Source organism: Neolamprologus brichardi, chromosome 18 (assembly GCF_056152115.1).
Source record: "Neolamprologus brichardi isolate AB-2024 chromosome 18, ASM5615211v1, whole genome shotgun sequence".
NCBI classification, from domain to species: Eukaryota; Metazoa; Chordata; class Actinopteri; order Cichliformes; family Cichlidae; genus Neolamprologus; species Neolamprologus brichardi.
Genome location: NC_142121.1, coordinates 3599524 through 3849368, shown reverse-complemented (window position 1 = coordinate 3849368; position 249845 = coordinate 3599524). Strand labels below are relative to the sequence as shown.

The window sequence follows — 249845 nt, the reverse complement described above, 5'->3', positions numbered from 1 at the left end:
TATTTAAAAGTAGAATGGGAGGGAGAGCCTTCAGTTTTCAGGCCCCTCTTCTGTGGAACCAGCTTCCAGTTTGGATTCAGGAGACAGACACTATCTCTACTTTCAAGATTAGTCTTCAAACTTTCCTTTTTGCTAAAGCATATAGTTAGGGCTGGACCAGGTGACCCTGAATCCTCCCTTAGTTATGCTGCAATAGATGTAGGCTGCCGGAGATTCCCATGATGCATTGAGTTTTTCCTTTCCAGTCACCTTTCTCACTCACTATGTGTTAACAGACCTCTCTGTATTGAATCGTATCTGTTATTAACCTCTGTTTCTCTTCCACAGCATGTCTTTATCCTGTCTTCCTTCTCTCACCCCAACCAATCACAGCAGATGGCCCCGCCCCTCCCTGAGCCTGGTTCTGCTGGAGGTTTCTTCCTGTTAAAAGGGAGTTTTTCCTTCCCACTGTCGCCAAAGTGCTGCTCATAGGGGGTCATATGATTGTTGGGTTTTTCTCTGTATCTATGAAGCGCCTTGAGGCGACTTTTGTTGTGATTTGGCGCTATATAAATAAAATTGAATTGAAAATTGAATTGTCATGTGAGTACGGACCAGGAGCTCTATGTTGTGAACACTTGGTGTTGAAATGTGCTGCAGTGTAGTTCAGCTATGTGTCCTCGCTCAGTCTTTCATCCCCGTCAGGAAACTGCTCGGATATTTACCTGCATGATTTACACACCCGTGCGCAGTAAATAGAAGCTGAACACCGTGCCTATCTATTGTAAGTTAAGGTGAAATGAATCATAAACCATATTATTAAACGATGTGACAGCTTTGTTACATGTTCTGCATGACAGACTTATTTTTTCCTGCATTTGAAGGTCAAAATAAACATTATTATCGAAATAAACCAATTTTTTTAATCAATGAATTTATTTATAAGCACATTTAAAAACAACACAGGTACAAAGTAAAGCGTAGAACTAACACACGTAGAGAACCAAAGAAAAAGTCAGTCACAATTAAAAGCAGGTGAGTAAATATGAGTTTTCAGACGGGTTTTAAAGAAATCGAGCGTTGGAGAGGCAGACTATCCCAAAGACCCGGCCTCCTCCAAGGTTTAGTCTGCTTTAGTCAGAAGCAACTTATCAGCTGACCTCATAGTTCATAGGCAGGAGGGAGCTAATCCATTTAAACAAGCAATAAAATCTTAAAATCAGTTCTATAACGTACAGGAAGTGTAAACGAGCCAAAACCGGGGAAATGTGGTCGTGTTTATGAGTGACTGTGAAGAGTCGGCTGCAGCACGCTGAACAAGCTGAATATGAGAGCAGTTGTCAAGCCTGATACACTGATCCCAAACAAAAACCACGTCCACAATATGAAGCGTCGGCTGAATGAGACCACGATGTTTCCTCTGACACCTCAGAAGGATTCAGATTTGAAAACTGGCAAAACAGAAGATTATTTAAAATTAGACTTCAACAACTCCAGAGAAAAATAATAATATATGGATGAAATCAAATCACATATATGTGAAGAAAAACACGTCTGAGTACCAAGAAACAAAAGAAAGTTAAAAAAAGATGACAATAATAGTGATGGGCAGTGATGACCACATTAAGCGTGAAGCTGCTCTCCTCTCCTGGTTTTCAGCATCACGCAGACGACAACAGCACAAAGCATCAGCATCAAGCTGAGCAGCGTCCACCTGACTCTGTAGAAGGTGGAGTAAACTCCAAAGGGCTCTCTGTAGACCAGCAGAGTGGTCGATGACGACAGGCAGCGCTGATGCGAGTCCAACACTGCGCACGTATACTCGCCTGCGTCCTGCGCTGAGACGTTGATGAGCACCATGCTGTTATTGGGTTGGTTTGTCGTGCTCGCCTGCGTTTCGTTGATGTGAACGACTTTCCCTCCCGTTTGGATCGACTTCCTAAACCACTCGAACCACGCCCGTGACGTCCACTGAGCACATCTGAGAGTGACGTTATCGCCCTCCGAGAAGACCTCCAGGGCGGGCGGGCCAAACTTTGGGCACACCACGAGCAAGTACCGCTCGTTTATGTTGGGCCCGCCGCAGCCGTACCAGCCCGAATCGTTTAACGTCAGCAACGGAAACACCAGCGAGTGGTTTCGCCCGACTTCGAGGTCGGTGTTGGAATAATTTTCCAGCTTCCACCAAACCGGGACTGAACCAGCGAAGGCGCAACGCAGCACAGCCGGCTCTCCCACTGCGTGGTAGATTAGCTGTGGTAGCTTGAACAGATGTGCCGAGTGGCTGCTCACACACTGCCGTTGGTTCATCACCAGGCAGATGTACAAGGTGTAAAACGTGACGTCGGACACGTGAAGAACCGATGTGTTCTTCACGTCCATGAAGCTGTCTCTTATACTGTCCACCTGCAGAGTCGACTGTTTGTCTTTTCCAAACCTGAACTCATATCTGATCCACTCAACTGCCACGCTGCCGCCTGCTCCTTCACAATGTACGTCTGATGTTTTTATTACTTTCATACTAACTGCAGCACAAACAGTCAGGCTGATGGTTTCCTCATACGTGACTTCGCCCTCGCTACGGCACACATGTTGGTACAGGCCAGAGTCCGAGTGGGTCAGGTTGTGGAGAGTAAATGAAAAAGCCTCGGGTGTTTCTGAGACCGAGAGTCGTCCCGTCAGATCCTCACACACTGTGACGTTTATGTTCTCAAAGTGAGAGATGTTCCACAGGACCAGCATTTCTTCATTACGTCTGGAGGTCACGCAGGAGCTCTTCTGCCTTGGCAGCCGAAATTCAAAAGATTCTCCTTCCTCTCGTATGGCGATGATTTCTCCTGCACAAATGTCGCAGATCAGAGCGAGGAGCAGGGGGAAGCGGAGCTGAGCGGCTGCAGCCATCCTGCTCAGAGGTCGCCTCACGAGTGGCGTACAAACGCCGCTCGCTTCGTAAGCTTCCTGTGCCTGCTGGAGGACGGACGTGACTTCTTTATCACAACATCGATGGACACTGAAACATGTACCTCAGTATCAGCAATCTGCTTAATGTGTAAATGTTATGAAACTTTAAACAACACAAACAAGAAAAAAAGGACGTTTTAGTAAAAACTTCTGATCCTAAAACTGAACTCAAAGCCAGCAAGAGTCCGAAGAATGACGCTCCAACCTGAAAACATCCTCAGATCCTGAGTCCCACACAAAAGTCTCTCATTTCTTTATAGTTTTCTTTGAAGACATATATCAGAGATTTATGGAAACATGTGGATGCTTCTGTGATTTGTTCCGTTCTCTGTCAGGATGATCCCACACTGCTTCGGTTCGGGCTCTGGAGAGAACAATAACTGATGTGGTTTTGTCTGCAGCTATGCTTTTACTGCATTGGCCGTGTGTTTGCGGTCACTGACCTGCTGGAAAATGAAGCCACTGCCAGTCAAACATTTTCCGGATGGATCTAGATGATGGTCAAAAGCTGATGGTACTGTTCTGTGTTCATAATTGACCAAAAGAAAGAGATCTTAGCTACAAGGGGCAGAAATGAGTTTCCTTCGAAGAGCTCCGCCACTCGAGCTCGCATCTCCTCCACATCTTGCTGCCCCGCAGACTTCTCCGCTGAGACTGGTGCCCCCACTACCCAAACCTGGATCATTGATGCAACGATGGATAATTCCATCATTTCTGACACGATCTCCAACACCACTGACTCAAATGCAGCCCCACATCATGACTGTTGTGGCTGAAGGGTCTTTGCTGGATGTATCACCGGTTTCTTCACAACATGACTTTCAGATAGTTGTCACCTGCTGTAGGTGCTTTGTAGGCCTGTCAGTTGAAGACACGCTGCACACCTCGCTGAGATATGCAGGTTTTCAGCTAAAAGCTCTTTGAGTATCGCTTTGTTGGTAGGAAATACTATTTTATGTCTGTCAAACGGTGTATTCCATGAAATTTGTCATTGATTCAACTAAAGAAATGGGAACAAATGTGTTTTTATGACAGGCTGCTAGTAACAAAGTGTCTAAAGATACAACTTAAAATTGGTTCTTTGCCAGTTTGTCTGTTATAAGCAAAACAACACCAGTTCATCCTTTGAGTTTGGAGCCGTTTTATGCTCAAATGAAACATTCCTCTGAAAACGGTCAGGTGATAAATGAGTAAAGTACGGAAGAGGATTAGGGCCACTGGAAAAAAAAAAAATTCCGACTTTAATCTCAGAATTCTGACTTTATTCTCAGAATTCTGAGATTAAAGTCGGAATTCTGAGATTAAAGTAGGAATTCTGAGAATAAAGTCAGAATTCTGAGATTAAAGTAGGAATTCTGAGATTAAAGTCAGAATTCTGAGATTAAAGTAGGAATTCTGAGATTAAAGTCAGAATTCTGAGATTAAAGTCAGAATTCTGAGATTAAAGTAGGAATTCTGAGAATAAAGTCAGAATTCTGAGGTTAAAGTAGGAATTCTGAGATTAAAGTCGGAATTGTGAGATTAAAGTCAGAATTCTGAGATTAAAGTCAGAATTCTGAGATTAAAGTAGGAATTCTGAGATTAAAGTCAGAATTCTGAGATTAAAGTCAGAATTCTGAGATTAAAGTAGGAATTCTGAGAATAAAGTCAGAATTCTGAGAATAAAGTAGGAATTCTGAGATTAAAGTCGGAATTCTGAGATTAAAGTCAGAATTCTGAGATTAAAGTAGGAATTCTGAGATTAAAGTAGGAATTCTGAGATTAAAGTCAGAATTCTGAGATTAAAGTAGGAATTCTGAGATTAAAGTAGGAATTCTGAGATTAAAGTCAGAATTCTGAGATTAAAGTCAGAATTCTGAGATTAAAGTAGGAATTCTGAGATTAAAGTAGGAATTCTGAGATTAAAGTCGGAATTCTGAGATTAAAGTAGGAATTCTGAGATTAAAGTCAGAATTCTGAGATTAAAGTAGGAATTCTGAGATTAAAGTAGGAATTCTGAGATTAAAGTCAGAATTCTGAGATTAAAGTCAGAATTCTGAGATTAAAGTAGGAATTCTGAGAATAAAGTCAGAATTCTGAGAATAAAGTAGGAATTCTGAGATTAAAGTAGGAATTCTGAGATTAAAGTCAGAATTCTGAGATTAAAGTCAGAATTCTGAGATTAAAGTAGGAATTCTGAGATTAAAGTCAGAATTCTGAGATTAAAGTAGGAATTCTGAGATTAAAGTAGGAATTCTGAGATTAAAGTCAGAATTCTGAGATTAAAGTCAGAATTCTGAGATTAAAGTAGGAATTCTGAGAATAAAGTCAGAATTCTGAGAATAAAGTAGGAATTCTGAGATTAAAGTAGGAATTCTGAGATTAAAGTCAGAATTCTGAGATTAAAGTCAGAATTCTGAGATTAAAGTAGGAATTCTGAGAATAAAGTCAGAATTCTGAGAATAAAGTAGGAATTCTGAGATTAAAGTCGGAATTCTGAGATTAAAGTCAGAATTCTGAGATTAAAGTAGGAATTCTGAGAATAAAGTCAGAATTCTGAGATTAAAGTAGGAATTCTGAGATTAAAGTAGGAATTCTGAGATAAAAGTCAGAATTCTGAGATTAAAGTAGGAATTCTGAGATTAAAGTCAGAATTCTGAGATTAAAGTCAGAATTCTGAGATTAAAGTAGGAATTCTGAGATTAAAGTAGGAATTCTGAGATTAAAGTCAGAATTCTGAGATTAAAGTCAGAATTCTGAGATTAAAGTAGGAATTCTGAGAATAAAGTCAGAATTCTGAGAATAAAGTAGGAATTCTGAGATTAAAGTCGGAATTCTGAGATTAAAGTCAGAATTCTGAGATTAAAGTCAGAATTCTGAGATTAAAGTAGGAATTCTGAGAATAAAGTCAGAATTCTGAGATTAAAGTAGGAATTCTGAGATTAAAGTAGGAATTCTGAGATTAAAGTCAGAATTCTGAGATTAAAGTAGGAATTCTGAGATTAAAGTAGGAATTCTGAGATTAAAGTCAGAATTCTGAGATTAAAGTCAGAATTCTGAGATTAAAGTAGGAATTCTGAGAATAAAGTCAGAATTCTGAGATTAAAGTAGGAATTCTGAGATTAAAGTCAGAATTCTGAGATTAAAGTCAGAATTCTGAGATTAACGTAGGAATTCTGAGATTAAAGTAGGAATTCTGAGAATAAAGTCAGAATTCTGAGATTTCTTTTTCTTTTTTTTCCCAGTGGCCCTAATCCTCTTCTGTAGTAAACGGTTAAAGTGGGTCTGAATGATGTTTTAACTCTTTCACTTAAAGAGAAATTAAATCTGTTCGCCTGTCCTTCCAGCTCAGAGCACACAGGCCTACACCTGCACATCCTCCCCCTCCTCATCCCTGACGTGCGTTCACGTGGCAGGACAACAATAAAGTTTTGGTTGTGGTACTTCAGCGTCTAGCTAACTCTGCTGAGAGCATAAATGAAGTAACTTTGCAATCTGTCTGCTAGCTGGAGCTACAGCTGCTGTTTAACAGAGAGAGAAAAGTTTGTGTGTGATAAGCTCACAGCGAGAGATAAAGAAATGAGAGGACAGGCGAGGACGACGGGAGATTTCTTTCAGAGATAAGCACTGATCTGCGAGCGGCCTCTGATAAACTGGAAGCTTGAAGATTACATGTAATGTCCTAATGCTCATTTCCTATTAAGAAATGTCTTTGATACCAAATTAGAATAAAATGCCTTCATGTCATTCAAGGTAATAGTGGACAGAGCGGGTTAAACTGAGCAGCTCACAGTGATGGAGCTGTGCAGGGCAGCAGCAGAGACATTATTACAGACAGAGATACTGAAATAAATCTAAACGGAGGATTTTACAGCAGCAAAGGTGGTGGGAGTCAAACCTCCAGAGAAAAAAACTTTTAAAAGTTTATTTGTGGGCAAAGAGTCAAGAGATTTTTATCAGAGCTGACTGGGTTGCTGCTGAACAACTGAAGGAGGAATTGTGCTGCTTGTAGAAGGACTTTGAATCTAACGATGCACATGCACACAGGGATGGTCAACACCAACAACACAGCACACAGTGTGACCGACACCTTTGTGAACAACGCAAATCTCTGCTGTCTGCAGAAGAAGTGTCACAAACAGCAGCTCGTGTGGAGGGCGAGAGCACCCAAAGTGCAGGATGCTGGAGGAAGCTTTCAATGTCCAAAAATATAAAGTGCAAGAAATCTGAAAACAGCAACAGAAATAACGAACCGCAATCAAACACACAGAGACAAACGGTAACGACACACACCACGAAAGGAAAACTGGACATTTATACACAGTGAGACTAATCAGAGCGAGTGGAGCCACCTGCGTGCTGTAACAACCGTTATCATGGCACAGCACCGGTAGTGGAGTGTCGTTCCACTATTGTGGTAGTGGGAGTGAGCATGCGCATAGCCATTACAGATGAGCATGCTGCTCTCTTCTCACCTGCTTATCAGAGAGACCTTACCCTTGTAACAGGCTGGCGTGGGCATCTACCTACCCTCGACACATATGTGGGCAGATTGTGTAGAGCCGTGGAGACCTGGATTATGTGGTCTTGTTACTGGTGATGCCAAATAAAGGCCTGCTGTCCTACCTACCAGACTGGCCTCCGAGTTGTCTGGTTGACTCCCACGCTGCGCTCCTACTGGACCAAACTGCTGTTTGGTAGGAATAATGGAATCATGGGGACAAAGAACTACCAAAATAAAACAGGAAGTAACTAAAAATAGAGAATCCACCACACTATAACTAGGGATGGGTATCGTTTAGGTTTTATCCGATACCAGTACCAAACCGGTACTTTTGAAACGGTGCTCAAACCGGTGCTTAAAGAATGGAGAACACAAAGTTTGTCCAAAAACCTCTCATGTTTAACTGTTTTCCACTTTTTCTTTGGTCATTTTAGCCTTTTTGGCCAGGGTGAAGGGAGTATCTGCCATCAAACAAGAAGACAGCCGCATGTAGCTATGATGATGTTTGCTAGTTCACCTTACATGCATTAATGTAATAACGTGGTTAGCCTACTCAACGTAAATTACACACGAACAACATTAAGCTACTCACGCAGAGAAGAACGGCTGCTGCTGCATCATCATCCTCATCATTTCTGCTACACTGGCAGGGCTAGGGGCCAGGACTCTCCTCTTCGGGTTTTTGGGGGATGTTGCTAACTCCGGGTCCGATAACAGGAACCACACCCGCAGTAGATGTGCTCGGTGTGAGGTCTCGCAGCAAGCTATCAAATACAGCGCATTTCTCGGCTTTTAAAAAAACCCCGCTATGCATCGCCAGGTGTTTCATCAGATTCGAGGTGTTACCTCCTTTGACAGCATCACAGTATCAGCTTAAAGCACTTGTTGCAGGCTGCTGAGTTTGCATCTTTTGCTGTGAAGTACAGCCAGACTTTGACCGCTTCGCCTTGGGCATTTTTAATCTGTAGCTCTGCTCTAAAAGAACGTACGTACCTGGACCCGCCTACTATCCTCGGAAAGGTAAAATGATTGGCTAGAATCTAAAGTGTATCACAGCTCAGGAAAAAAAAGCACCAAAATAAAGCACTGAAATGTGCGCTGCTTTTCGGTCTGGTTACTACCGTTTATGTCAGGACCGGTGCCGTAATGGCACCGGATACCGGTACCCATCCCTAACTATAACCATGTTGACAGCGTCACACAGCTGCTGCACACCTATGATGAGACACTCATCAGTTTGAGAAGCTGGAACCAGGCTGTGGTGTTTAACCGATGCCCAGCTGGTAATGAGGAGTGTGCTCCTCACCTTCATACCACCAGCAGCTGGAACCATCGATACAAGGCAGGATGGATCCATGCTTTCATGCTGTTCGCACCAAATTCTGACTCCACCATCTGAATGCAGCAGCAGAAATCGAGACTCATCAGAGCATGTTGCAGTATGCTGCTGGGTGGCTTTGGATCACTCACTATGTAAAATCCTGATCTGAGGGCTTGGATGTCCTGTGGATCTTTTCTGAAGTGGGCTGTATTTACACTGTGAGTGTTTAAAAACTAAAGACATGATACACGTTAACAGTGCTGATAAAAAGCCGGAGAGGCTGAATAGTTTTTTGTGTCACCGTAGCACATTAAAAAGACAAAAACATTGTTATATACTTGAACTGGAAATCGGTACTTTAGCGTTTTACAAGCTTAAGTACTGACTTAAATCAAACAAGCACCAGGCTGCACGTTCATGTGATACCAATTTATACCAGAAGATGGCGCAGTGAGCAAATGTAACATTTAGGAGATTCGTTAAGAACCACGCTCTGACAATGAAAGGCTGCAAAAGGAAAAACCCAAACAAATATAAAAATAAAAGGTTTTATGAGGATATAAATGTTGGGCCAAGAAGAAGAATGCAAAAAAAAAGGAGCAGAAACAAATGTCTGAAAACATCTGCCCCCTGGTGGTGGTAAAGTTATTTTAAAGGAGGCAATCAATTAACTATCTTTAACACTACAGAGTTCAGCTGAGGATAACATGACTGATTTTGATCAATAAAAATATGACTCTATGTGTTACTAGTTCTAAAAGACATAAAGGTCACATGATTTTTGTCCAAAAACACAAACTAAAGTGGAAATAATCCTAAAAGAACTGAAAATGAATCTTGATTAAATGTTTAGGTAAACAAGTCAATGATTGTGCCATTATACCAACATTTTAACTTTCACCTAAAAGTGCCATCTCAACCATCTCGTCAAGCAGAACGTGTCAGATTCAACAGATAATTAAGTAATAATAAATAATAGTAAAGCTTTTATCGGACCTTTCAAAAGTTAAAAAAAACACACACAATAAAATGCAAACAAAATAAATGTAAAGAATGTCAAAATATTAAGAATATTAAAAATGAATTAGTTCACATAGTTTAAAAAAATGTAGACTTAAAATAAAATAAAACAGTGTTTTTAACACTTAAAATGAAATAAAAATCCTCTATAAATGCAGTTTAAAGAATAAAGTGAAGGTAAACTAATACATTTATAATAAGTGTATAATTTAAAGATAAAGAATAAGCACAGATGTATAGTTTTTACTAACATGAAACAGCTGGAGGAGCTGCTGCATGCTGTAAAACTGATTGGTGGTTATGAGCTGTAGTTCAGACTGCTGGCTGACAGAGGTCAGCAAAGGTCAGAGATAACAGGGAAGCAGCAGGAGGCGGTGTGATGCTGGTAATTGCCTCTGCTGTGTGAGCAGATGTGAGGCTGACTCACAACTATCCTCCGCCATCGAGGCGCCGCTCATTTGCCTAACGGAAGGTGTCACGTCTGAAAAACGACAGATTCGTAAAGAAAACGCCGTCTTTCTCACAGCTGATGAGCCATCATGTTGACTGACAGGTAGAGCTGTTAGCTCTCTCTCTCACATACACACACACACACAGTATCACAGGCAGGCATCACTGAGGCCGCCTCACTGTGTTATTTTTATACCGTCTATAGACAGCCTATCACTGTATGGAAGCCATGTGATGCCAATATTAACCTGAGAAAGCTACAAATCTTTTTATATTAAAAAAATTACTGAATGTAACATAAATATAAAACTGAACAACAGAAATAGTCTGGTTATAATAATAATAAATAAAATCCGTATGTATATATTATTTTAAGTATGTCAACAAAAAGCATGTCCCCCTGTTTTTTACGTTTTCTATTTTTAATATTTTATTAAATGTAAGGTTTTTCCAATTTATTATTTTTACTGATATTTAAACTGGTTTTTAAAAAGTAATATTTGATTTTGTTTTATGTATTAAACACTTTTTAATGCTTTTATAACTTAACTTGAAAAATGACACCCAGGAGGTTACCTGTCAAAAACTACAGTTTTGACATTTAGGGACTGTTTGCTTTTTTAAGAATGCTTAGGAGCATTTAACTAAATATTAGTGTGTTTATGCATATTTGATCCTGTATGTGACCTTGTGTGGATTAGAGAAAATCCAAAATAAGTTCAAACTTTATGTCTCATCACTGTTTTGGCCAACGCTAACTTGAACACTGAGGCCTCAGTCACAGAAGCACAGACACCTTCACTGAAATCTGGGTTCAGGAGGATCGTGTCAGTCGCTAGAAAGGTTATTATAGCCAACAGGTCAATTCAAATCAACTTTATTTGTAATGTCTCAAATCAATACTACAGTTGTCTCAAAGTGCTTCATATTGTAAGGTAAAGATTATAATAATAGAACTATAACTATAAATAATACGAAACTAAAACCTAAAACCTAAATGTGAAAAAAACTTTTAGTTAAATAAAATGAAAATAAAAAATAGACTTTTAAAAACAATGAAAACTGCCTGAAATAATCTGGAAAATAAACTAAAATAACATTAAAAATATAAAGGAAATAAATGTAGTTTTATTATCTGTTAGCTTAATAAGAATCACTCTGATGTTGACAAAACTGTGAGTCAGCTGTTTCCAAAAAGTTACCTGTACTTGTTTCCCAAATCTTGCCTTTGATGTTTGCTCTCCATTTAAAACTAGTTAAAAAGACTCAAACTAATATTGGAACTAAGAAAAAGTCAAACTAAACACCCTCAGGCTCCTTGTATAAATCTAATAATGCAAGGGGACTTTCAAAGACTGACCTGGATTCAAACTTTACTAGATGCAGCTGTGGTACGAATTTTAAAATTGTACGTCACCTCTCGAGTTAGCGCGTTCACAAACTTGGCGCTTGCCATCCTGTCAGAAACTAAAGTGAAACTCTCTGGAGACAAACTGAAACTAAACCGAATCAAAAACAAAAAGTCAAACAAAAAAACTGGGGTGCAGCGTGGCATCGAGCGCTCTCAGGCCGGTGTGACCACGGCTTAAACAACCACAGGCTTCGTTAATAACACCGGTTCTCTGAGGGAACTCGGAGCTCCGTTAACTCCAAACAGTCGAAGTGAAAAAGTAAACGTCAGCTCTGACATTTACTTTAATTTACTGAAGTTGTTTTACAGATTTTCTTGTGCACTGAGGGATCGTCGGTGACATTTCGGATGCTCACCTTCGCACCGACCTCCAAGTACATGTATTTAAACAGTGTGGAGAAGCCGCCGGTGTGGACATAAGCACTCTGCAGTCATAATGCGACACTTTATAATTTCTCAGATATGGATCCAGACAGATTAAACACCTGCTGCTTCTGCGCTGAGGCCAAATCGATGCTGTGAAAACAGAGCAGTAAATGTGGTTTTATCATCACTCTGAGGCTTAAATACTTCTCTCTTCCTCCTGTTCTGTCTCTATACGAGCTTTCTGTTGCAGACTTTCAGTGTATACTCGTAATTTATTAAAGACAGAGCTGTTTTTTTCTGGTGTTTGCTGAAGGTGCAGAAAGTTTCCTTTCTTCACCGCCTTCGTCAGTCGGTTGCTCTTCGTCTGTGGCCTTGTAGCTGTCACGGCGAACAAAGGGGAAACGTTAGCGACTGAACATTTCAAGTAAGACTTTACATCATAGCCTGAGAGCTTTTCACCTGAAACATGAAGCAAAATAAAAGAGAGAAGGGGAGCCTTAAATCCGGCGCAGCTCTTCAACTTCACCCCCGTCGTACAAAATGTAAATCCTACCTGTGAACGCATGTTACGGCGCCAAAAGAACACATTTGACAAGTCAATCTCAGAGAGTCCTCAGGAGAAACCAGTGCAGCCTATTCAAGAGTTTCTGGCTCAGAGGAGGAAGAAGAAGTGTTCGCACTCTGAAGGAGAAAATGAAAACGTGTTAATGGAGCTCCTCTTTTCCTACCCCGCACTCCACCCGAGGCCGTTTCTCTTCAACAGATTGCTTGAAGAGCTCAATTGTGCTCAGCTAATGCATAACAAACAGATGGAGCCGAGCGCAATCGCTCCAGAGTGGCGTCTCCGTCTCTTTCTCTCCGAAGCGCTGAAATAAATCAAAATTATGGTTTTTGGCATCGGTGAAGCTGCGCGGGAGGAGAGACGGTGCAGAGAAACACACAGTCACACATCACCCGGATGACGAGCGTTTTAATTACCGCCGTTTTTGCTCCACTTCTCTCTAAACTTTGATGGGTACGGTTGCCGTGACAACCTGGTAGCAGGCGAAGCGTGGCCGAAGCGCGGGTTTCCGCCGGTGTGGGCTGATTTCTACGTGGAGGAGTCATCGCTCGCCAAGTTTGCCAAGGTTATGAAAAGCAGCAGCGCTGAAATTAGACAGAGCCGCTGCAGCTCATTTACACTGAGACTCACCCACTCCACACTGTAACGCAGCACTGGCAGCTAATCAAAGCTCCGCCAGCTGTTACAACTCCAAACCGTCACAGGTTAGATTTACAGTGTTTTGGTGACCTCTGTGTTGTTTCCTTGACGACAGATGTCATCATAGAAAAGGAACAAACGCAACAAATACAAAGGGAAAGGTTGTGAGAGGGTCACTTGGCTTTATTGGGACTTAATTGTGGTTAATGACAGTAACAGAGTATTTATGATGAGTGAAATTTCATCCAGCCAGCTTTTTGATGGATGCAGGATATGCAGGGTGTTCCTGATGTCCTTCTTCCCAGATGCACTCTTCCAGTTCTTCCTGGGGGATTTATAGGAGGCTTTGCAGAAACGTAACCGCTAACCGCATTACATTAACTTGGACGTGTGACAATACTGGTGCAGGATATGGTGAAAAGGCCCCACACAGACCACTCAGCAGCCACTGGTGATGATGGAAACCAGGATTCCCCAACCAGCTGTGAGTCACTGCTGAACTTAGGCCTGCAGACTGGTCGGCTAATAGTTAGCAACTATTAGCAGACAAACATGAGAAACCAAAAGTAACCGTGACAACCATAGCAGTTAATCTTCAAATCTGATTTCACCCAATGAGAGAAGCCTCCAGGAACTACTGCCAACCAGCGGGAGAATACATGTGTTTCCATAGTAACCAGCGGTTGTTTCAACTTGCGAGCATGTGTGCATGACGTCACGTGAGAAACCTCAGTATCCGGTCGTTAAGTGATGACGTGACGAATCCTACTTCCGGGCCTAAAGTAGTCTGCGTTTAATATGGCTTTTGTGTTGTTAACATGTTTAATGTTTTGTATTTTCTTCTATTTAATCTCAAAAAGCTCCTAAAATAGTCAGTGATCACTGTTGACCTCCCTCGGCTTTTATTACCGCTAATGATTTATTTAAGCTCAGTTTTTAAAACCTTAGGATGTAACTACAGCACAGCCCATGCAGCAGTATATGAATGACTAACCTCGTATTGTGGATGGATTATCTCAGTTGTTCTCCTGGCTGAAGTTTGGTCCTTTTACAGCATCCTGCCATGCGATTACATTTGTTCCTGACCACCGAGAACACTCACGTTAACTTTTATCGAGTGGAAAAAAAGTTAGCTTGTTTATGCTATGCTAACATAGCTGTGTCGCTAGCGGTCACGTAGCACATCATTATATACCAGCTAGCCAAACTTCAGTAACCCTACAAACGTCACTGCTGTTTAGTTTTCTGTCTTCATTGATGTTGGAAGTGATAACAGAGCTGTACGTTTTAATTTGTTTCCAAAACCCCGCAGTCAGGACATGCTATACTGTATTTAGATAGAAGCTAGCGAGCTAACTTCCTGCTAACTTCTAACTCTGTTAAATGTCATAAATTCTGTTTTCATGGATGCCTGGATGTTAAACTCAATTGTTACACCTGGTAGAGCAGAACGCTGATCATTTTATTAAAGATGAAAGACTTTAGACAGTTTTTCAACTCTCAGTAATGCCATAGTGATCGTTTGATATATGGACCTGCAGCGGAGTTTAGGCCCAGACATGGCTAGTGACGTCAGACTTAATGACCGGATAATCTCTCCAGCAGGTAGTTGGATGTAGGTGGGAGGCGCACAGGAGGAGTCCCAATGATGTGCCCGAACCGCCTCAGCTGACTTGGGGATTTGCCTCTGTGCTCCCTCCGGATGTCCGAGCTCATCGGGGTGGCTGTAGCTCAGGTGGCAGAGCGGATCAGCCACTAACCAGAAGGTCGGTGGTTCGATCCCCGGCTGCTCCAGTCTGCATGCCAAATATCCTTGGGCAAGATACTAACCCCATGTTGCTCTCCGATGCATCCATCGGAGTGTGAATGTATACGAATGTTAGATACTCAGCACTTAAACTTAGAAGTGCTTGTGTGAATGGGTGTGATTGGGTGAATGAATTAGCTGTATAGAGCGCTTTGAGTGCTCGGACAGAGTAGAAAAGCGCTGTATAAGAACCAGTCCATTTACCATTTACCATCGCTCTCTCTGAGGCGGAGCCGAGGAGAAGACTCCTTTCGTCTGTTTGCATTTGTGACCGCTGGCGAGGGTCTCTGTGTAACTTCTAAAACTTCCCCACTTATATCAGACGTTTTTGTTATGAAGATTTAAATCAGCAAAACTTTTTTGTATCAGGTTGTAAACGTGTTTCTTCGTGCTGTCGGACTGTGGGGACTGACCGGCTTTGCAAACGTTCTCCCTGATCCTGAGTTTTTAAGTATCAGCTGCTGCCTGCAGGCTCACCGTTTGCCTCTAATTTTGTCTTTGTTCCGAGAGCCTCGAAGTTCCTCAGCTGAACAAAACATATTTCAGTCGGCGTGTGATGAAATAACAATGTTTTCCTTTCAAAATAAAGCTCTGACCGGCATGCACTCTACAGATAATTGGATCATCCAGAGCCTCTTTGATCGTCCTTCATCTTTATAGGGTTTGTGTTGCAGCCGGTCAGTTTGATTGGACTCTTTTAGGAAATAAGAGCCCCGGGGTTTGTAATAAATGTAATAAATTCATACTTGACAAGCTGCAGGGGCCTCTGGCCACACAGAGACGAGTCGCACTGTAAATCCCCTCTGGAGCGAAGCGTGGTGATTGGCGTTTCATTTGGAGGCCGCCGGCGGCGGCCGAGGGGTGACTCGGTGGGACTCTGCTGACTCGGTTGAGCGATCTTGTTTTACCGGTGCTGACGTCCCAGCAGTGATTTAATTTGAGCCACAGACAGTTGCGATCAGAGAGGAGGGATGATCAGAGCTTCTGTTAAACAGATGTTACTGACAAATTCATACATCTGTAAAAATATGAGCATCAAAGAGTGAAACCTGATGAAAGTCAGAAATTTAATTACAGCAATCTGCCCACAGGGACCGATGGAGCTCAGCAGTGACTGAATACTGATTTTATCCATCTGAGCTGCATTAACCTGATGAGTTAATGGAGTTCTGAATGGAGTTTAAGTTTTTAATTAAAGAAAAATATCTGAAGCTTTCACATGAATACAAACAAGGAAGAGCCGGAGAAGTGAATGAATGAATCAACACTGCAGTTCCTCTAACGTCCACTAGAGGCTGCTTTTAAAGGTGAGTCACTGCTCATAGACTTCCATTTAAAAATGAGCAACTTTACAGCAGAAATTAACAATTAGCAATGAACAAAATTAACATTCAACCCGATGCAAACAATATTTTTGGTCTTCTCTCCTCATATCAACAGTACAGAGGACGTATTTGCTTACAACTCACCTACCGTTTAAGCTAGCAGAGGTGTAGCATCTCGGCTAAACAGAGTGGCTGAAGTGGACGTGTGCGCCATGTCTGTGCTGGAGGTGCAACAGAACTTTATCTCTTGAAGTTTAACGTCTGTGTGGCGGCTGATAAAAGTGAAAGTTCAGTTTATCAGGATCTCCGTTAGCTATAGCGGTGCAGCAGCTGGTCTTCCCGGGGTCCACGGAAGAATTTGTCTCGCTGGCTCGTACTGCTGGGAAATTATTAATGTTTATGTGAGGTTTTGTGTCTAAAATGCACGCAGTTCTAACTGTAGAAATGAAAACTTTGATAAAACCTTGGCAGCAGGAGTGTGGAAGAAACCTGATGGCTAAACTAACTAAACTTGAGCTGTGAGGTCTAGCACCGTCATCCTGAAGCTAAAAATGTCATAATGATTGTTAACACTGGTCGTCTTTTGTCTGTGACAGCCCAAAGTCACACAGCATTCCCAGTTTATGGATTTTAACACTGTAGAGGACGACCTGTTCTCCTGCTGGCCTGCATCTGTTTTATATGACTGTATTTAATCTGCTTAGAAGACTCCGGCAGACTAGAGTCCTTTATGCCCCCCCGGTGGAGTTCATAAAACTTTATTATTGTTTCTTTTTTCACTCACGGATGTGTCCTTGTTGAGTTAATTACAAACTGTTTCCCTGATTATAAATGCTTTATGCTTCTCAGGGCGCTCTTGAAAAGATGTCTTCAGTCTCAACGAGATGACCTGATTAATAGATTGTTGAGAAGAAAGGGACTCAAAGTGGAGACAGAACAAATCACAGTGGTGTTTTTCCCACTCTGTTACAGTGTCACACCTTTAAATGTAGTGTTTTACCGTACAGGTGGCTGAATAGGGTACGGAGACATTGTAGAAACCTTGTAAATAAAAAAAGTGCAAAGTATGAGTCCTGACTTTAAGCCAAAATAAAAGCTAATTGGGTGAGTTACACCTGTGCAGGTGTAAACAAACGTTTTCTGTATCAGGTCGGGAGTCAATGGGCCCGAGTCATCGCTGGAGACAGCTTCTAGTGGACATTAGAGGAACTGCAGCTGTAGTCAGGTTTCATTAGCCCTGGATGTTGGTCTCTCGGTCATAATCAGAGCTCTGACTTGACCAAACTGTGTGGACGCCGTATGAATAAAGGTTTAATAACAAAGGAAAGAAAAAGCAACAAGGTTTCACAAGAACTTTATTTATAGAAAAATGAAATAAAGTGAACAAAGGCAGCTGTTTTTCATCGTGTGGCTGATTATTGTAAAAATGGAAGCTGAGCTGTAATCAAACGTGAAAAAAGAAAAGCAAGAAGTGAATCCAAATATAATCTACTGCATTAAACTCTCTCGCAACACAGAAGCATAAGTAAGATATACAGGAAGTGTATTTTCAAAATAAGGCACAGCACTAATGTATCACGACAGCCCTATGAAAGCAAAGCCTCTAAAGAGTATCTGATGACTGAAACGTGGAAAACTTTAAATCCTGTGATCCTGATGGAGGCGGCGACCTCAGTAATCACTGCAGGAGAATAAACTCAGCGTGCTCACTGAACTTCAAAAGAACCTATGAATATCAAGCAGCAAAAAATAAAACATTCATACGCCAAAATCTCTCACAAACCTTTGAAGCCACCAACACCAGAGCTCAGACCGCCTCAAATCCACCACATTCAATTTCAGACAGTAATTACAGTCTGGCTAATGTCACTGCTAGAAGGGGCTGCGCCGCTCTCGACTCCATGCAAACTTTTTATTAGTTTTAGCACCAGATCCTGCGTCTGCTCCTCTATTAAACCTAAAGCTGCACCGAGCAAATATTTAATGAAACGCGTTTGACAGCTTTAATCAAACTTTATTTAAATTCTCTTGGACGTCCCAAAGTTTCTGATGTTGTTTCAGGAGAAAAACAACCATAAAGATGTCCGTTTGGGGAGTTTGAGGGGTTTTGTGGAATGATGCAGCCAAAGAAAACACGGGTTACTCAGTTTAAATATTTAACCTGCTGTAAACAAAGATGTAAAACAACATGTATCTTTAACCGGTTCACGCTGAGCGGCCTGGCGCAGATTTAAAGGTATTTTCTGTAAAAACTTTAAAAATGTAATGAAAACTTTAACCACAAGGTGGCAGTGTTCCATCTCTAAATACTGTTACAGTTTCTCTTTCTTTGACATTCTTAACACTTCCTGTCTTCTTCTGTTGACACTTTTACTAAATTTTAAACGGTTTTAAACCATCTTTAAATGATTTAAGCTCCTTTCTGAAAAATGTTTTATTAAATATGACTTCAAACGGAGCCCATAAAGTAATCTGGACAGAGTTTAGTGAGGTCACAAACCCCTGAAACTGAGGGCTTATTTATAGAGGAGGCGCCCCCTGCTGGTCAAAGAATCCAGGTTTATTCTGCATTGGCTTCAGCAAATAGTTCCTAAAATTGGATATGTCACTTCCTGCTTGGCACCACGTCTCATAAACACTTTCAAAAACCTTCTCGGTGGCTTCTGTGAGGTCATTGGTTTATTTAAAGTTAAAGCGCTGGCTGATGTCGCCTCCAACACTACAGGGTTTCCTTTGCACACTGAAACCAGCCTGACATCGACTCTGTGTTGGTGTCTTTTCCCACCAGGCTTCTCAGAGACCAGCTGAGGCCAGTTTTACCTCTCCTGTGTAAATACATATATATGTATACTGTATATGAACATCCTGATAAAAAAAATCTCAAACTTTTGTTGTATTTCTCTAAGTTCTCATCAACATCTGACGTCTTTCGTTTCCGTCTCGACCTCATCTGCACCTTTCACACTTTATGGACCTTTTATTTAAAGAAACCTGAATTTGTCTCCGTGCATCAGCTGATTTAAATATCTAGCGAACCTTTTAAATAACCAGTTGATATTCTGATGAATTTTCTGGTGTCAGTACCAACGTCTTCCTTTAAACAGTCAGACAAATAAAATGTCCTCCAATGATGTCGACCAATCACAGACCTTCTCTCTGATGTGTCCTGGGCCTTCTACTTCCTGTGATCTTCCTCTGCTATCCGGGTGGCACCAGCTTCCTCCACAGGCCCCTCCCTCTTGCTCTCCAGTGCGACCTCGGTGTAGGTGACCCCCTCCTCCGGCTTGCTCTCCTTCCCTTGGAGCTCGGCCTCGGCGCCCTCCTGGCCCTCGGCGCCCTCCTGGCCCTCGGCGACAACTCTCTCCTTCTTCAGCTTGATGCGGAAGGTCTCCTTGCTTGGCGCTTTCTTGGCGATGTTCTCTTTGAGCCGCTCGCCAGACTGCTTCAGCCGCTCGCCAGCCTGGTGCATCTTCTCCCTCCGCTCCGGCGGCATCACCTTCTCGCCCAGGTGGTGGAACTTGGTGCCCAGGTTATCTTTGGTTTTGCTCATGTTCTCCTTTGAGAAGGCGGCCTTCAGTGTTTCCGTGCTCTTCATGACCGACTTCTTGAGTCGAGCAGCTCGCGAGGGGTCGGCTTCTTCCAGACTCAGGTACTCCTCGTCAGAGGAGAGGTCGGCGGGGGCGTCGTAAGAGTCCGGCTCCATATCCAGCCCCTCCAGGCCGGGCCCTTTAGGGGACTTGGTGACGGCCACTGACGGGACCTCTGTCTCACCCTGCAGATTAAATGAAAGGTAATTAAATATTACAGATTTATTATCGAATGTTTTTATTATTCCTGTTTTTAACGATTCGGTGTTACTGTCCCATCTGCTGAGTGTAAAAGAGATTTTAATCTCAATTAGAGATGCACAGAGTTCATTTCTACCTCATCGACTGACGCCAACCGTCTGAATCCAGTGTTCGTGCAGATGAAATCACAACTAGAAGACGAGACTGTTAACAAAATGCAGGTAAAAGAAGACCTTCAAGGTTGTTTTGACCAGTGTGCTATCCCATGTGGTCACATGACCTCTCAAAGTTCAACCAAAATGTCCTTTTTGAAGTTTCTGCAGTCAGAAAACAGATGAAAACATCTGTGCACCGCAGCTTTTGTTTCCACTTCCATGTTACAGACAGAAAACTTAGATTTTGGCTTTAGATTGAGACACGTTGGTGGTTACAGTTCTTAACAGAGCTTAAATGTCAAAGGAGCTTGCAAAGAAAAGCGTCTGGACTTCTTTAAGTTGCTAGGTTTGCCAGGTTTCACAATGAGCTCATCCGAAACTCTGGCTGATTGGGACCCACACCCAGTTTCACACCTTGGCTCAGGCGATTAGAGGATCATCAGGGGGTCCTTTTGTCCCTCTGTGGGGGGAAACTCCCACTAGGTTTATATCTGGGACTCCCCACCATTTGACCTTAGAACTGAAGAAGCTTCTCGGATGAAGGTGAAACGTCTTCAAGCAACTTAAAGAAGTCCAGACGCTTTTCTTTGCAAGCTCCTTTGACTACGATGACCTGGATGACTGAGAACCTTCACAGACAGAGCTTAAATGTGTTTGTTCAGCCCTGAAAACATCACATGGACATAACTTATTTATTTTCTTGAGACTGATTTGATGAGAAACAACCCAACAGGACCCGTAATGATTTTCTGCTTCTGTTTCTAGTTTAGTTGAAGTCGGGCTAAAACACTTCTTATTTCTGTCCTGATGAATAGAGGTGAAACACATATCCAGTTAAAGCATCTGAGTCTGTGGAGGACAGACATCCATCTCAAATGTGCTTTAAAGATCCGGAGTTTGATTTTTATCCATCTAAAGTGCTCATTAATCTCAAATCTGCTTGACTCCTTACACTTCTGCAGCAGAAGTCATCATTCATTAGCAAAGCGCCTCGTCTATCTCGGGATAAACACACGCAGTTGAAACCGATATCCATCTGTCTCTTCTATCCATTGAGGATAAATTACTCTGCTGCTCGAAAAGCTGAAGGGAGCTCGCACAGAAAACTCGATATTCCTCTGAGATACTCTGTGAGACTCAACCTACAAGCTCTGAAAACACCGGCAGCGTCATAAGATCCAGTTTTTCTATTTTTGCACATGGCGAGTAACCAAGGAAGCGGCTGGCAGGAACGACACCTGGAGCACAGAAATACTAACTACACCGCCCGGTGAAGTCGGACTTCTGGTCCCTGTTGGACTGGACTGTTATCACAGCTGATTCGAACAACTTCTCATCTCATTCTGTCAGATAAGCATCTCACATGTGAAACAGTGGCCGCAGTACACCGTCCACCAAGAGACAGTCAGGTTTTACAGCTCGTCCACGTCAGGACACGAGGGGCGGTGGTGGCATACGCCCACGAGACACCGATCCCAGTCTGGACCTTTGAGTATTACGGTCTCTGTTCAACTTGATGATCACAGCAAAATGTGTAGCAGACATGCGGACATGCACGCAGAAGATACACTACCAGCAGGGGGCGATAGTGTATTTAAAGCCCAGAAGTTGGTAGCAAACAAAACTCATATGAAGCACATTGCAGGGTCCTTAATCGCCAAAGATTAAGCTAAGTGGCTAACATGTACATATAAGTTAATATTAGGGATGCACCGATACCGATACTGGTATCGGGTATCGGGGCGGATACTGTAAAATGTGTGTGTACTCATACTCGTAAAAGTTAACCGATACCATGAACCGATACTAACTTATTTCATTAATCAGAGGGTGGCTGGTCATTTCTGTTGTAGTTTTTTAGATTGGCCACTAGGGGGCCAATTATTATTTTATTTATTATTTATTTAATAATAATTATTTTGTTTGTTTGTTTACAATATGGACACTCTGCAATAATTTAAACATTTATTTTTTATTTATTTATTTATTTATTTTTTATTTATTTTTTATTCTCAAACCTAATTTGTATTTATTTTATTCCAAACAGAAGTGTTTATTTATTATTCTGAAAGCTCGAGACAGTGCCAATAGTTCAGTGATATTTTATAAAATTACAATGTGACTCTGCAATAATTTAACAGAAGTGCTTATTTTTCACTTGAAATTTTTTTGTGGTCATTTTTATTAAGATTTTATTTTTTATCGGCAGGGAATATAATAAAACCTGTCTTACAATTCATTGTATTTGTGTGTGTGTGTGTGTGTGTGGTAGAAGTATCGTTTTTTGTACTCTGTATCGGCAAGTACTCAGATCCAAGTATCGGTATCGTATCGGTTTGAAAAAATTGGTATCGTTGCATCCGTAGTTAATATATTAATAATATGTGTTTAAACACTTTCCTGTGATTATTTTCATGGTGGCTTGAAATAAAATGTTCCTCTGCTCTTACTGCAGCGTCTGCATGACGCACCGACGTGTCCGTGTCACGCTTTGCCATCATATCAGGCTGATCTGTTACTTTAGCTTTCGCTCACTGAAAGATTTGCTAAAAACTTCTCGCCTCAATTCAGGCGCTAAAAATATCTCGGCTAGTTTTAGGTGCCAAAAACTGCTTTGCTAGCTCTGGGCACAAAAAACAGTTTAAATTCAGGTGCTAAAAACCGTAAAGAGGCTTGATTTGTTGCTAGTTTGCTAATGCTAACTAACTTATTGTATTTTCGGACAGTAGAAGGAGAATTTGATGATAAAATAAATGAGAAAAGGAAAGGTTTAGTGCCCATGTGCTCGGGTTTTACAGCGACCAAGAGTTTTAATTGTTTTCGCGTCTTTACTCTTTCGAATGGCCGACACGACGGAGCAGCCACTGGAGGAAGCTCGTCGCAGGCCTGCTCCACCTGCTGCGCCCTACAGGTGACTTTGGATGTGAAAGCCAATTAATCCTAATTAAGTCGTGGCCACCTGAGACGATGACACTCATTAATCAGGGCGGAGTCGTCAGAGCGTATCCACACGCTGTGAATGACACAATAATTACACCGGCAGGGAATGTGGGTCGAAGTATGTATTAATAACCTCGCCGGTAACGGAGGAAGAAGAAACGGAGAGAAACCATCAGAGCTTTTAATTACGTTAACACACTCAGCCGCAGTCTAATCCCAACCTTTATGCGTTTAAATCATGAACGGGGTCTACCGCGCGCAGCAGCAGGGGCCAGGGGTCAGCCTCTAGTGAGCGTTAAAAAGAAACACAAAGCCACTTCCAAGAATCACTTGAACAAATTAAAGAACGACAAGAAAGGACAACAGAAACACGTAAAACAGGTAAAAAGAAACACGGAGAAGCACAAATAGTCCAAAAGTGTCTGCAGAGACGCACAAGGTGACCACAAAGAAACACAAAACAACCAAAAAACCCTCAAGGAGAGGAAAAAACCTGCAGAAGCACAAAACAACTGTAGACACATAATAAAAGAACAACACAAACAAAGTAAAAGCACAAAATTACACAAAAATGTCTTAAAAGTCAAATTAAATTACTTCAACATGACGACTGGATGCAAAATAAACACAAAGAAACACATAAATAAAATAAACAAAGTATTGATGATCACTATGAGGCCTGTCGTGGTTAACAAAGCTGCACAGTGAAGCTGTGTTCAAATCTCAGCCGTGTTTGTGGCGTTTGAAGAGCTTCCTGCTGCGGCGCCTCCTGTTAGCAGGGTGACCTCCTTTAATCGTGTTTGTTCACTCCTCGTCGTCTCCCTGCAGAAACATCACAAACTAAACGCCATCAGCTCCTCTAAAATTACACATTGTCCTCTGATGTCCGCCGCGCGCGCCACAGCGGCCCCGAGAGTAAACCGGCGGCCATTTATCTTTTTCTTATTACTGCCCACCGTCCGCCCGTCATCATTCAGCCGCCGGCAGGCGACGAGCGTCTCTAACAAAGCGCTCGCTGCTTCCTGGTTAAACGGCCGCAGCCGAAGCTCTATATTAGGAGACGAAGGGAGGCCTGAGAATAACGACGGCACATCGGTCATGTGGAAACTCAACACTGCAACTGTCTGCAGAGGCCCCGCCCGGGACCGGGCTGAGCTACAGCCGGGCTCGCTGTGAAGAAGGACAGCAGTATCTCATGTGCTGTAGCTGGGGACACGCACAACAGCAGATATGAATCATCGTCCATGTGCGGACACGGCCTGGGGCGCGGTCATCGAGTGAGGAACTGCTGTATGATTTAATGATTTAATAATGACCATCAAATCAAATCAAATCAAATCACTTTTATTGTCACATCACATGTGCAGGTACACTGGTACAGCACATGTGAGTGAAATTCTTGTGTGCGAGCTTCACAAACAAGTTGTGCAAAAATGCAATAACATAAAACAAGCAAAATATAAGAATGGTTAAATCTGAGACTAATAAATATATGTACAATATATAATAGTATATGCATTACTGGATCAGACAGAAACGAGAGGGTTAAAGGGTTCATGAGGAACATGATGAGTGCAAATTACCCATGATGCACTGGAAAGTAAGAACTGTATATGAACGATGGACATGAAACATGAAGATGGTCCACTGGTTTGTGGACATGTTTTAGCCTCATGTTAGCATGTTAGCAGCTCCCATGTTGTAGTTAAGTGCTAAGTTAGCCGCTAATGTTAGCATTCATAGACTATAAGTTCATCACACAGACACAGATAACTGCTAATTAACACAAAGTAACAAATAAGAGAGAAATGTTACAGTTTCACTCATCAACACAGTTTTTACTGCACAGCGCCCGTATTACCCCATATGGAAAAGAAATAGAAAAGACTTGTATGAGCTTTAGCTTGCTTCATATAGTGAATCATATCAGGCTTATATGATTTACTCATGAAAGTGGCCACTTTCTCATTACTTTCATATATTGTTTTTAGGAAGTTTCATTTATTCAACTTTTCAAGGGATCTTTTATCTGTTTTCATCTCTTTTCATACAAGTTTCACACAAGACACATACAAACTTTATAAGATTTATATGTATCTTTTCCATATGGGACTGGTCAGAAGACTGCATTAAAAATGCTCCAACAGCAAACCAGAGATTGAATAGAAAGTGAAAACAAGCAGACAGCCAGCAGCTATAGCAACCTGTAACTGCGTCTACTGACACAGTCGGTGGGAAAAGGTCAGTCAAAAAGACACCACCCCAAATAATCCATCCATTCACTTCTGCTTATCCTTTTTCAGGGTCGACCCCAAATAATGCAAATGTTAAGTCTCAATACAACTTAAATAAAAACTAAAATCAGCCCCTCTGTAGTTATTATAACGGAGGAAAAAAGCAAAAGAAATATATGCAAAAGGATACAAAATTAGCACATGACTGCAAAGACACGCAAAACAGTTATACATGAAAAACATACAAGACAAACTACTTTTAAAATCCCCACAAAACACACCAAAGTCATGCAAAGCTGCTTGAAAACAAGAAAACACATAAAAGTATAAAAAAAAGAGTTTAAATGATCACAGAAACATGCAAAATGTCCACCTATGTCACAAAAAGACCACAAAACTGCACAAAAATGTTAACAAAGATACAAAAAACTACATGAAAACGACTTCAAGCAGACGTTAAACGAACAACTACACAAACTGTTTTTTTTTGTTATTTCCAGAGTAAAAGTTCTTCTGAAACGACCTCAAAGAGATAAAAAGGTCATTTTCTTAAATACTGTAACCATGGCAACCCGATGCTGCTCAGATTTGCAGCAGCGCAGAGATGTGACCTGGACAACCTGGAGGACTCTGACTTTCTCGCTCTGCAAGACCGTAAACTGTGTCTGCTCACAAACTCCCGTCAAACACAGGCAGGCCGAAGTTCAGCGGTTCGACCTGTGAAATGTGACGGTGCAGGCGAGAAGAACAAAACCCACCAAACAAAGTTGGAGTGGAGCCCACAACCCTCCGCCCTCCCGTCTCTTTTTTAATACAGACTCATCTCACAGGAGTTTTTATCTTCTATTATCCTTTATCTCTTTGGCTGCTCTTTAGCAGCCGGTCAGGTTGATTGACGTCTCGTTTTTCACCACATCCTGGCCGCTGCGATAAGCTGACGTATCAGAGCCTGACTCTGGCTGACAGCAGTTTATGGCCTGTCCCTGCCGGCAAAGAGGGAGAACGCTGTGATCCCAGAATAGGCCCCTCTGTCACGGATCCACAGCAGCTGTTAGCAGCACACACAGAGCTCCGGTTACTATTCTGAAGTCTGAAGACATTATTGAGGACAGCAGGACCTGCAACTCACTGCTCGACTTATCTCTGCAGAGCTGCATGGAAAAGAGAGCAGGGCAGCTCCCACAGCTTCCCGCTGGAAATGTGTGAAGGCTGCTTTTTGATTACAGGCACAAAATATTTTCTTTATCAGCTCTGTGATGGACTCATTTCACTGTGATCTGATGTCAGTCACGTCTATAACTCTGCAAAACTCATACGGTGAATCTGACAAGAAAAAATCTGTAGCACTGGCATAAAACATAAAACACTAAAAAAGCACAAACACTCCAGTTTCAACCAGTGAGAACGAGCCCTGAACTGTCTTTGAAGTCAACCCAGTTTAAGACTTTAACTGTCTTCAGCAGCTAAATGCAGACTTTGGCTTTTACAGAAATAACGAGGCTAAAGGTTTCAAGTCTCTATGCTAACCCAGGATAAACACGCCGAATAAATAGGTCCAACTCTGAATGATCGATGACGCACCGCGCTCTGACTGAAGTACTCTTAAAATTCAATTCAATTCAATTCAATTTTATTTATATAGCGCCAAATCACAACAAAAGTCGCCTCAAGGCGCTTCATAGATACAGAGAAAAACCCAACAATCATATGACCCCCTATGAGCAGCACTTTGGCGACAGTGGGAAGGAAAAACTCCCTTTTAACAGGAAGAAACCTCCGGCAGAACCAGGCTCAGGGAGGGGCGGGGCCATCTGCTGTGATTGGTTGGGGTGAGAGAAGGAAGACAGGATAAAGACATGCTGTGGAAGAGAGACAGAGATTAATAACAGATATGATTCAATGCAGAGAGGTCTGTTAATACATAGTGAGTGAGAAAGGTGACTGGAAAGGAAAAACTCAATGCATCATGGGAATCCCCCGGCAGCCTACGTCTATTGCAGCATAACTAAGGGAGGATTCAGGGTCACCTGGTCCAGCCCTAACTATATGCTTTAGCAAAAAGGAAAGTTTGAAGCCTAATCTTGAAAGTAGAGATAGTGTTAAAAACAAACCAGAACGTAGAAATACCAGCAGTGTTTGGAGGATCAGTGAGCCGGTTAGTTGACACACAGTGATGTGCCACCTGGAGCTATAGCTAGGCTAACGTCCCAAATATAATGGAGTAGAAGAAGAAAGCATCGTGACACAGAAACACAATCTCAAGTTTTCAGGCCCCTCTTCAGTTTGGATTCAGGAGACAGACACTATCTCTATTTTAAGGCCTGCTGAGGCCTCAGTTTTAGGCTTCAAACTTTCCTTTTTGCTAAAGCATATAGTTCGGGCTGGATCAGGTGACCCTGAATCCTCCCTTAGTTATGCTGCAACTGGTGTAGGCTGCCGGGGATTCCCATGATGCATTGGGTGTTTCTTCTTGACTCACTATGTGTTAACAGACCTCTCTGCATTGAATCATATCTGTTATTAACCTCTGTCTCTCTTCCACAGCATGTCTTTATCCTGTCTTCCTTCTCTCACCCCAACCAATCACAGCAGATGGCCCCGCCCCTCCCTGAGCCTGGTTCTGCTGGAGGTTTCTTCCTGTTAAAAGGGAGTTTTTCCTTCCCACTGTCGCCAAAGTGCTGCTCATAGGGGGTCATATGATTGTTGGGTTTTTCTCTGTATGTATCATTGTAGGGTCTACCTCACAATATAAAGCTCCTTGAGGTGACTGTATAAATAAAGCTGAATTGAATCATCAGTAGGTGACATGTACGAGTCTGTGATCTGCATCTGCGATCCTTTTAACGAGGACTAAACACAAGACTGTAAGTTTAGTTGCTGATTGTTAGCACCATCACTAAACAGTCTAAATGCTCCTGATTGAGATTTAAACTCCGACACAGCTGTCATCTGACAAAAGCTGAACTTATAAGGCCTGCAGCTACGAACACCGAGTCTTTGATCACCGTTATAAATCTTTCAGTTCACAGAAATGTTTTTTTATTTTCTGTCCATCATCCGACCAGCTCCTAGCAGAAAATCCCACCGCACTGCGGTTCCCAGCTGCCGTCTCTTCACGACTGTTTCACAGCATTCGGACTCACTCTGTGCCCTTAGCTTTATTTTTCCAGCCCTTTACGTTCAGGAAAGACTTGACAGGAGCTTTTATTCTTGTACATGTTGCTGTGCTTTCTAAATTAAAGAGTTCAGTCGAGAGTTTCTTATTAAAACTTTGAAGTGAATCCACCTGATCTGATTAAGGTCGCCCACACTTTGGATGAAAGTGCGCCCTCTCAACATAACGAGGATGCTTTTCTATTAATTGCCAATGTTTCGGAGTCGAGGGTTCTTATGAGTTTGAACTTAATCCGCCCTTCATTTCCTCACATCGACGCTCGCGCCTCTCACTGCGTCCACCGCTTAATGAACCGAGTCAGAGTTCATCCAGTTAAGATCGCGCTGCTTGGCACAGATTTGGTCTACTTCATTTCTCATGCTTAATCATTCTCCAGCTCCTCGTAAACACAAATGTGGATGTAGCTCAGAGTAGCTCAATTCAATTCAATTCAATTTTATTTATATAGCGCCAAATCACAACAAAAGTCGCCTCAAGGCGCTTCATAGATACAGAGAAAAACCCAACAATCATATGACCCCCTATGAGCAAGCACTTTGGCGACAGTGGGAAGGAAAAACTCCCTTTTAACAGGAAGAAACCTCCAGCAGAACCAGGCTCAGGGAGGGGCGGGGCCATCTGCTGTGATTGGTTGGGGTGAGAGAAATTCAGATTTTATCTACTTTTTTAACTCATTCCACCGTTTAACTAATGTTCTTCATCAGCTCCGCAGCACCGAAGGACAAAAGAGTCAGTTTACACCAAATGTAAGGGTTGTGGAATAATGAGATGCAGTCCTAATAAAGCACATCAGGTCTCAGTCATGCAGGTCTAGAGACCGTCAGCGAGTCCACTGTCGATCACTGGACACTGGAAAAGAAAAGGGGAGTTCCCATACTGGTTGGCGAGTTGTTGCTGTGGTGGTTATTCTGGTCTCTTTTGCTTTTTGTTGCTTAACTATCCTCTTAATGTCTGATAAACCCTGAAATTACTCAATTCAGCAATTAGCCAGTTGCCCGTGCCAGTTATTTGCTGGTCATTTGATTAAGCTTGCTCTAAGAAGAAGAGAGTTAGTGGCTCCCAAACGTTCAAGATTTCCTCTCAAGACGTGACATCATTCAGAAAATTCAACAACTTTTGTGAGAAATTCTAGAAAATAGACTCTTCTGATTTCCCATGCTGAAAATTTATTTATTTTCCTCGTTTAACTAAATCTGTTTAAGTCCTGATGAGGTCACCGTCAGAGAGACTTTGTGCTCCTGCACAACTATCTAACTGGTACTGGTGCCAGTTAGATAGTTTTAGCACCAACATCTTCCAATCAGACTTAAAACTCCAAACATGACTGTTTCTACTTTTCTATTCAGCTTCTAATGTGAAAATGTAAAAATACTCTGATTGGCTGGCTCATGAATCCTCTTCTATAAATTAGTTTATTGGATTACTGAGTGAAGACTGTTGACTTTGCAGCTGTTCAGCTTCCCTTTAATATATTTTTGGTTTCTTTCGGTTTCCATTGATTAATTGTGTCCATTTAAGGGTCAGTGTGGCACAATAATAAGTCTTTCTTAGAGAGAATCTATCTAAACCCTGCAGTTAAGCCATTAACCCACAGGCTCGCTGTGGTGTGTTCAATGGGCAGAATTCGTAAAGTCAACGTTTAAACGTCCGACCCTGAGAAACTCTGCTGACCTGGTAGATGACGACTCTGAACTTGTTGCGGGTGAGCAGCTCGTCCTGCGTGGACTCCACCTTCTTGACTCGGATGTTTTGCTTCTCCACGCGTGTCCGGACCTCCTTGACGTTGGCGCTGACTTTGCGGGTTTTCTGCAGGAGCTTCTCCACGGTGCCGCTGGTGTCGGTGTGGTCCTTTGCCAGCTTCAGGACGTCCCCCTGGATGGTCTTGATGTTGCTCTCCAGATCCTGCTGACGCTCCTCCATGCGCTGCTGGGAGGACTGGACGTTATCGATGATGCTGGCCACGCGCTCCAGCAAAGACAGGATGGTCAGGGCGCTGATGGGGTTCCCGGCCTCATCCTCCACCCCGGCGATCTGCAGCTTCTCCTGAATGCCTGCGCTGTGGTACTTGAGCTGATCCATTATCAGGACTCCTGAGATTCAAACTTAAGTTGTAAGAAAAGTTGTTGTGCAGAACGCAACCAGGATCGTTGGGGTTACCGTCAGGGAGACCAGGGCAGCAGCACCAAGCACTTTGACCCAAACTCCAGTGTGGGGACGGGAGAGAGGAGCAAACTCCACCTACTCCTTTTAAAAAAGGCTTCAGATCCAAAGGGAGCCTGATTCAGTCCTCATCGGGATGTGGGCCAGGCGATAAACTTAGAGGGGAGCAGCAGTGCTCACACGAAACCCCCCTGCAGCTAAAAATAAAAACTCTTTGTAAGGCGACACTCTGACATTTTGGGAAATGCAAAGCAGGAGATGATGGAAATTCCCATTCAAGTCCCACTTTTCGATGCCAGCCCCACGCAAGACTGATGCATAATTTTCCGTCACTTTCACATGTTACACGCCGGCAGCTGTGAAACATGTACATCAGCAACAGCTTAGGAGTCACTCTGCAGGCCTGCAGGGGCGGATGCAGCGAGGTCCCAGTTGTCTGGTGTGATTACACAGCGCGGGAATGTTTAGGGGATTTAACGCTGCAGCTCTGCCCTTTTTGCTTTCCCAGGACGACAGAGTCCAAACATTGACTGAGATTCAGATCTGAGGCTCTTTATAGAGATGACTGACAGCTCCAGAGCGCGAGGAGGAGTATCAGAGCGACACTATTTTAACACCCATCTGAAGAGGAGGGGTTTATTTAGTCTGCGCTGTTCAGTGTGCAGCACACGTGTGTTAATATGTTGTGTTTAGTGCTCTTTGCTTCACAGTCTGACAGCATGAAACCAAACGTGCTGAAAAATAGGTGTTATGAATTAATACACCTTCACTTAAAGCTCCTTCATGTACCAGCAAACTGAAAACAGTCTCACAGCAGTCTGAAATACTCACAAAATGTAATCTATTGATTTGTGTTCCTGAACACCAATTTTACCTTTTGTTTAAAAAAAAAAACATGTTTGTTTGTTGTTGTTTTTTTACAGTCCAGACTTTCTGTTGATTCACATGTCAGAACAGGAAGTGGAATTTTTCCAGACGTAACCTCTGAGGTCTAACTCATTGTAGGTAATAATCCTCACCTAATACTACACTTTGGACAAAAGCAAAACTGACCTTTCGGAAATGAAAATTTTATATCAGGTAGAATTAATATTATTCTTATTCCCAGATTGTCAAAATTTGGAGAAATGAGGGCTTAACATTAAAAAAATCTGTATGTAGGAGCGTGATGTGACACTCTTGCTTCTGCATAAAGTAGTAGGCATGTCCCCGCTCTGAAACCCTACACTGTAAGCTGACGGGCACCTCCCTAGAAATGTGACCGATGCAGCCCACAAAGACCGCGATTGGCCCCTTCAGTACTAACAGTATTAACCCCCTGTGCATTTCCTGCTAGCTCTTATTTTGCTGTTAGTTTTTTAAATGGAACGAAAGAGAATTTATGAACTCATGCTTTCATGTCAAGCTTGCACTTTTATGAACCAAAACTACTTACTACAGACGTACACAGACATTAGCTAAATGCAGCCTGTCTGTGGGAAGAAACCAGCATGAGTAATAGGGCTACCATGATTAGTCGACTAGTCACGATTACGTCGACGATTTTAATAGTCGACGCGTCGTTTGAAGCTTTGTAAGATCCCAAAAGACGCAGGAATAAGTAGTAGGATTTAAGAGTGTAATAACGGACTGAAACAGAAGATGGCAGCACTGCATGTACAAGGATGCCAGCTGCTGTTAAACCCCGAAGAAGAAGAAGAAGCTGTGTCCCAGAATTCATAGCGCGGCCCAGCTCAGTTTCCAACAATGGCGGCAGCTAGTTAGTTTTAATGTTACTCTTATTATTCTTTCTGGGTCACAAAATAAACGTTTAACATATTTTCAGGCGAGAATGTAGCTGTGTAAACCTCAAATATCTGCTCAGTTTATCAAGACACCACATATTTTCAAAAGCGCTCCGACGTTTTCGGACGTCTGTTACCCACTAGCTCGATAGCTAGCCGGGGGCTAGGCTAACTAGAGCCGTGAGAGCACCGGACTCCCGCAAATCGTTTTCAAATCCACCGCCGTCTTTCGCTACTCAGGTTAAACATGATATATAAGTCACTTAGATAACTTCAAAATGTTATTGTTTGGCTTTTTTCAGTATTTTATTTGTTCCTGAGTAAATCGGTTTGGCTGAGATTAAAGTTATAGTTTTTACACAGCTGAATAAACGTCAAGCAGACAGCTGATTATCAGAAGTGTGAGATGCTCGAGAATTTACTCCGGTGTCCTGTTATATTTTAGATAGCAAGGAGTTTATTAAACTTCACCGAAACAATCTGCAAATTTCATTTAAATTTAATAAACTATCATCTTGTCCTCCTCCGTGAATCGCAACCTTATCGTGGTGGAGGGGTTTGTGTGTCCCAGGGATCCCAGGGGCTATGTTGTCTGGGGGCTTTTGCCCCCTGGTAGGGTCTCCCATGGCAAATTGGTCCTGGGTGAGGGACCAGACAAAGAGCGATTCAGAAGACCCCTATGAAAAAAACACAGAGGGAACAGTTTACCCTGCCCGGGATAGGGTTACCGGGGCCCCGCCCTGGAGCCAGGCCCGGGGAGGGTGCCCGAGGGCGAGCGTCTGGTGGCCGGGCCTTAGTCCATGGGGCCCGGCCGGGCACAGCCCGAAGAGGAGACATGGGCCCATCCTCCCGCAGGCCCACCACCCGCAGGAGGCGCCATAGGGGTCGGGTGCATTGTGTGCCGGGTGGTGGCCAGGAGCGGAGGCCCTGGCGGACTGATCCCCGGCTGCCAAGACTGGCAATAGGGACATGGAATGTCACCTCTCTGGTGGGGAAGGAGCCTGAGTTAGTGCGTGAGGTTGAGAGGTACCGGCTAGATAGAGTCGGGCTCACCTCTACGCACGGCTTGGGCTCTGGAACCAGTCTCCTGGAGAGGGGCTGGACTCTGTCTCAGTCTGGAGTTGCCCCTGGTGAGAGGCGGCGGGCTGGGGTGGGTATTTTAATATCCCCTCGGCTTGCTGCCGGTACGTTGGGGTTTTTCCCGGTGGACGAGAGGGTTTGTTCCCTGCGCCTTAGGGTCGGGGAACGGGTCCTGACTGTCATCTGCGCTTATGCGCCGAGTGGCAGTTCGGAGTACCCAGCCTTCTTAGAGTCCCTGGGGGGGGGGGGTGCTGGAAGGTGCTCCACCTGGAGACTCTGTTGTCCTGCTGGGAGACTTCAATGCTCACGTGGGTAACGACAGCGAGACCTGGAGGGGCGTGATTGGGAGGAACGGCCTCCCTGATCTGAACCCGAGCGGTGCTTTGTTATTGGACTTCTGTGCTAATCACAGTTTGGCCATAACGAACACCTTGTTCGAACATAAGAGTGTCCATAAGTGCACGTGGCACCAGGACGCTCTAGGCCGTAGGTCGATGATCGATTTTGTAATCGTATCACCAGACCTGCGACCATATGTTCTGGACACTCGGGTAAAGAGAGGGGCTGAGCTGTCAACTGATCACCACCTGGTGGTGAGTTGGATCAGGTGGCGGGGGAGGACGCTGGACAGACCTGGTGCACCTAAACGTGTAGTGAGGGTGTGCTGGGAACGACTAGCAGAGGCCCCCGTCCGCGAGATCTTCAACGCACACCTCCGGCAGAGCTTCAACAGCATTCCGAGGGAGGCGGGGGACATCGAGTCCGAATGGACCATGTTCAGCGCCTCCATTGCCGAAGCTGCTGCATTGAGCTGCGGCCGCAAGGTGGTTGGTGCCTGCCGTGGTGGTAATCCCCGAACCAAATGGTGGACACCAGAGGTGAAGGGAGCCACCAGGCTGAAGAAGGAGTCCTATCGGGCTTGGTTAGCCTGTGGGACTCCGGAGGCAGCCGACAGGTATCGACAGGCCAAGCGGAATGCGGCTCGGGCAGTGGCTGAAGCAAAAACTCGGGTGTGGGAGGAGTTCGGAGAGGCCATGGAAAAAGACTTTCGGACTGCCTCGAAGAGGTTCTGGCAAACCGTCAGGCGTCTCAGGAGGGGAAAGCGGTGCTCTACCTGCACTGTGTATAGTGCTGGCGGAGCGCTGCTGACGTCGACTGAGAAAATTGTCAGGCGGTGGAAGGAATACTTCGAGGACCTCCTTAATCCCACTGACGCGTCTTCCAAGGAGGAAGCAGAGTCTGGGGATGAGGGGAATGACCCGCCAATTTCTGGGGGCGAGGTCACTGAGGCAGTTAAACAACTCCTTGGTGGCAGAGCCCCTGGTGTTGATGAGGTCCGCCCCGAGTTCCTGAAGGCTCTGGACGTTGTAGGGCTGTCCTGGCTGACACGCCTCTGCAATGTTGCGTGGAGATCAGGGGCAGTACCCGTGGATTGGCAGACCGGGGTGGTGGTCCCCATCTTTAAGAAGGGGGACCGGAGGGTGTGTTCCAACTACAGGGGGATCACACTCCTCAGCCTCCCCGGGAAAGTCTATGCCAGGGTGCTGGAAAGGAGAGTTCGTCCGCTAGTCGAACCTCTGATACAGGAGGAACAATGCGGTTTTCGTCCTGGTCGCGGAACACTGGACCAGCTCTTCATCCTCTCGAGGATACTTGAGGGTGCATGGGAGTTTGCCCAACCAGTCTACATGTGTTTTGTGGACTTGGAGAAGGCATTCAACCGTGTCCCTCGGGGTGTCCTGTGGGAGGTGTTGCGGGAGTATGGGGTGTCTGGCCCATTGCTACGGGCCATTCGATCCCTATACAACCGTTGCAAGAGCTTGGTTCGCATTGCCGGCAATAAGTCGGACTCGTTCCCGGTGGGTGATGGGCTCCGCCAGGGCTGCCCTTTGTCACCGGTTCTGTTCATAATTTTTATGGACAGGATTTCTAGGCGCAGCCAAGTGGCGGAGGGCTTTCGCTTTGGTGGCCTCAGGATCCCATCTCTGATTTTTGCGGATGATGTGGTTCTGTTGGCTTCATCGGGTGAGGGCCTCCAGCTCGCACTCGAGCGGTTCGCAGCCGAGTGTGACGCAGCGGGAATGAGGATCAGCACCTCCAAATCTGAGGCCATGGTTCTCAGCCGGAAAAGGGTGGAGTGCCCACTCCGGGTCGGGGATGAGGTCCTGCCCCAAGTGGAGGAGTTCAAGTATCTCGGGGTCTTGTTCGCGAGTGATGGGAGAAGGGAGCCGGAGATCGACAGACGGATTGGGGCTGCAGCTGCAGTAATGCAGACGCTGCACCGGTCCGTCGTGGTGAAGAGGGAGCTGAGTGTAAAAGCGAAGCTCTCAATTTACCGGTCGATCTACGTCCCTACCCTCACCTATGGCCACGAGCTGTGGGTAGTGACCGAAAGGACAAGATCGCGGATACAAGCGGCGGAAATGAGCTTCCTCCGAAGGGTGGCTGGCATCTCCCTTAGAGATAGGGTGAGAAGTTCGGCCATCCGGGAGGGGCTCAGAGTAGAGCCGCTGCTGCTCCACATCGAAAGGAGCCAGCTGAGGTGGTTTGGGCATCTGGTAAGGATGCCCCCTGGGTGCCTCCTGGGTGAGGTGTTCCAGGCATGTCCCACCGGGAGGAGGCCCCGGGGCAGACCCAGGACACGCTGGAGAGATTATATCTCTCGGCTGGCCTGGGAACGCCTTGGTGTTCCCCCGGATGAGCTGGAGGAGGTGGCTGGGGAGAGGGAGGTCTGGGCCTCTTTGCTTAGGCTGCTGCCCCCGCGACCCGGCCCCGGATAAAGCGGATGAAGATGGATGGATGGATCATCTTGTCTTTATTTTTAGTTAGCACATACCTTAAACACTTAAAGCTGTAAGCTAATGATAGTTATATAAGAGCAGATGCTGCTGGTGCAATAAGCTGTAGTTTTACGTCCAATGGATGATGATCTGATTAGTCGACTATCAAAATAATGGCTTGTGGCAGCCCTAATGAGTAAAGACTGGACGTCTTATGAGTCGCTGTTAATTATGAATAGCTTTTCTCAGTCATTAGCACAAATTTAAAGAGGACATAAAATGACAATTTAACAAGTTTTATAAATAATTACTATTGTTGGAATTTCTTTTGTGAAAAACTGGGATTTAAATTGATTACTTGTTAAATTATAATTGATTTTTGTGTAATAGAAACTTTCTGGCTCAGTGACCACATCACAGAAGACGAGGCTGGCAGGCATTTCAACAACATACCGAGACACCTTTTATATACTTTCCAGTCGAGCAGGAGGAGAGAAAGAGTTAGCTCGGAGGAACTGGGTATTCAGAGGGGTTGGGCAGCATCACCTAGTGCAGGTGTGGACAGTGCATGGAAATGCCGATGAGCTGTCAGGGTACTGGTGTGGATCACATGCTTGGAGATCCGCCCATTCCCCCATGACCGACATTTCCCAGATGTTCTGCTGCTGATGTTGGAAATGGACATGCATCAGCAGCAGGTACGCTAACAATAACTAACGGTAGCTTGTTAGCATCTAAAATGTGACAAAATGATGTCTGAAACTTGAAACTTTATAATTTAAGTATGTCACTAATTCTAAGTTGCCATATACACTATCACTGCTTGGATAATAAAAACCTGCTAGTTTGCTAACTAGCAGTAGTTCTGAGGTATGGCTGAGATATGGTACAAAAAGCATAAAATCATAGATGTTCTACAAAAACTAGCCTTGACTTATTTATGACTTTGACCCTGTGGTTAAACGAGGCTAACTGCACAGACAGGCTAACCTAAAGTGCTCCTACAAACCCCAGCGTTGTGGCTAGCTATCACTTTTGTGCAGCTAGCCAATAATGAGGAATCACTCGCTGCTTAAGTGGTAAAGAGAGCAGATGGACTGTGTTTCCTTGGTTTTTACCTCTATTAAATTAATTGCTGCAGCGATGACTATGGCCAAGTCCTGGAATATCGACATCTATATAGTTATCTGGATATTTGCTGAGATCTCTGCTCTGTAGCCTGCCACATCTGTCCCAGATGTGAAGTATACTTTAGCTTCAAATCAAAACTTTGTGTTATTTCCATTCAGTCACTGCTTTAAGTGACGTATACATCAAATGAAACCAGTAGAATGAAACCAGCACAGAATACCAGATTATTACTTTTGTTGTCATCCTTGTGTCTGATTGGTGCACAGTGTTAACCAGCAGTGTTTGACAAATCAGCAAATCTAATCTGATCATTTATCTGAAGCCCTGTCATAGCTGGTGAATGACTTCAGTGCTACATTTGTCCTGAACGCACTGTTGTACTGTACACAGGGTAAAGTTCATTTAATATTTATATGGATTTTGGTTTGTTTAGAAACAGCTCTCATATTAATCAGTTTAATTACACAACAACAAACATTTATAATGTTTTCTTTCTTCTAATTCGCTCCAGTTTAATAAAGACCAAACATTAAATCAGCAGTTGCTCGCTCTGCCTTTATTTAAGCATTTCCTGTGTTACATAACTACAGTTCATCCTTGTTTATGGAGAATAAACTACCTCTGGAGGCTGTTGAATGAGCGAAGGTTTGATCCTGGTAGGTTTTCTTTTCACTGGCTGGTAGTTTGGAGCTGACTGACTGCTGAGTCTGGTCGACTGAAATCAGCAGCTGCTGCTGTCCCTGAATACCCTCCAACCCACCCAGCTCTGCTTCTGCACCCACCACCTCCAGTCTGTATCTCTATATTTACCCGGGGTGGCGTGCCTGAGGCCCCGCCACCGACAGAAATGTATGACGCCTATAATGTGGCGGGTTTATTTTCATATGGCGAGCAGTGACCTCTGACTTCTGCACACCAGGAGAATTTGGTTAGACAGTCGACGCTCCTGTGAGGCGGGGGTGCAGCGATAGCGGGAGCTGAAAGTACGACTTTCATATCCAACATCTGTGTTTGTTTTCAAACCACAAACTCCCACATCATTGATGCACGTAAACACTCTGTGACCACGCTCTGTCGTTTGAACACTATTACACTGAGATACGCACGACTCTGGCAGCTTCACTTAATGACTAATTAAATCTGATAGGTGAGCACAAAATACCGTGAGCCAAGTTCACTTTTCATGTGCTGCAGCCTGGTGGTCGTGCCAGATGCTGCTGCACAGATATTAGAAAGTAAAGTCATCACAGTCCAGCTTTTACCGCCATTACTGTCTTTGTATCAGGAGAACATGAGGAAGATCCTGAAGATTTGTAGACTCAGCTTCTTCACACCTGCCTCATGCCTTCATCTGTCTCCTGACCCTAATCATTTTGACATTTATCAAATTATGAATTTATTCTAGGGGCAGGGTTTTTATTTTTTCAAAATACTAAAATACCCGTGTGTGTGTGTGTGTGTGTGGATAGGGCCAGAGAGTCTAATTATTAGTGAAAATAACATCAGCCTGTTACAACCGGTCGCAGCAGATGGCCCCACCCCTCCCTGAGCCTGGTTCAATATACAATATAAAGTACCTTGAGGCGACTGTTGTTGTGATTTAGAATAGAATTAGAATAGAATTCAACTTTATTGTCATTGCACATGCACAGGTACAGGGCAACGAAATGCAGTTTGCATCCATCCAGAAGTGCTTTAGTGATATAGATATATTACAATATATATTAGCAGTAATATAGATATGTAAGTATGTTACAGAAATGGGTCTATTATGGTATGTTATAATGTACACGGTATGAAGTATGTTATGAATATTCTATAACTATAAGTATGTACAGGCTGTAGTGAGTACAAGCTATGTACAGGCTATGAACAGGATATAAATAATAAATTTGGCGCTGTATAATAGATGGATGGTGTTTCCGGGTCTTAAAGTTAACCTGCATTCTTTTTATGTGCCAGCAGGGGGCGACTCTTTTCATCCCTAAAAACAGGTGGTTGAACACAAGTCTGTAGGCTCCGCTAGCTACGCTCAGCTGTTTTGGGTACGGGTGGGATGAAACGCTTCAGACCACGGTGTGTAACTGAGTGTAAACACAAAAAATATTTTATTTTATGTGCTGGAATGTGCAGAAAATAGGTTTAAATGTTAAACTAATTTCTTCCAGTCAGAGAATGTTGCATATAATTAAATTTTTGCTTGATGCATAAAGTTAAAAGATTAAAACTAATAAAACAAGTTTTAAAAAGAGACTTTTCCATTTGATTACATTTTGTATGATGATTATGCAGAAAAAGTAGAATTGGGCTGAAAGATCTATCACTTTATCACCTATTCAGGTTGTAAATCGTGTTTTTAAAAAGTAACTAAGTAATTAATTACTTTTGAAAATAAGTAATCAGTAAAGTAACAGGATTACTTTTTTGGGGAAGTAATCAGTAATTAGTTACTGATTACTTTTTTCAAGTAACTTGACCAACACTGCTTATAAATACATTGAAATTTAAACTCTAAACAGAGTTATTGAATCAAAAGCTGTTCTGACTTTCATATGAGGTTTAACAGAGACGAGCTGGAAGCTGATGAAGGGGCAGAGATGGTGTATAATGTGTAATTTTAGTGTTCAGTATGAAATGAGGACATCGTGTCTGTACAGGAAAAACAAAACTGTCTCTGGTCTCCAGCGACTGATGATGAAGGTCATCTCAACACTCAGTTTAAAAAACATCATTAATTCATCACAGGGCGTCGAGTGCGCCGTAACACGAGAGCATCAGTCACGAGAAGACGCAGAAATCGAAGAGAAAGCTCACAGGACACTCAATCAAATCCACAGCACTCTGGTGTACATTAAAAAAACGTTTTTTTTATTTCGTCAGAGACCAAAAATAGCCTCGCCGAGTCTACATGCAGAATATAACATGTCAAACACATTCTAGTCACATTTAGAGAAGTCACGGCTGCGATGGTCGACAACAAGTAGAAACACTCAGCAGAGGGCTGGGGGGAGGGGCTGACCTACAACCTGTAAATGTAGACTAAGACGGTACAGAAAACGTCAAATCAGAAACATACAGAGAAGAAAACAAACCTCCCTGGACCTGGGCACAGCCTCGGGGGCGTGGTCGTGAAATCTGGCGGCATCACCTGCTCATGTCTCACCTTTACCAGCAAATACAGTAAATTATTTACAGTTATTCAGTCGTTTTTGTGTATTAGCTGAACAAAGGACTGTTTGGTCTCAGTGGATGCTGTGAGTTCGCTGCTGGTGGATGGTTTCTGAATTAAACTTTAGAAGTAAATCAGCTGACACTCGTGTTTGGATTAAATACATGAGGATATTTTTCTTGTGTTGTATTCCCACAGACAAACTCTTGGACCAACTTCAACTTTAAATACAGAGTAAATGAATCTGACCTTAAGAAAGTTGGCGACTTGGTGAAAAACAGATTTAAGGATTTTCTGGCCTCTTGAATTATTACAACACGACTTAAAATTAGTGCTGTTGGCATTAACCTCGTTAAAATGACGTTGACGCCACAAGGTGGCAAATCTCCATTAGCGAGTTAACGAGGGTCGCCCCGTGCGAGCGGCTGCACAGCGTCGATGCACAAGTTAGCTTGTTAATGCGTTAGCCAGTGTTGCCAACTCCTCAGTAAGGAAAATCGCTATTGGTTGTCCTAAAAGTCGCTAGAAGTCGCTAAATGACGTCATCACCTAATTTGCATAATTGGTCATGCTAATGTAATTGTAACCTACGTTGTTGGAGAGAGAAATAACATCGTGGACGAGACATAAAGTGAGTAAAAAATGTCCTAAATGCATTTAGAGTTTATTTAGAACTACAAATTAAATTTATTTTAGCAATTATTGTTTTTTTAATGTCACAATTCCAACCCTGCTCCTTTACCCGGGCTTGGACCGGCAAAAGTGACCCGAAATAGGCACTCTGGTGGAGTTACTTTGTGTGTGTGTGTGTTTATAAGTAGTTTTAAACCTTGTGATCCACAAAACAGCATAAGAGTAAAAGAAGAACTGACTGCGTTACAGCACCCGCTGCTTGTTGAGAGTAAAAGCCATACGCGCTTTCACGTCTTTTTTTGGGTCTGAAAACTCGCTAAATACAGCGACAAAGTCGCTAAGTTGGCAACACTGGCGTTAGCGCCGTGCAGCCCCTCGAATGGGGCTGTCACTACCCGATCCGTACCGGAAACCCGATCGGTACCCCGCATGCGCGAAAGGTGTCTACTTCCGGTCGAAGCGTTTTACGATAGTTACAGGTCAGAGTATCTGTTAAGATGTTAAGAATAACAAGTATCTCTTAACATGTTTCCGATAATGAAATATAATATAGACAAAAAAACAAAAAAATAAAAAGATAGTGACGGATCAGGACTCCCCGATCCTTACTGCGCATGTGCAGGGGTTTTCTTCTTCTTCTGTTCGTTTAATGGCAGTTTACTCCCCAGTGTACGAGGATACTGCCACCAGCGAATGAACCCTATTGTAAACTGAATTAGCGTCATTACAAACGTGTGTTAAATTTGATTTAGTGATAGTCGAGTGTGTTTATGCTCGTCTGTGAGGAGAGGATTGACTGGAATAGTGATGATGATGTCCGCTATCACTGTTAATTGTCAGTAAACACTTAATCTGGCTGCTGAATCTACACGTGAGATATTACAAAGTCTGTATTATTAACTCTGTCATTAGGCGCCATTCTTCTTATTTTACGGCGCTGTTGTTCAATCGGGGAACGCTCTCTGTTGAGGAGAAAAGCATGAATATGTTTGTAAACGAATTATCCATAGTTTAAATGTCCCAGTAGTCGAAAAGGAGGCAGAGCTGTTGAGAAATGCTAGGAGCTAACTGGGCGCTAACCGTATCATTCATATATATATCACATATATCATCATATATTGAATGTCGCAATGTTGGCAAAGAGAGGAAGTGACGTAAGATTTGCGCATGCGGGGTACCGATCGGGTTTCCGGTACGGATTGGGTAGCAACAGGGGCGATCCGCGTTAACTCGCTAATGGAGATTTGCCTCCTTATGGCGTTAGCGTCATTTTAACGACATTAACGCCGACAGCACTTAAAATGAAATGTTGCACCTTCAGAAATGTGTTAAAGTTCATGACATCCTTCAAATTTAACACAATTTGAAATGAAATGTGGATGTTGTGACAAACAAAAACACAAAGCCGGACTCGGAGTCGCACAGGCTGCGTGACGGTCAGGGACACGAGGAACGACACAGAACTCATTCACCAGATGATCCCACGGAAACGTCGCGTGATTGCTGTCGGAGCAAACCTCACATGTGTTTTCTTGTCGTACGTTGCATTCACAAAAGAAATGACACCAAATCAGCTCCAACTGCTCTTTTCATGGTATCGCCTCTTACGCCTTGATTACAGTCTGTTGTGGACTCGCACAGCCGGAGACGGCGCGGCCGACTCGTCAGTCCAGTCATTTTCTGCATTTCCACCACCTGGTGTGCAAACGTAGTTGGTGCATCGGAAACAGAAACTTGCAGGCACGAGATGACGTTTACGTCACTCCGACTCTAGCAGACGGGCAAAGCTTTAACATTAACCGGTGTGCTGGCGACCCGCTCGGGGCTGTTTTAGCCACGAGCACGCTCTCAGAATCTAGACGATGCAGAACAAAAAGACGAGGCTTGGATTATTTATTAGGATTACGATACTGATCAGATTTTTCCTCCTTATACGCCGAAAGTTGACTGTGTTTGTGTGAATAACGTAAGGCCAAATGACGCCATGAGACGCACATGTTCATACCAGAGAACAGAACGCTGTATTATTACTGTTATTTTTTCTCGTGGGATCGTCTGTGCTTGGAATGTTTTGCTGAGGGGAAAACACAAACCAGAAAACAAAATTATTCCCTCACATCCAGAGAAAATCCTTGATCGAAGCAACCAAGACTTCTTCCGTGGAAATTACCATCAGCACGTCGACGTCGATTTGAAGTCCAGCCCTTCCTTTACAATCTTCCGTACAGCATTCATGTGTTCATGGCTTTACTGGTTTTACTTTCCTTTCATTAACGACGGCAGAAATGCTCGTTGTGTGTTTGCTTGTCTTCATAAAGCCAACATTTGATTCCCAGACAATGCACATTCCTTTTCAGGGAAAAACCCCCCAAACCAACCCCGACTAACGGCTTCGTCCTCCATTCGTCAGTCCAACTTTTAATCGTGCCATCGAAGGAGGAGGCGAGGAGGCATCGAGGCCGACAACTTTTCCTTTTAAAAAGTTAAAACTACACCACAGTACACAGTTATCACAAGTCATGCTAATATACATAAACTACAATTTCGAAGTTAACATAAAAACTTCCAGTAAAAGCTACTTTCAAGAAAAGAATCCTTCATGGTAAGAATAAATTATTAGCTTGTTTGAACACAGTGAAGTCTTTACATGGACCGAAGGGTGAGTGTAAACATATCTATGGTACCAGCTGGCCCCTCTCGCCTCTACAAAAAAGGACGGAAACAAAAAACACTGCATTTGGTAATCAGCTGCACGTTATTAGTAAAAAGCAGAAAACAAAGGGGCAAAGAAATCAAACTTTTCAATAAATAGCACATTCCAGAGGGGCAGATGAGACTCTGTCAGCCGGCTCGACAAAGATACCGCAAAGCATTCAACAAAACCTCGTAGCAGGAAAACTGAGACGGCGGACGTGGCGGCGATGCAAAGTGACAGCGGGTTGTGTTGAATCGGCTCCTTGAACTATTTGCGGCATTGGAGGAAAAAATGTAACGAAAAAATTTGATGCGCACAGATGCCATCCAAAATTAAAAGGAGGGAAAATAAGGCCCCTGAAATAAATATTCTTCTTTTAACAGTTTCCTAGGAGAAAAGGAAAACTCACTACACCTACTGTTAAAAAATGGTATATTCCCGCGCCGTAAGAAAACAATTATCAAAAAAGACTTCCGGCAGACACGGCTATACCATCCTGTTGTTAGTGTCCGAGGAAAAGTGTCCCAGATTTTGTTTTTGCCGGCGACCCCTGTTGTTCTTCGGGCATTTCCTGAAGACAAAGAGAGCAAGAAAGTCGGTGTTACAATTTGTGTCCGTTACTAAAATCTGATTTATATGCTGTGATTGAGTCAATCTCCCAATTTGGTGCTTTTTCTTTTTTAGGTTTTAGATCGGCCATTGTACAGTATTGTGCAAAAGTCTTGAACCACCACTTTTTTCTCTTTATATTTTCTTTCCAAGGAGTCAGACTCGTTAGCTAAAGTGGCCAAAAGTTCTCCAGGTTTTCTCTGCCTGACCATTTTCAGACAGACGACGTGTTTTTCTTTCTTTTTGTTTGTCGAGCATAAAAAGATCTCAACCAATGAACCAGCGTTGTGTCTGCAAATAACGGGCAATTTTGCAAAAAAACATTTTTAAATTGTATCTTCAAGGCAGCGTTTCACAAAACCTCATAATGTGTTCCAGTTTATTTAGTTCAACACATTTTGACAGATATAAAAGAGTATTTTTACACCAACAATGTGATTCCCAGAGAGCTATTTGCTGAACACATATATCTTGGCGTGGTGTGTTCTTAAGTTTATTATTATTATTATTATTCAAGACATGGACTGAAAATCAGTGACCACAGGTCTCATGACGGGACGAATGTTCAGTAGTGCAGAGTAGAGGTGGGAATCACCATACAGCCCACGATACGATATTATCACAATACTTAACGCACGATACGATATTATCGCAAATTTTTAAAAATATTTTGCGATATTCAGATTCTGTACATAAAGGTAAACTTTATCAATATTCATTTTCTCTAATATCAAAGTCTCACACTCAGTCTTTCTCTCATTTCAGTTTTATTGTTGACAAACTGAACGGTTTGTATTACAGTCTAGTCCAACTTAACTGAATCAACCATCTGGTACAATTATAGCTATTCTGAACTATGCAGTTTATGAAAACTATGCAGCCCCTTCAGCAACTGAAGAATTTGAAAGTAAATTAAAACAAAATATAATTTTACATTAAATAAAAAAGTTTTAAACTTAATTAAAATAAAACATGTCTTAAATTAAAATAAGTAAACTGTCATGTTTATTGCTGCCAAAAACAAGTTAAACACATTTGGACAGTGAAGGAATGTCAGGATTCTTGCTCAGAAAAAGGATCAACATGCTCTGAAGTCAGAGCACAAAAACCTTTTTTGTAACAAAATATCGATTTCTGCTGTCCCTGTATCCATACATTATTAACAAACAAAATATCACCATGCTACACAGTATCCATTTTCCCCCCACCCCTAGTGCAGAGGTGGTTCAGTGAGGGGAGCCATCTGTAAAACATGGTGGAGCCTCTGTTATGAAGCTGTACTTCATGCAGTCGTGTTGGAGATCGTCACAGCTGATGGTGTATTAATGCAGAAAGTTACCATCAGGTTTTTCATTAGCATGTAATGATCCCAATGATCCACACTGCCACTGCAGGAAAACCAACCACACTAAACATTGTACAAACTCTGTTTTTGCCTTATTTACTGTGACTTCATGTTTCATTCAACTCGCTGCATCTATTTTTCTAGTAAAGTATAAAATAATTAACACACTACTACTGCTATTACAGTGTTGTGGCTCCTGTGAAAGAAATGTCGCTCTTTTGATAAATAATGTAAGGACACAAAATCAAGCAGAAATGCTAAAGACTAAAATCTATTAACACTTTTTAAGAACTATGTCTATCTCAATTGCAGGAGTTAAATTATAGAACAGTCTAACAGAAGAAATAAAAGTAAAAACATAAACAAGTAAAATATAAAAACCTAATTTTAAATAAGTATAAGAATGAAGAAAACGGGGTTAACCCAGGACGGTGATGTTGCTGGTGGTGTGGTTCTTTTTTGGTTTGTTTGTTTTTCCATAACTTGTGAATCTGCAAATATACACCTTCTGTATTTTTCATATGAAAGAAACTGTGGTGGTTGCTTATTTCTTGTTTTTGATTTATGTATGTTTTGTTTTGTTTTGCTTTACTTTTGTTTCATATGTTGTTTGTTTAATTTAAGACTAAAGGAAAATTAAATGAATGAGAGGTAAAACTTGAGGGGGACAAATAAGTAAATACTTCTGCTCCTTTTCAAACACATAATGGATATTTTGTAATGATTGTGAAGCCACATGTTTGAAATGTTTGAAATAAAAATGAACTGAAGTATTTTAATGAGACGTAAAGACATAAATATTTGACAACTAAAACTTTAAACACTATTTTTTTCTTTTCACTTGAGTACCTTGTGATGCACATCACTACGGCAACAATGATGGCGATCTGCACGGCACCGATGATGGCAGCGATCAGGACGTAGTGCAGCTTCTGTCCACTGGGGACCACGTAGAGGATGTTGAAGTCCTGAGGCTCGTCACACTGAGGACCTTTGTATCCTGCGTCACATCTGAGTCGGACACACAACACGACTGTGATGTCACATGTTACACACTTTTTGTTTCATGATTTAAACTTTGACATTTCGTACTTTTACCACCACACTTCTGATGAAATCCACTAACTTTGACTCATTTTTATGTATTTATCTGAAACGTTTGCAGCAGAGGCAGCTACAAACCTGCAGGTGGCCATGTTGTACTTGTTGATCTCACATTTCCCGTGAACGCAGAAGCCGGAGAAGCTGTCGGCACACGGGATCGACATTCCCGGGTAGAAACCTTCTCCGTGATCCACAATCCTGGTGTCTGAAAGGACGAAACGAGAAATCAGAGACACGAGGTGAGAACAATAAAGAGATTTTTATTATTGATTCACATTTTATTACATATTGATTTATAGTTTCTGTATCAAACACAAATCTTTACCACAATGCTGATAATGATTTGTTAGATTTTCATTTTCTTTAGTTTCTTCACTTTTTTCTATATTTAACGGAACAAATCTTCTTCCATAGTTTGTTTTGTGATGTTTATTTGATTGAACTTGGCTGTTTTTCATATTTGGCCTAATCTGATCTCACAGCAGTTTGTGAAACAGTCACAACCTTTAATCTGTTGATGTGTTTCTGGACGGCGACCTTGAACACGGCGTTTAATCTTACAGGTCTACAAGTGTGAGTGATTTTCCATTTTAAAAGGCAAAAGCAGTTTGTATCAGGAGCTCGGAGGGATGGTGGTAGAGACCCACGATCACACACGTCACAGATTTTCACACATCGTTTAAACGCTTTATAAAGAGGCTCATAATCAGCAGCCTGTCACCTGGTTTGGCTCAAGTTACTGTGACAGGTTGAAGGACTACTGCATGTAAAACTGTTCAGTTAATACTAATTCATATCAGCTGATATAAGGACAAAAATGATGTAAATATGGTAAGAAAATGGTTAAGAGTTTATTATTTTTCATGTTATATTAATGGCTTTCATGTTACTTAAGAAAACTGCAATCTATACATCAGTGATTGGCTAGTAAGCCTTTTCTGGGATCGATTAGTAGTGTCTCTATTATCCACTAGGGGGCTTTCGCGCGTTCTCCTCACTGCAATAAACTACTGCATGAGAGACGCAAGTCATAATCACTCTCGTGATTCTTTTCCCCCTGTTTTCAGGGGTGTAACATTAAACGGTTTGTTTGGGGTTTGAAAAAGCCACGTTTATTTTAAAGCTTCGTTTGAGCCTCCCCACTGGCTCAACCGCAGATTTGTGCTTCTCACATAAAGATTCTGACATTTGTGTGAAATAAAGAGGAGACAATAGATTCACTAGATGATGATTTAAAGAGCTGAGACTGGGCTGCTGTGACAGTGATTTCCCATCTTTGGGATAAATAAAGCACATCTTACTTTATTTGATCTTATATCTTAATTTTGTAAAGATATATTTGGTCATTTGAACACACAGACACGTTTCAGTGAGTTTGACTGTGACGTCGCTCATCTTACATTCAATTAACGAACATTATTAATATAATAACAATATTCTGTTGTTTTTTAATGTTAAAGCTAAATTTGGTAAAAGCAGATCTACATTTTATGCTCCTAATAATAATAATAATAATAAATGAAGTGCCACAAACTGAGTCATCTCCTGAGCTGCAGCGCTGTGCGAGCGCATAAATCCTAATAAGACACAGACGTGTCTCTTCGTGCGATGATTCACTGCAGTCTTGGAGAAAAAGCTGACGAAGCAAACTGTGCTGCTCATTAAAGTGACGGAAACGTTATACACCAAATCCACATTAACATGAAGGAAGCTGTTAACAAGAAGCCGCCTGTGTGTGCCTGTGACCGATTTTAAATTCTGCTGTTCGCCATGTTTACGACGGCCGCGATGACGTCTGAGCGCTGAAACGCTCGAACGAGATTATAGGACAGAAGTCGGGACAGAAACCTGTTGGTTTACCGACAGTTTTGCAACCTTCATCTTTTCAATTTAAAACCAAACGGTGATGTTACTATAAACCTGAGCTACTCTAGTTCTTATATTTATCATTGAATGATAAAAATGGGACTAGAGTACTTCATGCTGTTACTGTCACTGCTTTAGCTTTTTGTAACTAGACATCACAGCAGAAACCAAAGGACACTCTAGAGCGGTCCAAATTCATGGGCTGCATCCTCCTGAGGACCCGGCCTTCGCGGTCTACGTGGGCCGGGTCCTCAGAAGGTCGGGTAGGCCGGAAGTAAACGGCTGTGAAACTGGACGGTCTAGCCTTCTGATTAGCGTCACCGCTGTCTCGGTGGAGTTTAATAAAATCGGCCGTCTGCTCCTTGCTATCTAAAATATAACAGGACACTGGAGTAAACTCTCGACCGTCTCATACTTCTGTTTAATCAGTTTTCTGTTTGACGTTTATTCAGCTGTGTGAAAACCAAGGAGGAACCCACCCGGGGGATTAATAACGTTTTATCTAATCTAATAACTTTAATCTCAGCCAAACCGATTTACTCACGAACAAATAAAACACTGAAAAAAGCCCAACAATAACATTTTTAGGTTGTCTAAGTGACTTATATATTACGTTTAACCTGAGCAGCAAAACTCTGCGGTGATCTGAAAATGATGTGCCGGGAGTTGTGCCGTTCTCTGCGGCTTCAGTGACCCTCGAGCTCCCGGCGAGCTATCGAGCTGGTGGGTAGCAGACGTCTCCGAAAACGTCGAAGCACTTTTGCAAATATGCGATATCCTGATAAACCGAGCAGATATTTGATGTTTACACAGCTACTTTCTCCCCTGAAAATATGTTAAAAGTTTATTTTGTGACCCAGAAAGATTAGTAAGAGTAATTTTAAAACTTAGTAGTGGCCGCCATTGCCGGAAACTGGAGTTTGGCTGGGCCGCGCTATGAATTCTGGGATATGGTAGGCCACGAAGGACACACCCGACCCATCCTTCAAATTCGGGGAAAAGGAGGACGCATTTGTCGGCTGCATTCGGAGGAGTCTATGAATTTGGACAGCCTTCGGCGCGTCGCTGTGACGTAATCAGTCTACAAATGCGGCCTCAGGAGGAAGCACCTGCTATTAACTAATCTCAGAGCAAGAAGTAGCCTCCTTTATTCTGCTTCTGTTCACCGATGAGACCATGATGAACAGGATACTGTGTTTAGTAGCACCTGGTGCGCGCAACTGAGTCCATCAGTAAAATGTTTAGTGTGGTCACAGATCCAGTGACTGACAGTGAGAGCAGCGCCCCCTGCTGGCTATGAGAAAGGATGCATGACTTAAATCCGCGTTTTACATCCAGACTGAAGTAAAATCACATAAAGTAGAACAAATGTGCATTCTTTTTAATGGCCAGCAGGGGGCGCTCTGTGTGGCAGCAAACCCTTCTGTTCCTGTGGAAATCTGTTGGAAAACAGATCCTCTGCTCTGATCCTAGTGAACACTTTCCTGATGAGATAATGAACTTCTCTGCTTTGGCTCATTTTGAAAAAAACATCAAGCCCATCTTATAAATTTTATTCCCTCTCAGAGTCAGAAAAATCGATCTTTTAAGCCGCTTGTGGTAAAACATTGTTTTAAAAGGTGTTTTTTGTGCGTGAACTTCTTCTCTCCCTTTTTGAGTTGAGCCTTTTTAACCTTTCACTGTCTTTGGGAGCCGTGAGTGATGAAAGCTTGTGGTGAAGGGCAAGTAGGGACACGCCGCGGTTTGATTCATTCGTCACTGAATGATTTACTTATTTGAAGGACAGGCGCCGATGTGGTGAAGGTCACCTGAACGCGGCGCAGAAGGAAAAGCTCAGCCTTTCTCAGCTCTTTATCAGAGGCAGAAATGTGTTGCTGTGTCCTTCCCTGTTTGCGATGTAGACAATGCCGCAGTTTAATCCCGCGCTTCTTTTGTCCGAGTTAAAACTCGGAGCGAAGGAGGAATCGCCCCCCCTGAGACGTTTCAGTCGGTGATGTAAATGCACGGCGAGCTCTGCAGATAATAAAACGCTTTAGATTTTGTTTCATCTCCTCTTTGATCTCCAGACTCAACACTTGCGTCGTGCAGCTGATGGTTAAGGCTCTGAAATGCCCTCATTCTGCTCGTCTAATCTGCATGTTGACTTATGAGAAATCACACAGTCGCACCGGGATCAGGCTTAAAAAACTGTGTACTTTCTTTCTTTCAGAGCTGTGCATTTCGATTTCCTGCACTTTGTTTCCCGCCCCCTCTGAGGACCTTATTGTGTATTAAGGAGATTTTCATTAGGTTTTATCCTGCAGCTGTTGCTCTTCAGCAGGTTCAGACGCAGGTTAACAGGCTGCCGAAAGGCCGCAGGAAGTTTTACCGCATTAGAGGCAGGAAAAGTGGATTTACAGTGTGGTTATATAATATGAGCAAATACAAACAGAGTCCCAGAGGTTGTTAATGTGCAGACTGCTAGCCATGCTAGCGGCTGAGCTCTGTGCATATCCATCACATAGTGACACAGACTGAATAACAAGTAGAAGCTCTGACATAAAATCCAGTCTATGCTCGTGTCTGTTTAATGCCATCGTCAGGTCAACACACCTGTGGTATGAATGCACCTGAGCTGCAAATCTGCACTGACAGGAAACTCTGTCGCTGCCAACAGTAATCTGATTCCTGAAAGTATCTTTTCAAGATTCAGTTTGACTGCCCTCAGTGTCTCTGTGTTCTCATATATGCATGATGCTAATGATGCTAATGATGCTAACGATGCTAATGATGCTCAGGTTTGAACATAGGGAACAAAGACACTGTGTGCTGACACACTGCACAACATCTTCCTAATGGGGTCATTCTTGGCCACTGGAGGCCGGCTCCATCCCCACAGACTCTCATGTTAAAATGTCCATAAAGAGTTCATCTTTTAAGGCTTTTCTAACAGCTGGCTGTAGCTGTTAGCGCTCTGCTAGCTGAACTGGACCTCTCATGCATGTTTGTGGTGTTGGAAGGAGTCTGCTCCACTTTTGAGGAGTCAAATCAAACGCTACATTTTTATGTGAATCAGTGCTAATTATCAGGTGCAGTTTACAGACGTTTCTTGTAGTGATAACTTGCTACATTATCCTCTTTTTGCTTTGTGATCCATGCTGGAAGTCACACACAGTCAGAGCAGTTTTTCTTTTTCATTTTTATTGACTATAAATACAAAAACAAGTGTTTGGAAAGCTGCACGGAGCTTTGAGGGTGTTGTGCTATTTTGTGTCTGAACCTCTACAACACAGCTGGAGAGGGCAGTGTTCGTATGACCCACAGGGGCAAAATAATAGGGAAAAAAATCAGGTGGAAATAATCGAACATTATCCTTTAACTTGCAGAGTGCAGCAACCTGGCAAAAAAGGAACATGAGGCGTGTTGAGCTTCCTTACCGAGGACGTTTCCTTTGAAAGGGCTGCCGTCGTCTTTCTTGCCCTGCTTTTCTTTATCAGCTGCAGAAGAAACAGAAGGATGGAGTCGGTTACATTCAGAAATCCTCTCTAAATAACCCCCAACAGTTTATTTTTTCCCCAGTGTGATGGAAAACAAAGATTTCAGCGTTTCCATCCAGGCGACGGCTTGAGATCATTTCTATTTCCTCGGGTGAAACCGACACTGCCTGACCGCTTGACTTCCTCTTCGCTGTCTTGCATCGTGTCTTTTGTGATCTGTTTATTGACTCTGTGTGTTTACTCTTCAGAACAGACTAAAGGAAGTGAAAGATGTCGGGGGATGTTTACTCGCCATCTGAGTTTCGCTCTGTTAGAGTCGAGGTGGGTCAGTCTGATGGTCTGTGTGTGCTTTGTGTGGCCAACAGTGGTGGGTGCCAATAAACAAAGAAGCAGCAGGGTTAGGGTTCTTGTGTTGTTGTGGTTATTTTCCTGTTGACAAGCTTCATGTCTTCGTGCCGTCTGCAGGAGGATCTGCTGCGAATGTTAAACAGGGCATACACTCTGGTTTGTACGTCTATCATTGTGGGGACCCTGGTATACATATCGCCCTTGTCCACTGGTCTCTACTTAGCTCGGCTTGACTCAGTTTGTAGACTTTTCCTATAAGGTGGAAACCTGTTTGCTCAGCTGGCGTTAAAAATTGATCTGAGTCGCAAAGTAAAATTACTTCTAAATTATATAACAGCATCCTGCGGTGTAAAAACGACAGCACTCTGTATATTAAAGCGAAGTGGGAAAAGGAGGGTAATTTGTCAATTACAGAGAAGTGTTGGGCTCACGCATGCAAGATACAGTGGGCTACCACTGGGTCTAATGTTTGGCGTGAATTTTGCTGGAAAAGCATTATGAGATTTTTCATCACCCCTGCTCAACAAAGATATCGAGGACTTGGTGATAAATGTTGGAGATGTGGGGGAGACGGAGCTAACCATTTCCACATCTTTTGGGGCTGTAAAGTTATTCGCCAGTATTGGTCTCTAATCCATGATCATTTACAAAATGTTTTTTCATTTGTTTTTCCTTTAACTTTTGAGACCATATTTTTGTGCAGTGTACCAGTGGATAAACTAAATTCCAACGACAGAAGACTCCTGTATATCCTTCTGGCCGCAAGTAAAAAGCCTCTTACGAGAAGATGGCTTAAGCCTGAACCACCAACGATAGAAGACTGGTTACATTCTGTACAAGAGATCTATACGATGGAAAAAGTGTCATTTTCTCTTAAACTTCAGAGGGATACCTTCTACGGAATATGATCTAAATGGACAGACTATGTTAAGCATATGAGGTGTGATTTTGTATATGATGTTACAACCCTGAGTACGTAAACCTACCTGCCCTGCTGCCTCCTAACCCTATTTTTTTTCTTCTTTTCTCTTCTTTTTCTGTCTTCTTTATTTTTCAATTATAAGTTAAAATGTGACAGCAAAGAAAGTGTAAAAAGGCAAACTACTGTTATGTTCAACAGCTGTCCCAATAAAAGAGATAATAATAATAAAGAAAATTGATTTGAGTCAATCCAAAAATGTGGTGTCAACAGTGGCCAGCCAATGGCGTCACTCGACGAGTCATGAGACTGACTCCTTAACAAAAATTAAAATGCCATTTTTGAAACCTGGCAACGAAGGAAATGTGTCGCATACAAATGATGTTACGAGACTTTTGGCCGCATTGTGTCTGTGAAGGTTCTCAGTCATCCAGGTCATCGTAGTCAAAGGAGCTTGCAAAGAAAAGCGTCTGGACTTCTTTAAGTTACTTGAAGACGTTTCACCTCTCATCCGAGAAGCTTCTTCAGTTCTAAGGTCAAATGGTGGAGAGTCCCAGATTTAAACCCAGTGGGAGTATCCCCCCACAGAGGGACAAAAGGACCCCCTGATGATCCTCTAATCGCCTGAGCCAAGGTGTGGAACTGGGTGTGGGTCCCAATCAGCCAGAGTTTCGGGTGAGTTCATTGTGAAACCTGGCCCCACCTTATCATGTGAATTCCTGAGGTCAGATGGCCCAGGATGTGAGTGGGCGTTAAGGCGTCTGGGAAGGGATCTCAAAACTGGATTATAGATGGCAGAGAGTTGGTGTCGTAAACCACCGCCTCTGTTCAAAGATGGTCGCTCACAGTGGACATAGATGCTTCTTTCACTCCTTAAACCATCTGTCCTCTCTGTCCAAAATGTGAACATTGGCATCCTCGAAAGAGGATGGACCCACACCCAGTTCCACACCTTGGCTCAGGCGATTAGAGGATCATCAGGGGGTCCTTTTGTCCCTCTGTGGGGGGAAACTCCCACTAGGTTTATATCTGGGACTCTCCACCATTTGACCTTAGAACTGAAGAAGCTTCTCGGATGAGAGGTGAAACGTCTTCAAGTAACTTAAAGAAGTCCAGACGCTTTTCTTTGCAAGCTCCTTTGACTTTTGGCCGCATTGCTACAACAACCCCATACGCACAGGAGGTACTCAGCTGTAATGGAAAACAAACCAAACTGAGTAGAGTCGAGTAGATACTGGTGGAAGCGAGGCTGGACATTGACAATGTTTAATCATAACCTTTTGAATCCAGACGTCAGGATCAGAGGTATAGTTTAGTGAGAAACCAAGAACACGTCTGCTCATTAGCTTAATTATGAACTATGTAACTCATTTCATGTCTTTACTGAGGTCATAGAACAAGTTAACCCAGGGCTGTTCTCACAGGGGTTATTTGTTCATACTGTCAATTCATTATTTGATACTTTGGCCATGTTTGATATGATTATCCACAAGAGGAACAGTGTATACATATAAATGAAAAAAAAAATCCAAGAAAGATTTTATTTCACAGGGAATAAATTAAAACAGCACAGCTTTCGTTTGCCTTTACCGACTGACGAAACTTAAAATCTCTGTTGGAGAAAATGTGTAAGTGATAACAGTGATTATCAGTGATCTCTTCTAAGTTGGGCTTTGTGCTTCAGGCTCTGTGCGTGCTCACATATGGCAGCGTTTCCTGGGATATCCGGTCGTAAAGTCTGACATCACAAGCCGTGTCTGGGCCTAAACTCCGCTGTAGGTCCATATATCAAACGATCACTATGGCATTACTGAGAGTTAAAAACTGTCTAAAGTCTTTCATCTTTAATAAAATGATCAGCGTTCTGCTCTACCAGGTGTAACAATTGAGTTTAACATCCATGAAAAGGGAATTTATGACATTTAACGGAGTTAGAAGTTAGCAGGAAGTTAGCTCGCTAGCTAAATACAATATAGCATGTCCTGACTGCGGGGTTTTGGAAACAAATTAAAACGTACAGCTCTGTTATCACTTCCAACATAAATGAAGACAGAAAACTAAACAGCAGTGACGTTTGTAGGGTTACTGAAGTTTGGCTAGCTGGTATATAATGATGTGCTACGTGACCGCTAGCGACACAGCTATGTTAGCATAATACAAACAAGCTAACTTTTTTTCCTCTCGATAAAAGTTAACGTGAGTGTTCTCGGTGGTCAGGAACAAATGTAATCGCATGGCAGGATGCTGTAAAAGGACCAAACTTCAGCCAGGAGAACAACTGAGATAATCCATCCACAATACGAGGTTAGTCATTCATATACTGCTGCATGGGCTGGGCTGTAGTTACATCCTAAGGTTTTAAAAACTGAGCTTAAATAAATGATTAGCGGTAATAAAAGCCGAGGGAGGTCAACAGTGATCACTGACTGTTTTAGGAGCTTTTTGAGATTAAATAGAAGAAAATACAAAACATTAAACATGTTAACAACACAAAAGCCATATTAAACGCAGACTACTTAGGCCTGGAAGTAGGATTCATCACGTCATCACTTAACGACCGGATATGACTCTTCCACACAAAATGATCCCTATGAGTGTCACCTCCTCCACTCAAGAACATAGAGTGGACACAAAAAGTATAACAGTGAAATGCAACACTGTGCCAATAGCATGAGAACTGGATACATTTAATAAGCATGAACAGTTACTGTTCCACGGTTTAATACGGACGATGTTTTAGTTCGTCAGCAGATCAAAATGAGATCAGGTGTTCTCGATGCACGGTTCAGCAGTGTGAATAAACTCAGCAGCTGATTAGAATCAAGTATAAAAACATTTACACCGTAACCATGGTGATTTAGCCAGTTAAGATGGGAGACACAATTTTCTGTTTTATAAGGTCAATACAGTTCATTAAGCTATCAGCCTGACTTTTAAGGTCAGGTCCTTATTTTGTCTGTTGATATTTGAAATCACACCCAAAGTGAGGATGTAAAAAACCCACATTCTACAAAGTTCTCCTCATAATGCACCAAAATGCACTTGGTCTCCACACAAACATGCACGCACACACACACACACACTCATCCATTTTTAATGCTCCATCATTCCTGAGGAAATATTGACAGAAATCTCTTTGTCTCCGTCTTACCCTCCCCCTCCCTCCCTCCCTCCATCAGCATCTCCCCAAAGCCTCATTGTTTCCCATCTTTGCTCTTGCTCCCCTTTTTCTGTATTTGCAACCAAAAAATAAAAATCACAAAACAGTCTGCTGATGCAAGAAAAATATGAATGACAAACTGTTATAATAATTTTATGTGGTATAAGCAGAAGTATATGGACTCCCTAGACCAGGGGTGACCAACTCCAGTCCTCGAGAGCTGCTGTCCTGCAGCTTTTAGATGCATCCCTACTCCAACACAGCTGAATCAAATGGTCTGATTGCCTCTTCAGCAGCCATCAAGTTTGGCAAAGGCCTGTTAACAAGTCATTCATTCAGGTGTGTCGGAACAAATCAGTCATTTGTTAGTAAAGCTAATTAAGCTTTAAACTCTTTTACACTTCACTGTATATTGTGAATACAAACACAAGTTGTAGTTTGAGGCTGACTAATAACCAAAAAAAATAAATAGTCAAGTTACCATTATTGGATTTAATTTACTTTACAATTCCCACATAAAGGGTTTAACCACTTCAGTTCTTATATAACCAGTAGTGGTGCATGTGACGTCCCCAAATTCATTACTATCCACATAAAAATCAATAACTGGTACAACTGTGGGTTTGGTCTTCTTTAAATATCCACATATTTATATCTAGATATCAACTAATATTTCATTATGTAAATTTCCAGAAATTAACTGAAAGATTTGGGATTTATAAAAACATCAATATACAAAATATGTTTCTGGTGGACTAATTTACAGTTGAAGGTAATGAGAACAAATACACTGACTAAGCTGGAAAAGGACCACCTGGGTTGGTGGTGGGTTGCAAAGTGGCTTTAGGAAGCTAATGGGCTAAATAATGTGTGTAGGTGTGCAGAGCGGTATCAAATGAGCCATTGGGTGTTATCTGACTGCCTGGTAAAGTCAAGAACAGCAGCTTTTGTCTTCTTCACTTGTTCAGTCACATCTTTAGTTATTTCTGGGTCCAAATGAGTCACAGATTATTATGTCAGGGTGATTTCATGCTGCAAGCTTGAAAGCTAGCTTGTAGAATCTCCTGGTCTCGACTCTGTGAGCTTTCTTGTGTAATTGAGTGTAAATATCATCGAATGGCTGAAAGGGTCCATCCATGATGTAAGAGCCAATTAAAGGTTAATTTTATTGGTGCTGGTAAAATGATTAGAGGAGAAATATACATGTTTGATGTTAAGAATATAATTTCAAGTTAATTTCTAAAAACTGTTGTGTTAAAGGTATAGAATATAGAAGTGCGACATTCTAATGCGCTTTTTAGTATTTTGGGCTTCCGGCACACTGTAATTACGTAGTTGGGGCGTCGGATAAGCTGGAAGCAACACAGTTTTTTGACCGAGTCTTTCCATGTAAATTAAGTTTCAATAAACATCTTTTTTGCAAGAAAAGTACCTGGACTTGCTCGCGTTTCAAATGCATGTTGCCGGACTGACTCCTAAAGGTGGTACAGAAGAGTGAAATAGAGACGGAGTGCCGCCACTACACATATCGTCAGGTTAGTTATTAATATGTTAATGTGTGGTTTGGATCTCTCACTATGAAAAACTCGATTTGAACAAATCATGAATGGTGTTAGTAAAAAGCTGGAGCTGTAGAGAATTACAGCTTTTGTAAGTTAACAAGCTTACGTGAACCACAGGTCCACATTCGGCCAATATTTGGCTCCGCTGCTGTGGAATAACAGGATCAATGTGTTCAAATCCTTTGAATTTGGTTTCTTGGCTGTGGTGCACTAAGTCACTGGCCTGCTGCCCTGAGGAAATAACAGATCAGAGAAGGTGGCAGGTGCTCTTCACCTCAGGGTGCAATACCACCCCTCACCACCCACTCACCCTCACCTGCCACCTCACTGAGCCAATCAGATCACTGGCCACCTAAAAGCAATAACCACTGACAAGAAATCCATAACTCTTCCCGGGTTAGGGTCTCCTGCTGGCACCTGCAGAGAGTGCATCTCCAGCAGGGCGACACATTGTGATTCAAGGTGAGTCCATCAACATAAATCAGACCTGAGGCTCAGAGCTGTACCGAGGCTGGAGGAGCTCTGGGTGTTGGCACAGACTCTGAAAAACATCACGCAGCAAACTGTGACTGCAAATGAGGTTTGCATCTAACGCTTGCACCTCACCCTCGGCTCCTCTGAGAGGAAGAAACCTTCAGTGATGGTTCAGAGGAGCTGTGACTCATGGCAACGGTGTTTTCATCTCCGCCATGAAAAGATGCTCTGCGTATTTGAGAATCAAACATGGGAGTAAATTTATAAAACTGCGAGAAATCACTCGAAAAAGAACTAACAGGCGGGGCAAAGCTGGAGGAAGCTGATGAACTTTTGGAATCCCTTTTTCATGTTTTTTGGCTCTAATTTACTCTCTTTTGAAGCTTCTGAGACAAGAAACCTACAACACTTTAAAGAAGAAAACCTTTAGTTACAAATGTCATTTAGAAGCTCATCAACTTTAAGCTTCAAGTCCAAGTCACAGTTTTGCAGTCACAAAATGACCAGTAGCTTAAAAAGGTTCAAAGTAGTCGCACTTTCACCAACAGTGATACTATTTCATTTATGTTTTCCTCCATTTTATTCAAGAAGAAAGGAAAACCAAGAATCCATGACTGTGCATGTGGACATGAACCTCCTCATGCTCAGTAGGCGGCGACTCCTCTTCAACTTCAGGTTAGGGTTACTAATAAGCAAGATTACAATAACAATGTCCATATATGGTAATGTTAGGGAGGAGGTTGGGGTCAGTGGATGGGTCATTTTGATGACTCATATTTCCTATAATGATGATCTGATCTGAAGAGAACTGCTGTTCATGTTAATCTCCTGTTACAATGAGTCACGCTGCATTTTCTCTTTATCTGCAGAGAGTCGTGGAAACACTTTGACTGAAGCATCAACGAGACTTTACTAACCAAACGGTGACGTCACAGGGCATGTTTGACATACCATGTCAGCACCCACCAGTTTGTAAAGTCCTGCTGTGACACCACCCTGGTGTCTGAAACCAGATGTAATGAGTGAGTCATTACCCAGTGAGCATATCTGGATAATAAGCTTCTTTGACAAGTACAATTACCATAATTTATCAAAAGAACTCAGGGTTTTATTGACCTGAAAGTAGAGACTCAGACCCAAACTCATCAACAGGAAAGTATTTACAGAGGTTCTTCTACAGGACGTGAAGCCTTTTGGCAACCGGAGGTAGTTTCACTGGTAGCTACCAGAAATAATTCATTCTTCTGTGTTGGCTTCACTTTTCAGACCCACAAGTCACATCCATCTTTTATACTGTCTGTCTGGACTATGGGTATGCAGCTTACCCAGACATGCTTGTGCACAGTCCTCTAAAAGAGCAGTATGATGAGGCATCAGTTAAATACAAATGGGCGGGTTGTAGGGGGTTGGGAAACGCATCTGTAACCGGAAGGTCGCCGGTTCGATCCCCGGGCTCTCTGTCCTGGTCGTTGTGTCCTTGGGCAAGACACTTCACCTACCGCCTGCTGGTGATGGTCAGAGGGGCCGATGGCGCGATATGGCAGCCTCGCTTCTGTCAGTCTGCCCCAGGGCAGCTGTGGCTACAACCGTAGCTGCCTCCACCAGTGTGTGAATGTGAGAGTGAATGAATAGTGGCATTGTAAAGCGCCTTGAAAAGCGCTGTATAAAATCCAATCCATTATTATTAAATGAAAAATTAATAGTCAAAGATTAAAACATCAGTATGAAAAGAAGAAACGGTCGAGTTTTCACTGTTTTCAAAATGAATTCATATCAGGAGTTGATGATAATTAAGGCAGGCCTACAGATTAGCTAGAGGCCACATGGAACCACCGTTTGGAAGAAAAGTGAGTATCCCCGACCACTTCCTGTATGGCTGACGCTTGCTTATGAAATTGGTCACAAAGACGTGTTGCACTGGGATTTTTTGGGTCTCTGGTAGGCTGCCAACGTATCTGCAAACACAAACTACTCACTAAGTAGTTGAAAAGTCTGATGCAAGTACAAGTTTGCAAGTTGTTGTTTAATTAAGGCAGAATTTTTGTTTTCAGGTTTCACTACCACTCACTAGTTTGTGTTTGCAGATGAGTTGGTGGCTTCCATGCAAGCTACAGGCGACCACAGCAACCTGCTAGTGACCGAGGCAATTGTAAGGAGGGTTTTGGTTGTAGCACCATGTACCTCTTCTTTCTAATGTGATTAATTTCCCTCTCATTTAAACGACTTTTCAAATATTTGCCATGAACATTCATATTCATATTCATTATGCAATTCATATAAAGTCTATTATTTTGGTGTTGTTGTTGCAGACTTCCTGTTTGAGCTGGAAGAAGCTGCAGGCAGCTGGGAACTCTTTCTCGTAGTTTTCCGAGTTTTCTGGTAGCTTTGAAGTCTCCTTGCATGTTGTTTTGATTGTCTCATAGCTTTACCTGATAGTTTTACCCGAGTACTTCAAGCCAGAATGAATTCTGTTGGTTAAGCTAGGCTATAACAAACTATGGCCTTTTGAAATTTGAGAGTTTTTCTATTAGCGATGGATAAAATGAAAATACTGTACAGCTAAGAAACGCTGGATTTAAATTCATAGGTTATGGCTCATATTACTCTGTAGGTGGAGGAAACTGATCTGAACTTGAAGTCTAACTCTGTGTTTCTGACTGATGTTATTTAAACCTGCTGTTGGTGCCAAGCAGGCCCTGCGTGTCAGATTATTTCAGGATGTTAACAAGGTGTGGATTAATTTCTCGCGGATTAAAACTGCGGCTCCTGCTCGCTTGATTTGTTTCCTAATTGAAAACACCGGTGATTAGATGCATTAATTTGTCTGACACGGTTTCAATAACGAGGCTGATTTATGAAACGGTCACAGTCGTGCAGTCAGCAGTACTCAGCGAGCCCTGAACGCCATCAGTCCTGCATTTTACTACATCAGCAAGTCAATGTGAAGTAATGACCCACGTCTGCAGCCGGAGGAACAACGCTCAAGCTGGAAGATTTAAACAGCAGCAGTGACGGTTTTCAACTTAAACAACTTTTTGAAAGTGAGCTGGAAAAAAAAAGGAATGAAGAACAAGAAGGTTTCAGTCAAGTAAAGCGATGAGGACTAAACAGAAAGAGAAGCGGACTCATATAAGAAGGAAAAAGTAAAGAAAGAAAGGAGTTAAAACTGAGGAAGAGAAATAAAAAGAGGAAAGCTTACATTTCTGAAAGAAAGATCAAAGACATCAGGAGGAGAGAAAGGGCCGAAGACAAAAGAAGATGAAAGTGATTAATGGAAGGACGAAAAAAACGAATCTGGGAAGAAAAGAAAAGTTCAGTGAGGAAAATAAAGAAGAGTCAAATACAAAGAAGTGAAATGAGTACTAAACTTCTTCGTTTCATCCATTTAGAGTGTTTTTCCTTTCAGGGCGGCTTATTGTTGAAGAACGAGCTTATTTCATAATCCACACAGCTGATGGCGACCGTTTTCTGAGATTCGGTGAGATTTTCCAATCTGGATCGGATCAAACTGCTGCGGAGGCGTCGGTGGGCGGATTTCTGTCTGAACGCAGAGCGACGAGGCCGAGAGCTGCTCTCGACTCGCTGCGGTCGAGGTCAAAGGTCGTCGGAGCGGCTCAGGCTATTCACAGATCATCAGCAGAAGCTTCGCTGAGCCACGGGGGACGAGCAGCGAGGGTTTACTACAGGCTCCTCATCGAGACTTCATCTCACGACGTCTTTTGTACCAAAGCCACAAATGTTTGGTCCACTCGTCACGAGGACGAGAGGCTAGAAGTTATTTTAAAAATGATGTGATTGTCTCATGTGTGCACCATGAATAAGACCAGTTTATCAGGTTTTAGCTTTTCTTCATAGTAACCTGTGACAGTTATCCTTCTGACAGCTGCATTTAATGCGCGTTTATACTGTCAGACTTAATTATTGTGAGCAGATCAGCTGATCTCAGAACTCAGCTGAGAGAATTCAGACTCTCCTCCTAAACATCAGCAAGACTAAGGAGCTGATCGTGGACTTCACTACAAAGCAGGCGAGGAATTACAAGCCCCTCATCATCAGTGGCGCCAGTGGAGAGAGTGGACAGTTTCCGATACCTGGGTGTCCACATCACTCAGGACCTGTCACGGTCCTGTCACATCAACACCCTGGTTAAGAAAGCCCGTCAGCGTCTCTTCTTCCTAAGAAGACTCAGAGACTTCCATCTGCCACTGAAGGTGCTCAAGAACTTCTACTGCTGCACCATCGAGAGCGTCCTGACGGCAAACATCTGCACCTGGTTTGGGAACAGCACCAAGCAGGACAGACGAGATCTGCAAAGAGCGGTGCGCTCAGCCGAACGCATCATTCAATCAGACCTGACCTGCTGTCCATCTACACCAAGCGGTGCAAGTCCAAAGCTAGGAAGATTATGATGGACCTCTCCCATCCCAACAATGGACTCTTCTCACTGTTGAGGTCTGGGAAGCGCTTCTGCTCCCTTAAGGCCAAAACAGAGAGAATGAGGAGGAGCTTCTTCCCCCAGGCTATTCGGGCCCTGAACCAGTGTAGGACTGGACTCTCACACACATCACACCACCACACATTTCCTACAATCCTATAATTCCTATAATTTATAATCTTGATAATCTCTTTCTGCTATTTGCACATTTCTTACTGTTAATTTGTAAATTTTGTAGTAACCTGTAAATTGTAAATACTGAAAAACTTTTTTTCTGTCATTTAATGGTCGGGCATTGTACAGCTACAAGCATTTCACCCCCATGTCATACTGTGTATGGTTGTGTGTGTGTGACAAATAAAATTTGAATTTAATTTGAATTTGAGTTCAGAAATGAAAAATGGCGTCAACAAGCTAACTTTAGCTTCATCACATGGTTCTGAGTAACAGGAAAAATCAACAGCATTAAAATGTCTCAAAGTCATAAATATATATCAATGAAGAAACCGAAACATGAGGAATCAATCTGTCTGTGAAGTCGGTGATGGTGCCTGATGAGGTTAGTCCAACTTTGCAAAGTGAACGATTCGTTTCCTGTGAATTTGTGACTTCAGACTCGGTAACCTGCAAATCTGTTTCTCTGACTCTTTAAGCCTCCTCAGGTTTATTATGAAAAATGGATTTAACTTCCTCCTGTTTCTTATTGGATGCTTAAACAAGCCTCTGGGTATCATTGAAACGCCTTCACATTCAACTTGAGTGTCTTTAAAAGGTCAGTCGGTGTTTGTTTTCTCAACATTGATCAGCTCTGTGGACACGTGGAGCACAAACCCGCGCTGTTTGCTGCAGGTCAGGTTATTAGGAAAAAAAAGGAAACTGAGCCATAATTACTGCTTCGTGTGACACTGAATGCCTCATTTCTGTCACACAGGAGGGACGTCTGTTTATCGAAACCCTCCGTTTCCTGTCACGATCGTCTCCAGAGATCCGCTCTCCTCGTTGGCTGAAAAGGGTGTTGGCGTCACTTATTCACACAGCGCTTCCTGCCGGCCGCCACAAAGCTGCGCGTGGAGCTTTGAATCCAGTCGCTCATGCACGTCAGGAAACAGCGTGATGACAGAGAGCTCAGAGAGCTGAACAGACTGTGGGTGGAGGCGTACGCCACCATGATGGAGGTAAATCAAAAGCTTAAGAAAACAGACGCTCGGAGATGTTTTACATTTTCACGTGCAAACACAACCAGAATCACAGCTTGGTGTCTCATCGCTCGGTGTCACAGGGCGCCATCAAAACACGAAGACGCACGGAGGCAATGACGCATTCTTATCATGGAAACACACACACTTTTAAATAACTCTCTCCTGATGCAGATAATCACACCAAATATTCAGGATTGTTTGTGCAACTGAAAAAACTCAAGAAACTCAATATTTCGTCCTGATCTTAGGAGTCAGCAACCATTTTGCTTTTAGTCAGAACAAAACAGCCGTGCACCTGCACCAGTGGATAGACCAAAGTACGATGGGTCATTAACCTCACTGGATTCAAATTTGCATGCAAAACAGGAACACAGCCAAAGTGTGGCACACTGAGAATATCGCTCTAATACCAGAATCTTTATTGTCAGTGTAGCAACGAAACACTGACAATAAACTGAGGCCCGATTCTCAGTATGGACACTGGTGTAATCCTGGCTCAAATAAGTGGATCTGATATCAGTAACAAGCCGCTCGGTTCAGTTCATTGCTCTGTTTGCTGGTGGGCGAGCTAATGTAGCGCGACAGAAACTGAGAGCAGCTTTTATTTCGTCTTTCTGTGGCTGTGTCCCAATTCAGGGTCTGCAGCCTCAACGATCCTCAAGGGCCGCGTACTTAAAGACCGCTAAGGCCGGAAGTGCGAGGCTTGTGAAATGGGACGGTCTAGCCTCCGTCGCGCTGCCCAGGTTGCCTAGCAACCATGACACTAACAGCTGGAAACGTTTCAAACAGCTTTGTTTGACAGAAATGAAGGAGAAAATCTTTTGTTCATTTGTTTGTTTCTACATGGGCTTTGATCATTCTCTGATTAAGCTCGGCTATTGAACGGCGTATATTTTAAAGTAAAGGCTTTAAAACCAAGTTAGTACAAACGTCACTAATGTCACATGACTTTGCCGACATGTGGCCAACAGGAATGTTTTAATGTTCTTCGTTATTAAACATTTGCACATAAATAAGTGACATAATATTCAGTACTTACTTAAAGTTTACTCTTCGGGCGCCCCTCATCTGCCGTTTTTTTTCCGGCAAAATTATCCACACCCACCGCCGCGCTATGCATTCTGGGATATGTTGGGCCACAAAGTCTACACCGCCACATCCTTAAAATTCAGGGAAATGAAGGACGCGTTTGAGGGCCGCATTTGAGGCAGCCTTTGGATTGGGACAGCCTTCGTCGCGTCGCGGTGACGTAATCGGCCTTTAAGGCTGCAGACCCTGAATTGGGATACAGCCTCTGTCAGCTCCACATGTGCCAGAAGGTAAGTAGCAGCCAGGTGCTCCTAATCAATGCACCTGATTAACTGATCACGAGCAGGTTTGAGCGCCTCTATAAAAGTGACAGATTTGCTGGTCTGGAGAATTCAGGTGCGTGTTAACAAAACAATCTTCTCAGGAGTTCAAGATCACGCCATGCTGTTCTCAAACGCGCACAAAACCCAAAGAGCTTCATTTTACACTCTACAGGTCTCAGCATGTTAAAGGCAAAGTTCATGACAATTAGAAGATTGAACAAGAATCAGTTGTTTGGAAGCGTCTAAAAAAACATGGAACAAAAACATCTGGAGCGATGTTCTTTGGACTGAGGAAATAAAACAATAACACAGCCAAACAATAACATTTTTAAGTTATCTACGTGACTTATATATCACGCTTAACCTGAGTAGAGAAAGACTGCAGGGGTCTAAAAACGATGGAGTGCGCTGTTCTCACGGCTCTAGTGAGGCTTGAATCCCCGGCTCGCTGTCGAGCTGGTGGCTAACAGACGAAAACGTCGGAGCGCTTTTGCAAATATGTGATGTCCTGATAAACTAAGCAGATATTTGAAGTTTACATTCTAAAAGTTTATTTTGTGACCCAGAAAGATTAATAAGAGTAATATTTAAACGAATTAGCTGCCGCCATTGTTGGAAACTGGAACTGGCTGGGCTGTGAATTCTGGGATAGGTTGGGTCATGAAGGATACACCCGACCCATCCTTTAAATCTGGGGAAACGAAGGAGGCGTTTGTCTGCCACGTTTGGAGCAGCCTTCGTCGCCTGGCTGTGACGTAATTGGCTGACAAATGCGGCCTCCGAAGGATGCGGCCTAGGAATTGGGACATGCCTATTGAGACTGCCAGCATGGTTGGGGAGGGGTGATGATTTGAGCAGTGAACCCCTCTGTACATCAAAGTATTGTAGAGTCAGGAGGCCGTGTGGCTGACAGCTAAACGCTGGCTAAAAGTAAGTCATGCAACGGTCCAATGATCCCAAGCTGAGCTGCAAATCTCCAAGAAAATGCACCAAAGTCCTGATTGTAATGTGACACCTCAGGAGAGCTGTGCATAAACAAATGCTGCAAAAACCAGTGAAGTGACGCCGTAAAGAAGAGCGTGGAAGACTGATAACATCATGCAGAAGTTACTGCAGCTGGAGGAGGATCTACAAAGCACTGCATCACGGGCGTAGTTCTTCACAGGACTGCAGACAGTCTGGGTTGGACGACGGGGTTCTCTGCAGCCTTAAACAGGCCTTAGAGGAGCTGAACTCTAAGCTGCATCGTGTTACTGTATCACCACCTCTGCTTCAGCATGCAGTCATTTATAAACGAGTTACAGTTACAGCCTCATTCTGTGATTTAAGATGAGATTAGCGTCAACGCGTCAACCCGAGCAGCTTTAAACTGCCCACAGAGCTCGTGTAATGCAATCGCGTAATCTCGTTAGGTCTTACCGGGGCACCTGCCCAGGTGTTTGACATCGATCTGCTCCTGCTTCATGCACGAGGCCTCTCGGACCAGGCAGGGGTTGTTGTAGGAGTTTCCGTCAGTGGCGCACACCGGGTTTTCATTGTGACCGCTGCAGTCGATGTTACATATGCACCTGAAGGGAGGAGAGGAGTCGAGTCAGGAGAATAAATGTTGTGTCTTCAGTCTGAACGCGTCTCTGCCACACAATCATTAACCGAAGTGCGTTTAGAGGAACGAAGACGCTGCTCATTAGTCCTCCACAGACCGGCTGCAGATACAAATAACTAATTTCAATCCCTTTCAAGAACTCCTTCACTCGTGATTAATGGTTTCAAATTTACTCCCAGAGTTCAATGCTGGGACCTGAAAAAAGAACTTTTTGACTCTTATTTCAGTCGATTTATAGTCTTGTTTTGCTACGCTTAATAAGTCAAGTCGAGTTCATTTACGTAGCCCAACATGCCTGGAAGGGTCTTGCAATCGATACAGAATAAAAAGCCTGTTGTCCTTAATCAGATCAGAATATCTCCCTTAAAAAAACAACTTGTAGGTAAAAATATGGAGGAAAGCTCACAGAGAGAAGCAAATATATCTCACATAGAAATCAGGACCTTTATTTACCTCAACTACAAAAGTCAAACAGCCTTGGAGATGGATCTCATTTGTAAATCTCTCTCTGTGTAAGTCTGTAACACTCACTTCAGTTTCATCTGCACTTTATTTAAGTGGATTTTTCCAGTGTCATATATTTTATTCCTAGAGCAGCTTTGCATGATTGACAGCCCCAAATAATCCTTCTTTATCTCATGGTCCTCAGTTTATCCTGTCTGAAACAAGCTGTAAGCTAACTCTCTATGATTGGCTGCCGCACACAAACAGAAGGTTTCTCAACAGGAGACAAAAAGTGAAGCTTTGGTGTTGTTGGTGTCAGTTTGTATTTACACAAACCTCGCTTCGTATGAATGTTACGAGTCGAACACTCACCAGACGTCCTCCGAGTCTTCGTCACACTCCGCTCCGTATTTGCATGTGCTGCACTTGGTGAACTTCTTCCCGACGTCTGAGCCCGAGCCCTCGTCGTCTGAAAGACACAAAGAAGAAAAACTTCAAGTATGACTGTGCCTTTAAACAATAATGATTATTAATCTGTTTCTTTTCACTCTTTGTAAATCGCTTTGGACCAAAAGACGGTGCAGTGAGCAGTGAGATATACCAAGATGTCCCAGTATTATTCACGGAAGCATTCGCTCAATTTTCTACAAAATGCGATCACACACTGGTATCATGTAGTTATGCTATATGGAGCTTATGGTCATTTTGAGACAGGACCCCCTTTCAATAAACACTTGCTACGGGAAAATGTTGTTTCCCATCCATCCATCTTCATCCGCTTTATCCGAGGCCGGGTCGCGGGGGCAGCAGCCTAAGCAAAGAGGCCCAGACCTCCCTCTCCCCAGCCACCTCCTCCAACTTATCCGGGGGAACACCAAGGCGTTCCCAGGCCAGCCGAGAGATATAATCTCTCCAGCGTGTCCTGGGTCTGCCCCGGGGCCTCCTCCCGGTGGGACATGCCTGGAACACCTCGCCCAGGAGGCGCCCAGGGGGCATCCTTGTCAGATGCCCGAACCACCTCAGCTGGCTGCTTTCGATGTGGAGCAGCAGCGGCTCTACTCTGAGCCCCTCCCGGATGGCCGAACTTCTCACCTTCCTCCGTGAATCGCTACCTTATCGTGGTGGAGGGGTTTGTGTGTCCCAGGGGCTATGTTGTCTGGGGGCTTTTGCCCCCTGGTAGGGTCTCCCATGGCAAATTGGTCCTGGGTGAGGGACCAGACAAAGAGCAATTCAGAAGACCCTTATGAAGAGAACATCGAAGGAACATTTTACCCTGCCCGGGATAGGGTTACCGGGGCCCCGCCCTGGAGCCAGGCCCGGGGAGGGTGCCCGAGGGCGAGCGTCTGGTGGCCGGGCCTTAGTCCATGGGGCTCGGCCGGGCACAGCCCGAAGAGGAGACATGGGCCCATCCTCCCGCAGGCCCACCACCCGCAGGAGGCGCCATAGGGGTCGGGTGCATTGTGTGCCGGGTGGCGGCCAGGAGCGGAGGCCCTGGCGGACTGACCCCCGGCTGCCAAGACTGGCAATCGGGACATGTTTCCCAACCAGTAATGGGAAGCTAACTGTTGCACCTGTTGTGATTGGTGGGTATTAGCAGTTGGTGGGTATTAGGAGTACCTCACTGCAGTGGTTCAGATCCTGTTTGGCAGAGCGAACTTTCTCTGTGAAACTCGGGGAGTTTGTATCCTCTGCTGCTTCTCTTCAATGTGGAGTCCCACAGGGTTCAGTTTTAGGCCCGCTTCTTTTCTCTCTATATCTCCTACCCCTTGGGTCTATTTTCAGGAAACATGGGATTTCTTTCCACTGCTATGCCGGGGTTAGTGATGCGTCCATTAGGCGCCTGCAGGTTGTGCAAAATGCTGCAGCACGTCTTTTAACTGGAACAAAAAAGTCTGAGCACATTACCCCAATTTTAATTTCACTCCACTTGCTACCTGTACATTTTAGGATTGTTTTTAAAATTCTCTTATTTGCTTTTAAATCTCTTAATGGCCTGCCCCCCCAACCTCTCGGAGCTACTACAACCATATACACCTGCCCGTTCCCTTAGGTCCGCCAATCAGCAGCTCCTTAAGGTACCGAAAACTAAGTATAAATTTAAAGGTGATCGTGCTTTTGCTGTAGTTGCTCCAAAGTTGTGGAATGATCTACCCTTGCATGTTAGGCAGGCCTCTTCTCTTTCTGAATTTAAAAGTCTTCTTAAAACATATTTATTCGCTGAAGCCTTTGGCATTGATTAGAGGGGTTGACTCAATTTGTTTTAACATGTTTCAATTTATTTTAGTTTTTTATTTTATCTTATCTTATCTCATTTTAATTTTATTTACTTATGCTATTAGCATGTACAGCACTTTGTGAACTCTGGTTTTATGTTAAAGTGCTTTATAAATAAAGGTGGTATGGTAAACAAATAAATAAAGGTGGTACCTGTTGTGATTGCAACTTCTCCTTTGACGGAAGTGTGTGCTACCACTGAAAGCACATTTCAAGAAATGCGGCTTTTACTTTGAAGGTGAGCACTCCCCATTTCTGGTTTGTCACATTTTCTCGAGTGTCGCTGCAGCTCAGAAAGGAAATCTGCCAGCAAAAAAGCAATCGCACTCTCAATAGAAACCAATCATCAACTAGTGGGGGAAGACACAATTTTCCCTCGCAACTAGTGATTACCAGATGGTTGCTGACCAGTGTTTTTATGTGGGACCAAACCTTAGGCCAGCAGTGTCCAACTCCAGGCCTCGAGGGCCGGAGTCCTGCTGGTTTTAGATGCGTCCTTGATCCAGCACCTGGTGGTGAAAGTTTTCAGTAAAACAAAAGCTCAGGTCACTCTGATCCAAAGGTTCAAGGCCTGAACTACGATACATGAAGGGTTTGTTTCTACTCTCAACTCTGTATGAGATCAAAGAGGGGAGATTTCCCTAATATGGTCATATCAGGCACAGGAAGTCCCACCCACCTTCTGTTTATCTGGTGCCTTAAAGACAGCTTGTTTCATGCTGCAGGGGAAGCAGAACAGGCCCTCTGTGCCACACTGAGTGCTGGTGAACCAGACCTTGACCTGTTTGCTCTTCCGACACATGAACCTGTGACTGTTTAAACACAGCTATAACGTCTGAATAAATTCAGCTTCACTTAAAAGTAAAGTCAGGTTGTGAAGGAGGAACCATGGTGTTGCTGTCGTAGACTGTTACTGAGGAGCAGAGATGAGAGCTTGTACTGTGAAGTGTACCGTTAGTCACCTGTGACACTCTGCTTGTTGTTTCTCCAAAAAACCCGTTTTAATTTCAGCGCGCCGTCTGTTTTGCTCTGCTGGCTGTGAAACTCTTTATTCATCGCTTTCCCCTCATACTTAGCTTTTATTATTATTATTTGTGCACATCTTTCCAGAACAGAAACCTGATTTCATTTCAAAAACAACCTCCAGCTCACATCAGCTTCTGTTCCGGTGATCGCCGCCGTGCCCTTAACGCCGCAGGCGCCGTTTGCCACCATCAACACGCGACACGGCTCACGCGCTTTTCTATCAGACACAGCTGAACGTGTGAAGAGGCTCCCGAAGCTTATTGGCCAAATGGAAACAGAGACAACGCGTTATCATCTTATGATATTATTATTATTACCATTACAGGGGGATGCGTTTAATACCATCTCGCATGACGGCGTCTATTTTCCAGCAGGGAGCGAGTTCAGAGCAGATGAGGCGGTAACAACCCACAGCATCAAATATCAAAGAGCCGCGGGGATTATCCCAACCCGCCTTTCATCAAGGGAGCAGTTTTCATGATTCATCAAGTGTAATTTTGTCATGTAATAGAGGAAAAGCTCAGAGCCATCAAGGGGACGGAGATTAATCCGCAGGAAGTGTAATGAGCATCCTCAAAGCTGCGCCCGGAGCCATTAAAACATCTATTCAACCTTAAAATCCAAAGAAAGGTGAGATCAGAGCTGCAGCTCCACTGCAAACAAGCAGCACCCTCAAAAACACTGGAAATAAAACACGAGTACACATAAAAGCAAGAGAGCCTTTACTCCAAAATCTCAGTGTTGACAAAATCACCAACTCATCTTTAAACCTTCAGTCTGCTCTGATTATTACACAAGCAGGAGATTTAAATTCACCATGATCCTAAATCAGGATTTAAAATAAAAAATCAGGAAGGAAGGAAGAATTATGTAAAGATTAAGGAAGCTTTAAATTGTAAGTAAAAAAGTCCTTCAGCACTAGAAGTTGCTTTCGAAACTGATCCCAGAGGATTTTATTTTGAAGGGTTTTCATGTAGGATGACATCAGATGATAATCTGTTTAATCTAAATCTGCACCTGCGTCAGATTCATCCACACTGATTCCCTCGTATCCAAGTTTGAAAGATCATATGTTCCTTTCTACTTCTAATTTTAAAATCTTATGAGAATTACTAGATTTTTCTATTGTTGTCAGTGTTTATTGTAATGACTTCATGCAGCATTTGCAGTACCTTCATGTAGGGCTGCTCAATTAATCGAATTTTAATCTCGATTACGATCTGGGCTTTCAACGATCATTAAAAATGACTGAGCCGATTATTAGCCCCTCCCTCGTGCTTTACTCTCGCGCTGCTCCGTGTGGCAAATCGAGCGCACCTCGCACTCACAACAATTAAGAGCAGCGGTCTCCAACCTTTTTTGCGCCACGGACGGTTTATGCCCGACAATATTTTCACGGACCGGCCTTTAAGGTGTCGCGGATAAATACAACAAAATAAAACTAGAAAAAAAAAAGATTTATTCATAACACACGTGAAAAGACCAAAGAAAACCGAGTAAACGATGAAAACGATAACAAAATAACGCTGAAAACTGATAAAAACCCTGAAAACTATACATTTCACACCTGAGCCTCAACTCTCGCGGCCCGGTACCAAACGACTCACGGACCGGTACCGGTCCGAGGCCCAGGGGTTGGGGACCGCTGATTAAGAGGACCCGAGGGAAGCTCGGAAAGCTAAGCAGAAGTTATTTGGAGAGGAGAGTGACTGCTGTTGGTTGAAAAGAGGTAAAAAAAACTTCAGTGTGGAAACATTATGGGTTCAGTCAGACGTGGATCAAGTAGACACAGTGTGTAAACTTTGCTACAGTGTCGTAGCTGCACCACAGAGCAACACTGCAAAGTTCACTAAACATAGATGTTTACATTTTTCATTTATTTCTTATATTGCAAACATTTGCACTGTTATCAGTATTTGCACACTATTTTATATTATCTTTAAAGTCATTATTCAACACTTTGTTATTGTTAAATAAATAATCGAGATCTCAATTTCAGTGAAAATAATCGTGATTATCATTTTTGCCATAATCGAGGAGCCCTACCTTCATGGCCCACTGCGGGGCTGCGGGCCACACTTTGGGAATCATTGATTTTGTTAATTTGATTTGGTCCAAATGTAGCTCGACGTTTTATTACTTGTTTAAAAAGATGCTGAAAAAGTGACTTCGACTTATCGCAGACTTTTAGGTTTGGCTGAAAGGTGAATGATGAAGTCGCCTTTTTAGGATGCGGGAAGATCTCCGTATGCATACAAAGCCTCTGAGCAATTTTCTACTCTGATGGTTCCTGAATGATGTGAAAGGCCAAGCTGTGCTTTAGTGGTCGCGGCTGCTTAGGATGCTGCCCCGCAGAGCCACACCTGACGGATGGTGGGTGGAGGTCCAACCACAGGCTAAATAACTGCTTCAGTTTGGTGCAAAACGTTAACTAGTCAGTCTCAATCAAACACAGCTTTGAACAAAGATACGACTGTAACAGGAGCATAAACACAGCAGTGTCTCGAGCACTCAGCAACACTTATTGTCTCAACAGACTTTGAAACCACAGCAAACACTGCAGTGGAGACACATACGGTACAGCGCTCATACTGCTTTCCTTTAAATGACTGTTCGCTGATGATACAAGACTAAATTTATCCTTAACCCTTAAATTTAAGCAGACGAGAGGTTGTGAGTGAATCAGTCCAGATCATCATCGTTCAGTTCAACGATGCAAAGACATCTGCTTTGTCTGTCTGTGAAACGTTACACAAAACAGCTCCACGGTTCACTTTCAAGGAAGCGAGCATGTGTCCTACCATAGAACCAAGTCCGCCAGAGCTTATATTATATGTTTACATGCTGTGGAGCCATTTTTGGGAGCATTTCAAGTTGCTATACATCAATACAACCATTATAGCCCAGATTTTAATAATATATATGCATTAAGTGCATAGTAATTACATAAATTGCAAAAAAGTGCAATAAACTACAAAAAAATTGAAAATCGTTTTTGTTTTTTTAACATATATTTCTAGTTAGAGAAATTTAAGAGGCTTATCCCTCAAAACTGTAAATACAAAAAAGTTGCACAAAATAGTTTCCTACCACAGGAAATTTATTTTGAGTGTCTTCATAGTTTTATTTTTGAAATACACCAATTTTTATACACTGCAGGAAAAACGAAAATAAATATTATAGTGCAAATTTGCAAAAAAGCAGCATATGCATCAAAATAAACTATTTCCAGCAGTGCAATATGAGTCCTAAGCATCCCAGAAACCACACAGAAAGTCATAAAGTCAAAGATAACTTTTAAAAACACCAGTATAGGCTCATGAGGCCCTGATGGTAAAAAACTACATTTCCGTGAAAATGACGTCACTTCCGGTTTCGGGCAGGTCATGGCGGACATGCGATAGTTCACGCTGACGTCTATTCCAACGTAGGAAGTGTTATGAACAGCTGATCGGATCAGCAAAGTGTGTTTCTGGAATATTATGTTTTTGTTGCTGCAAGTGCTTTTTATGCAGTTTTTGCAAAGTTATATGTGGAAGGAAACTGTGACCGAGGACAAGCTGATGGCATAAGATGTAAGTACAACTCCTCCGGTTTCATATGCAAAAAAAATGATTGCGCTAGCTCACGTGGTTGCAGAGCTACCGGGATTTAAAAATAGTTACGCAAAATGGAGCGTGCTGCTCTGACCGGCTTTAAAGGGTTAACAGGAGCTGGTCAGCTGACAAGTCCACCATCTTGGCATTATTATGAAGGAGGACTGTGGCAATATCTGAGTTTTACTAAGCAAGTCTAGTTTGTGTATGAAGTGTTTTTCACAGACATGCATAACAACGTACATAAAAACTGTAAAAACTATAAAATCAAAACCAAAAGAATAGAAATATTCACAGACTGAAAGGTTTCGTCCTCCGTGTTCTTCAGTCTCTAAAGAGATGAACAAATTCTGAGCCTGCGATCGAAGACTGCGAGCTGCAGTGTGTTTAAGAGAGGCTGGGATTAAAAGATTGTGGCTCAGGAGGCAGCGCAGGAAAGGTTGGTGGTTCAATCCCAGGCTGCTCTAGTCTGCATGCCAAAGTATCTTTAGGCAAGATACTGAACCATCTGAGAGTGATGTTAGATAGAAAGCATGTAGATGTAAGGTAGGCTGTACAGAGCACGATATAAGAACCAGTCCGTCCTAAAATCTCTCTTGAACTCACTCAGTAGTCTGGCTGCGACGCTGGAAACACGATTTCTCTAAACGGGGCGTTCCAGTGTTCGTATCGCTCGTTACAGACACATTTACAGAAGCTTTAAATAAAAAAGTATAATTAAAATTCCTGTTTGTTTAAAAAACAAACAATTACAGTATTAAAGTATTATCCTCTGTGGTTTATTAACACAGCCAGACGCTGCTGTTTTATTATTAATGTGTGGCAGCCAGATAACAGCTGGCCACTCATTAAAAAGGTGAAGCCTCTCTGACAGCCTGTAGCATGTTCACATTATTATGTCCACCTCAAGACACACAGAGCTGCATTATGAGTAAGGATGGAGAGGTCGCGCTCTTATTATTTCGCACTTATTGCAAGATTTCGACAGCAAAAGCATGATTAAAATGACTGGTGAAGACAGACGCTGCAGTGTGTGTGTGTGTGTGTGTGGGCCTGCTGGCTGACAGATTGGCCTGCTGTGTGTGGATGTATTGAACACGGAGAGCTCAGCTGGGGCTCGGAGGCTGCCGATCGATTGACGAGGATCTGCAGCAGAGAGGCTCCTTTGTTTCTGTTCAGCTCTGCTGACAGCAGGACGCTGCTGCTCCACGCCGTCTCCACCCACAGCCAGAAACACAGCGACTGCACCAAAAGCCTCCTCATATCCACACAGTGTCACATCTGGACTTTCAAGTTTCATCGTTGAACGGGCGTAGAAGTGGTGCTCTCTCTGTCTATGAGACTTTGTGTCTGCATGCATGCACATAATTTACGTAAAGACAAATTCATAGATGGCGCAGGTACCAGGCTGTGTACAGAACCACTCTGAACAGTGAACTACACATCCCATAATGCACTGCAAATGCAAGATTCTAACGCAAATGACTTCCAGTGTTCTTATGCAAAGTGATTCAGTATCATAGTGTTTAGTATAGTTTTAGTCTGGTGTGTGTCTGTACCTGTTTATATATCTTTGTGGGGACCAACAGTCACAGCCAAAAGTGTCTGTCCTCACGAGTTTGAAGGCATTCTTGAGACTCAAAATGTGGTTTTAGTCAAGGTTACAATTAGGTTATTGTTAGGGTAAGCGGCTAGGGAAAACATCATGTAAATTACATGTCCTCACTAAGATATCAAAACGAGAATGTGTGTGTGTATACTGAAGTAAAGTACACATGCTCCGATGTGTAAACCGTGTTTTGTTCCCGAGCTCAATCACTGCTCTAATTGTTTCTCAAATTTCATGCTTGCCACTCAACCCGACCTGGGTGGGTTTAAACGTCGCCATGGTAACAGCCACCTCCATTAATCAGACAAGTCAGTGTTTCAACTTAGAATTGTGGGTAGCGTAGTTCTTTTCCCCGACATCACAAACAAAACGTTGATATCTTCGAGACTTGTGTTTTCTACAGGAGCATCTACAGCCGTTTCACTGTTGTGACTGTAAATAAGTCTAGTTTGGATGGTTACAGCTCATAATTATGACATAGTGGACGTCTCGGTTTTTTAGAATTTTGTCATTCGGATATTATAAAGTTCAGGATACTCTAAGTGTCATGTCTCCTTTCATAGAGGATTTCATAGATGTTAGCGAGGTTAGCCACGGTTGACATTACGTCACAGCTAAATCTCACATCTTTTGGATCCATCCTCATGTAGAAATCAGTCCACGTGCTTCATCCTATCCTCTGGCTAATGTTAGCTAACATTAGCTAACATTAGCTAACTTTAGCTAACATTAGCTAACGTTAGCGAACATTAGCTAATGTTAGCTAACAGTAGCTAATGTTAGCTAACAGTAGCTAATGTTATCTAACAGTAGCTAATGTTAGCTAACAGTAGCCAAACACACCCGTAACACAGAAATAAAAAGCTAGCTACCCAACATAGCTAACCATAACTTTGTTGCTAACATCATCAGGATGCTATCAGCTGGTTATTTTTGCCCTCGTGAGAAGTTATGTGTGATCCGTGGATGCGAAATTGAGAAATAGATGAGAAATTTTGAGGTAAAACACACGGGAGCAGCTTTAAACATCCCATCTGTTTGGATTTCTGTGGAAATCCATCTTTGTGGAGTCTTTCATTTAGGAATCAGTCCATGTGCTTCATCCTATCCTCTGGCTAATGTTAGCTACCAGTAGCCAAACACACCCGTAACACAGAAAGAAAAAGCTAGCTACCCAACATGGCTAACCATAACTTTGTTGCTAACATCATCAGGATGCTATCAGCTGGTTATTTTTGCCCTCATGAGAAGTTATGTGTGATCCGTGGATGCTGCTCGCTGTTGACGAGAGGTTTTGAGGTAAAACACATGGGAGCAGCTTTAAACATCCCATCTGTTTGGATTTCTGTGGAAAATCCAGCTTTGTGGAGTCTTTCATTTAGAAATCAGTCCTCAAGCTTTCCAAGGCAACCGAGAGTCGAGGAAGGCGCCATTTCTTTAAGCTGCGCTACAATCGATTCACACTTTAGCAATAATAAAAATAATTTAACACACGAAAAATATGCAACAGTAAAAGATCCACTGAATCTGATTTTCTGATCATCCAAATCTTAAAACGGTTTTGTGTCCAGAAGTGGACAGAGATCAGGTCTTCATCCTCCTCCTCATCATCACATCGCTGACATCTGTTCAGTTTCAGACCAGGAGGCATCGAGGTTCAACACCCACACACACACTACAGAGGCAGGAGAGGGCTAATTAGACGTCGACAGAAAAGGTTAAAGTATCAAACTGACAGCTCAGGGTGGAGGCCAAAAGCAGCAGGTCGCCACCCGTGAATCATCCACAGCATCATGTGTTTAATCCAGAGTCTGTTATCATGAAACTAATACGTTTAGCATGACTGCAGATCAGATGTGACAGTCAAAGACAAAGGAAGGAAACAATAAGAGCTGCTTTAAATGATTAATGTGACACAGAATTAAAAACTATAAATTATATTCCAGCTACTGTGCGATCAGCGCTGACGCTCAGTGCCAAAAACGCCTCTGAGAAGTTAATGGGTTTGTTGAAATGAAACCGTGTGCGTGACTCGAGTGGCGGAGGTATTTCTGTTCTAACGCAGACGTTATTTATTGGATGAATTATTCACGCCTTGTACAGCTGATTTGTTTGTTGTTGTTTGTGAATGTCAGGCTTCGTTTTATCAGTCCCGAGCAGATGCACTCGCTCCTCCTGTGAAATGGCGTGAAAAACCGCAGTGACCTGCTGTTACGGAGCCTTTTCTAAAACATTCAGCCGTGTATTTGTGAGCTGAGGTGACGCACAGGTTCTGTATTTTCCAGCTTGTTAACTAAAAACTTTCATTAAAAGGTTTTTTTAAGGCTGCTAATTAGATGTAGATTACAGGATACAGGTATATTCTTGCTTGTTGCATTAAAGCTGTTTAAAAGCTTAAATAAACATAAAGTTAGTATGGATTTCCTTCCAGTCACTATAGATCGAGTTGGCTTTGTTTTAGTTAAAGATTTGTCTCACTGACCTGTAAATAATGCGACTTTATTGGGTGATTCTCAGCTGTTTATGGTTTATGTTTGTGTCTTCCTCAGTAATGCATGAACCTTATATTTCTTTCCTTATCTACCAGTAAATGTTAAAGCTATTTTCTCAAAAGCTCATATATAATAAATGTATATTTAATGACTACCAAGAAGCAGAAACTTCTTTGAAATCCCATTTAGCTGCAATTTAGAGCTAAATCACAGCTGCTATTTAGCTGCTATTACAGCTGCAATTTACTGCTGAAAAAAGGTCATGCACTGAAATGATTGATTTTTCCTTTCCTTTGCAGATTACCTGGAAAATACTGAAATAAAATTTCAAACTGCTAAGAATGGAGGGGAAAATAAATCTCATCGTGAATGCTCATATATCTTCTTCTTGTCCTTAGCGGGCGACCAGCGGCGGTGGTCTGCCGCGCAACCAGTACGCTGCTGTAGGTGCCGCAGGTTCTCTTGCTTGACCAACGATTATCTTCCACGCTTTTCGATCTAAGGCGATGGTTCTTGCCTGCTCGAGGTCAAGTCGAAGGGCCTTCAAATCATCCTGGATTTGTTTCATCCATGTCTTCTTTGGTGCATTTCGATGCACCCTCCAATCGGTGGGGCGGGTCAACCAGAGTAGGCCATGGGGGTAGCGGCTCGGGTCCATTTGACAAATGTGGCCAAACCAACGGAGTCAGCGGCGCTGGATTAGGTCGCCGATTGTCGGTTGGCTGCCGCAGCTGGTGCGGATGGTCTCATTCGAATGACGGTCGCAAAGGGAAACGCCGAGAATGCATCTAAGGCAACGCATTTGGAAAACTTCGAGCTTGCTCAGGAATGCTCATATATGAACGAACCCACGGCCTGACACAGGGTTAAATCTGGCTTTGCAGATGCAGAAGCTTCGCGTTAAGACTGGTTAGTGGACAGTTTAAGGTTTCTAAGTTATCTGGACAGTCATTCCCAGAATGAAGAATGCTGGAGCCCAATTTTATGGACGTTTTGGATCTTCTAGTGCAGGAGTGTCCAACTCCAGGCCTCGAGGGCCGGAGTCCTGCAGGTTTTAGATGTGTCCTTCATTCAACACAGCTGATCTAAATGGTTAAATGACCTCCTCAACATGTCTTGAAGTTCTCCAGAGGCCTGCTAATGAACTAATCACTTGATTCAGGTGTGTTGACCCAGAGTGAAATCTAAAACCTGCAGGACACCGGCCCTCAGGCTGCAGTTGGACACCGTTCTAGTGAGTCTCTTGGCGAGTGTGATCTTTCATCAGCAGCTTTCATTTTGTCTCACCACGGTCATCGCTCCATTTAAAACTGTGTGGTGCCACTGCTGTACCCCAAATCATGACCCTCTTGATTTGGGAGTCGTCTGAAGGCCGTGTCCTCTGATGTCATCAGCAGTAATCTTGGAGTTGTGTTTGATTAGTCCCTGACACCAATCTAAAGCAGAGCTCTACACGTTTTTACAATCTCAGAGATTTTAGTTGATTGAGTTTCTAAAGAGGAGCTTACTCTGCACTAATGTAAATGTGTGTAATCCTGTATCCACTTTGGTAATTTGAATCTTTCTCACTCAGTAAATCTGCCCTGGTCAAACACCGTCCCATATCACCGCAGTACTAACGCTCCTGCCACAAGTACAACTTCACAGCTACTGTCACTGTTTACAATTAGAGTTTGTCACCTACAGAGCATGTCACTGTCAGGATCACAGCTGTGTGGTTTCTCAAGTTCTTCGACTTTAAGATGAATGTTTGTTCCACGGCCCATCGATGCGGGGTGATGACGTTTCCAATGGCCCTCAAACAGTGCCGGTAAACTTGCTGTCATTTCCTGACAGTCAGTGGCGGCTGGATGATCCACATTCACCCAACATGGACTGGAATTTCTTTACATTTGTGCAGAGACTTTGCAAATAATCGCACCACGAGAAAACTGCTCTGGCTTGGTCAGTAATAATGTCTCTGCTTAAACAATCTGGATGAATTTTTACAAACTGCCCATCGTTTATAAGGACAAAGCTTTTCAAGCTGGTTTAAAAGAGCAACAATTGCTCCTTGTTCTAACATCTACAGATGGGTTCGTCCTCGTTGAGTCACTCTGTGCTGCACTATTGTCAGTAGGGCAGCACAGCAGTGAAAATACATTTTAACGGCCAATGAACAAAATATTTAAACAGCTGAGTGTAAAAAATATATTGAATGGTTAAATTCGAACGCAAGTGTTTGAATTCAAAGCTTTGTGCAGACACATTTGTCAGTCAGCCTTTACCAAAGAGAAAACCAAGCCTTTAAACTTGAGCTGTAACAATTTGACCCTCAAAAAATGAACATGAAAGCAGCAAAGCCCAAGGAAAATTACAAATTACAGTGGAGAAGGACTTGGCATCATCATGTCTCCCAATCAAGTGCAAATTATTCACACGGATGATCTGTGAGGAAGGAAAATCACCACAGCTCCACGTAATCATTCAAATCACTCTTCACAAGGAACTTATCAGCCCTGAAGGGAACCTTTCAGAGTTTAAAGGACAGACATTACACATGAGTAGGGTAAAAATTTCTACCTAACAGAGCTCATTAGAAAACTCTGCCAGTTGATGACCTACTTTAAGGACATATTTTTTTTCCTACTACAGGGTTTCTCTGATTTATTTAGTAGAGATTCAGTCCTTCTGAATTCAGCAAGCATCACACCGGAGCAGTTTTCCATCATGGAAAAAGGTGGACTGCCATCTCAGGATGGAGAGGAGCTGCTGCCTCAAGTTAAGGAGTTCAAGTATCTCAGGGTTCATACGAAGGGGAGGAGTGGAGCAGGATATTGGTGGACAGATTGTCTACTGTGGTAAAGAGAGCTGTGAAGGCAGAGTTGCTGGTTTATTGGTTGATCTATGATCCGATTTCATTAAAAAGTTCTCCAGACTGTTTCACATCTGTCACATGTGCTCAGGGTGAATCTGCTCTCACTCATTCACAGCACAGGGCGCCAGTGGTGGATCTGCCAGTTCTGGTATTCTATGGCACAACTAGAGGAGTGACTCTCAAACTGTGGTACACGTACCACTTGTGGTACTTGGGCTCTCCCTGGTGGTAGGCGGGAAATCTCCAATGTTTTTAAAGATTAAATAATGTACCATTGTGGAGGTATGCAAAGATGACACAAGAGTTTCCGAAGCTCTTCTGGGAGCCTGAGTCGACCAAAAAATGTCTCCCCGAGCGTGAGTCCTCTATGAAGAGCAGCCTTTCCTTATCGCCAGAGGTCGCGGCTGTTACAAAGCGCTGGCGGGCTGGTTTCCCTGGGTCTTAAAACTGCAAAGGCAGTGCTTAAAACACTGCCCTTTTCCGCGGTGACACCATGCTGCAATCCCAGCCACCATCGATGAGTTGAAGGCCCCCGGGAGAATCGGTGGGGGTGCAGTAGATGCTGTCGGTGAGTCGGGAACTATCGCCTGGATGCCGAAGCGCCGGGTTGCCAGGAGAATCTGCGAGTGAGCGGTAATCCTTCGCGGCCAGCAGCGGGGAGTTGGCAAGGCCAGCTCGTACCGGCACCTGTCAGAGGAAGACGTGAGTAAAGAGGAATCCGCCATCATCCTAGCAAGGACAGCGTACTCTCTGTGGGCTCGAGAGCGGTACCATCACCCAGGCTGTTCTGCATCGGAGAGGGAATAGTGCAGCACCAGCAGAGCCTTGAGAGCCATGTATTTCCCTTGGGATCCCGGAGGAGGGTCATCACACGGCGGGTGGACAGCGGATCCAGCAAGGCCACCACAGGATGGTATTTCGTGTCGTCGGCTGAAACGCCACGAAGACCAAACTGAGCTTCGACGTGCACAAACCAGGAAGGCCTGGAAGGCCGCCACAGCAAAAATTAAAACGTGCAGCTCTGCTATCACTTGCAACACAAATGAAGACAGAAAAATAAACAACAGCGACGCTTGTAGGGTTACTGAAGTCGGGCTAGCTGGTATACAATGAGCTACAGCTAGCATAAACACAGTGAAGCTGGAGGATGAACGCTAACTTTTTTCAACTAAATGACAGCCTTAATAAAGCAGAGTAGTTTGGACCCAGAAGCAGGGTTCATACGTCATCACTTAAAGGTTGGATAATGCAGTACATTTGTTATTATTATCACTTGTCACATCCTGTTTATGACAGCTAAAATAAATAACATTCATATAAGAAATAAAACTGTCTTGCATAAACTGTATGTTGTGTTAAATAGGCCTATACTACTTTAATGTCAGTCATATGGGTGGTACTTCAGGAACCATATATTTTATGATACTCATTGTGAAAAGTTTGAGAACCACAGTATTCGAGGAAGTTGGGCCTTCGGGCCACCCACGTGAAGTCTGTTTCTGATTGTTTGGTCAGTGACCAAAGGTCATTTTGTAGCTCTGCCACTGTTTCTCCTGTTTCTCTTACACAAAGGAGCAGACAGCGGTCCTGCCGATGGGTTGAGGGCCTTCTACGGCCCTGCCCAGCTCTCCTAGAGTAACTCCTGTCTCCTGGAGAGACAGATATTGATGTACCATCCTGGAGGAGCAAACTGTAGGGCCCAGATATCACTTCATGATACCATTAGTGACACTGACGGCCAAACTAGTGAAAAAACAGCCAAAAACGATGAGGAGGGAAAACGTGTCAGCGCTCTCTACGTCTAAAAACCGCTCCTGTTTTTGGGGTTGTCTCATTGTTGCCCCTCTTGTGCACCTGTTATAAATTTCATTAACACTAAAGCAGCTGGAAGTGATGAACAACCCCCTGTGATACTTACCTGACCAGATCAATACAACAGACGTTTGATTGAAATGATGAAGTTGAGGTTCCTCAGTCGATGACTTACATAAAGTTTAGTTTTTATGTATAAAATTGTATTTTTGAATAAGAACAAGGTATTCTCATCATAAATGCACACAGATTTGTGCACATGCACAGTTAACAAAGTGAAATAAACAACTAAATGTGTGTTTTAGTCAATTTTATTCTGCATGTCACATGCAGCCATGATTTACTGTTAGGAAACAGGTTAACAGGTGTGAACATGTTTAAAGAGCTGCCGTTAGTTTTCCTAACCTTTTCTAATCCTCCATGGCTCAGCTCTTCCATCTCCTGCTGCTCAGAGGCCCCGCCCACATGCAGATGGCAGCGGATGGTGGAGGTACTGCCTCTCGAGCAGCCGCCTCCAATTAAAACCCCTCCAGCAGCCAAATTAAACAACAAACGCTGTGGTCCGTGCTCACAGATGGTTGCAAAATGTCTCTGTTGCCAAATTTGGCAACAGCGAGGCTTTAAGCTCGACTCCCACGGGACAGAAAACACCATCGTGTTCTTCAGGGAGGACTTAATGAAACCTTTATTAGAGGAGTTAACATTCAGCGAGGGGCAGCAGAGGCACAGAAGGACTCACAGAGGCAGAATTAACGGTTCTGCGTGGAGGGGTCGCTCAGCCACGTTTTGACCTCAGTGATTAGTTTCTTCATATCACAGACGGCTCACAATACAAGCAGTTAATGTTTGTGCAGGGCAGATAACGACTCGGCTGTAATTGATTTGTGTTTGACTTTCACCCGCAGCAGAAGTGAAGCAGGAAATGAAATCTTTAAATAGCCCCGTGAAAGACAGACACTCACCGTCTCCGTCTCCTGAACCAGAACCGGGATCTGCGAAGACACAAGAGACACAAACCATCAGATTTCTGCTTGTTATTAAACCCTTAAACAAACCGTCTCCTGGACGGGAAGCCATGCAGCTTTTTAGTTCCTTTAGTGGTTTATTATATAAAGAGCTTTATTTAAGATATGTGCTTTTACAAACTTCATGTATAAAGTTGTTATTTATTGTAAACCCAACTAGAATTTGCAGCCCTGAACATCCAAGGGAAGATTTCAGATATATGCAAATGCCCTCAATGTTACGGATTCATAAGACTTTTGGGCTTTTTAAAAAGAAATCAATTCCATTACTGACTGATGATGAATTTTCTGTGTGGGCTTGAGCAGGTTTGCAGCATTAAAGCCACTGTTACTGCTATTATCAGGGACTTTATTATTATTGAAAGAGGTGTGCATGTAAAATTTGTCACTACCATAAGTGAAAATAAACCTTGGAGATGTCCCAGTGAGTACGCGTACCACTTGTGGTACTTGGGCTCTCTCTGGTGGTAGGCGGGAAATCTCCAATGTTTTTAAAGATTAAATAATATACCATTGTGGAGGTATGCAAAGACGACACAAGAGTTTCCGAAGCTCTTCTGGGAGCCTGAGTCGACCAAAAAATGCCTCCCCGAGCGTGAGTCCTCTGTGAAGAGCAGCCTTTCCTTATCGCCAGAGGTCGTGGCTGTTACAAAGCGCTGGCAGGCTGGTTGGGTCTTAAAACTGCAAAGCCAATTAGTCCAATCCAGTTTCAGTGGATTGGACTAATTGGAACTGGTTTAAACAAGAACCAGACCCATTTATATTTATATAGACCCATCAGTACACTGTCACCTACGAGCAAAAACCTGGAGATGGTCGAGAGGAAGAACTCCCTTTCAACAGGAAGTGACCTCCAGCAGAACCGAGCTCATAGACTCTACTTGGATAAACCACCCAAGTGACTAATTTTAGCATTTTTTTTATATTTTCAGTGATAATCATGCAAATCATGATCTATTGTTTTGTGTGAATAAAATGGTTCTGCTTTGATTTACTCAAACCAAGTACTAAATCAAACCCCATAGTTAGTAAAAATAACACTATTTCATTCAGGGGGACTACAAACTTAAATATTGTTCCATCTATGAGATTTATCAATGGGTTGTGGCTAAAGGCATCAGGTGAGCCATCGGGTTAAAAAGAGCTACAAACCAAGAGCAGAAATGAACCAAAATATACTTCAAGCATAATTCAAATGTTTAAACCGGCACAAACATATAAAGGCTGACACATGAAGCTGCAAACATTTGTACTGAACCCCAAAATCATGGCTATTAATCTTGTACTCATTGATCAACTTTCATTCATTCAGAGCAAATACATGTCAATCATGGTCCAGCAGGTACACGTATGTGGAAGTAAGGGTGTATTCCTCTCTGGCAGCAGGTTTAAATAAACAGGATTATGTTTGCGGCGCCTCGTTGGCTCAGACCTGCGGCTCCATCAGGAAATTGACTGACAGCATAAAACTTGGCACGTCTGCCTCGAATTAAGAAATGGACGCCACGTTTGGAGTTTCTGGCACGCAGCTGCTGCTGCATTAAGAAATGGACACCGGCTGCTTTGTTCAATTAAATTTCACCTTTAGCTGCTTCACTTCTTTACAAAGTCATGATGAGATTGTTTTTCATGGGAAAGCAGGAAGAAATGGTCCGAGAGTGGGTACAGATATTAATGGTTCTGTCAGTGTGGTATTGATTAAACGTTAAGAGTTTGGTTGCAAACTGCAGGTGGGACTCTGCTTCAACCTCTTAAAAGCAAAAAAACAAAAAAACATCAGTGGGTGAGGGAGATGTTAATTTAGTAAAGAGAAAATTATTTAATGTTCAAGGTGAAGGTTTAAAACTTTTTCCAAAATCAGTGAACAGTTTGGGCTTGTTCTTTGACGCACTATTTTATGACCAGTATTCAGTTTTTGTAGTCATGTGACTGCTAATGACATGACATTAACTGTAAAGAGAGCATAAAGAGACAGTGTAGACCAATCTGCAACCAATTCAATTCAATTCAATTTTATTTATATAGCGCCAAATCACAACAAAAGTCGCCTCAAGGCGCTTCATAGATACAGAGAAAAACCCAACAATCATATGACCCCCTATGAGCAGCACTTTGGCGACAGTGGGAAGGAAAAACTCCCTTTTAACAGGAAGAAACCTCCAGCAGAACCAGGCTCAGGGAGGGGCGGCCATCTGCTGCGACCGGTTGGGGTGAGAGAAGGCCAAAAAGTGAACGTTCCCAGTTTCTATTTGGTGTCCAAGTTTTTCAGGTCAGCTAATACTTTTTGGCTAGCTAGCCAAATAACATCTCTAATCACATGATATATTTTCATAAGAATAACCATAGGAAGCAAAACACAGTTAGCCAGCTAGCTAGAATTAAATTGATAGAGTAACTCACAGTAAAGTATACTCTATACCAGGAGTTTGGATGAATTAGCCAACCACATCTATATTAACATAGTTTGCTAAATAAGAAATCTTAAAGCGTGTTTGTGTCAGCTGATAGCCACCTTCATGCGACCACTTGCTGATATTACAAGGAGAGAATCCAGATAATGAAAAGATCCCGGGTGTGGTGAAGTTGCTTCCTTGTACAGGACTCAGAAAATCATCTTAGGATCAGAAGGTGCTTGATCCCTTACGTAGCACCTAGCTAGCTAACTTTAGCTAAACTTGCTAACATTGTTATTAGCAAAATGCTACCTGAAGCTACAGCAGTGGTTTTTTTGCAGTTATGTGGGGTTTGTGAGCTGGGAGACAGCCTTTTATTGACATTTGTTTGACATGTAATCATCTGTAAGCTAATATCATATATTTTAGCATCAAAACTGAACTGAGTTCTTAAAATCAGTCCACAGCCTGTCAGAGAAGTCAAAATGTTACAGTTACAATCTGTTCTACCACTGGAAAAAAGAACTTATGAAAACAAGTTACCCAACATGAAATAATACATTTATAACCACACTTCCGTGTCCTTCATGGTTTAGTTTGATTTCCTACAATCGAATCAAAACCTATAAAACAAGAGCCTGAAACAGACGTTTGTTGGAAACGGGTCTATCAGGGATTCAATTAGATAAACAAAACATTACAACGCTGTATTGATTTGCTGGAGGCAGATTTAGTTATACATGAGCGCAGAGCACACTTTAGAAACTGATAACAAGTAATGATTAGAATTGCACTAGATGAGACAAAGAAAGATACATCACGGAAATATATGCACCGTGGGTAACATCAGTCAGTTGGTACAGATTGGAAAATAATAAGGAACACAAGTGAAAGTCATACTTTTTTTTTCTAAAATCAATTTAGCCTAACTTGAAATAAGAATATAAAACAGAAGCTAATGATCTCTGCTGGGAAATGCAAGGAAATCAGCTGTCAGTCAGACCCCACTGTGCTCACTGACCTGCCGCCATATTTAGCCTATATATGAAAGAGCGATGGGTAACAAACTAACAAGGAATGAAAGTACTTACAGGTGGAAGAAATATACTGAACTCTAAACCTGTTTTTACTGTTTAATTCATTCATGATGTGACAAAAGAACAAATAATCCATAGTCCACTGTCATTCCCAGGACATCTAATACTTGACTGAGTTTGTCAAAGACGCAGACGTGGTTTTGTTGCCTTTTCTGACTTTGGGTAAATTTTATTCCTCAATTAAATTGAAATGGTCGGGTCATATTAAGATTCGCCATGCAATGTTATTAACTTTAGAGACATAAAACTACAGTAAACATGTAGTTTCTCTGTAAACTTGAATATTTCAACATTGGACTCTCACCTTGGAACAAACCTCAAGTGGCCATTGGAGGGACTGCAGTTTATGGTGTTTCACTGCTCGGTTGGCGTAGACTGAAGAGTATGTTTATAAATGTGTGAATGTGATATTTTTGTGTCAATAAGACTAAAAAACTGCTAAATAAAAATCAATCCACTTACAATTTACTGTTCTGATGAAATGCAGATATCCAGCTGCTGACTGCCGTCACTATACCGACTCACAGTATTTATAGAAAGCACTTATTTAGATAAGCTGGCATGTGGACAGTATACATAGTTTTAATTTGGCTCTGTCCCATCCTTGGCTTATTTCTCAGGCCAGGAGATTCCTGCTTGTCCACAGCCTTGGACAGAGTCCTGAGTTTGGATCTTCCTCCTCAGAGATATTCAGAAAACTGAACTAAAGTGCAGTAAAACAAACAGTAAAGCACAAAATGGTCATACTGGACCAGAACCACGGTATCCTTGCTCTAGCACCCTCCCTCCAGCTTGCAGCAGTTTAAAACAGGATTAAATGTCTGAGCAGTGATGTCACCAACATCTGAAAATGACTGTTTACCCTGTAGGATGAGAGCACACAGGGCAGGATGGAGGCAGTTTTCTGCAAAAAACCTTTGAAACAAGTTGTTTTCTTTATCAAAAACTGAAGAAAAGCTCAAATTTGAAGCTTGAAATTGTAATTTGATCAAACCTGAAAAAGCAGGGATGCAGTCAGACAGGAAGATGGAAGAAGATGAAAGAATGCGAGGTTGAATCAGACTGAGATGCTTTAGGTTTTAGATCCAGCTGATAAAAAGAATCTGTAACTGCGCTGGACGCTGGATCGCAGACACCAACTCTTTCTGATCAATAAACTTCAAAGAACCTCGTGTTTAAAAAAATAACTTTCATCCTGAGAACAGAAAAAAGAGCATCTTTCATTTAATCTGTGAAAACACCTTCAGCTGCGTCGCTGCTTCTCTAACACCTCTGTCAGCCACCTACAGACGGCGGAGGATCGTTATAATTATAAGGAGACGTAACTGTTCATTAACCGCGTGGACACGTTCACTCCTACAGAGTTAAACTCCTACAGAAGAATCGGCCGCTGCGGCCGCACCGAGTCAATAAAACCCGCTGAGGAAATGAAACATGGCTGACCCTGTGGTTAATGAAGCAGGCCGAGGCTTTTACCGCAGCTCGCTGCTTCCTCTGCTGCGGTCCACATCTGTAAATCAATCTGCTTCCCGACGCTAAATATCATTAAAAGGTGTTCCTAATGTGCAAAATAATGAAAAGCAAATGAGGCCTGACAGGACGAATGATGAGCTGAAACCCACCTCCTCAAACATCCTGACAGATGTGGAGGTGCGATAATTTAACTCGCATTAAATTTAAACACAAGCTGCTGTTTTTAACCCAAAGCTACATGAACGTGACTGTCCACGTCATGACCAGCCTGCTGTCATCCTGACAGTAAGTCTGCTGTCCTGTGGCGCCCTGATGCATTCGGTTATGACGCTGCAAACGCATTTTATTAATGAGCAGGGTTACTGTCGTTGATGTCTTATAACCCAAACTTCTTTTTTTAACCAAAACAATAAGGTTTTAAAGCTAAAGCCAAACCGAGAGGACTCTGCTGCCTAATCGAAGCTTCTTTTCAGTGCTGAAAGCTTACCGAGTAGTTTCTAGTGTCTAATCGTGACTGAGTGCTTATTTACACTTTAAACCAGTAAAAATATCATTAAAAAAGAGCAAATACACCTGCAACCTTCAGACGCTACCATCCCTCCATCGACCTAATAAGGACTTTCTTTGCCTCAGACAGTGCAGTTCAAGTCAATTTATATAGCACCAAATCACAACAGCAGTTACCTGAAGGTGGTTATTATTGCGAGTTAAAAACCCGTCATCGGCCTTTCAGTGGTCACAATTGCTTCACCCATCAGAGCCATGATGCCAAAAAACTCCTTGAATGTCACAAGAGATGCAGAAGGTATCTGACGACAGAGGATTATGTCACCAAACCAGGTCTGGTCTAAACATAAAGGCTACGTTCACACTGCAGGCGAAAGCGCATCAAATCCGATTTCTTTGACCCTATGCGACTCATATCCGATCATGGTGTGACAGTGTGAACGGCACAAATACGATATTTTCAAATCCAATCTGGGTCACTTTCGTATGTGGTCCTGAATCCGATACATATCCGATGTTTTAGAAAGCTGCTGTTTGATGGTCATGTCGCATTAAATCCGTCTTTTATGTCACTGACACAAGACAGACGCCAATTATCAGCGCCGGAGAAGCGCCCGATAAGACATCGCGAACGCTTCCTGGCCATCCAGTGAAACTGTTGGGAAGACAACGTTGGAGAAACGTGAACATTTTATTTGTTCTGTATAATCTGCAGATTCTGACAGAAATCTGCAACTATCCTTTGAAGCACTGCTCCTCTAAAACAGCAATAAGGATCATTATTAGGTTATTTACATTATTATGTAAATAACAAAATAACTTAAAGCAAAAATTCGGAAACGTGAAGTCCGAAGTCTTTATATTAAGGTCCATCAGTCAAACAATACTGTTGCTCTGGGTCTAAACAGAGCGCGTTGTGTGTGACTTCTTCTTTTGCGCATGCGGGCTTTGAGCGTTCACACTAGAGCGCGTTTGCTGTCACATTTTATTTGTAGTGTGAACGAGCAGACAAAAAAATCGGATTTGATCAAAAAAATCGGAATTGAGCATCAAGACCTGCAGTGTGAACGTAGCCTTAGAGCCTCGGTCACCTGACGCCGGACTTGTTACTGGACTTCGCTTCAATATTGGTGTCTGCAAAGTTTCTCGTATTGATGATCTGCACGGACTTATGTTATGTTTGTAGTGTAATGAAATAAGTCAGGGACAGAAAGAGAGAGGAGCAGGTTTAAATCTGAGACGATTTCTTCACAGGCATAAGAAACTGGAATTCTCTCAGTGATCATCTTAAGTGTTGTACAAATGTTTCTCAATTTAAAATCTGCTATAAGAATAAAATGATAAACCAGTATGAAGAACTTGAAAAGAATAGAATTGAATTGTAGAAAAATGATCCTTTTAGTTTGATATTTAGTGGTGTTGCTCATTGTTGAGTATATTGTTCTGTTTGCTTTGTTTTGTTGTGTGCAGAAAATTGTCAGAGTGTAATTTTGGTTGCCTACTTGTATTATCACAGATAGGGCGCAGGTATCAATAAGAATTTATTCTTCTTCCTGCTCCTTTTCATGCATGGAAACAGCATTACTTTAATTGAAAGGAAGGTTGTGTATGGGAATGAATTACTGCTGAACCATGTGTGAAACAAAAAAATAAAATAAAATAATAAAATTTACAAGTTTATGAAAAAGGAGAAAAATGCAGTTTGATGCGCAAACTAAACCTTTGTGTTATTTTAAATTAAGCGCTTTTTCAAATGCATTTTTTTCGCTTTAATTTTTTACTTTAAACAATAAAATATCACCGCTACAACCATTAGGCCAGTGCAGTGATTTATAATGCATGTGGAATATTTTGGGTCTTTGTTTGAGGATGTGTTGTGTAACTGGACCTTCTTAAATATTATTACATTTAAAGATGTCATGTAAAAGAGCAGGAAGTTAACCAAACCCAAACCCTCCTCGACAGCCTGGCGCCCCGGTGACCTGCTGAGTGTTAAATACACCTGTAATCTGTTCGGTAGGTGTGAAGAGAAGAACCTACAAAATCAGGAGGATCCATCCTCTGGAGACTAACAATCCCACAAATATGCTAAGATGAACCACTTAAAGACAGAAAAAGGACCAAAAGCAGGTTGATTTCTTTTTATTAACTATGAAGTCCATAAAACTACAACCAGCTGAACACTGGACTATTTCTACAAATGATCTGGTCAGAAATATCCGATGTTGTAACTCAGACCTCAGTGAGTTTTAATAATCACCCAGAAAAAGGTTTTTACGTTACTCCAACTCTTAATTAAAGGGGAAGTATGTTTCATCTGCAGGGCGAGTGCTCTGACACATAATGAAGTGCACAAAGAGCTCGTCTTTGTATTGATCAAACAACTGATTTACAAACTAATTGGGCCGAGAGCCAGATCTGAGATTAATAAAGATTCCCACCTCATCCAGAGCGCCTGCACACCTCGAAACGCTCGCTGCCTAAAGGACACAAGTCTCCCTGCATTAGCACTAAATGTTGGCTTCAGATATAGACTGGTGTGGGACTGGGCGTAATTCCTGGGGACGCCGGCCGGGCCATCGATAAGCTCATTCCGGCTCCAGCGGGGCCCTGTTTGTATCTCAGGTTCACATAAACATGAAGGAAAATCAATGACATTGATGTTTGTCCCAGAGCTGCTCGCTGCATCTGCATACTAAACAGCACATGCTATCGATAGCCAGGTCCAGTTTTGCTTTTAAAGTGGACCTCTTGTGCTCATTTCCACCTCTGTAGTTTTCACTATTGGACTCCACTAGAACAGCTTTGCATGACTCACAGTTCAAAATAATCCTTATTTATCTTACGAACCTCGGTAGAGCCATTCGATTCAACTGAACCAAGCTGCTTTAGCTCATTTTCTTTGAGGCCACCCTCCCTTTAGACCAATCAGAGCCGATCTAAGAAAGTCATTCTACTTCCACTTAATCAGACTATAAAGACATCAGGTTGCATCCAGGCAGGGAAATGATTCAACACCCACAACCAGCTGCTTCTGCTACACATGATCTGATGGAGAGTTGGAAACAGCAACATCGAGGGTACTGCTGTAAACTCTGAACAGACCAGTCTGCGTGTATTTGTGTAACAGTCTTTTATGGACAGCGTCCTTGTAAAATAATAATAAATAAAGACAATAACTGATGTTTCAGATTCTGACTTATTCGTGAGGACAATCTCATGAGTGGCCCCTATGAAACCAAAAGAGCGCAGACAGTGAGAACTGTCTCGATTTTATTACAATTTTAATATTTCATAGAATTTTTCTTATTTGGTCACATTTTGACATATTTGGCTACAGTGGTGCCATCTTTAAAATCCCCCCCCCACACCTGACTGGTGCTGGAGGCTCATGGGTATTGTTGTTGTTTTTTTTTGTCATCAACAATTTTTATTTATTTCATTTTAAACTTCAATAACAGAACTTAAGGATAACTACATAAATAAGTAGTTTAAAAAACAAACATACAAACAAAAAAAAAAGAATATAGATAAAAAGATAATCCATAGGTGGCATCGAACACTGCAACAATCGTATAAATGGAACCTGGCCCCTCCGGACGAATGTTGGAGATGTGATGGTCAAAATGCTTCGATTTTACAGATCTTATGGAGCTGTTCGGCACTTCGGGATTGGTGGGAAAATATAATGGAGGTAATTTTCAGTGTTCTAAAAAGGAGATTTGGTATCTCACCAAAACTGTCCATACTTGGTATAACCACAGAACTTTCTGATGGAGATTTTTCCAGTTATACAAAAAGATGGATTATTCTGGCTCTTACTACGACCAAACGGGTCCTGCTAAGACATTGGCGGAAAAAGAACCGCCCTCCCTATGAAGGGTGGCTAAAGACAATGGCTAAGTTGGCGTCTTACGAAAAAGTGACTTATGGTTTATTGGACAAATTGCATCAATATGATTGTATTGATCCCCCTTTACAAGCTGGCTTTCTGTAACTTGAAGAACAGTTGAGTAATGACAGAGTGGTGGTGTGGGGATTGGTGTGCGAAGAAAGAAAGAATAGGATAACTTTCCTTCGTTTTTGTTGGTGGGTTTTTTTTGGGTATTGTTGTTTTTGATTAGTGATTTACATTTCTTTCAATTGAATTCTACTATTTTACACACAGTAAAGTAATAAAAAAGTGTTCAGGATTTCACTTCTTTAAACTAGAGCAGCTCTGCTTGATTCGGTTACAATTTATCTTCATTTATCTTATAAACTTATAAACTTTTGCTCTCCCCACACCCCAACCGGCCCCTCCCTGAGCCTGGCTCTGCTGGAGGTTTCTTCCTGTTTAAAGGGAGTTTTTCTTTGCCACTGTCACCACGTGCTCGCTCATAGCGTTGGTCTGATTTTTGGAGTTTTCTCTGTATTATTTTAGCATTTTATCTTACAATATAAAGTGCTTTGTTGTGATTTAGAGCTATATAAATAAAACTGAATTGAATTAAAGGATCAATAAGCTCATTCCAGAATTGCTACTCCTACAGTAGTGGTCCAAATTGAATCAAACTAGCACAAACTAATGAGTTTTTACCCAAACTGCAATCAAGGTAAAGGTCAGATATGTTGTTTCACTGGCAACGACCTGAACTGTGATGGATCATGAGCTCGCTGATTATTCAGAGTACTCTGCTTTAGCTGCAGGAGCGCATCAATAATTTAGTCGTCTGTAATTAATGAACATCTTTACTGGTCTTTATCTTACAATATAAAGCGCCTGGGCCTTGGTCCATCCCCTCAGTTTGTTCTCTGTCTGAAACTACACGTTTTAGCCCCTCCCCCTTTGAGCCTTCACTCTGATTGGCTGCACAGCACAAAAACGGGTTCACTGCTACAGCTATGTGCCTGAGATGACTTATGAGGGCTATCCCCTCTTTATGACATCATGCAGATCCAAGACTAGAAAAAAACCTCAGGCAGCCATCCGTCAGCCTCCTAGCAGACACACCTGTGCTGCCATAGTTGACAGTGACCTAATGTTGAAGTCGAGGTCACTGAGATTTAAACTTTTAATAAATCCACTCATGGTAAAACTTTGAGGCTCCTATATCGCCTCAATCACAAGCTTAGTTGTCCACACCACCCGCCCAGTGACGACGTTAAAGACTGTGTAAGTATATCCACATTTGCTGGCATCATTAGTTGATGCTTTTGGTATAATTTAATATGAACACCCACTGGAACAGTATATATACGACAGAAAGCAGAAGAAGTTCCCTTGAAAAGTTTGCCGTCTGAACTTCAAAGGTCTGTAATGTCACATCATCTTCTTCCAGCTGTGAAATCTGCTCTGCTCTCCGCTCTCCTCAGGCAATGGAGCCAGAAAGCCAACGACGAGCGTTTTAAAGAGTAATAAGTCTGACCTGAGGCTAATGTGGAGTCTCAGCCTCTCAGCTGGGCAGCTACACCCACCACTGACCTGTGATCAGATCCCAGCGAGGAGTCTCAGCCGTCCCAGCTCCTGTAACCTCCCACACTGCTCTCTAAGAAAAAAAGGGACCCAAATCGCTGCATTTCCTCCATCTCCCGTCCTGCTCGGGGAAATAAAATCAGCCGAGCTTTCGTGCGGTTGCCTCGGCTCAAAGCCGTCGAACGCTCCAATTACAGGAAGCATAAATCTCAGGGAGAGGAAATTGCAGAAGGCCAGGAGGGAGGCGAGGAAAGTGGAGGGCACAAGCTCTCCGGTGTAGTGGGTAATAAGAGCAGAGCACCAGCCGATGCCTCCTGGGAAATCAGGCCACTGCCCCTGCAGATGGAGTTGACCGCCACCACCAACGTAGCCGCTGTGGCGTTGCTATAAGTTTCCACAACTCATTTCTTAGGAGAGGAGACATAAAATCTGTCTGGCCTGCAGAGACATCCGAGTCCAGGGAATCTGCGGGGTGTTTGATGGGGAAAATGCTAACCTGTTTGTGCTTTGGCGTGGCTCTGATGGATGGCTGGTGAGCATCCAGCTGTGGACGACCAGCAGCCTTTGGGAAATGAAACCTGATTCATTCCTCACATGGCTCTGTAGATACACAGCATATGGCCAAAGGTTTGTGTAAATACAGTCTCATCCTGTTTTTATGGTTTGCTACTTTTAATTATGCAATTAAAGTCAACTATTTTTGCACATTTAAGTGTAAGAGCACATCTGCTCACGTAGCCAGAACCTCAAAGCAATGGTTTTCCCAGTGAGGCGTTGGAAAGCCAGCTCACCAACTGTTAGCACCAGCAGCAGCTCACTAATGGGAGCGGTGGGTTCAGCATCTGGAGGAAAGGCTGACTAAAGGTTACAGCAGCACAGTAATGATCATGGCTTCAGGACGGCTGTGGTGTGAAGTGTTAATGTGGTATTAATTGTCTTGATGCAGTAAAACTCCATCTGTTAGATCTTAAGCTTTAAGTGGTCAGGATCTTCGTAAGTAATCAGGATACTGTCAGAATCTGATTTCTTAAACATAATGAGTGGTTTTAATGATCTACACAGGCTTTCAGAGTAAAACAGGCCTGGAAGGGGACAAGATGCCACAAAATATATAACAGAACCAAAGTGTCTGTCAGAACAGAGCCCAACATGGAGCGACCATTAAATGACCCTCGCTAAATCAGATGCTACGGCTAAACTTTGGGCATCTTCTTTTTTTAAATGATCCAAAGCTGAGAGGTTTTCAGGTTTGTAAACAGAAATTAATATAATTGACTTAACTAGACGACCACGAACACATAAATCAGACTGAAAACAAGGACCACCGAGGTTTAGAGCAGTTAGACGTTAGCTCGCTAGTTAGCGCGCTAGTTAGCTCGCTAGTTAGCGCGCTAGTTTCCTTCTAAAGATGATAAACTGTGTTCTGATTGAAGTAATTCTAAAAAACTAAACTGCACGGCATCATCACAAGTGTGGGAATAAGTGAATACTAAACAGCAGCAGTGTTTGGAGCTGTAGCTAATCTAATTTAATATTAAAATAAAGACATTAGCATAGGGAAGATGGAGGATGAGAGTTAAATGTGTGAGGGGCAAACTTCAGCCTAGAGAACATCTGAGACGATTACTCAGTAAAAACACCCGGCGCTGAGCTTGACGTCCACACTGAAGTCTTATTTGGACCAAGAGTGACTCTTTAATGAAGGGTTAAAATATCTGGAGTGGCGGCGCCCCTGGGCTGCAGTTTCACTGTGAGGTTTTAAGAAGTTAAAGATGTGCTGCACATGAATAACGCCAATAAAAAGGCAGAGGAGAGCGAGGACTATCGTTTTTGGAGGCTTGTTTCATTTCTCAAAAATAAGAGCCAGAACTGCAACACATTAAAAAGACGAGAGGCTCGGGCATAGCAGGAAACCCTCGGACTAGAAAGTCAGGCGATACATCATCAGAAAACAAGAGAAATCCAACAAATAATAACCAACCTCAGTTTTTAAATGGCTAAGACTGAATATCGAGATTAACACAAATAAGGGGCGAACAGAGCTCAGATCAAAGACACGACGAACAACTGGAAAGATTTTATTTCATGATTCAGGAAGATTATTTGCACTGAACTTCAGACATTCCTTTAAACGATGCGAGAACAGGAACAATAGTCCAGACTGAACTATTCTCCAGTAGTTACTGTTGTGATGTGCTCGGAAATAACTTTGAAGACTAGAACTGATATCAGCATCTTAACGACCCAACGGTCAGAAAAACAAAGAAAGTGGAGGCTCTGTTGATTTAAATCGATATGTCAGAAGCTCCACCGCCTGCATCTTCCCGCTCGCTGTATTTGTGAGTGATTAAACCGGCTGCCCTTTGTTTGGAAAATGCACGCTGGGCGTTGAAAATCAAGATTCAATCTTCTGTTCCAGTTTGTGTTGTTGCTGTTCGTCTGTGTGGGTGTTGGTCCTGATGCGGGAGGTCCACTTTAATAACTGATCGATGGATGTGACGGTGAATCGGACTCCAACACATCCCTGTCAACAATATGTAGAGATGTTTCATTTCCCTGAAAATAAGATAACACAGCAGACCTGAGCTGCTAGACAAGCTTTTAAATAGAAACTGTGTAATATCAAGTATTTCAGGTGTTTCTCTGCACAAACTTAGAACTCATCATATTTCAAACTCTGCCTTTTATAATGTGAATAAGTGCCTCACTTATACTTTAAATTACGCTCCAGCAGTCGGCCTTGCTGCCGCGTTTTCATGCCTTCCGAGTTCACTGTCATTATGTTTTTAATTGACTGAACATCAAACCCTGAGAGCTCGTCCTCGGCTTTTCCTCTGAACTCTGCGCGACGTCATCAGTCACATTGATTTCAGAGAACGAGCCAGTTAATCAGCCGCAGATCAATTTTAATTACGAGTCGCTGAACGAGTCAGTAAAATCCTCCCAAACCTGGAGGGTTATGAAAGTCCAGGGTCAGAGACCGAGCAGTTACACTCAGCAGAGACTCAAATGTGATCTATCAAATCTTTCAATCGAGAATTGTGTGTATATATATATAAAAAAAACCGTATAATTATCTGCTGCTAACTGGGGCTGTCAAAAATATTCTAAATGAACAAAGCGGCACTACCAGTGTCTTTGTCTCTCGTAAAAAGCAAAATGTACAGTACAGTAAAATGTACCTTTAATGGTTTTAGCTTGTATCTAATAAAAAGGTCTATAAAAAATTTGGAAGTTATTCGATACTTTTTAAAAATCTTCTTGTGCTAGAAAATGTCGGCTTTTTTAAAACTTCCTCTCGTAATGACGGTGACAGCAGACTAATTACAGCTTAAACGTAGTTTTTCTACAAACATCTGCAAACTTGAATGAAAATATTCTGTTGGAGAGGATGTCACGAGTACGTGACTGCAGCGACATCTCTCTCTATTTAACCCTTTAAGACCTACCGTAGAACCAAGTCCGCCAGAGCTGATATTATATGTTTACATGCTGTAGAGCCATTTTTGGGAGCATTTCAAGTTGCTATACATCAATACAACCATTACAGCCTAAATTTTGATAATATGTCTGCATTAAGTGCATAGTAATTACATAAATTGCAAGAAAGTGCAATAAACTACAAAAAAATGTAAAATTGTTTTTGTTTTTTTAACATATATTTCTAGTTAGAGAAATTTAAGAGGCTTATCCCTCAAAACTGTAAATACAAAAAAGTTGCACAAAATAGTTTCCCACCACAGGAAATTTATTTTGAGTGTCCTCATAGTTTTATTTTTGAAATACACCAATTTTTATATACTGCAGGAAAAATGAAAATAAATATTATTGTGCAAATTTGCAAAAAAGCAGCATATGCATCAAAATAAACTATTTCCAGCAGTGCAATATGAGTCCTAAGCATCCCAGAAACCACACAGAAAGTCATAAAGTCAAAGATAACTTTTAAAAACACCAGTATAGGCTCATGAGGCCCTGATGGTAAAAAACTACATTTCCGCGAAAATGACGTCACTTCCGGTTTCGGGCAGGTCATGGCGGACATGCGATAGTTCACGCTGATGGACATAGGAAGTGTTATGAGCAGCTGATCGGATCAGCAAAGCGTGTTTCTGGAATATTATGTTTTTGTTGCTGCAAGTGCTTTTTATGCAGTTTTTGCAAAACTATATGTGGAAGGAAACTGTGACCGAGGACAAGCTGATGGCATAAGATGTAAGTACAACTCCTCCGGTTTCATATGCAAAAAACATTATTGTGCTAGCTCATGTGGTTGCAGAGCTACCAGGATTTAAAAATAGTTACGCAAAACGGAGCGTGCTGCTCTGACCGGCTTTAAAGGGTTAAGCCTCAAAGTTCAGTTTCAAACTGCTCTGAAATCTAAAATCAGGCCGTTTTCTGCTTCTTCTTCTTTCAGCTGCTCCTTTCTGCTTAGATCTTCCTCTTTTCCTCCAGCCTGGCAGCTCCATCTTCATCATCTTTCGTCTAATATATCCACCTTTCCTCCTCTGCACACATCCACACCATCTCCACCTGTCTGTCTCCAAACTGTTGAGCCTGAGTGAATCCTTCCTGCTCACCAGTGAAAGTCTTACTCTTAGCTCAGCCGCCTGTCTCTGTCAGTGCTACTGTCTCCAAATCACACATCACAGCAGGATGATGCACACTACCAGCTTTAAACCTCCCCGTCCACTCTGCTGCTGTGCTTCTATCACAAATCACCGCTGACACCTGACTCCACCCTGACTGTCCGTTGCTTTGGTGTCCAAATGTTTAAACTCTCTACCTTCATTATGTCGGCTCCTCTCAGCTTCACTGCTGCAGCTTTTTTCTACTCTTGGATTTATATGATGTCACAGAGAGGGGATATCCCTAATATGGTCATTACAGGCACAGAAGCCCCTCCTGCTGTTTAAAATCTTTTGAGCGAGGCAGCCAATCAGAAGATTGTTAGCATAATGGGAGTGGGAGAAGCTAAAACAGAGAGCATCTACTGGTGCACAGCATTAAGGCCCAAGATAAGATAAATAAGGATTATTGTGAACTGTAAATCACACAAAGCTCCTTTAGTAGAGTCCAAGAATAGAACAGGCCCACAACTAATGGAGCAAATTGCAAATTTCTCATATTTTTTCTTGAAAAAGAATCTGCAAACTGAAATGTGAAATTAGGTTTTAGTGACGGAGCAGCAGAAGACGTGTTACTGGAACTGCTTTTTGCACTCACCTGCATCACTCGCAGCATCAGCACCTGTGCTTGACTATATCAGGCACTGAGTATATATATATTTAAAGGTTGGATGCTTTAAGACGGTGTGTATATCATGAGGCTGTTTCTCGACAGCTTCTCTTCGTAATTCCCTCTGTGCTGTTTTTAAAAAGCCATTACATCATGAGTGATGGAACAGAATGAAGACGAATGAAGGCGATGTTCAAATGAAGACGCCACGACTCTTAAAATGAGGCAGCAGCTGAATGATTCCCTCAGACGACGCCTTAAACGGCGTCGCAGCTCGATATCAGTAAATGAGCCGTTATAATTCACTTTTCTGACGAATCCTCACTCTCAATCGGTCGGTCACCCCGACAGCGTTAATTCCCGTTTCCATTGCGTCAACACTGTGTACTTCCTGGCACACACTCACCGGTGGAGCAGGGCCCGTCGGACACCCGGGAGATGAGTCTCTGCTGTTTGCAGGACGCCTGTCGCCTGTAGCACTCGTTCTGGTAGGTGTCTCCGTTTGAGCCGCACACAGGGACGTAGTTTTTGTGACACTGGAAATCAAACACAATCAGATGTTAATTAAGCTTCAGTGTGACAATAGAGAGAGGGGGAGGAGTCAAAAACATGTAGATTGACTCTACTATGCAAAACTATTAATTACATCAGCTATATACATTACAGGAATTATTGTTGGTTACAATAATAATGATGATCAACAAGGTCTAGTTCTACATTTTGGTTTTATTTTATTTTAGTTTGGGTCAAGTTTTTATTGTTAACCCTTTAAGACCTACCATAGAACCAAGTCCACCAGAGCTTATATTATATGTTTACATGCTGTGGAGCCATTTTTGGGAGCATTTCAAGTTGCTATACATCAATAAAACCATTATAGCCCAGATTTTAATAATATGTCTGCATTAAGTGCATAGTAATTACATAAATTGCAAAAAAAGTGCAATAAACTACAAAAAAATGTAAAATCGTTTTTGTTTTTTTAACATATATTTCTAGTTAGAGAAATTTAAGAGGCTTATCCCTCAAAACTGTAAATACAAAAAAGTTGCACAAAATAGTTTCCCACCACAGGACATTTATTTTGAGTGTCTTCATAGTTTTATTTTTGAAATACACCAATTTTTATATACTGCAGGAAAAACTGCAAAATAAATATTATAATGCAAATTTGCAAAAAAGCAGCATATGCATCAAAATAAACTATTTCCAGCAGTGCAATATGAGTCCTAAGCATCCCAGAAACCACACAGAAAGTCATAAAGTCAAACATAACTTTTAAAAACACCAGTATAGGCTCATGAGGCCCTGATGGTAAAAAACTACATTTCCACGAAAATGACGTCACTTCCGGTTTCGGGCAGGTCATGGCGAACATGCGATAGTTTGCGCTGATGGACGTAGAAAGTGTTATGAACAGCTGATCGGATCGGCAAAGCGTGTTTCTGGAATATTATGTTTTTGTTGCTGCAAGTGCTTTTTATGCAGTTTTTGCAAAGTTATATGTGGAAGGAAACTGTGACCGAGGACAAGCTGATGGCATAAGATGTAAGTACAACTCCTCCGGTTTCATATGCAAAACAAATTATTGCGCTAGCTTACGTGGTTGCAGAGCTACCGGGATTTAAAAATAGTTACGCAAAACGGAGCGTGCTGCTCTGACCGGCTTTAAAGGGTTAAAGAGAGATGTGCATTAAAGAACCTCAAAAAGCTGTGAACAAGTCTGGGCCAGAATTCTTGTATGACGATGAGAAACTGTCACGAAATGATCACCTCGAGTTACAGCAGCTAAATGATCCTACAAGCAGTTTTTCACAGAAACACCTGAATAAATAAACAGATACAGAGTATTTTATTTATTTGTGTTACATCAGAGTCAGAGAAACGTTACTATGTTACCAAATGTAATTCGCTATATTATTCTGCAACACTGTTGCAATGTGGTTCTAGTTTTCTTCCAAACTGAGCCTGAGCATCACCTCCTTATGTTTGCACAGAAATGAGTCCATGCAGAGCACGTTTAAAGGTAGAGAGGAGAACGATGGCGTTATCAAGCCTGTGCTGTACATGTGTGATCAATATGGGTCAAATATGATGCAAGCTGTCAGGCACTTCCAGAGTTTCATTCGCTCTCCATGGAGGTTATATAAACCCGCTCTGCTCACGCTGTCAGCTATAAGCTACAGCTGCCAAGGACACATATCAGTGTTCAGCAATCCATATTCTATTAACTCTCACACATCAATCATTTAGCAGGAATCCCCTGCAGGTTTGACCTCCGCGACCTCCAACACGCTGCAGAAGCAGGCCAGGTTCATATCCAACAGGAAGAGAGTCCGATGGAGTTGGCAGCTGAAATCCACGAAAGACAAAACAACCGATGAGCAGCATCCAACCTCCAGCTGAGAGGAGAACATTTTTCTGTCCTGTCAGGACTCGTCCCGCTTTGCTCCGTCAGCATTTTGTGGTTTTGTTCTGCTGAAGTAAATTTGTTGTAACGTGTTTTTTTCTTTCCATCAGACTTTCAGCTAGAGCTCATTATCAGCACTCATCAGCATGTTTGGCTTTCTTTGTTCAATTTTAGCGACTGAAGCTCTTTTTCTGTTCAGAGAAGCAAACTCAGAAGTTTTAATGATCGGGAATTAGCCGGATCCCTGCTGGTTAGAGGAGAACAGACGGCTTATTTCGGTGAAAATCGAACAGATTAGTCCTTTAAATGAAGGCAGGTGTGATGAGTTTCATTGCAGGTGGATGTTTGATTTTTTGACTGCATGGCCCTGCCTGCAGGCAGGCAGGTGGAGCAGCTCCTATCAGACAGTGAAATAGCTTTAATGAGGATCTCTGTCATCTCAATAAAGCGTAACACACGTAAAAATGTGTGTCTTGGACTGATTTACATTCACACATACACAAACCTGCACAGAAACCATAAAGTTTTAATGGTTTCGAGCTATTTCAAGGCTCCATGGGAGATAAATCCGCTGAAAACTGCTGACTCGCAGTGCAGAGTTAGATTTATTTATCTGCATTAAAGCGCCTCTTCAGCTCTCAGACACTTTTTACTTTCACAGAGCCGATAATGCTGCGAGGTGAAGCACAGCCATTGTCAGAAACTGTATTTGAAAAGGGAAAATTTAAATAGTGCCGGTTCTGCTCATCTCCAGCTCCATGTTTTGACTCTTTTAGAGTAGCTTTGCATGACTAACAGCTAAAAATAATCCTTCTTTATCTCACAACGGTCCTCGGTGCAGAGCCTCAGTTTCCCCTCTGTCTGAAACAAGCTCCTCCCCTTTAGGCCAGCTTTGTACTGACTGGCTGACTGTCACAAACAGAAGGTTTGAAGGGCAGGTGGGTGGGGTTTCCAATCTATGACATCACCAAGATCCAAAAGTAGACACAAAAGTGTTTCGAGCAGTCTGCAGCTTTAGGCACACCAGGAAGTTTAATATGAACATCCACTGCTGGAAGAGGATATGACAGGAAATGACTTGCCTCCAAACATCTGGATCATGCTCTCAGTTGACTTTGGGGAAGTTCTCGTCCATGAATTCTTTGTGAAGATGCAGACGTAGAGAACTGAACAGAGACGGCACCTCCGCCTGCCCACAAATAAAACTCACTGAAGCTTTAACCACTTTTCACATGGTTTGCTTCGTTTTGTTTTCATATAAATTTTCAGATATAGAAATCTGAATCAACCGGGCCTCGATCCCCGCTGTTTGATCCCATTATAAAAACCCCAGAAGCGCCTCTTCCCCTACACTACATCTGCTCTTCCCTGCAGACACGAGAACACACTGTGATGTTTTTTTGCACTATCAACAAGCAACCTTCAGGCTGTCCTTGAGGCCTTTTGTAGAGGCAGAACAGAAGATGGGAAACAGATGACAGTCAGGTCGTTATCAAAAGAATCCAGCGTGCTTGACCTTTCAAAGCCTTCAAATTACAATTACTGTTCATCTTGTTTGCAAGTCTAGTGGCAGAAAAATGAAAACAGAACGATTTAGCTGTGTGAGATGCTTTGATTTTAGTGTTTGTTCATTAATAAGCTTGCACTGTTTAATATCAAATTTAGATCCAAAGCAGCAGGAAGTGGTAGACTTCTGCATGTTTGAACTACCTGTAACGGCTCTTTATTCTTCTTTTGTTTTGCCGCGATACACATTTGGACACTAGGGGGCAGTCACCTTTTAAATGACTGCATTTATAAAGGAAGGCTTGACAGTAGGGCTGCCACAAACAATTATTTTGATAGTCGACTAGTCACCGATTATTTTTGCGATTAGTCGACTAATCAGATCATCATCCATTGGACGTAAAACATACAGCTTATTGCACCAGCAGCATCTGCTCTTATATAACTATCATTAGCTTACAGCTTTAAGTGTTTAAGGTATGTGCTAACTAAAAATAAAGACAAGATGATAGTTTATTAAATTTTAATGAAGTTTGCAGATTGTTTCGGTGAAGTTTAATAAACTTCTTGCTATCTAAAATATAACAGGACACCGGAGTATATTCTCGAGCATCTCACACTTCTGATAATCAGCTGTCTGCTTGACGTTTATTCAGCTGTGTAAAAACTATAACTTAAATCTCAGCCAAACCGATTTACTCAGGAACAAATAAAATACTAAAAAAAAGCCAAACAATAACATTTTTAAGTTATCTAAGTGACTTATATATCATGTTTAACCTGAGTAGCGAAAGACGGCGGTGGGTTTGAAAACGATTTGCGGGAATCCGGTGTTCTCACGGCTCTAGTTAGCCTAGCCCCCGGCTAGCTATCGAGCTAGTGGCTAACAGACGTCTCCAAAAACGTCGGAGCGCTTTTGAAAATATGTGGTGTCTTGATAAACTGAGCAGATATTTGAGGTTTACACAGCTACATTCTCGCCTGAAAATATGTTGACCGTTTATTTTGTGACCCAGAAAGAATAATAAGAGTAATATTAAAACTAACTAGCTGCCGCCATTGTTGGAAACTGAGCTGGGCTGCGCTATGAATTCTGGGACACAGCTTCTTCTTCTTCGGGGTTTAACAGCAGCTGGCATCCTTGTACATGCAGTGCTGCCATCTTCTGTTTCAGTCCGTTATTACACTCTTAAATCCTACTACTTATTCCTGCGTCTTTTGTGATCTTACAAAGCTTCAAACGACGCGTCGACTATTAAATCAGTCGTCGACGATTTTGATAGTCGACGTAATCGTGTCAGCCCTACTTGACATGATAACTATTTACAACAAATTAAAGGGTCATTCCACGAAAAATCACCCTGCTTGTACCATAACTTGTTTAACTGTGTTGTTTTTGAGCCCTTGGATCTTCATCCATGCAGGAGATTTCCACGTGAAGTTCTCACGGCTGAAAGACACCAAATAAATGTTACTGCGACTCCATCTGTGTCCCGATCTGAAGACAAAATCAAATCTCTCTTCAGCCTTATTTATACCTCTACTTTGAGCGTCACTATCATGGATGCACGTCTGTGATGTGCGGGAACAGAAACAAGCTTCGGTACTCGGATGTTTGATCTTTTTTTCTCATCATTCACCAGAGAAAAACTTCAAAAAGTGTGTTTTGGATAAACTTTAAAGCCGTGTGGGATCAGTTGCTGCTACAGCACATGAAGGATCTTATTGTACCTGTGTTTGCGCACCAGGCTCGTCTCCTAGCTTTATAATATAATCATATTTTAACACTTGTGAACGTGACGAATGGCAGTGAGATGGAGAAACGGCCTCACACAGCATCACACTGATCAAATAACTTCAATAAATAAGCTTTCTGGGTGATGTCGGGCTGCGGTGTGGACTTACACGAGTCTCATTCTGCAAGTTGTACTTGACTGTATTGCACGCTTCAGGGCATGAACTGCATCATACTCTTCAGGTGGTCAGGGTGGGCGGTGGGTTTACAAAGCGGGCTTTTCATCATGCAGTCAGTGTGGACTGGACGGCTTTCAGGCTCTTCCTCCTGTTACAATCAGAGTTATAATTCAGGCTGTCGCTGCTTCTGTGTGCAGCTGAAGACTCCTCAGAGCCGCCGTCTCGCTCGGACAGCTGTGAAACTGCTCTGATCACGTCGAGCGTCTGCGCTCGCTTCGCTCCGTCCTCTTTGTGTGCACATGAATGTGGGCTCTGCTTTCAGCTCACGGAGCGTGACGGCCAGCTTCAAACAGCCGCCGTGTGTCTTGTTATTGCGGTGAAGCTGCGGCTCTGTGGTGAATTCTAGGAGCTGCCCTTCACGCTGCCGCTGCTTTTATTTTGCAGCCGTTCGACCAAATATGCAGCGAATACAACAGGCTGACGGGAGAGTAATTATATTTGGTTTCATATCAGAGGAACAGGCTGCAGGCGGGTCATGCTTCTTTATGTGTCAGAAAGAACTTCACGGTGTTTTTCCTCATTTTAGCTCCTAAAACTAACAAGAATTAACTGGGAAGAGACTGCAGACAGGCCGGCTGCTCGCAGGATTTTATTATTCACACAGTGCTGCTGTGACTGCTCCATTTTCATATTAAAGAGGGAGGCGAACATGACATGCCTGTCTCATTTTCAGAGGCAGGGCGCCTGAGCTGCCAATGAGAGATAGTGCTTCCTTGTGCACTGATCAAAGTTAGCATTCTGGCTACCACCATGTTAGCTTTTTCAGAGCTAGACATGACCGGCATGTGGACAAGAGGGTGGAATTATCAGCTAATGCTACTTAGCTTTGTTAGCGAATTTATTTCATAAATGGGGTGCAAAATATAGACGCACATAAGTGTTACTAAAGCATGGAGTATGCATTCCTGTCACAGTGTTTACACCCCTCACCCCCAACTAATAGCCGCCCCTCCCTGAGCCTGGATCTGGTGGAGGATTAAAAGGGAGTTTTTCCTCCCCGCTGTCCCCAAAGCGCTTGCTCATAGGGGGTCATATGATCGTTGTGGTCTCTCTGTATTATACTGCATAGAGTCTTTATTTTACAACACCCTGACACAGGAGCTGAGACGTGCATCTGGACATTCAGCCCATCCACCTACTGTTAGACTACTTAAATGACAAGAAATGTTCAGCCTGTGTTAACGAATAAAGGTGGTCACACCAAACATCGACGATCAGGCTTGTTAGAATTGCACAAACTCTGTTTTTGCCTCATGAGCTGTATTTCCGTGCATGTTTGCATGTTTCAGTAAACTGCTGCAAACACTTCCTGTTTTCATGGAAACCTATAAAGACATGCGGGGTGGCAAGACTTTTGCACACAGCTTTCCAAATATTTACTAGAATACCGTATTTTCGGACCATAAGTCCACTTAACCACTTTACTCAACTCATTCTTCTTGCTTCCTCCACTTCTGTACCATTGATTCATTAATGCTGTATTCTATCACAGCTGCTCTATTCCCGTGTTGTTGCAGTATATGAATGACTAACCTCGTATTGTGGATGGATTATCTCAGTTGTTCTCCTGGCTGAAGTTTGGTCTGTTTACAACATCCTGCCATGTAATTGCATTTGTCTCTAACCATCAGGAACCTTCACGTTAACTTTTATGGAGTGGAAAAAAAGTTAGCATTCATCCTCCAGCTTCACTGTGTTTATGTTATGCTAACATAGCTGTGTCGCTAGCGACCACGTAGCACCAGCTAGCCAAACTTCAGTAACCCTACAAAAGTCACTCCTGTTTTGTTTCATGTCTTCACATTTTATTTTTTCAGAAATCTCTCAGTCAGAACATCCTATATCATGTTTAGGTGGAAGCTAGCGAGCTAACTCCATGCTAACTTCAAACTCCATTAAACTTAATAAATTCTGTTTTCATGGATGCCTGGATGTTAAACTTAATTGTTGCACCTTATTACAACACTGATCATTTTATTAAAGATGAAAGAATTTAGACAGTTTTTAACTCTCAGTGATGCCGCGGTGTTCGTTTGTTTTTGGGACCTGAAAAGGACGGAGTTTAGGACCCAGATTACTCCGCGAGGCTCCTGACTACGATAGCCGTAATGCTCCGACAATCCATCAGGCGGTGCGGCTTCGTAGCTTAGCAAAGTCGTACTAAAACATTTTTTTTAACAGATTTTTGAGCGCCGTGGTTTGAGACCTCAAACCACATAAAATGGGTTTGAGGTCAGTAAGCACATCAGAATTGATACATAAGGTGCACTGTCGATTTTTGAGAAAATGAAAGGATTTTAAGTGCGCCTTATAGTGCGGAAAATACAGTAATAACTCTTGGAAACAAAAACACTTTATAGATAATATCAGCGAATGTTTTTAGAACCTTGTTAACATGAACTAATGGAACACAACTCTAACTTAAACATGTCATTGATGACAGGTAAACGTTTCATGTCCAATAAGAAAAAAGAAAAATGATGTCATCTACCTGGAACTGGCAGACACACTTGAGCTGAGCGCCGTCCTCTCTGCAGGTGCCCCCGAATCGGCAGGTGGAGTCATCACAGACCCTCAGGTCGCTCTTCTTCTCTGACAGATCTAACGGCAGAGACACAAACAAAGGCAGCGAGTTAAATACGGAGACAACAGGCAGGCGGATCAATGAGGTGAGTCACACCTGCGGCACCTCCACGAGTGCTGCTGCTAAATCCCGACATCCCGGCTCTGATCACACGCTCAGTCCAGACAAGTTTATGAGTTTATGAACAACGAGAGCAGACGGCGAGCTGAGCTGCAGGAGAAATACGGACACGACAGAGATGATTGTTTATCAGCCCGAGCAGACACCTGGACTACAGGTGAGTGTTTACACCGGGGAAATAACAGATGGACTCGCAGAGCTGAGAAATCTGCTCTCCTCAGAGGGAAGAAAACTGGTGGGTGGTATCATCATTAATGCACAAAGCAGAAGTCACTTCTCATCTTCACCTGCCTGAGGAGCTGCTCACAATTACAGGAGTCTGACTCTGACTCACAGAGACAGGTGGAAAAAAGCTCTCTCCCGGGGAATCGCTGGCTTCTTTGCTGTGATTTTTCCTCTTCAATCTAACGCGCTCGGTTGAATCTGATACTGTGGATTGGTGCTAAATAAATCAAGCTGAATCGGTGGTGTAATCTAACCATGAAAACCCTGCTGTGCCTCAGTAAACCAGCTTGAAACTATCAGTAGATCGAAGATAAACGGAATAATCCAGGATCAACCTCCTGACAGTGTTTATCTAGATTATTTAGATCTTCAAACCCAGAAGAAGATTATTCATGTCAGACTTGTCCACAAACTATACACAGAGAAGTTTAGCAATACTAAAAAACCATGATTGGTACATTTACATGTTTATACAGATGTTTCATCCCGAGGGCGACGTTCAAAAAACAGCAATGGAAAATGTTTTTACATGTTTATCCATGTAAAAACATTTACATGGATAAACATGTAAACACTATGGCTCAGTTTCACAGGGATGGACAACAGTCGGCCTCGTCTTAGACTACAAACTGCTTTTAATAAAGATCCTTTCAGTTCGGTGCTAGGCTAATCCGAACCTGGTAAACTGGCTCATGGAGTTAGAACTCCAAGAGGTGCTACTGTATGACTTCAAAGGATAAAATAATAATAATAATAATGATAATAATAATAATAAGCCCCCAGCTTTGCATGGTGCACTGTCAAAATAAGCCTCAGAAGGATTGTTAGCAGGTGGGAGGGGCTTCTGTGAGGCAACGGCTAATTAGGGGGATTCTGGTGTAACCAGCACATATCTGAACCAAACTTTGGCCTAATAGCCAATAAAATAGGCAACTTCCAGTTTGGATTCAGGAGACAGACACTATCTCTACTTTCAAGATTAGGCTTCAAACTTTCCTTTTTGCTAAAGCATATAGTTAGGGCTGGACCAGGTGACCCTGAATCCTCCCTTAGTTATGCTGCAATAGATGTAGGCTGCCGGGGGATTCAAAACAAACTCAAAACAAAAATCTTTACAGTTTAATGCACGACATGGTTTTTAGGCTCATTTCTTGCTCCATGTTTTTATTCTCGGACTCGTTTTATCCTCTCGGTTCAGTCTGAAACAAGCCCTTCTACCTCTCTTCAACATTTTTATTTGCCACCCCTCTCACACAAAAGGTTTTAATATCAGAAGCCCCGCCCCTGTTAGTAGTAGAAAACACACCTATAAGTGTTGAAACTGGTTGAAACATCAGAGCGACGCTCTCAGGCTGAACTCGCACCTGATCCTGAATCAGTTTGGCTCTTTAAACACTCATGATCAGTTCATGAAATGTCACAAGGCGACTTATTTATGAGCATTTTTATCTGCGAGACTTCTAGAGCCGACACACACACACACACACACACACACACACACACACACACACACACACACACACACACACAGATAATAACAGGCCTGCACGGCTCAGAAATGTGCTGTGAACTTGAATAATCCACATTTCCTTTGAGATTCCTGCAGCAGATTCCCGCCTCGGTGCCAGCACGAGCGCTGCCGAGTGGCTTTGAGGAGCCGTGTAATGGCCTGTAATTACTGTTTGCAAACCTCCCCGAGTCCCAAAAATGGCCGCCGCTGGCCGCAGTAACAGCCAACCCCGGAGCTCAGCAGCGTCTCAGAGACGAGCGATGTGAGCCTCCAGCTGAGAAAATAACACTCAGACTGAACGAGCAAGAAAACAAAAGAGTAACAACGAGTTTGGAAGAAGTCGTTCAAGGTAACAACGAGTTTTAACATGAATGTTATGGTGTCTCTTACGTGTTTCAGGCCCACAAACACATGCTGAAGAAATATCACAAACATTCACTGATGCTGAACGTGTGAAGCTTACACATGTGATCGGTTACTGATCAATACTTTCCTCACCGTGAACCTCACACTGAGCCAAACAGCTGAGTCTCACCTGTTTGATCTGAGAGTTAATCATCAGGATGCTGATTGGTGAACGTGAACGTCACATCATCAGAGACGAGCAAACAAAACATCTGATTTCACTTTCAGGGTGAATTTGTGACAGTGAAAGAAAAATAAACTGCGGTTAAAGTTAAAAAGGTAAAAATCCAAAAATGTGGTAAAAGGTTATCAGGTGAGGGCCTCCAGCTCGCACTGGAACGGTTCGCAGCCGAGTGTGAAGCAGCGGGAATGAGGATCAGCACCTCCAAATCTGAGGCCATGGTTCTCAGCCGGAAAAAGGTGGAGTGCCCACTCCGGGTCGGGGATGAGTTCCTGCCCCAAGTGGAGGAGTTCAAGTATCTCGGGGTCTTGTTCGCGAGTGATGGGAGAAGGGAGCCGGAGATCGACAGATGGATTGGGGCTGCAGCTGCAGTGATGCAGACGCTGCACCGGTCCGTCGTGGTGAAGAGGGAGCTGAGTGTAAAAGCGAAGCTCTCAATTTACCGGTCGATCTACGTCCCTACCCTCACCTATGGCCACGAGCTGTGGGTAGTGACCGAAAGGACGAGATCGCGGATACAAGCGGCGGAAATGAGCTTCCTCCGAAGGGTGGCTGGCCTCTCCCTTAGAGATAGGGTGAGAAGTTCGGCCATCCGGGAGGAGCTCAGAGTAGAGCCGCTGCTGCTCCACATCGAAAGGAGCCAGCTGAGGAGGTTCGGGCATCTGACAAGGATGCCTCCTGGGCGAGGTGTTCCAGGCATGTCCCACCGGGAGGAGGCGCCAGATAAAGCGGAAGAAGATGGATGGATGGTGATAAAAGTAATGAGAAGTAAAAACATGAGATGAAACAATACAAATAACAAACACAGAGAGCTTCAAAGATTTTTAACAAGTCAAAAAATTTTAAAATAAAGTCAGAAAAATTGTGCAAAAAAAGTTTTAAATATGAGAAAATCTTAAATAAAATTACTGGAAAAGAAAAAATGTCAAAAAAACTAGAACAATATAAAATATGAATATAACACAATGAGCCAAAAATAACATTAGAAGCAGAATCTCAAATATGAGAGAAATTATTCAAAAATTCAAAAAAGTAAATACGGGAAAAAATGAAACACGTGAGACATAAAAAAAAAAACAGAAAATGTGAGATTTGAAGTTTAAATTCTGACAGTAAACGTTCAGAGCTGCAGAGCCAACCATTGTTAAACATCCCCGAGTCGCATCATCGTTTGTCCTCATGCCACCCGATCGTCCGGCTGCTCCAGTTTCCTCCTCTTATTGATCTCATTTCTCAAATCTCAGGTGTCACCTTCTCGATTTTGACGTCTCTGTGAGAAATAACGGACAAACCCAGGAGAATCAGAGCAAATGAGCCGGTTCAGCAGCCTCGTGTAGGTCTGCAGGCCAGTCGTGGCTAATTAAGTCCAAGCAGCAGCCACATCCATCAGCCTGGAGTGTGTGTGTGTCTGTGTGTGTCTGTGTGTGTGTGTGTGTGTGTGTGTGTGTGTGTGTGTGTGTGTGTGCGTGTGTGTGTGTGTGTGTGTGTGTGTGTGCGTGTGCGTGTGCGTGTGCGTGTGTGTGTGTGTGTGTGTGTGTGCTGCTTCCTGTTTGCAGGTTTAATACCCAGACAATTTGGGATTATGCTGAACGACAAGCCGAAGTCTTTAAACCTCCAGCTGGAGACGGACACACATGCAGATGAAGGCGCCTCCTTCACAAACCGGTGTAGGCGCCGTTTGTGTGTGGGCGCCGTTTGTGTGTCCGCGCCGTGTTATCTGCCTCGGCTGCTGATGTTTTTCTGTTTGTAGTCGACCCCGGCCGTGTTGTGTTCGGGTTCCTCGGCCTCATACATTTTACAACAGAAACAGGGATTTGAAATGCACATAATTCCCTCCTTTGGATCGGAGCAGAACTAAAGAAGCTGACGGAGCGTGGCAGCAGCCGCCGCCTGGAGGCACATCCACCTCCCAAATCCCTCGAGCCCGGCCCGGTCGTCATGGTCACCCCGCCTCTCCTCCGGCTCGTTATCTAACCCCCCTACCCCCCCTCCCCTGCAGCCCTGACTCCAGGAGATGGACGTCAATACTTCATCTTCTGTCTGCTGCTCCGAGTCCTTCGACATCCTTTTAACCCTTTCCCTGCAGAGACACAGATGTGTGACTCCAGCACACCGGAGCAGCCGTCTGAAAGGAGGTTAGCACTGCTTTTCTCTGGATTTACAGGCAAATCTGGGAAACTTTAATATTTTCTCCTATTAAACCCTCTCAGATGACCATCATGTTCTTCTTTCACCTTTACTTCATCTAAAACGAGACCCAGGCTGTATGAAGACTGCATTTCTTCACGTTATCTTTTTGGCCACAACGACGTTGCTTTTAATACTTTTACCAGCTCAAACACGGTCATGAGATCCAGTTCAGGGACGTCACGCCTTGAATTCCTTCGCCCAGTTTCACGAGTCAGATCTATAATAAAATAAACATGTAAACATGTGACTCTGTGGGGACAGACTCCGTCTTAAGCCAGCCTCGAGTGGACATTAGAGGAACTGCAGACTCTGGCTCTGTGTTGGTTTAAGCTTCGTAGCTCTGGAGTTCAGCAGGTCCCGGGCTTCATGGAGGGATTGTTTGGTTTTGGAGGTCAGCGCTGACCCTGGGATGTCTTTCCTTTAGCTAATGCTAATGAATGCTAGCCTGCCTGCTGAGGTCAGCGACGTCTGGACCTTTGAAAGTGTACTTTGTCCACACAAGAGTAAAAACTGGCACAAATGTGTGACGCTCTGCAGGCAGCCTACGAAGGAGCGGCCTGCCCTACGGCGCCTTGGACTGGGTTGTGTTTAGTTCGTTGATGATCTCACGAGGAAAGACGATTGGCTGGTTTATGCATGAGGAGTGACTCAGAGACCCAGCAGGGCCAGAGCCGCTTTTTCCTTTGTGCTATTTTCGTTTTAACTGAAACAATAATTCTGTTTTTGTTGTTTTAGTTGTCGTTTTATAAACACAGCAATCACCGTGGAGAAATCCTTCACAGTGTTCAGCCTTGATTGCAGTGCAGCACTAGGACTCTTCAGAGGTGCAGCCTTTTCAGCTGGTCACTGGAGCACAGCTGCTCCACCTTAAATAAATATCGGACTCATTTCTAAACACGGTTACATCCCTGCTGATCAGATTACTCATCGAAACTCAGCATCGCCTTACTTAACAATAATGTAATCCTTGTAAAATTAAATGAGTAACGTAGCCTTAATTAGGCCCAAATGTGTCTGCCATCTGAAACATATTTGAAAATTTTACATAACAGAAAACCACGGACTCCTGGTGGGCAACGACGGTACTGCACGTAAGCAGCAAATTCAACTTATTTATTTAACTGATTTTTTTTTTTTTTTTTTTTTTTTAAAGAAACAGAGATGCACAACCTTAAAAATCAGATGGTTTAACGTTTATATGACTCAGAACATGTAGGATGTATTAGAGGATTATTAAAGATTCACCCCAACCGGTCGCAGCAGATGGCCCCGCCCCTCCCTGAGCCTGGTTCTGCTGGAGGTTTCTTCCTGTTAAAAGGGAGTTTTTCCTTCCCACTGTCGCCAAAGTGCTGCTCATAGGGGGTCATATGATTGTTGGGTTTTTCTCTGTATCTATGAAGCGCCTTGAGGCAACTTTTGTTGTGATTTGGCGCTATATAAATAAAATTGAACTGAATTGAATTAATTCAATTCAACTCAACTTTATTTATACGGCACCAGATCACAGTCACCTCAAGGCGCTTTACATTGTAAGGTAGACCTTACAATAATACATACAGAGAAAAACAATTATATGACCCCCTATGAGCAGCACTGTGGCGACAGTGGGAAGGAAAAACTCCCTTTTAACAGGAAGAAACCTCCAGCAGAACCAGGCTCAGGGAGGGGCGGGGCCATCTGCTGCGACCGGTTGGGGTGAATCTTTAATAATCCTCTATTTCTGATGCTGAGAAATTAAACTGGAGAGTAAATCACCACAAAATCAAAACAAATAAATAATATCACAAAACTTTCTTTGTGCAGTTTTGTTTGATTTTCTGCTCTATGACGATCACAGCAGTCATTAAAAGGTTTGGGTTTGCTGCAGAAGATTTAGAAGTGGGCCTCTACAGTCTGAAATTTGGCCGGCTGCTTTAGAGCGATGCCAAAGATATTACAGCAGATTCTCTACAGCTCACAGTCAGCTGCCTCCCAAATGGCCCTCGGTATGGGGAGCACCAACGAGAGCGTCACGATACGAGCTTTAGTCCCGACACCTTTCAATCTCCATCACATCCAACACCCTCACCATTCACGCACGCCCAACATATCCAGACCTCGACATCTATGCCATCAGGATAAGCCGTGTTATTCACCTCCTAATGTTCTGGCTCATCCGAGTTTGAAAAGGACATCGGAGAAAATAAAAGCGTCCTTAACAGCGTCATCAGTGAAACTTTCATCGCACTCCTTTCTTCTCCAGACAAAAGATCATTTCAAAGGCCACAGGAAGTTCAACATCCTCTGAAAAGTTCTGATAAAAACCTCACACACACACACACACACACACACACACACACACACACACACACACACAGAGATATCTCCAGAGTGAGGTTCATTTCATAGAGAAGTGAAACCTTCTCAAGGACTGCTGTGGCGTATTGATTTGGTTTGCTAAAAGCAGAGAATTTATCCTCGGCAGAGACGAGAAACAGGAGAGGGAGGCGGCGTGACATTCATGTAAAGTACAAACATCAGTGATGCATGATGGGACTTCACCCCCCCCTCTCGAAAACCCAAATGTTCCACTTCTCTGTGCCATTACAGGCAAAATGGACCCACTGCATAACAAAACTATCCGTTTGTGATCGTTCACTTTGTGCCTTAAACCCATCGTGAATGCTGATGCGTGAAGCTGCACATCTAGTATATTCAGATTTACCAAAGCCACGAGGAAACATGTCAGAGCGCCTTCAAAATAAAGTCAGAGCTCCTTCACAATAAAGTCAGAGCACACAGTAAACGGCTGTGAAACAGAAGCTGCTGCAGAAGAATCTCATTCTCTTAACGTCCCCGGTGATTTACAGCTACACAATTACTTCATTACGAAACCCGGAGATGATCCCAGAGTTTAACGACGTAAAATAAAATAAACTAACACAGATGACAAAAGCTGCAGTTCCCCTAACGACCGTTTGAGTCCCACGTTTAAATGTTGAAATGTTTTGTGTGAATTAGGAAAAAACGGTATGGCTTCCTCTGAGGCGAGAAAACAGACTGTCTGGGAATTTTCATCCGAGGATGAAAAGGTCACCTCACCAACATCCACATCTACCAGTTTTCAAGCTCCTACCACCTTTCAGTCCAGTTCAGTGTTACATACACACAGCACCAAATCACAACAGCAGCTGCCTAAAGCACGTTGTGTTTCTGCAGCCATCAGCGATGATACTTAAAAAGACAGTTAAAGGCTGAATAAGCTGCACAGGTGCAATGACCTCATCCAGGTATCTGCTAATAAAACAGAAACTCATAAGTGAACTGAAATATTGTGGGAACCGTTTGATACAGTGCTTTCGGTTTGGTACGCATATGTATCGAACAATACAAAAATTTTATTTATTTTATCAACTTTTCTTCTGACGATGCTGTCTGTATTGAGAGCTCAGTGGATCTGCGCTCGACTACTCCGCCTAGGCTGCACTGTCGAGCGCAGATCCACTGAGCGCAGCGCAAGCTAGCAGACAGAAGCTAAGCTCGTTGCAACATGGCAAACTGAACCTCCCCCACCCTCATTCAGATCTGGCGTTTGGAACTATTTTGGTTTTCATGTGACGTATGACCCTGAAGGTAAGCGCGTCATGGACAAAAGTAAAACAGTAAGTCAGATGTGCCACGCAATGCTCAATTGATGGGAATTAGTGCGTTAGCGCAGTTAGCTTATCTGCTAATTAGCGCTCAGTGAAAGAGTTTCTCACCAAACCTGAAGCAGAAACTTGTCGGATGTTCTCACCATCACGGTGAAATTTTAACACACCAGCAGTTCCAGTACAGCCCACTGGTCCTGCTCAGTGATTCCAGTTAGCTGAGGTGAAGCTAAGCAGACAGCTAGCAGGGACACTTCAGTTCAAGTAGTAACTTCCCTAATGTTAGGCCTTTAAAACCGGTCAGAGCAGCACGCTCCGTTTTGCGTAACTATTTTTAAACCCTGGTAGCTCTGCAACCACGTGAGCTAGCGCAATCATGTTTTTTTGCATATGAGTTGTACTTACATCTTATGCCATCAGCTTGTCCTCGGTCACAGTTTCCTTCCACATATAGTTTTGCAAAAACTGCATAAAAAGCACTTGCAGCAACAAAAACATAATATTCCAGAAACACGCTTTGCTGATCCGATCAGCTGTTTGTAACACTTCCTAACATCCATCAGCGCGAACTATCGCATGTCCGCCATGACCTGCCCGAAACCGGAAGTGATGTCATTTTCGCGGAAATGTAGTTTTTTTTTTTTACCATCAGGGCCTCATGAGCCTATACTGGTGTTTTTAAAAGTTATCTTTGACTTTATGACTTTCTGTGTCGTTTCTGGGATGCTTAGGACTCATATTGCACTGCTGGAAATAGTTTATTTTGATGCATATGCTGCTTTTTTGCAAATTTGCATTATAATATTTATTTTCGTTTTTCCTGCAGTATATAAAAATTGGTGTATTTCAAAAATAAAACTATGAAGACACTCAAAATACATTTCCTGTGGTGGGAAACTATTTTGTGCAACTTTTTTGTATTTACAGTTTTGAGGGATAAGCCTCTTAAATTTCTCTAACTAGAAATATATGTTAAAAAACAAAAACGATTTTCAATTTTTTTGTAGTTAATTGCACTTTTTTGCAATTTATGTAATTACTATGCACTTAATGCATACATGTTATTAAAATTTAGGCTGTAATGGTTGTATTGATGTATATCAACTTGAAATGCTCCCAAAAATGGCTCCACAGCATGTAAAAATATAATATAAGCTCTGGCGGACTTGGTTCTATGGTTGGGTGTTAAAGGGTTAAAATGGACCAACTGAGTAACAGCCTTAAAGTTGTCCTTTAAGGCCGTAAACATGTTTATTTCCATTGGACATTAGAAACCCTGGAGTCTGTGTGACGGACTCACTGCTGGAGCCTCTAGTGGCCTTTGAAGAAACTGCAGCTCTTAGTGTTTAGCTTCATTTTGAACCCTGAGCTGAGACGATGATGTTGATGACTGCACGAGAAAGAAACCAGAAAAGCCCGTTTCTATCGCAGTGAGTCTTCACTCAGTCCTCGATTTGACTTTGACTTGTCTCAGTAAAGTTGAGCGACGCTGCCTCTGTGCAGATGTTCCTCTGAAAATCATGAATTCTGATTAATTACTACAATAACTGTTTCCCTCAAGTTTTATATTATCATAGTTTTAGTAGTAAAAACAACGCGCTTTAAAAACAGCTACATTTTTATGAGGCCGGATCGTCTGCCAGGTTTCACTGCACCTGTTTCCTATCTGGGATTTATTCTCTGATTTATTGATACTCCACAAATAACGGCACACTTTTTGGAAACAGGCTGTGAGAGTTGTTCATAAATGTGTCGTCACTATCAAACAACAGACGTGTGGATGTGAAGCGCCGAGTGTTAAAGGGGCTGATGATGGATCTGAGCTCTGCTGACTGATGAAGAGTAAACGCTGCGAGCTGCTCGGCTCCTGTTTCCTCCTCGATCTTGGTGAAACCTCCTGACCGCAGCAGCTGGATGAAGAGCTTTTGTCTGTTCTTCTTCTGCCGCTTGAATAAAACATGAAAGCCCGACAGCCCCTTCCTCCTCCTCCTCCTCCTCAGCTTTATCGCTGCGAGTGATGCGAGCACGATGTCTTTAACTTTAACACTTTTAAATAAAGTGTTTGTTATCTTTTTTAAACTGCAGCTGCCTCCCTGGCCTTCAGTTAGCGTCTCAGAAGACATACGTTTAACAAAGACAATCTACAGACACTGAGTTTTCAATCTGCAGAAAGTCAAAGAGAGAAAAAACCTTCCTGCAATAAAACAGAAACTCATAAGTGAACTGAAATATTAACGTTAACGTCCCTGTGATGTCTCAGTCTCACAGACTCGACACGCTGCTTGTTAACCAAGCTAGTTAGCAAATACAGTGACCTCTGACTCCAAAGAAACAACATGGCGGTGGTAATCGTGGCATGATTAGGAAAATGCAAATTCAAACCAAATACAAATATTAGGGGTGCAACGATACTCGTATCGATATTGAACCGTTCGATACAGTGCTTTCGGTTCGGTACGCATATGTATGAACAATACAAAATTTTTAATTTATTTTATCAACTTTCCTTCTGACGGTGCTGTCTGTGTTGAGCGCTCAGTGGATCTGCGCTCGACTACTCCGCCTAGGCTGCACTGTCGAGCGCAGATCCACTGAGCGCAGCGCAAGCTAGCAAGACAGAAGCTAAGCTCGTTGCAACATGGCAAACTGAACCTCCCCCACCCTCATTCAGATCTGACCTTTGGAACTATTTTGGTCTTCATGTGACGTATGACCCTGAAGGTAAGCGCGTCATGGACTAAAGTAAAACAGTATGTTGGATGTGCCAGCAATGCTCAGTTACATTGGTGGGAACTAGTGCGTTAGCGCAGTTAGCTCGTTAACGTGTTGACCGTCCAGCCCCATGCACGGGGCGATCCGTGGTAGCTCGTTAACGGAGATTTGCCGTGTTGTGGCGTTAACGTCATTTCAGATTAACGCTGACGGCACTAGTGGGAACACAACGAATATGACTGCACATTTACTCCGACATCATCCTCGTGCAAAGACAAGTGGAAGCAGACAAAAACAACAAGCACGCATGCTACAAACTTTACCCGAGTCATTTAGACAGCCGTTAGCACATGATTCTCCTTATGGGGACCTGATATGTTTAATATGCTGCTGAGAATATAGCCCAGAAGAAGCGTATAGTAGAGCTTTTATTTTGGAAAGAGCCATTTCTCTGTAATAAACTCTCTTTTCCAAAGATGAGTGATTCCTCGATCAGATAGATTTATTATTATATTACTTTGTTGTTTCAGCAACATTAAATTTAAAAACTGTACTTTTGAGTTAAAATATATATTTATAATTTTAATAAATGACAAATTAAAAAAAAAAATTGTATCGAAAAAGTATAGAACCGAACCGTGAATTTTGTGTATTGTTGCACCCCTAATAAATATATATATATATATATATATATATATATATATATATATATATATATATATATATACACATATATATATATATATATATATATATCAGTGCAATTTAAAAGTCTTTAAATGAAAAAATCCACTTGATGCTGAGTCCCAAACACTCATCGGTTTTATAAACTGGATCCTCGGCGATGGAGGAAAAGCTCCCCGATGCTGTCTGAGAGCAGCTACGTGACTTATCGTGTCCTACAAACAGAGAAAGTCACTGGAAATAAAACCGATCTCTAATCCCAGCTGTTGGTTATACTTTGGAAGGAAGTCTCCCACTGGCGTCAGAACTGAATATTTATTATGGGATTTGAAATGGACCCAAAATCCTCAGAACTTCATATCTGGTCTAAAAACATGGTTACGATAAAATTCCTCCTGAACGCGCTCGCCCTTTCTTCCTCGCTCTGCTGGACTCTGAACGGTGTTTTTTCCTGTAACGATCCGACGTGTGAAAACAAAAGTGCGAATGAGGCCAAAGCAGCAGCGCAGAAACACGACGCGGCGATTAGATTTCAGGGATTTGAACCCTGACCTCGTCTGAATCTGAGCAGATGCCAGCGAAGGACCTGCTGTCCAATCACAGCTCCTCCTCCTCTTTGTAACTGCAACTAATTTGTCCAGTTTCGAGTTTTTATTTCCTCCAGGGCGTCTGAGCGCGGGAGGCCTGGAGGGCCGGCAGACGCTCGGCTCGTTTGGCTTCATCAGCCGCGGCTGCTGCAGACTAATCTTCACCTGGGAAGCAGCGAGTGCAGCGCAGAGATAACAGCTTTGATGTTTTATTCATGTCGAGCAGATCAGAACGACACCAAAACTCCTTTTAGCTTCTTTCTGGAGTCTGACGCAGAGACAGAGCAGGAAGTAATTGACCTCCGGGGAAGTCGGGTCGCAGTTTGCCGTCAGCAGATTGGCTCGTTAGCAACAATCAAGCCTGAGAAGGAGTTTTCACAGAGACATCTCAGATTTTCCATGCATCCTGGAAAATCTGGAATTCTCTGTGCAGTGCTGTCAGAGCAGGTTTCTTTCCTTAGACTCTCATTAATTCAGCAAAGCGTTAATTCAGACAGGGCGTCAAGCTCCACCGTGATCCTGGCAGATCAGCTGATCTCCACGCCGACTAAGATCAGCTGATGGCTCAGCAGATGTCTACACAGCAAGCTGGCAAATCTCATAGAGGGAGCATTGTTTAGCATCTGATCTGAACCAGGCTGTGCTTTAGCCGCACGCTCAACAAGAACATGATGAGAAACTGGAAGATGTCCCACACACGTCCACATCTTCACTCTCAACAGTTGTAGAAAATGAGTGTTTCCTTCAACATAAACCTCACAGGCTGTTGGCTATAATGCCACCCAGCCCTGTGCGAAGTGTTTAGGCTAATTCAATTCAATTCAATTCAATTTTATTTATATAGCGCCAAATCACAACAAAAGTCGCCTCAAGGCGCTTCATAGATACAGAGAAAAACCCAACAATCATATGACCCCCTATGAGCAGCACTTTGGTGACAGTGGGAAGGAAAAACTCCCTTTTAACAGGAAGAAACCTCCAGCAGAACCAGGCTCAGGGAGGCGGGGCCATCTGCTGTGATTGGTTGGGGTGAGAGAAGGAAGACAGGATAAAGACATGCTGTGGAAGAGAGACAGAGGTTAATAACAGATATGATTCAATACAGAGAGGTCTGTTAATACATAGTGAGTGAGAAAGGTGACTGGAAAGGAAAAACTCAATGCATCATGGGAATCCCCCGGCAGCCTACATCTATTGCAGCATAACTAAGGGAGGATTCAGGGTCACCTGGTCCAGCCCTAACTATATGCTTTAGCAAAAAGGAAAGTTTGAAGCCTAATCTTAAAAGTAGAGATAGTGTCTGTCTCCTGAATCCAAACTGGAAGCTGGTTCCACAGAAGAGGGGCCTGAAAACTGAAGGCTCTGCCTCCCATTCTACTTTTAAATACTCTAGGAACAACAAGTAGTAGCTAAGGTGTGACCCACCTGCCACCGGCTTCAGCACAAGAGCAGCAACCTCAGGTCAGAGCGACGGCACAAAGTAACCAGCTTGAATTCACGTTTCTATAAATCTGTAGCTGTTCTGTTGTGAACACGCTGCCAGATCTGAAAACCTCTGACTGATCTGCCCTTTACAGCCCGTCCTTCAGGTGTCTCGCCATCACTAAAGTTTTTAAAGTCGTCCCCTGACCTGTCCGCGGATCGTCACGGCGACCTGCAGAGGCGTGACACAGCCGCTGAGCTGCGACAGACTTCAGACCGAGGCGTTAAACGAGCCACCGGACCGACTCCAGCCCGGTGCGTCCGTGAAATAAAACTCACTGAAGTGCGATTTATTTACCCCGCGGCCCAGAGCCCCGCCTCCAGGTGGCAGCAGTGGCGGAGTCTACCACCTTAGCTCTCGGCGGCTTCCCGCCACCTCGGCCCGGCGAGGCTTTAATTGTGTTTGTAGTGTTTATGAAAAGCTTCTCTGAGGCTGGTTTATTCGCGGACCTAATGATGCCGCTGAGCCACACATCAGAGTTCGTTTACCAACAACAAGCCGCTCCTGTCCTGCTCTTTAATTACACATTTCAGCACATATTTCACCCACACCGAGAGAATCAAACGGCTGCTTTTCACTTTACTTTCATTCAAGACATTCTCCAAAAATCCATTTAGTACTTTCAGAGCTTCATTTAAAAAACCTCACTTGGAAAAACTGCAGAGAGAAATGAAGAGAGACGTCCTTAAAGCTCCCCGACGCTGCAGCTGATGCTCCTCGCTGATTCACCGCTCTCAATATTTTTGTTGTTACAGTTAATGGAAAACCTATTTGCAGATGGAAAGTACTTTCAGCCATAATTCAGGCTGTATTTTATTTCTGTTTTGCCTGAGTTACAGTGCCATTATACAGGCGCACATTATGTGCAGTAAAAGCTGCGCGACGGGGAGCACTTTTCAGCCAATTTGACTTCGCCCCACAAAGAGCTGACAGCAGGACCTGCAGGCTCACATTTGGCTGAAAAGTGAAGGTTTTAAAGCTATTATGTGCTCCTTTTACATGAGATGGCAACCATCAATTTTACCGCAGCAGCACGCTGACGCTGAGGTGGAAAATTATTTTTGGAAACACACAAGAGCGACAACAAAGTAAGATTGTGATTTCCTCAGCTCAGAAGTGTGTCGCTGTATTTGGATATTTCACATTTACGATGTTTATATCATGTGTAGCTCTGCTGTTACTAATGTTATTAAAAATATACAAATATCAGCTTTTTTTCCAATGGAAGCTGATCTCTGGGATCAACACGGATTACCAATGGCTCGCCAGTTTTCTGTTCGTACTGCATCAGCTTTGTCATTATTGTTATTTACCAAAAGGACGATCTTCAAAGGTCTTTCAACCCCACACAGAGCCAGTAAGACTCTGCGACGTATCATCGCTCAGTTTGGATGCAGCTCATCCTCGAGTCAGTCGCCACAGACTCCTCCTCCTTCACAACGACCGTATGGCAAGTTGGGATGGGTACCAGTATCCAGTGCCATGATGGCACCGGTTCTGACATAAACGGTAGTAACCAGACCGAAAAGCAGCGCACATTTCCTGAGCTGTGATACACTTTGGATTCTAGCCAATCATTTTACATTTCCGAGGATAGTAGGCGGGTCCAGGTACGTACGTTCTTTTAGAGCAGAGCTACAGATTAAAGTCTGGCTGTACTTCACAGCAAAAGATGCAAACTCAGCAGCTGCAACAAGTGCTTTAAGCTGATACTGTGATGCTGTCAAAGGAGGTAACACCTCAAATCTGATGAAACACCTGGCGACGCATAGCGTTTTTTTAAAAGCCAAGAAATGCGCCGTATTTGATAGCTTGCTGCGAGACCTCACACCGAGCACATCTACTGTGGGTGTGGTGCCTGTTATCGGACCCGGAGTTAGCAACATCCCCCAAAAACCCGAAGAGGAGAGTCCTGGCCCCTAGCCCTGCCAGTGTAGCAGAAATGATGAGGATGATGATGCAGCAGCAGCCGTTCTTCTCTGCGTGAGTAGCTTCATGTTGTTCGTGTGTAATTTACGTTGAGTAACCACGTTATTACATTAATGCAATGAAGGTGAACTAGCAAACATCATCATAGTTACATGCAGCTGTCTTCTTGTTTGATGGCAGATACTCCCTTCACCCTGGACAAAAAGGCTAAAATGACCAAAGAAAAAGTGGAAAACAGTTAAACATGAGAGGTTTTTGGACCAATTTTGTGTTCTCCATTCTTTAAGCACCGGCACCGTTTCAAAAGTACCGGTTTGGCACCGGTATCGAATAAAACCTAAACGATACCCATCCCTAACGGCGAGTGACTATTTTTTGGATTTTGTTATGGTTAAAAGTTAGGGGCGTGGCCTCTGCTGGAAGGTGACACACTCGACTGCTAGGCTTACCTCTAATGAAGTCATCAACTGGATCTCTGATGCCTCTTTGACGTATCCAATAAATAAACGTCTACTGGATGCACTGGGTTTGCACTAATTACACATGCATGTTGCACGTGCACAGTTTATAGATGCAGCTTTATAAACTAGTTACCGTTAGCTTGACACAGAGCACACACCTCGAAACATGACTGGCTCCAAAACAAATGCAGAGTCCAGAAAGCAATGGGTGGATGTGTCCATCTATTATATACAGTCTGTGACAGAAGATAAGGAGGGTGGTGCACGGTGGAGTAGCTCAAACTTTGATTTGGGTTCACGTCAAGTGTTTGGATAAATATTTCTGGATGAAGTCGATTTATTTTTCATGCATTTCATTTTTACTTCAGCTTCAGTCACTGTTTGGTTTGATTTCTGAAGCCAAACTACTTTGTTATGCTTATGAGGAGATCACCTCGAGGCGCTCAGCAGAAAAACTAAAACAGTGGTTGCATTTTTTAAAGAGCGATTAATCCACTAGAGTCGATCATTTAAAATCTCCAATCTCTCCTGAAGGTCGGTGACGTCAACCAGGAGAACAAAGGAGGAGCTTGTTCTTTTCTGTGGATTCGGCACATGAGTGGTTGGGTCACTTCACTAATTTCTATGAGAGCAGGCACGCATGAAAAGACAGTACAGGCCAGGAAGTCTGGCCGGATTCTCACAATAAAAGATTTAAAGGTCAGTAAAGTATTTCACTGCATTTCTGGAGCTCTAACGCTTCGACGTGCTTCTTCATTTATATAAATGAGGGGATTGCATTTCCTCACACTGAGCTCTGATGTGGTCGTCTGCTTACATAATTAAAATTAAGGACGGTCAGAGAAGATGAAGAAACAAGAAAATGATTTTAGTTCCTGAAGGCCGAGTCAGAGCTGAGCTTCGGAGAAAGAAAAGAGGAGAGCGAGAGAAAGCAAAGACAGCTTCTAAATATCCAGCAGACAGTCGGAGGAGGAGGAGGAGGAGGAAGACGAGCAGAGCTGACGACAGGATGAAAGACTTTAAGTGCTGAAAGAAGTCAGAGGCTGGCTCACCTCAGGCTCTTAGTCTGGAAGATGTATGCAGTGTGTGTGTGTGTGTGTGTGTAACAGAGAGAGTGGGAGAATCATGACTTGACGTTTGGCACCTATTATCTAAACTGTAATCAGCCTGACATTTGAGAATCATTAGAAAGAAAGCCAGTGTGTGTGTGTGTGTGTGTGTGTGTGTGTGCGTGTGTGTGCGTATCCTCGTATTCCTTATACCGTGAGGACTTCATTTTTGGAAGACTCTAAGACTCTAAGACAAATTAGGAAATATAACTGGTTTAAACCGGTTAATCAGATGATCCAATCAATTATTTAAATTAAAAAAAACAAAAAAACAATAAGATATAATAAATCTTAAACTCTCTTTTTGCAACTTCCACGTAACAATCTTGAGGACAGTGAATGCTAAAAGTCTGGCTTTGTTCTTATTTTCCTTCTCAATGTTTATGCTAACAGTAAAGCATAACACAGCAAACAGTGTAAAAATGTTAGCCTAGCTAACAAAACTGCTTCTATCAAGCCTGATTTCCTTGTCTCTTTATTGGCTAATCATGAGAATCAGATAGATTAGGAGCTATTTTGTGTTCATGTCAGCATTAAAAAAAGATAATAGCTATATATAGCAAAAACTATAACTGCTAAGCTTTAGCATGTTAGCATTGCTGCTCTAAAAACTAGACTGTTAACACGTTGTTAGCGGGAATTCAAGACAACATCCTGATAACAGTGAAATGTCGATAATGTCCACAAATTACAAAAGAGCTGCTGTGGAGAAAATAAAGTAAAGTAAAATACATGGCTAAAGTTTCCAAGTAATCTTTGTAAGCTAAAAGCTAATGCTTCAGACTGCTCTAAAGACTCGAGTTTCAGGCATTTTCTATCTAAACGATGAAAGAATATCCCTAATATGGCCATTTTTGCCTCCAGAAATAAGGTCAGAGGACAGAAATCATTCATGTCAATATTCCTTTAGTTTAAACGCTCATATTCATTTAATGGTGGTGTGTGAAAGAAAGAATTAAAGTTTATTAAAGCAACATTCACTTTTCTGATGATGCTTTCCTGCAGGCGCTACGAGATTCTCTAATTATTACAAGGACGAATCGAATTGTTTTTAGGTTCACTAATTTGCAATAACAGAGTATTTCTGGGTAAAAGAATATAAAAATATTTCAGTTCCTGGCTAAGACATTAACAGAAGTGCAGCCCTGGTGCAAGCTCGAGGCAGTAGCTCAAGGTAATTCTCCTCCCGTTCACCTTTGGCTGCGACCCTGACAGTAATCTGTTTTCTACTCGTCCATCAGTCCACTGAAACCTCTGCTCTGCTGCTCTCCTCACTGATCTCCACACAAACCTCCTCCCCTCCCCCAAACTCTCAGCCTGCCACAGGAGACCGAAGCACTCAGGTCGACAACACAAAACGCACACGAAAAAAGACGAGGCCAAGGCCAGTCGAGAGGAGGAACCGCGGGCGCTTTCATTCTGTGTTTGTTGGCAGCTTTTATCCGTCTGTCCATTTTGTTCTCTCTTGTCAAGCTTAAAGGTGGTTTCACTGAGGACAGAAATCCAAACAGGCCAGAAACTCCTGCAGCTGCTTCCACCACCATCGCAGCCAAACGGACATTTAGGAAAGAGCAGCGCTCCAAAAGACTAACAGTTAGATACTCGAGGAGAGCTAAAAGGCCCCGTTAATCACATTTAATAGCCTCACTGGCATTACGGGATGCCCTGCAACAGTTTTAGGATGGTGTCCTAGAAAAATGTGCAATAACCGTCCATGCGTCTGAATCGTAAAGAGCACCACTACCATTCAATCACTGTGCTCAGAAGGATGTCATACGATCCACTGACTGCTCCTGAAATCAGACTTTCAAATGTATTATTTTGGTTTCGTTGACTGAATGTTGGAACGTTCGTGACTTAATAAATATAACATCTTTATTTCACTGATTTTGTTCACTTTAGTTTCACGGTGCACAAGCACAAAATGTCTAAAGGCTTTAAAAGCTAAACAACAATCAAAGACCGACACTCGACTCTGACACCTGATGGCTACGACGGGACCAGGGCTGCCACGATTAGTCGACTATCAAAATCGTCGATGACTGATTTAATAGTCAACGCGTCGTTTGAAGCTTTGTAAGATCCCAAAAGACGCAGGAATAAGTAGTAGGATTTAAGAGTGTAATAACGGACTGAAACAGAAGATGGCAGCACTGCATGTACAAGGATGCCAGCTGCCGTTAAACCCCGAAGAAGAAGAAGCTGTGTCCCAGAATTCATAGCGCAGCCCAGCTCAGTTTCCAACAATCGCGGCAGCTAGTTAGTTTTAATGTTACTCTTATTATTCTTTCTGGGTCACAAAATAAACGTTTAACATATTTTCAGGCGAGAATGTAGCTGTGTAAACCTCAAATATCTGCTCAGTTTATCAAGACACCACATATTTTCAAAAGCGCTCCGACGTTTTCGGAGACGTCTGTTACCCGCTAGCCGGGGGCTAGGCTAACTAGAGCCGTGAGAACACCGGACTCCCGGCAAATCGTTTTCAAACCCACCGCCGTCTTTCGCTACTCAGGTTAAACATGATAAATAAGTCACTTAGATAACTTAAAAATGTTATTGTTTGGCTTTTTTTAGTATTTTATTTGTTCCTGAGTAAATCGGTTTGGCTGAGATTAAAGTTATAGTTTTTACACAGCTGAATAAACGTCAAGCAGACAGCTGATTATCAGAAGTGTGAGATGCTCGAGAATTTACTCCGGTGTCCTGTTATATTTTAGATAGCAAGGAGTTTATTAAACGTCACCGAAACAATCTGCAAACTTCATTAAAATTTAATAAACTATCATCTTGTCTTTATTTTTAGTTAGCACAGGCCTTAAACACTTAAAGCTATAAGCTAATGATAGTTATATAAGAGCAGATGCTGCTGGTGCAATAAGCTGTAGTTTTACGTCCAATGGATGATGATCTGATTAGTCGACTAATCGCAAAAATAATCGGTGACTAGTCGACTATCAAAATAATCGTTTGAGGTCCTAGATGGGACCCTGTTGAGTGAGCTGGCTGGAGGGGAAACACAAGAAGGGCTGAAGCTAGTTAGCAGTGACTGAACTTTCAAAATAAGAGCACGGATGACAGTCCATTAATTACAAATGATGCTGTGTTTAAAAATGACTGCAATGAGATGGAAAACGCACCTGGACAGCTAAAGATACACCTGAGAGGCTCAAGTACAGTCGATGTGTGAGACGCAGTCTAACAGGTGAAAGAGGCCGTCCTTCAGCAATGTGTATGAGACCAATAAGAAGCTAGTAAAAATACGACAGTCATCGGGTGACTTATCCAGTGACAGGAGCAGATTTTGGGGTTCATGGTGGATCTAAGACATCTGACGGTGATGCTGGAACAGAATATGTGTCTGTGTGTTGAGACCTGACTGACTTTTGGCACAAACAGCAGAAATCTGGCGACGACGGTTTTACAGCAGCTTACCCAACAGGGCAGAAAAAGCCCAATCTGGCACTGCTGGCAGGTTAAATAAAGCAGGAATCACTGGTGCCGCTCTCCACAGCTTGAAGCTTTGAAAATAAAACTATCTGCTGTTATTATGTTGAGGCGACTCTTTGAATTAAAGTTGACATATGGGAAACAATAAAGAGCTTCTATTCATTTTAAAAACTGAAAGCTGAAAAGTCCTGGAAGCGAGTTTGTGTCGGGGGCTGTTTGAGTGCAGAACAGTCTGCATGTGGGGCTTTGAGTCTGAGTCTGAATAACCTGCAGCAGACTTTATTGTGATATCTCAGTTTGTGTCACTTTTTTGGCAAATAATCCAAAAATTAGCTGTGCTGCAAAGCTCCACAGGTAAGAAGATGATTTTGAATTTGAAATTAGACAGAATTTAAATCAGGCAAGTTAGGAACCAGCCCTCACAATCAGCTATTTTTGTAACACAACCTTTGACCTTTCTGCTGTGAGAAAAGGATCTCCACAAAGGGAAAATGTCCTTTTAATAAATAAATTTAAATAAATAGATTTAAATAAATCCATCAGGGCAGGAAAACACTTTTAAACTCTGTTAAAAACTGCAAACAAATAATTTTTGTGCTTCAGCCTGAAGCCAAATTCTGTTTTTCTTTTTTTTACATTCAGCACGATTTTTTGATAACCAAATTGAGCGTGAGTGTCATGGGACAGATCACAGCTTAGTGATATGAGCTCAGTATCAATATGTGGGCAGAAATGAGACGTTTCACATGCTGTAAATTAGTTTAGAGCCAACCCCACATGGTGACGTGACCCTCGAAAGTTCACCCAAAATGCATTTTTGTAAAGTTTTATCTGATAAATCATCTGCTCGTCCCTCTGCGTCACATTAGACCGCTGCAGTTTCATGAGAGGAAGAGCTCACACAAAGGAAAACAGGAGACAGAGAAAGGCATGATGGGAACCACTAACGAATGAGGACAAACTCAGGACCACGACAGGTTTACGAGGTTTCAGGTGCTTCAATTCTTCCCGTTAGCAGGATTTAGTCAGGGCCGCTTCCTCTCTGCACATGAGCATCGTTGCGTTAAAGTATTCCTCATTATCCTTTGCTGATTTCTCCGTCTCTCTCACTGCTTTCCTGCGGCTGTCTCACCTCCTCCACCAGATGTTTCCATCCCGGTGGTGCAGCTGCATCCAAACCCTCGAAGCAAACCGCTTCCTCGCAGTCGCCATCATCCTCCTCGTCACCTCGCCGCCGGCTGTGAATTAGCTCGCGTGTCAGCCTCTTCAACTTCCTCCACCCCCGCGAACCGCTGTGTAATTTGCATAATTACCGCCCTATAACTTCATACAGTGTAATTTGTCTCAATATGATGTCGGCCGGTGATTTAACACTGCAGCGAGCTCAGCTTTACTGTATGTCGGTGGCTTTTTCTTAGACTGTGGCTTTTTATGGCAGGAAGGATGTAAAGAGCCACTTTGTCTCAAACCCACTGAGCCTTACTCACAGCTCTCAGAAAAATGTTACACTTCCTGATCTGCAGCAAAGTGTTTTATATATTTTTGACTCAGCTGATGTCGGATCTATTCTGTCCCATCTGCTCTCACCTGCAGAGGAGCTGACAGTCAGACTAATGTGAGAAGATTTTTGGTCTCATTTATGTCACTTATCTCGCCGTCAAAGACATTAATGACTGCAGGGACGGGGGTTCAGCACACGTCAGTTAAATGTAGCTCCGCCCACTCTCTGTAACAGGACTCGGTGTTTCTGCAGCAACAGAGAGAAGAGCCGCAAGAAGACAAAGTGGATTTTTATTTCCGTTTTTTTCAGTTCTGAATTGGTGTCCGTGCAGATGTGTTCTGGGGTGCAGCGGTTAGAACATCTGCCTCACGTGTGACAGCGCTGGTTAAAGATGCACTTTCATCCAGAGTGGGGCCCCTTTGGGAAATAAGTGAGCAGCTGGGTGGAAGCAGTGCCTTCTTCTACATGCATGATATGAGTCAACAGGTAAAGCTGCAGGTCTCGATGTTCACCATGTTTAACGCGGTTTCATCCTCTCTGTGGGTTCTGCAGCATTTTTATGTGCACAACACTGAAACAGCCTGATAAGAAACAACAACGCTGTAACTGTTGTGTCAAACTAAACATCTGACATCACACGATTTCTCCTCATAAGCTTCTATGGATGAACGATGAAGTCGGGGCTCGATCACAGTGATCGGTGCTTTTTTTCCTGTTAATGAGTCGATTCAGTTTTATTCATACAGCTCCAAATCACAACAACAGTCACATCAAGGTTTATATTGTGAGGTAGATTCTACAATAATACATACAGAGAAAAACCCAACAATCATATGACCCCCTATGAGCAGCACTTTGGCGACAATGGGAAGGAAAAACTCCCTTTTAACAGGAAGAAACCTCCAACAGAACCAGGCTCAGGGAGGGGCGGGGCCATCTGCTGCGACAGGTTGGGGTGAGCAACACGTTCTCACTCCCAAAGCGTAACATTTTACGCTAGGTGACAAATCGTCAACATATTACGTTTTCGGCTACCCACCACGTTCCTAAATGACGACCTCGGAAAAATGAGGAAATGTGAGAACCGTATGGACTCAATCTACACATGTTCGCTGTTTTTCTTCAAATCGCTTAGAAACACGCTATTTAACATCATTAAAGTCCTGGATAAGGTCAGGAAAAAGGTTATGGTTAGGGCTAGGGATAAGGTTAGGTTTAGGGCTGGAATACAGGGCTGAGACGTCGATTACCGCGGGAGCGTCATTGCACTGGATTTTGGCCATAACCCGCCGCGTACCATAAGAACACCGAAGGTCTCCTTTTGCGTTCCTCAGGAACACCGCGGGACGTGACAAAACGTCGGCATGTTACGCCTCGGGAGTGAGAACGGGCTGGGGTGAGAGAAGGAAGAAATTCAATGAAATTCAATATTAGCATCAGATTAGATTCATATTTACTTCACCTTTAACGGGATCTCTGCATATAAAAACACACACTTGTGACTCGACCACAGCTTCGTGCATCTCTGCCATCTTTGGATCTGAGACACTGAGACAGACTGGCTTCATTTTAAATGAGAGATTTGTTTCTCTCATGTTTGCAGAGGTTTAAGCAGGTGTGTGAGAAAGAGTGGAGGTGAGCCAGGTGAGGCATTTCACACACCTGAGAACGATGAGGACAAACGTTATAAATCGAGGCTCTCGCTGCTGTTAACTCCCCGTGAGTGTTTCTGTCTCACCAGCTCTCATGAGTGTGCTGTTGTGTTATTTTTAGTCTGTATTACTGAGGGTGGAGAGCGCTGAAGCTCTAACCCCGTCCCCTGACCTGCACTGGTCTCGGTCATGGAGCACACAGCACGACGACGTTGGACTGAAGAGACTCGTTTATGAGACTAAACTTGTGATCCGGCGATGTTTTCCCCTTTGTTTGCCACGTCACAACCAGGCGAGAAAGGATCTTACAAAGAGTTCAAATTGAATAAAATCTGTATTTGTGTTAATTATTGTGTTTCCTTGAGCGAGACCTTTGAACTCTGCTGCTTTCACTGTGGAAACCTCTTCAGAGCGTCTGCGAGCAGAGCCTGAGAGGCCCCTTTGTCCTCCTCGCGGCCGTTCTCACAGACTGTTTACGGCCTCTCTGCATGTTGGGACTGTTTATGAACCTCGCGGACGCCCCTGTCAGCTCGCCACGACCTCGCAACCGACCCAAAATCTGTCACAATCTCCCCCCGCGTCCCGAGGAGCGGACAAAGAGCCGGCGAACCTCACGACGGCAGCGACGACACATTTAGAAACCTAATGATTAAACTGGATTGTTTAAAGCCGCTGTCACAAAGCAAACAGAGGACCGTCCGGCTTTTCTGCCTCGCCTCACATTTGCATTTTCAATTTCAAGCTCTCACGTTGGTTTTATTTCCCCTCCTTAACCGTCTGTCAGGATCTGTCTTCCTTTCTGCCTCGCGGTGTCTAACCTCATCCTCACCTAACCCAACCAATCACATAAATCTCACAGCTGGCGTGTTAACGGCGCAGCGGAGATGGAAAATTTCTCACCCTGGTATTGATTCAGAAGCAACGTGATGAGCGCCTTAGTTCGAGACATCGCTTTGTCTCCTCTGGAAGACAAAAGAGAGATTTTATTTTGAGACAGAAACGGCCTCCGGCTGCAGTCGGAGCGCTGCGAGACAAAAACCTCAGAAGAAGAAGTTACTGAGATAAACAAGCGGCGAGACGTGAACCTCAAACAGGCGGAAGTGTGGTGAAAGCAGCCGGCCCCACGCAGAGCGAGGGGGCTCATCGAGCTCGGCCTTTTTCAGCGTCATCAATCAGAGTCAGACAGGAAGTTTAATTTAGCCGACTGCAGCTCAGCGTGGAGGTTCCTCCTCAAACAGGTTAAAAGAAAACACCAGAAATAATCATTATTTCTCAGTCTCAAGCACACTTGTTAGCTTCATTCCCAGACTTTAAATAAATACAGCATTGTAATAACTCCGGTCAGAACTAGAGGATGAAACAGAAGCCATGCAGACTGGCTGGGTGTGGACGCTCTACGGCTCCTGACGCATCCTTTACCAAAACATGATTGCTCGTATTTAAACTGCAATGATAACTTGTTGGTCTATAATGTGTGAAACATGTCAAATGCATCCTGAGCTACAAACAACATTCCTGTAACAAGGTAGAAGCTGTATCCTTATGTGTCCTTTATTTATGCAGTTTACATTAAAAATGTCTTCTGTAAGAGTAATCTGGCCAAGAGGACAGCAGACCTGCAACAAATGTATCAATATTCTGTAAACATACTTTAAGTGGACAAAAAGAACCAGATTGGTTACAATGTAACTACAATAACACAGACTTATAAAGATAATTCAAAAGCAGGTCATATTTAAATGTTATATAAAACCCTTTGTAAACCCTGTTCACCAACATACGAAAATATATTAGACATAAAAAACACACGGAAATAGGGCTGTTCGATATAACGATATAAAAACGTCTATCGTTTGTTTCGTGTTGTCGCAAAATAAACTGTTTACTTTGTTTATTTTTTCATGTTCTGATGGTCACTGTAGTGGTTATATTAATTTCTTAAAGTTCTCTCTTTCTCTGATATTTAATATAACCACACTACGGATGGACAAGCGCCTGTTTTTATGCGTTGTCATTAGCAACAGCGACGGTAAAGCCATCGCGTGTCCGCTTGTTTATTTTCCACATAAACCTTTCACAATAAAGCTCAAGATCCTGTTGAGACCTTAACCATCGGTTAAAATACTCGACTCCAGCTTCACAGAATTTACAGAAAATGTTACATTTTTGTGATTTATATCGTTATCGGGACGATAGAGGTTTTATATTGGGATATGAGATTTTGGTCATATCGCACAGCCCTACACGGAAACATTGGAAATCAGTTTTTGGCACAACGCCCGACACTCTCAGTCTATAATCTGTATAATCTGTGATCTTTGCAGATGGTTTTTTCAGGACACACTCAGCCTGCTCTCAGGTGTTAGTCTGTGATCATCGCAGCTCTTTGTGCTCCAGGTTCTCCACATGAGCCCGCCCACCTTCCACCAGCGCTTCCTTTATCACAGTCTCTGCATTATTTCAACCGTCAATTAAAGCCTTTGGACCTTGTTGTCTGGTGTCTGCGTTTGGGTCTGCCACGTCTCTGAGCCGTCACCTGAAGATCAGTTGTTGTTTTAGGTTTTGCAGTTTTGAAGCTTTGGCTTCATCATGCATCGTCATCCTCACCTCCCATAAGCATCGGCTGACGGAGGTCGCTCTGCTTCAGGCTGAACCGCGCTGCAGCATGTTCAGCTGTTGAGTCGGTACCACAAACTAAAACGTTCACACACAACCAACCACCAACTCTGAATGTGATACATTCACTCACTGCACGACACTGATGACTCTGAATCTGCTCTTAACGTTCAGCTGCTTCATGTCGCCAACGACACGAAGCACAACAGCACACGGCAGCTGCTGCTCACAGGAAACCTGAATGGTGTTAAATGACAAACTGATGAAATGAGATTCAGCAGCAGCCATACAAACGTGAGTCGTACGTCTGAATGATTCAGATTAGGATCAGAGATGTTGCTCTGCTGTTAGTGCCCCTGTTAGAAATTACAGGGACGTTAGATCAGTCTGCAGATGCTGCGCTTCATTCGTGGCTTTGCTTTCATGTGACGACTCTGATGTTTGTCATTCATCAGAGTAAAACGGGTCCAACCGCCGCGCCTCAGATCCAGACCAAAGGAAACAGTTCTTGGAAACATGGTGGTTTCAGGTCAAAGTGAAGGAACATTTTCTGTCCAATCATCGTTTTATGTGCAGAGAAACATCACACAAGTACACGAATATAGATTTACTGCATCGTTATTTATTAGTAAATCAATCAATGCGAACAGAACGACGATAAACAACAAACTGCATCCACCGTGTGCGCGTTGTTCTGTGATGCGTCAGCGTCTATTTACAGGATGTTACACGTATTAATTTATGTGATTATAATTAAGAATAAAATCATCGTGACTTTCTTGACAGTTACTGTTTATTGACCCGACAGCGAAGCAGAGCCGAGTGCACTGCGGGGTTTGTCTGTGAATCACTGACGCTCGCCGTGTTTCCAGCTGCGTGGTTACTGACAGAACAACATAGAACTGAGCAGCATAGACTGACCCAACATCACAGAGCCAGGATCATATGCTAAACTATCCAGATTGTTAGCTTATGAGACGAGTTACTAACATATAGATTTAAGAGATTTGAAAACATTTTCCTTTAAATTACATTTTAGTGTATTTTCTTCTTTTTTTCATGCTCCAATTCAGTTTAAAGTTACGACGGAGCTAAAAGTGACATTTTTGTTGCATCTTTACAGATTCAACAACATCCTTGTCAGTGAATATTTGTTTTTTAAGGCTGTTATTTAACCCTTTAAGACCGACCATAGAACCAAGTCTGCCAGAGCTTATATTATATGTTTACATGCTGTGGAGCCATTTTTGGGAGCATTTCAAGTTGATATACATCAATACAACCATTATAGCCTAAATTTTAATAATATGTCTGCATTAAGTGCATAGTAATTACATAAATTGCAAAAAAGTGCAATAAACTACAAAAAAATTGAAAATCGTTTTTGTTTTTTTAACATATATTTCTAGTTAGAGAAATTTAAGAGGCTTATCCCTCAAAACTGTAAATACAAAAAAGTTGCACAAAATAGTTTCCCACCACAGGAAATTTATTTTGAGTGTCTTCATAGTTTTATTTTTGAAATACACCAATTTTTATACACTGCAGGAAAAACGAAAATAAATATTATAATGCAAATTTGCAAAAAAGCAGCATATGCATCAAAATAAACTATTTCCAGCAGTGCAATATGAGTCCTAAGCATCCCAGAAACGACACAGAAAGTCATAAAGTCAAACATAACTTTTAAAAACACCAGTATAGGCTCATGAGGCCCTGATGGTAAAAAACGACATTTCCGCGAAAATGACGTCACTTCCGGTTTCGGGCAGGTCATGGCGGACATGCGATAGTTCGCGCTGATGGATGTAGGAAGTGTTATGAACAGCTGATCGGATCAGCAAAGCGTGTTTCTGGAATATTATGTTTTTGTTGCTGCAAGTGCTTTTTATGCAGTTTTTGCAAAACTATATGTGGAAGGAAACTGTGACCGAGGACAAGCTGATGGCATAAGATGTAAGTACAACTCCTCCGGTTTCATATGCAAAAAAAATTATTGCGCTAGCTCACGTGGTTGCAGTGCTACCGGGATTTAAAAGTAGTTACGCAAAACAGAGCGTTCCTGCTCTGACCGGCTTTAAAGGGTTAAACAAACAGGAAGTAAAAAGATGTACCTCTACCCGACGATGACACAGGTACACATTTTCCCATAATTTTAGCCGTTTTTAGCAGTTGTTAAATTTACATGTTTACATTTGACAGAAAAGCCTGGTCTCCAGGAGCAACGACAAACACACCGAAAACTCTCCAACACAAAAACACGACGATTATAATGTTTCTCCCAGAGAAACAAAACGGCAGCCTTCGAGATCACACCTGATCGTCTCAATCATGTGCGCCCCAAACACTGAGCCGGAGCCCTGACAGATTTATATGTGAAGCACTTTTTCAGCCCCTTCCCCCTATCCTCCCCCTCCTCCCCCCTCGCTTTGCTGAATGGATTTGCCCAAAGAGTCGCTGATGCGAGACTAATCAGGCCCAATTCCAATTCCGGGCACAGCGGAGGACACCAGACCCCTGGTCCCCGAGCTCAAACAGTAAACCAGCAGGTGATTTGCACTTGATGCATTTTAATTGGAGCACAAAGAGCTCCAGAGCTGTGTGTGTTTTGGGCTGTGAAATGCATCTCTGCCCCTCCGCCCTCCCCCCTCTGCAGCGCCTGACTCTGAGGAAAACAGGAGCCTTCAGACGTTGCTCTGGGTTTAGAGATGCCCGGCTGGAGCTGGAGGCTCCTTCGATCAATGGAGTGGGTGGTGTGGGTTGGTGTGGGTGGGGGGAGCTAACCCCAAGCGCTGCAGCGGCTAATGGCTTCACAACAAATCCTGCGGAGAATATGAGCTCCTGAGGCTTGTGGTGACAAAGGCCGAGGAGGATGAAGGAAGGGCCGCATAGCTGTGCACACGCATACCAACAAACCACAGTGAGAGTGATGAACGAGGGCTGCAGAATTAAAAGCCAGAGCTGCACTGAATTATTACTCACCTCTGGCATGGAAATACTGCTCCAATCAATTCCCTCAGAATAAATAAATGTATGAACGGCCTCCGCGAGTGATTTTTGGATTGTGGAATTTATCACCATCAGCAAAAAGCTGCTCTGTATCCTCCAGCTAATAACGAGACATGAAGACAGCGTTCGGTCTCCCAGGCTCGCAGCTCACCTACAGACTGTTTACCAACTGCAGCGTTTCCCACATTTTAAACTGTGTTTGTGGAGATACAGAGTCAGGGAGGGTGGATGCGTGCAGCAATAATAAAAAGCTGAGTGTTTACACTCCGTGGGTTTCTCCTTCTGTGGATGGACAGCTCCCTGCTCTTGGACTGTAGGTGCTAGTGGTAGCTCCATAGTGGTGCCAGTTTTCCACCCGTTCTGGATCAAGTGTCCCTTCAGCTCACAGCACATCTCAAGACCAAAACAACTGAAGCACGAGATTGGGGTGTGGCTGACCAGGGACGAACTGCTCGACAGAGCTCGATGACATCAGCGACCTGACAAGTCCAGAGGGAAGCACAAGACAAGCTGGAGCTACCAGACTCGTAACTTTAAAAATATGAAAGGATAAATTAACGTGATTACTTTGTGACTTTGTTAAAGTAATAAAAATAGATAAAGATGTTGGGGAGACGCCATCTATCACTGCTGGCCTGCAGCCTACCAGAGGACGCCTCCTACTGCAGAGCACCTGTGCAGAGATTGAGCCAACAGCCAAACGGCGCTTAGATTGCATGCTACTAGCATGTCTTTATCCTGTCTTCCTTCTCTCACCCCAACCAATCACAGCAGATGGCCCCGCCCCTCCCTGAGCCTGGTTCTGCTGGAGGTTTCTTCCTGTTAAAAGGGAGTTTTTCCTTCCCACTGTCGCCAAAGTGCTGCTCATAGGGGGTCATATGATTGTTGGGTTTTTCTCTGTACCTATGAAGCGCCTTGAGGCGACTTTTGTTGTGATTTGGCGCTATATAAATAAAATTGAACTGAATTGAATTGAATTGAATTACTGAAAGCTGCCCTGTAGCGTGACCCTCAGTGGGCTGGAGACAAAGGCGGTCATCATCAGGTACCTGAACCTTTAAACTCTTACTTCCTCTGGTGTGAGCTTGTTTGATTTATAACACGACAGAAAACAGCAGCTGGAAACGAATGCAAAATAATCATTTTATAGCAGTTTTATAACCATTTTCTTGGAAGACGAATTCATGACTGAAATTACAACATGGTTAATCACCCGGTCCCAGCTGGGCTGCAGCAGAAACTCTGTGTGTGGAAAACATGTTGTCGATGTTGTGCAGCCTGTGGAGCGATGGAAACCCTTTGTTGTGTAAAGTTCTGCAGCTCTGAAGCTGCACAAGTGCAGAAAACTTAGGTTTGATTCATCGACAAAGAAGCACCGAAAAACGAGGTTGTTTGATGAACTTTCACACACACGTGTCACATTTGTCTTACTCGTTTTAAGGGAGATGATTTGAACTTTCTGTACTAACTAACATTTTTATCCCTTCTTGGCTTCAGGATCTTGAAAATGAAGAATAAATTAAAAAAATAAAAGTTGGAAAAGTTTTTTTTCAGAACTGCTCACATGTGTAGCTTCATCAATGTTTTATGCTGAACAGGCTTCACAAGGCATGAAGTTGTTTTTCCGGCCTTGTTGAAGAGGTTTCAGGGGATTGAAGCACAGTTTGGCCGACAGAATCCATTAAGGCTCTTTCAAGGTAAAAAGTTTTTAATTTCATTACCTACTGTAATCTAATTGGTTTTGCCTGTGGTTAAATGGGTTTCAGGGAGAAAAACACAATAAAACGGACCTAAATTAAACCTTTGCTGATTCTGAGCCTGAATTAATGATCATCGGTTTGAAGATACAAATGTGTTTTATGGGTTTTTAGGAGGAAAATTCAGGGTTTGACTCACCGCTGAACTGAAAACTCCTCGCAGGTCCACCTGCTTTGTTCTGGAGACTTTTGGACTAGTTGAACAGATTAATTAATGGATTATGTTACAGCAGCGTATCCTAAATCACTATGTGTTAACAGACCTCTCTGCACTGAATCATATCTGTTATTAATCTCTGTCTCTCTTCCCAGCCCGTTCTCACTCCCGAGGCGTAACATGGCGACGTTTTGTCACGTCCCGTGGCGTTCCTGATGAACGCAAAAGGAGACCTTCGGCATTGTTATGGTACGCGGCGGGTTATGGCTGAAATCCAGTGCAATGACGCTCCCGCGGTAATAGACGTTCCAGCCCTGTATTGCAGCCCTAAACCTAACCTTATCCCTAGCCCTAACCATAACCTTTTTCCTGACCTTATCCAGGACTTTAATGATGTTAAATAGCGTGTTTCTAAGCGATTTGAAGAAAAAGAGCGAACATGTGTAGATTGAGTCCATACGGTTCTCATATTTCCTCATTTTTCCGAGGTCGTCATTTAGGAACGTGGTGGGTAGCTGAAAACGTAATATGTTGACGATTTGTCACCTAGCGTGAAATGTTACGCTGTGGGAGTGAGAACGTGTTGCTCTTCCACAGCATGTCTTTATCCTGTCTTCCTTCTCTCACCCCAACCAATCACAGCAGATGGCCCCGCCCCTCCCTGAGCCTGGTTCTGCTGGAGGTTTCTTCCTGTTAAAAGGGAGTTTTTCCTTCCCACTGTCGCCAAAGTGCTGCTCATAGGGGGTCATATGATTGTTGGGTTTTTCTCTGTATCTATGAAGCGCCTTGAGGCGACTTTTGTTGTGATTTGGCGCTATATAAATAAAATTGAATTAAAATCGGCTTGTCGTGGGATCGATTTGGTTTTAGATACTCGTGAAACTTTAACAAATAAAGTTTTTTGGAGGCGTGTCTTCGGCGTCGTAGGTTGCAGACAGAAAAATGAACAGATTTGAACATTTGAAGGAATCCTGATGGATTTTCCGACCACACTGATGTTTTTGTGTCAGGACAGAAGAAGAGAGGATCCCATTTAAAAGTGGCCAAAAACAAAGCCGCTGCTGACTGTGAGCCATAATTAGAATCGAAGCGAGTTTGGCTTTAATGTTATTTGGCAGAATTTAATGGGATTTTCTCCTGAAAACAGGCAGGAAGCCAAATCAAAATCTGTCAGCATATACAAAATAATCTAATTATTCAACTAGACATGTGTAATAAGCTGTTATTATCAGTTTTTTCTCGAGATAATGCTGTTTTCTTCACATGTTTGACGTCTCTTTCAGGCCCAGTACACTGACATTAAGATGCTGGTCCATTTCTCAGGCACAGTTTAGAGCCCGAGTCTTTGTCTGTAGGCGACAGAAAGCCCTTTTCACAGCTTGATTTGGGAGGAGAGACTTTCCATGAAAGAAAAGGGAAATGTGCAGAGCTGGAGTGGAGACGGCGTGGCTAAAGCAGGCAGAATGTGGCTATCTGGATGTGCAGCCACGGTTTCGAGAGGTGGGGAGGCTGAAAAACAAAGACGACACAACACTGTGAAAATGAGGCTGGTGAGGCATCGGGAGTCCTCTGTTGCCATGGTGTTTCTCACAATGCTGAGCTTGAAATGAGGGACGTGGTATCAGCGGAGGCTGAGTGCCTGAATAAATGAATCCCCACAGAACGCCGTACGTACGTTTAAAGCTGCCTTAATCAATAATTTATACGTAGCATGCAGGGTGCTGAGTATTGTGACAAAGCCACAGAAAGTTTCAGTGTTTCTGCAGCTCTGCTCAGACTTTTAGCCTCGTTTAGGTCCTCGTTTTGGGTTTGCAGAACATTTCCTCCTCAATATTCTGGCAGGCTGTTAACCTCCATTGTAATCAGCTATGAATCCGTAATCAGAGTGAGGAAGAACATAAAGTCTCCCCAGCAAATAGCCCACTGTCATAGGCAGAGGACCAGGCTACTATTGCAGGCCTACATCTGTGCTTTACAAAACCAGGAAGTAGGAAATTTAGGGTTTCAGAACCCAAACCAAATCTAAGGTTGTAGACGAGGACCTGCTGCCAATCATCTCTGGGTTTTATTCTGAATTTCTGGCACCTTCAGCAGAAAAAGGAACATCTGTGATTTTACAGCACTGAAAGTGACAATATTGGGACGTCTAAAGATCAATGTACCATATTTTCGATGATTATTTTTGCTGGTGTTTTGGAATTACACCTGATGAGTGAGGAGCTGGTCTGACTGGGAAACTGAGCAACACTGATTGCTCATTGGCTACCAAGTTGTGATTGTTAAGTCGTAAGCCAATGAGCGTAACCTAGGCAACCCTCCTGTTTGACTCTATTAAACACCATCAATTACAAAATGAACATGATGTTGAATTCAATGAGACATCAGCTGAGGACAAATTTACTGTAGACTTCTTTGGAAGTGGAAGTCTTCCTGTTGGTCATTAAAAAGCTTTGATCCAGCAGCTACTTGTTTGGGAGTATTATGTGCACACTAGCGTTTTCAGTCGTTTTCACAGAGTTGCGCATCCACATTAAAACGGCCCGACCTGTCCGGGACCCCGCCCCTCGCTCTATGACAGCTGGGATAGGCTTCAGCCGCACCACAGCTCTGAATTGGATAAGCTTAAGAAAATGGATGGATGGTCCCCCTAAGAATCAGCAAAGGAGGATTAAGTAGCTCACGCTCATTTGCTAATGACTCCAATCAGTCATGAAGCTCATCACACTGACAAAAACACTGTTTTTATAACCGCTTATCCATTCCTAATTTCAAAATCAAATTAAACCTCAGACCAGGGGTTCCCAAAGGGGGGGTGGAGGGTGCAAAGATTTTCTTGTAAAACAAAGGGGGGCTACCAAAAAAAAGTTTGGGAACCACTACCTTAGACTAACCAGCCATTCTAACAGTAATGTTAGCAATGCTAGCACCAGCAGCCTTCCTTCTGTTAACCCTTTAAGACCTACCATAGAACCAAGTCCACCAGAGCTTATATTATATTTTTACATGCTGTGGAGCCATTTTTGGGAGCATTTCAAGTTGCTATACATCAATACAACCATTATAGCCCAGATTTTAATAATATGTCTGCATTAAGTGCATAGTAATTACATAAATTGCAAAAAAGTGCAATAAACTACAAAAAAATTGAAAATCGTTTTTGTTTTTTTAACATATATTTCTAGTTAGAGAAATTTAAGAGGCTTATCCCTCAAAACTGTAAATACAAAAAAGTTGCACAAAATAGTTTCCCACCACAGGAAATTTATTTTGAGTGTCTTCATAGTTTTATTTTTGAAATACACCAATTTTTTTATACACTGCAGGAAAAACGAAAATAAATATTATGATGCAAATTTGCAAAAAAGCAGCATATGCATCAAAATAAACTATTTCCAGCAGTGCAATATGAGTCCTAAGCATCCCAGAAACCACACAGAAAGTCAGAAAGTCAAAGATAACTTTTAAAAACACCAGTATAGGCTCATAAGGCCCTGATGGTAAAAAACTACATTTCCGCGAAAATGACATCACTTCCGGTTTTGGGCAGAACATGGCGGACATGCGATAGTTTGCACTGATGGACGTAGGAAGTGTTATGAACAGCTGATCGGATCAGCAAAGCGTGTTTCTGGAATATTATGTTTTTGTTGCTACAAGTGCTTTTTATGCAGTTTTTGCAAAACTATATGTGGAAGGAAACTGTGACCGAGGACAAGCTGATGGCATAAGATGTAAGTACAACTCCTCCGGTTTCATATGCAAAATAAATTTTGAGCTAGCTTACGTGGTTGCAGAGCTACAAGGATTTAAAAATACTTACGCAAAACGGAGCGTGCTGCTCTGACCGGTTTTAAAGGGTTAACACAGTTTCACAGTGAACAGCTGATCATTTCTTTATCAAAACACTGCCGGATTTTATTAAAGTCATCCATCCTATAATCCACCTGACTCGGTTATGGCTCCCATCACTGGATACAGTAATGGTGTCAGAGATGACATTAGTAATTGGTTTAATAAACTAGCATTTCTGGTGTTGAGCGCTAAAGGTTCAGAGCTAAAATAACTTCTGTCAGCAGGTTAGCCTTATTTTTAACAAACAAACACCCACATAAAATATTGTGATAGTTTAAAGATATGAAAACATAAACCATGGGACAGATAATAACTGGCAACCATTGAGTGGGCTGGTAACATTCAGAATAGGAGAGCTTTATTGTCTCCTGTGTACATGAAGAGTCACAATGTGCAGAAGAAAACTATCAAGCAAGTTCTGCCATAAAAACATCATATTTCCTGTTTCTTTGGCATGAGTGTCACACTGAAACAAAAACAACATATCAGTGTGTTCACATTTTACAGGCTTATTTTTGGCATAAATATCAGAAATCTGGCCCCAACAGTTTTACAGAAGCTGACCCAAATGGGCAGAAAAAGCCCAATCTGGCATCACGGGCAGGTTAAATAAAGCAAAAATCACTGGTATCGCTTTCCAAAGCCCGAAGCTACAGAAGCTGCTCTCAGGTTATCGACTGCATCCACCAGTCAAAGGCAAACACAAGACAAATTCCCACACACGAAGAACAGCGTGTGAATAAAGCAGGCACAGCTGCTTTCTGCAGTAAATATTCAGAGCTGTAAACTTCCTCCGGGGATTTGGAGGCCTGAGAATAAACAGAGCATCGCATCAGCTCGTCGGATGATAAAACATCATCTCCTCCTCCACGTGCTTCTATCTGCCCCGAATGAAAACTTCACAGTTGGAGAATCCATTAATCAAACATTTCCAGGCTCCTCGTGCTCCTCCAGAGGGTACAAGCTGACCAGCTAACATTTGCTAATGCAGATGTACAACATCTGTCTAATGTGTATTTTAAACAAGCCTCAACAGGTTTGAATGTAAAATTTGTGCTGAATCATCCATAGTTGGTCCAGTTTAGCTCATCAAACTTCCTGTTTTTTCTGCAGATATTCGACAGAACTTTCGTGATGCTCTCCTCCACAGAGCGAGGAGCATTCAAGCATCAGCAGCCAAGTAGCAAAATTCTTCATAATGATTTACTAGGTGCTGAATCACAACAACAGCTTCCTCAGGGCGCTTCACACTGCAAGCTAAACCCCTACGATAATACAGACAAACCCCAGCGAGTCAGACGGCCCCGTCTAAGCACACACTTGGTGACAGTGGGAAGGAAAAAGCCTCTTTTTACCACAGTCTACGCTACATATTCATTCAGGAAAACGATACCTGCACGGCAACTAGGGCTGCCACAAAGGATTATTTTGATAGTCGACTAATCAGATCATCATCCATTGGACGTAAAACGTACAGCTTATTGCACCAGCAGCATCTGCTCTTATATAACTATCATTAGCTTACAGCTTTAAGTGTTTCAGGTATGTGCTAACTAAAAATAAAGACAAGATGATAGTTTATTAAATTTTAATGAAATTTGCAGATTGTTTCGGTGAAGTTTAATAAACTCCTTGCTATCTAAAATATAACAGGACACCGGAGTAAATTCTCGAGCATCTCACACTTCTGATAATCAGCTGTCTGCTTGACGTTTATTCAGCTGTGTAAAAACTATAACTTTAATCTCAGCCAAACCGATTTACTCAGGAACAAATAAAATACTGAAAAAAGCCAAACAATAACATTTTTAAGTTATCTAAGTGACTTATATATCACATTTAACCTGAATAGTGAGAGACGGCGGTGGGTTTGAAAACATTTGCCGGGAGTCCGGTGTTCTCACGGCTCTAGTTAGCCTAGCCCCCGGCTAGCTATCGAGCTAGTGACTAACAGACGTCTCCGAAAACGTCGGAGCGCTTTTGAAAATATGTGGTGTCTTGATAAACTGAGCAGATATTTGAGGTTTACACAGCTACATTCTCGCCTAAAAATATGTTAAACGTTTATTTTGTGACCCAGAAAGAATAATAAGAGTAATATTAAAACTAACTAGCTGCCGCCATTGTTGGAAACTGAGCTGGGCTGCGCTATGAATTCTGGGACAGCTTCTTCTTCTTCTTCGGGGTTTAACGGCAGCTGGCATCCTTGTACATGCAGTGCTGCCATCTTCTGTTTCAGTCCGTTATTACACTCTTAAATCCTACTACTTATTCCTGCGTCTTTTGTGATCTTACAAAGCTTCAAACGACGCGTCGACTATTAAATTAGTCGTCGACGATTTTGATAGTCGACGTAATCGTGACTAGTCGACTAATCATGGCAGCCCTAACAGCAACAGCAAGGATGTGGCCGTGTGATGAAGCAGTGGCGGCTCTTAAGCCGTCTCATTTTGTCCTGTTCTTCTTTTATCACACTTTAGCCATTTTTCCCACAGTGCATTGCTGGTGTATTGTTTGATGGCTGTTTGGGCCTCAGTGCCAGCCGAGACAAACGACTGCACCGTCTCTGAGATAGAAAGTGCTTGTGGCTCCTCACAGCTTGGAAACAGATGTGATGATCCTGATGATCAAACCAAAGCTAAATCCCAACCTTTGTATTTGAATCATGTTTGCGAGCCCTTTTTCATCCAATCGGAGGCGAATCTGACAGAGAGAGGCAGAGTTTGCTGTAAGAGAGCAGCGGGCAGGCCGAGCCGCTCCAAATCTGACAAATGAGGCCTCTGCAGTTCATAAACCTGCCGCTCACGCCTAATCTACCGAACCATTGACGCATGCTGTATCACCTCACATAATTGGCAGCCCACGCATTAAGCCAATGTCACGGAGAAATCATTTTCATTCTTTCAGCCAGGACGGAGGAGGCTGTCATCAAGTCTTAATTGCTCCTTCGGTTTGACGCCCAAACATCAAAAAAGATCAAGACATGTTCGCAGGTTGTGTGAGTCAGACGCTCAGTTAAGAGACGCTGCGGGCGCCTCGGTCTGCAGTTCTTCCAGGAATTTGACATATTTAGTCTCGTCTGATCCTCCCGGAGCAGAACAACAAAGCCAAAAGCTCCAGCCAGAGTCATTAGAAACCTTCATCGAGCAGAAGATCAACAGATGGTCCGAACCCCCACAAAGGCTTGATCATCATGGAGTCAGTTTGGTCTCACAGGAGGAGACAGAAGACACTGAGGCAGCTTGAATCTATGTTCGTCACAGTGAACATGCAAGGAACCTTGAAAAACGGTTTGCAGGATGACCTCATGCATCAGTTTGTGGACTGCACCATGTTGGAGTGACGAGAGGGTGGAGTCTGTACGGTGCATCACACGGACAACCGCTAATTAGAGCTCATTAACAATAAAATCCTGACGTTTCACTCAGTGAAACATTCGCTTCGACTTCTTGGACAGTCGCAGTACAGACGAGCAGCCGTATTATTCTTCTGATAACAGCAATAAAATACAAACAGCCCAAAGGTCCAGTTCAGTGACTCCAATTAGCTGCTGAGATTAGCTCTCTGATGGGTGAGCTATAAAAAATAAAGCAGTCATCAAGGAGGATGAACCATCCATATAGGCCACACTGCTCTAAGCCAATGGCTGTGATGGATTTATAGCAACAAACAAAACCAAACGTATCAGAAACAACACTTTTGTTTTGTGGGAGTGTTCTTCTCTTTTTCTTTTGGTCTATGTGCTTCCACACCCGTCTCCATCTGGCCTGATCCAGAGCTCCTCCCGGCGTTCCTCGATCTGATCCAGCCATCGCCTCGTTGACCTTCCTCGAGGCCTCTTCCCTTTCAGGCTCACGTATTGAATCGCACGTCCACACCATCAAACTCTGGATCTCGTCTACCTCCGTTCGCTGTCGCACAGCCTCAGTCTGAGTGAGGCTTTGGCACAATTTACAAACGGTTACTCGTAGCAGCTGATGTTGGGCTCTTGAAATAACTGAAGCGGATAGCTGACATCGCCGTGACTCGTCTATTAAACCTGCTTCAGGCAAATGTTTTTGTGATTTGATGCTTTAAAAATAAAACTGAATTAACTGAGTCGAATTACAATCACTTTATAGACACAAACACTGAGTCAGGTTCAGTTCAACTCAACTTTTTAGCAATAAAACTGCAAATCTTCCAACTCAGAGTCTTAAAATTAAAAGATCATCTACAAAAACATGTCCAGGACTGTTTATAGTGTTTATATTTGAAGGTATTTTCCTGCAATGACATAAAATAAAGTCATCAAAGCAAAGTGACGCTCCAACCCACGACCTTTGCCCTCTATCCTGATAAAGGAGGTGATAAGGGAGGAAAAACCACAGGAAGCGAGGGCTCGTGTTCCTGCAGCCTGAAAATAACTTGAGCTAATGAGTGTGAGATCAAAGAGGTGGGTCGATCAAACGCTCGCCCCTTCAAACGTCCACACCTGCAGCCAGACGCTGTTAAGATTTACATTTTGGGAGCGAACGTGATCTGAGGCTTCAGCTGAGTAACGCTTGCCCTCGTTTGAAGTGCAAACATCGGTATTTCACGCTGCAGCGATACAGAGAGACGTGATGTCAGCCGTGCGCTCACCTGAAGGCCTGCAGGCTACAGCACACCTGCAGATCTGCAGGATCACGAGCTGCTGCAGCTCACGAGACACGTGTAGAGGCTGAAGGATGTCCTGCATTTTCAATGTTTCAGACATCCGTGTGAGCGCTGTGGTTTGTGGTACTCACAGGTTTCCACAGAAAAGCTGTGCATTTCCACTTGACACGAAGATATCAAGATTTGTTTATTTTATTTGTTTACTTTTGCACATCTCTCCACAGGAACAGCAGCACTGACAAACAACCTTCTCAAATCCTCCACCACACGCCAAAACGATGGGTTCAAAAAGCTGTTTTATCCTGAAAATCAGACAAAAGAATCTCAGACTGCTGAAGTGCTTTTTAACCGCATTACTGCCGAACCTGCAGGGACAGCAGTGGACGTCCTCCGCTCCAGACTGCAGCTCAGCAACTGTTTGATGGGTTATGAAATTTTGCACAGATATATTTATTGTCCCCAGATTGAAGGAGAGATTGCATGAACTGTGAAGAATTTATGGTTATTAACCTGATTACCTACCACAGAACAAATCCACCAGAGCTTATCTTTACATTTTTAAATGCTGCATTTTTGGAGCATTACCCCTATTTACACATCAATACAACCTTTATATCCCAAAATGTAACAATATCGATGTAATACGTCCATAGTAAATACCTATATTGCAAAAAAAGTGCAATAAAATACAAAGAAATTGACTGTGTTCATAAGTTCATTTTGTTGCAAGTTGTTGCAAAACTTGTAACAATAAATTGTTACTGTGCACAATTAACATGATGACGGATACTCCAAAGTAGGATGTGCTGAACAGCTGATCAGACTGAAAAAGCAGGGAAACTGGATCACAGTGTTGTTGCGGTTTTGTGTCCTTTTCACTTGATTTCAGCAAAACCCACTGGTGGAAGGAAACCATGCTGCGGGACGCGCTCATGCACGATATGTAAGAGTAACTCCTGCTGTTTTATATGAAAAAGAATTACTGTGCTAACTTATAGTTAAATGTCTACCATTTAAAAATAGAGCGCAGGCACTCTTCTCTATAATAAACAGTTAAGGGCGTGGTCATTAGCGCCTTGAGGCGACTGTTGTTGTGATTTGGCGCTATATAAATAAAATTGAATCGAATTGAAAAATTAGCTTATGTAGCAAAGCTCTTCTGTTCGCTACACGTGCTGCTTTCCCCCAAACATATATACATAAACCCCTTTGTGAAACATTTGTAGCATTAATTAGCTACTACTATGCTAGCGTGCATGACAAGCTTAACTTGACCACTAGAGGGCGTTTAATTTCAAAACATTATGATGTCATAACAGCTTGTTGTTGGGAGAGGATCATGTGACCGCCAGCCTGTTCAGAGGCGTAACAACTCTGTGAAAGGCCCCAGGGCAGATATCGCGTTACCACCACATCACACTGCAGCAAACACAACTACAAGTGCAAAAATATTAGCAAATAGCAATAATCAATAATATCGATGGCACCATTCAAGTTTTTTTCTTACTGTCTTGGCGCAACTGTGACCACTTAACCCTTTAAAACCGGTCAGAGCAGCACGCTCTGTTTTGCGTAACTATTTTTAAATCCCAGTAGCTCTGCAACCACGTAAGCTAGCGCAAACAATTTTTTGCATATGAAACCGGAGGAGTTGTACTTACATCTTATGCCATCAGCTTGTCCTCGGTCACAGTCCACTTTACAAAAACTGCATAAAAAGCACTTGCGGCAACAAAAACATAATATTCCAGAAACACGCTTTGCTGATCCGATCAGCTGTTCATAACACTTCCTACGTTGGAATAGACGTCAGCGCGAACTATCGCATGTCCGCCATTACCTGACCGAAACCGGAAGTGACGTCATTTTCGCGGAAATGTCGTTTTTTTTTTTTACCATCAGGGCCTCATGAGCCTATACTGGTGTTTTTAAAAGTTATCTTTGACTTTATGACTTTCTGTGTCGTTTCTGGGATGCTTAGGACTCATATTGCACTGCTGGAAATAGTTTATTTTGATGCATATGCTGCTTTTTTGCAAATTTGCATTATAATATTTATTTTCGTTTTTCCTGCAGTGTATAAAAATTGGTGTATTTCAAAAATAAAACTATGACGACACTCAAAATAAATTTCCTGTGGTGGGAAACTATTTTGTGCAACTTTTTTGTATTTACAGTTTTGAGGGATAAGCCTCTTAAATTTCTCTAACTAGAAATATATGTTAAAAAAACAAAAACGATTTTCAATTTTTTTGTAGTTTATTGCACTTTTTTGCAATTTATGTAATTACTATGCACTTAATGCAGACATATTATTAAAATCTGGGCTATAATGGTTGTATTGATGTATAGCAACTTGAAATGCTCCCAAAAATGGCTCCACAGCATGTAAAAATATAATATAAGCTCTGGCGGACTTGGTTCCATGGTAGGTCTTAAAGGGTTAACTTCCTCTGGGTTTAATAAAGTGTTCTGATTCTGATGGACTGATCGGTGGTGGTGACACGAAGACAATAATGTCAACAGGTCATCACAGACTGATGGGTCACCTTTCAACAAGCACACCCGTTTATAGGATTCCTCATTCAACACTCATTCCCGGTAGACTAGCTTCTACATACGTCACACAACATATTACAGTACGAGTGGCAGCAATGTTTCAGACATTTACAAAAACACTAACAGAACTTGATCTTTCGGGGCTCTTGCTCTGCAAAGTCACTGATAACGCTGCTAAAGTCGAGGCGATGTACTCATCCTGCTCTCATCTCTTCGTCCTCTTTTTCTCTTTGCTTGTTAAACATGACTTAAAATGCAGCTGTGCTGACAAACTGCTCGAAAGACACTCGCTGAAAATGAATCGCTGCGTTGTTGACATCGAGGGGAGGACAGCAGGCAAGGTCAGTAGGTACATGTAATATCTTTACCAGCACGTTCTAACTGAAGGAATCCAAAATTATTAAATATTTATATTTGAAATTCAACTCATGTGTCCATTTTTGGACCCATTAGGTAGTCATGTTTACTGGACTCTTGTTTTCTGGGCTTTGTCCCGGCTGCCCTGCAGGATATTTGAGCATGCTAACATGCTAATGTTAGCATTCAGGTCAAACCATAGCCTCACAGAGGCTGCAGACACTTAGGCTAGTACTTGTGAAATTTATGGCAATATCATCACAAGAGCAGTTTGCACAAGCTGATCACAAGCTGCAGTTGTGGGCCAACACAAGCCCACTTCCTGCGTCAACAATGAGACTACTGGTCTGGAGTTTCTAACTCCAACAGAGCTGCGAGCGAGGCTCCAGATGACTCGCTGAAGATTAGACTGTAATAAATGTGAATTTATGTCACTGTCGTCACAAGAACAACTCTCTCATATGACAGTGGTTCCCAATATTGAGGTTAATGGGAGAAGCTACACAAAGTGGTCCTTATTGTTTCCAGACGTTCCTCGAATTCCCTTTTCTCCTTCTTGTAAATCAATGTCAACTTTTTCTGCAACACTTAAAATATAAAGAGTCTCCAGAACAAAATAGTCCTCGTAGCATTGGTCAAGCACGAGGGGTTTGTTTGGCATTTAAGTTTCTTTCTGTTCACAGCACGACTCGATTAGAAAAACACTTCCAATCTCTGCTAGATAACGTCTACGTTGGAGAATTTACTGAGACTGAAATATTAGATATCATAGTGTTTTAGAGGAATGACTTGAATCTGAGTCAACTTGTGAATCTTGAGTTTAATAAAAACAACTGCAGACACCGTGTGACATCCGCAGACCTCCTGACAGACAACCGAGCCTTCCTCCAAAGAGCACCTTGACTTTATGGCTCGATTTATCCTCCAGGCTTAATTAAACTCCAAGAGCCACAACAGATTTACAAAGTCCACATCCAGCCAGTTGACAAACACCTTTTATTGCCTCGTGGAAGACAATTAAAAGTGTCTGTCACCCTGTAGCGCTGCAGATAATTGGTTTGCCCTAAACTCGGCCCGCAAACCCGATCGTTGGATAATTCCTGCTCAGCTGGGGAGGAGCGACGGCGGGAGAAAGTGAATCGACATCAGTGAAAACGCCACGCGGGTTGATCCGATCTGTCCTTCACAAATATAATCTGTCGAGCACACTCTGTGCTGGTATTTCAGTTTTGGGTTGCTCTGACTCAGAGTGAAGCAGGTGGTCTCCGTGATTCTGCAAGTAAAAGGTCAGCGTGACTTCAGGCTCCGTTTTTATTATTAAGGAAGGTGATGCAATCCAAAATTCATCGCTCACACTTTAACCCACAAACCCAGACTTCTGAGGCGGTCCGATCACCCTGACCCACAAACTCCAACAGCTCAACCTGAAGTTCCTGAAAATCTTCAATCCTTTTACTGATAAAGTGCTCGGTTTGATTTTGATTATGAATCCAGCTCTTTTCTTTACAGCGCTGCACTTTTACTCGTCCACAAACGCCCAGATTTACTTCCTCTTTAGTTTGACTCGAGTTAAGATGACTGAAAGAGAGCCTTTGTTTAACAAGAACAATCTACAAGATATAAAAACGTGGTGGTGCCTACAGATTAGGGCTGCCACGATTACGTCGACTATCGAAATCGTCGACGACTGATTTAATAGTCGACGCGTCGTTTGAAGCTTTGTAAGATCACAAAAGACGCAGGAATAAGTAGTAGGATTTAAGAGTGTAATAACGGACTGAAACAGAAGATGGCAGCACTGCATGTACAAGGATGCCAGCTGCCGTTAAACACCGAAGAAGAAGAAGAAGCTGTGTCCCAGAATTCATAGCGCAGCCCAGCTCAGTTTCCAACAATGGCGGCAGCTAGTTAGTTTTAATATTACTCTTATTATTCTTTCTGGGTCACAAAATAAACGTTTAACATGTTTTCAGGCGAGAATGTAGCTGTGTAAACCTCAAATATCTGCTCAGTTTATCAAGACACCACATATTTTCAAAAGCGCTCCGACGTTTTCGGAGACGTCTGTTACCCACTAGCTCGATAGCTAGCCGGGGGCTAGGCTAACTAGAGCCGTGAGAACACCGGACTCCCGGCTAATCGTTTTCAAACCCACCGCTGTCTTTCGCTACTCAGGTTAAACATGATATATAAGTCACTTAGATAACTTAAAAATGTTATTGTTTGGCTTTTTTAGTATTTTATTTGTTCCTGAGTAAATCGGTTTGGCTGAGATTAAAGTTATAGTTTTTACACAGCTGAATAAACATCAAGCAGACAGCTGATTATCAGAAGTGTGAGATGCTGGAGAATTTACTCCGGTGTCCTGTTATATTTTAGATAGCAAGGAGTTTATTAAACTTCACCGAAACAATCTGCAAATTTCATTAAAATTTAATAAACTATCATCTTGTCTTTATTTTTAGTTAGCACAGACCTTAAACACTTAAAGCTGTAAGCTAATGATAGTTATATAAGAGCAGATGCTGCTGGTGCAATAAGCTCTAGTTTTACGTCCAATGGATGATGATCTGATTAGTCGACTAATCGCAAAAATAATCGGTGACTAGTCGACTATCAAAATAATCGTTTGTGGCAGCCCTAGTTCAGACGCCTGCTTTCCCCCACAGAGGGTTTTGTGTCCACCTTCAGTCGTGTTGGTTGGTTCTCACGGGTTAATTAATGTTTAGGTGACTTATTTTTTAGGTGTAAAGAAATTCAGTGTCAGAGACTCTTCAGATCAATACATGAACAGTGTTTGTAAAGTTAACAGCCCCAAGTAACTGTGTTAAATAATCGAGATCTCAATTTTGACTAAATCAATTGCAATTAGTGGTTCCTGCAACACTGGAGCAGCCCAACCACCGAGGACACAGGATTCACCTTCTGGGAACCATTAAGGTAGAAAGACTACGATGACGAGGGAGACGGTGGAGCAGAGGTGAGCGCCGTTTCCTCCTGAGTTCAAATCCACCGAGGGGCTCACAGGTCCGAGTCATCACTGGAGACAATCCTCGAACCTCACTCGGACTATTTTCCCTGAAAACATCCACCAGCGCTGTGGTCAGCGGTGCCACAGCGATGATGTGGGGACAGAAACTTCAACAGCAGACACAGATGCCTGACGACGGGCCTTCAACCTAAAAAAAACTACCAAATGAGACGTGCAGAGCTGCTGTGGTGACTGCTCGTGAATTTACAGCATAATGTCAAAATAAATGCACGAGACTTCATGTGAAAGGTAACACCGTCTAGTTTAAGACGATCTCTCTACTCTCCATGTCTCAGTCCTGTAAAGACGGCTGTTAAGACACTGATACTTTAAACGTCGTATAAAGTGACATTTTTGCTTCTGAAATTAGAAAACAAGCTCAGCACAAAGACGACATCCAGCCAGCTACAGCTAATGCGACCTGACAGCAGATCTACGACAGATGAAGGTCTGATTCACGGCTCCCTTCGGACTCCATTATGTCACAGACGTAAAAGCCCTGAATCAAAGTGTGAACCGGACTTCATACTTTTCCGCAGACCTTCTGGAAAGTGGCAGGTCTTTGGAGGCTTTAAAAAGCATTCGCTGTGTTGTTGTCTAACGTTGGCGGTCAAAGCAAACAGAACATTCAGTTCTCACGCCTCACAGCCTCCGGTGACGAGGACAGAGGGGAGGGTGACGTCCGTTCCTCTGCCAGCAGGCTTCACAAAACCACAAATATTTTATTGATTAAAAGCAAGATGATTTTGTGCACCGTCAGTGTCCCAGAAGCCATAATGAGATTTTTGAATCTCTTGTTTTGTCCCAAAAGCTTTTCAGTTTTCTGTGACGCAGAGCAGAAAACTGCTCAACAGCACATCATCATCAGTGTTGGGAAAGTTACTTTTAAAATGTATTCCATTACAGATTACAGATTACATGCCCCAAAATGTATTCTGTAACGTTACTCAATGAGAGTAACGTATTCTGAATACTTTGGATTACTTAATATATTATCATGCTGTTTACAACTACATGAATGTACTATTGCTGTGATTTATTACTGTTACTGAAGGTCCGCGGCTCCGAACCGTAGTAAAGGGACCTCTGGCTAATACGGTGGGTTCTGTGTCGGCTCGTAGCTGAAAACTAGCTTTACTTTGTTGTCTGGGTCAACTTTGCTAGCAGAGACAGAGAGAGGCGTTGAAAGGCTGCTCCAACAGAACTTATTGTTTCAGAGGAAAACACGAACACGGTGTACAGTCGAGTCTTAATAGCTTACTTACAACTGGGCTCGTCAGGCTCTCTTCTTGGCTGCAGTGGTTATTATTATATTTACATGCTTCCAGCTCCCGTTTCTGCTCGATGACAGCTCGTACTTTTCCTTTTTCTCCCTCCCTCGCTCACAGACACATAACGGGTATGGCAGTCCATTCTCCCTGCAGCACGGACTACACTGCCCATGATGCTACATTCTTTAGAGCTATACCTGTAGCATTCTGCCTGTTAGCTTAGCACAACAACAACAACAGGCGCTCTCTCACCCAGGAAACACGCAGAGAGAGAGCGTCACCCTGTAACCATGGCAACCGTAACGCTGCCGCCTGGAACAACCAGTGTTGCCAACTTAGCGACTTTGTCGCTATATTTAGCGAGTTTTCAGACCCCCTCAGCGACTTTTTTTCTAAAAAGCGACTAGCAACAAATCTGGCGACTTTTTCTGGTGTTATTGGAGACTTATTTATGACGACTTTTTGACATGAAAATGCATATCGCTCTTACTCTCAACAAGCAGCGGTGCTGCCTTGGGCGCCTCACCCGTGCCAAAGCGCTCACAGGCGGAGGATAGTCCTCCCCCAGCTGCTATCAGGGCAGGAGACGTTCACACCTGTGCGTCCGAACGGCAAATGAATCGCGCATGAGTGAAGCCGCTGCTCTCGCACTGACTGTAACGCAGTCAATTCTTCTTTTACTGTTACGCTGTTTTGTGGATCACAAGGTTTAAAACTACTTATAAACAAACACTCTCACACACAAAGTAACTCCACCAGAGCGCCAATTTCGGGTCACTTTTGCCGGCCCAGGCCTGGATAAAGGAGCAGGGTTGCAATTGTGACATTAAAAAAAACAATAATTGCTAAAAGAAATTTAATTTGTAGTTCTAAATAAACTCTAACTGCATTTAGGACGTTTTTTTTACTCACTTTATGTCTCTTCCACGATGTTATTTCTCTCTCCAACAGCGTAGGTCACAATTACATTAGCATGACCAATTATGCAAATTAGGCGATAACGTCATTTGGCGACTTCTAGCGACTTTTAGGACAGCCAATAGTGATTTTCCTTACTGAGGAGTTGGCAACACTGGGAACAACAGAACGTAGCTGTCAAACAAAACCCAAACAGTCCTGACCCGCCACAATATGAAACAGGGAAGTACCGCCGTGTAATCCATTTATTTCAACAAAGTAACTGTATTCTAAATACCACCTTTTTAAACGGTAACTGTAACGGAATACAGTTACTCATATTTTGTATTTTAAATACGTAACGGCGGTACATGTATTCCGTTACTCCCCAACACTGATCATCAGTGGTGCAACAACAGTATAAATACTGAGGTAATCGAGTTAGTTCTGCTCGCAAACAAGCTCTGAAAACACAGACGAGCTCCATCGCTCTGACTTTGAAGTTTGGTGAGGTCAGCTTCACAGTAACCATCCACCGGCTGCAGGTTTGTTAGATGTTCTTCATCTCTGGTGCAGTCAGAGCCCATCAAGCTCAAACTTCTGTCGGAGTTTCTGCTACGTGCAGATTATTAAAAAACAGAAACCTTAATCTAAACAAGCCTAAAATTCTGACAGAGGATATTTCAGTTCAAGAGTTTTCAAATAAACGACTAAATCTGTATTAAGGGGCTCATTAAAACGTTGAAGGGATTTCTTCAGCGTTGCTTCGCATTCAGACTTGTTCTCATCCTGCTAAAGAGCGTTATCTCACTTCTAATTCATATTTAATACTCGAGCTTTCAGCTCTTTGAGCTCTTAAAAGACAAAAGACATAAATTCAGATGACAACTTGTCAGCTCTCCGACTGCTGCTGTCGTGATCATTTGGGATCCTAAAAATTGGGCTGTGATACAGGAAAGGCTGAGGAAATGACTGCTCTGACATTTATTTTGTCCAAAAAGACAAAACTGCCGTCAAATTAAGTGCAGAAATGTTCCCACCAACTCCTGAGCTATTATTTTCTCAAAGAGTAGAAAAATCAATTTTCAATTTTCTCCATTTGACTCCGGCGGCCGGTCCTGCTCCTTCCTGCTCCGCGTCTCAGGAGAAGAGAAAATCCTCTGGGAGGTTTTCGGGCTCATCGCACCTCAACTCGTTAATTATTCAAATTAGGAGACAAAAAGCAAAGTTTAACTCAAATATCTGGAGTTTATTCAGGATGCGATCGTCCAGGACACGATAAAGACCTTCTGACATGAAAAACGGAGTCACAGAAACAACAAGTCCTGAGCATAATCATCTCAGAAACTCCCGGCGCTGCCCGCGCTCGTGTTTATGAAACAACAGACGTGTCATCAATCAGGAGCATCTGCATGGAAACACTTAAAACTGCCTGATATGTAGAATCCTGGAGGAGGTATTGTGTCTGTGCCAGAAATATGATTAATGTTGTTTCTGCTGCTATCTGCTGTGCTGTGAATAAATTGATATTTTGGTTGTTTTTTCCTCACATGGGGACGGAAAGCAGAAGGAACATCTTGTCATTTATCATCTGTTTGTTTCTGCTTCATTACGAGGAATAAAACGCTTGTTAAACAGCCAAAACACACACACGCCATCACCCAAAATGCAGCTTTGCGTTTGCTTCGCTCCTCATCGTCAGCCTCAAACTGATTCTTCTGCAAAGACTTTAAGGAGAAAAAACTGTGGACGCCCTGCGCTTAAAGCCAAAGTGAATCCTTAGATGTTTGTGCATTTCCAGATTTTAATCCCAGGGTTTTTATTTCTGCAAGAAAATATTTGTGGGGAATAAAAAAGGACTAAAGCTTCCAGCGCAGACTCGTTAAACCAAAACCCTCCTGTGATTGCTTTGGTTTGGTTTCTGCCGACTGCCCACCTGTCTGCAAACACTCACCAACTACTTGCTGAGACTCGGAGAAGTGTAGCACAAACAGGAAGTGGACGACATTTGACTTTCCCGTTTCACACATATTCCGTGAGTATTTGGATCCATGCATCCTTGACATTATCCTGTCTTCCTTCTCTCACCCCAACCAATCACAGCAGATGGCCCCGCCCCTCCCTGAGCCTGGTTCTGCTGGAGGTTTCTTCCTGTTAAAAGGGAGTTTTTCCTTCCCACTGTCACCACAGTGCTGCTCATAGGAGGTCATATGATTGTTGGGTTTTTCTCTGTATCTATGAAGCGCCTTGAGGCGACTTTTGTTGTGATTTGGCGCTATATAAATAAAATTGAATTGAATTGAATGCAAACTTCCTACGAATGTGGGAATTTGCTGGTAACCAAAATAATTGCAAGTAGGGATTCAGTGCAGGCCTGTATGCACAGATCATGGTCGGGGAGGTCCAGTGTTTGACGTAGTCAGATCTGGCCACCTCAAAGTATTGATCATTCCCGGGACGTAAGAAGGCAGCCTTCGGTCTCACCAGTCGACCGCTCCGTCTTCCCCGGCGCCGGTGGCGCTTGGTTGATTGGGGGAGCTTCGAGGCAAAGCAGAGGCAGGCTGGGACGGGAACGCCGGAGGGAGAAATTTCTGATTCCCGTGGTTCCAGTAAGATTCACGTCTCATGAAAGGTTCCCCCTTTGATACTTCCATGTGGAGTATATCACCAGACACAGTGCAGACACACAGCAGCCTGCTCCAGACGGGACATCGACATGTACAAACCACCGCCTACTGATCAGTTCTCTGGAAAACAGCGTCACCATTCCTGGAAGCTCCCTCAGAGCTCAGACTGCAGATAGTAAGAGAGAGTCTTTAGTTTTTAAAGACTGAAGTCTTTCCCAGTCAAGCATCAGTAAGAAATCCAGATTCTTAGGGGCTTTTTTTATTGTGGCTGCAAGTTTACAGAGATTTTATTATCCTATCAGCCTTTAAAAAGTGATATGATCCTAAAACAGGGAACCTAAGACCGGTTTGTTTGTTGAACTTGCATTAAATTCAGACTACTCACTGGATTAAATCCTGTTTTTATGGGTTCTTCACTTCCTCTCAGACTCTGAAAGGCTGCCGGAGTTCCCGCTGAAAGAGCGTAACTCTTGCTGCAGCAATAACCTGATTTAACCAGCAAATCAATGTCCCTGAAAACGCAGTTATCATCAGATCTTCCTGAAGCTTAACGACGGGACGGTGATGCTGATAAATGTGCTGCAGCGCTGCTCTGACCACTCAAAGCACTTGAAACACACATGTTCATGCAGCTCTTTATAAAACCATGCACGCTGTAAAGCTGTCAGAGTCTCACTCTGCTGCTTTGTGTTTGTAGTTTAAGCTTTATTTCAGAAACGTGCTGCTCCGCCTCTTTTCTGGAAACTCGCTCATACCTCACATTGATGAACCTGAGATGATCGAGCTGGAGAACCACCTCCATGTGACTGATGTTAGTTCGAGGGAGCCGGGCCTATAATCAAAGGCCTGGTGGCCTGGAAACAGTAAGTCAGCTGTGCAAGCCGATTGGTTGGCTGTTGGCCCATTTGAAGGAGTCATGGTGTTTCTGACTCACCCGAGAAGCAAACCGTCGTTTTTCTTGCAGTCACTGTTCAAAGTTTAAAATCGTCGTGATTTTAAATTTAAAGTTTTTAGCGGCTCCCATCTGCCCCGACTCGTTTCACAGCGACGGGATGCTGAATAAAGAAGACGCTAAAAGGGGAGCTCTGTGTGTTTGCCTCCATCTTTAAATGTAATCAGATTTCTGGTAAACTTGGCCGCAGGCTGACAGCAGCCGTCCTCCCTCTTTCTAGCTGGGACACCTGCAGCATGCTGGCAGGAGTCTACAGAGGGGAAAGCATGTCCTCCACTGCTTTTATATTAAAGTTTTAGGTGCCGTATATACAGATATTGATTTATTGTGCATTAATCATTTAAGCTGTTATCGATTTGTTGTTTAGAATATTAGCCTACGAGTATTTGAAGTAACTACAGCTTTGTGGAGCAGGAAGTCGGACCTGCCTGCACGGTGAGGTGAAAATGTTACAACTGCTGAGAGCAGGTAAATCCATCACTGACTTTCTCACTTACTATGTGTTAACAGACCTCTCTGCATTGAGTCATATCTGTTATTAATCTCTGTCTCTCTTCCACAGCATGTCTTTATCCTGTCTTCCTTCTCTCACCCCAACCAATCACAGCAGATGGCCCCGCCCCTCCCTGAGCCTGGTTCTGCCGGAGGTTTCTTCCTGTTAAAAGGGAGTTTTTCCTTCCCACTGTCGCCAAAGTGCTGCTCATAGGGGGTCATATGATTGTTGGGTTTTTCTCTGTATCTATGAAGCGCCTTGAGGCGACTTTTGTTGTGATTTGGCGCTATCTAAATAAAATTGAATTGAATTGAATATTTTTGGGAGAATTCATATTTTATTTTGCAAATTTCTGAGTAAGATCACAGGATAGCGCCTCCCTCCTTATTTATGTTGAGCCAGAGTGGAAGCTGCACACAAACCTAAAGAGATGCAAAGCACACAGACTTTACTTCCATAAGCTGCGCAGCCATATACTGCGACTCACTTTTGCATTTTTTTATTTTTATCTGTGGTTAAACCGACAGGAAGGGCGCTGGATATCATGTTACCAGCAGCTGCTCTTTCAAAATAAGAGCGAGAGGATTGTTTAAATCGGCTGTGGATGGCATTGTTATTTCAGATGGATTCAAAAATAAAAGCTGACAACCCAAACATATTTACATGCATTCATTATAGTGCGTGTGTGCGAGAAACGCTGTCCTGTCAGTTCTTGATTTCAAATGCAAATTATTCATGTCGTCTCATTATCATGTTGAAAAACAGGCCACCGAAGATTAATCTGCCTCACCGCTGTCGCTGATGACATTATCACAGCGACACCTGAACCACGGCCCTCTACCTGCTCGTCACTATTCTCCTCCACCCCTCCAGCTTGGCAGGAAGATTACTGAGGGGTGGATGTCCTTCTCATCATCAGCTGCTCGGCTAAACGGCCTCCGAGTGTAAACAGTAAACAGCATCGACAGAACATCAATATTCATCCGCAGCTCTGTTCATGTCGGAGCCGCTGCTGAAAATTTAATCGCGCCTGTTACACTTTCCCCAAGTAAATTTGTCGTGTTTGCGCTTCCTGGCACACACGTACGAGCCTCTGAGCGCGCTCCGTGGGGCGAGGCGGAGGACTTTGAAAGGATCTCCCAGGAGGCGAGCGTTTAAAAGCCTCGCGCAGGGCCAAATTATACAGTATGATTTCATTTATCTTGGCGAGGGTGAGTGAGCTCCGTCCCGGCTGTCAGGGAACATAACCCGACTCAGCCCGAGCGAAGCACCCGACAAAATAAAAGGAGATCGTGACTAAGTGCTCCTCGTCCTGTCGGGGAACAGCCGACTGCTATTAATTACAGCCCATCTCTGCTGACATTTCCCCAGTTTTCAGGTGACATTTAGGCGAAAATAACTGTAGAGTTTGATTTCTTTCACTTCTTTGCTCCACCTGCCCGTCCAGGCACTCGTCCAAGTCCTGCCATTTTACTGTATGAGATTTATTACTCATACTGCAGCTGTGTAAGTAAGAAGTAGAGCAGGGAGCTGGAGAAAGCCACAGGAATGAACTTGTTTTGACCAAGAAATAAAATACTTGTTGTGTGCCACGGGTTTCAAACTTAAAGCTTGAACGACCACAGTCACAGTGAGACTACAAACAGCCGACACAAGGACAGATTTACAACTGATGTCTCATTTCCTCTGAGTTTGATCAAAATCTTAATCTATATTTTTGAATAAATCAGTAAAATAAAGAGCAAAGTGATGCCTGACTCTGTTTGAACTACATCAGCTGTTGATAACCGGCTGTTTCTGGGCAATTTCTTGTGTTATTTTTGTTATCCGGTGAAGCTAGCTAGTTAGCTAGCTAGCTAGCTAGTTAGCTAGCTTCACCGGAACTAGCTAGCTAGCTAGTTTTCTGGACTGATGATCATTGGGTAAAAATGGTAACAACAAATCATCCAACTCTAGGTTTCCATATACTGTTGTTATGTGATTATTTAAAGTTCAACAACAGGTTCAACAATAGTTAGCTAGCTAGTTAGCTAGCTAGCTAGTTAGCTAGCTTCACCGGAACTAGCTAGCTAGCTAGTTTTCTGGACTGATGATCATTGGGTAAAAATGGTAACAAATCATCCAACTCTAGGTTTCCATGTACTGTTGTTATGTGATTAAAGTTCAACAACAGGTGGAGCTAAATCTCCACCTGCTTCCATTAAACCAATCCAGATGAAGAAAAGGCGAACGAGCAAATATTAATAAAGTAGAGAATAAAAGGCAACATGACAAGGATTTCTAATGGGTACAATTTCTACCTGAACCCAGAAGAGCTGAATTTTTGAAGGTTTTTGATTCCATTTATTTAAAATTCAATCATTAAAAGTCCAGTTCCAGACTTTGAGACAGAAAGAAGTTCAGCATTTAACCATTTTCATGCAGTCATAGGCTGTTTACTGGACGATGGGGCAACATTCAGTTTCAGGATTTTTCTGATAGAGTCGGTCATGACCAGAGGTTCCCACTTCCCTCCACACGTTACAGAACCTGAATGCAAAAATTGTGAAATTTTCAAAAAGGCAAATACAAAGCTCAGAGTTATTCAGGTAAAGATGCTTGTTTATTTGAAACTGAAGTGAATCTATTTTCAATGATGAAAGATGAAAAAAAATGATGGTTCCCACCAAAGATAATCACCAAGTCTAACATCTGCTTCATCAGATTAACTCGATGACATCACTCAGATGCAAGAGCAGAAAAAAAACTGCTTCAAACTGAGTGTTCAGGACGATCAGAGACCTTCATACTGACCTCGTTTTCCAAACTTTGACCGTGTTAAATATGAACATCCACGACTGGAACAGGAGATATATACAAAGAAATAAGGAGAAACAGAATAGGCCCTTTTAAGCCTTTAATTGGCTGAAAAACAGCTCTAAACCACATCCTCGGATACAGCGAGGGGAGTCTGCTGAACATATGTGCCTCCAGAAAAATAAGCATCCCAAATGAAATGGTTGGTAGGCCACAAAATTACACAGTACAAACATATGGAGGACAGAGCTGACGAGAGACTTCAAAGTCTGAGCTTCAGACTCGCCGATCTTACTTGTTCTCGCAGTAATCTGCCGATTATGGCAGAACGTTTCACCTGCGGACGACTTTATGTCCAAACACCTCACCTGAACAAACAAACAAGACGAGAACCCTGAAAAGTCGGCGTCTCTGTCGCCACGCTACATTTACTCTCTTCAGACAGAGTCGAGACATCGCTGCACAGCTCGAGCTCCCTGCTGCTTTTCAAACCTTCACAGCTGCATCAGCATAAATCACATCTCTAAAAAGTGAAAAACTGGGCACTCCAGGGTTCTTCGCATCAGCTCTAGAGAGGGTGCAAACGTTCTCTACCACAGTCTGGGAGCACCGGTGAAAATAAATATATTTGAAATATGAAGAAAAACTGCTGGCCGGTATTTCCCCGCTTCAGCACAAAGCCTCGACTATTGTTTGTGATGATTCTCCCCCAGCAGCTCCCACGTTCACACGTGAAGGTTCATAAATCTATTTAAGGCTTCTAACGAGTAAACTTTTGACATTTTTTCCTGTGGAGCTCTTTGTAATTATTTATGGTTGGTGTGTTTTTCAGTCATGGAATTGCAGACCTTGTATATTTAACTTTTTTATTTATGAGATCTTCCGATGTCAACAAAAACAGCAGCAATGCAAACTAACAAAATAAATCACCTGGGTTTGGGTAACAACCTGGATGAGTGGATTAATGCATCACTGAGTCGTGGTGTTCTCCAGCAGATACACGTTTCTTTACCGAATCTTGGTTTGAATCAGTCGACTTGCAGCTGAGAGCTCCGCTCTTAGTTTGGCTCTTTTTAAGGGATTAATCAACCAAAGGTAAACTTGAGAACATTTTTTGGCTGGGACACAATCAGTCAAGCAGAATCTGCAAATGAAAAGTTCCAGCCATCGTGGCCGTCGTGTTCGGTGCATGCAGGCTAACAGGTCTTACTGCCTCTTCTGTGCAGACACAATAATGCAATGTTGGATTTCCAACATCCAGCATGAAGAGAAAGTGACGTAATCTTTAGCAGAAAGAAGCGCTGAATCCCCATGAACCTTCTTTACATACATGAACGACTTAACCTCCATTAATTAGTGAACATTAGCAGTAAACTGAAAATAAACTGTATTAAGTTACAAACTTTTGCTGATCAGTTTAAGCTTTTGTTCTTTTTTTTATAATTTTACTAATTTATGCTCTATTCTAATGGAAACCCCGGGGCAGCTGGGATCTTATTATATTCTCTGTCCTAATGAGAAGATAATGTGTCTGAACTCGACCGTCGTTCTGACTCGAGCTGTGCAACGTCGAGTTGCAGGACTGCGCTGCATCGTTGTGCTTTTATTGCACAAGCGAAAGTTTCCTGAAGAGACTTGGGTGGCCCGGCCTTGCATGTTGATAGCTGCCATCATTGATTTTGGGGTTTGTTTTTCCCCCTTCTGAGTAAAAGTTGCGATCCTTTTACTAGTGGACAGTGTCCTTGCTTTTATTTTGAAAGTTCAGTCGATGTAAACAGGTCCTTGTCGTGTTCCTCTCAGGGCTTGTTGGGTTGCGGTTGTGCCGTCTCGTCTTGCTCTAACTGCCATCTTGGACTACAAACAGAAGTCCTCCTCCAGCTCTGGACATCCACCCCGAGCTGGTGGAGAGCTGCTTGTTTGCTTCTACACCGAGGTCACCGAGCTGAATGAGGACCACCGTCACCAGAAGCCAGAGCTCATCCACAGAAGATGAATTTCTGATGTCACAAGTTGTTAATGGTGTTAATTAACAGAAGAACACCTGAGTGTGTCTTTGTTGGCACGCCACAAGTGCAGTCCAATTCAGCTCACAGACAGGAAACACGTGGATGTGTGATACACTTCATACGAGCGGTAAACTGCTCACGCATCCATCCCGTCCACGTTCTTTGCCCAAATTTGCTCCAACTTAAAGTAACAGGAAACGACGGCAGCAAATGGAAACCAAACTCCAAGCTTCAGCAGCAGATGGCTGGTGTCACAAATGCTTTTCCACATCTTATATTTTACACTTCAGTACCAGAGAATATTGGTTCGCTATGAATGCTTGATGTTTCTCCAGGGCTGCATTTTCCCTTCAAACCCTGCTGCACGCTGCTTCCAACAAAGTGCCAAAACCCATTTTGTTCCGTCTCTCTCGAGACGCCAAAAGCTCGTCGTTTATTCTGTTTTTCAGACGAACACCAGCTCTGAAAGAAGCGCAGTCAATTATTATCTGGTATCAACACTCAGTCCTGTGCCACGCGCTTATTGTTATGCATGGAGCGCTGACTGTGTGAATTAGGCTTTCCGTGCTAAAAATCAAGGTATTTGGTTTGTTTAGTGACTCGGAACATTTTCATTTGCCTCTGCAGAACGTGGCATTATGTTCTGATGAGGATCGCGGCGCTCGTCTGCGAGGAAAACGCTCCGTTTCTTAATGCAAACACGGCGAGCGGCCCGAGCAGAAGCAATTGAGAGGTTCATTAATAAAACATGAGTGAGGCGGGTTATTGCAGAGTGACAGCTAACACTCATTTACATGGCTGCTGCTCTTTTCCTTTAAATATTTCATAGAAGAAGAAGAACAGAGTAACGGTGCAATGAATGCATGAATATTAGATATTGATGCAGCAGGATGCAAACACGATCGCAAATAGCATCGACTAAAATCCCTGTCAGAGAGCATTACGCTAAGAGTAAGTGATAGGCTCACAGAAGCTCGGTGCTCGCTCACCGCAGAGGTCACGATGAGGCTGTTTCAGGGATGCTGGACGTGAGGCGCAGCTCATTGTTTTATTATATGACAGAGCTGTGGTGCTTTCCTCATACATGTGATAGCATCCAATAGTGCATCCAAACTAGATTTTCATAAACAGTTTTAGTCTATATATAATCAACAGTTAATTGGTTGTATAACAGATAATTAATTTCCATGATGAAAACAATCTGGAGGCTCAGTCATTAGCAGCACATTTAAAGCTTTAATATTTAAATTTTCTCGACTATAAAACATTTCACGCCTGGTTCAGGCTCCTTGTAAAAACAGAAGCTTCCAGTCAACTCGTTCTCAATAGTATTGTTTTCATAAATGACTCTTTTTACTTGAAAAACATCCACGGACACTCCGCACACCAACAAAAGGCCCAGAAAGCCGATCCTCACAGTTTGAACCTGAATCAAAACGATCCCAACAGTAACACAGTCACGAGTCAGTATTCTGCTGCTAGTCTGCTGTTAGCTGGTTTGCACAGCTTGTTCTCACACTCCGTGTGCAAACAACCACCGGCCAAAGCAGCGATGCATAAATGAGACTGTCCAGGGTTCCTGCAGCCAGAGAGTTCAGAGTTTTTAAGGAGTTTTTCAAAAGATCTGCATGAACTTTGAGTCCAACAAACCAGGAGACATCGGCCTCCTGGTTCTAGCGCTCTGTATTAAAACGTTAAAACAAACGTTTCCTCATCTGCATCCACAAAGGGAAACGTGTGGGAGCTGCCTCACACATCTCAAACACTTCCTGCACAAAGGAAATTCACAGAATTCACATGTCTGCTTGTCTTTGACCGTCAGACAACTTGGCTTTAAAAAAATATGCATGTTGTAGCTCGTGTGATATTAATGCCCATCAGTAAATTATTGAAAATAATCTGTATCTGCTTGTTTTCAGAAAAAACGATGAATAAAAAATCGACTCTCTCGACGCCTGAAAGACTTTTAAATACCAACTATTTCCATATTTTCAGATTAATTCATTTAATACATTTCAAGACTCTTTAAGGACCTGCAGGAACGCTGCTAATCATTTACTGAAGTCACGTAAGCTGTGCAGCGTCTGAGAGACCGGCGTGGATTCTCTACATCTTAGTAGTTTAGTGTGATGCTGAGGTGCGTTTGCTAACGGGCCCTGAGCTCCTGCTGGCAACTCGACAAAAATGAAGAAGCCAGAAATTAAAGAGGAAGAGGAGGAGTCTGATGAGCTGTGAGATGCTGTTCTTCCAGTTTATAGATGTTGTTGCAAACTGATGTTCATTTCATGTCAGCTTTCAGTAATTTGCTTTAGAGATGAAAAAAAAGTCTGCATGTCCTTCTTGCCTGCTTTTTTGAGATCTACTGTCGAGACTTAGAAAACAGATGCATGTGTGACGTGTTTGAAATTTGCAGAACGTTTGGAAGATGAGCAGAAGTCTTCCTCACAGCTTCCATCACTTACGTTAACATCTAGGAGGAGTTTCTTCGTGCTTCTCTTTCCTCTCAGCTGCGTCTCCCTGGCCTGAATCTGATGGAGGTTTCTTCCTTCCCACCATCCCCGAACACAGCAGAGGGACTCAGATATCCGGAGCCATCTCTGATATTTATCTTGCGATATGAAGCTGTATATTAAAAGTGTCCGACGCATTAAAACTGAACTGAGTGGGCTCACATCGGTCAGAGCTGGTACCCGACTGCCGTCCCGGGCAAACAGAAGAGGACAGAAGAGTAAATCATGTGTATGTGTGAGTCAGCGGGATTGTATTAGATGAGAAAAGCAGAGATTAATTATTTGAATGTGACACAGGCCGTCTGAGAGCCTCGCTGTGTTTTCCTCACATACGTAAAGACTGAATATAAGAAATGAAGTGTGTGACACAGTGGGGGGGTCCTCCACCCAACTGCTCCCCTGAAACCTGCCTCAGCTGATGTTCCTGTAAATGCAGTTTTAAAGCTGCATTTTCACCTAATAAGCAACTTTAAAATCATGAATCCCAAACTGGAGAAGTTCATTAAAATCTGCTTTTCTCCCTGAGAAAAATTAGAAATGCAGCTTTTGCTGTTTTCAAGACATTAGAGAAGCAAACTGTGCCAAACATTTCAAGATGTTCTTAAAACATTTTATTTTGCATTTGATTCTTGTTTTTATGTCAATAACTGAACCTGCTGCTGTGCAGAACAGATCAGCTGCTCGGTTTCTTCATCAACGTCGGTCTTTAGCTCTGGTTTCTTACAGGTTTGTTAGTTTGTGCATGTTTGAACATTTTGTTTTTTCCCATTTTTAATGTTTTCGTGTCTGTGAAGCCCTCTGAAACTTCACATGTGCAAATAAAACCGACTCAACACGGACTGTGAAACAGGAGGAAAGAGCTTCAGTCAACAGTTTGGCCAAATTTATCAAAAGAACAGCAGGAAAGTTTGAGACAGAGACGTCTTAACATAAAAATGTTCAATCGAAACTCAGTTAAATGAAATGAAAAATAAAACAACAACAACCCACAAAGTGACTGCAGAGGATCATCAGAAGCCGCCACATGGATCCAATCATGACAACATGGACCGGATATACAGCTCGGATCAGCTGTGAGATCGTAAACAGCTCTTTAGGAATAAATGTGTGGATACAGCAGATTAAATTCACGCCTCGCAGACTAACCGGACTCCCAGCAGCAGGAACATTAACCCGACTTCATATTTCAGCTCGAAGCTCAAACAGGCCAACAGACACGGACACGCAGGACAATGAGGATCCAGTGAGATTCAAAGGTCACCACAGCAGCAGCGGCTCCAACAAGTCCCGGAATCACAGAGACGTGCCCACGGGAATATCACACACAGACCCGCGCACACAGATTAGGATTATTCAAAGCGCAGAGGCTGATTTACAGCAGGGGTGGAGGAGGTGGAGGTCTTACCTGTGCAGTCCTTTCCTTTGCCTTTGCACTCGCCGCTCTGAGGATACGACCCCCGAGCCTCCAGCAGCAGAGACAGCAGGCAGGCGGACACCAGGCACCGGACGACCCCGCCGGGACGCCCGCGATGCCTCGCAGGGCCTGACAGCATCGCGAAGAAGCCGATCCGACCTGCAGACGCCGGCGGGACGCAGCGCTCGGATGTCGGTTCAGGTGGAAAGCGCAGCTTAATCCCGGGTGCAGCAGGCGGAGGCTGGCTCACACTGTGCCCCGCTGACGGAGAGCGCAGAGGGGGGAAGGTGGAGGAATGTGCGGGTAACGCTCGCCGGATCCGCGTTCAGGAAGTGTGGGAGGCGGTCCAGTTGGTCCGGGCAGGGAGCATCCTCCCCCTGCGTCCGCGCCTCTATCTTCAGGCAGACCGAGCTGCACCGGCTGGATCCGGCTGTCTGTCTCGCGCCGCACACGAAACGATCCCGCGCGTCGTGGATCCGTCACGGAGCTCAGCGGGGCGCTCCGGCTCACAGACGCGCTGCAACCACAACAAAGAGATCCGGACCGAGAGCAGGGAGGACGGGCGGGCTGGTCACGTGAGAGGACGCAACGCTCCCCTCCACCTCCACGCCCCTGACGCACGCGCGCGCGCACGCACACCTTGAGCTGCAGAAGGCTGCAGTGAAAGAAGCTCCGGCAGGTCGCGGACCTGAAACAGCCCACATCCACGGCCGGGAGCACGTGCGACACCGAACGTGACGGTTTTGCTCAGTATCGTTAACGATGCAAGAAGGAGCACGTGACACTTTAGAAGGAAGCGTGTCCACTCAGGACGTGAAATCCAGTGGAGGCTGCTGCTCCACCAGCAGCTGCTTCAGACAGTTTTCACATTTTTCCATTAAGAAGTCCCGAGAGAGGCGGGAACGATGTCACGGGAACGATGTCACGGGAACACGCTGCTGAACTCTCCTGGAAATAAAAAGTCACGTGATTAATAATCAGCAGAGTCACGATGAATTGATTATCAGATTAGATAGATTGATGAGGAGTTAGAGTCACAGAGGTCGTTTCTTCATTTAATTCACTGTTATTGCACCTACACGATCATCAGTCCTTTGTGGACACTTGAAACTGTTTTAGAGTTACTGCTGAATTTTCTGTTTCCCTCTGATCTCTTAAAAACTTTAATGTCACTGAGACTTTCTAGCTGGATAAATAAAGGATGGTCACTTTGCCAGAAACTTCTCTGTGGCTCGACATGACTTCCTGTCATTGATGGGAGAAATGTTTGACACCTGTATCACAGGTTATAGCCCAACAAGTCATTTACAAATATGGGCAAGGTTCAAATCTGGCCCACTGATCAATAAGATATCCTTCCATACAGGATGATGTATTTTTGAAAAGTATGTGTTTTAAACCAGCGGTCCCCAACCTCCGGGCCTCGGACTGGTCCGTGAGTCGTTTGGTACCGGGCCGCGAGAGTTGAGGCTCAGGTGTGAAATGTATAGTTTTCAGGGTTTTTATCGGTTTTCAGCGTTAACTCGGTTTTCCTGGGTCTTTTCACGTGTGTTATGAATAAATCTTCTTTTCTTCGGTACCGGTACTAGTTTTATTTTGTTGTATTTATCCGCGACACCTTAAAGGCCGGTCCATGAAAATATTGTCAGACATAAACCGGTCCGTGGAGCAAAAAAGGTTGGAGACCGGTGATTTAAACGGTCCCCAAAAGCTGATTCTGTTCATCTGGATGTTCCCTCACTCGTCAAAGTGACTTCAAATGACTTTGGGCTTTTTAGGCTTTCCCTCCCTGCATGACTGAGCATCAAGACATCTTTTAAAGTGCTTTCAAACTAAGGGTCGGTTTCACGCTGCACAAAGTCCAAAGGCAAGGCAAGTTTATTTGTACAGCACAATTCAACAACAAGGTGATTCAAAGTGCTTTACAGAGACATTAGAAACAAAAACAAATAAAAAGCATGATTTAAAATTGATTAAAACAAGCAAACAAACTAACTAATTAACAAACAAACAAACAAACAAAACAGTATATAAAATCAAAACAGATAAAATCAGTAGTTAAAATGTAAGTTTTGAAATTTAAGCTTAAGTGCGGATTTGGTGTTTTATTCAAATGCAGCTCCAAAGACTGTTTTACTCAAAAATCATCGCGTTGGTGCTGAAACTGGAAAACAGTTTAGTTCCACAGACAAACCAGTCGGTCCCCACAGTGACTGAGTCACTATCTTCGCTGTGACTTGAACACAGCACTGCCTGGTTTCCTTCACCTGAACTGAGTCACCAAAACCTAAACCCCAGTCGTTATCAGCACTCACCGACTCTGAGCATGCTCATTAAAAAGGGGCGTTTCACGCCTCATATGACTCCAATCAGATCAGATGATGATGATTCATTAGAGTTAATTGTTTTAACACTGAGCAGGTTTCACATTAGAGCTCTGAAGCTTCACACCTGAAAGGCTTCTGTCCAACAGTCGGACGGAGCAGACGGAGATCCCTTCAGTTCGTCTGCAGATCAAAGTGATCAAACAGACTCAGCAGCAGATTAGAATAAAAAAGAAAAACATGCATCATCAGGTTAAACCAGGCAAACTCCAGTGAGTCTGTATCTGTGACGTCGTTTGCTTTCAGTAGCCTCAACAACTTTACCTGAAATTCAAATATTTTATTAGTCACTCAGTTAACAGGAAGTCTGTTTATGCTAACACACCAACACAGCAGAAACATTAACGCTGAGCTTAAAAACAAAGCAGCGAGCGATGGAGGCAACATCTGTCCATCTTCACATCTGTGTTCATGGTTTTATTGTTTTATTTTATTCTGTATGTGCGCTTTTATTGTTTGGAAACGACACATTGGAGGTGACAGAGTGGAACATGTTGAGAGAATCATTTGGAGCGATCAGAATAAATGAAACATCAGAGGTGGAGCTCAGGTGGAGCTGTTTGGAGAGAGGCAGGTGACGTGGTTTGGGCAGAGGAGGGATCGTGGATATATTGGATGACGGATGTTGAGGAAGCTCACAGAGGAGATTCATGGATTAGTGCTGGTGTGACAGAGGTGGATGTGAAGGACGGGGTGAGGTGGAGGCAGAGGATCTGCTGTGGCGACCTCTAAAGGAAGCAGCTGGAAAGAGAATATTTTGATTGTTTCCTGTGACTCAGGAGATCTGGGCGTCCCTGTTTCAGTTAACAAAGGTAAACAAAGGTTGTCTGACTGTGCTTTCAGTTTTCTGCATTTTCTTTTACTCGTCGCTGGTTTTGTTTTTACGCTGCGGCGTCAGAAACCGGACGTTCTCTCAGGAGACGAGAGCCAGCATCATGAGTCTCTGTCCTCTACACACGTGATGATGATGATGATGATGCGGCGTCTGATGTTAGGCTTGAACGTCAGTGAAGCAAACAGCAGATGTGACATTTTGATCCGTCCTGTTGTTCTGATCACGACTTTCCTCCCGCTCGGAGCTGTGCGCTCACTCCAGACGTCTGCGGGGAAACTGAACGACAGATTTTTGTGTCCATCTAAACAACATCTGACTGATACTTCCTCTTAATGGGGTTGTGTAGCAATGCTCACACATTTCACCACCTCTGTGCCACCACGTGAGCGAAACCTGAGCTGGTTGTACAAACAGGCCCAAACACGAGTCATTAAACCTCCTCGCTGACTGGATTAATATTTACACTGCACATATTGGCCCACGGCTTCATTTTGGCCTCCGCTGGCGCTCCACCAAGCTGGACCTATTTGGCACGCTGCCTTTCATCCTGCTGCTGTCGGTTTGTCGTCTCTCCATCACGTGCACATTTTTCTGACGTGGAGGCAGCAGCAGCAGCAGAGGAGTCTTCAGCGGCGCCGTTGGACATGGTCGGTTCCACGCCAGCAGCTGTAACAGCTCTCCCGGGTGCTATCACCGCCTGCCAGACGGCAGAGTGGAACGAGCCTGTTCTAAATCACTCACAGCTCTGCTGATTAGCTTCCTGGACGAGGTTAAAGACTTTTCAGAAGATGTGGAAGGACAGACCAGAGCTGAGATAAAGAAGTCTCCCTGATTTATTTCACGTCACGCTGACACTGAGCCAACGCTGGCAGAAACTGACACCCGGACTAATGTCCGCCTGCTCAAAGTCCCACACAGACCTCGACTCGTATTAATGACTCCTGAGCAAGGCACTTAACCTCGGTGGCCCAGCAGGTGGAGGTTTACCGCCAGAGCTGCTCTGAGGTTTAGAGACAAACACAGAAAATTGTTGTTGCGTGTCTTTGTAGGGACCAAAATCCAGGTCTGAAGACATTCTGCAGACTCAAGATGTGGTTTTAGTGACAGGGTTACAGCTGGGCTATGGTTAGGGTCAGTTAAAAGTAGGGGTGGGTTTTTATAAATGGTAAATGGCCTGTATTTATATAGCGCCTTACTAGTCCCTAAGGACCCCAAAGTGCTTTACATATTCAGTCATCCACACATTCACACACTGGTGATGGCAGCTACATTGTAGCCACAGCCGCCCTGGGGCGCACTGACAGAGGCGAGGCTGCCGGACACTGGCGCCACCGGGCCCTCTGACCACCACCAGTAGGCAACGGGTGAAGTGTCCAAGCCGGGGCTCGAACCGACAACCTTCCGATTACAAGGCGAACTCCCAACTCTTGAACCACGATCGCCCCGATTATAATCAATTAATCGATTAAAATCGATTCTGGCTTGGATAACGTGATATCGATTCATTAAAATCCTGAATCGATTTTTTAATATAAATTTATTTTGCCCGAAACGCCCGAATCTGAAACCTCAAAATTTCAACAACCACCGAACAGCTGAAACAGTAAATGAGAGCAGGAACACGGATTCTGCACAAAGACGTAAACACAAAGCTCGGACCCGCCGACGGATCAGGATCAGTGAGATGTCGCCTTTCTCACCCGACGGCACGGACACGGTCGGGGCTGAAAGCCGACAGCTCGCTGATTCTGATGTTTCGGCGGGTCCGTGCTTTGTGTTCACGCCCTTTTTGTGCTGATTCTAAAGCTGTTAGTTTATCTCTCTCCAAACGATATTGACTGAACCAGCAGCAAAAGAAGATCCAAACTAAGCTTCACATAAACATCGTCATGAATTCACTCTGACTTTTGCTGTTTTGCTTCGACCACGATAAAATCACACTTCATGCACAGCTCTCTCTCTCTCTCTCTCTCTCTCTCTTCAACAACAGTTTCCCGTCTAAAAATCAGTTTTCTTCATTATTCGCTTGCTTGTTACGCACAAGTCTACTGTTGTTTACAGGCTGTCGGCCGTCGTTTTTTTCCCGTTTTACTTCCGAAAAGAAAACCTAATTTCTGCCGTTCAATGCTGAACAAATTTAAACTTTTTAAAATTATGCAAAATGCAAAACGCCGTGTCTCTAATAAAACAGCTGTAACGTCAGAGGTAATGTTCATAAGCTGATTAATGGTTTTCTTTTGTTTTTGATCTACTGCAGAATATCTTTATAAAACCCAGCCCAGGAAAATTGCCTTCATGTTTTTCTGTTTTCTGTTTTTCTTCAGCTACTTTGACGCCAAGGCCTCTGCTGTGACGCTCACACCTTTGATAAAGTCTTGCATTTTTCACGCTTCACATAAACATCGTCATGAATTCACTTTGACTTTTGCTGTTTTGCTTCCACCAGGATAAAACCACACTTCATGCACAGCTCTCTCTCTCTTCAACACCAGTTTCCCGTCTAAAAATCAGTTTTCTTCATTATTCGCTTGCTTGTTACGCACAAGTCTACCGTTGTTTACAGGCTGTCGGACGCTGTTTTAATACTGAACAAATTTAAACTTTTTAAAATTATGCAAAATGCAAAACGCTCAGCGTGTCTCTAATAAAACCGCTGTAACTTCAGAGGTGATGTTCATATGCTGGTTAATGGTTTTCTTTCGTTTTTGATGTACTGCAGAATATTTTTATAAAACCCAGAACAGGAAAATCTCCTTCATGTTTTTCTGTTTTATCTTCAGCTACTTTGACACAAAGGCGTCTGCTGTGACGCTCACACCTTTGATAAAGTCTTGCATGTGTCAGCTTCCTTTTTATAGATACAAAAATATGTAAATGTACTGATCTGAATTATAATATTTCTGACTGTCAAAATTTCCCAGATTCAAATCGAATCGAATTGAATCGATTCTAGAAATCAGTGACGATACTCAGCCCTAGTTAAAAGCATTATGTCGATTAGACGTCCCCACAACATATCAATTACTAACGTGTGTGTGTGTGTGTGTGTGTGGTTTACACTGTTGTCTTAACACTTCCATGTTTCACAGCAGCATCTGTCTCCTGGTGTTTTGCATCAGCTCGTTGATGCTCAGCCTCGGGTCGAGGTGTTTGTGGCTTTAGGTGAGTCACGGCGCTTTTAACAGATGCATTAAAGCCCTCAGTCGCCCACTAAACACACTCGTGGCATCAATCTGAAAAGCTCAGGTGACTTCTTGAGTTACTGCATTTACAAGATCTTCAGAAAATGTGACCTCTGACCTTGAACTTATTTGATACTTTTAGGATGTGTTTTATGTCCAGTTGACGTGGAAACCAAAATATCAACACTTTCATCCTGATGATAACATCCTTGTTCCTGCTGTTCCTTTATAAGGAATAAATGAAGAGGACAGGCGCACACTTAACAAAAACCTGACGACATGTTGACGTGCATGTGCTGACGTCTGCACAGTTTCGCTCACAGCTGCACGCTGCTGCAGAGGAGGCATCGCACAAATCTGCTGTTTAACAGGAGCTTCACAAACAACTTCAGAGGGAAACGTTCACAAGCTCGTGAGCTTCATTAGTGTGGTTTGTGTTTGTTCCTGAAAAACAGATTCCTGCTTCTGCTTTCCATCGTTGGATTTCGACTTTATTCAGGCTGATGGTTTGAAGACATCTGCCATGTGTTAAAAATAAACCTTCAGCTAACAGACTGTAAAACAAACAGGTGGCTTGATAATTAGAAAGATGCTCTGCTCTGTATTCTAGAGACAGTAGGTGAGAAACTAATGGAAGTGCTGTTTTGTGACTCGCTCTCTGAAGGTTTTGTCTTAATTTCTCTCTAAGCTTCTTCAGCTTTGGTCGCCTGTTTGGGGTTTAAACCGAAGCTTTGCCGTCGTCAGATTATTCCTCCCACCATATGCTCCCATCCCACCGCAGAGATTTACGGCCTACCTGGTGCTGACGACATATTCAGCTCGGAAACTGCAGAGAAAAACAGTAACTCGCCAAGTAAACATATTCAAGCAGAAATAAAGTTTTAAATATAAAATGAAGACAAAAAACAGATATTTACATGTAAGTAGAGAATTTCTTAATCTAGAGACAAAATCTGTGGTGAAGTTATGTCTGGCATCATTTCTCACTTCAGGATCCAAATGTTCCTCCAGTCCCTGAAATTTTTATTAATCCTTTATTTATCCAGGTAAAAAATCTCATTGAGATTAAAAATCTCATTTCCAAGAGAGACCTGGCATCATGGCAACAAACGTCACATACCACAGAGGTATATAACATTTAAAACGAATACAATATCCCATACAAACATGTGTAAAATATACAATAACAGATCAAATTAAGAGTACATTAAAAACAATCACACTGAGTAAAAGAGCTGTTCTCTCGTTCCTTTAAGGCAGACTTAAACTCTCCCAAGGTAACCAAGGTCGTGTCCAAATTCATGGGCTGCTTCCTCCTGAGGCCGCATTTGTAGACCGATTACGTCACAGCGACGCGACGAAGGCTGTCCAAATTCGTAGACTCCTCCGAATGCAGCTGACAAATGCGTCCTCCTTTTCCCCGAATTTGAAGGATGGGTCGGGTGTGTCCTTCGTGGTCTACCATATCCCAGAATTCATAGCGCGGCCCAGCCAAACTCCAGTTTCCAACAATGGCGGCCGCTACTAACTACTTTTAAAATTACTCATACTAATCTTTCTGGGTCACAAAATAAACTTTTAACATATTTTCATGTTAAAAGTTTATTTATGTAGCTGTGTAAACCTCAAATATCTGCTCGGTTTATCAAGATTTCACATATTTGCAAAAGCGCTTCGACGTTTTCGGAGATGTCTGCTACCCACCAGCTCGATAGCTAGCCGGGAGCTCGAGGGTCACTGAAGCCGCCGAGAACGGCACAACTCCCGGCACATCATTTTCAGATCACCGCGGAGTTTCGCTGCTCGGGTTAAACGTAATATATAAGTCACTTAGACAACCTAAAAATGTTATTGTTGGGCTTTTTTCAGTGTTTTGTTTGTTCGTGAGTAAATCGGTTTGGCTGAGATTAAAGTTATTAGATTAGATTAGATAAAATAAAACGTTATTAATCCCCCGGGTGGGTTCCTCCTTGGTTTTCACACAGCTGACTAAACGTCAAATAGAAAACTGATTAAACAGAAGTGTGAGACGGTCGAGAATTTACGCCAGTGTCCTGTTATATTTTAGACAGCAAGGAGCAGACGGCGAGTTTATTAAACTCCACCGAGACAGCGGTGACGCTAATCAGAAGGCTAGACCGTCCAATTTCCCCAACCGTTTACTTCCGGCCTACCCGACCTTCTGAGGACCCGGCCCACGTAGACCGCGAAGGCCGGGTCCTCAGGAGGATGCAGCCCGTGAATTTGGACACGACCCAAGTCTAATCATTTCAGTTCCTCCTGCAGATTATTCCAGGAAGCAGGGGCAGCGCATTTAAAAGCGCATTTTCCCCAATTCTGTTCTGATTTTTGGGACAATCAATTGTATGATTTTGTTCGAACGAAGGCTGTATTGGTTGTGGTTTTTACACATATAAACACATAAATAAGATGGAACCAGCCCAAGGAGAGATTTATAGATAAAGATCAACCAATGGGAGTCTGTGAATATGCAAAGATGGACATTTAGCAGCAGCATACAAAGAACAATGATGTACACGATTTCCACAGCCAGTAATAAAACGTAAAGCACAATGGTGCACAGTATCCAACCTCTTTAGGTAGTGGGCAGGTGCATTCATAAAAAGCAGGTCACCATAATCCAATAAAGGTCAAAAGGTTGAAACTCCTTCAGCTCTAATAAAACGATCAGTGTCTGTTCATCCAGCTGTTACAATCACACCTGCACATTAACGAAGTTTAGAGAGTTACTGACGTCGAGTTAGCTGAACACACCAGCACAGGGAAGATGGTGCTGATGGGGAGACAAACAGCGAGGAAGACGATGCTGTAAACGTACCAAACTTCAGTCTGAGGTTGGTCGCTAACATGTTGCTGCATTTATTAGATGATGTGTAAATGTCCTGATCCTGAGCTGAACGTCCACGCAGAAATCTTAGTCAGCCCAAAGTGATTCTGCTGAAGTGTTTAACGTCCGTGTGCTGCAACACGAGAAACTCAACCAGCAAAGGAAACACCTGGAAACACGGTCGATGCATCAGCGCTGCTCGCACAACTGGACCGTCACTTTGGGCAGGTTGATACCAGGAACAAAGCTCATTTGACAAGCAAACAAAAGATTTCTTCAACAAAAATGCATTTGCAGAGGACTCTGTTATCCCCGACAGAGATTTAGCTAAAAACATCGAGCTCTGTTCATAAACAGTGACCGAGGAAGTCTTGAAACAGACGTTCAGGCTGAGGAGACGAGTCAGGTGTACTCCAGCATCAGTAAAACACATCTGTAGTTAACATGTATCCACGCTGGTCCTTAATTACACTCTCAAAGAATATTTGCTGATAAAAAATAAAGTAGTGATTTCAAAAATCACATTTTAAAGAACTTAAACGTTACATTTTAGGCACTGAAGCAACTTTGTTTGGGCTCTGCTGCTTCATAACGATTAAACTCACTCTGAAAAATGCTGACTTTGGATTGACACCCCGAACCTGCTGCCAAAACACATCTTCTGTAAAATAAAAATGCATAAAATCGTGTTCACTGTGGCGCATATATCAAATTGGACTGAAACCACAAACACGGCTGAAAGTGGTTCCAGAGAAAACGTGAGCAAAGTGATGAAAGGCTTTTATTTGTTCTGTTCCAACCTGATGCTCAATAAACAAAGAAAAATCATACTTGGGACGTGAATTCAGTGCAGTGAATAACCGTCACCGCACTGATGTGGAAGCTTCACATCATGTTGACCTTTTGTGTGCAAAAAGGTCAAAATCCCGAGAAGAAGAAGAAGAAGAAGCCGTTTCTGCCAGTTTCATGTGGACGTTTTCCAGCCTTCGTTTCCAACTCGGCTCCTCTCCCGCTGTTCCCGTTCGACTGTTCTTGCTGTGGTAACAGACAAAATCCTCACAGCACCCCGTCACAAACATGTGCTGTTTGCTAAAGTCACAGTCTGCGAGATTTTCAGCTTCAGAACGAAGACAAAAAACACGAATACGTGCAGGAAGTGGGGAAACGAAGACTCTGAGGAGAAAGAGGTGGATTTGTGTGATTTGTGTCATCTTACATATGCAAACAGACATTTAACAAACTGACATTTTGCTGAATTTGATGCCAAGTTAAGCACATTTTTCATGCATTTGAAGGACGTCACGGGTGAAATATGTGCACAATCTTTGCTGAAATATCTGCTGATAAAAAGTCTCTTCTGCACATTTTTAAACTTTAATTTCTTGGCTCGGTTGGTGGCCGGCCGCCTGCTGTAACAGCGTGTAAACGGGAGGGGCGGATGGGATGGGTTGAGTGGATTGCGGGGCCTAAATGGGAAGAGAAAGATGGCAAATGAGCAATGCTAATTCGATTAAGTTCCACGATAGTTATCTCTAATTGGCTTACTGCGTTTGTTGTGGATTGGCAGACACTCGGAGTCTGTTGTCTCGCTGTGGCATCGCTGTAATCGATGCCTGCTTGTAAGATAACATTAAAGCAGGAAACGCTCAGATCTGGGAAAATTAGCAATGCAACAAGTTCTGCAATTAAAAATTTCACTGCGAGAAACATCAACCTGTGGAAGAATGAAAAGTTTGCAGAGAGCCGACCCCCCCTGGATGATTAGAAACCTGCACCTGAGGGGAACCCGGCTGTTTTGGGGGTTTAGCTCTGATCCTGATCATAGCGTGCAGTCTCTAATTTCCTCCGCCATCTGTAGCTCCAGCTCGTCTACAGGGGAGGCGCGACCCCCTCTGCTGCCGATAACGGGGAGGATAATCCAAACCATCCTGCAGGGCCGGAGAGGGGAGGGTGGGGTCGGGGTATAGGGTTTAACCCTTTGCTAATCACCACACAACCCTTCGAGTGCAGGAACAAAGACTCAACGAGCCATTTAATCTCAGCCACCGTCTGACGCGCTGTTTCTGCTCCTGAATTCGATAAGCGGGAAACAAAATGCATCGACCGTCTTTCTGGGACCTAAACTGAGAGCTGCTGGTTCCATTTGCGAGAGTCTAAATGGAACCAGTCCGCAGATGTGACGTCTCCACCCCTCCGCCCACTGCCGCTCATTACAAACACCACTCAGGAAGTCAGTGTCGACACATCAGGGACAGTAATCAGTACTTTCACATTAATACATGTGAAAGGTGATTTTTGTAGTTTGTTACTTCTGATTTTAGAGCATCAGAAGAGCAGAGACAGAGATGTTTTTTTACCTTACATACTCAGTAATTTAATAAAGTACAAACAATTACACTCAGCTGTGAGTATAATGACAATCTCATCAGTGCACTGATTTGTGAAATTATTGCAAAAGAGGCATTAAAAGGATGATTGCGTTGTTCCAACGATTACGTTGACGTCAACTTGACTTTTGTTCAGGTTCATGAAGACAGTCGTGGCTCGTTGGAGCGACTGATATAAGAACTAATTGCAGGAATTTAACCTCTAATCTTCACGGAGGTCTTCCTGAGAGTCGACCCAGGCAGAACAGCTCTGTCATTCCTTATGTGGCAAGATTGTTGGAGAAACTTTCTCCATGCATAACTTTAGACCCAGCATCACCTTCAGACCTAAATAGGCTCATCCCAAAGGTCATGTGAGCGCCCTGCAGACTCGTGGCTCAGCAGCTCATCAGGCAGGAAAATTAATGAGAAGACAAACGTTTGAGGAGCTTGTTTATGTCCACCTCTAATAACCATCTTTGAAGAGGTGGGGGCTCAGATGAGTGAACCGAAAGTCACACTTTGACCCACGGCAGCCTGAATAACCAACATGACTGCATCTCAGGCCCACCTCCAATGTGAAGACCCCACCTGAGGTTAAATACCTGAGACTCCTCGTCAGCTTTTAGAACTAAAGACGCCTCAGAGATGAGAGATAAAATAATCCGGTCGTTAAGTCTGACGTCACTAGCCGTGTCTGGACCTAAACTCCGCTGCAGGTCCATATATCAAACGATCACTATGGCATTACTGAGAGTTGAAAAACTGTCTAAAGTCTTTCATCTTTAATAAAATGATCAGCGTTCTGCTCTACCAGGTGTAACAATTGAGTTTAACATCCAGGCATCCATGAAAACGGAATTTATGACATTTAACGGAGTTAGAAGTTAGGAGGAAGTTAGCTCGCTAGCTAAATACAATATAGCATGTACTGACTGCGGGGTTTTGGAAACAAATTAAAACGTACAGCTCTGCTATCACTTCCAACATGAATGAAGACAGAAAACTAAACAGCAGTGACGTTTGTAGGGTTACTGAAGTTTGGCTAGCTGGTATATAACGATGTGCTACGTGACCGCTAGCGACACAGCTATGTTAGCATAATATAAACAAGCTAACTTTTTTTCCACTCGATAAAAGTTAACGTGAGTGTTCTCGGTGGTCAGGAACAAATGTAATCGCATGGCAGGATGCTGTAAAAGGACCAAACTTCAGCCAGGAGAACAACTGAGATAATCCATCCACAATACGAGGTTAGTCATTCATATACTGCTGCATGGGCTGGGCTGTAGTTACATCGTAAGGTTTTAAAAACTGAGCTTAAATAAATGATTAGTGGTAATAAAAGCCGAGGGAGGTCAACAGTGATCACTGATTGTTTTAGGAGCTTTTTGAGATTAAATAGAAGAAAATACAAAACATTAAACATGTTAACAACACAAAAGCCATATTAAACGCAGACTACTTTAGGCCCGGAATTCGTCACGTCATCACTTAACGACTGGATAAAATGGCAGTTATATTGTATATTTTCATTTAATGATGACATATTCTAAGTGTCGTGTCTCCTGAAAACATCACAAATGCAAACGTGTTTATTTTGTTCGTATGTGAAGAGCTCACAGCAGCTGCACAGATTTGTAACGGGACACCCGCCCTGCAGAGCCGTCGTCCTCCTCGCATTGAGCTTCAGAGGAGAAAAGTAACCGAAGATTCATCTTCCTGCGCAGCGGAGCCTGATTTTACATAATTAATGACTGCCATAACGTTTTAATAAGCTGACCCTGTCCTCTCCTCAAAGCCTCTATACAAAGCCCATGAACGGGGTAAGTTCATAAAATCTAATCGTCTTAAAGCCACGACTGACACATTATATATCAGCTTTATGTGGCAGTCGTGTCATTTTTAAAAAATAAGTCATTAGATAAAGTGATTTACGAGGCTTTGGGAAAGCGAGTTCATTGAAAAGAGATGAAACTGTTGAAGTTTTTCTCTCGCCACATTTCTCTCGGTAACAGTTTTTCTTCCATTAATCTGACGTCTGCAGCTGCTTTATAAATTCAGATTGCACTTTGGACGTGAGATTAATCGTAATGAGGCGGCGTCCGCTAAATGTCCATTATCCACAGCACAAGTTAAGAGGCTTCATTTTGTCAGTCCGGTCGCTGCGTTTATTTACAACCTGCATGTCATGAAAAGGGTGATGAAGATGGAGCTGCTGTTCAGGAGGAGACCTCTGAGGATGCAGTGAAGGAGGACATGCAGAGGGCTGGTTTGACAGAGGAGGATGCTGGGATGAGCTGAGATGGAGGCAGATGATCACATGACACCTAGAAGGAGGAGACATCATAAAAAAAGCCAAACACAGAAGTTATTTGGGGGAAACTGAGCAGAGCGCCTCGTTTCTCTGACGTTATGTTCTCAGATGCTCGACAGCTGAAACCATCGGACTGTTTCAGGATACATCAAAGTAAACCTGTGTCTATGCTCCTGCCCCTCACCCTCTGACCAGCAGTGTTGGTCAAGTTACTTGAAAAAAGTAATCAGTAACTAATTACTGATTACTCCCCCCAAAAGTAATCCCGTTACTTTACTGATTACTTATTTTCAAAAGTAATTAATTACTTACTTAGTTACTTTTTAAAAAAACGATTTACACCCTGAATAGGTGATAAAGTGATAGATCTTTCAGCCCAATTCTACTTTTTCTGCATAATCATCATACAAAATGTAATCAAATGGAAAAGTCTCTTTTTAAAACTTTATTAGTTTTAATCTTTTAACTTCATGCATCAAGCAAAAATTTAATTATCTGCAACATTCTCTGACTGGAAGAAATTTGTTTAACATTTAAACCTATTTTCTGCACATTCCAGCACATAAAATAAAATATTTTTTGTGTTTACACTCAGTCTTTCAAATAGATGCAAGTAAAACACAGCAGAAAATAAATAAAGTCAAAGACTAGCGGTCCTGTTGCTCTATTTTCACCTGTAAAGCAGGAGTGGGGTAGGCGGAGGTTTACCCTGGTGCAGGTGTGCAGCGGTCAGTGGAAGGATCCGCGAGTTTCTCTGTGAGTTTCCCATTACGTCGTAGCTACTCGGTGCTTGTTTGGAAGTTTAGGGGTTTTTTCTCTGTAAAAAGAAGTTTTCTTCCCACGCACAACGGACACTAATGTTTTTGTCACTTTTTATGGAATCAAACTCAAAGTAAGTAGTGAAAGTAACGATAATCTAATTACCGTTTTTGCAATAGTAATCCCTTACTTTACTCGTTACTTGAAAAAAGTAATTGGATTACAGTACAAGTAACGCGTTACTGCCCATCTCTGCTGACCAGTCACAGCACAGAGCTGCCTTGTGATCCACCACATGATATAAATTATAACTCATAAAAGGAATATTTAATTAATCTTTTAATTGTCAGAAGGTTTAAAAACACACAAATCTATGATTTTCTGGTGATTATTTCCTGTAAAGCCTAAAACCTGCCAGGTTCCTTTGTGTCACAGCAGAGATGACTTATTTATTTTTCCTTGTGGTCCCCATGGAGGACTTAAAGATGAGCTCCTCTGTAAATCTTTGAGTAAAAACCTGACCCCCTCCCAACAGGAACGTCAGAGCGAACCGAGCCCGCCCCGGGACTTTGATTCAGATAATTCTACATCAGGTTTGAATCGCTCGCCCCAGGCCCCGCTCCTCTCTTCCTCTCTTCAGAGCTTGAAAAGGAAATGACTTTTCCCCTCCATCTGTCACAGCGCTGCTGCACTAATTGAAAGCTGAAAGCGTGAATCCATTCAAAAGGAGCTCCATTTTCATTTTCACAAAACCTGTCCGATCACAGCGGCGCTGCAAAAATTAAATCAGGATGAGTCACAGAGGACGTTCGGTGCGGGAGGCTCGTTTGTAACTTTGTTTCATCTATAATTAAAGGCTGAGATGATGTACAAATTAAACTTCTCTGTAAGATTCGGACTTTAATAACGCCGATTACTCTCAGCTCCTGGTGGATTGCGGGAAACTGAAGAAAATGAGACAGATGATAATTGATTCATTCAAACTGAACAGGAAATCTCTGGAGTTGAATTTGACACTGAGGATGCAGGTGAAACGATGCTGATGATGCTGCTTCCTCAGCTCAGTCATCACATGATGTAACGTGTTCAGCCCTAAAGCGAACATTTACTGCCTCACGTCAGTACATTTTTTAAATTGCAGCTGATTATTTTATTGCAGGGTGTAATGTCTCAATAGGGTTAATTAAAGTCTGGCTTTCTGCTAACTTTAAATCCGTATGATGTTCTGCAAAAACTGCTGAGCTACAGTGGTCCCTCTGTGCCCTGCCACCTTTATCAGACTTCAACAACATCTATTTAGCATCATAATACAGTATGCATCAGGTAACCGATCAACAAACAAACAATCAGCCTGTCAGTCTTTGAGCAAACTCTAAATTTCATGTTGGCGAGCTGTTTAAGCTGCTTTAGCCTGCCTACTGTTGCTAATGCAAGCCGCTTTGCAGCCCACCTTCATCCCAGCTTCTTTTCTTCGTGCTGTCTGACGTGATAAATATCTGTCGTTCTGTAAGTTGCTGCTGCTAACATTTAAAGTACTGCAGCTTTTACACAAGCTGGCTGGTCCATGGGCAGAAGATACTCAAATGATAAAAAACACTTTTTGCAAAAACACGTCTTTAGAAGCGGTGAAATGCATCGATGCACTGATCGCAGTTTTCTTTCTCAGAACTACGACTGACAGCATACAAAAAAAAAGCCTAAACCAGAAAGCAGAACAAAATAATAACCTTCACAGTTTCCCCCAAAGTGCAGTAAATCACAGGATCTTCTCTCACTGACGCGAGTGAAAATAAAACTCTTTGCTACTGAAAAAAGGCCCAAACAACAAAAGAAAGTGAGCTGCTGTACACCCAGCGTGACCTGATGTATTTTACCTTACTGAACAAAAGCAGGTGCAACAGAAAGAAACCGTCATTGACCCTTTTTTCTTTTTCATCATAATCTTCCACTGCTTTGCTCCGTTGCTCATACCGAGGCTGCTCTGGAAAGCTTTGCCTTTACACTTTACTTTGGTGAACTTTGTGTTCTTCTACACTAATGACAGTTTATCACATAAGCATGCCAGACCAGCTTCTAATTGGTGATATGTGAGACTGACCGAGAACGTTGGAAGCAGCTATGGCACGCCCAGAAACACGTGGTGATTAAGAAAATGACATTTAAAAGCTGAATATAGCACAATCACACGACTCTATGGAGTGAAATACGTTAACCCTTTAAAACCGGTCGGAGCGGGCTCTGTTTTGCATAACTACTTTTAAATCCCGGTAGCTCTGCAACCACGTAAGCTAGCGCAATAATTGTTTTTGCATATGAAACCGGAGGAGTTGTACTTACATCTTATGCCATCAGCTTGTCCTCGGTCACAGTTTCCTTCCACATATAGCTTTGCAAAAACTGCATAAAAAGCACTTGCAGCAACAAAAACATAATATTCCAGAAACACGCTTTGCTGATCCGATCAGCTGTTTGTAACACTTCCTACGTCCATCAGCACGAACTATCGCATGTCCGCCATGACCTGCCCGAAACCGGACGTGACGTCATTTTTTTTTACCATCAAGGCCTCATGAGCCTATACTGGTGTTTTTAAAAGTTATCTTTGACTTTATGACTTTCTGTGTTGTTTCTGGGATGCTTAGGACTCATATTGCACTGCTGGAAATAGTTTATTTTGATGCATATGCTGCTTTTTTGCAAATTTGCATTATAATATTTATTTTCGTTTTTCCTGCAGTATATAAAAATTGGTGTATTTCAAAAATAAAACTATGAAGACACTCAAAATAAATTTCCTGTGGTGGGAAACTGTTTTGTGCAACTTTTTTGTTTTTACAGTTTTGAGGGATAAGCCTCTTAAATTTCTCTAACTAGAAATATATGTTAAAAAACAAAAACGATTTTCAACTTTTTTGTAGTTTATTGCACTTTTTTGCAATTTATGTAATTATTATGCACTTAATGCAGACATATTATTAAAATTTAGGCTGTAATGGTTGTATTGATGTATATCAACTTGAAATGCTCCCAAAAATGGCTCCACAGCATGTAAAAATATAATATAAGCTCTGGCGGACTTGGTTCTATAGTAGGTCTTAAAGGGTTAATTAGATAAAAATACGAAGCAAAAAAAGTGCACTTCTTTCTGTTAACGTTTCTTTTACTGGGAGGTTAATATCTGACGGCCATATTATGTGCTGTATTTGCTCTCGTTGTCTCTCTGCTGCTCATTATAAACTGTTTGGGTTTGCACCATAAACCACAAATTTCAGCTTCTGTGGCCGTTATAATTAGTGCCTCATTAGAAACATTTTACCAGAAATGTTCTGAACTTATTGGTGAATCTGTGTTTGTTTTTAATTTTTCTGACAGCCGCTTTCCCATCAGCCCCTGCTCCCCTCGAGTACAGAGCTTTACTTTGATCATCATCCGCCTCTCTGAGTCGATGTGTTAATGAAGTGGACCTACCGGAGACCCGCAGCTTTAATCCTTCGATACAGCTGGAAGCTTATCGATACTCTGGCACCGTGCTGGGTTTGTTCAGGTTTCCATATCACCCCTCCACCTCCACCTGCAGCAGCTCCCTCTGAATCCCCCTCTTGGTGACAATCGATTTAGACGGATCAGAGAGAAGGCTTACCCCGGCAGCGCTATTGATTTCCCCCCCACCCCAAGCAGGTTATGAAGTCAATTCAGTTTTGACCTATGAGAAACAAATCGCCCACAGAGTAATCACGGATCGGAGAAATAGATAAAGGAGGTAATGACATGGTTGGAGAGCTGCATCCAAGTCAAGAAAAGTGTGAGCGCTGCAGCTCGGCGATAAGGAGCCCTGAGAATACACAACAAAGCTGCTTCGAGCAGGAACTCGACCGCAGGTTTAGAAAAGTGAGTCAGGAGAACATTTTATGTATCTGATGTTTTTCTCGTCTGATTTAAGAACAGACCGTTGCATCGTTTATGAACTCGCCATGTTTTAGGTGAGATGTACAGACCACTGATGTGATGGTAGCTGGGTGATGTGGACGTGGAGGGGTCTGTGGGACCTTCGGGAGTGGGCTGGGTGGGGGAGGAAGGCCAGGTCAAGGTTTCAAAGCCGATCTCTGATAAAACCCCCTCCCTCCTTTGGGCCTGGGGACTGTTGTGCAGTGGGCCGGCTCCCTCTTGTCTGGGGGGAAACTCAAAGCCACAGACACCAGCTTAAAAAACTGGAAAGAAAATCAATCTTTGTGTGTAAAACTAGACAAAAAGCAAAAATAGGGATGAGCTGAATGACCTTCAGAGGAGGCATTTTTCCATCCCCTCCTGAAAAATGAAAATGATCAGTTCTGTGTTTGTGAGTGTTGATGTTTTGATTTTTGTTCTTCTTGTCCCTCCTTTGAAAATGTCGTGCACATCCACACCGCACTCATCTCTGTGTTTATACCTGCACATTATTTTCTAAGTGTTCATCTCCCGCGTCTTGTCCTGAGTCCGAACAACAGTTCAGAGGTTTTCAGTGCTGTGGGCTGTTTTTGGTCATTAAAGCATCCTTCAGTGGATGTTTCTCACGCTGTGGTGTTACCACTGCTTTGGAGAAAGATTTTAAATGACCGCTCCAGGTAAGTTGCTACCTCGAACGGAGGATTTTCAAAGAGAGACAGCTGACCTCGAAGGAGAAGATTAGTTGGTTCATCTTCACTGTTTCCCTCATCGACAGCTGCGAGTAATGCCTGGAAGTTTATCCTTCGTGCTCTTTGAGCTCAGTCCTTCACTTGCAAACCCATCTTATCCAGAATGATTTCACCCACCATGAAGTCATTGAAGGTCACTGTGGGTGCCAGGTGGATGCTGTTTCTTGTGGAGGCCCTCATTGGATGATGAACTTAGTCATTCAGGAGTGCAGAGTAGAGAAGCTGCTCCATATCCAAAGGAAACAGATGAGATGGTTGAGGATCCAGGATGTGAGGGAGGGGTTTTATCTTCTGGCTGGCTTGAAGAAGAGCCTGAGCTGATGGTGGAGAGACGAAGGTCTGGCTGTCTTTGCCCACACAGCAGGGAATGGGCAGCTACATGTGGACCCTACAGACAGGTACCGCCTCCAAAATGAGTTTAAACAACTACTTTTTAATCCATCCAGCTCTTGTGACATCAGATGTCACTGCGGTAAAGATGTGTGAGGTCACTCCTGGGTCTCAGATTTATTTTCACCTTCTGAGCAGAGCCCAGATGTTGTCACTGACGCGAGGACAGAGGTAACAGAAGCAGGAGCCGTGCCAGTGGCTTCATGTCACTTTCCATCACGTCAGCGTCGAAGGGCTGCGGGATGAAGATGAGTCATGGACGTGTGTGATTAAGGCTCAGACTCGCCCTGATTAAATAAACATACAGGAAGCAGTCACTCACCGGCGGACTCTCATCAGGCCGTCGAGCAGAGCGGCTGATGAGAATCTGTTCACTTTGATCTGCGTCAGGCTCGATGATGTCGACAGCTGCTGTGTCAACGCTCACGAGGGCCTCAAGGACTTTGCTGTGTGACTGCCGGCCCCGTGTTTGCATAGTCCTACAGGAAAGCAGGTCAGAGCTCCGCCGCTGCTCCACAAATGTTCATATACTTCCTGCAACGACAGGAAGTCATCAGTCCACCAACAGTTCGCTGAAAAGCTGGGAATTAGACAGAGCAGTGTAATGTTTGTGGCATCAAACGTGGAGCACAAACACGTCCTTACTGATACTTAAAGGGAACGAACGCTTTAGGGAACAACAAGGCATCGCCATGGTAACCAAAGCAGATAAATCCTGAGTCATGTTGAACAGGGGAAAACGTTTTTTTGAGTTTGGGTCGCTGTTTTGTTCCTGCATTTTATATAATTTGTGCCTTCTCGTCTCCTCCTGCCTGTGACCTGAAAGTCAGTCTTAATATTTATCAAGTCCTAAACTCCACGCGGAGGACAGCGGACTGAGGAGGCCCGCCACAGCAGCTGCTTACTTAGTTACTTACTTACAACGAAGTAAGTAAGTAACTAAGTAAGTAAGTAAGTAAGTAAAGTAAGTAAGGTAAGTAAAGTAAGTAAGTAAGTAAGTAAAGTAAGTAAAGTAAGTAAGGTAAGTAAGGTAAGTAAAGTAAGTAAGTAAGTAAGTAAAGCAAGTAAGTAAGTAAGTAAGTAAAGTAAGTAAGTAAGTAAGTAAAGTAAGTAAGTAAGTAAAGTAAGTAAGGTAAGTAAAGTAAGTAAAGTAAGTAAGTAAGTAAGTAAGTAAAGTAAGTAAGTAAGTAAAGTAAGTAAGTAAGTAAAGTAAGTAAAGTAAGTAAGGTAAGTAAAGTGAGGTAAGTAAGTAAGTAAGTAAAGTAAGTAAGGTAAGTAAGTAAGTAAAGTAAGTAAGGTAAGTAAAGTAAGTAAGTAAGTAAGTAAAGCAAGTAAGTAAGTAAGTAAGTAAGTAAGTAAAGTAAGTAAGGTAAGTAAGTAAGTAAGTAAGTAAGTAAGTAAGTAAAGTGAGGTAAGTAAGTAAGTAAGGTAAGTAAGTAAGTAAGTAAGTAAAGTAAGTAAGGTAAGTAAAGTAAGTAAGTAAGTAAGTAAAGCAAGTAAGTAAGTAAGTAAAGTAAGTAAGTAAGTAAGTAAGTAAAGCAAGTAAGTAAGTAAGTAAGTAAAGTAAGTAAGTAAGTAAGTAAAGTAAGTAAGTAAGTAAAGTAAGTAAGGTAAGTAAAGTAAGTAAAGTAAGTAAGTAAGTAAGTAAGTAAAGTAAGTAAGTAAGTAAGTAAAGTAAGTAAGTAAGTAAGTAAAGTAAGTAAAGTAAGTAAGGTAAGTAAAGTGAGGTAAGTAAGTAAGTAAGTAAAGTAAGTAAAGTAAGTAAGGTAAGTAAAGTAAGTAAAGTTTATTTATTAAGCGCTTTTCATAGACAGGTAGTCACAAAGCGCTGCACACAGAGATTAAAATAAACAGTACGATAAATAGCAAAATGCACAATATACACAATATAGAGTTTAAATGTAAATTAAAATATAAAAATGTAAAAAGCATTGGTCAACAGAAAGCTTGTTTAAACAGTAAAGTTTTTAACTGTTTTTAAAGGATTCCACAGTACCACTGTGAGCGTGATGGGGGGCAAAATCTGATCTCCTGATAACTTGTCAACAACATAAACGCCAACATCAAATATACGATCAGCCAGTTATAACCAGGACATCAGCGATGAGTGCGTGCTGTTGCTGTCACCACTGTTTTTTTTTTTTTTCAGTATTTTATCATCAAGGTAACATTTACGTAGCCTTTAATCCCTTTCTAGTAACAGCTGCCTCCTTCCTGCTGCTCGAAACACACAAGGATGTTTTTAAGGAACATTTGCTGCTTGTGGTGTGAAACATCAAAGCTGAAACAAGCCTTAGCTGCTGTGGACGTCCACACGCTGATGGAGGCTCCTCAGTTTGTCTAAAATCTGAATCTCTCCGGTAGAAACAAACAAAAACATCAGAAATGTGAGTAACTTATATTTGTCCATCTCTCAGCGCTGGACTAAAGCAGTATCTCTCTGCAGTAACCACCAGTGTGACCTGTGATTCCCGTGCTGATGGATTTCATTGTGTCCACCAGGATAAGACAGGAAACATTAAATATATCTATCAATCAGGAAAACAAACATTTTCTGGTGTGTATAATGACTGTAAAGCATTCAAAATGAGAGAAACTGAGACGTGACTTTGATTGTTGTTTGCAGAATAATATGTTTCCCAATTAGCTGCCCTCACTAAACAATTAAAATCAGCAGCAGTTTTAACACTTTGAAATAAAACCACTGCTCAGAAGCAGCACACGGGCCTGAATCTGGCACATAATGGCACGACATCTCACCGCACACGTCTGAATCACCGAGTCGAATAATTGTTTGAGTGTCACACTCGTTTACATATTGAGTGCATTTCCTGGGAACATGCCAGGAAAAAATATCAAAAACAACACGCGTGGGCGGACAATTTCAGCTAAAAGCCATTGTGCTGTCTCTCACACGAATAATAAGTGCCGCTCCTTTTAAAGCCTGAACAAATACCGGCGGTGTAAGCTCACGCAGCTGGCACAGGAAGCTGAATATGTGAATAATAATGAGTAAGCGACGCTGCGGCAGCTCCGAAGAGGAGCTCACCTGAACATCAGTGCAGTCTGTGGAATAAATAAGAGCCGAGGCCGGGTGAAAGCGAAACAGCAGCGCCTTCAAATTAACTGTTTTCTGAGCTGATTTTGGTCAGTACTGCTCAGCCGGTCGTGAAAACATCTTATTGAACAGCCGCCGTTTCTGCCAGTGTGTGTCGGTTTGTTTGTTGAGGAGTGCAGGGAGCTGACAAGAGGCTCGTGTTCAGTTAAGTCTGTCCCACTGAACAAGCGAGCGCCCTTTCACTCCAATGTAAAGTATTACAGCATTAGAGGGAAAAGCCAACAATCAGACAAACCTATGAGCAGCACTCGGTGACAGCAGGGAGAAAGAACTCCATTTTAACAGGAAGAGACCTCCAACAGAGCCAGGCTCAGGAAGGGGCGGGGCCATCTGCAGTAAGTATGTGGGGGAGTAAGGGGAGAGTATAGAGATGAGGACTAACACAAACTGGGACAGAAAACACTGAATTATATTGACAGAGTAAGACTCAGTGGATCGTGGGAGATCCTCCAGCAGGCCAGTCCTATAGCAGCACAACTAAGGGACTGCTCAGGATCAGCTGATCCAGCAGTTTGAACCCTAACCTTCAAAGTAGAGAGGGTGTTTTTGTCTCCTGAAGCCAAACTGGGAGCTGGTTCCACAGCAGAGGGCTGAAGGCTCTGCCTCCCAGTCTACTTTCAGAACCACAAGAGTTCTGCAGAGAACCTTTGTAGAGCTTATGATGCAACTTACACAAGTGACCAGTGTCAGGGGTCCCATTTATGAGCAGTCTTTATGTATTAGGAGACCCTTCAGCTTTGAGTCACTTATCCACTCCTCTTGCTCATTGGGTACAAACGGCGATTATGCTGGGGAGGAAGCTGCTGGTGAAAGAGTGGAAGGCCTCATCGACTCCTACCTTCTCTCAGGGGTATACCTCTTTGGGACAAGTGGCAGCTTACGTAAGATTATCATAGACTGCTAAATAGACTGGACGACTATAATGATAAGTGGGCTAACTACTTTTTACATACAGGTCAGTGACGTATCCGGCTAAAGTAGTTAAGGTCGGACTAAATAGGATAGCTGTAATCTGGTCTACGTGAAATATTGGCATCATTGTGTATTTACGGGGTTTTTTTTGTTTTTTTTATGGAAATATGCATCGATTCTCAAGTTGTTCTGTTGTTGTTACTGGGAATGTCCATTCTGCTATCTTTTGGGTGTTTTTTTTTTTTGTATATTAAAATCTAATAAAGTTTGAGTCATAAAAAACAACAACAAAACAAGTGACCGGTGTCGTTGTCCACATTTATGCGTGTGTGGTGCATTATGTCTTCATTACGGCGTGGCCATCCTGGCGTCTCAGCTTTTTCTCTATTTCTTCATGATTATTCTGAGAGTTTCAGCAATCTGCTGACGTTTGCGTTATGATTATTTATGCTTTATACGTGGTGACGATTGTTTTTGTCTTACTGTTAAATTCAAAAACTGTGTCGAAAAAGTTGCAGAAATGCAGATGAAGAATCGATGAAGCTGAGCAGCCCGCAGGTTACATTTCTCTGGAGCTGCACATCAGGTTATGAGGCGTAACGTGACGTGCTCCACTCTGCTATCCAAAAGCCCAGACTCCAAACTACAATCGTATTCTGCTGTTGGAATAAAAAATGATTTCAAATGTGAGTCTGTGTGAAAGTGGACATTAGAGGAACTACCACAGTGTTTGCTGCTCTCTGGGCATCCACACATCAGAGGGTCAGATCCACATCTGATCCTACATGTTGGCCAGCTCGCCCTCATCGATCGGCTAAACCCTAAATATTCCCAAAGAGTTTATTAGTTAGACTCAAAGTCTCTTTCACGCTCTCAGAGATCAGCTGACAGCAGCATCAATGATTTTATCCAAGGCACTCAAACACGTGACCTAAATTTAGCATCTGTATGGTTTTAATAGAAAGGAAAAAGTGGTCATTTTTTCTATCGACCGTGCTGAAAACCTGTATACTTTCATAAACCCTGTAGCCATCCAGCTTCTTGCTGTGAAACTGTCACTACAGACAGAATGTGGACAAATCACCAAAAGCTGCAAATGAAGTGGAGCTTTTGAACAAAACTAATTCCCAGCATGTAAAAAACAGCCGAAGGCATCGTGAAGGAGGGCGGTGCAGGAACACAGGAACTAAGATGTGCTACTTATGTTTAGAGCTGAGCCCCGCTGAGAGGAGATAGCTGAAATAACAGAAGGTGGATTTCTTCTGAGTCTACTTAAGGAAATCTCCGTCGTGTAAACCATTTATTTTCACTGCACCCCACCCACCCACCCAGCAAAGAGCACACTCCAATCAGACAAAGGAAACGTCCCGCAGAACCATTTCTTCTTCTGTTGTCAGAATTTAAACTGATGCGTTGTGTCTCTCTGAAACTCAACAATAAGTGCTCCCTTACAATCATCAGGACAAAAATGAAGAAATGCTTCAGGTTACGGCTGTTTTTGGACTTAAGCAGTCCACCTGAAGCATATAAGGTGCATTGTCATAATTATATCCATGTGACCTTTAACCAGCGGGGTCTCGATGTCACTCAGGTGAATTTGGGGGACTCAAAGGAGCTTGTTAAACTAACTCAGCCTGTTAGAAATACGACCGTGCTTCCAGTTTCCAGCAGAAAATTACTTACTGAGTATGCAGGACACACAAGAGGCAGAGAGAATAAAATCTGAATCTTTTATCCAGTCAGAGGTCGCGCGCAGGTAATCAGGCGGCGTGGCAAACAGGCGGGTGGAGAGCACGCAAAAGAGCAGGAACATGAAACAACTCAAAGGGCGAAGAGAGGACGGCCGAGCAGCTCGAGAGAAAAGAAGAGTCCAGTGTGAGGCAGGTGAACAACAGGTGTGTGAGTGTACTGAGGTGGCTGGTTAATTCAGCACAGGTGATGCTAATGAAGGCAGGTCAGACCATCCAGACTGCACACCTGAGACTCCTCGAGTCTGCACCCGAGGAGGCAACACATCTTTAACTTAACGACACATCTATGCTTTAACCCTTTAAGACCATAGAACCAAGTCCGCCAGAGCTTATATTATATGTTTACATGCTGTGGAGACGTTTTTGGGAGCATTTCAAGTTGCTATACATCAATACAACCATTATAGCCCAGATTTGAATAACATGTCTGCATTAAGTGCATAGTAATTACATAAATTGCAAAAAAGTGCAGTAAACTACAAAAAAATTGAAAATCGTTTTTGTTTTTTTAACATATATTTCTAGTTAGAGAAATTTAAGAGGCTTATCCCTCAAAACTGTAAATACAAAAAAGTTGCACAAACTCGTTTCCTACCACAGGAAATTTATTTTGAGTGTCTTCATAGTTTTATTTTTGAAATACACCAATTTTTATATACTGCAGGAAAAACAAAAATAAATATTATAATGCAAATTTGCAAAAAAGCAGCATATGCATCAAAATAAACTATTTCCAGCAGTGCAATATGAGTCCTAAGCATCCCAGAAACCACACAGAAAGTCATAAAGTCAAACATAACTTTTAAAAACACCAGTATAGGCTCATGAGGCCCTGATGGTAAAAAAAAAAACTACATTTCCACGAAAATGACGTCACTTCCGGTTTCGGTCAGGTCATGGCGGACATGCAAAAGTTCACGCTGACGTCTATTCCAACGTAGGAAGTGTTACGAACAGCTGATCGGATCGGCAAAGCGTGTTTCTGGAATATTATGTTTTTGTTGCTGCAAGTGCTTTTTATGCAGTTTTTGCAAAACTATATGTGGAAGGAAACTGTGACCGAGGACAAGCTGATGGCATAAGATGTAAGTACAACTCCTCCGGTTTCATATGCAAAAAAAATTATTGCGCTAGCTCACGTGGTTGCAGAGCTACCGGGATTTAAAAATAGTTACGCAAAACAGAGCGTGCTGCTCTGACCGGCTTTAAAGGGTTAAAAACAGCCTCGTTTAGAAAGTGATGCCAATTAAATTTAAGGTTTCACCAAGTGCATCATAAATCCTTCTGTTCATGTTTTATATTTAAGGCTACTTTTGATCAAAATCACATCAACCAGAGAGATATCATCCATTTTTAGTCAGTTTGTATATTCCAGCTGTGCGAAGCACCTGTGCAGCACCTCCCACAGCCTCCTCTCCCCTCATGATGTATTTCAGGAACTGAGACGCAGTCGAGAGCGTGTACTGAGAACACCGGCAGCAGGACGGAAGAGACGAGGAAACAAAAATAGATGAAAAAACCCCGAACAAAGATGGGAAGTAAAGCCCACGACAGCGTGAAAGCACCGAGGATTACAGAAAACAAACAAACAAGAAATGAGCTAAAAAATAAATGAAAACCACAAAATAGGCAGACGTGATGATTTTAGGCCTGATTGTAATTTAAAATATTAAACAACAAATTAATTTTTTAGTGTTAGAAGAATCTGTTGTGGCCTGTGTTGCCTCCTGCAGTGGTGAAATGTCGGTTTCTATTCCAGAAAGTCAGCGAGCTGCGAGGCGAAGGCTCCATATCCTGAAATGTTCGTGTTTAAGATCAATAAACGGATCCTTGTCCCCCGACAGTACAACCGATCATCAGTGACTGTTAAAAATAAATCAGAAGGACGCGTCCTGATCATCCAAATCTGATCACTTCTAGATACAAATGAACAAAAAACTGAGGCTTCAATGTGTCAAAACAAAGCAAACAACGAAACAGAGGGTGATGTCACGTGGCTGCGTCCATCTTTTATGTACAGTCTGTGGTTTAAACCCAGCTCAAAGCTTTGCGCATGCGCTCCTGCAGAGGCTCCGATGTGCTTGCGTGTATTAATGTTCCTTTGTCCAAAGTTTCAGCCCCTGTGGTCTGTTCCTGTGCACTCTAACTCTCGCTGAGCGACTCTTTCTAAAGCTGTGTGGGCGAGCTGTTCGAGAGCGTCCCCTCGGGCGAAACCTGAATTTGCATTTCTGTCACAGGAACGGGCGTTTTTGGCTTTTAGAGCTGAGTTAGAGATTGAATTTGAGAAGCAGAACTCGGAGCAGATGAATAAGAAACCACCGAGTCGATGGCTTCGATTGAAGCGGGCATTGTCCATAAATATATTATGGTCATCGGATCTGCTGAGGGTCATAAAAAAAATCCCGTTTCTCCTCTTTGATCAGCCCAGAAGTAACGAGGGCGATCTTTTGATGTCCTGCGAGGGTGTAAATTATTCACATAAGGCGGTGAGTCTAACGAGACCTGTGAAGCACAAAGGCGCGTACAGTGCGCTCAGCTGTCACGTTAAACTCCCAAACACAGGCGAGCGTTTCCTGCACACAGGAAAACAGTGAAACAGACGCGTGGAGCGTAACGTGGTTTCATCACATCCATCATATTAAAGAAAGCCTTAAAAGAAAGTTGATGAAACTCTCCGACACACTGTAAACGCTTCCCCTGCGAGAGCACGCTGTCAGTGCAATCGGCTGGATTTGAACCGTAACTGGGTCATTCTGCCTCAAAAATGAAATAACTTCAAGTCTGTGGAAGAAATTTAAAGTTAATAACTTGCAAAGTTTGTCTTATTCCATTAAAGTTCCCTCTTTCTGATGCCGTCCCTCTGCAGACTGTCAGGGAGCAGAAGAAAGAAATTAATTACGCACTGAGAGTCAGAATTTTGATTGAAGACTTTAAAAAGTGCCGACAGCTTTAAATGTAAAATTAGATGACTGCATGTCCCATTAACGCGCTCTTACAGCTCTGTGCAGCCGCAGTGAAACGGTCTCTGGGTGTCACCTGGTCTTAATTGCTGATTGTCTGCGCCTGACAAGGTGCGTTCGCGCGCTCTCCTGGCTATCATCATTACCCAAGACTGTTTATATATTCAAAAAGTGTGATAAAGCAAACCCAGCAGACCATCACTTTCAATTCTCGTGTTCATCTGCAACAGTTTTACTCTTTTATGTTTTATTGTTTGTAATTACTGGCGAGGGTTGAAAAATAGCCACGTGGCCTACAGGTGGCACGTTTACAGTAAGGCTCATTAATCTGCATTGTTAAAAACAGGGGGCCTTCTCAAGGACTCTGCACCTTTGCTAAAATCACTTTAAATAATCATACTAATAATATTAAAAATCCTCGACATGCTGTGTCAGGTGGTTTGGGTTAAAATGAGGCGGTAAATACATTTCCCACGACTAAATTCTCTATTAAACTTTTAATCGCAGTGTTGTGTGTGTTTGAATATGCACATTTAACAGTTACTGATTACTAACGGCATGAAATCATTTTTATTTTAAAGGTTATGGCAAAACAATATTGTGCATATATGTGATTACTGGAGACTTAAAGACGTTTGTGTTTATGTTTCCCTCAGATCGCTGAGGACTGAGCTTTAATTCAAGGATGTTGGTGAAAACAGATCATTAAACATCCAGTAAGAAGAAGATAATTTAACATAGTTTGAAAAGTGTTTAGTGAAATGAATGAAGAGCAGAGGACAGAGCACATTTGTGTCATTCACGGAGGTGGTTTTCTTGTAGGAGGTCGCCCCCTGGTGGACGTTTACTTCACTGTGCAGTGTTATTACAGCTCACTCCCATCATTAAAAACAAATATTGCACATGTCAACTGTGAGCTAATGAGCCAAAAAAAAGTAACGGATTTATAACTTTCTAATCTCACCCAACACTCGAAGCACACTAGACGACAAGTTTAACTACAGCACTTTATTCTTTACACGTGAAACACTTTATCTTCTTCATCCTCAGCCAGTCAACCTTACACATGTCTTTGGGCTGAGAGAGAAAGCCTGAGTTCCTGGAATCACCACCTGCACTCACTGAGAGGCTCGAACCAGGAACCTTCTTCCTGTGAGGCGACGGCGCTAACCGCTGCACAACCACACCACCTAAATGCAGCTGTGGGAGCAGAGAGGAGGGATGAACCCTGTCATAAATGCAACCCAGGGATGGGTGATGATTGGCTAATAATGAGACTAAAAGCCTTCTTCAGGTGCGTTTACACCCGTGAACTGATGCAACAGCTCTGCACTCTCGCCTCTTTAATGACACAGATATTTCCTCCAGCTTCAGCCGCAGACTGCGACTCTGTGACGCTCTCAGAGACAAGAGTGCAGTGAAAGTTCAATTCTGTCTAATTACTAATCACTGAACTTCACAGTAACTGCATGAACATGTTTGAAGTGAGTAAAAGGTTCATATTTAAGTGTTGCTTGATGCAGGACTAGACTGTGTTTGACTAAACAGGTAAAAAGTTTTACACTTTGATTTTTAAGGTTTTATTGTTCAGTGAAATTAAATGGAAGCAAAAATAATCAACAGAAAACCAAACCCACAAATTCCTGAAAGTTACAGACACAAGTTATTTGGTTTGATTTAAGCAGCTGTGCCTCGACAAGTTAACGATGGCAGCGAGTGAAGCAGCAAACAGACGGCGCCTCGTCTACGTTCGTGCCCCAGGTTTCAGCCCTCGTGGTTTGGTAGCCAAACTTCATTAAGTCTGTAGGTCTCAATGTTATTGCTAACTAGCAGACAGCGCAGCCGCTTTGAGATCCAGGAAACGAAATATGCAAAATGCACTGTATGAACCTTTTAATGATTTTGAAGGATTAATTGAAAACATTTTAATGCCGCCTGAGGCCGTGCTGCAGGAGGAACTATTCCTGTGCGTTTCCGCTGCGGTTCATTGCAAACACCAACACTTCTCTGGAGGTGTTGTTCTTCCTCCCGCATGTTAGCTTAACCGGTGATTCTCTGTAGATGTAGGTGCAGATGTGAGATTTTTGACATTTTGATGGGTCAGTAAGGAACTTATAGCTACAGTGAGAAGCTTCTTTTCAGAGTTTGTTTCCACCTGAAAATGTGAAATCGTTTAACAGGACTGGGAGGTATTTTCAAACGTTTGTCTTCAGCTGGAGTCACATCCTCACTTCCATTCTGAGGTTTTCTTGGTTTGACAGAAGTTCAAATGCCAAATGTGAGCTAAAGCTGCTCACAGACCTCCTGCAGAGGCTGAAGGTGAAGCTCTGCTCGAGTCTGTGCGCGGTGGAAAAAGGTGGAGGTGTCTCTGCTGCCGAGCGCCTCGTCCCCCGTCTCACAACCCTGCAGCTACACATTAATAGTTAATGAAGGCGCTGGCCGCCTCGTGGCTGACCTCACCGCGACCTTTCCAGCAGCGCCGGGCAGAGGCACAACTGTTCATTTATGGAAATGACTGTGCCCTCTGTCATCCAGCAAAGCCCCCAAGGCTTCATTTCAGCTCGGACACGTGGAGGTGAAGCGCTGAGAGGAAACCTGGGGCTGAGGTAAACTTCCTGCTGGTGAAGTGAGTCACAGTGAGATCAACACACGTACGCGGTGTTCCTCCTTTTATGGGCACTCGCTAATTTTAGATGGATGCTTCTGAGTACATATTTAAATTCAGCACTTAATAATAGAAGCTGGTGAGACAGATGTCTTCCTGTTTATTGATCTTTGCTTTAAAGAAACATTTGGAAGATTCATATCTGTTAAACATTGTTTCCTCAGACTGTTTGTCCTCAGTAGTTTTCATGTTTTGGGGTTTCGGTTTGTAACTTTTGTTTTTGAAGAGCTCCAGCTTCCTCAGAGAGTTCAGGCTGAAGGATAAAGGTGGTCGTACCAAATATTGACTTTCAAGCTCATTAGAAACATAAACAAACTCAGTTTTTACCTGATAAACTGTATTTCCGTTTGAGTTGATACATTTCAAGAAATCACTGCACCTACTGGCTGTTTTCTCAAAAACGTTAACATAGTTTTGTACAACACACAAAACTATGTTTATTTCAATGAAAAGTAAATATGAAACAAAAACTTGCTTTGTGACTGTAACAGTAGCTATATTTTCATTTATTTCATTAAATATCATGTGGTGTCTAACGCGTTACTGTAATCTGATTACTTTTTTCATGTAACGAGTAAAGTAAGGGATTACTATTGCAAAAACGGTAATTAGATTACCGTTACTTTCCCGTAGGAACGCTGCGTTACTGCGTTACTAAAACTGTGATTTTTTGCGAGAACGTCTCATGACAGTGACGTAAGCGAGTGCGACGTTCGTGACAACAGCTGTGTGCAGATCAACAATGGATCATATATCGAGTGCAGAGAGAGTATGAGCGTGCAGCGTTTAAAGCGTGGAAGTACTGACCTTACTTTGAGTTTGATTCCATAAAAAGTGACAAAAACATTAGTGTCCGTTGTGCGTGGGAAGAAAACTTCTTTTTACAGCGAAAAAACCCTAAACTTCCGAGCAAGCACCGAGTAGCTACGACGTAATGGGAAACTCACAGAGAAACTCGTGGATTCTTCCACTGACCGCTGCACACCTGCACCAGGGTAAACCTCCGCCTACCCCACTCCTGCTTTACAGGTGAAAATAGAGCAACAGGACCGCTAGTCTTTGACTTTATTTATTTTCTGCTGTGTTTTACTTGCATCTATTTGAAAGACTGAGTGTAAACACACAAAATATTTTATTTTATGTGCTGGAATGTGCAGAAAATAGGTTTAAATGTTAAACTAATTTCTTCCAGTCAGAGAATGTTGCAGATAATTAAATGTTTGCTTGATGCATAAAGTTAAAAGATTAAAACTAATAAAACAAGTTTTAAAAAGAGACTTTTCCATTTGATTACATTTTGTATGATGATTATGCAGAAAAAGTAGAATTGGGCTGAAAGATCTATCACTTTATCACCTATTCAGGTTGTAAATCGTGTTTTTAAAAAGGAACTAAGTAACTAAGTAATTAATTACTTTTGGAAATAAGTAATCAGTAAAGTAACGGGATTACTTTTTTGGGGAAGTAATCAGTAATTAGTTACTGATTACTTTTTTCAAGTAACTTGACCAGCCTGTTAGTTATTTATTGAAATGGACCGACTATCAGCAGGTCTGAGATATTTTGAGAATCAGACAGTTTTATTGGTCCTTAAATGCAGCACTGGGCTTGTTCCCCTTTGTGTGGGAAGATAAGTCGTTTTGCAGTAAGAGCTTCATTTCCAGCTGTCTGATAACACAAACACGCCCAACACTAATATTGTTCTTGTGGGCTGGGTGAGAGGAGCTCTGTGTGAACATGAGAGGCAGATGAAGAGCATCACATGTTGACCTGTACAGCGAGTCTTCAGTTCACTCAGCCCCGCCTGTTTGCTATGAACCACTACACAGTCCTTACAGATGAAACGTCCACTCAGCTGCCATCAGTGTTCATGGCTGCGATTCGGGTCATCTTCATGAATGTGTACGTAAAAGAACAACATAATGCACATGAAACAGAAGACTGTCAGAATAAAACAGGAAGTGCAAACACTGAAAGCAAGACTAAGATGGGATGGTCAGGGACTGATGAGAAAACAGAGACGTGTGCATGACTGCGAAGGCTGAAAGACACAGAGATGAACGACTGAGCTCGAGAGACACGGACATCGAACTAGAACATGAACCGTAACAAACAGGACTGTGACACTTCCTGCACTAACAGTCAGGTCGTGCCTTCTACAGTTTACTCAAGTAGTTTTTATTTTACTGTACTCATGTGTAAGAATATCCCTCAGACACAGGAGCAAAGTGTGCAGGTCTAATCTTAACAGATGTACCTGTTAGTCATAATTACTGGACTTCAAAGACCTCGAGAACCGCAAACATACATGTTACTAAAGTGAAAAAGGTGCATGTTTGTATTATTTCTTCTGGATTCAAGCCCCTAAAACACAAAGACACAGGACATGAGGACGGTGCAGGAGCTGACAGGGAGGACGAGCAGCACTGCTGATGTTGTTGCATTCAGCCATAACTTGAACTGTCCCAGATCAGCAACTGCAGATGACATCTTTACTCTGTGGTCACAAAATAAACAGGCCACAAAGATTCGTCCGTGTAGTTTCAGATGTGACGTTATTACAACCTCAGTTCCAAAGATTTGAGATGCCGATTCATCTTGATCGTGTTTTTCTTTTCATGATGAACGTTTCAGTCGATGAAAAGTCTGGACTGCACCAGGCCGGCTCAGCACTTGGACTCTTCTTTCATGACGCCATGCTGTTACAATAGACGCAGCATACAGGTTAATATCATCTTGCTCGAACATTCATGGTGATCCAGATGTTATGTGGATTGGAGCATGTGTTGTATATGCCTTTCAGCACTGATGGTGCCTTTCCAGATGTTCCAGATGGTTCCTGGGTGGATGTGGCATTCATGCTTTCATGCTTTCCAGAATATTTCAACCCTCTCTACCTCAGTGCATTTTAAATGAGCTTTGGACCAGAGAAGTATTTCTTGATGGTGCTCACATACAGCTTTTCATCATGTGACAGAGCTTTAACCTGCGTCTGTGGATGGACGGTGAACTCTGGATTTCTGGAGGTGTTCCTGAGCCCCTGCAGCGCTTTGAAAGCATCGTATCTGTTTGTAAAGCCGCCCGAGGGCCTGAAGATCACAGGCATGAATATTGAGTTTCAGCTTTTTCCAGTAATTTTACACTGTGGAAAATTATTCTGCACGAATGCAAATCTTTACTTGTGAGAAACTCTGCCTCTCTAAACTGCTTTTTCATACCCAGTGATGTTACTGGACTGTTGCCAGTTGACCTAATAAGCTGCAAAATATTCCTCCAGTTTCTTTAGTATCAGTAGATTAGTTCCTTATCCAGCTTTTTGTTTCCCAGTCCCAAACTTTTGTAGACACTTTTCATTACAGTCAGCATGACTTTGAAATGAAGCGATGCTTGTGCCTGTCGCATGTAGGTGAGAGGTGATTGAACAGAAACCCCCAGAACCAGGTCGTTTTTGATGCCCAGTGATAACTGGGTAGTTTGTAATATCCTGTTATTATCAGTACTATTTGTTGACTAAATTTGTTTTCTGGTGTCTGAACCAGTGAAACGTACTGAGCAAACACAAAAGAAGTCAGATAAAGTCCTGATGGTGGGTTCTCTCCAGAAGGAACTGGCTGAGGTGCACATGTGAGAAGGGGAAAGCTGTGAGTGGTTAGTAAGCCAAAGTCAGTGTATTTCCAAATGAATGAAAAATAAACATTTCTAAAAGGAAAGTTTAATGAGAACCTTTGAGAGTGCTGCCATTGTGCCCCTAAAGCTAGAATGAGGTGCAATCATTTCTGAGGATGTACTAACAAGCCTGATAAACAGTTTCTGCTTCGTATCACAAAGCTCCACTGAGCTCCAAAAATAAAACTCATCAGCACATTCCCGTGAACGCACACAATGCATTTATTTTCACTCAGCAACATCATGCTGCCCCAAATAATCAGCAGAGCAGGAAATGTGAATTAGCTGCTGCTGCAGACGAGCTCACGGCAAAAACGGAGCAGTATTACTTTAAAAAGCTGGAAACACATTCAAGTTTTAAAAAAAGTTCACGCAAAACTGCTAAACCATAATCATAAGCGATGGTCCCAAACTCCTGTGAGAAATCCTGTGATTTACACCAGCTCAACCGTCATTACTGCATTTTTATGCAAAGTAGGAGAAACATGCAAGTAATCTGACATCAATAGAAAGACCGGTGGAAACAGATCGAGCCAAAACTTTAGAGCTTTGCATTCTGCTCTGTGGACCAAGTCACTGAGAAAAGGTGGAATAGTCATGAAAAAGAAAGATGCTGGTTTCGTTTGTTACACTCAGCACAACTTTCAGACTGATAGACTTCAATACAAAGTACTTTTGCTTCCACTCATGTGGATGTTTTCAATAATCTTCTATGGGGATCAAACGTGGTAACAAACCAAATCATAACCTCTGCATTACAAGTCTAACATGTATGTTACTGCCTACACTGGACAGTTTTTTAGTTTTCATGGCCTAAATCTAACTGAAGAACAAAGCTTCAACTTTTACTAAAGTAAGATGACAGTCAAATGGTTACATTGTAACTTTGTTCTTTGAGCGAGAGACTCTCTTCACTCCGTCGACGCCCACATATGGAAAATGTGCTGTAGAGAACAGCAAAGTGAAATGCCGCCACCAGTTCCTTTTGCTTCAAAATATAAAAATTTATTTCATCTTTTAAAATAAAAGATTCATTTTTTAATGAAGAATTATGTGCATGTAAATAGAAACAGGGAAATTAATGAACAGGTGAAAAACACTTTGAAATTTGAATATATATCTATTAGGGCTGCCACGATTAGTCGACTATCAGAATCGTCAACGACTGATTTAATAGTCGACGCGTCGTTTGAAGCTTTGTAAGATCACAAAAGACGCAAGAATAAGTAGTAGGATTTAAGAGTGTAATAACGGACTGAAACAGAAGATGGCAGCACTGCATGTACAAGGATGCCAGCTGCCGTTAAACCCCAAAGAAGAAGAAGAAGCTGTGTCCCAGAATTCATAGCGCAGCCCAGCTCAGTTTCCAACAATGGCAGCAGCTAGTTAGTTTTAATATTACTCTTATTATTCTTTCTGGGTCACAAAATAAACGTTTAACATGTTTTCAGGCGAGAATGTAGCTGTGTAAACCTCAAATATCTGCTCAGTTTATCAAGACACCACATATTTTCAAAAGCGCTCCGACGTTTTCGGAGACGTCTGTTAGCCACTAGCTCGATAGCTAGCCTATATAGTTGTTCATTTTCCTTTGTTGTCACTAATAAATAAAAGACAAAAACGGTTCTTTTCAGTCATTGTCGTTTCTTCTTCTACAGTCTGCGTGTACAGACCCTCTTAATGAAATATCGTTGATCCTTCAGGAGCCAAAAACATGTTTGTCTGTTGGTTTATGTCACAAAACACGAGCGGCCTTCAGTTCATCTGTTAACACCGACACAAAGATCAGGTGTGGACAGAATACTCAAACCGCTGTTTGTGCTGAGGGAGGGTTGGGAGACAGATGATTGTTTGGATCCATCTGGGCTCAGTGTTCAGCTCAGCGGGGAGTTATCTCCTCTGAGGCCGAGCCTTCCCCAGCTGATCTTCTGTTATCTTTGTGCACAACGACTCTGATCTGCAAACATTTCACACTGAAGCGAAACCTGAACAGTAGCGCTGTGGTAAGAGTATTCTACACACTGCACACATGTATCATGTTAAAAGACCTTTTCTGTGGTCACAGGAAAACAGGTCACAGCTGCAGGATTTTCCCAGTCAGGAATAGATAAGCAAAGTTCAGTGACAGGTGTGTTTGTTTCAGCACAAGCTGCACGAGCGTTACCGAATCACCAACTGTGCAGGAAGGTTAAAGAGGCGGTTAACGTAAAAACAACGACAAGGAGCTGCAAAAGAATCAGAGACACAAAGATGGTAAGAAATGAGAAAAACTGACCACAGGGAGATCCACAACAAGAGAACTGTGATTAACTAAAATGAGCACAAAAAATACAAAAAGGCACAAAATAGACACATGACGAACATAAAGAGACAAACATGTAAAAAAAGAGACGCAAAATGTCAGCAGAGGCCTGCAGACAAGACAAAAAGAAACAAATCAATGAGAGATATAAGCTGAGTCCAAACAGACACAGAAAGACACACAAAAAATTTAAAATAACCCCCAAAACACAGAAACCAACAAAAAGACACAAAGACTCAAAAGTTCTGCACATGTGCATCAAAATGACAAGAAAAAGCAGAAAGTGACTGAAAAGAATCACAGACAGACACAGAGCTTCTTCCAGCTCAGAGTTTTGCTTCTGTGTCGAGTCTGCAGCGTCATCGCACATCAGAATAATTTTATTTTTAACTGGTGTGTATTATTATGTTTACCAACTGCAGATGACCAATCATCTTCCTCCCCGCCCTCTAACCGGGACTCTAATCCTCTGAGAAACCAAAGTGATGCTGACTCTTCCCTCATGCATCCTCCTCTTCCTCCTTCAAACAGACCTGGACAGGACAGCGCTGTCACGTGATATCAGCGCTCAGTCACATGTTGCGCACTGCTGTCCTCCTTAAGAATTCTGCAGTTCCCCTATGATGCATTCAAGTGCTGCTGGGATTTTATGATTTTTTGATTATTTTTATTCTGCAAATGTAACAAAGATAATAAAACCACCAGGGGGCAAACTTTAAAGTTTGATTCTTTAAATATGAAAAACAGACCTGAAACATTTAGCTAACAAGCTAACCACGCACAGGGCTGCATGCGGCAATCTGCGCTAACGTTATGGCGTTCATGTCATTTCAACGAGATTAACGCTGACAGCACAAGCTGATACAATGAATGGCAATCTCATAAATCTAAGTACAAATAACATTTTTTTTTGCCACAGGCAGCTTTAGTGTATTTCCCCTGTTTTCAGTTTAATTATGAGCACTAAGCAGGCTTTGTCTAAAGTGCTGTACCAGTATGACAGCAGCTGGAAACCTCAAACTCTCAGGAGACACATTTAGAGGTAATTTCTAGCTGCAGTTAACGACACAGCTGATCAAACAGCAGCATTGATGCTGGTGTTAGTGTAGCAGATTTCAAATGGAAGACTACGTTGTGATGACAGACTCATGGGAAACTGAGTCTGTGTAAAACCGAGACAAATATGAAGCAAGGTGCAGTCAAAAATAAGCCACTAATAACAACTTGGAATACTTAAATCCCCACTAAGACGGATCAATTACAAAATACATATTAAAACAAACTTTTCCTAACATGGCTGAAAATACTATTCAGTGTGCAGCCTCGGATCATGAACTCATTATGCACATGAAACAAAACCTAAAAGACAAAGTGCACCAGCAAAATCAGTGTCACACAGCAACAGCAGGCCTCTCCTCATCCCTGTGTAGCACAAGTAAGGAACACATAGACGGATGGTGTAACAGATAAAAGGCAGTTCCTTTAATTATTATTTTCCTTGTTCAAAGTAATCAAAAACACTTTGGCCATAAGAACTAATACTTAGTAAAGAAAACACATAATAGTACAGCGAGAGGAGCTACAGAGAGTGTGCCTTACCAGTGGGGAGTCCATGCAGCTCTGGCTGGGAACCCCCACACAGCATGTTTACAAATAGTGTCACACTGATTAATGCCCCACTTCAACAGTGACATGTGGAACCTTAGTTTTACAAAAATTAACTTTACATAATAACAAAAATATAATATATACAATACAGTTTTGAGAATGTTCACACTCAGTATATTATATCTCAGCTACATTAGCATCTGCGCTAACGATTACTGCTGAGATTCAACAAATGTAAGAGACGTGCAGGTTTATGACCCTCAGCTAAAAGAGCTAAGCTGTTATAATAAAACAATAAATCAAATTCACTGTGGTTTAAAGGCAAAGAGGAAGTGTTTTAATCAATTATTAAATCATAGAAATATCAAAGCTGCATTAGTACGTCTGGTAATGACGCACAACAGATCAGCTGCTGCAGGCGATCTGTGAGGAGCAGACACAACCTGGCCCTCCAGTTAATGAAACCTATTTAAGAAATATTAATATTAATATTAATAATAGAACTGATCAAAAGGGATAAAATTATAAAAAAAATTATGATTAAAACAAAGAAATGTCCGTTAAAATGAAATGCACGATGAAGGCATTAAGCCAGAGCTCCTCACAGACAGTGTGGTGCTGAACTGTGGAAGGCCTCATGAAGAATTTATAATTCAGCGTGAACGTTAAACAGCAAACAGCGAAAGAATTCAAACCAGGCGAACTCGTCTCAGTCGACATCCGAGCAGCAGAACTCTAATTTAACTGTTTTGTTCTTCAGGAAGACAATAATTACAGTAACTGTGGTGCCAAAAATCACTGTGAGCTTTCTATTCCTGCTTCTTGGCTCAAAGTGAGTCCCTGTAAACTATGAATCACTCTGCCATGTTATGTAGGAAGGCTCATGCTTAGAATTTGCATTTTGCCTGTAAACATATTTTATACGCTGCACATATTTTGATCGAGCTCCGTAAGTCTGCTGAAATTGAGCCGTTTTATCTACATCGGTCAGTCTTTTCCTGCAAGGTGTCAGGAAATAAAGCACAGAAAAGATTCAGCTGTGAAAATTTACATTTTCATTGGTTAATTGGAGTTTGTCATCGAAGCTAGCCCGTGCCATCAAAGTTTACTAATGAACGGTGAAACTGCAGTTCCTGGAATGGCCACTGGAGGCTGCCTACATGTTTAGTTAATCCTTTCATGTTTACAGCAGAAATAAACGTGTTTGCAGCTGCTAGTTTCCCCACAGAGTTTTTACACTCTGGGGTTTGGTTGAGGCTTAAAGTAAGGCAGCATGGCTGCTTATGCTGACAGGTGTTATGGCAAACTTATCCATGTCTATGCGTTGCATCTGTACTGTTTTCTCCTGCAGCTCATTAGGAGTAGTTGGTGAATTTGCTCTCCACCATCTGGCTCTAAATAAAACACCAGGACAGTGGCCAAAAACGTGAGTCCAGAAACCAGCAGGATCCTGTTAATTTGTGCTATATCTTTTATATAATAGCCACTGTGATAATATATTTAAAGTTATTGTTTTGTAAAGCAATATATAGCTTTTTTGTATATTTCTGTTTCTTCAACTTCTTTTTTGTAGCTGATTGTTTAAAAAAATGACTACATAACTCATTGATGTATTGGTGTCTCCATTTATCAGACTACTGATCCTATCTATATGTTTGGTAAAATTATGTGCAGAGCCTTTCTTTTTGTAAATCATTCAATCTAAATTGAAACATAGAGGTCAGATCTATTTTTGTGATGGTAGCGTGCTCAGTTTGTCGTTATGCTAATCACCTTTCGTTTCCCTCCTTCTGCCCCGTCCCTTGTATGCTCAGATTTCCGGCAGCCAGTGAAGGTAACGCATCCATCAGCCGTGGTTACCGGACCGAAGGGGACAGAGCGGCACCGTGAAGCGTTCATTCATCCCCGCAGAGGATAAAAGCAGCACAAGGTCTCATTGTAAGTGGTTTCGGTCATTGAAAAGGCTCGCTTAAAACCTCTCTGCGGCCGCCGGGAGCCCCAGCACGGCCGGTCCAGTCCGCTCCGCGCGGTGGCGGCAGGAGCTGGTGCTGATTTCCGGGTTGTCGTCTTTGTGCACACGGCACACGGCTGGTGCGGAGCGCACAAACCCAACGTGTTACTGTTTACCTCCAGTGCGAGTTTGTGTTTCGGGTCAAATGCAGCCACGCGTGGCTGCTCGTACCACCGGGGATGTATTTTGTATGTTTTATTAGCCCTGTTTGAGCGGCCGAGCCTCGGCAGCACAAGGCCCAAGCCTGGCCCGGGTCACCTGGCAGATATCGTCTTTGAGCATCCTCCGAGAAATTTAAGAACTAACCAGCGGTAGCAGCGTAGCTAGCCGGCTAAACCACCGTTTAAAGGGGAGGAGGTAAGCGTCCGTGTGAGCGATATCGTCACTCATCGTTAAAATTGAACACCGCACACTCTTATTCATTAACACTAATATGATCGGTTTCTTATTTTAAGCTAACTTCCTAATGATCTAAACCAGCATCCGCTAACTTGGACGAACGGCACACCAAGATCCATTCAGAAAACGTCTAATTTTAACATTTCTCCTCATGTGAAAGGACGCGTACTTCAAGGTTATTGTGATAAAATTCTTTATAAGCTACTGCTTAGATCGGCTTAAAGGAAACCTTTTTTCTGCACAGTGACCTCATCTGCTGTGCAGTTTCCATCTGTCACTTTGTGAACACCACGGTGGGCTGCCGGTGTTTAATCATGTTTCTATTGTGTCAGTTATTCACTGTAACTGTGGCGCGCATCTGTTCCATCTGTAGTTACTTACTGGGTGAGTCTCGACTGCAAGTTCTTGCAATACGTGAACTTGAGGACATTTAAGCAGTAATGTTGTAGCGAGCACTAAAATTCCCTTTGACTCAGTGAACTGTTTTCACTTCCTTAGAAAAGCAGAGTCTCAGTCTGTTTCTTCGGTTCTTATTTAGAGGGTGAAATGGTGAATCCTTTAGATAGAAATACTGACAGACATGAGTGAGTAAGCTGGGGAATTTCTGTGATTTCTGTTTATATGACTATACTTGAGAATGGCGTCACCTGTAGGCTGTGGGGAAATCACCACGCATTTGTGATTATAGATCCTTCATTAGTATCCTGTGAGTGCTGGAGCTTACTGTTTTAATATTAGGTTTTAAGTGTAGATATTACATATAAATAGGTGATATAAATATGTAATAAGGGTTGTTTTTGATCAGTTACCCGTGGAGGGGGGCGATTCTAAAACTGCGACCTAGTTAAACCTAGCTAAAGCAAACGTAGTCTCAGAAGATAAATGTTACTTCAGATAATGAGTGCATTAGAAATCTGTTCAGATAATATGAGATGGACTCTATTTGTCTCAGAGATGGGAAATTCGCAGCAAAGTGGACGAGGCAGCGTGCCGAAGAACAACAATCGAAGAGAATATACACTATACAAGGGAGAAGAAATTTATATCTATATATATAGTAGTGCAGTACACTGGTAGCAGAATATTACAGTTTCAATGTTGGAGTTTATTTTTTGTCCACTGTTAATGTCCCCAAACGATGCCCCATGCTTCATTGCTCTGTCTATAGAATAAATCAAACATCTTTTGGGAAATTTCATCAATAATCAATCATTAAAAAGTGCTCAGCTCTACAGTGTACGAGGGTCAGCCAATCAGAAGAATTTTGGCTTTAGGTGGGAGGGGCTAATAACAGTTTGTGGAAGAGGATAAATTGAGGCGCTCCACCCAGGAAGGCCCAGGATAAGATGACCACCGATTACACAAGGACTGTAATAGAGTCCAAGAATAAAACAAATGTAATCGTTTCACTCTGTGTTGCCTCTTCTTGACATGTCAACATATCTACCGTCTGTTTTTGTCCACAGGAAGAAGAGGAGAGAAGAGGAGATGAGTGCAGTTCTGGTTCTGATGTTTCTCTTCGCCATGAGTGGCGACTCATTAGGCGCCGTTACAGACTGCAGCGGGTCCACAATGGAAACCAACAGCGCGGTTCGTTTACTGTCCTCTGTCGTCGACGCCCAGAGAGCCGAGCAGAGCCGGAGGGAACACCTGGAGGCTCTGTTCAACAGGTGAGCTCCTGGCAGTGAGACAGGTGGAGCTGGTTTGTTAGTCAGCAGCTGAAGTCAATCGTTAATCGTTCTGTTCAATTAAACCTGACAGATATGGAGAAAACGGCACCATCTCTCTGGCCGGGTTGAAGCGCCTCCTTCAGAGCGTTGGGCTGGATCGCGTGAGGAGTGTTATGGTGCAGCATCACGAGCAACCCGGACACCATCACCACCACCGCCACCACCACAAAGGCCACCACCATCACCACCATCCCCATGAAAGCGATTCCGATCACCTAAAACACCTTTCACAGCCCCAGAAGTTTCCAGACACCCCCGACAGCCATGACGGTGCCGTGGGAAAGAAAAGCGAGGATCCAGATAGTCGTCTAAACCTCTATGACAAGAAAAGCACGGTGGCGGCGGTGGCTCAGGAGGTCGGCACCACAGTGACATACAGAGCTCAGCACGCGGTGAAACAACAAGATGGAAGCCAGGGGCGACCGTCAGGGGAAGAAACGACCAGGATCGGCGTCACTGAGAGCCAGACACAGGCAACCGCAAGCGGCGACGGCGAGCATGACCACGATCAGGATCATCCCCACGGCCGCAGCCAGAACAGTTCAGAGGTACGATACTGGTTTCTGGCTCAGTCGCAGTCAGCAAACCAGCTGATGTCAGCCGAGATGTTTGTACTCGAACACGTGATAAATCAAATCTCTTATCAGGTGTTTTCTTTAAACTGCTTTCATCCCGCGTTTCCTTAGTATCTGCAAGCCGCTTTGCAACCCGTGTGCACCTCTGTGGTCTTTAAATCTGTCTTTACTCAATGTTGTTGTTTAATTTTCCCCCTCTAGTGTCTGAACGCCTCCTTCATCCTCTCCTCGCACGGGATGTCTCAGGAGGCCGGCGTCACGCTCAGAGACTTCAGCTTTCTTTGCCCCGCCCTCCTCAACCAGATCGACGGAGGCGCGTGCGTGCTGCACGGAGACGCCTCGGCACACGGGGCGAGAGGTAGGACCAAAACTCCTCATCAGTATCTCCAGGAAAATGTGTGCAGCTGCTGCCTGATCATCACTTCGGTGTTATTTTATAATACAAGAAAGCAGAAGAAGAAAAACAAGCATTTTATTTTTTGTTGAGTCGAGATTTTATTGCCTCTGCTGTAAAACCGAACGACTGACGTCTTCTTTAAGCAGACTTTAGCTGCTCTTTGTTTGAAGCTGTTGGGCTGAACGGTGAACCGGGCTCAGCGTTTGATCTTCTGGTAAAATCACATTCCTGTTGCATGACTCGCTCAGTGAACGCGTCTGTTTGACTTCGGAGAGCGCTGACTCTGTCCTGGAATAAACAGGCTGCTCGGTCACGTCACCAATCAGAATCATTTTGGTAACTCGATTATTTAACACAGTTATTCTTTAAGAAACGTGCTGTTACTGAACTCTAACACGGGACCCTTTACAGGCAGTTTCTTTAACCGTCACTATAATTCAAATGAAACCAAACAAAAACGAGGTGGAGGAGGACAGGTTCATCTGGTCAGGCGTTGGGCCTCTATTATGACTCCAAGGGTAAAGGGTAGTGATGAGTTGACTGGAAATAATAACCAGGGTTTTAATAGTTTTGCAATTTTCATTAGTTTTTATTTTTATTTAGTTTTGACTTCCGATTTTCAATTTTATATCAGTTTTAATTAGTTTTTACCAATTGTTTGCTAGTTTAGTTTAGTTTTTATTTTTTTGAAAATCCTTAGTTTCAGTTTAGTTTTGATTAGTTTCAGTTATAGTTTTAGTCGTGTTTGCAATAATTAAGTGTAACAAAATCCCAGTTTCATCATATCAGTCATTCTGCTCATCCTTGGGTATGTTGCTATTCCAGCTACCATACTGCACCCTGGACAGGTCGCCTGTCTGTCGCAGGGCTAACACGCAGAGACAGACAACTCACATTCCCACCTATGGGTTCTTTAAATAAATAAATAAAGGCAGATGAACAACCATTGATACCAGGCAACTATAAAATGTATATCTTGGCCCCAATGAGACTATTAACTCTCGCAGCACCGGGTGTTCGTAATTTTGGTTCAAGTGAATTGATAAACTTTTTGAAGGTAATTGACTCACACAGTTGTGTAGATATCCCCGTCCTGTTGTCTCGGGATGCATCACGCTGCCTTGCCTGGGGTTAGCTTCTGTTTTCTGGGGATGAGGGTTGAGTGTGCTCCCTTACCTTCTCAAGGTAAGCTAGGTTAGCCTTCTTGTGTGAGCTTTTCAAGTGCACTTTAAGGTTTGTGGGATTTTTTTCCCTTTAGAAATGTCCCTCATAATTTGTCTGTTTCCACTACAAGACACTTGCTTTATCCAAAACACAGTCATATTCAAAGTAATCCCAAATTGGACTCTGGCTCCCGACTTTTCCTGACATGATTCTGCGCGTGGACGGAGCAGCAACACAGACGACTCGACTAACGTGCTGCCACCTGCTGGCATAATGAGACACAGCAAGAAAAAAATCTGTAAACTAAACTTCATTTTCACCCTTGACTATTGTACGACACGCACACATCAATGAAAACTAAACACATTTTTGCTATAAATTCAGTTAATTTTAGTTAGTTTTGTGAACACTCATTATAGTTTTAGTTAGTTTTCCTTTTTTTGTTTTTATTTTTATTTCCGTTAACGAAAATGTTTTTTCACTTCTAGTTTTTGTTATTTCGTTAGTTTTCGTTAACGATAATAACCTTGATAATAACTAAATGTGAAGTGAACGGCTGGCAGGAAGGAAAGAAAAGAAGGAACAAAATGCAGGACGGTCTTTGTTTTATCACCAAACATTTGGATTCAAATTAAAATAGTTTTGCTGTCTCCAGGCCTTCGAACTTCTGAGGAAAGTTCCCACCAGGATTAAACCCCTCAGGCGGCAGGACTGCGGCTAATTCCTGCTGTCAGACTCTGACTTTGTGGTCTGATTGCTGCGATCTGGATATTTTGATCCTGATATTTGATTCGATGGCTGGAAAAAACAGATCCGAGTGTTTGGGAAATGTTGCCACGGACTGAGAATCAGAAGCATTTTGTATTTTTAGATGAACTGTTTGCTTATCATCATCATCATCATCATCAGTGTGTTTGTGTTGAGCCTGTGGTGTTTAATCTGATGAACCAGTTTAAACCAGTTACACTCTGTCACAGTGTCCCGTCCTCTAACCTCAGCCTCGCGGCTCTTTGAATTTGTAAGAATGAAGTAATAACTTCTGAATTTCATCTTTCCTCCTTCCTGTTTTTAGAGCACAAGCATCACAAGCATGCTCACGGTCACCATGGAGACCACAACCACTCAGACCACGACCACAGTGAGCACATGGGCGGCGAGAACAGCAGAAACATCACCACGGGTACGTTTAATGTGAGCCGTCTGCACCACCTAATCCTCCTCAGCCAGCGTGGGAGGAAAGTTAATCTCAGAAATAATATTAATCATAATAATACTGCTAATTATATATTATATTAACACTTTTTAAAATGCAGTCATAAAGTTTGGATATGAATATAAAGAACTGGACATATTCTAAAATACAAACACATTCAAGCACATGTTCAAACTAAAGTCTGCAATATGTCGATACAAAGACGGTCTGAGGAGACTGAGGCTTGTTTTTAAGTTATCAGCTGACAGTAAAAGTCAAATTTGAACCCTGGTGAAAAATAACTCTGAAGGTTCTTAGCAGGAGGTTTGATGTTGCTGGCGAGGAGGCCGTGTAATGACTGAGCTCACTGTACAAACACTGAGACTGAGCTTGAACATTAACCCTTTAAGACCTACCATAGAACCAAGTCCGCCAGAGCTGATATTATATTTTTACATGCTGTGGAGCCATTTTTGGGAGCATTTCAAGTTGCTATACATCAATACAACCATTACAGCCCAGATTTTAATAATATGTCTGCATTAAGTGCATAGTAATTACATAAAGTGGAACAAACTACAAAAAAATTGAAAATCGTTTTTGTTTTTTAACATATATTTCTAGTTAGAGAAATTTAAGAGGCTTATCCCTCAAAACTGTAAATACAAAAAAGTTGCACAAAATAGTTTCCCACCACAGGACATTTATTTTGAGTGTCTTCATAGTTTTATTTTTGAAATACACCAATTTTTATATACTGCAGGAAAAATATTATAATGGAAATTTGCAAAAAAACAGTTTATTTTGATGCATATGCTATTTCCAGCAGTGCAATATGAGTCCTAAGCATCCCAGAAACAACACAGAAAGTCATAAAGTCAAACATAACTTTTAAAAACACCAGTATAGGCTCGTGAGGCCCTGATGGTAAAAAAAAAAGTCATTTCCGCGAAAATGACGTCACTTCCGGTTTCGGGCAGGTCATGGCGAACATGCAAAAGTTCGCGCTGACGTCTATTCCAACGTAGGAAGTGTTATGAACAGCTGATCGGATCGGCAAAGCGTGTTTCTGGAATATTATGTTTTTGTTGCTGCAAGCGCTTTTTATGCAGTTTTTGCAAAGCTATATGTGGAAGGAAACTGTGACCGAGGACAAGCTGATGGCATAAGATGTAAGTACAACTCCTCCGGTTTCATATGCAAAAAAAAATTTTGAGCTAGCTTACGTGGTTGCAGAGCTACCGGGATTTAAAAATAGTTACGCAAAACGGAGCTCTGACCGGTTTTAAAGGGTTAAAACATCCAGTTAGTGGAAGTTGTGAAGCGTTCACTGAGGTCAGAGAAGCTGCTGATGTGTTCAGGAAGCCACAGCTGTGTGTCAACAGTGTAGTAAGAAGGATGACGACATGTAGTCTGTAAATGTAATTGTGAAATGTCCGATAGTGTGATGAACAGGATCTGACAGCACTGGTGTCAGACGCTGCAGATGAATCAAACTAAAACTGATTATTCATCGAGCAGCTCCGCTTGCAGACTCGTGTCAGGTGAGAGCATCTTTGAAGTGAAATTTGTGGTCCTGTGAACGTGTCCGTGCAGCAGTCTGCAGCTACAGTTTGGACAGCAACAGAAAGCTGAGCTGCCGGACGTGGACGAGCTCAGAGTTCATCAGGGAAAGAACGAATAAATGATCAGTGAGGACACTTCAGACTGCGACTGCTCGAGGGCCGCCTCTGTGCTGCTGGAGCAGAGTGAGACTAGCTGAGGTCACGACTCGGAGGGATCGCTCTGGGTCGGCACTGAGTTTCTGCCGAAGTTGAAGAATCACCGCGTCGTGTTCTGGAAGCAGAGACGCCGCGGTCTTTTCTGTCAGCAGCGTTCTGATGTTCCTGAAGCTTGTGTTTGTGTTGCAGCGTGGGTCGGCGGCTTCCTCTCCATCACCATCATCAGCCTGCTGTCTCTGCTCGGCGTCGTCCTCATCCCGCTCATGAACAAAGTTTTCTTCAAGTTCCTCCTCAGCTTCCTGGTGGCGCTGGCCGTGGGCACGCTGAGCGGCGACGCCTTCCTGCACCTCATCCCCCACGTGAGTCCCCGCAGAGCGCGACCACCTGACTCACAGGAAGTCTTACAACACGTGATGTTCATGCTCTCAAGTTAAAGTGATCAATGACTTCAGCTGTTGAACGCAGCGGAGAGCGAGCCGGCAGACAGAGAAGCTGCTTAGCTGCACGTTTGTAAATCTACTGCAGCAGTGAGGTGAAGCGAGTGTGTTCGAATCCTTTTTTTATCAGATTTGACTCTTTGTCGAGCTCTAAAACCAAACTGTGCGATTCTCACACTAAACAGATTTGTAATCAATGATCTATCAGGTAGATCACGTCTCTAATTCTAATCAGCAGCCAACTGATTGATCAGCCTCTAATTATTCTATTATGTTTACACATTCACAGACACACATGCAGACGCCACACATCATAAATGAGGATCATGTGTCACGTGTGTGACATCATATGCATTCAAAGATCACAACAAGCACAACTTTCAATTATTTTTTGAACAACAGTCAGATAAAGAACATTTTGTAACCGTTTACAGAGATTTGTGACAGTTTTTCTGTTTGCTTTTGTTCTGATAATAAAGAGCTTCATCATCATCATCATCAGTCGATGTGCAAACATACATGAGATACTTTCAGTCTAAATATTTAGTTCTTGCTGCTCCACCTGTGTCACATATTTATGCTAAGCTAAGCTAACGCTGTGTGATCAGTCTCAGGGAGGCCACCATCACCACCACGACGACGACGCAGCGATGACGGGACACCACGACCACGAGCACGAGGAGAACCTGGACTCGGTGTGGAAGGGCCTGACGGCTCTGAGCGGCGTCTACTTCATGTTTCTCATCGAGCACTTCCTGACGCTCGGAAAGATGTACAAGGAGAAGAAACAGAAGGTGAGAGACGGCGAGTTTCTCTAACAGTCAGGATGTTTAACACTCCTGATTCCTGTTGTTCGTGCAGACATGATGATGCGACTCAGGTCTCGGTGTGTTAAACTGACCGTTTAACACACCGAGACCTGAGTCGCATCATGCAGCCCGCTCTTACTTAGAATTTAGTTACTTTAAAGCCCTCAGTTAATAACCAAAGGTCAGAACAGAGCATCGTACAGTCACAGTCTTGCAGGCAGACGGCCTGTTTGTCCAAACATCCTGATGTCAAAGTTAAGGATCTTTCTTTGAGGCAGCTCCACAGACGTGTGGGAGATTTCATTAAAAAAGCTCTTTGATCACATAGTTTGCATGCAGTGTGCGGCGCAGCCTTCTGCCATGAAATTGGATGAACACAAACACCTCAAAATTTCAGTTTTTCACAGAAATCCCCGACTCAGCTCGAACACTTTGAGGTTTGGCTCCGAGGAACATGTTTTGCTGTCGTCGCCTTTTTTCAGCTGAGGGAGTTTCTGAAGTCCGCTCCCCTGCGTGGCTGCAGATCGCCGCCGGCGTTTGGTTTCAACTTGACTTTGCAGTTTTGTACTTTTTCAAACGCCATGAAAAATCGATGCATCCTCTGTTTACGCTTTGCAAAGATACAGTCGGACACAAACGGTGAGATTTAGCAGCAGCTTTCCTTCTCTGTGCATTTCTATGACAGAGAGTTAATTGGGACACTTTGCACACTACAAACCTTCGTGCTGCTGTCAGAAAACTGCAAACTGGTCCTTTCATGTTGATGTTGATGAGTTTGTACGAACTCCACGCAGATCCAGAAGAAGTGTGATCAGAACGAGAACGCGGATCCGGAGAAACAGCCGGCGCTGGAGGAGAACAGCGTGAAGCCGAGTGAAGGTGAGAGACGAAACCAAGTCGGGGAATTATTTCGTGTTTTGTTCAACAACTCAAAGTGAAGCCGAGCGCCACTCGAGCCGAGAGCTGAGATGTGTTTCTGTATGACGGCTTGTGTCAGCTTGGTGCATATTAACAGCTGTGATGTCACGTTTGGCGTGAAGGCTTTAAGCGCTGCAGCTCGATCCACCATAGAGCAGAGCTCTGACCTCGGCGCAGGCGGAGGTCGACCTCCCGGCCTAACCTGACCAGATCTCCACATTGTGTCTCCAGATGTGGAGACTAATGGCGCCAGCACGTTCGGCGACCACTCGAGCAGCCTGCACGGCAGCAGCGTGGCGGAGGAGGAGCAGGTGATGCTGGCGCCGCAGGTGTCCGTCGTTTCGCCGCAGGCTTACGGCCGAGCGTCGGGGAGCGCCGCTAACTACACCGACGAGGACTGCGAGAACAAATGCCACTCCCACTTCCACGACACGGTCGGCCAGACGGACAGCAGGCACCACCACCACCACGACTACCATCACATCCTGCACCACCACCACTCTCAGAACCACCACCCGCACAGCCACTCCCACTCCTACTCGGAGCAGCACTTCCAGGAGGCCGGAGTGGCCACGCTGGCCTGGATGGTCATCATGGGAGATGGACTGCACAACTTCAGCGACGGCCTCGCTATCGGTGAGTAGAAGGGTCACAACCCGTGATCTCACTTCCTCTTTAGCTTCAGTTTTTTGTCTTGAACTCGTTTAACAACAAACACACCAGTTTCTAACCAATCAGAGCCCAGCAGGGTTGGTTTAACGTGAATAAAGATGGTGCTGAGAGAGTTTGTCATGTCACCACAGGAAGTGACCATTCAACAAGTCATCAGTTGGATATTTGTCTGCAGGAGAGATGAAGTTATATTTGTGAGGGTGTTAAAAACGAAATATGTGGTTTTGTTGTCACTGATGGGGATGAAATTCTTGAGCCTCAGCTTAAGGAACCAATCAGTGTCTGATTACACCTGAGGTGGGTAAGTGGGCGTGGTCTGCAGTGATAGGCAATACAATATGGACCCAAACAGGGCGGGGCCTAAAATGGATCCATGTGGAATGCCGCAGATCGAAGAAGCTGTTAGTCAGATATGAGCTGAACATACTCGGTGTGTTACCACGGATACCAAAAGACGGGAAATCAACGTTTCATGATTCAAAAGTCGTACAATGGTCGTGTCCAAATTCATGGGCTGCTGCCTCCCGAGGCCACATTTGTAGACCGATTACGTCACAGCGACGCGCCGAAGGCTGTCCAAATTCGTAGACTCCTCCGAATGCAGCCGACAAATGCGTCCTCCTTTTCCCCGAATTTGAAAGATGGGTCGGGTGTGTCCTTCGTGGCCTACCATATCCCAGAATTCATAGCGCGGCCCAGCCAAACTCCAGTTTCCAACAATGGCGGCCGCTGCTAAGTTTTAAAATTACTCTTACTAATCTTTCTGGGTCACAAAATAAACTTTTAACATATTTTCAGGCGAGAAAGTAGCTGTGTAAACATCAAATATCTGCTCGGTTTATCAAGATATCGCATATTTGCAAAAGTGCTTAGACGTTTTCGGAGACGTCTGTTACCCACCAGCTCGATTGCTCGCTGGGATCTCCAGGGTCACTGAAGCCGCCGAGAACGGCACAACTCCCGGCACATCATTTTCAGATCAACGCTGAGTTTCGCTACTCAGGTTAAACGTAAGGGGAGGATGCAGCCCATGAATTTGGACACGACCAATGAATGACTCACATCAGCAATACACAAAAGATGCAAAGCTGTGATGTCGTTTCAAACCAGACTGAAGAATCTCAACAAAGCTCCAGAACTTCAGATGAAAATTGTGGCATTGGTCCAAAAGTCTCTTTGAAGACTCTGGAGGGACAGATGTGGGTTTAAACTTCTCAACAGTTTTAAGTCTGGAAGCGAGACTGGTTGAAACTGATGGGAGTGGAGAAAGTAGAAACATGAGAGAGTTACGGGATGAAGCGTCAGTTCTGTGCACAGAAATCATCTTCACAGAGTAGGTTAGAAAGTTGGTGCGCAGCATATTTAACATATGTGACCACTGACGGCAGAATTAGTCATGTTAGAACAAACTGTGGTGATTAAAGTTAAACGTCAGGAGGATTCACCCTCAGCCACAGTAAACAGTGACATGAAGATGTGCATTTTCATGCTGCTGCTGGTTTCTAATATTTGGATTTATCTGTTTGCAGGCGCTGCGTTCACTGAGGGTCTGTCCAGCGGTCTCAGCACGTCTGTGGCTGTTTTCTGCCACGAGCTGCCTCATGAGCTGGGTGAGACTTTTTCATCTTATCTCAGTGGAACATTTTCTCTGTAAGCCTCAGTCTTACCTACATAAAGTACTTTATTATTGCAGTGGAATAAAGAGATGTTAGCTTTGAAAGAATAAAAAACCCTTCTTTCAGACTTTTAAACATCTGTTCATCTAAATATGGAAACCTTTCACTGGGAGGTCACAGCATGTTTATTTTATTATGAAATCAAAATCAAAAATCAGGTACTCCTTAATCCACTGCCTGCATGTTGGTCTGCCTGCATGTTGGTCTTCAAAACAACTGCGTCGTGCAGTTGTTTTGAAGCAGTAACATCACAGTAAGAGACAGACAAGGTTTAAATGTGTGGAGCAGCAGAAGGTGAAGAGCTTGTTCGTTTCTGCAAATGCAACACAGATCAGTTATTCAACCACCTGAAAATACACCACAAACTGCACGATCTTTAATGCATGAAGGCAAAGAGAAACAGTGCAGTGGCTGCAAGGCTGAACCAACCAACAGCAGCTCAGAGCGAGCTGTGCAGCACGTCTGTCTTTGTGCACAGTCCTGCTCTCGATTCTTTTCACGTGTTTCTCTGATGTTAGTTTGATTTATTAGTTATCCCGTCCTTGGACACAGTCTCAGAGGTTTAATCCACATCCATCATGCGGGTGCAGCAGTCTTAGTGAGTAACAGTCTTCTCCGATTCTCAGGTGACTTCGCGGTGCTCCTGAAGGCCGGCATGACGGTGCGTCAGGCCATTCTTTACAACGTGCTGTCGGCCATGATGGCCTACCTGGGCATGATCACCGGGATTTTGATTGGACACTACGCCGAGAACATCTCCACGTGGATATTCGCCCTCACGGCCGGGCTCTTCATGTACGTGGCCCTGGTGGACATGGTAAGTGAGCATTACCCTCCAGCCAATCAAAAGGGAGCATCCACTCTGACATCCTGATCCACAGAGCGAGAGGTTCACTTTTAATGCTGTGAAATTTAAATAAATATTCCACATAAAAAATGTTAATTTTGCTTGACACTAAATACAGAGTTCAGCCTGAGATGAAAATACTGCCATCATTTTATTGGCATCTCATAAATCGTAACAATCCCGTCATATAAATGTCTGTACGTCTGAAAAAACAGCTGCAGGAGGGTTTAGTGCCCGGAAAACACAGCAGAGCTTCTTTCTCCTGAACAAAGGCGCCCTCTTGTGGCTGTCGCCCTGCTCTGCACTCTAGAAAAGCTTATTCAATTTTTTACCTCCTAGTGGTGTAACCGGGTACTGCAGCAGATGTGCGGTGCATTGTCCGTTCATTTAAACTAACGTCTCCTTCATGGGAAAAGTTCCTGTTTTCTGCAGAGGGTCTGTGAGCCTGAGACAGTTTTCTTCTTTCAGGTCCCCGAGATGCTGCACAATGACGCCGGCGACCACGGCTTCAGCCACTGGGGCTTCTTCCTCCTCCAGAACGCCGGCATCCTGCTGGGCTTCTGCATAATGCTGCTAATCGCCATTTTTGAGCACAAAATCCAGCTGGACCTGGGATACTGAGAGAGAGTCCTGAGCTTCATGTGCATTCCAGTACCGCCATCAGAGTTGTAGTGTTTTTTTTTAAATTGTTGTTGATAGACGCCTTGAGTTCGTTTTTACTTGTGAAGCAGGAAAGCAGCAGCTGAACTGAGCCGTCTGCCAGAGGCTCCAGCCTCGGTCGGCTGGAGGTCGGCTGTTTAAAAAGGGTTCAGAAATATTTTTTTAAGGTTTTTCTTTGTGTTAAACTTGTAGATGTTTTTGTCTTTGTCAACAAACGCGCACGACCATCACAAGTAGGAAACACCTGGAGTCCTTCCAGGATCGCCTGTCACCAGTTATCGTTTCATATTTATGAAAAATTCATGAAGGAGAAACTGTTGCTTTCAGCCGCCCGGAGCTCGTCTGAGGAACGTGTTTTATTCTGTTTTTGCTGCTTTTGTGTCTGGTTTTCTTCTTCTGTTGCTGAGTGAGCCCGATCAGTGTTACAGTGTTAGCAGAGCAGTTTTTCTGTTTCTCCGGACAGATTTCTTCCTCACAGGCTGAAAGTGAGAGTGACTTTCACGTTGCTTCAGTGTCTTCCTCTCACTCAGGTCATCAGCCAGTGTCTGAAGCCGCGGTTTGAAATCTGTCAGTTAATTTTAAATCCTGTGGGTTTAATTAATCTTTAAGTTTAAATATTTGCCAACAAGTAACCGTTACACTGAGTTTTAAAGGTGTTTGCAGCCAGCTGAGTTGTGCTGGTTGTAAACACCTTTGTTTAGCTGAAGTTAAACTCTGGAACTCATTTAAGGAAGTTGAACTTTCCGTTTCCTGTCACCGGCTGGAAGTCTGTCCAGTTAATGAGAAATCTGCGACATCGCTGTCTGTTCATGTGAGCTCTCTACAGGATGAGATCACAGACAGGCTTCAGATCTGATATAGAAATTAGTGAATATAAAATAAATCTTCTGTTAATCGACTAAAATTTCTGACGTGTAAACGATCCGCTCGTTCCTGTTCCTGTCATCGAAACAGGAAATGATTACAATCAAAAAGGGGAAACTGAGCAGTCTGCGTTTTTAATTTTAAGTTCTGCTTTTTACATTTATTTGATTGTTAAGAGTTAATGTGGCAGCTCAACATAAAACAAATGTTTCTAACAAGTCTCTGTTACGGCCTCGTGCTCCGGCTGAACGTGGACTCGTTTCGAAGCATCTCAACAACAAGCGTTGTTTGTTTTGTTTTAAAGGTTCGCGGTTTGTTTTTCAGGCGCTGCTCTGAGGTTTAGGTCAAATCACGTTTTCCTCTTAAAAGAAAAAAAAATCACCTCAAAGAAAAAGTTCAGACTCTCACTGTGCTCGTTACATGTGTACCATTATGTGTGTAGTACTTCAAAAGTATGCAGTTCATTTGACTTCCTGTGATGTTGGTTGTGAAGATCGAGGATCATACAACACGTGTTTAAAAAAAAGAAAAAAAGAAGAAAGAAGTGGTTTTAAATTTATGGGGAAAAGTACGGAAACCAAAAAGTTTGTGTGTTTAATGCTTCTGTTCATGAAAGGTGGATAAAATCATAGAGAAAGGACAAACAGCTCTGCGGTGAAGGTTTCATTCAGATTTTATGCTCTTCCATGTTTGGCCTGTGATCATTTTTACTTGTTTTCTGTATTTTATTTAAACAAAAAGGTTTTTTTTTCTGTTTGTGGTAACACAAAGTAAAAGCTGTCGTTTCTGTATCCCTGAGAAACAACCTGGGATCTTCACCAAAACCAGCTCACACCTCAAAACCTCCTGGAGCTCATCTGCTCTCTGTATCCTCAGTTACAGGTGATTAAACAGATGTATATTTATGGTTCTGCAGAGCTGTTTCAAACTGTTTCTGTTATTTTGTCCACCCCTGCCGCCGACCCCAGAGCCCTTCAGGCCGCTTTGATGTCGACTCGCTGTGCTCTGACATTCCTGAACACCAATAAACTTCACACTTCACATCACCTGCTGCTCTGTGCGTCTGCTTTGGATTGATTTTAGTTGTTAATCTTTTGATTGAGGTCACATTTGAATGTTATAAAAGTCACGTTTGTTTTTAAACTGATATGGAATAAATAACTGTTTTATTTAGTCATAACTATTAGCGCTGTCAGCGTTAATCTTGTTAAAATGAAGTTAACGGCTACCAAACTGCCATCATAATTCTACATACAATGAGAACAGGACAAATCAACAATTTACCATTTCATCTTGGAGCAACTGTAACCCACATAATTTCCTTAGGGATTAATAAAGTTTTCTGATTCTGATTGTTTCAGGATGACCTGCCATTATCCAATCACACATCTGCTTACCTGGATCTTTTGCTCGTTTCTCCTCCTCTTCTTTTCTATTTTTTCTAAACTGAGCACCTGATGGCTTTGAACTTTTCTTGTCCATCTTCCATTGGTTTTCATTTTGCACTCCAGTATGAACACAAATCCCCCAACTCAAGGATCGCCTCAACATAACCTAATAGACCTACACCTTAGTTCACAGATTCACTTTGTCTAAGGTGTATTTCTGGGATTTCACACAACCCAGGATTCAAATCATGAATACATAACGGGCTTGGATTTACAACATTATGAACCCCTTTCCACGGGTTGTGTGTGCAGTGGCGTGTCCAGCGGCCCAACAAGTTAAAACAATAAAAATTCAATCAAATATCAAATGTACGATTATGTTTTCACAGTGAAGCTCAGATATCCGAGTGTAAGTGAATGCAGCATCGGCTTCTGCACGTTAGCAAAGGAAGGAGAGCCGAGCGGGAAAGAGGCGCCGCAGAAAACTATTTTTCGGCGAAAGAAAATGAGGAGAAAATAAATGTCCCGGTAAGTAATATTAAGTTTGTTGAGTTTAGTAAACTTCGGTGAAATTAGAATACCAAGGAAAAAATAACACTTAAAGAATTATTGCAACCGTTGAATATTTCAAACAGTAGGCTGCTGGGGGGAGCTAGCATAAAAGTTATGAGTTATAATCCAAGTCGTAGCATTGCTGTGTGGAGCTGCAGATTTGGTTGCAGGTTAACATCGCTGGACTGGCCATCGGGCATACCGAGCATTTGCCCGGTGGGCTGATGACTTATTTATTTTTGTAACGGCATGAACAATGAGAGGTGGTGGATTGACCAGATGCTGGCGGATGTGTAACAATAACTCCGTTGTTTTGTGGTGGCTATGGCGGAGCTGCCACAGAGGCAACAGGTGGATGAGGGAAGGGGAGGCAGCAGGAGGAGAGACCCGAGGCGGTGAACTGAACTTCAGGTAAGAAGTTATGACCTGCTGTCTATCTGGGTCAGATATAAACCAAGTTTAGGTGGAGTTTATTTTTGTTGTGCTGACTTTTTACCGTCAGTTACAATAACTCGTACTGCGTACTAGCTAGCATGACGGAGTTTCTATACAGCTGAGTGGTGCTATGATGTTACTGATAGTGAACTTTATTTTATTCATAAGGTTAGTTAGTTAGGAATTAGGTTACTCCTAACTCCTAAGTTAGGAGTTAGGAGTTAGTTGCCAACGGCTCCTTAAAAATGGAATGTCCCGCATTCAGAGGAAATATTACAGGTTTCGTATTGAGCTGAGAAGAGACGCAGTCTGTCCCAGACTTCAGCTATAATGAAAAAGACACAAAGCTGGATTCCCTCTTCTTCTCTCATTCTCCCCCTCCCTCTCCTGTTTCTAGTTCAATCATGAAACTGATCAATGATCAGCTGATCGGCTTTTCTCTCTTGTTTGTTTATCGCCCACTTTACGCCAGAAACAGGAAACCAGCGGTCGCCGCGCTAAACAACTGCAGCACGTTTAAGCTTGATCAGCTGTTGTTAGAATTTATTTAATATTAATTTCTAGCATCAGCTGATGTTTGCTGGAGCCACAGCTGTAAAGCTGCTGGTCATGATGTCGGTTTGGATATGTGGTGAGAGGGAAACATGAGGATGAAACCAGGAGATGTCCTTACTGAATCATCAGAGCTGAACAGGTGATGGAGAAACAGGTTTACCTTTCAGGTGACATGAATGAGTTGAAGGGAAGTTATGAACTGTTTCTGAGACACAAATAACACCAGGATCCTTTTCTACTCTCAGAAAAATTATGGTTCTTAAATGGTTCTTCAGATGTCTTCATGGTTCTTTAAAGAACCATCATATGTCAAAGAACCTTTTTATTTTGTAGATGATTCTTTAGGTACTACAAATGGTTCTTCATCCTTAGCTATCCAAGTTTGATGGTGTAAAATGGCATACATATTTGTTCACTATAATTAGAGTGTGAATTATACTGTGTGTTTTGTTTGTGTGCATGTGTGTGCGAAGGGGGAGGGCGGGTTACCTGGTGATTACCCTTTAAGAGCAGAGGAAACTGAATATTCAAATAAAAGTTAGAAATACTTGCTTAAAAATATACTGGTGGCAGGGGTGGGGGCCAAAGCCTAAAGACCCTACCCCCAACACCCCTAACCCCGCAAACCCACTGATCACAATTATGTGGTGATAGAATATGGAATTTATTATTAAGACGTTTACTGTACTTTAGTTTTAAATTTTAATAAAGTATTACTATTTTCTGTTTCAAGGCATTACTTTTGAGATTATTATACATATTAGAAAATATAGCATAATGATAATACTAGTTATTGTAAACTTTACAAACCACCCAGCAGTATGTAAAGTCAAATTATAAAATACAAGTAAATAACAATTGCACAACAGAATGTCAGTGTAATGAACACACTTATGTGTAATGAACACACTTATATGTTCATTACCGACACACTTAGTTTTGACAAAGCACACTGCTTTCGAGCCAAATAAATGACAGAGAGAGAGAGTCAGGTTAGAACATGTCGTACTGTGGCAACCTTCCGAAAGAGAGGGGGGGGGGGCATCAATCGTTGGGATGCGCATGCACGGACAAATTGCGCGACCGGCGGGCCTTTAACTTTCTAAGGGAAAAAACACTTTCTCACGGCCGATGACAGCGAAGCGGATAACAGTCTTCAGTACCTGCTGGAATTTGAAGCTCTGGATTCTGGGACTGTTGGAAAAGGTAAAACATTTTCATTAAAACCTTTTTACTGTTTTGTTTTTCTTACTCGTCATTGTAGCTTGCTGTTAATGCTGTGCTAACAACAACGGTTAGCTATGTTAGATACGTTAGCCGCTGACGTTAACGCAATTTAGTATCCGGTATACAGAAACTGTTTTTCTAACATAACCACTGTTATAATTAAGTGAAGGTGCTCCCAGCTAATTTGAACCTTTGGCTTCTCAAATTGCGCGCTGCGTACATAACGTAATGTCAGCTAGACCGATATTAAAATTTATAATATTGTTAAAGTCACTAAAAGGGCGCATGAAGCCTGTTTGACGTGAGCGCTGTGTCTGCTCTTGAAACTCTTACATTAAATACTCACATCAGCCTGTACTTTGCAGTCTGTAAGAGCTGTATAAAGTACAGCAATGCATAAGTGTTTTGAATGAATAGAAATGTGACACATGAGAAGGCGTGTCTTTGACTGTTACTGTATAACTTATTTTCAGACTAGTTATGCTCCAGTCATTTGATGTTTCAAAGATAGATGATCTTTTGTGATATAGTTAAATTTTCTTTGTACATTTCATTTATCCACCATCATACATTAAGCCAAGAAGAGGTCATTATACTATACAAGAGGTATCAGCGCTGGGCCAAAGTTCAACACGTGGTTAAAGTTTGTAATCCAGCCGGGGTGTAAATATCACTCAGCAGCCGGTCGTAGAGATGAAGCAGGCAGCATCAACACATAAATCTACTCTTCCCGGCTTAAATCACAAGAGCACCTCTGACCGAAAAGCTGTGTCAGTATGTCAGTAAAAATACTAGAGGTGGGAATCACCACACATCCCACAATACGATATTATCACAATACTTAATGCACGATACGATATTATTGCAATTTTTAAAAAATATTTTGCGATATTCAGATTCTGTACATAAAGGTAAACTTTATCAATATTCATTTTATCTAATATCAAAGTCTCACACTCAGTCTTTCTCTCATTTCAGTTTTATTGTTGACAAACTGAACGGTTTGTATTACAGTCTAGTCCAACTTAACTGAATCAACCATCTGGTACAATTATAGCTATTCTGAACTATGCAGTTTATGAAAACTATGCAGCCCCTTCAGCAACTGAAGAATTTGAAAGTAAATTAAAACAAAATATAATTTTACATTAAAAGTTTTAAACTTAATTAAAATAAAACATGTCTTAAATTAAAATAAGTAAACTGTCATGTTTATTGCTGCCATAAAAAAAGTTAAACACATTTGGACAGTGAAGGAATGTCAGGATTCTTGCTCAGAAAAAGGATCAACATGCTCTGAAGTCAGAGCACAAAAACCTTTTGTGTAACAAAATATCGATTTCTGCTGTCCCTGTATCCATACATTATTAGCAAACAAAATATCACCATGCTACACAGTATCCATTTTTTCCCCCACCCCTAAAAAATACTATGCAAATATTGCTGTCCTTGAATGCTGAATAAACACTGACTGATTGTATCTCTTGTACTTTATCAACACAGTATCTAAAAACTTTGCACTGTAGTGGTTAAAATCTCATTCTAATAAGAGTTAAAAGCACATTCGGTTATTAGGTTTATAGGGTTATTGAATTATGGTGAACGGTTGGTAGAATCTTTTTTTAACATTATCTGCCAATTACATTTGCCACCCTTCTCCAAATCTGTGCCCCTACCGCCCCCCCCCCCCCCCCCCCCAACAGGAATTTTCTAGACACGCCACTGTGTGTGTGAGACATTAAATCATCAAACTCTAAATTATAAATGTTAAATTGTTATTGATCCCTTTACCCCGAGTCCTAAAGTGTATATTTATTTTCTTACTCTTCTTATATATATTGTTTGTTTACTTGCACTGCTGTAACTGGAGCCTCGTCGTCTCGTCTCTCTATATACTGGACTGTATGTAGCAGAGATGACAATAAAGTTTACTTTGACTTCAGCAGCGAGCAGGCGCACCGAGAGCTCTCGCGCTCACTTTTCGCGTAGAGAATTTTGATAAAACATCGGTGCAGATTATAAGTCTGTATCATGATGTCTGGTGTTTTCGTGTTTGTTGGTTTGTTTTATTTTGCGAGTTGGTTATCAGACGCTGCTCCAGCCACCAGAGAATCCCCCGCAGCCCCGCCCTCTCCTCCCTGTGCCGCAAGCAGCAGGCGCACCTCGCAAACGGAAGGCGCCCTTACTCCCAGAAAATGGGCGATAGAAAACCGATCGGTGCCTGTGCCATTCCCAATATGCGCTGGCTGATGTCGGGGCAGCATGAGTACGAGCAATTTTTTTTTTTTGCCGATGCCCGTGATGCCGCCCCCCACCACGATGCCGCCCCAGGCAACCGCCCGTGTCACCCGTATCAAAAACTGCTACTGGTCACTAGTAAAGATGGGAACTGATAAGAATTTAGTGGCTGATTTCATTATGAATAAAACATAAATTTGATTTCTCATTGATTCTTTTATCCATTTTCATTGGCTTCTTATCAAAGACAGGACATTCAGTCTAGTGTATTTCCTCTGGGAATACAGAACACTTGGCTAGCTTCATGTTAGCATGCTGTCTGTGCAGGTCCTTACAAATAGCCGAAGTTGTGTTAGCAGGATGTGCAATAAAAAGTAAGTAAGGTCCATATTCCTGCTGCAAATTGCATTACTGTTGTGTCTCTGCACACAAACTGAAATCAGCTGATTGTAGCAGGTGGAACCAATAAGAGGAATCCGTAGGCAATAAATGATTCCACTGGCAATTCCAAGGAAATTAACTACTGGAACAGATTCTCATCCCCAGTCATTTTGAAGACATGCACTTTCTCTGTGTGTGGAAGAAGATTACAGATGTTCTGCATATGTGCTGGAGCAGAAGTAACAATATTAACACAGTTAAAGCAGTAAACATCTAAAACTATTAGCACCTTCACATAAAGAATTTAGTCTTTAAAAACAATTTTAAAAAATGGAATTTAACCAGTCAGTTTTAACTAAAACCACCAGACACACTTTCAGATGCACCTCAATTATCAGAAAATAGCTCAGTTATTTTCCAGAGTCTGTGTGAAACTGATGTGTAATAAACTTCACCTGAACAGAATTTGATGACAACATTTTATTTATTTTTCTACACAATCTATGCAGGTGTGTTTGGTTTCTTTAAACTTGTTACAGAGACTCAGGTAGCATCACTTCCTTATTCCAGCATTGGTTTACATCACTATTGGAGAGACTCTGGAGGACTAAAGCTCACGTAGAGCTGCAAGAGCAGCTGGTTTAATAATCAGTCATTCTCTATGGCAGCTGCGTCATAATCAGCTCTGTAAATGCTCGCGCAGTTTTCAAATCAAAGACTTTGTGTGGATGTTTTGTTCCAGTTATGTACTGATAATCATTGTTAAAGTATGTCATGGTCTACATTAGATCTAATAATAATAATAATATTAATAAAAATAATAATGATGATAATGATAAATATGCAAAGAAAAATACTTCATCTTCTATGACAGTCACATCAACTACATTTCATCAATTTAGTCCAAGTGAAGCTAAAACTGAAATTAATAAAGAGCTTGAAACAGAAAGAATCCAGGATAATCATTTAATGTCACATCTCAGACATCCTAACATTCAAATGTAAATGTGATTATTTAACGAGCATTTCTAGACACGTTTTTCCAAATACATTGGAACAAAAAACAAAAGGACTGAAGTGCAAGAACAAAAAGTGTCGTAGTGTCAACAGGCTGAGAGTTACAGACACTGCATTAAACTACAACTATTAAATGTTTAACAATTGACACCAGTTATTTCAATATCTGTTACCTTGGTGATCTTAAATACATCAAACTGGCAAAACAGAAATGACTTGTAATTAACACAAAGACTGATTATACTGAAATATTTTGGCAATAAATAAAAAACATCTGGCAGCAGTGGTCCAGCTGTCAGAGATCATTAAACATGTTAAAAAGAAAGTTTTCCACATAGACAAGAAACAATCTGCTCATAGATTCTGGTTTAATTTGATGATTGTTGGGAGATTACAATGAAGAACTTTTTATCAAGCTGCTTTAAATTGTTTAATCCTCATAACACTGCTGACATATCTGTAGACCTTCGTAATATTAACCTGAATATCCAAAGAAATTTAGAACTTTCTTAACAAAGCCTTGCTTTTCCGTCTTCTCCTTTCTTTCTTCAGATAATTCCTCCTCCGTTTTTGCAAGTTTGTCTCGTCGCGTTACCTTGGAGATAAGATTTGCCCTCTCCTTCATTGCCTCCAAAGATTTGATTCGAGCCTGGTAACCCTCTTTGGCCTCTGATCTTTCTCCCTCAATCATCATGTCAATGTACTCTGGGGTTGTCAGAGGGTTTGGCCTCAGGCTGATCTCTTGCAGTCGAGTTATACACTGAGCTGACTGATCCATGAGGGACACCATCATGTCCTGAAGGTGAACAATCTCTTCTTCCTGCCTCTCAATCAGTTCCTGAACAGTCATCTTTTCTTTATTAGCTGTTTCATACTTGCTTTTCAGCTCTTGCACTGTCTGCTTCTCTTTCACTTGAACATACTCCCAGCTGTATTTCTGATTGAAATGCACACTCCAAATGCATTTTCCAGGACAGACAGTGCACATGCCGTTCATATCCATTGATGCACAGCCACGTTTCTCACTATCTTGTGCTATTGCACATGGGTAGTGACATGTTATTGAACATTTCTGGCAGTTGGTGATGAATGCTCCTTTCTCTGTGATTGGTTTTTTGACTGGTTTAATAACATCCACCTCAATCTCAAAGTTTTCATTTGACGTTATAACTGCTTCATACTCTTTGATCTTTTCTTTGGTTGTCTTAATTTCTTCAAGCTTTGCTAATCCAGTTCTAACTTGTGGCTGCAAACCTTCAATGGCTGTTTCAAGCTGTTTGCGCTCCTTTAAGACTTCTTTGGTCATTAGCAAGCTTTTGGTTTCCATTTTACCCAAAGCAGTGAAGAACTTCTCCATACTCTTGGCTCCCATCTTCCAAAACATTTCATCAAAGCTGGCATCATCTTCATCAAAATCCACTTCACAGTCTTTGTTGCATCTGTTGTCTGCAAATAATGCTGAGTTATTGAACTTGAAGTGAACCGGAAGCCCTAACTCATTTTTTGGACACGGGACTGCAGAAACGGTTATTGCCTCAAGAACTGGTGGTTCTTTGCCATCAGCAAAAGTCACCAGCATTTCAATGTTCTCTGCCACATCTTTGCCAAAAATGGATAGCACCGAGTCAAACACATATCTCTGTGTTGCTGTTAGTCGTGCAAGAGAGGCCTGAGTAACAAAACACACTGCATCAATCTCACTGACTCCATTAGGAGAGGTGAAAAGCCTGCGGATTTGCTCTGTGATCTCCTTGTCTCTTGCTACTCCTCTTGTATCTCCAAAACCTGGAGTGTCCACAATGGTCACGGAGAACGGGATTTTAAAGCCTTCCTGGTGGTGGATTTCATACACAGTGACTTCAGATGTCTGACTGTGAGCTTGTGAACTGGTTGGATCCTCATCAACTAACTTAAATCTGAAATTGTCGTTCCACTCTACACCAACAATGTAGTTGATCATTCCATTGATGAGAGTAGACTTTCCTGATCCTGTTGCTCCAAGAAGCATTATTGTACGATTCTGCCTCATGCTTTCTTTGCCAAACATATACCTCCGACATCCATCTATGTCCATATCGTTTTCTTCCAGGGGCAGTTTGTAAACTGAGGGCAGCTTTGAGTTTGTTTTCTTGCTGATATGTTTTAGGTACTCAGCCAGACGTGCAAATTCACGCTTTGTTGTGCATACATTAACAATGATGCTTTCCTTGCTTCTTCCATCTACACCACAGTCACATCTGACCCTGACTGCATATTGTGTCTCTGACTGAAGCCCTGAAATGATGGCCTTCTCACCTCCTGAAATTGCTTCATTCCACTCGAGGTCATTTATTGTTGAGCTGCTATCTGTTTTTGCGTACTCCACTATGTAACTCAATATCTGGACATCCTGTCCAAGCTCAACAGGATTTTCCCAGCTAACTGATATCTCACTTGAATATGGCTGAGCTTGAGGTTTTCCAGGAGGGCCGCATGGTAAAGTTTTAATGGCATCACTGATTATATTAGCTGGTCCGACACCTGCTGAGGTCACTGCTCTGCATCTGAACACATACTCTGTGTTTGGCTTCAGATCTCTCACTGTGACTTCTTCAGCCTTTGCTTCTGTCTTTTGCTGCCATCCATCCTCTCCACTGACACAGTACTCAACAGAGTAGGAGGTGATGTTCTCTGCTCCAAATCTGGGTGGAGAAATCTTCAGTGTCACACTGTTGTGGTTTATGTCAGCTACAGTCACAGTTTCAGGCTTTGAAGGAGGCTCAAAGTTCTCACTGACAGCAAATCCACCTTCATAAAGGTAGATGCTGGAACTTTTCTGAGTCTTATTAGTTAACCCCACTGTCAGGAACCTAATGTTCTTGTTTTCCTTGTTGGCCTCTGCAAAATCACTGAAGAGTTTTGCTTTCTTCCTCATATCATCTGCTACTTCTTTTGAAAGGTACCATTGTTCCTTCTCTACATTGTAAGTATGATAAACGTGAACGTCTGTTTTGGTTGTTTCTTTCAGGTAGTCTGATAAAGCTGAGAGATATGGTTCATCCTTCCCCAGTGAGGTGAAAACAAAACACAGGCCATGCTCTGCACTGAGAAGTTCCTCATGTAGATTATTCTGAGATGGGACAGTCTTGGTGTTTTTCATCATGTTGGTGAAAGACTTTAAGATACTGATTTCTCTCTCTTTACAGTCCATCCACTCAGTCAGGTTTTTGCTGTTGAAAGGTGAAGAATGTCTCTTCTTCAGGATCTCAGCGAGTTCAGCCTCCTCTTCTCCTCCTCCTCTGATTGATGGAAGTCTCTTCGCTAACATTTGCTGAAATTCCAGCTTGAACTCTGAACACATTTCTTTAAAACTTTTCAGTTTTTTGCTAATCTGTGGGAACTGTTGGACAGTGGAAGTTCTCAGTGCATCGTTACACCTCATTTCCAGTTCACTGAAGTCCTCCAGGACGCTCTGTGATTCCTGAACTAATCTTATACTTATCTGACGGACGAGTTTAGCAGCACAAGAATCTAAACTGGTCAAAGGTAACAGCCAGACCTTCATTGGTACGGCCTTTTCGCCATTGGTTCCTAGTAATGTTGGAAGGCTTTTGTAGACTTCTACAGCTTCCTCAAATGTTGTTGGAGGTTTCTGAAGGCAAAAGTCTCCATAAAACCTGCAGGAGAATTTCTCAACACTTTTTTTGTCCTTATCTTCCATTTTCAGGGACCCTTCACCCTCTATGGAAAGCAAGGGGATCTTCTTGATCATCACCTTCAAGCTGCCCTGGATGTCTTGATGAGTTTCCCCTTTAGAAACCTCACGGTCAAACACAAAGAAAGCTTGAGCCCCACAGAGGATACCTGTGACTACATGTGTTGCTATTCCTTGCTCAAAAACATATGGATGTTTTACATTTCCTCTTCCAAGGTGATTCATTGACAGTTCCTGGAACTTTGTTGTTGTTTTGTAGTTTAGTGTCACTCTGGCCTGGTATTTGGATGTTTTGTGATCATTGAGATATTTGGCTGATCCTCCAACCTCAACCAGTCCTCCCAAGAAACTTGCCTTCAGGGATGCCTCAACATTTAATGCTGAAGATTTGTCCTCAATTGATTCAGATGCCACTATTTCAGATTCAGTGTTAGGTTGTTCTTGTTCTCGTCTATCTTTTTCCAGGTCATTACAGTCCCACAGTGTCATTCCTGTAAAATATGTTACCATTTATTTTTAGATAAAAAATAGATAGAAACAAAAATACAAGTAACAACTGCCTGTCCAAAAAGTCCTCTTTGTTTTATAGTGAAATGATTATCAGTTAAATTAGGTAAAGACTTCCACAACATCCCATAAGTGTATGTTTCTAACTCAGAGCCCACTGACAATTTGAATCCAGCCCATAATTTACATTCATTGTCACAAACAGGTAAGTCTGTACATTACATTTAAACTATGATGTTTTACTTTTACGTTTTAAAAATTTCTCACTCCCCCCCCCCCCCCCCCCTTTGACCTAATTAACAAAAAAAAAGAGTCAGTACATTTGTACTGAATAACTGCTTTTGTCTTTACTAACACCAGGAATTCTGGCAACTTATATATATACTTTCTATGCTTTGGCGGAAAGATGGTGGCGTGCACAGCTGCAGTGGCTCCAAGCTCCCCACTTGGGTGCTCTACTTTTTCTTTTACTTATTGCATAGCAAAACATCAGATATAACAGCCAGATCCCTGTTACCAGTGATTATCAGCGGATCAACAGCATCTCCCTGGAGAACATCGGGTGCTCCGTGGATTGTTATTGGCTCTGCCAAGCAAAGGAACCGGTGGAAGGAACGCAAACGAAAGCTGGGCTGCTGGTCAGGCCTGCTAGCCAGGCTAAAGAAGCAGCCTTTTACACCACTGCTTCTCAGCATCTTCTTGACCAACCATGGTCGGTCGTCAACAAAATAGACGAACTGAACCTTCTTCTCGCTGCACAGCCACTCGTCCACAACTGTTGTGTCTTGGTCGTCACAGAGACATGCAACTAGCAGGCTGCACAATGCACCTCAGCGACTGATTGGCTACAGCGGGGAAAAGCAGAGTTTGTGCAAAAGCATTTACACACATAACAACTGGTGCACAAACACTAAGATCATCATCATAGTCCGTTCCCCGGACATAGAGGCAATGTCTGTCATGTGCAGACCTTTCTATTTCCCCAGAGAACTGCCCGCAGTGCTAATAACAGCAGTCTATATACCACCAGACGCAAATGTTAGTTCAGTTTTTGCCTACTTGCATGACTTGATCTCTGAACAGCAACGGACATATCCAGAAGGAATACACATAATCGTAGGGGATTTCAACAAAGCATGCTTAAGAACTGTGACTGTGCTACCTAAATTTGTTCAACATGTGGGTCCGGGCCTACCCCAACTGTAAACCCTGGATGACAAGTAAGGTTCAGGCATTGTAAAAGGCAAGTCTGCAACTGTGCACACAAATCTCAGATAACAACCCTAAAAAGGTATGGGAGGGCCAGAAACACATCACCAACTCCGCAGGTAACAGGACAAATACAGATAACATGGACATCTCATTGGCAGAGGAACTTAACCACTTCTTCGCCTGCTTTGGGAGAACTGTAGACACCCCTACGATGCACACCACCCTGCCCAAAGCCTCCTCTGAGCACAGCCCACACACATTTATTTTCCAAGAACACTGGGTTTGCAATGTGTTTAGAGCAGTTAATATGAGAGAGAAGCCACAGGCCCTACAAGGAATACCTGGGAGTGTGCTCAAAGCCTGCTCCCGACCAGCTGGCTCCTGTGTTCACCAGGCTATTCAACCTCTCCCTGTTACATGCCACTGTCCCTCACTGAAATCAGCAGCAATAGTCCCAGTCCCCAAGTCCACCACCATCAGTGGCCTCAATGATTACAGATCCATTGCACTGACTCCAGTGGTTGCTAAGTGCTTTGAGAAGCAGCTTCCTATAGCACATAAAGGACTGCCACCCACCCAGCTTTGACCCCCACCAGTTTGCCTATAAGGCAGGATGCAATTTCCACTGCCCTCCACTCTGCTCTGCATCACCTGGAGAATCCTGGGACTTCAGTAAGGATGCGCTTCATTGATTTCAGCTTGGCTTTTAAAACCATCATCCCAGACATCCTTATAGCCAAGCTGGTAAACCTGGACTTCTTCCCCCGCTACATGTGGATGGATCAAAAACTTTCTTACAGAACGATCACAATCTGTCAAGGTTGGCAACCGGAGATCATCCTCCCTGTCACTGAGCACTGGCTCACTGCAGGCATGTGTGCTGAGTTCTCTCTTATGCTGCATCTACACCAGCGACTGCACCCCCACGCATCATCAGATTTGCAGACAGCACTCATCACCAGCAATGACGACACCGCTTACATAGATGATATCCAATGTCTGACAGAATGGTGTGACCACAATAACCTGACCCTCAACACCAGGAAAACCAAGGAAGTGGTCATAGACTTGCACAAGACAAAAACTGATCCCTCTCCCCCCTCTATATAAGGCAACTTTGTGGAGCGGGTGTCCTCCTTTAAGTTCCTCTGTACCCACATTTCTGAGGACCTATCCTGAAGTACAAACACATCAGCCTTGGTGACGAAATCCCAGCAGAGCCTCCACTTCTTTAGGGTTCTAAGATAGAACAGGCTGCAGACTGACCTACTAGTGTCCTTCTATCAAGCAACAATTGAGAGTGTGCTGGTGCACACCATCCCCGTGTGGTACGCTGGTTGCACAACAGCTGATAAGAAGAGACTCCAGAGAGTCATCAGAACTGCAGAGAAGGTGATTGGCTGTCCACTCTCCTCCCTGGACTCCATTGCCAGCTCTAGATGCCTCTCCAGAGTCAGGGCAAATATAAAAGACCACCTCCATCCAGGCCACCATCTATTCAACATCCTGCCCTCTGGAAAAAGGTTCAGTTCCATCAGGTGTGAAACCAATAGACTAAAGAACAGCTTCTATCCATGGGATGTCAGAACCATAAATGCAAGTTAAGAGTGGGAGCAGATCTCTCCCATACAATCATTCTGACCCTGCTATTTGCCATTTATTATGTCGCTGCCATTTTTTTCCCTCCGTGCAATATTTTGGCAGATGTGCAATTTCCATCCCTATCCTTAACGACCAAAGCCCTTTCACACTTATTTATTATTTATTATATTTCATTACAATAACCTTGTACACGCCCCCAAAATACTGTGCATATAGTGTTGTTATACTGTTTTTTTTCTTTTCTTGTATATTGTTTTCTTTACTTTCGCACCTTTGTGGGCTTGCTACCTAATTTCACTGTGCAAGCAATAGTACAATGACAATAAAAGTTTCAAGTTTTTTCAAGTTCCATAATATTCCTGTGAAATTCTACCTTTAATGAAATGTACTTACAGATGGATCTGCTTTTTTGATTTGGTTCCTTTTTTTTGTCAGACCCCCTTCCCCATGGAGGACCTCCACCCCCTGATTACCAACTTTTCAACAGTTTGTAAGTTGTACCACCAGAGCACTACGCCAGCCATAAGCAAATTTATACAGTGCCACTGCCCTCACCCCACCTGATTTGCAGAGCTGATCATTAGCTCGATCTGCTGATATGAAAGTGTGTTTGTCTTGTTAAGCAACAACCTGTATCTACAGTCATTAGGACACACAAGAGGTTGTGGAGATACTATAGGACAGGGGTGGCCAACTCCAGGCCTTGAGGGCCAGTGTCCTGCAGGTTTTAGACCTCACCCTGGGTCAACACACCTGAATCAAGTGATTAGTTCATTACCAGGCCTCTGGAGAATTTCAAGACATCTTGAGGAGGTAATTTAGCCATTTAAATCATCTGTGTAGGATCAATCACACATCTAAAATCTGCAGGACACCGGCCCTCGAGGGTTGGAGTTGCCCACCTCTGCTCTAGGATTACTTTGAGACTGGAATCTACTTTGTGAACCACATGGAGGGGCCAGAGCAGGCAACATTGAAAGAACCTGAAACTACTGGCTAAGGATAATAGTAGATTTGGTAAAATCATAATTCACACTGGCAGTAATGAAACCACTTTGCCTTAATTGAAGGTCACCAAAATTAATATTGAGTCAGTCTGTAACTTTACCAAAAAATGTCCGACTGTAGTTTTACCTGGTCCTGTCCTCAATCGGTCAGAGTTGTGACATGTTAAGCTGCATATTGTCTTTAAATTACCAATTGAGTGGTATCCAAAATTTAATATAGGCTTTATAGATAATTAAAAAAAATACTGAGGAAAATCTGGTCTTGCTAGAAGAGACCACATCCATCCAACTTGCGATGGAGCAGCTCTCATTTCTAGAAATTTGAACAGATGTATTAAATCCCCCAAACATCATGACTATTCAGAGTTAGGACCAGGAAGCAGAGTTGCAATCTTACATGCCTCACTCCAACTTCTCCCCCAACCCCCCTAAAAACACCCTATTCCCATAGAGACTGTCTTCTCCCAGACCACCAAAAAACAAATCAGCCTAAACATTTTAAACATAAAAATTCGCAAAGAAGAACAATATAGCATCTTTAACTGCACCAAAGAGTAAACTATTTAAATGTAGATTATGTAGATTACTAAACAGTAGGTCTGTCATCTAAGTAGTAAACGGTTTAACCATTGATCAACATATTGATTTGCCCTGGAATACAGAAACCTGGTTACAAGATGAATATGCTAGTTTGAATGAATTAACACCCCTGAGTAATACTAAATCTAAGAACACTCAAAGGGCAGGCTAAGGAGGACGAGTGCCAGTGATTTTTCATTACAGCTTATTAATGAACTAGAGACCCTGACAGAGTTTTGGTTGATTTGAAAGCATAACCCTTACCCTTGTGCACCTGAACTGGAAAACTCAAACGCTGGTTTTATTTGTTGTCTACCTTCCTCAGTGTTTTTAGACTTTTTAGCAAAAAAAAATCTGTTTTAGTGCTCATTCAGATAAAATAATTATGCACAACAACATTCAATATTTAGTATTTACTGCTGTTTACACTTAGCTAGATTAATGCGATGGTGTTGTGTATAGTATGTTGCTTTGTTTTGTTTTTTTTTTTTTGTTTGTTTTCTATTCTTTTTCTCTCAACAGGTGATCCCGGAGATATTTTTTTTCCCCCCTTTCTCAATGTCCCTCTCCCCTTCTGTTTTTCTTTTCCTTCCTCTTTCTTTCTCCCTTTCCTATCCCTCACTCATGTCTGTCCCGTCTGTAACAACTGAAAATAAAATAAATAATAAAAACAAAGGTCGATCAAATGGACCAATACGGCAATGCCATGATGATCCATTTGGCAAAATAAATCCATTGGGTATCCTTGTTGGTCTTCAGACAACAATTCTGACGGCTAAAGAACCAAATGGGACAGGCAAAAAAAAAAAAAAAAAAAAAAAAAAAAGATAAAATAATTATGGGAATTATAGTTAGCAATAGCCTCAACACTGCGTTTAATCTTTTATTTGACTCAATCGGGTTCTCTCAAAATGTAAATGAGACAACTCACCACATTAATGACTCTAGGTTGACTGTACACTGTGATCGTGTTTTCCTCCAAAACAATAAGTTTTGTTGGAGCAGTCTTTCAATGCCTCTCTCTGTCTCTCGCTAGCTAAGTTGACCCAGAAAACAAAGTAAAGCTAATTTTTGTCTACGAGTCCGACACGGTGTTCTGACAAACCATTCTACTTTGGCAAAACGTCCTACCGTAAGTAGTTAATGCACATTTCTGCTGTCCGAGTAATTCCAGCACAAATGTAAGTAGGTATGACGGTTTGCCATGTAACTTTGCCCATCAGAGTATGCTTGTAGCCCATATTCATAAAGCCAGGACGGGTTGCCACTTCATTTTACCTGTTAAAGTATGCTTGTAGGTAACATTCACGAAGGTAGCATGGTTTGGCACTTAATTTTACCCATCAGAGCAAGGGCGTAGATTTGGTTTTGGCATTGGTGGGGACAGCTGATTCAATCACCGAACCCTGCCGTGTTTCTTTTTTTTTCCTTTTTGTCTTTGCTTCTTGATCATTCTGTCAATCTCCCGTTCCCTTTTCCCCCAAAATGAACCAAAACCAAAAACAAATGTATTTATCTTTCAAATATTAGAACCAGAATAAATATTTGGTTAATTCAAAGAGGTAAATTGCTTATTTACAGAGGTGATGCAAATGTGGATTATGGTTCAGTTACATTTAGTTAATACTTGTGAATCCTTACCAGGTATGACTACATCCTGGCGGCAGTCATACAGCATCCCAAGGCTGAATGGGCGGCCAAGCGCCGCAATTTCCATCGTTCTGCTGGCTTCAGTGTCCATCTCTTTGTCCAGACTAGACAACACAGACACTCTGGGTTAGTTTGAAAATAGTTCAGTTTTTATTCTCCTGCTGTTCAAAATGTTAAGCGTGGCATGTATACATCCCAGCCACTGAGAATAGGCCCCTGGTATATTACAGCAGGAAAAACACAAGTACAGTTATTTATAGACTGGTTCTGTGAAACAGCATACCAGGGCCATCTGAAGTGAATAGAAAGATTATTATTATTAATCACACTTTCATATTTGTATTTTTTTTAATCTTATAGTTATTTGGCCTCATTCTGGATTTACAAACTTAATAATTAATCTTGAATAAATAAGGTGGAGTAACTTTTGAATATTTCACATTGCCGAATTCTATTATTACAGAACAAAAACACATTTGGTTAGTAAATTACACTTGACACATTACACATGTAAGAGATAAAATGTAAGATACACCAAAGATAAGCTCCATTCTTTACACGTCTTTTTTTCTGTTTAACACAGACCTTCAGCAGCTCAGTGGGTAAAGGACAGAAGCCCCTGAACTGACACACAAAAACCTCAGCAAAAGTCAAAATGTAGGGTCCATCGTTTCTAAGAGATTACTAGAGATTTAACCTTTAAGTTACACACAGCATTCACTATTGGCTAATTTGAGAAACAAAACAAAACAAAAAACATTTAAAGTATATCCAAAATCTTTGTCTCAATAATAACAAAAAAGAAAAAAAAATACAGATAAATAACAGCCACCTACATAAATCTAATTATTTATCCAAGACAAACAATAATGCATGCAGGAGAATATCAAAACAATATTGCTGTACTTACAGCTGATATATATGTGAACTTCTGAGGGAGTGCTATTGTTTCAGACATTTATATACTCTGTGAGAAAGACCCGCCCCTTTAGCTTTACTTGGGAGGCACCACAGAGGAAGATCAAGCTGAGTTCACAGAAATCACATGATCTGCATAAGGACAAAAATACTACTTCTGTCTATAATATAGTACATTTAAAGTTATTTGGCATTTTCCACAAGCCAAAGATGTGCAAGATATATTTAGTGAAAATTAATGGTGTTCAGGTTAAGACTGCAACTTTAAATCCATTACTTTGATTTATTTTACTGAACATTTTTGCTGAAAACATTTATGCATAGGGTCAACATGAACTCTGATACGTGTGTAAAAGAACGTTGGTCTTTATGGTCGCTATAAACATCACTGTTCAAATATAAGCTATTGTTTCACTTTCAGATTTAGGTTTAATGATGCAAAGGTCAGGTCAGTTGATACGTGTTTATTTTAGGGACAAAAGCAGAACTAGATGCACTGAGTAAACAAGAAACGTATCTTTCATATCCTTGTCCTTTAAAATGTCAGTTTCTGGTTTTGATTATATAGAAACTCATCTCAGAAGTGTAGCCTTTATTAGAGCACAGGTGCTACACCTTAAATATGATGCACTGAGAGAAAAAAAATCAGGTTTAAAAAAAAACAAAAAAATTTAAAAAAAAAAAAAAAAGAGAAAACAGAAGAAAATCTGGATTTCATAGTCTTACCAGTGTGCACCTGAGAGATGCTTCACTTAAAAAAAAAAATAACACATTTGAGGTTAAAGTTTTTTGAAACATTATTGTCACTTGAAGTGTATTTCATGGAAAGATTCAATTAAAGACAAAATGGATAGTAGAAGCCAAAGGGAGAATGCACGCATGGCACCCAAACGTTTTTTGGGTCATCTAAGAAAAGTGCACTGTCTTTTTTGTTGTGTGTGTGTGTGTATGTTTAAAGAAACTACATGAAAATCACAGTGTGCACAGTGCTGAGATGTTTTAATGTGCTCTATGGTAAAATGTGACAAAGAAACTAAAACACAGTTCAGTTAAGTTCAGTTCCTCTTGGATTTACCAAAATGAAAGGGACTTACCTCTGAACATGCAGGAAAAAACTCAAGCAAGAGTTCAAGGACAGAGACAAAATTTTAGCACTGTACTCATTTATCCACAGTTGTTTTCCCGAGAAAACACTATTGATAGCACTGTCTTGCAACCCTGATACAAAACCCTGTTACTATACATATAAAACAAACATTACAAACATGAATACAAGAATATAGAAATATTATTATCCTAACATTTCTGTGGTCTTGAATTTTTTGGGGGGGCTTGATTAAAAGTAATGTATCCATGTTATCTTATCTACTCTGATCTGACTTGCTGTAACAGGGTTGCATAAAAACTGTATCTCTGACACCTAAGCTGGATGAATGTACTTTTTCTATTTTTTTATTTTTTTTTTTAAATACTTATTTGAGATGAAAAATCATGTTCATACTTTGCAACTTTAAAGAAACTGAATCACTGAAAATGACTGACTTCACTGTTTACCCAGTGAAACTTCATATTTTAAACAACATAAAGAATGACGACATATCAAAAAATTAAATAAATGAATTAAAGTTCTGCTCCCACAATAAGTTATCCAAGATGAAAAATAACGTGGGAGTTTAAGGTTAATGAAAGCCACGAATGTGATTGTGAAAAACAGGACTTTTTCTTTCATTTTCAGGTTGACTATTTCTGGGAATCACTCAGATTCACTCAGGTAAAATCCCCTTATGTAAGAGGCTTATATCTTCAGATACTATTATCAGAGGAAGAAGAAAGTACAATAATGTTTTTCATATTTGTTAAGGTCTCTCATATATGAAATGGATTCTCATATAAAAATGGTTAACTGTCTTTATCCTGTCTTCCTTCTCTCACCCCAACCAATCACAGCAGATGGCCGCCCCTCCCTGAGCCTGCTTCTGTCGGAGGTTTCTTCTTGTTAAAAGGGAGTTTTTCCTTCCCACTGTCGCCAAAGTGCTGCTCATAGGGGGTCATAAGATTGTTGGGCTTTTCTCTATATCTATGAAGCGCCTTGAGGCGACTTTTGTTGTGATTTGGCGCTATATAAATAAAATTGAATTGAATTGAATGGGAGGGTATTTATTAGGGGTGCAACGATACAACAAAATTCACGGTTCGGTTCGGTTCGATACTTTGGTGTCACGGTTCGATATTTTTTCGATACAAAAAAAATGTTCATGCCTTTTTATTAATTTGTCATTTATTAAATTTTCACGGCACATTCTGCACCACATCTCTGTGCGTTCATCATTTGTTTGAAGCCAGCTCACCTCCTGCAACCACTTTTCCGAGAATACGTGCTTCTTTTGTGGTTCGGACTCCTTCTGACATTTCTTTGGAGGTGGAGGAACATCACAGTAATTGCTTAAAGGAGCTTCTTCGACATCTTTAAGAGTTCTAAACAAATGTCTGTCCTCCTCCTGAAAATCTTATGTACGCAAACACGCGTTGCAACTTCTTATCTTGTGCGGGTTTTTATTTTGACAGCGAATGCGCACCTGCGGACCACTTATGTGCAGCCCTGGTTATTTAGCTCGTCATATTGCAGCCACAGAAATTCTTTTGTCCATGAAACCATAAAGCTGCACTTTCTTTTTGCCTTATAGTCTGATTTGTCATAACCTTTCCGTTTTGTCACTTCTTCACCCTGACCTGTCTTATTTGGCTCAGCAGAACTAAAATATGTATCCTGCTGCTTTTACACACGCACTAACATAACGCTCAGCGATTCTCTGCGCGATCAACCTCTCACATGTTTAAGCTGCAGGAGATTTCACTTGTCATGTTTGCATAGTAAGCTAACGATTGATAAGACGATGTCAGAGGAATTGGTGCGCAAATTATCATCACTCACCAATCAGTGCTGTCGCTTTCTATACACAGTTCACGCGATTGCAAAGTGAAAGCAAAAAACAAGCGCAAATTCAAACGCGTTTTCAGTATGTCACATATTGACAGTGGCCGATGCCAATGACATAATTACCCAGCTACATTTCCGAAAGAATGCAAAAGCATTGACATATATTTTTCCTTCCTACGATAGGCCGACGGGCAGGGCAGAGATAGATTTTGGTAGCCCGACTGGAAAAAAGCCCCAGGACGTCGGGCTAGCGATTTTGCGAGCCCTGTATCTGATTGAGGAATCACTCATCTTTGGAAAAGAGAGTTTATTATGGAGAAATGTCTCTTTCCAAAATAAAAGCTATACTATACGCTTCTTCTGGGCTATATTCTCAGCAGCATATTAAACATATCAGGTCCCCATAAGGAGAATCATGTGCTAACAGCTGTCTAAATGACTCGGGTAAAGTTTGTAGCATGCGTGCTTGTTTTTGTCTGCTTCCACTTGTCTTTGCACTAGGATGATGTCGGAGTAAATGTGCAGTCATATTGGTTGTGTTCCCACTAGTGCTGTCAGCGTTAATCTGAAATGACGTTAAGGTCACAACACGGCAAATCTCCGTTAACGAGCTACCGCGGATCGCCTCATGAGTGGGGCTGGAAGACGTCAACACATTAACGAGCTAACTGCGCTAACACACTAGTTCCCACCAATTGAGCATTGCTGGCACATCCAACATACTGTTTTACTTTTGTCCATGACAGGCTTACCTTCAGGGTCATACGTCACATGAAGACCAAAATAGTTCCAAACGCCAGATCTGAATGAGGGTGGGGGAGGTTCAATTTGCCATGTTGCAACGAGCTTAACTTCTGTCTAGCTAGCTTGCCCTGCGCTCAGTGAATCTGTGTTCGACTACTCCGCCTAGGCTGCACTGTCGAGCGCAGATCCACTGAGCGCTCAACACAGACAGCATCGTCAGAAGGAAAGTTGATAAAATAAATTAAAAATGTTGTATTGTTTGATACATATGCGTACCGAACCGAAAGCACTGTATCGAACGGTTCGATATCGATACGAGTATCGTTGCACCCCTAGTATTTATCTATCTATCTATCTATAGAAAGATAGTGTAGTGGTAACACTACTCATCTACCAGTTCAAATGTCACCCAGATTAACAAGGTCCACATCAGGTCTCTAGGACACACTGTTGAGAAGTGGGCTTCTGGAACAAGAAGACACAAGTGAGCAAGGGATGAGAACAGAGAGCTGTTGGAATCTGAAGTAAGGAAGTGATCCCAGTAAAAGAGGATGTCAGACCTATGGAGTCTTTGACACCCAACATTAGTGAAACAACTAGTAGCTCAGTGTTTCAACATCTGGAAGATGCAACTGACACTGAGACTGATGAGGTACAACACAAATGCTACAGCAGAGGGGTGCCTAAGAAGAAGTCCATATGGAACTTGAGAATAAAAACTGCTTACCCAGCAAAATGAGCCACATTTTAAAAATCTGGGAAAAAAATATTCTGAAAATGTTTCTTATAAAAAAGAAATTGAGGCAGTCTGCAAAAGAAACTGCTTTAAAATATGACCTATGAGACTTTTGAATGTTATTATTGATCAGTCTGTTTTAATCCAATGTGCTTGCGACATGTATATCAAATGTCTTCCACAGCAGATCGAGTGTCTGCTCTGATAACCATCTTGCCAACAACTGATAACATTGTGGAAAACTTTGAGTTTGAGGTTAATGATATCCATAAATGTGACTGTAAAAAACAGGACTTTTTCTTTCATTTTCAGGTTCACTATTTCTGGGAATCACTCAGATTCCTGTCACAGTTCAACTTATTTCTAGGTTAGAGGTAAGATCCCCATATTTTCAGATACTATTATCAGAGGAAGAAGAAAGTACAATAATGTTTTTCACATTGTTTTGCTTTGAGGTTAATCCTTTAATGCCCCTTATATCATATTTGATACATGAGTTTCTGAACTTTTTTTTGGTCTAAAAATAACATTGTTTTTAACAAACACTTGCCAAAAATGCCCAAAGTATCCAATGCGATACAAAAATGTATAATAATTATATAATGAAAATATGTCATACACAGCATTATATATCAAAATAATTGTTGTGGATTTTGTTATAAGGGTTAACAAAGATCTCAGAGTTTTTTGGCTATTTTTTGATGGGTTGGGTCTTACAGGGTTAATGATAGCACTAAATGTGACTGTAGAAAATTCTTTCACTTTCAAGCTTACATATTACATCTATATCTACATTACATATAGATATTTATTGGTATTATCTGCTCATTCCCTGCCTAGTTCCACCCATGTGCCATAAATTTTTTTTTCTGCTTTCGTTTTGAAGATGACACGAGTAAGGAGGGAAAAAAAGTAACATCAGAGCAGATAAAGTTGGGGAGTGGGGACGTGACAGATAAAAGGAACCACAGAGTACAGCAGAGCAGAACTTGCGCTGTCTTTCTGATCAGAGAAGTTGCCGTAAGTAGTTCAATACTGATCTGTTTTTTCATTGTATTCATCATTTTTGTGTAATGTATTAATTATTCTTACAAAGTTAGTTGAGCCACATTAAAGCAGTTTAGAAGAGTTGTTTCATCATAAACATAATATATGTTTCGTTTTTTTCGTTGTTTTTTGTTGGCCTTTTTCTTTTTAGATTTTAGGAGTTTTTAAAAGACTCATCTGAATGTAAGCCAACAAATCATATCAACTCTGTGGCTAATGGCAAGGAGCCTAACAGCGTAAGAGGTGGGTTTTAATTAATTTCTATCCTTAAAGCCTTCAAAAAAAATAATAAAATAAAATAAAATAATAAAATGTTACATGTCATTAAATTGTAGTTTTTGTTATGTATAAACTCTGATGTGAAAATTACAGCTGTAAATTTAAGACACTGTTATTATTAACTCTGCGTTTTGTATTTTAGGAGGAGTTTTTTTTAAAAGACCAGTTTGAATCCGAACCAATATATCTCAACGTCTAAGAGCACGTGACTGAGAACAGGTAAGGAGCCTAATTATTTTAAAGTGAAAGATTTTTTAATATAAAAATGGATTTTTTTCTATATCGAACA

The 249845-nt window shown here is 42.6% G+C and overlaps 4 protein-coding genes across 5 annotated transcripts; 1 reads left to right on the top strand and 3 right to left on the bottom strand.

Moving 5' to 3' along the window:
- Positions 1–17662: 17662 nt before the first annotated feature.
- Positions 17663–30964, bottom strand: cavin4a (caveolae associated protein 4a). The gene is made up of 2 exons (XM_087831441.1): positions 30288–30964; positions 17663–20096 (listed from the first exon to the last, which is right to left on the bottom strand). Exons 1-2 carry the CDS (start codon positions 30693–30695, stop codon positions 19500–19502), a joined length of 1005 nt encoding a protein of 334 aa, XP_087687567.1. The 5' UTR covers positions 30696–30964; the 3' UTR covers positions 17663–19499.
- A 12136-nt stretch (positions 30965–43100) lies between these two features.
- tmeff1a (transmembrane protein with EGF-like and two follistatin-like domains 1a) lies at positions 43101–170746 on the bottom strand. Its single transcript, XM_087831440.1, has 10 exons — positions 170034–170746; positions 109180–109289; positions 101205–101334; positions 84573–84602; positions 68317–68413; positions 67317–67465; positions 52389–52448; positions 47185–47311; positions 46852–47013; positions 43101–44619 (listed from the first exon to the last, which is right to left on the bottom strand). Exons 1-10 carry the CDS (start codon positions 170179–170181, stop codon positions 44535–44537), a joined length of 1098 nt encoding a protein of 365 aa, XP_087687566.1. The 5' UTR covers positions 170182–170746; the 3' UTR covers positions 43101–44534.
- Positions 170747–210602: 39856 nt separating this feature from the next.
- On the top strand, positions 210603–225890 carry slc39a6 (solute carrier family 39 member 6). 2 transcript variants are annotated; one of them, XM_087831974.1, is made up of 12 exons: positions 210603–210716; positions 212655–212858; positions 212950–213466; positions 213695–213851; positions 216127–216234; positions 218157–218326; positions 219013–219198; positions 220008–220092; positions 220363–220767; positions 222333–222413; positions 223106–223296; positions 223795–225890. In XM_087831974.1, exons 2-12 carry the CDS (start codon positions 212677–212679, stop codon positions 223945–223947), a joined length of 2235 nt encoding a protein of 744 aa, XP_087688100.1. In that variant the 5' UTR covers positions 210603–210716; positions 212655–212676; the 3' UTR covers positions 223948–225890. The 2 variants fall into 2 exon arrangements, with proteins under 2 accessions (XP_087688100.1, XP_087688101.1); XM_087831975.1 differs by lacking the exon at positions 210603–210716 and adding an exon at positions 210839–211146.
- Positions 225891–233094: 7204 nt separating this feature from the next.
- Positions 233095–242992, bottom strand: LOC148097327 (uncharacterized). Its single transcript, XM_087832569.1, has 2 exons — positions 242886–242992; positions 233095–236828 (listed from the first exon to the last, which is right to left on the bottom strand). The coding sequence occupies exons 1-2, from the start codon at positions 242983–242985 to the stop codon at positions 233119–233121; spliced, it is 3810 nt and encodes a 1269-aa protein (XP_087688695.1). The 5' UTR covers positions 242986–242992; the 3' UTR covers positions 233095–233118.
- Positions 242993–249845: the final 6853 nt, after the last annotated feature.

Coding starts and splice junctions, on each gene's coding strand:
- slc39a6 (XM_087831974.1), top strand. CDS start 212,677: ATGAGTGCAGTTCTGGTTCTGATGTTTCTCTTCGCCATGAGTGGCGAC. Junction 212,859..212,949: donor CTGGAGGCTCTGTTCAACAG/GTGAGCTCCTGG, acceptor TAAACCTGACAG/ATATGGAGAAAACGGCACCA. Junction 213,852..216,126: donor CTCGGCACACGGGGCGAGAG/GTAGGACCAAAA, acceptor TCCTGTTTTTAG/AGCACAAGCATCACAAGCAT.
- LOC148097327 (XM_087832569.1), bottom strand. CDS start 242,985: ATGGACACTGAAGCCAGCAGAACGATGGAAATTGCGGCGCTTGGCCGC. Junction 236,829..242,885: donor CCAGGATGTAGTCATACCTG/GTAAGGATTCAC, acceptor CATATTTTACAG/GAATGACACTGTGGGACTGT.
- tmeff1a (XM_087831440.1), bottom strand. CDS start 170,181: ATGCTGTCAGGCCCTGCGAGGCATCGCGGGCGTCCCGGCGGGGTCGTC. Junction 67,466..68,316: donor GAAGACTCGGAGGACGTCTG/GTGAGTGTTCGA, acceptor TCCTCCCTTCAG/GTGCATATGTAACATCGACT. Junction 47,312..52,388: donor TTTCAAAGGAAACGTCCTCG/GTAAGGAAGCTC, acceptor TCGTCCTTTCAG/ACACCAGGATTGTGGATCAC.
- cavin4a (XM_087831441.1), bottom strand. CDS start 30,695: ATGGATCAGCTCAAGTACCACAGCGCAGGCATTCAGGAGAAGCTGCAG. Junction 20,097..30,287: donor TCAGAGTCGTCATCTACCAG/GTCAGCAGAGTT, acceptor TTTAATCTGCAG/GGTGAGACAGAGGTCCCGTC.